Genomic DNA, 280,858 nt, shown 5'->3' on the forward strand with positions numbered 1-280,858 from the left:
CAACTGCAGCCCCGCTCGCCTGTGTGAGCTCCGTCTCCGCCTGGCTTTCCCACGCCGGCTGAATGTGGCCTGACCCCCTTCAGAGAGGTTTGACACGGAGCGGGGACATTTCCGCATTCCTCTCCGACTACAAAGGCTCACCGCCTCCTTTTTGCTCTCCCTCGGCCTCCTCGGTGCTCCACCATTCATGGTCCTCTCCGCGGGTTTTGTCTCCCGTGTCAAAACCGGGAGCACCGCGGGGATCGGGGAGGGGACAGAGAGGAGGTTTATTGGATGGACGGCCACACTATCTATCTCTCTCACTCTCTTTCCCTCAAAAGCATTGAGGAACTCCTGCGGCAACAATGCGCCAGCGGGAATGCAATGTGACAAGCTCGCCCTGGATGGTCCTGAGGGGTCAGGTTCAAGGCCCGGTGGCTTGATCTGTGGCCGGGTGGGGGAACTCCTCTGCTCGGGTGGTCGTTTGCATGGCTCCTACCCCACAACAGGCGTAAACTATCTGATTTAAAAAATATAATTAAAAAAAAAAAAAACAACAACAACAAATAAAGGAAAACTATGCAGATCATCATCTTCATCACCATGTCAGGATATTTGACAGATTTTATTTCAAAAAGGGGGGAGATTCTGACTGTCTGCAAATCAGTTTATAAGAACATGTAAGCAACAACAAAAACTGTATTAATATTAAATTATAATGTATTTTTATGTGCATTCAAATGTAAAATTACCCCAAAATAATTAATAGCTGTTCATTTTTATTTTTTATAACACCTACAATTAGCCTATATAGTTATCCATGAAGCAGTTTATTGCTGATTTTGTGTCTATTTTTAGCTAATTTATGCCCTTTAAATGTGAATATTTTCAATTCAACTATATGTTCTAACTATTTTTTTTTTTGCTTTTATTAATAAATTAATTTCATATATTATTATATTATAAATAGTGTATTCTTTGTTTTATTTAATAGGATTTTGACACATTTATGTTTACAATTCTACAAATTCACTCATGTACATTATCATTTATATTTGCCTGAAATATCTTTATTTATTTTTTTTCTATTATTATTTTCTCCATTTTTTGCTTTTCTGCCGGACACGGTTTAGACGTGACAAGACTTGATGTCAGATTAACCCAATGAATAGCCAATAGTAGCAGGCGTGTAACCAAGCCCCATTATCATAACTTCATTTGAAGACGTGTATTGGAGACGCACAGAAGATCAGAAGAAGGTCATCCCCCCGGTGCTACGATTTTCATGCAAACTTGTCTTCCAGGCTGCTTGTAGAATCCGCCCATTTCCATTGGAAAGGTAAACACTACCAGGGGATAATGACATGGAAGTATCTGTGGCAATCTCCCCTGCCCAACTTTGCAGGGAACCCCAAACTTAAAAACCATTTACATCACAATGCAGACAATGTGTCCCAGACCAATTACTGTAAATGGGGACATTTACATTTTTTCATCATCATTGTTCATGTGAAATCAGCTCTGAGAGCCATCGCCCAGACTGAATACATTAGCAAGCATACTTCTGATCTGGCTGGAGGACAAACCAATTAGATCCGCTTTGTGCAGTATAGAGATGAGAGGCAGAGACAAACATCAAAACGTTCACACACACACACTATGAAACAATGTGACTGGTTTATATAATCTCCTGTAGCAGTCATCCATTAGTCAATATCTGATTCATAAACTTTTTCTTCAGGGTCTCACAGTCAGCGTTCGTCACATGTTTACGATGATGGGGCTCGTGCAGGGTAATCGTTTTTCAAAATACGCAGGAGCGGGACAGTCTGGTTAAGAACATCTTGACATGGGTTATATACAAAATATTATGCCTAAATATTAAATATTAAGCCTCTGTCTGTTTGGGAATCGCCACAGCAACTTGGGGAGGCGACATAAAAACCTGCTCTTTTTAGGGGACACAGGGACTCCTGCCACCTCCACAGATGGGGAGGGCCCGGGGCCAGTTGTGCGGCCGAAAGGAACACTCACATACACATTTATGTGGTCACAACTGCACACACACAGACATATCCACACCAGACATCAACAGGTCATATATAAAATATTATGATCCTTCTGCTCTTAAAGTTTCACAGTAGAACTTTTTTTTTTTAATTGAAAAATACACAAAAATTAAATAATTCTGTTCATCTTTTTGAAACTAACTGCACATGGACTTGAAACCTGCCTCTACCTGACTGCACATTTCAACACTTAATTGTATTTTTTATAATTCATTATTGACTCATTTCCTCAAAAGCTGCTGCCTATTTTGTAACTTTCAAAAGAGACAATTACATAACTTGAACAGAAACCCGTTCAACTGGACTTTCAGACGCAATTGTAATGTGGATTGCATAATGTCTATTATATGTATTGTCTTTAGGGTTTAGTTCAGATAATATCATCAGAAATATGCGCTTGGACGGCAGTGGCTCAGTAGGTAGAGAGGGTTGTCCACGAACCAGAGACCATTCGATCCCAGAATGAGACACGTGCCGAAGGGTCCTTGAGCAAGACACAGAACCCCCAGTTGCTCCCAGTGCGTGGCACTGGTGTGTGCTTGTGTTAGCGAATGGGTAGATGTGTCCGTGACTGTAAAGCGCTTTGAGGTAGAAAACAAGGCCATTTACCATTTACCAAATATAGTGAAGTAATGAAGTAAAAATATAGATTCTGTCAGTGCTGTAAAGTAACATAAGTAACATTTACTCAAGTATGGCGCTCAATGCAATTCTGAGGTGTTTTTTTTATTTTAAATGTACCTTTTATTTCACACACATTGAAGGGAATGTTTTACTGTTGTATGTTGTGACATTTATCCGACAGCTGCAGTTACTTTACAGCAGTTTAAAAACCTGTCATGATGTAATGAATGATACAAAATACGAGGTGCTGGCATACAGTAAGTTAAACGCAGAATTTAAAATAGTTAAAATCAGCTCCATCTCAGTTGGCTAGAATATTTAGATGACTGAAAATCCAACAATCCAATAAATACGGACTCCATTCTGGTGTGAAATGAATGGTTAAACTTTTAAATGAGTACATTTTGCTGATTATACATTTACTTGAAACAGAGGTTTTGATTATAGAACTTTTGCGTGTCACAGAATTTTACCTTTTTTATAATGCAACTTTTGCATAAGTAAAAGATCTGAGTACTTCTTCTAGCAATGAAATCTATAAAAACAAACAAAAAATAATAGGTTTTTAATACTAACATCACATCTGCTTCTATAGTGATACTGGTTTTAATTTTAGTTTAGAAGAGAAGTTCAGGGTGGAACCACTAACAACTACAAAACTAACAGACTGTTTATTTATTTACTTTTGTAAAAGCTGAGAACCACTGGTTTCAACTGTTGGTTTAATGGCATGTAGACTTGAAGTCAGTTTTCCCAAGAATCTGCCATCGGCTTCCAAAGAAGACCGCTGCATTAATGAGCCGCTCCTTGAAATAATTTTTTTTTTTATACCTTTGAGTTTTGAATCCACTGACAGGGAGTGCCTCAGACGGTCTCCCAGAAGTTTTGCCCAGACTGTTCCTCAGGTATGGACAGGTCAGCTCTTTCTGTGTGATTGAGAGTGAGGCGTTTAGGGGGGCAGAACTGCTCACTCAGGATTAGGTGAAACCAGATAACTGAGATAAGGAATCGAATAGCAGGAAAGCCCTGTCATACTTTCCACCAGCTCCTGGGAATGCGGCTAAAATCTCAAATATATTTAGAATCTTTCCGAGCGTTTTTGGGAACAGCTGGGACCTGCGAGAATAAACCGAAAGGACGGAAAGGGACAGAAAATGCTGAGAGATGAAAGACACCAAAACGCACAACACAAAAATGAGAGAACTACGTATTTAAGTGATACCTTTTTGTGGGTTAGTCACTAACTCGTGCTTCTTTTCACATCACATGTAAACATCTTAAATGCTGTTCATTAAAATATTCACAGATGTCAGCTTAAGGAGACATTCATTAAGAAACCCAGAAAGTGATCAGAGCTGAAGCCATTTGACAATATGCGACTATAAAAAGTCATTACAGTGAGAATATGACATCATACATGTACCTTGGCCAATCATTTGAGTCATAACAAGCTGCTGCTTTAAAAAAAACAAACAAACCCAAAAGGGCCATTTCAATCTTTCACTCTCACTCTGAGAGAGAATGCATTATTTGAGTCTGTGAGTCTCAGTGTGTGTGTGTGTGTGTGTGTGTGGGTGGGTGGGTGGTTGTGAGCGCGTGCACACGGCAGCTGCTGATCAGCCCGGCCAAGAGAGAATTACCGCCCTCCCGGGGGGGACGAGTGAGGCCAACAAGGGACAGGTGACTCCCAGTCTCTCCCAGATCTCCTTACACCCGCCACCCACCCACCCACACACACACACATACACACACACACACACACAGCAGAGGATCCACTCACAGAGAGAGAGAGAGAGGGGGACAGATTGATTGTGGGTCTGTCCACCACGTCCCACCTAAATGGAGGGGGATGTCCATGCCACAAGGCACAGGGCACAGTGATAATAGGCAGAAGTCTTTAGGCAGACAGCTGTCACACCTGCACAGAAAACTGATAGCACGTGTGGTGTTGGATGGCTTTTAAGTTCCCCCGTCCCATTGTCAGCCTTTACAAGCATCACTTAGTCCGCACCGTTTCATGTGAGCCCGATCTTATCCACCCAGCGACAGCTTAATATTTAAGTGACATTTTGAGTGTAGAGACAGAGGCCGGCACGATCCCGCCGCACAATCCGACTCTGTTTTGTGTCTCTGACTTGATTCCTTTCTTCCTCGGAGTCCAGAGTGTGTGGCGCGAGTAAAGCCCCTTCTTTCCTCTTCCCCTGTGCTCCTCTTCTCCCCGGCACCGGCCCCCAGACACAAGCCTCTTTCTGTTGGGGCATCGCCATGGCAACCCAGCCACTAACTTGAGGAGGCGACATAAAAACCTGCTCTTTTTAGGGGACACAGGAACACCTGCCACCTCCGCAGATGGGGAGGGCCCGGGGCTGGCCGCGCGGCCACGTGCAGGCACACTCACATACAAATTCATGTGGTCACAACTGCACACACACACACACACACGCAGACGTATCCACACCAGGCATAAACAGTGGGTAGTGTGACATTCAAAAGAGACCTCTAGCTAACATCTGCTCCCTTTTAGGAGCTAGTTTATCTTCCAATAACATCTCATGTTGTTTGGTGGCTTTCTCAACTCTTTTTCTGGGAGTTGAATGGAAACAAATGGTCTATTGTTGATCAGACTTTTGTTTTCATGCTAAGATACAACATTTTCTCATTTTAACATCTCAGTCTTAGTAGGGATTGTGTCTCTTTACACAAGCGGCTGCTCTGATGATTAATAAAGATGCTCCTGAAGATGCTCCCACCTGAAGCACCTGCTCTGCTGCTTGACCGGCTCATCGAGCAGCATCTACTCTACCTTTACCTTCATGTAACTGTGTCAAATCTATGCTAGCTGTAGCCTACACCGCAACGTTACCAGCTCATCGTGCAACATCTACTGCACATTTACCTGTAAAACCAGATTTATGCTTCTGTGTCCCACGCCATGCACCGTAGCTTGATGTTAATTCAAAGTGCAACTTTGATTGGTCCAGCATGCATCTCATCCACATCTCTCAGGGGCTGGAAAAGCAAAAGAAATACGCAGGAGCTGACTCTCCTTCTGCCTCCTACACATCAACAATTAGTATTCTTCTCTGTGTTGCACTGATTTCAGTAGAACTAATTCCATCCAGCTCCGTAATTACTGTACACATGCCTACAACTGCATAGCCCACTGGCGTAAGCTAGGGCATGGGCTCTGCATAGATCCTTTGCAGGAGTACATACCAAGCTTAACGCCGCAATTTCATGCATTGATGGAGTTTAAAATGTAAAGAAAGCACGGGTGTTTGCATGCTTGTGCACAGTTAGAAGTCTGTGCGTTAAGTTCGGAGTAGGCTAATACGGTGCCAGCAGGTGGTTAGCTTAGTTTAGCATAAGGATTAGGAGCACAGAGAAACAGATAGCCATGCCAGATCAGCCTTCTGGCGATTAATACAGAGACTAAGACTAGCTCTAATAATAAAAACTTTCAAAGTATTTCTTCTTTAATGAATACATAAACACACAAGCACAAATGGAAAATTACAAGTTGTGATTTGACCGAGCGCTGAGTAGTGTAAATATTCCTTTGCTGGGTGCAGCTTGTCTGCGGCTAACTCCGACAAACAGAAATCAGACCCTTAGAAGAATAGCTATTATAAGGGTAACCTATAATAAAATAAATGTGTTACCCTAAATCACCAGCCAACGTTTTCACTTTAACTGCGCAAATGTGGAACTGTCTGTTCTCGTGCCTCACAAAAATGACAAAAATGCTTTTTCAACATGACTTTATTAACCTCTTGGGCAAATAAAACTTGTCAGTTTGTTGACGAACACAATGGAGTTTGACAAGAAGACAAATTGGGCCCAGATCCCTCTCCCTTGTTTCAGTATTATAATAAATCAAGCTATTGTCATTTTTCTGAAGGCCGATGGGTGAAACTTCATCAAATAGACAGCAATTTAAAGCTCCAGCAGACCCATTAAAGGCCCCAATCAACAAGTGTCAGTTTGAGGTCAGCCGGCAAGCCGAGGCTTCCTGCGTCCTCCTGTCGCAGGCGGAATATTCTGGAGAGACTGGCGAGTGAACCTCTGGTGCCTGGCTGCTGTTCATTAAGAGTATTAATGATTAACTGAGAGTGCTATTGTCCCCTCGGGCCCAGCTGTCCCTCCTCAGCCGTTGATCCACTCCGATGCCTCTGGGCCACTAAACTGGCTCCATTCATGTGCTAAAGTGACAGCTGCTCCTCACATTCCACAGAAAATTAACTGCAGACACCGGAAAACAAGCCGGGCAGCAAATAAATAACATTTGACAGATTTCTTTTGTCTATATTTTTTTTTTAAAGGGACGGATTGGCGATTAAAGAGTGGATCGGAAGGATTATTTCGAGCCTGCGCGGTAATAGTTGAAGAAGCGGAAGATACAGATAATGTTTGCTGTGTTGGCGCTTAGTCATTGAGCGGATGGAAGGCAAATGAACTCAGCAAGTTTACTGTTGAGAAGAAAGCCAGCGAACAATGTGACGGATTAAAGGTGAAATCAGTATAAATCAGGGTTATGGTTAACTCTGAACCTTTTTTAAAGACCTTAATCACATCAACACTTTTGTTATCGTTGCTAGAGAGAGGTATAATATTTTTATTGAGGGCTGACTTGGAAATGACAAGCTCATTTCAAAGAGCTGCAGGTGTAAAAATGAAAAAAAGTATTAGTTTATGTGTTTATGTGTGATATAAAGTGTCTTTTAGTGTAAATGTAAGTGTACCGGTCATCAGTGCAAACTTGAGGGGTTTGCAACTGACTGAGAGCAAGTACAATGCATGTAAATAACCTCTGATTCAAGGTGTGCACATGCACCGTGCAACCTGTTGCAAGTTTAAGAACGGGTTCCAGCTTTGTGGCATCACTCTCTGCAAAAGGAAGAACGCAATAAACAATATCAGCAGTCCAAATGTGTATCATCCTTAGCGCTATCTGTATTGTTTTACAGCGCATGTCGTTAAGTAGTTTTTATCTCACCGCTGAGAGGAGTTTAAAAAGCACCGCCGGCCTTTCGCTGGCATGTGCACTTCTTAGTTTTTGAAGAGCTGTTGTTCCTTTCACCTGGGAACAATTATGCCGTCCTTTAATCAGCTGAGTGGTCACAGATATTGTATGTGTGGGTGTACAGTTAACCGGTTATTGGACTGGGCCGCGTACACTCTCACAGTCCTGTTTCCTTGTACTCATGCCGGCACTCCTTGGACCCAGGTGGGGCCTAATTACTGGTAACATGATGGTTGTTTTTCAAATCACTTTCAATTAGAGGCTCTCTTTCTCTCTTTTTGTGTATGGTTTTGCAGAACACATACTTTACATTCCAGCTTTTGTTTTCACCTGCACATAAGCAAGGATGGACAAATCAGAAGGACCACCTTGCAAGGAGCCGTGGGGGGGAAGGCGTATAATAATGAGAAGAAGCCTCAGCTGAGTCGTTAGTGGTTGTTTCAGCAGATTCTCCCCATGTGCAGTCACTGTGGGCGAGGGTCGACTTGCGAGCAATGTTCCTCTTTGCAGTTTTGCTGCACTGGCTGCGTGTCGACACAAATTCGGAGACTTTTCCTCTTGCAGCATTACGCACGTTTGAAGTGTTTTATGACTGACACACCACGTGTGACTGCAGGCAGCAAGTTGCTTTTTTTTTTAAAAAATGTTTTGTCGAATACTCTCTGGTGAATGTCAGGCCTCTGCTAGAACTCAGTGGTTCAACACGCTAGAAAAACATCTGACTGACAGATATCTGATCTGCGATATAATTCTTCAGTTTAATATTCACTGACGATCAGATTTACGTGTAATGCAGCATTACCACATGAGATAACATCAAAATATTAACTGATGCAAGGATGAGAACTTTAAAGATACAGTTTGCGTGTGTTCATTACACATTCTGCCATGAAGATAAATTGAGTAATGACAATAAAACAATTACAAAATAAAGAAAACCTGAGTCAGACAGTTTCAACTTGGAGCATTCAGCAACTCATTTGTGCGAGTGTGATTTATAGTTGCGGTATTGCTGTATATTTCCAACTCCAGACCTGAACCTGCTCTGACTGAGATCACTGCATATTTATGTCCGTGAACCGCATCAAAACCGCTGCAAAAATGACAGATCAACACACCTTGAGGTCTGAAAAAAACTGAAAAAGATCTTCACGACGGAGTTTCGACTTTGGAATTTACTTCACCAGAAACCTGATTAACCTGATCTCAACATGTTGAGAAATGCACTCATTAGCTTGCTGCTGGAGAGTCAGATGAGAAGGCCCACAGCTTTTCTCATGTCTGTACCCCGCCAGCAGGGGCTTTTGGTTTGGCCTGAGACAAAAGACTGAAAAGAGGGGAAAACCAGTCCAAAGATAACCAACTCTGAAGTTTACGAATTCTGTCATCGTGAAAATGACAAGCTGCCGTTTTATGACGTGGCATCGCTTTACCTCCAAGAATGACAAGAAAACCACTGGGGAAGTTTGGCCACATGATTATACTGGCATCTTGTTTTTAAATGCCTTCCCGTTGCATAGATTTGCAGTGAAGTGAGCATAAACACTCGTCTTTAAACGAGAAACCACCTGACACATTGTCGGTGGTTACTGGGTGTCTGACGTGGACCCCTGTGCTGGTTCATTTCAGAACAAACCAGACTTGAGTTGTCATTTCAGGAAGTCACACATTAAATGGAAAGCTGTAGTTAGCTGGGCCCTCTTGCTTTATGGACACACGTGGCTGTGAAACTTTCTCTTTTCAAAAAGTGATTCAAAACATCTTAGCCTCTATTTTCCCCCCAGTCACCTGTGACTCATTCACAGGTCACCATTGCTTATTCAACTTCACACTTCTTGCAGATTACATCAACCCCCAGTGGGTGGTTACGGGTGTCAAATCTGAATACCCCCTAACAAAGGTTCGCCCTCTGTTTACGATAGCTTGGGTATGACAGTCATCACTGTTCATCTGCGGTTATCGCCACATGCTTGCTTTTATTTTCTTGACAGGAGCCATGCTATCTTACACCTCTACTACGTGCTGTGGAAAACATTTCAGAGGGATCCCTCCAGGGAGAGAGAGACAGAGAGAGAGAGGACCAGATGTTGGGCCTCGCTGCAGAGGTGTGGAGCTGAAGGTTGTATATTTTGGAGGTGCACCGGTACACACGGGCAGCCACCAGCCAGTTTATGTGCGGTCACAATAAACATTAGCACCTTTGGTGACCAGAAAAAGGTGGCCTTTGTGAGAAAGAGCTGTGCTTTCAGGGAAAAGTATACAGTGTACGTTATGTCACACCTTTATCTCACAGGTTACTTGACGTTTTTATTGAGCCGGTGAAGCCGGTCAAATAAGGTTAATACGCATAACCTTTTACCTGGGATTGGTGCGAGCTATGTTCCCATATCCTGCGCTAAGCAAAGCGGACAAGCACAGACCTGAGCAAAGGGAGTACTGACTTTCAGTCTGGGATCATGGTGTGTCTTAACAGCCAGCAGTTTACTGCTGCAGAGAACATAGAGGTGGCTGTGTCCATTCAACTCTGTATGCATGCACGTGCACCCACCCTCCCACTCATGCATAAAAAAAACACACACACACAAGTCAGTTTGGTTTGTGGCACGTGCGATGTAAGCACCTACTTTTCACAGAAGTGTGTGTATGTGTGGAGGATTAATTAAAGGCTGCAATAAAATAATCTCCGTGGTCTGGTAAATATACACTTTGCCCCGCGCGGCCATTTTCCTTAGTCATGTCTGGAGTCGACTCTTTACATATTACATAAAGTCTATTTATCTTTGCGTCCCAGCATGACAAATGTCTACAAAAACCGCCTGTTCTGAGAAGGAATCTCAGATTTTTTTTTTATCTCTTCTTGGAGCTAAAGTCTGGAGAACAGGAAACAAGATAATATGACTCTGTGTGTATGGGTGTCAACTATGTAAACATAACTGTTGAAGAAAGTTTTTTATCAGCGGTACACCTGCCATTGACGGATACCTTGTCACATGGGCTGCACATGAATGAGGATTGAAGTAAGGTATTGGAATACAGTGGACGCTCAATCATATTTACAGGATGTCTTTTGAGTTAAGAAAGCAATTACTCAGCGGTGGTGGGGGGGTTACAGAGCGGACCGGCTGGATGAAAACATTGTTGCTATAGGTATGCATTGAGCTCTGCGACGTGGGTGTGTTTTGAGCACACAAAGCTGAGCGTCTAACTGGAAGCAGAAGAGGATCTGGGTTGCAAGCAGCAGGATTTGACATCGACCTATTTCCTGTCATTGACTGTGGGTCACATGGTGAGTGCGTGGGTGCGAGATAGTGGAGTGGAATGCGTTAAAGGGGTGAGGCGCGCTCATGTAAGAGCAATTCTAATTGCACGCATGCTGCACTGGAGGAAGACAGACAAACATGCTGGTTTTAGTGTGCATGTACAGGCTTTTAGGAGCGTACACGTATGCACCGTCTCAACTTCTCACACTGTTGTGGCTGGGGCCTGACTCATTCGACACCCTCTTGGTTCAGACAATCAGTTCACGAAGACAAACTGCCACATAGGCAACAACAGTCAGATCCAGAGCGATAGAAGGGTTCAACGGTGCGGCAGTAAAAAACTGCCATTCACATGGGGAAAACATGCGCCTGCGTACACCCACACGCGCACTGTGCAGCATGTGTGTCCAACGCTCAGTGTTTCCCACTGTTATAAATCTGTTGGTGAATGAAACTTTGTCATCCAATCACATCCCTCACAGGCTCGAGCAGACGTCCCCGCCTCTTTCCCTCGCTGCTCCACGCTGAACCCTGCTCCCCTCCGTCTCCCCTGCTCCCCTCCAGCTAAGGCTTCCAAGAAGCCGAGCAGCATTTTCTGGCGTGTCAAGGTGTGACATCCTCCTGTCAGAGACCTCAAACTGTTACTCTCCCGCTTCTCGTTTTATTTTCACGGTGATCGATTGCCGCGTGGTCGCTGGCTCTCCCTCTGAACTCCTCTTTAACCTGACTTGGACTGGAGACATTTGTGACATCAACCATGTGCTCATCCTGCTCTTCAACATCCTCTCTGATGAAACCGAGGGGGCCCCGAAGCATTACGACACAGCTATATTTACCTTTTTTTTTTTTTTTTGTAACCACAACAAACTGAGAAATGAATATGTATGGGAGCTATAACAGTAAACACACTGTGTGGAAGCACAGTAACGACTGCTCCAGACACACACTCACACACACACACGTGCCAATAGTGTGGCCTTGATGTGGGCTGGTGTGCTGTGTCTGTGCTCTGAGTGTCTGCAGCTGGAGGCCAAGGCTGCTAGAGGAGAGGAGAAGCGAAAAGGGAAGGGAGGCCAAGGATACAAAAGAGAGAAGTAGAAAGAGATACTAGAGGTAACACAAGAGTCTGCAGAGGGGAAAAGAGTGAATTTGAGGCATGCGTCACAAGGGAGAAGTATAATTCATCCGGCAAGTATTTTGTAAATTAGAGAACAAAATGATACGAGGTGGGGGAAGAGTATGAGGCCGCGGGAGGCAAGCAGTACGGAGAGCTGTGATGAAATGCCGCATGCATGGATTGGGAGACCAAAAATGGAAAATGTGACATTTAGGCACAGCAAGAGGTCCCCCATTTGAGGCTGTGTGGGTGTGTCACTCCTGGTTTTGGGAAGGTGGGCCAAAAAAAAAGGCCTCACCAGGCCCCACCAAGCCACGCCATCTTGTACCGTGACCCAGTGAATAAACTGCTGCGAGGGATCCATTCACCGAGCAGTCAGGTGAAGCCCTCTCCCTGTCATCAGCGCCCACACTTCAGCAGTCACGGACATTTGGGTATAAAGTTCCACCTGGTTTGTTATTATCCTGACCCTTTTAACCCCAGCGGATCCCACATCAAGGCTTTATATGTTTTTATGTCTTAAACTCGTCACTCACCAGGCAACAGTCGGTCAAGTCAAGAGGTCACAAGCCAAAACATCCTGACCCAGGCGTTTGGTAAGCCCTGTTTGTTTCACAATATCCCCAGGTCTGATTACACACGGTTCCTTTTTGAATGAATATGCACATCATCTCACACGTAATCCTTGTCCTCTGAGTCAGTGCTCTTAAGGGATTTATAGCTTTAAGTCATGTAATTACCAACAGTCAGCGAAAGGGCAAAAATAAAATTGCGATATTTCTCCAAACAAGTTCCAGCAATAGCTCTTAGCTTGCTGCATTTTTAATGGATTAATTTAAGATTTAAAAGAACTCTTAATCCTTCATGTTACATCAATTTTTGGTAGCTATGTATATTCTCGGTATCATGTGCAGTATATGACTGTGAGAAACAAGGCAAATATTAAACGGTCCAGAATGTTAAAAGGTGTTTTCAATCTGGGGCTCCAGACCTCTGAGCATGTGTTTTGTACTCAAATTATATTTTTACATTTTGAATTACTGCCTCTTATTTTGAAAGGCATACATCCTCAGGATCTAAAAAAAAAAAAAAAAAAAAATCTGAAACAGGAACATCAGACTGCTTGAAACACAGTTGCAACCCGTGTGGAGGGGTTGATTTAATTTCAGTTTTAAGAATCACAGTCTAAAAAAAGGCTGGGAATTCCACAATAGAGTCAAGCAAAGCTGGAGAGTAAATACAAATAGTTTAAAAATAAAAAACAGTAAACATAAGCTCATTTTAAAGTGCTGGACACTTTTTCTTTTTTTGCAACCACTGGCAGTCTTCATCCAGTAGATGATTCACTGGCTCCACCTAAAGGCCAAACGGAAAATTGCAGCATCCGGGGGGAAAAAAAAGTCTATTATCATTTTTCTTTGGATCATAAAAGATCATTTAACTGATATAATTTAGGCTGAGTTTGTTTGCCCATCTAGGTGAAACAGTAAGATATGAATCCATGTCAAATTTAAAAACGTTGTCTTTCAATTCACCAAAACCGTACTGATTTGTTTAACCGTTAACCACTGCCCTTAGTTTCCCCAGCAAATGAGCATCCCACGGTGGAGTTCTTGACAGCAGAGAAAATAATCCGCGTCTTTAATGGTGCCATCGCCAAACTAGGCACTCATTTATGCAGCTCACAATGGTCTAATTCATTTACTGTGCGGCTCTGTCCCGAGTTAACTGCATCCTTTCAGGGGATGGCCATGCGGGGAAATAACTCTTTTTGCACAATGCACTGAGTGGACATTTTAATTCTGAACATGTGACTTGATAATTTGTTGACACAAATCGATTTCCTTGAAGGATTAATAAAGTATTTGAATTCTGATTAAATATCTGTACATGAGACAGTATTATTGGTATAATTCCTCTAGTACTATCTCTGACAGACTGTGGTGCTGGAAAATGATTAGAGCCGATGCTATCCTGTTGTGTTGTGGCATCTTCATCAGAAACGATGAAATTCCACGTCAAACTTCTGATTGGAGAAGTGGTTAAAAAGTCTTCTCCTGTGTCTGAGAGTGAAACACACGCTGCCCGTGGCCCAAACTTTATGCAAACAAGTTGTGTGACAAGAGTTAACAACAGATTCCTGTCACTGAATCATTTTTCCACCACACTGTCTCCCCGAGGGTTGAAAACCAATCCGAAAATGTCGTCAGCGTACATCTCTCTGATATCGGTCTTTATCCTGCAGGTGTCTTACTCAGTTTTACACCAGTATCAGTCCCCTTGTCTTCTTCGTCTGTCCTCTTATTTCTTTCTAGACAGAATCAGACAGAATAGCTGATTGCCGACCGTTGGGTCCCCCCAGAAGCTCCTGTGACTTAACAAAGCTGTGTGTGATGTTAGCAGTTAAAAGCTTTGTCTCACGGCCCGGGGGACTGGTGCAGCAGACAGCTGGTGCATTATGATGTAAAGAAACTGTTTCCATTCTGCTCTCGACTATCCTTTTACAGTTTCTCAGTTTCCCTTTAACAGAGCTAACTCTCAGCCCTAGGGCAGCTCTCTGTGTGTGTGTATCTCCGTCTTTGTGTGTGTGTGTGTGTGTGTGTGTGTGTGTGAGGACCACACCGTGTTGTCTCTACCAGGTGGACCTCTTCTTACTCATAGTGTCACATGGGAGGGGCCTGTAGCTGCCTGCAGGAAAGCGAGCTCCTCTATTTCCCTGGCAAATATTATCACCACAACCAGTCACATTTCTCTCCTCCTCCTCCTCCTCCTCCTCCTCTTTCTCTTCCACTCATCTCCTCCTTCCTACATCCCTCACTCCCTGCCTGCCTGTCAAATCTCCGACATATCCCTAGAGGATAAGATGCCATGGAGGCCACGGGAAGACCAGCGCTCTACGTCTGCTCTGTCCTGTTCATCCTAACAGGTGAGTGTCTCTGTGGGATTGTGAGCACGAGTTGCCCGTGTTGTGTTGTGTGTTGAGCAGCGGTAGCAGTTGCTGTGGTTGCATTGTTTGCCTGGTTGGTACGGGTGAAGCCGAGGGGCGAGCTGAGGAAGTTTTTCAGTAGCAAAGTGCTCATGTAAACCTTGTGAAATCTTCGAGAGGTCAGAGGAGCAGTAATGAAACAAAAAGTCCATCTAAGGACAATCACTGTATGTCTTTGCTTTTAAATATTAAAACTGGTCTCATTCATGTTGTAAAATTTGGAGCAAAATTTAAAGCGGGTCGTCGAGTTGTTGACACTAAAGGGCCTGCAGCCATTTTTCAGACTAAATTTGAATCTCAAAGTGTTGCTTTTGGAGCCTGTCTTGGGTTCCTTTGCATGTCCTTGCCACGGTCATCTCGGCGTGACTTTACGGAACTGGCTTGCTGTCGGCTGCACGTAAAAAGGCAGACAAAAAAGTCGGGGACAGTGGAAAGAAGAAGTGACCCAGGCCACAGCTCTGTGACTCAGAGATAACAGGCTCCTCACATGACGAGATATATCTAACAGAAAAGTCCCTCGAACGTGAGCTCTCCCCTGCTTTGATGTTTGTATCATCAACGCTCCTCAAGAAGCACTATTTGTCTTATCTGAAAAAGAACAGAGGATGGAGGCGTTCGGACGCGCACCCGGTGACTCTATTTAATGTCCAAACAACTTGGATGTGTGTGAGGGTGATAAGAGGCAGGTGTTTGTGGGTCTCCACATGGGGCTGTTTGTTTGTGTGTGTGTGGCCACTAAACGAAGACATCCCCTCACCTCAGAGCCCATTGTCACTGTAATCTCCTCTCTATCACCACAACAATATGCACTGCTGTTTGGGGACAACAGCGAAGGAGCGGGCTCGGCACACTCCTCCTCGTTTGGGCCTTTTCACCGGATCTCAGCTGGTGTAAACACAGGCACACTCCTGCCGCTGACAGCACGCACACACACACACACACGTACACAGAAACTGGCCTGAGGGCTGGAGCGTGTCGCAAGGGGTGTCCGAGCCGAATGTATTATTTAGGACATAACACCAGACGCATAGTAGATCTATTGTGATGAGCAACACGGGCGGCAGTCACCAGAGACCTGGCCGATAGCAGCTGGACGTCAGGGCGAGGAAATGTGGGGCGGCCAGAGGGGAGGGAGGAGAAGAGGAGGACGAAAAGAAGGGACACGAGGGGAAAATATGGTTTTTGAAGCGAACAAATCGAAACTCACATCCAAGAGTTTCCCTCTTTGTTCATTTGAATTATTTGATCTGTAGTATACGGGCAAGTGTTTCCCTCTCCCTGTCATTTCTTTTATGCTGAAACTGAGAAAGAGAAGATAGAGGTGAGACAAAGAGACTCAAGTGACAGAAAGGGGAAGCTGAAAGAGATCACCACGAACACAAACAGTGAGGTTTTAGCAAGTTTGTTTCTGCCTACTCACATGCTGCCGCTCAACTCGACACACCATCCAAACCGTCTTTACCATTGCGCCTTGTTATCTTTTCAACTTGTCACATGATCTGAGGCCAAAGCTCAGTTTTAGGCTTAGTAACATGTGGCTTTGGAGTAATATGAGCAAATAATGACAGATTGGGCAATTTCAAGTTATATTAGATAGACGCTCTAGATCTCTTTTTCAAAGTTGTGTGTTTTGGGCCTGTAACCAGCCAACAAAGCTCCCCGGCAACCAGCTGCAGAGCAATAGCTCAACCGTTGCAGTTGCCTCAGACTGCCCAAATGTTTGTTTCGACATAAGTCATGATCAAAGAGACGACTCTCATCCTCGTCTGACAACAATGACACTCAGTAGTGAGCTGGGTCAATATTAACTCACTGCAGTTTCAGGACCTGGTCGGGTTGAACTCTAGGATGCAGATTATATGATTAGAGAGTCAAAACGAAACCAGTTTCGTCTTCATCTCCCAAATTACTAGCACAATACGCTCACTCATCATACGGCAAATATGTCTAAGATTTCTGCCTCATGAAGTATTCTGTAAAATTATAACACGATATGAAATCATCTAAGCTGCTAAATAATAATATCTGATTGTTACAAAGTCCCAGCTATGGTTGACTTGGTGCAGCGACTGGCTTTCATCTGTGCTAAGCTTACTATCATGCAGCATGTACATAAGGTTGACAAGTCTTGCCCAGTTTTTCAGCAGCAGCATAAAGTTCATGTTATATATAGACACATATCAGTACATGATGTATTGCTGACAACGGAGGAGTGCAGTAAAAGGGAACTCTTGTGTTGGCAAACAAAAAGAGGATTAACACTTGGATCTCTTAGCTTGTTTTGGATCACTCTGATCAGTTTGCACTGAAAAAAAAAGAAAAGAAATATGACTGTATTCCACATTCCCAGCATCAAACATCAATGAGTGGAAGAGTTAGCAACTAGCTAATGTACGTGGTGGAGCATTTTGCAGCTACAAAGTCCCTCAGAAGTTGGCGGTGACCAAAAATAGAAAACTTAGAACTTTAAGGAAAATAATGTTGCTCCATACCTGGTGGATTTTCTGTAAATATTGTGTACACAGCTCGTTGTTCAGCCTCCAAGTGTCGCTTGTTAGCTTGATATTAGCTTGTCATTAGCTTGCCAGCACCATGCAGGTCTCTAAAATGACTACTAAAACAAAGCTGATTCAACACACATGTACCTCATAAAAATAGTCAAATTGAAGGGTAGGATATGAGTTGGTAATCTATATCCTTGTCTGGGAATCAGTCCCAATATTTCTTTGAATTACACAGAGAATCAAACAGTCGATATCTAACAGACATGTTCCTGAAGCACCCTGCCTGCTTTTCCCTGGAACGATCAAATCATTTAAATCATTAAAGCACTGAAAACACCATTTGAAACAAGCTTTAAATCTGGATTCATAGGTGCAGGTTAAAGACAGAAGTGTCCCATGATTCAGGTTACCTTACCTTGACTGTGCAGCAACACTCTCATTTCCTTTTCCCTTTATCTCCTCCAACTCAGAGATCAACTCTGAATTCATTCACATCCCCTCACTGGTCCATCATGGCATCAAAGGGGAGCCTCTGCTCCTGTCTGTGGAGACTCACTTCTCTCTGGACAAAGCCGAGATCCAGGGAACTTGGTCCCACACCAAGCCAAGTGGCGTCAGGACCACGCTGGTGACATTCACCAAAGAAAACGCCATCACTGACATGATGCGCCGCAACCACCTCCACTTCAGAGAACCCAACGTTTCTTTGAGAATCCAGAAACTGACCCAGGATGACGAGGGGGATTATCACCTGAGCCTCAACATAGAGTTCCATAACAAAACAGGGCTGGTCATCAAGGAGGAGAGAACCGTCCATGTGACAGTTGACGGTGAGTTATCAGGTCTGATGTTTGGACACAATCAACGGTATTTATTGCCCAAAATTTAACAATGTTTTGTTGTTTTATTCTCAGTGCCCGTGTCCACTCCGGTCATTAAGAAGAGCCCGTCCTTTGCAGTTGTCGAGGACAAGGCGAACGTAACTTGGACTTGTTCTGTTGAGAGAGGAACAAGAGTCGTGTTTCAGTGGCTTAGGGATAACGTTGCCCTGGCGCACAGTGACAGATACCACTTCTCCAAAGACAACTCCACACTGCTAATCAGCCCGGTGAGAAAAGAGGACAAGGGAAACTATCGCTGTGTGGCCAGCAACCCTGTCAGCCAGGGCCAGCACAGCAGGACTGTGGAACTCAATGTCTACTGTGAGTAGCTGTATATGTCCCCATCTGTTCCCTTGGTTCCTCAAAGATTACCTCAACATGCAAGTCTTTGTCCTCTCCCTAGAGTAGTTGAGTTTAGTTGTTTTGGTAAAAAAATACATGCCAGAGATGGATGCTAACATTTGAAATGGACCAAAAATGTTCAGGAAATGGTTCAAGAAGAATAAGATACGGAGGCAGTTTGTCTCCAATCTCTCACATAGCAGGATCATGTGACCTTTGTTTAGTTTGGCACACATTTGAACAGGATCTAAAATCATCATAAATTCAGATCAGTCCCGTACCTTTGGGATGGTATTCTGTACTAACAAAACACAGAACCTGTACACTTTTGTTTTTCACTTTTGCACAATTGTCTCACAAACATTAGGTCATATGTAAATATCCGCCCACTCACTGACAGATGTAAACACGTGGCTGTTATGGGATGCGATTTGCATACAAGCAGACTTATCTCACAGAGCTCCTCTGTTCCTCCATAAAGGGAGTAGATACACTGATAACTCTGACTGGTTTCGTCAGGTCAAACTGAAAACCTACGTACAATCTTCCTGTGAATTCATTTGAATGAGTCTTCATTTTCCTGAAACTGTGGATTATAATACATTTACCTGCACTGACTGAGCGACCCGAGTTTTCCTTGTCTGTTTAGTCAGTGCGCTGGGACAGTGGTGTTTAAATGCTGTCATTGTTTACTGTACATTTGCATTTGCAGGGCATGTTTGTGTTTTAATTTCCAGGAAGGGATATCAGTTAAAGTACCTCTTTCGGTTTCACCATATTTGGTTTCTATCCCACCCTGGGGCCTCGGCCTTTACGTCTGTTTTCTGTCTGTCTCACACATAGAAAACAGTTTCATTCCATTCAAATAATAGTATTTGTTGGTACTTCATTTGTGGCACGCCTTATGAGAGCTGCAGTATTTGATAGTATTAGAGAGTATTGACAGAACTATATTTGATATAGATCTGTGGGCATAATACAATCGCGTTATTTAAAACATGTAAGTATGAAAAAAGTGTGCACCACTCGTTCTTGTATTGCGGTCATGACAAAGGACTATTATAAACATTGAGTTTGAAATGGTTTCCTTCACTTAACTATGTGGGAAGAACTAATCCCTTTTTACTGAATCTAATGCATGCCCAAATCCACGCGTCCACAGTTCTACATTAAGATCACTAATATGGCTAGTAGAACATGGGTCTAATTTTTTCCACCAAGGTCTCGCTGATCTCCACTGCTTTGTGATTACATGCTTCAGCTCACCCATATTTATCCTGCTCGGCTGCGTATCAACCCTGTGACCTTGCAGTTAGACGCTCACTTTGCTTACCCTGTTCTCCACCTCTGCCCCTTCATGCATTAGAATGAGACAGTTTATTAAAAGTACCTACTGTGTATAACAAAACAACGTCTCAGCGGCAAAACTGTCATGTTTCCCCGACCCACACAGATGGCCCCTACAACCTGGAGGTGAACTCCGTCCACGGCTTGAGGACAGGGGAGGTGTTCACCATCAACCCCGGAGAACTGGTCTTCTTCGAATGCCAGGCTGACTCCAACCCTCCGAACAGCTACGTCTGGATCTCCAAGAGCCACAACGCGACCCAGGTCATCACGGAGGGCCCGCGGCTGGAGGTGCGCTCCTACAGACTGGCCCAGGCCGAAGAGTACCTGTGCCGCGCCTTCAACAACGTGACGCAGAAGCAGGACGAGGCCCAGTTCACTCTGGTGGTGGCCAGCTTAGGAACAGGTGGGTAGAGGGTGGAGCACGGCATGAGAGAGCAGAGCGTGGGTAGGTTTTGGGAATCCTCTGCTATAAACACTCTGTAAACAGCGTGTCGTGCCAAAAAGCAGAAGAGTTTAGTGAGCTTTGAGAGTTCAATGCTGAAAATGACAAACCTTGGTCAGCTTTGGGAATTGTTGGTTAGATTACATACTGTAGATGGAGGAGCCTACTCTGTGCACAATAACTAATGAATGGAAGCAGGTTATGGATATAAGATGAATTATTCATGGCTTTTATGAAACTAAGGTTTTATCTCTGTTGCTAGGTTCCAGCACCTGCCGCCGGTATTAAAGTTCAGTGGCTGAGAAAGTAAACAGTGGATAACAGCTGTTGTATTTGTTGACCAAGTTTTATAGCATATGGAGTTTCTGTGTGCTGAATGCAACATTGATATGTTGTCTTGGTGATACTGAGAAAGGCACACTGATCATTACTGCTGATACTGGCTATGATTTAATGAGTCGACAGACGTCGTGACAGCCTACATCTTTTTATTGTTATCAGAACGTGTAATGTCACTAACATGCTCCCACTCGTTTTCTTTTTAGCAAATTTCAGGTTCACCTGTTAGCATGCTAACATTTTCTAAAATGCTTTTGTTAGCATGTTTACCATTTTAGATTCAACTATGAGCATGCTAGCATAATTTCCTTGTAAATCTTCCCTTTAGGTTCATCTGTTAACAAGCTAACATTTGCTAAGTACCACACAAACACTTTTTTTAATATTTTTTTTTGCTGATTTTCCATTTAGGGTTGCCTTTTATTTACTAACATTTGCAAAGTACCTACACCTCCCAACTAATAGTTTTTTAGCAGATTCTCAATTTTAGGTTATATGAGCAAGGTAACATTTGCTAATTAACACACAAACAAGCTCCCAGCTATTTCTATTTTATTTTTAAGCAGATTTACCATTTTAGTTTTACCTTTTAGCATGCCAACCCTGTACTAAATAGTACACCAACATTCTCCAAACTATTGTTTTTATATCAGATTTTAAGTTTACCTGCAGGCATGCTAGCAGGTAAACTTGCTAAATTTGCTAAATTTTGCTAATTTGCTAAACTCTGGAAAAAGCAGATTTAGGTTTTTCTTTTAGCATGCTAGCATAGGGCACCGTGGGCCTATAGCTGAGGCTGATGGGAAAACAAGTAGATTTGAATTTATCTTCAGTGGGACGTAGAATATCTGTAGCAAACTTTAGAGCAATCTCTAATAGTCGACATATTTTACAAAATAATAATAATAATAATTCCTGCTGTTGGTGTAAGGGGAAATTTCTGGAAGTCTGTTAGATTCATCCTCTGGACACCACGAATATCTGTATAAAACTATGTAGAAATCCAACCAGACATAAATGTTGAGATATATTACTCAGGAAGAAAGAGATAGATGTGTATAGTGTTAACATTATATTGTCTTTTATTAACAGGGAAAGAGAAGCACACCCAGAATGGCAGCTCTGTATCCCCGTTGGCAGCCATTACTGTCTGCTCTCTGTTTGTCATCGGCTGTATGCTGCTGTTCTTCATCCGGAGAAACTGCCATCCTAAGAGAGGTTAGAAACTGTTTTCTTCAGTTACACTGGCATGCAGTAAGTGATAGACACTGTAAATCCCCGTGAGTTCTGTTTAATGTGCCCAAAGCTTGCAATCTGGATGTCTAAAAAGCTGAAAGGTGAATATTAGATAACACTAACGGCCTGGTGCGCCAAGCTCACACATGTTGAAGTTAATCATAAATGTAAATAACTTGCAAATGTTAGTCAAACTGAAGGTAACCGGGGTAAAAGGGCAAAGTAACTTCTGTATTTGAATAAGTCAAGGTTTAAACTTTTGTCATCTGTGTGCTGTGAATAATTATTTTTCTCTGTCTCTGTCTCTCTCTATTATCATCAGTGCTTATGAGCATTTACAACAGGTAAGAGCCTTCAGTATGAAATGAATACAGACACTTCTAGTGAAGACTTAACCTCACATATAACCTTTAACTAACTGCTTTATTATCTTGATTTTATTTGCAGACCGTTTTCAGAACAGAAGCGACCACATCGCTCAGGTAAACTGCGGTTTCTTCGTGCTTACATCAAACAATGCAATCATTAAGGACAGTAGAGCATGCACTCTTGTTTACATATATACATCCCTTATGTCATATTTTGAAAGGGATTTGTGTAGGAAATAATGGAAGTACGGGGCTATTGGTTGTACTTCATAGTCATTTCTTGAAAACCGGTTTGAGAAAACAGGAACCTAAAGTCGAAAAGTAAACAACATCAGGGTTTCAGCTGAAAAGCAGGTCTAGGTTTTATGACATCATTAGATTCATGATGTTATTGTAAACATGGAAACTTGATACTTGTACCCTTACTGTAACTTAAGCATCTGTCTGACATTAGAAAATGTGTATTAGCAGGTCATGAGGACGCAACAGAAGACTTTGGCATCTACGAGTTTGTCTCCATACCTGGCAAAATGGAATCTACACAGGTATTTCACTTGATGTACACTGACATTCACAGGCGAAGCTCATGCGCTTTCTAAATGCTTTTGTGCTTTCATGGTTTTAATTTTCCTATGTAACTGTCCCCCAGGCGTCGTGCAGATCTCTAGCTCGCCTCGAGTCGCTTCAGGATATGCACACCACCATCTACGATGTGATCAGACACGTTCCTGAAACCCCCAGTCACAGTTTGCTGAAGTAACCGCAGAGAGTCGAGATGTAACTTAACAGCCGTTTCACTTGAAGACTTGTGTGTAGCTTTATTCTCTTAAGTCTCTGTTATCAAAGCCTGACGCACTGGTTTTGGTGGCCCGTTTTTTTTATTTTTTTGAAGGATGAAGGAGACTCGTGTGAGTACACAACCTGATCATGCACTGTTTTTGTGGAGAGCTTGGGTCAGATGTTAAATGTCGATTGCTGACTTTACCGTGAGGTGATAATGCATTTGTGGCTTTGTTTTTTTTTTGTTTTCAATGTTAAAGTCTAACTGAAGTTTTAACGATTTTGCTTTTTCGGTTCAAATGTGAAGCTCATGTTAAACCAAGCACGTTAGTGGTTGCCACTTTTACATTGTTTTAAAGATGTCATGAGAGACCTACAAGGTGCCCAAATTCCCACATTGCGATTACTATTTAAAACACAGATTTAATTTAGATTTTTAATTTATAAATAAGAATATATGACATTCCCTACTGAGAGTATGCTTTGAGAGAAGTGTTAAAATGAATGCATTTCCTTGTATGGAATATATTCAGGTTAATTGTAAATACTGTACATGGATTATTCTGCAGATTCTTTATACATATGCTATTTCTATGTTCTGCTCTATTTATTCCTATACACACTCTTTACCCTTTCCCCCCAAATGTAGCATTTTCTTCTGCTCACAATGGAAATGATTAATACATCAAAAGTTATTGTACAGTTTGCATCCACATGTTTGTTTTGTACTTTATTAAAGATATAACTGTTTACTATTCTGGGTCAGTTTAAATACACATTTTGTTCCCCACAACCAAAGAAAAAGCACTTCACTCTGCAATTTGTGCAATTACATTTTCCATTTTCACAGAATATCCAAATGCCTTGAAATGAACACTTTTTCTTTCACACATTCTGAAAAATAATAGCTGGAGCCAGCAAAGCTGTCAGTTGTTCTGTTGCCTCACAGTCAGTCTTTGTCTGGTGTCTTGGCTGCGATCAGTCTTCTCTCAAAAAGTATGAGTTGTGTTCACTGCGGCAGGATTGCTGCAGAGTGCTTTGCTTCTCTCAGCCTTGTTGTATTGGTATGCTGTGTACCTGGCATGACACAGACACGGGCATCAACAGACGGATGGTTCAGCATGTGGCAGAGTGCCCTCCACCTGCTCCTGCTGACACCTTGTCACGAATAGACAAAAAAAAAAAAAAAAGAAAGAAAGGAAAGCGTGTGTGTGCATTCGCTTGGTTTTATGTGAGTGGAGAGAAATATATAGAAATAAAGATTTTTTTCTGTTAAGAAAATTGAGACCAAAGTTGATTTTGCATTTTACAAAACAGTTTTTTTTTTTTTATTTGTCAACCTTGGACAATGAATCATCATGATGCAGCTTATTGTCAATACACTCACTTTCACGCTTTGTGCTTTCATTTAATGTCATGACAAATATCACAAAAAGTAAACAGATTCAACGCCGATTGTAACAGTATGCCCTTAGGTAGAAACTGTATGTAAATTAAAAAAAAAAAAACTTTTGAAGGGACAAACAAATTACACTGGGGGACAATTGTGACTTGTTTTCCAAACTGACAGTGTGCGCCAACGAGATAATGAGTTACACTGTATTATTTATTCATTAACTGTTTAAGGATAATGAATTTTCAAGAGCTGATCCTCTTACTGAATTACCAAGTGTGGCTTATCCCGGTGCTCCTCTGCATAACAACAAGTAGTTTATTAAATCTAGCTCTAATAATAGCTTATGAGCTGACCAGCTGAGAGCGCCGTGTCTTTGTGGTGGCATCTCCGGGTAGGGGTTGCCATCTGTTCCGTCTCAGTGTATGCTTTAAGGGAGGCTCCACGCTGTGGATGACTGCCTTGACAAACAACGTGGAGTAAACTCACCTAAGGAGAGCGACCTCACCTTCATTTGACTGGGAAATAGCCTGAGGCATAATTAACCAGGAACTAGAGCTCCCAGTGCCTGCTGTCTGCTGCGTGCTGCCTGCTTTTAAACAAGCTCATCTCAACCTAAGGGGGCAATTACGGAGCGGGCTGAATTGGTCTGGCTGCACCATTCCTGTAATAACTGACATAGTTTACAGTGCAGTGACAGGTGTAATTGCACTGGCAGAGATGGGGCTTAACGGCACTGAGTCATGCATGGCACAGTATTATGACATGACGACTCTTAAATGACAAGTATTCTAAGAAGTGCTAGAAGAAATACTCTTATCATTTCCTGAGATAAAATTAGCTCTACTGTAAGAAAAAAAAAAATAGCAGATTAAGGTATATACAATTACTGTTAGTGTCATATTGATCAGTAGTAAGTAGTGGTAAAACAGTATTTCATACATTATGTTGTATTACTGAATTCTTAACATGTAAATTCAATCATATTTTACAAAAGGAGCAATTAAGTGATATTTCCATCGTAAGTAAATAACTTACATCTATTTTAAAATTACTCTATTGGACGAACAGCTTTAAAAGGATCTCAGACTGCCGTCCCCTGCACTTTTCCATCTATGTTTTCCATTAATTGGATCATTGACAGTGTGACAGTCACAGCAGGCACCCAGGATTGAATTTAGTGGCTACAAACTTTATTATTTACACCTGTGCTTTTCTTAGTGTGACACAGGATAAAAAAAAATAACTACTGCTATAATATTGTATATCGGCCTATGTCTCTGCAACGTTGTTAAATTACTACCATCCAGTGGTGTATGACAGCAGTACATGTATCACAATATAAATCATTTTTGTTTTTTTTTCTTTTACAAATTTTACATATCCAGAATAACACATACTTTTAATTTCTATCAGACGTTTCGTGTTTTTTTTTTTAACTGAAATTTTGACTAGAAACGTGAAAAAAGGGAAACAACTACCTTTCCCAGAATGCTTTGGAATTTTTTTTACGGTTCCTGCCGTGCCAATCACGTGACGGTCAACTATGGCTTCCCTCTCGTAGTGATGGAGGCGCTCTATTGACAACAAGGCGAAACTGAGACTTTACTCACCTATTTCCCCGCTGACACGAGTCGGAGTTACCATGCAGAAGATCAAATCTCTTATGGCCCGTCAGGTGAGCAGAGCAGGCGTCCAGAAACGGAGCTGCCGCCCGTCTGTTCCTTAACAACTGCCCACAGCTAGCATGGCAGCTAGCTAAGCTAAGTGGCTAATTTGACAGCTCATCGTTTGGCTCGTTAAAGGGCACATTGGGCCGGACTGACAGCTGTTTTTCAGCAGCCCGTTTACCTCTGATGAAAGAAAAACACACACGTATGAGCAGTTGTACTCACGCGTTTGTCGTAAAGAGAGCACAACCAGACGAGCAAAACAACAACAGGGCGCATCAGTGCACGCTGGGCGGTTAGGGAAGTTCTCAGTTTGCACAAGCAGTAATGTTATACTCAGTGGTGCACACTTGGACACAACAAAGCATATCGCATTCAGAAATCTGTCAGTCAGTTCCACTTTTTCTTGCTGCATGCGTTAGTGTGCTGATGAATGACAAGCTGTGTGACAACGGGAACAAGTTTTAAATAGAGAAGAATAAAACGTTACTTGGAAGTTTTCAGTCGAATTTAATTGGATTTTATTTTGACAGGGCCTGAAAAGCCCCCAGGAGAGCATGGCAGACCTCAGTCCTGTGGAGAACCTCAGGATCCCTAGCAAGGTAAACAATCAGCCGGGTTTGTTGTGGTGCTTGATGCATTTTGACTCCATGTACGGTGCAATCAAGTCTCTCAGTGTAATACAACATAACTGAATCCCACCACAGATAATGTTGCATTCAAGTAGCAGGAGTTAATAGATGGCTACCTGATTTAATTGTGCTGCAAGTTCTGAGTGGTGCAGTGCTTTCTGTAACGATTTTTATGAAAGCTAGAAAAGTATTTTATTGTTTTCAGTACACACGGAAGGTGAACTAAATATGTATAGTTATCAATGTGGTGTTTGCGCTCTTGTTTTTGTTGATCATCTGTGGCACCTTGGGTATTATTTTAAGCACACAAGTAAGGAAAAGCAGCGACAAACCTGAACATCTAAACTGCTGAAGATATGATGCAATTATTACATTTTTATCTTGCTTCCTGTAAATGGCCTTAGTTAAAACACACCCACATTGTTTTCTCCCATTTATATCACTTAACATCAAGTCCTCACAGTGTGAAATACAGCCTCCTGTAATAGCATTTCAGCATTTTGGCATTGCGTCCTTTGAAAATCTAATCAGTCATGCCGTGTCACAGAAAGAATTTGTCAATATCCACTTGTACAAATTCGATTTGTCAAGAGCAAACAGAGCAAAACGGCGCGGTGGCTCTGTGTAACGTGTAGGCACCACTTACTTAGCGACGCCTCGGCGCTCTGCTGGCTCCCGGCTTTGCCTTTTGACTTTGCCTCGCAGCGATCATGACCTTCTGTTAATGTGGCCGGGTACAATTTGGAAGGCGACCAACTCCATTTGTTCGCAGCGGCGGCTGACGTCGGCGAGGTCGATTAAAGTTGACATTTAATTTCTCTCCTTCTAAACTTTCAGCCTCTACCTGTGATGTTGATTGTCACGCTGGTTCTGCCTGAACACTTATGTGTGTGAGTGGAATTTGTCTCGGTGGCATTCTTTGCTGATGTACAGCACGATTATTTGCTACGCAGGTTGAAAGAAACGGGGCTAAAGAGGAAGTGTTTTTTCTCTCTCTCCCCTGCGAGGTGTTGTTTAATTCAAAAGTACTCAAGAATAAAGCTGATACTGTTTTAGGCTGTAGTGATATTTTAATCTCGGTTATTGGAGCTGATACACAACAATGTTATGAGGTCGTATGGTGGTCCCAAAGCTGTTGTTAGACCTGTTGTTGCGGGAAAAACACCCAGTGACACAGATCAGGCTCTGATAAGATAAGCCATAGTCTCCAGGTGTTATAAGAGGCTGAATGAAAGCAGGTGGGAGTGTCTCCAGAAAAATTTATTTATTTTTGTGGAAATGTGTGTGTCCTGGTTTTGGGATTGGTATCAGGTGATGTGGTCGAACTGGATCTGCAGTAATCAAACACCCTTTAGGTTTTTAGGCCTGTAATATTCACCTTTGTTAAAGCTGGAACACAAGAACGGCTGTGAATCTTATCATATATCAGCTATTTTGTTTGGTTAATGTGACATAAAGCAGCGTGAGGTGGACAGAAATAAATGGCCGTAAGTGGTATGGATGTGCATTCAGCCGGCTGCTCTAAGTCATCCATGAATTCACTCTCTTGTGTGTACTGCAAACACCTGCCTTTATTGTGTTCAACCAAAACACAGGGCATCATTGTTTGATGATATTATGCTCTGACTTCCTTTATTTTTCTCCTCGACCTCTCAGCCTGCAGGGAAATAGAATAAATCCCACACAGGCAAAGGTTTCATATACTGTCGGCCCCTCTTGATTAAAGGTGAACAGTCCTGTCGGCGTGCCGTTAACACTTCCACAGCCCGCGTGGCTGGAACCACGCTGCTCCATGCAGGAGAGCGAGACCAAGGTGCTTGGCTCTGTGCGTTATTATGATACTGACACTCGCTCACTGGAACCCTCCGTGTGTTTCCATCCGTCTTTGCCTCGATCCACGTCATTTATCATCCTTCGGGATCTGACAGCAACATCTGGCTAACCGTATGAGGCGGGCGACTAACGCGGGGGATGATTGACGAATGATGCTGTCAGGTTCGCCATTTGGACCTGCGGGGTTTCATAGTGTTTGAGTAAGAAGCAGTGATGAGATGGGCGCACACTAGATGGCCTGTAGTTATTGCTCATTTGCCAAAACATTAGGTACACTAGTGAAAATGAATATAACCTCTTCTAACATAACTATCCTGCACTAAATTTTTGCTTTATGACTGTTACAATGTTGAGTTTATGTTGAAACAGTGTAAGGAAGTTGGTCAATCAACTGTACGATCATTGTTTCTATTATTTAGCCGAGCCCACTGCCTACAATAGGGTTGTCAAAATAATAGAAACATGCGTCCGTACAACACAATACATTTCAACAGTACTACAAACCACAGCCTCCACACAGTTGAATCAGCAGCTCTCTCAGTTATTTTAAACAGATGCTGAATACCGTAGCCTTCATGGAGTTTACATTCAGTGCAGGGCTGTGCATAATTGGGTTCAGTCACCTAGAGCACCCCAGAGTAAATCAGGATGTAGAAGCAACTTCCTCAATCAAACAACCTGTTTATCCTCTTTGCTTGATCATTACAGATGTTAATAAACCTTAGACGACTGGCGCATAATAGTGTTACGTGCTTTACAGCCGGGGACAGCATTCATGTTCATCAGTGGGTCAGTTTATTTCTGGATCGGAGGACAAACAGAGTTTTGCAGGAGCAGTGGAAATGCATGTGTACATGACCTCAGTGGTTTGTTTTATTTGTACCTTGTTCCATTTTAAGAAAGAAGGCGGTTTTCAGTTGTTCTTGGGTCGGTCGTATTTGATGTCAAATATCATTTATTTGGTTCGTTAAGGGAAGGCTAACACAGTGAGAGCAGCTTCTGTTGACCAGTGACCACCATCCTTTTTTTAATCAGCCCATTTGCTTTGTTCTGACACCTATTTGAGCAAAACTCTTTATTATATTTAGATGGCACAAGATCAGAATTATTTATGTGTACATGCGTCTGTGTTTGCATCTTTATCCACAGCAGATTGTGTCAGAAGTTTGGTGTAACACAAACTTCCATCGGGTCTTCGGCCCTACTTTTACTGCAGATCTCAGACTGGTTATGAGAACATACAGAGGTCAGACTCCTGGCAATAGCATCGATTTACTCTCGATACAAAATGCTGCTGTGTACCTAGCAGCCTCTACATGTAAATCAGAGTGACACTGAGACGTCGAAGTTAAGTTTAAAGTATTTTTGTCCTCATTCAACGTGTTTGATATCATTTCAAAATTGTAATTAATAGTAGGTCCATGGCTTTCAAACCTTGAGTAACGGTAAAGAAAATGTTTTTCTCTGTTTATTTAAATCTTCCCAAAAAGACTCCAAGCTATTTTTGGCAACCTTGATGTTTTTGTTCCTTTTTTAAAATCTCTCTGTTCCTCAGCTGCTTTGTGGGTTGACACTACCAACAAAGGAACTCTTCCAGTGCTTTTTGTTCAAAGCTGTTGTCCCTCTGCGAGTCACTTTTAAGGATTCGCTTTATAGGTTATGCTGCGTTATCCCTCTTAACCCCTTCAGCTTTGTGGTACGTTTGAGGATTTCCATCATTAAACTTTGTAACTATATGAGCATGGCATCGTTTGCACACAACAACACTTTAAATTCTAGATAATTAAATAAACATTTGCAATTTCCAACATCTCAGATGTAAGGATTTAGTGCTTTTCTTTGTTTTCCCCCTGTCTAAAATACGTTTTTTCCTCCCTGCACGTAAACAGCAGTCTATTAAAACCTCTGCAGGTTCATGCAGTAACAGTTTTCCACCAGTAGGGGTCACCCTTAATTCACTCTCGACACTTTTTTTTCTTTTGGTCCGGATTAAAAATGCTCTGTCCAGACACACACCAGAGGAGACATTCATTCACACATTTGGACTGCATCGCCTCCTCGATATTAAATTATATTCTAAAATTATACCTCTAAAATGATTGGCTGGCATACTCCAGTGTGCAGTATGTATTTTCTGCATACAGTGCTTGGGGATAAAGCTGCGAGGAGGACATTTTTGATAACCTGTCATTAGTTCAGGATATCTTGAGCGAGAACACAGCCTCAGATTGACAGTCCGCAGTGTGCTCTGACCTACGGACCCGGTCCTCTTTGGCGGATCAGCAAGAATCTAATTGAACATTCAAGAGTGTTACTATACACGCAAAACAACTACAAGAAATCACAGAGTAGCCACGCTTTTGACTCAATTTCACGCAGTGTTGAATGAAAGGTATAATAATCACGCACTTCCAAGCAGAAATTCAGTGTTATTATTTGTTAACCCCGCAGCTGTCGGCTGTGATTACGTCCTAATGTCCCCAAAGATATCCGTGTCAGACCCTCGCGTCGTAGCATACACACCCAGTTAGACTCGCGTTCATGTTCGGCTCTGATTACAACAAGGAGGTTTTGATTTGTTCATCTAATGAATGATTCCATAGTGGAAATAACTGGCCCTCCTCTCAGCCTCCTCGTCAATCTCACTGTGCGTCTCACAGGATTTTCCACGAACCTCCTGTTGTTTATTCAGCCTTTTGTTTTATCAGGACCACTGTGTTGCTGGGCACTTTTGTCTCGCGCCTAATTTTTCCCCATTCACTCAGCACCCCCGACTAATATGTCCACTTTGATTCTTTGATAAGGCTCTCTAAACGTCCCTCACTTTGTATGCAAATAGATGTCTAATTTCTGCGGGCGAGATGCGGGCTTCATTAATTTGCGGAGGTTGGGGGTGAATTGTGGTTTGTTTGTTCCTCATCCCTCAAAGTGAAATTTGATCAAAGCCTCGCAGGAGCTCAGGTTTTGGGGTCTCTCACACGGGGTACTGTTTTAGTTTTGCGCCCGTGCAGCTGCAGGGAGTTGTAGGAAATCATTTATTCCGAGGTAGCCCCCTCAACGAGTCCTTTACTTAACATGTTTCGCACGTCACTTCAGGTGGAGGCAGAGAGGGAGGGATGGTGACACAGTGGAGGTGAATTGCCCTAACCGCCTTGGAGTGGTCTTCAGAGGAGACACATCATTGTCTCGTGTCCTTTCTTTTTTTTCCCCCTCACTCCTCTGTCTTTTACTTTCTGCTGTAACTTTCGTTACCAATGAGTCATCCGCCTCACCCCCCCCTCCCCTGTTCACTTTCTCGCTCATTTGAGCTGATTTCCCACCCACCCTTTTTGATAGCAGAGCGTGAGCCCCTGCCTCCCGTCCTCCTTTTCAATCTCATGCAACTCACCCACACGTTTCCCCCCCGGGGGAGGGAGGGGCTCCTTCTCCCTCCCTCCCTCACCTGATGCAAGCATCCGCCTGAAGATCTATACACTGCGCACGCAAACACACACATTAAACACATTTGAATGCTTCATTTCGGTCCTCTCAGTTCCCTCCGTGTGGAATTGAATTAGGCGAAGTTATATTTTATTCTCAGCAGCATTGCCGTATGTAAATGTCACTCATCAAGACACGCTGTCACCCACGGATGCAAATTTAGTTACTTGGGTGACACACCTCATCGCTGCGCTGCACGCTCCTTGCTGATAGTAGCCGGGAAAATATTTGTGGGTAGGCAGGTGTGTAACAAGGTTTTCCTGATCAGTGCCTGCTATCTCAAGAACATCTTTATTTAATGGAGTATGGATACGTCCATATATTTTTGGATAGTGTTGTTTTCCAAAACATGTGCAAGTTATGAAATTAATATGTGCTCCCGGCTTTAATTTGAGGGTATTAACATGCAAATTGCATAAAGGAGTCAGAATTACAGTTGTTTCATATGTAACCCTAAAGGTTTCTGTTATGCTCCTTTAAGAGATTTATGCTAATGATATTATCATGAGGTGGTAATTTATTACCAGGGTTGGGACTGTTGACTATATATAAAGACGGACGATTTTGAAGCCCATTTTGGGCACTGGCCATCGCCATCTTGGCAGCGCCTGAGTCCTCATAACTCTCAGCTAACGCAAAATGAGCAAAGAGGTGAAGTGTGAGTTGAGCTGAGATGGGCATGTGATGCTAAGGCAGACAGCTAGCAGCCTGTGAAGTTTACAACTTTGGCCCCGGGTTGTAAACATATTTATTTCATCTGTGAAATTTTATCATGGCCATCTATGGGGGTTGGTTTACTTTTGAGGCCAACCTGTAGTGGTCATTTGGGGTTTTTGGCTTTATTTTTCATCCTTGGAGGTTGCTGCATAGCTTCAACGCACCAAACACAAAAGTAGATGACGGCTGTGAGTACTCTACTCAAGTGATTATGAAGGGGAAATTAGATATCAATCAACTGTTGGAGTCCATGGCACCCCGCTACATTCATATAATGCTCTTTGATCAATCTTAAATCTTAAATCAATCTTGTGTCATAATATTAGTAATGAAGTTCCTAGTGGGGGGCCTCATCTGTGATTCTCAACTGTAATCTACAAAGGGTACCAGTAGGGATCCTGGAGATCACAGGAAGCTACATCTCTGTACTTGTAGCAGAAAAGTTGTAGCATTATGTATCGGGGTTAATCAGCCTTACTTGACATGGCATGTCCTGCAATGAGTTGTGCAGCCCGAGTATATATGTGTGTCCTTGTAGGGGTATATAGATTGCATTCATCTCGTAATTCCATAACCTGAGTATTTCTTGTTTATTCTCGTCCTAAGTCCACAGACTTCTTTTTAGTTTTAGTGAGGTGAGATTCAACATTAATGTAAATAAAGGTTTTTCTCTCAGAGCATATATAAAGTGAGGCCACCAAGCATGGTGAATGGTTTCTTTGCAGATGATGCAAAGACGTCTCTACCTGCTGCATCTGTGAGGATCATGTTTGTTGACTTTTCCAGCGTATTCAACACCGTTCGGCCCCTGCTGCTGAGAGAAAAGCTAGTAGAAATGGGAGTAGACTCACAGCACTTCCTGGTTAGCGGACTATCTCACTAGGAGACCTCAGTATGCCAGGTTGGGGAACTGGACTGTGCTCTCCCCTGTCCCATTCACCCTGTACACCTTGGGCGTCGAGTACAGCACAGAGTAATGCCATATGCAGAAGTTCTTTGTTGACGCTGCAATTGTGGGGTGTATCAGGGATGGACAAGAGCAGGAGTACAAGAATCTGGTGAACAGCTTCATCTCATGGTGTGGAGCGAGCCATCTTCTGATTAGTGCACCTAAAACCAAGCAGATGGTAGTGGATTTCCAGAGGTCCAGGCCCCACCTGAGGCCTGTAACCATCAACAGGGATTGTGTAGAAGACTCTATGCTATAAGTACCTGGGTCTACAGCTGGATCACAAAGTGGACTGGTCGACTAGCATGGTCTTAAATTAAGGTTGTTTAATATTGGCCGGAAGTTGCTGGACATGTTCTACCAGACTATCGCTGCCAGTGCCCTCTTCTACGCTGTGGTGTGCTGGGGATGCAGCACTAAGAAGAAGATCACCTCACAGCTGGACAGACTAATACAGAAGACTGGCTCTGTAGTAGGGGCAGAGCTGGAGTCCTGACATCAGTGGCAGATGCAAGGACCTTGAACAAAATCCGGTCCATCATGAACAATGTCCACCACCCTCTACACGACACCATAATCAGGCAGAGAAGCTTGTTCGGTGACAGGCTGCTGTCTCTGTCCTGCTCCACGGACAGGTTGAGGAGGTCATTTTGTCCCTCGGGCTATATGACTCCACAATGCCTTACACAGTATTACAGTGTGAGTCATCCGCCTCATCCCCCCCTACTAGTGCTACAAGCATCTTAAGTGCTAGTAGCACTGGCCTTAGGATGGCAGTGGACCAAATCGTGGGATGGATTGCCATGAGATTTGACCTTCATGTACCTTCATGACATTCAAGTAAAGCAATCGGAGTGATTTGGGGCAGAGATGCTTTGGCATGTGACTACATCTCCCTCATTAAGGCTGTCAGGAAGGGATGTGGGCTTAAAACCCTTCATCTAAAAGACTCACCGCAGCAATAAGCCTCGATGGATGCACAGCATGTTAATCAATAGGGCTCTGATGTTTCCCAGAGTCTCTCAGAAGAGGAATCTCCCTCCTCTCTTTCTTTTTCATCTGCCGCGTCTTCTTGTCTTTCCTCCCATGCCTGTCTGCTATCTCCCATGGCAGATGTCCAACGAAACGAGTTGCAATCTTCTCCCAAACTGCGATTAACATTTCTCTCATCCACTATTTTCCCAGTCCACACCGCCTCTTTCCCCCTCATTGTCCCTCCCTCTCTGCTTCTCCTCACTTTGTCCTTCACCCTCATAGTTGTTATTGAACTCCTCTTAACCTCTCGCTTCCTGCATAAATCTCTGCTTACTTTTTATTATTTCGTCACTCTTTCATATATACCCATCAGGCGTAGCATTATGACCTAATGTTGTGTAGTTCTCCCTTGTTTCTCCAAAACAGTTGTGAGATGGAGATGGGCCATCTGAGGGTGTCCTGTGGTGTCTGGCAACAGAATGTTGTTAGTGGGGGCCTCTGTGGGTCAGGCTTGTTTCAGTGCATCCCACAGATACTTGTTCAGTTTGGGATCTAGGGAATTTGGAGGCCAGGTCAACACCTTGTGCTGTTTTTCATGTTTTTTGAGTTGCGATTTTGTGTGTGTGCCTGGGGTTGGGGTGTCTGGGGTGGTACATGGCTTAGTAACATCCACACCATTGCCAGGTGCAATAGTTTTCCAGGAAAACATCGTATTTTCACAAGATGGTCAATGTTATTTACATCTGTCAGTGGTTTTAATGTTATGCCTGATCAGTATACATCTGTATGCTGACGTCCATTGTGTTTGGAGCTTTACATCAAGGACATCTTTTAACTCTCTCTCTCTCTCTCTTTGTGTCTGTCTACCTCTCTCCGTCCGCCCTCTTTCAGGAGGAGTTGCGGGAGCTGAGGGAGAAGCCCATCGACCCCCAGGCGGAGCAGGAAATCATTGACAGCATCGAGGAGGTCTACTTTTCAAACGACTCCTTCGACATGATGCAGCATGAACTGGAGGTCAGATACTCTGTATGAATGCCAGTGCTCGTGCTCTTGACTGAATGGGCACCACTCACTCGTAAAATGATGACAAGAGACTTGCTCTCAAGTTCCCACACCCCTCCCTCCGTAAAATAATAATTCCATCAAATCCTCCACATTTCAGTGACTTTGATAACAGCAATATTGCATTCCTAATGTGAGTAAATATGGTTTGTTGTGCTCTGAACCTCATCTGACTGCCAGAAGTAAAGCTCTTTCTCACCTGAGCTGCTGTCTCTTACACCTCTCCTGAGCCGCATGCATGCCATTGACGTCCGGATTGATGGATTGCATCTGCTCAACAGAAGAAGGGTGTGAAATCTCATTAGATTTATCTTGGTATTGCTACACCATCTGAAATGAGACTCTCAGTCAAGGGGAAAGTAATTACCTATCATCCTTTGGGCCATGGATTTGTAATATCGTCTTCCTCTAGCGGAGTTTGTTTGCTGTTTACTAAATAACGTTCCTCTACCTTCTCGACTAATCTGACGTAGGATCTGGCAAAGTGTATTTACTGAGCACATCCTTTTTGTTTTCTTTTGAACCGAGGATGAGCTACAGCTATCTTCAGTCACGCCACTGTAACCAGCTTATCCTCTGAAATGATAGCGAGGTATCTTTGAAAAATTAAGATGCTCACGAGTGAAGATTATCTCTCCGCTCTCAGCTATGGCCTCTAACGCAGTTCTACTTTCAGTGTTTTTCTGCCAGTGCATGGACTTAAACATGTTGTATGCCGAACATGTTCAGGAGCAGTATGTGACTGCGCAGAAGTGTTTACAGATGCAAAAATAAGATGTGTAGGAGGATGTGTTGCAAACAAACATTAAGGTTGCACGTTTGTACCTGTGTGTGATTATAGAAACTCCCACCTGAGCTGAACCTGCAGGAGCTGGAGGAGCACAGAGATAAGCTCAAGAGACAGCAGGCAGCAGTAAGTTCTCTCTCACACGCGCACACATTGGTGTAATGCATTCCCTAGCCCCTTAACCTAACCCTAACCCAATTGTAACCTGTTCTGTAAAACCAAGTATTAACAGGTTTTAACACACAGAAATGTATGTGGAGCCCAACAATGACAAACACACAAAAATAGTTTAGGAACAACTCAAAAAAACTGAAAAACAGCATAAGGTGTTGACCCGGCCTCCGAATCCTGAACTGATCAAGTATCTGTGGCATGATCCACAGAGGAGGCCCCTCCCCTCAACCCACTGGTACTTTTTCAACTTTCATGTTGGCACGAAAGCTCATTCATGTGCTTGTTAACCAAAACTAACTGCTTATGAGGAATATATAACATAGGTGAACGCTCTGAATGTGCTCTTAAATGGACCTTGAGAAGGACCGTGTTGTTGTTTTTGGATTCTTCTTGGATTCGTCCGTCCTATTCTTACGAACGCAACATCTCAGGAACACCTCGATGAAACTTCTTGAATATCTACTCACACTCACGGATAAAGTGGACAGAATTTGATTTTCAAAGGTCACGTTCGCTGTGGCCTCACGTAACACGTCCATAACACGGCCATCAATCACATCATGAATGCCATATCTCTGAAAGGCCACGAGGGAATTTCCTCCAGTTTGGCACAAGTCTGCAGCCGGATTAGTTGGTGGAGGCGCCACAGAGCGGTAACTCCAGCTTTACTGGGAACACCGCGGTTTTAAAACAAGATGCAAAGCTGCGTTCAAAGTTTGTTCTTGGAAACCTCAGCTGCCCTCACTTGAAGATGCACACTGCACACATACATTATAAAAAAGTGCCTGGATGGCCTGTTTGAGTTTGCGTTTCTACGTTTGCTCATTATCAAAGGCTTCTACAATTTGCTATGCTTCTAAAGATCTTACATCCCTGCCTCCCAACACCTGTTGTGCCACAGGCTTGTATGCTACATAGAGTGTGCAGCATGTGGAGCTCGACATGAACGTTAACGGCCGTAAACAACTGATTGGGAATATCGTGGTCAAAGGACAAAAGAGGGATGTGAGGAAAAATAAATGACTGATTCTGACCTTCATTCCGCAACAATTGAGTTCTTTGTGCCTGATGACGTCGTTGCCTGTGTTTCCTTTCACTGAAGGGCTATTTCCACAGTGGCTGTTATTCTGAGGTCAGCCAGGTACTCTCAGTTTGAGGCTGGTGAGCTGGCCTGTGGACAAACTCTATTTATAGAAGCATGTGGGAGAGGCAGCTCTTTTCCCTTCAGTCCTCAGAATCCAGTGCCGATTTTGCCCACATACCCTCCTTCTTGACAATTCTGCGTGTTCACTGTTTGTCTTCACCTGTCCCTCAACTCTGCTTTTGTTTTGTTTTATACTTTGCAACTGCCGTTCCCCCCCCCCCCCCGTGCCTCTTATCCCTCTTTTCCATACTTGCCGCTTTCCCTCCACATCCCTATTTCTTGACAGTTTTGGCAGTAGCCCACAGGCCTGCCTGTTTAGTTGAGACGATGCTGCAGACTTCGTGCCCCGTGGCACGGTGAGACCTGTAAGTCAGGACAGCCGAAGAGCACACAAACGCACCCTCACACATATCCTCCCCGTCTCTCGCTTCCTTTCTCTCTTTCTGGCTGTCAGCCCGCTGGCACCTCGTGGGAATAGCCGTGGTAATTGGTCCAGTGTGCTGTCAGGCAGAAAATCCGCAACTAAGTTTCTCAGCAAGCTTATCAATGCAAACCTGTAGTCCTGTAGCGCCTATATGAAAAGCCCTCCACCTGAGGGTTTTGTTTAGTATCCTCATTATATACCGCCTTTGATTTGTTAAATTTTAATCTAAGAGACAAGATATATACTGTATTGCTGTGTTTTTCCATTTTATATTGAAAAGTGTGATATTTTCAGAATAAATCCCAGGAAGTAAAGATCCCACGTGTCGCCATTAATAAATAATGTCTGGCTTTATTTCAGTCAGAAAATAATATTTTAAAAAACGCTGCAACTGTCACTCTCGCAACTCACAGCTAAAGTGGATGGGTTTTGATGTTTTTAAAAACGCAGCCTTGTGGAATAGACATGAATTTGGTTATTTGGTTCAAAAAATTATTAATTAGGCAAATAAGGTTGATTTTTTATTTTTTTTGCATCACTTAAAAAACAGGGAGCCTGTGGGACTGATTTCCTGCTTTAATTCGGTTCAATAAGGCTAGTTCTAAGACTTGTTTGGCTCTAAATCAATGTTGTCTTATGCATTGCAAATAAGATGCAGGAGAAAGTTTCAAATATGCTAATAGCATGGCTTAAAAAACTGCTGGATTGTATATATAAATCCTCCTTCCTGACTGTTCTAATGTTCAGTTTACAGTATGTTGAAACAGCATCTGAAAGGCTGTAGTTCAACTGTATGATCATTGTGGAGGATGTAGGTTGTGGTGCTGTGAAACTGGTCGTCAAAATAATAGGAACATGCGTTTGTACAACACAACACAACACAGTTCGATAGTACTAGCCTGGAAGCCAGCCCTAATTTCCCCCACCCACAAAATGTTTGTGGCAGAAAGTTTGGCTCCAGTCACTCTGTTGTGAACTGATTATACCTTGACGATGATGTGCTGGGCCATTCAGATTGTTTGATGGCGGCCTTTTTGCGGTGATGGACAGAATATTAACAACGGCATTTTCTTTTCTGTATCGGCAGCATCATCGCCGGGTTTCAGAGACTTTAACAGACTATGATTGGTTAAAACCTGCCCCATAATAAAATCCCAATGTCGTGTTATCAGACTCACATTCTGATAAGAATTGAGTCCGGCCGTGCCAGGCTAGCGTGGGACTGTTATATCAGAATTAATTCGTTTTCACTAGTGCATCCAGTGAGCTGGCAAGTGAGTGCATTTCTTCTAATCTCAGAATCTATTTGACAATATACTGGAAAAAAAAAAAAAAAAAAACCTGCACACATTTTTGAAAAGCATTTATTAAGCTGTGAAGTCATGTGTGAACTCTGTACGTGCTGTGGTTCACCAAACAGTGGAGATCTCGTGTTGCCAAGTGTTGGAAAGATCTCTGAAGAGACGATAATAGTGCTTTGAGGTTCTCAGCATAGGGCTGTCCTGCGATGGCCTTTCCTCGTGGTAGATGGTTTTGATCGTCTCCTCCCATTTTATCTGCGGTGCCATTAGTGAAGCTGTGAAGCAGCTGAAAATAGGTGTGAGCGTGTGTGCGCGCTAGCAGGGGCTTGAGTACATAAAATGTACTTAAGTGAGAAGGATACAGAACCGTACCCACCATATGTAGTAGTATCCCTGTTTGCCTTTTTATCTTCAGTCCTACTGTGTGAGGAGATGTGTGTGTGTCTCGGATTTTATTAATATTAAATCTTTGTGAATCATCTGCTGCAGGGTGGAACGGACTTTGTGTGGTTTCAGGGAAGAGAACAACTGCCCTGTTTCTGAGCCGCAGCATCCGAGCTTAATTAGCATCCCTTACACACAGCAGGCAGAGGCTCGTCTCAGGGCTAATTGCCTTTTCATGCTGCGAGACTTCGGCCCATGTGAATGATATCAGGGTTCAGAGATGCTGGTTTGTGTGTGTTCCCATGTAACTCTGAAATGCTGGAAATTCTTAATTAATGTGGACACACTAGCTTGATTCTGAGGGCTTCATCAGATCTGATTAAAAAAAAAATAATTAAAAAATACTGATACCATTAACATGAACTTCATTCTACTTTTAACTCTATTTACTTATACATGTGCAAAATGAAGCACATAAATAAACGCATAGTGTAAAACACGAGAGCTACTTTTGACCTTGCAGCTCCCCTCTCCCTGAAAATGACTTCCCGTACAGGATCATAGGCAGCACACCAGCAGAGGTGTTACTAGCCATTTGAATTAACATATTCAATTTTTAATGAAACTTGAAAGCTCTAGATATCTATCCCTCCCACAGCAGTAATGAATTCCATCCCTCCACTCAGTTATTTTAAACTTAAGCAATGCTTATGCAATCTTTGCCTAAGCCTGGACATCAAATGATGTCCGGCTGTGCAAAACGAAGTTTCAGGTAGGATGTGTGAGAGCGCAGATGGAGCGTGGGAGATCACATCATTCCACGAGTGTGGACACACACACACACACAAACACCGATGTCCACGAGTGTGGACACACACACACGAACACATAGATGGATAGCTTAAAAGCAGGGGTGCGCGGCTGTTTCAGAAGTCAGTCTGACAGAATATCCGAGACATAAATCTGAGTTTTTATATGGGGGCGTGCTGCTCGTGTGAGAGAACAGGACACCTTTTCTTCCACTTTACATTAAGTATGGTTCTCTGCACTGCTTGTGGAAAGTTTATGCTCAGTGGTTTAGTCCTTAGCTCTATTAATAAGACTGACCTTCACTATCAATCAACTGTTTAATACTTTTCACTGCCACCAGCCACAATCAGTGTGAGCTAATTTGGCTCTAAATGACTCATACATCTCAGTTTCTACAAGTACAATATGTGTTTGTACTTAACTGCAGTTATTTTTAACCTGATCTAACCTTCTTGCTAACAAGTCAGCGCTAGATAAACTGTCCAATCAGGTTAGCCGTGCTTGCATTCGTTTACTTTTTCTTTCTAATAGATGCTGCATCTGTCTTCTCCCGTGACTTCCACCGTGTTTCCCCTGTCTTCACTCCCATATGGCACGTGGAAATTGCACTCATTGTCTCGCTGGGTTATATGAGTTGATTACTGTTTTTATTCTTATTTACTCCAGCTGCTAAATATTACATGCACTCTGCTTGTTTTGCGACCCAGTGACTGCTCAATTAACCTCCATTTGTGTGTATGAGGGCCAGCTGAAAATTAATGACTTTGGCCTTGTGGCTTAGGTAGGAGGTTTTGCTTACTCACAGCTTTGCTTTATGAGTTTAGACTTTTTCAGGTCTTTAAACAGTTTAGTATTCAGTGGTAAAATCAATGGAAAGCCAATAGGTGGAGTTTTGTTTTTGCTTTCTTTGGAAGGAAGTTTTTTTTTTTTCTGCGCGTGTGTGGTCGACAGACAATCTCAGATTCAGTATTGTTTTCTCCATCATTTCTTTGCCCTCCTCCCAAATGGTGAATATTTTTTTCTCCGTGAGCAACGTAGTCATACATTTGAATGTTAAACACACACACACACACACACGCCTGCAGAGTGAACAGTTTCAACTGAGCGCCGTTCGCCATCTGTTCAGGTCTCCAGTTGGCAACTGTGCATACGTAACACAGTGTTGAAATGTCAAGGCTACTCCTAGACTTGCGTACCAGCAAATATGAACACCTCCCCACTATTTTGAATAAATTCATCCTCAATCTAACTCTAATTCCTGCAAAAATCCGCTTACTGTGTGGATATGGTGATGTATGTAGACGCACACACAGCGGAAGAGCGATGGCTCACTGTGAGTGGGTGAAAGAGGGGCCGCTTCACCTAAAGTGATTGTCCTTTGTCATTATAATGAGCAGCACATTAATTGCCAGCTCGTCTGTAGTCAGATTTGAACATTTTATCCTTGACATTAAAATTATTATTTTGTAACTGAGTGGTAGAGATGATCCCTCCCTGAATATCCATGACATATATTATTTAATCAAACACCCTTTGTAACTTTACTACTTAATACATTGCCGTTAAATTAAAATGTATTCTGTTACTCTGGAAGAGGATTGACAGGTCTTATGAAATAACTCATCTGATGTCATCAGGGTTAAATCGGCTCATATTCACAACCTAGAAATATATAGACTAATTATATAAAAAATACAATAAATGGTACGGCATATTTTAACTACAATCTATGAATGAAGACAGAATTTCTGAATTCTTTACCTAATGATACTATTCAGGAATGGTGCTTTACTATATTCTATTAGATAGCATACATAGGATTATAGAATTATTTTATGTATGTTGTTTTAACCGCATCCATGAGAGAGAGGGATGCAGTCCTGCTGAAGTTTTAAAGTATTTTGAAGTCTGTGTTTTAAGTACTGAACAAGAGACCATGAGAAGACCTCACTCCCTTTGTTCGGTTTGACCTTGTTTGCCATAACATTATGACAACCAGCCTAATATTGAGTGAATCCCCTTTTTCCACCACAACAGCCAAGACCCATTGAGGCATGGACTCCATTAGACTTACAAAGGTGTGCTGTGGTACCCCGCACCAAGACATTAAGCAGCAGACCCTTTTAGTTCTGCACGTTGCGAGGCGAAACCTCCACGGATCGGACTTCTTTGTCTAGCACATCCCACAGGTGCTCGGTTGGGTTGAGGTGTGGGGATTCTGGACGCCGAGTGAACACCTTGAACTTGTTGTTGCGCGATGCTAAAATAGGCCACTGGCATCAGGGAATATTTGTTATGTTTAGAGGTCAGGTTGGACCCAACTGCAGACACCGGGGGAGGCAGGAGCAGGAAAAAAAAAAAGTACTTTAATAAATCTTATCAAGCAGGAACAAGAAGTTCGAAAGCCCCAGGTCGGAGAAAGTCTAAATCACAGTCCAAACTAAAAGAAAATGAATAAATCCAAAAAGGTAACTAAAAGAGCACCAGTGGAGAAAGGAGAGGAGGCAACTGGATAAGAGGCCAGAGATCATACAAAGGCAGAAAATCCAGCGTCAAACCCCAGTATTGGAAGTGGTATGGAAGAGTAGATTGACATCAGGCATCTGCAGTCAGCACCAGGAAGCCACTCTGAAAGACACGCCCCTAGGGCACATTGAACGCAGGGACGGAGCCCGGAGACATAACAATATTGTACCCGTAAGCACTTTAGGCGGTGCACAGGGTATAATTGTTCTCTTACTACTACCTAATATATTCCTCCCACTCACAGGTGCCAAGATAAGCAGTGTTATTCGCTTCGCCTGTCAGTGGTCATAATGTTATGGCTTTCTCTCTTTCCTCCATTAACACCAGCAGTGGAAATCACGCAAGGAGGCTGGAGAGTCAAACTCATCTCATCACCATAGTCAATACTGTTCTGTCTGCCATAATGCCCAAGCTCTTTAAATAATTACAGTCTCCCTGTAGTTGTTTGGATCAGATTGGTACAATGGGCACGACATAGGGAACTTAATAACATTAGAAATCACAATAGGAGCAGAGACAGAGCGGCGACCACTCTCAGGGAAACAAGAGTAGTCCTATTGAGAAAGACACGAGATGAAATGAAACTGCCAAAATGAGACACTCCCTTTAAAGACTTTGGCGGTGTTGTGCTCTTGATACAGACATCACCGATTGATATTCATGCCCCGTCTACAATAGCAAGATTACACTGCCCAAAGTGTTTCTGTGGGGTGACATTTGGGAAGAACATCAAAATGCCTTTTCACTCTTTTTTTTTTTCTAATTCTATTTCTGTACTCTCCCTCTCTCTCTCTCTCCCTCCCTCTCTCTCTCTGTAGGTTTCTAAAAAGGTCGCCGATCTCATCCTGGAGAAACAGCCTGCTTATGTTAAGGTAAGCTTCCAGTTACAACTCCATTGTGCCGGACAACCTTTTTCCGCCTTTTCTCTTCCCACCCTCTCGCCTCAGAAAAGCGTTCCAGCTGCTGATATTTGATTCCGAAACATATCGGTTCTATTTTTTTGGAGTGGCATCTTCTCTCACTGTGTTATGAATTGACATCAGGTTGTTTTGATGCTATCCGGGTGTTCGTAGATGGGGCCCCCGCGGATGAGTCGACCGCAAGACGACGACGCGATAAGGATAGAGTTTTGGTAACCATGGCGATAGGAAATTTGACTCTATCCGCGGATAAGGGAAAACAGGGGCAGTAATCTGGGTTTTATTCAGAACATAGCCAGGTTGTGAATTAAAACTAAGTCCATAAAATCCCTTCTTTGACCGTCTAGTGTTTTTGCACTGAACTGAAATGAACCAGTGACAATGTCTGTATGGCAAGTTAGTTATTCTGTGTAGATTATAGGAACCTGCATTTTGCTATTGGGATGACTCAGAATGACTCTTTCTGATATTAGAATATTAGAAAATATAACTCCATACAGATGCTGTGCCATCATTAGTACCTCTTCAAGTCAGGTAGGTAAACACCAGTGTGTACATTGCATGTAATTTCCTGCTACATTGAGCAGGCTTCACAGCATTAAAGCATTTTAGCAGAAGATCAAACATCTGGGTATGCTAGTGCGTGTACATATGTGCGTGCATTTTATTGAAAAACCTTTGATTTGTTTGATTTAGCAGTCAAATTTCTCTAGTCACATCGGATACGAGCTGCCACTGTAGTTCTGTAGAGGGTGTCAAATCTGAATTTACTCATTGAAGCTTTGATCCCCGCATGACACAGTTTATGGTGGACAGCTATGACAAGTTTAGTATCTGTTGAAACTTCAGTGAGATCGCAGTTATTGCTAAGCCATCCAAAGGTCAGTGTGTAGAGAAAAATTGATCATTCATTCTTAGGCCACAATCCCTGTGACCCTACAGATCTGAGATGACAACAAGGCTCATGCTGGTTCTGTACAAGAATAAACTGCTGGTGCATCATCTGCGCTAAGTGGCAACCTAACGCTGCAGCTCCTGGAATGGCTTCTTGAGATTGGCTCAGAAATGCCCAACCCTCAGCATATTTTATATCATATACTATAGTTAAATTTCCTCCTACATAACAACGTTACAGAGGGTAAATGTTTGTTGTCAGCCCCTTTAAATTACATCAAGTCATATCATTATGCGTGATTAAGGGCGTGGAAGGTTTGAGTCTGAGATATCTTTACGTCACTAACTATCAGACTAGGCATCACATATCTGCGTCAGCTCCACTCACATTCCACTTCTTTGCCCATTTTTTGTGACGGATCAGAAGTTAGCCAGAGTCTTGCCAGCTTGACGCCGGAGCAACCGCACTGAGCTTCTGTGGGCGGCTTGTCCATCTTTACATACAATCAGTGATCTTCACACTAATTCTAATACTCCCAACATTAATTAAATCACATCTCATGGTGATATTTTTCAGGTCTTTAGACAGAGGAACATACAGAAACTTAAACGTACCTGTCAGGTGATCAAAAGTACATCTACAAGATAATAATCAGCTGTTCTATCATGAATAAAAACAAGAGCTGAATCAAAATTGTTCAAACACCACATCAGCTTCCTGTGCAAACCACGTAAAATAGCCAGAAATGATCTTGTAACTTAACTCGCTTATATGTGCCTCTACTAATTTCTCAGTAGTAGACACTTCCAGAGATTTCCGGAGCATTTCTTTTAAGGCAAAAATTGTGAAGAGTTTGAAGGGGACTACATTAATGCCACAATGAGATGTAAGACAGGGTTCCACCACATCATTTCCATGCATGCAGAGAGACACCATGAGAAGCCAGTGACGTACTTGGTGCGTATCTTTGAGGCTTTCGTCCCGCTATGTTCTCAAACAATTTCTCCCCCTTGTCTTCTCAGCATGCCGCCGGGCACTATGCTACTTCTCCCCAGTGCTCGTGTGCTGCGTATAAGACATCAGTGACACAGATTTTTACGGGCACATGCGCTCGTGTCTCAGAGCTTGAAATGGCGGTCTGCTAAGCGTCCGATCTGATTCACAGCCACGTAGTGACTAGTCTTTCTGATCGCTGTTGGTGCCTTCCGGCAACACGTGGCCTCCGCTTGCACTCGCAATGTGTGACCGGGCTTTCTCACGCAACATGGAGGCAGCCACTACCGCTGACTCATTTAAAACCTCTACATTTAAAATTTTAAAGTTGGTAGACGTGATATTTTTTTTTTTTCCCATGAGTTCAAGGTGAGGTTCAGGTTAAACCTCAGCATCAATAAAACAGGTGGAGGGGGTGATTTGAATTAACTGCCCTCTCTTATGTCTCCAGTTAAGAGGAGACCGCTTCAAATTGAGTGGCCAGACTGCAAGATTTGTCAGGAAAGAGAGATTGCCTTGCTTGAAATTCAGGTTGCAATGCATTTGCCCCAGGTTCCCCCGACCAGTTTACTTAAAACCAGTGCAACAAAATGGACTTGGACTGGTGTTCAGTTATTTTCCACTGGAAATGCTTATTCATCACAGTTACAGTTGATGTCTCTGTCTGCGTTCCCTGTGTGCCTCCTTGAAATAGACTGGTAATTTGTCCAGCATTGTTGATGACCTGACAATTACATGGGGGTCTTAAGACTTAAGGTAGGGGAAAGTAGAAATTGACAAGAAAATGAATGTGACAGGGTGGTTAATATGTGCGGGAATGGGCTAGCAGGGCCACATGCCCTTGAGGAGACAGAAAAGCACTGTATGGAAAGAATGCTGCAGGTCCTTGCACCCTGCAGGCTCCCTGCATGTCCTAAATGTCATTCAACTTTGCTTTCCTTTCACCCTAATACAGTACAATAAAGTGGGCAGGACAGCGCCCAAACATTGGCATCATTAGAATGTACAGGCGGGGTGGGTAACAGAAAGCCAGCGCATAGTCAATGTGCTCAAGGGTCACAGAAATAACCTCTTATGAATATATGAATAAAGAAATCTGGTGTCCCTTGTGACTAACCATCTCTCCCTTCTTAACCTTCGCTTCCCACACCAGAGCTGTGTTTATAGACATTGTAGGAGTCAGGTTGTGTCGTGTAACTACATTAGAGTTGCCTTGCTTTTGCTGCGGACAGTACGTGCAAACATTCCCACACTTGCGTTGTTTTAAGTTTACCGCAGGCGTACATACAAGCTGTGTAACCTCTTCTACAGTGCCGACTAAAAAAACGTGTCTGACCATTTGTCAGTCCCCACCGCCACCGCTGTGTAATCTTCCTGTAGTTCCTCTTGCACGAGCTAAGGTGAGAGAGCCCTCTGTCTGCCAGGTTAAGTGCAGCTCACAGGTGGAGTAGACAGTTGAGGGCTGTGGTGTCACAACAAACTGGAGCCTCAGGCCACGTACAGAGAGTACTCGTCCAGAAACACATACACACACATGTTGAGCACATGTGTGTGTATGTGTGTTTCTCTTTGAACCTGCGCGTCCACTGTTTGTCTCTGCCTGTGTGGATTTGTGCACATAACAGAATACATGAGCGTATTATACCATGAGGCTCTTGTGTTTTCTCGACTGCTGTGTAAAATTTCACCTGTGTGTTGGTAAAAGCTCCTTCAACATGAAATAGAGACGGGGAAGATTAGTTTCTGTTGGATAGTGAAATAGATGCCTCTGAGCACACTTCTTCAGTTACTACACAGACTTATTATTATGAACAGTTTAACTGAATGAAACCCCCTTGTATCATGCATTTTTTAAACACGTCAGTCACTAATTCATTTTGCAACTCCAATCAGGAAATTAATTTAATATCAACCTAAGATCATGAACTTGGTAGAGGTGTACAGCTGTTAGCGGTGCGGGGGCTGACGACGTGGCCACACTGCTCCGAGCATGGGAATCAATCTGTTGGATTTAGTTATTAAATTATTCCTCAGCTGGACCTGGTGAGTCATCATACTGCATAGGAGATGAGGGCATTTTATGAGGACACATTTTAATATGTGGCCTCTGTGACAAGCAAAGGCCACTTTGGTACTTACATTCAGTTTTTAGACAATGCATATGAAATCATTCTAAGAAACAACGGCTCATAGTTTGAGTAGTACTTTAGTTACAAAGAAAGTGCCTCCGTCATTTGAACTTGTCACTTGAACTTGAAGGGAAACTGTTGGAATGATGGCGCTGAAGGTGACCTGTCCATTGGGTAAATTAATAGCCGGCTAACAAGACATTGTCACATTGCGTTGAACAATTGTTTTTTGATGTTTGACTCAGGATGCAGTACCACAGATCTGATTTATCTGTTCATGACCCTTTGACGTGAAGGCAGCTACTTTAGCACGAATGAAAAATAAAGTAATTCCTCACAATCATGGAAGCCCTCCCTGAAGTCATTCAGATAGCGTTGCAGCTCCTCCAGTTGGAAAAACAAAAGCATGAGTGTTTAAGAGAACGTCCTGTCTGATTTGTAGCTATACTGAAATCACCCAAAGGTGTGGGCCAGCAGCCCATGGCCATGGAAGACGGTTTGACACTGATTGGACGTGATTCACAGGCACAGGAACTGTCAGTGACGCCTCGCCAAACACTGTGGCTGTAGAAGAATCCCTTTCTTTTTTTGTTTTTTTTGTTGTTGAGGTATTTCACAATCGCTCCAATGAAGGAATCGCCACTGCTCAAAAACTAAACTGTAATAGAGAGGTTCGTTATGTTAGTTGCCAGGCAGTTTCACAAAAAACACTGGATGTACATTCCGTCACTGGATTTGGTCGACACTAGTGTATACTGCAAAAGGACGTCAAGTTGTTTTTTAGAATTGTTTGACTTTTTGGGAAAGTTGAAAGGAGAGTTTAATGACATGATGATCAGTACTACTTGACATCTGTAGGTAGCAGCTGGCTAGCTAGCTTAGCATAAGGACTGGAGTTATACTGTATATTGTTGCTGATAGGTGTATCATTTCTATTTTATGTCCTGAATGTACTCTTTATGCCAAGCCACATGAACTGTCTCTTTGCCGTGGCTTCACAGTCTATAAGAGAGATACAGGAGCTTTGTGGATGTTCATGTGTTTCCCCAAAATGTCACATTATTCCTAGAATAAAGATGAAGAGAGAAAAGACTGGAAAATCTAGTTAAAAGTGAATAGAGCTTTGTAGGTTATTTGTCTCTCTACCAATATACCTCCAGCTTGAACATGGACATAGCCTTCTTAGAAGTGTTCACCAAACCAACGTTTTGAATTATTGTCACACCATGTGTATCCTGCCTCATAGTCCTCCGGAGAAGCATGCAAGCCACATGGTGCGCGTCCCTCCGGAGAAAGCCCTGACTATTGAATGAATCCTTGCACAGTGTTCTGAGGACTTGCCAGAGTCTTTGTCAACACTCAAGATCATGAGGGCAGATTGGTTTGAATGGGATTATTGATCTCATATCCACAGCTGAAGTGCCACTTTGAGGTTGTTGTTGTTGTATTTATTACCGTTGAAAATGAATTTCCCCGGACTATATTCCGTTGGTAAAAGGTTGTTTTTTGTCTGACAGTGTTATGAGGATTTCTTTTTGCGAACAGTGGACCTTTTTTTCCCTGCGACGGCATCGTACAACATTAAAAGAAAATAAGATCAAACAGCAAGCCTCTCCCACCTCGGGCATGACATCTGGTGAGAACCTAAAAGCTGAAAAGAAAGGACAAGAAAAGTCAAAAATATAGCAGTGAAGCTGTTTGTCCCTCGGCCCTACATTGGCTGAGGGCGTACTTGTTCTCAGCGGAGGTCATTGAAGTGTTATAATAGCTGAACCCTCGGAGCACGGTGCTCATTGATCCTTTTCTAAATATCACAGCTATAAAGAAAGCAAGGCTTTCTCTGATTTTATGTGTTTTGCAAGTGGTTCTTTTGAATTGTGTTATAGTTTGGCACTGATGATACCAGCCTTAACATAACAGCTCCATCTATAAAGTCTGACAGCCCGCAGCAGGAGGCATTTCACCAAACGGCGCTGAGATATGTGTGCGTGAGGATAATGTTCATGTCTTTGACGTGCTTAGTGGAGGGAGTGATTTGCTCAGTGAATGGCTACATTAGATGCGAAGCACCGCAAGTGAACCAGTTAACGTACATCTTTCTATCCTACGTGTGTTTTTGTCCCAGTGTGCAAATAATAATTCCTTAAAATCTGTTTTCTCATTTCTCATTCTCAGGAGCTGGAGAGAGTGACGGCGTTGCAGACCAACCTGCAGCTGGCAGCAGTCATTTGCACTAATGCGAGGAGGTATTAGTTTTGCGTTTATACACATACACATCTATATTCACTAACTGCTTAAACAACTCATTCAAATTGCATCTGCGTATTAAGGGCTCTCGGCCTGATGATACGATCACAAATAACAAATTGTTTCGCCATCAAAAACATGTCACTACACATGATACTATCTGTTCTAGCATATGTTTATTAGGCTTGGTGTTTTGTCAAGGGAAAAAATAAGAAATTGTGTCTTAGTATCACTAAATTTGCCTTAACTTGTACAGAACTGTGGCCTCGGCTGCTAAGGGCATTTTAATCCATGTAGTTTGGATGTGCTCTAATGATTCGGGCCATTGGGTCACCCACAGCGTTGTCACCTTTTATAAAGCTGGAGACAGGACTAATTAAATTAGAATGCTTAGGTATCTACACCGACTTTACATAGAGTGGATGAGGCAGATGGGTCTGAAAGTGCTTTACATCTGCATCCTTTCTATTGACCAGCAGGTGGCGACTGCACTGGTTGCAAAAATTAAGATTGTATAAAAGTCTTGATTTATTGTGGCGGTAAATAGTGTCCAAATTAATTTATGTCTCAGTCACTAGTTCTAAATCTTCGTCAATACAGCTTGGTCACCATTTCATAAAGTATGGTCTCATTTAGAGTTAAACAGATACTGATGCTGTTGAGAGTTGATACATTATGATTGACTAATAGTCACTACATTATATGGTCGCAGGGTTCTCAGGCAGATCTGCTCCTTTTGAGCTTGACTCTCTTGTCCAAATGTCAATGATTTGTCTAATTACATAAATTCTTCAAAATAATAAAAGGTTTTTGGTGCTACCATGCATCTGTTGCAATTGCAGTACAGTATAGACATGCATCTCCCCAATACTGATATCAGTATCAGTTTCATAAATCCAGAACTGGTTGGGCAATAGTGTTTATTGGTGTACATTCTACTTTCAAAAACAGTAATACTGACCTTGGATTACTTTTGTGAAGGCAACTGAGTGTGGCGAAGGAGGGATTCACCGAGGCCAGCCTGGGTTTACTGGCCAATCAAAGAAGACGGCAACTGCTGACAGGCCTGCTCAAGTCTCTGAGGACCATCAAGACACTGGTAAAGTTAACCCGCATAGTTTACATACACAATAGTGTGCTCTAAACCCCATTCAGTTGTGGCGTAAGACATGAATAAATAGGCACAAAGACCAGAAGAGCAGCTCTGCTGAAGAGTACCTACAGCAAGTAAGATCCAATACAGGCTCCAGCAGTCAGGCTAGACTCCACTCTGATTTACAAGTGAATCTCACCTCAAACCTTCGTTCCTTTAGTCAAAAGTAACTGCCGCATTTTTATTGAGTGCTCAATCTAGTCCTGGATTATTACTCTGAAATCAAATTAGCACCTGCTATATTGAGAGTGTAGCCGTACACAGACTGTGTTGGCTATTGAATTAAAAGAGTGAGTGGTAGAATTCAGACAGTCATCTGGAAGCTATCCTTTAAATTAATTGTGACTGCTAATGGAAATGTATACACCTTTGTGTACTTTCTGTAGTATTATGATTGTTTGATGTGATTGTTTAGGTCCGTAGGAATCTGCTGACTCATAAGGCTGCAAGACTCTTCCCCTGATTCGTGTCTCCCTGAAATACCTTCATGAACACACTGTGTGACATGTTACTGTTGAGAAATGAATCACCGTAGTGTGAGATAAAAAAAAAAAAACTGCAACCTTTCCTCCGCACATGATTTAAAATTAAGATCGGGGTTAATCAGTCACACTCTGTTTTAATCATTCACTCATTTGCTTTGATCATTTGCACAAACGGCAATTATTAAAAGATGTTGCCGGCGTTGTCGCAGCGGGAAAGCCCGGGACTGGTTTTGAACTAGTTATCATGTCATGTTGCGTTCCTCTTAGTTATTTCATGCCGTGTTCATTTCCTCTTCATGTTGCTCTTCCCCCTCACAGCAAAGAACAGATGTGAGACTCAGCGAGATGCTTGAGGTATTGTAACCACTGCGCGCACACCGACACGCATGCAGAGATGTTTGTAATTGACGTGAAAGGTTAAATACCAGTAGGGATTCTGCACTGAAAGCTACACTCACACAAAAACAGGATGCTCTGACAAACAGGCTTAATTCTGCAATTGTCACAATCAACTGTTATCCAGATTTTTTCAGACTATACTGAAAGTACAAGGAGAGTTATGTATTTTTTTTTAACATAAAACCCCGTTAAATGACCTCACCTCTCTCTTCCTTTAGGAGGAAGACTATCCAGGTGCAATCCAGCTCTGTCTGGAATGTCAGAAAGCCGCCAGCACCTTCAAACACTACAGCTGCATCAGGTACAGTATGAGCAGATTGATAGAGTGATATTCGAGTGTATCCAATTGGAGTAGGCACGGACTTCATTTTCTGGCTGGATGGAGAATTTTCTGATATAAATAATGATCTTTTGGAGGTGAGACGGTCTGAACTGAGCTGACGCCAACTCTGCTTAGGTGGAGGTTGGAAATTTGTCTTCTTTAACACCGTGATCCTGTGTTTCCTTGGAGATGCAGATCGAAGAATGCTGTGCGTCTTTTTTTTTTTTTTTTTTTCCCCCTCAAGGTTGGAACTTAATTGCCAGAAAAGTTTTTTAGTTTCCTCGAGTTTCCCTCACCGTCGTTGCCTCGTGTCTGTTACATTGCATTCACTATGACGTCAAAATAGTCCTGAAAAGTTTTTACCCATCTCCAGACGTTGTGATTGGGCTTTTAGGTTCGAAAAAAAAAAAAATAAATAAAATACGTAGTCTGAATAGGGAATGAGTGCCGCCTTGCTGCAATCACAGTTTGGTGCTGGCTTATTTGGTGCAATAAATGTCTGTCAGCTTCCGTCTGTTTCTTTTTTTTTAATGTCTTATTGTGAAAACTTTGAAGTAGTTGCTGGATCTGAAAGTATCAAGTTACACAGTAGAGAGACACATCTGCTGTACAGATGGTTAGACGGAAAAACGCGCCAGCTGACAGACAGGCAGAAAAACTCAATCTAAAGCACTTGAAAACACCTGAGGCGATGCGGATAACGCGGCAGTATTTTAAATGCCCACACATGGCTGTCGTAACAAACCTCTATTTCTGCCCTTTTTCTTTGGGCGAGAGTGGGATTTGAAAGGTTGCTCAAAAAAAAAAAACAGACTGATGTGGATGAGTGTCTGTGTGCGAGATGTCGAATACCAGAGAGTCAATCATCTCTGGCCCTCTGATTTCTTATGTAACTATGGCAGTGGGTGGGCGCCCCAGGGCTCCTTTTTTATGTATTGATTAAGGATTGATTAAAGTGTGTCATTACCAGCTTCCTCTTTCAGGCAGAGACATGGACTGAATATAACAAAGCTGAAACAAAGGCAACTGGACTTGAAGGGTTTCTTTAAGATGTCTATAAAACGTAATATAAAATATAAAAAGTGAAAAATACAAGATAAGATATGTACCATTATACACCGATCAGGCATAACATTATGACCACCTTCCTAATATTGTGTAGGTCTCCCTTGTGCCTCCAAAACAGTTGTGACATGGGCCTTCTGAGGGTGTCCTGTGGTCTCTGCTAACAGAATGCTGTTAGTGGGGGCCTTTGGCTCCTATTTGTTGAGGGGAGGGGCCTCTGTGTATCATCCCTCAGATACTTGATCAGTTTGGGATCTAGTGAATTTGGAGGCCAGGTCAACACCTTGTTCTGTTCTTCATGTTTTTTTTTTGAGTTGTTCCTAAACTGTTTTTGTGTGTGTGTCTGTGTCAGGCTGCATCCTGCTGGGGAGTGTCATTGCTATGGGGTGGGGGTACCTGGTCTGGTCTAGGTGGCTGATACGTGTCTAAGTAATGTCCACATGAATTCCAGGTCCAAAAGTTTCCCAGCAGAACATTGAATTATGTTATTTTCTTCTCCTGTCATAATGTTGTGGCTGATTGATGTACATACAGTCACACGTTAAGTTCAAACCTAAACCCCAAGTAACATTGTTTATTCACCGTGTTAACAGTGTGGAGGAGACAGTGAGGATCTTGCTGTGACAGTGCCATTTAACTGTCAGCATTGCTGCTGGGAAGCGGTGATCAATAAGCCAATATTATGCACAGGAGATTGTTGCGGAAAGAAATCCTCCCACTTCTCCCTCCCACTAGCAGCTGCTGTTTACTCATGTGGCTATCACTTTTGCTTTCACTGAGACGATAATTTATAGTTAATGGAGTTGCGTGTCCGTGGTGACGCTCGGTAAAAGTGCTGGATTGGTGGGGTGTGGAGAGTGGACCTCGCACCGTTTGCCGCCAGTGTTATCACCCGCCACAGCAAGGCCATCGGCGTTGAAGTGTTTTTGTGATCATAATAAAAGGAAGCGTGCACATTTTTATGAGTAAGATTGTCGTTGGAATTGCAAGGGGCTCCCATTTGTGATTAAATGGAGAAAGTCTCACCCACGCTTTATGTTGAAATATTCTTTCTAATGCTTCTTGAACACAGCTGCTTTTAAAATGGGTGCACTGGTCACGCATTAGTCTCTCGCATTAGCACACTTTGCTTTTATGCTTTCTGTCCAAAGCTGCCAAATCCCTGACTGTAGCATTGTCCTCTGTAATCAGCTACTTTCCAGTGCTCTGCTTTTGTATTTAACCTTGTAGCTATGCTTTTGCATGGACTACTGAATGACATGCATGTAGGTCTCGTCACATGCCTGCCCCTCCTCTGCCTCCGTCCCTTATCCTTTAAAAGTCAGTATCATTTTCCCAAGAAGGCACTAACGCGGCCTCATGCTCCGTCTCGATACGTTTTCATCAGGCAGCTATTCGGCTGCCCCGCATATCAGCAAATTGTTCATAAACTGTGAACTCTGCTGTGACCTTAGAATAACACAGAGGCCATCTAGCCTAGAGCTTAGAGAATGTGTTTTATTTCTTTCACGGTATAATAATTTCATAATATTTCCTGCCTGCGGAAACATATCCTCAGCCACTGTGGTATGTAGGAATATATGCTTCAGTTGGACACATTTATGGTTTATTTTACACATTTTACGTCTTACTATTTTATGCCCACAAATTACTAGTGACCTAAAAATTCTGCAAAAATAGAGTAGCCATTGTCTGAGGTGCACTATGAAACTCGACTGCATTGAAATTACATCTCTGACATGTGATAACGGAACGATGCACACAAGTTACAATGCTCAAGGGTCATAGGTCACACACGCAGGCTATGGTGTAGACTCAGTGTAGATCCATTACAGATGTACAAACCAAACTTAATGCAGACTCGACCTAGCCTGGCATATCCAGACAGAATTTGCGGTGTGTCGGAATATGAGTCTGCTAACGCGGCATTTCAGTTTCATTATGTTGAGCATTTTAACTGATCCAGAAAAAAAAAAAAAACTCTGTAAGCAGCTGGGTAGTCCTACAACCAATCAGAGTCATTTTGTTGTAAACCGGTTAAACTCCACAATGCACAGATGACGTGTATGACTATGTCTGCCTCATAGATTGTCAGCAGGTTATTCTAGGTGAGGTTCCTCCAGATTCCCCACTTCAGCTAATGGCCTCTTAGTATTGAGGGAGGTGATCTGCTCAGGTGCTGCCTTGTCTCCGAAGTTCAGCTGCATGTTCAAGAGGAGCAAAGGGCAGGGAGAAGGGCAAAGGGCTCCTGCATTCATTTCTGTGTCACGGATGTTCACACTCTCAAACACACAGTTTTGTGCGTGCCGCCCCCGCGTGTCACTACAAACAGTGCAGCAGTTCGTAAATTTATTCAGAGGCACGGCGCCTTCATGCTCTTCGTCATGGCTGTGGCCCTGGATGCGTTGGAGGCTGAAAAGCGAAAGTGTCGCAGGGCAGATTTTTCAGTCGTGGCAGTGCGTCGCTCATATCGGGAACGTGATAGAGCCATACCGTTCACACTGACGTATCCAAAGTGGATTTGATTACTTTGATCTGAGTGACAAGTTCTTTTGGGGTTGTTTTTCACGCTGACAGAGTTCGCTCACAGTGCGTTCGTCTGTTTTCTCGATTTATCGCCAACGTGACTTTTTCGGTTAAGCTTGCGTGCGTGGAGGAAAGATGATTTTCATTATTTGTACACCCTGTCTTTTTCACGGTGAGCTCCAATTATGCTGGGTGCCTTTAATTTCTCCTGCAAACCTGCTTTAGTCAGACGTGTTATCTCTTTTCCAAATGTTTGGATTTTAATTGGATTTTCACATTAGCTACTGGTCTAAGTAGTCAGTATAACTGACAGACCAATCAAAGCTTACTCTCTTAGAATAAAACAGCGCAACACCGTGAACCTAAAGGAGGAGATAATAAGTGCATACCTACAGTAAGAAATTAGCATCTCCAGTACATTTTAATAAGCTGGCAAGAAATGAACAGTAAACCTGCACATATCCACGTTTTGCACAGACTCTGACCTAGAAAAACAAAATAACAAATAAATAAATGCATGGATGATGTGTGATCTGATAAACAGCTATAGAAGCATGGTTTACGACCCGGCGTCAGTGTTGTAATGAAACCTTCAATTACAGAAGCAGGGGCCAAATATCTGAATATTACATTATATCTTGCACAATCTGCTGGTCTGGATTTTTTCCCTCTTGCTCTTCCTCCAGACTCCCTCCTTCTTTGAATCCTTCTCACACTCTTCTTTCGTCTCCCCTCCGACATCCCCTGCTCCTTCGCTTGCATAATCGCGCTCGCCGTTGTCCCTTCTCGCTGTGTTTCGCTCTTTGAAGCCCTTCCCTTGCCGCTTTCGTGCCCCTCCGCCTGCCTGGTAGCGGCGTCTACGATAGCACAGCTGCACCAGAAAATGGCAGCCTCTCTGAAACTGTAAATCCGGAAGACCCTTGCAAATACAGCATGTGCTTAGCGAGTCGGCAAGTCACCGTGGAGCGGCGTGCCTCGAGGCCCTGCGGACACCTATTGCTGGTGATAATTGAAAAAGGGGTGAAAAAAGCCCCTCCTGATTTTCACGTAATTCTATTTCAATCCTCTTGTTGCCTGCAGGGAGCAGATTGTTAATTAAGTTTTTCTTCTCATCTGTTATTTATGCATTCTGTCTGATCGTGGAAGGGTGCCGGTATGTAGGGAGGGCTGCATCTGTACGCTCCAGAGTACGCATTGGACAGTGCGATCAAGTAATATATATATATATATATATACTGGGCATGGACAGTGTAACAGTAGATGACCTGGGTTATTGGCCTTGGGTTGACCTCTTGTGGTGTTCCTCAAATGCACAGAGATTAAAGTTCTTGTGTGGGTTGTTGACTTCCAGATATTCATAGATCCATTTTATCGCATATTTGCTTTAGTCTTGCAGTTCATTTTTGAATTTGCTATGATATTCAATTCAATTTTCAATTCAATTTTATTTATATAGCGTCAATAACAATACAAATCGTCTCAAGACGCTTTACAAAACCCGGCCTGAAACCCCCAGAAGGCGACAGTGGCAAGGGAAAACTCCCTTTTAACAGGGAGAAACCTTGAGCAGAACCCAGCTCATATGGAGGGACCCATCTGCCTAAGGCCAGCCGGGTACAGACAGAAGAAAGAGAGAAGAGAACAGCAAGATAAACCTACATCTGTCATAGATACCGTACACATATCTGACTAAAGCGTACATGTGGAATCTTAAGATACAAATTGATGATGTTACATGACAGTTTGAAAATGTAAGAAGAATCATAGGCAGGTTGAAAAATTGTTCATTCAGGTAGGAGTGGATAACTGCAGGATTCCATGAAGACTGGGCAGGCTGATGAGACCACGACAACAGATGTAGTATGGAGCTCCACAGGAAATACACAACTCCAGGCCAGAGATACTCCGAGGTTAAATGGTGTAAATGGAAGGGGAGCTTATTGATTGGAAGTAAATCAGGATGCAGCCCAGCTGTTATTACATTTCAAAATTATATTTGAACTTTTTTGGGGAGATTACATTTATTGCTGAAAGATAGATGAGAAAATTAATGGTTATTTTCTGTATACTGAAGGTATGGATTGCAACAACAGGTAGCTGGATTATTTTAGCAGAAAGACTAAGCTAAGCTAGCTGCCTAAAGCCTCCGTGTTTATGTAAAAATTTGATTATCCATGTCCGAGGTACTGCAATCTTGAGTATCTGCTGATTGATAGCAGTCCGATACAAGTAAGCTGCGAGCAATATACTCCGCCGAATGCGTACTGTTTGATGATTCTCCTGCAAGGGTTTAATCAAGTTCCTCTCAAAACGCTCATATTGCAGTCGCTGTTTTTTCTTCCTTGGGCTTAAAATAACTCCACACTGCTGAAATGATGACAGAGCCGCTGCCCGGCCTCACTCACACATTCTAGTTACTGTACGTGCCGCTGATCTGAGCTCTTCATGACACATCTCTCTTTATGGCGTGTCACTCAAAGCTTTGGCGTGGTAGTTTAGACTTATGGATTGTATCGCTGTCAGGCTGACAGTATCAAGCTGACACATCCCTGGTAAAGCTGATCACCTTTGACTTCATGGGTAGTTATTAGCTCTAAATATTTATATAGTACACCAGCGAGGCCGTCACTGGTATCTGTCAGGTTCAAGCAGGCAAGATGTACGTCAAACGGAATATAACTATAAACAAGTGAAAAATACAAGATATGTGCCATTAAACACCGATCAGGCATAACATTATGACCACCTGCCTAATATTGTGCAGGTCTCCCTTGTGCCTCCAAACTAGTTGTGACTCATCAGAGACATGGGCCTTCTGAAGGTGTCCTGTGGTGTCTGGCAACAGAATATTGTTAGTGGGGGCCTTTGGGTCCTATGGGTTGAGGGGAGGGGCCTCTGTGGATCAGGCTTGTTCCAGTGCATCCCACCGATACTTGATCAGTTCGGGATCTACTGAATTTTCAGGCCAGGTCAACACCTTGTGCTGTTTTTCTTGTTTTTTAAGTTGTTCCTAAACCATTTTGTGAGTTCTCCTGGGGATGGCTGCTGCCATCAAGGAGTGTCATTGCTGTGGGGTGGGGGTGCCTGGCCTGGTCTAGGTGGGTGCTACATGTCTAAAGTTTCCCAGCAGAACATTGTATTGGCACAAGATGGTCAATGTTATTTACTTCTCCTGTCAAGTGTTTTTAATGTTGTGGCTGATTGGTGTAGGTGATCATTACTGGTGACAGGTCTAGTATTGAACTTTAGAAAGACCCACTATGGCTGCTTCTCCTCCACTTTGACTCCAATGTGTGCGTTTTAGTTGATTTAATGATATGGTGTGTGGTGTTAGCCCCTGTTGCTCCCTCTTTACTTTTTTCTACTACCTCCATCGTGCAGGACGATTTTTATTATCTCATATTCTCCTCCAATACTTTTCGGCTCGCGGTTTAGCTCTTGTTATTTGTCAAACTGCAGCGTGTGAATACATGGGAACATTCTATAAAGAACACAGCATTTATCCTCTTGGCCTCTGCCCCTCTGGAGCATCTCCTCAGTCTGGCTGCCAGAAGCACCAGCCTTTGTTTAGCAGTCTTCTGAGCGTTGCACACGGACGTTTGGGTGTACTTCTTCAGCTGCCAGAGCCTGACATTGATCAGTTCAGCCTTCTTTAGTCCAGCCAGCTTTCTAACTTCTTTGTGTGTTTTTTTTTTTTTCCACAAAGGATGCCGCCTGTGCTGCCTTGCTTTCTGATGCTGTAGCTCAGAATTTAAGGTGGAACCAGGTTTTAATGGTGATTGTGAGTAATACTCTGCTGCTGTGCCATAGTGATGGTAAACTGCCATGTCACCCTTGGAAGTTAAGTTCAGACTGTCTCTTAACTTGGTTTAATAAACACCATGGGTAACTCAGACCCACACACATTCTTTTTTTGTTACCCATTTTAGAAACTCCCACGTTGGACTCAATCTGTAGTCCCCTCTCAGTTCCTCAGCTTCCTCCTCCTCCTCAATCTCCTCACCCTCTATCCCCGGCTGAAGCTAAGATGCTTAATTAGCAATTTGTTAAGGACACTTTCTCCCCTGGGCGACTGCAGACTCACAAGGCACAACATAAGAGCAGGATGACCTGGAAAAGACCCCGAGCACAACAGGGACAGAGGCGGGGAGGGGGGGGTTCAATGGAACAGAAGATGATTATGGATGGATGCGGTGCAGCGGGAGTCACGAGGGAATTTTATCGGCGTCTTGGGATCTGCAAAATAGTCGCGATTCCGGGTGCTACCTCGCAGCTTTTGAGTTAAAAGCGTTTTGCGGGATGAGGCAAAAGCTGAGAACGCTCCAAAGGATGCGTAGGCGTTTTATGCCTTGGATAGCACGAAGCAGGCACTCGCACACACAGACACACACACTGACTGAAGTAAGTATTCTTAAAGTGTATTTCACTGTAGAAATCGAGAAAGGTGAATTTACTTCTAACACAAATTAACACTTGCGAATAATACATTACCCTGTTATATTGATTTCTATATTTATTTAAACTGACCCCACATCCAGCTTCAACAATCTCCCTTTTTTCTCCGCAGCGAACTGAATTCCAAACTTCAAGACACTCTGGAGCAAATAGAGGTATGAGCTCCCCTGGCTTTTCTCTAATTCCATTATCTGAGCGCAATATCAGTAAAGTAACCTTGTAATTTTCCAACAGCCTTCATCTGAAAGAACCAGTCTCTACTTCATTTTGACATTTTGATAGTTTGCCTCTCTCATTCTGGGTCTGCCAAATATTGACACATTTAGAAACTCATTATTGTGAGTGTAGCACAGTAAATTATATCTGTTTCATCTCTAGCTGCGTCGTGATACTCCTGTGTGTGTGTGTGTGTATGTGTATGATAAATGGTATGCAAAGCAATTTTCTCTGCAACGCGGCTGCCCCGCTTGAGTAGATTAATTACTTACACTTTTGTCTGTACACAAGGAAGAGGCGCGCGCGTACGGACACATGCGCCGCCGCTTGCTGTGGCGCATGTTTGTTTACCTGTCAGCGTGAGTTAGTGAGCACACAATGCGAAATCCTCTAAAATCGCTAAGGTAAACACGTGCACAAAGCGCCGTCACGCATTCTGAAAGCCCGTTCTGGTAATTGGTTTAGTGGTTCACAGAACCTGTCCCTCCAAGAGTGCTTAGTGACGATAAAAAGTATAAATATAAATGTGGAAATACGTGTTCTCCACATGTGCACATCAAAGTGTAGGCTGTAGGTGCATATATGTTTGGACACTGACACGATTTGGTTTGATTTAAGATGAGATAATCCTTTAATTTATCCCACAGTTTCACAATGAATATAAGCTGTGTGCTTATGCAGAGTGTCTGAGGCTGTTCACATCCAAATGGGAGGAAATAGTGCAGGAATTGAAACCATTTTTATAGACGGCCTCTTTTTTCAGGGCTCAAAAGTGAATTGGCAAATTTACATATCCATGAATTAAATGTTCAGGTTTAATACTTCCCTTTGCAGGAGTTCACTACTTGAAATCTGAACTAGAGCGTCAGTTAAGGAGGGTTTCCTTTAGTGTGTTGCTTTGGAAGACCTTAACTGCAGACGTCTTCAGTTCTTGTTTGTTTGTGGCTCTTTCTGCCCTCGCTTTGATCAGATGATTGACTCTGGCATTGCAGAATATTCAATTCCTTTATGGTCAAAAACTCCCGAGTTTCTTTCACAGTGTATCTGTAAAGGTTCGCAGTCATTACGGTCATGGTATCCAAAAAACAAAACTCACCCAAGTAGCTTCCGACTGAACTATAAAGCACCGCCCAGTCGGCTTTGCTTTGTTTGGCTGAATCTGAGCCGAGAGTATATTATCCCTTTACACTGAAGAATTCATCAATAAACACTAGATACCAAGTGCCACTGGAAGCCATGCGTGCCCATGCATCACGCTGCCTCCACCCTGTTTTACAAATGATGTTTATGCCTCGGCTCGTGAGCTGTTCCAAGCCTAGTCGGTTTCATCTGCGCTGAGAGCTCCTTTGAGCACAGGTTGTGAGTTCACGCCGGGTTTCCAAATACCAATGCTACACTTGGAAACGGCTCCAGAGCTTTTAACTTAGCTTAATTAATGAATAAATAACGAATGAATAGCCCAAACCTGACTGTGAAACGCCTTTTGTTTCAACTGTCCAATATCTTTCAAGCCTTTGAAACAATGTGAATTAAAAAAACAGTTTGTTAGTCCAACATCTTTCTTCTAATTTGGATTTGACCACCCTAAAATTAAAACTGACACTCTGCACTTTGTGTCCAAACATAAGGTATATGGACCTAACCGATTGTAATCATTCAGCAAATTTCTTAGTGGTATTACTGGCTTCCAGTAATACTACTTATTCTGTATTTATTTTGTCAGCTGCAGTCTCAAGTGCAGCTTTAAATATAAGACATGAGAGAAGACTTTGTCACGCAAGGCATTGGATCACTTAGCATTTGTCAACGCTATACGGTTTGAGGTTTATCACGTCAGGGATGCCATTGCACTTCCCTGTACTCCCTGGTTTCTTACAATCCTTGTCTTACTTTATGTTTGTTTTTTTACCTTTTTTTTTTATGTCTTTGCCAAAGACGTACACACATTTATAAATATACATACACCCACATCCAATTACCTGCCCTTGCCCTTGTGTGAGAGCTTTACATCTGCACATCTATATCTAAATCCCTGGTCTTAACGTTGATAATCCCACCTTTTTTTTCTCTTTTTTCCCTTCCCCATACTTTGCCCCCTTCTTTTCCTTTGTCGTTTCTATTTCTGGCTTCCAGGAGCAGCTTGACGTCGCCCTGTCGAAGACTTGTAAGCACTTTGATGTCTCGCACTACACCAAGGTCCAGCTGGCATACACGCTCCTGGGCAAAACACAGGTCAGTGCTCCGACTAGTCCGCAGGGGTCGAGGGTTGGGGAATGGCTAAGCCTGGCTGGATGTGACGGCTTGCAGGATTTGCCCTCCATTGTCTGACTCCTTCTCCTATTTGGGGAGCTTTCAGCCAAGTTTGTTGGAAGTTTCCTTGATTCTTCCTCTCCTGTTCACGCACCCCTACTATTTCTGGAGTGAGCCCATTTAACTGGCAAAGTTATTTCCCCACTTTCACAACCCGTTGCCAACTTTTACAGTTGGACAGCATAAAAAATGATCCACAGATGAGCAGCTTAATCCATCCTAGAGAACATAAGGGTGTAATTCGGTTTATTCAAGTTTCTGTTTATTATTATTCATTTATTATTTTTCTTTTTTGCCGCGGTGGCTTGTTTTCACTCCAATGATTAACAGTGTATTCACATGCTCCTTGGGTAGTTTCATTTCCCGAGTTGGGGAGCTGTTTTTTCGACTTCGGTGTGTGTTCACGGTCTTTTCATTTTTAATGTCGAAATAACACATGTGCCATCGAACATCAAAGGTGACAGATCAGGAGAGCCATGATATCTGAATTAATTTCATATACAGTGCATATACAGCAAGTCAACAAGTTGTGTACCAAGATTTGTTGTTGTTCCAACTTTGGAAAGATATTAAAGAGAGTTTTCCCCATCTGGAAATCATTTTTCCAGCATCACATGAACGCCTGATTATTCTAAGGTGTTCTTCTTGGAGTAAGGAGCATTTTAGGCTCTTTAGATGAAGCACGTTCACTGAGCATGCTTGTCATCTTACATGATCCTAATGTGCCCTCTTTACTGTCAGTCAACTGTCACCCACTGAAATCAGCCACAAAAAGGATTTGTAATTCTCCAAAATAATCCTTAAAAAATACTGAGTAAGCTCTCTGATCTTCTAAACTGCAGAGATGATGCTGTCACCCACAGCATTTTTTTTTTGTGTGTGACATGTTTTTTTAAGTAAGTGCAGCAGTTTGTTTAAAGCTGTGAAGTCTAAAAAACATGCTCTAGCTTCTGTTACACGTGCATGTGTATGAATAAAATAGACTATAACCTTTAATGACAGGCTCTTTCTGTCTTACTCTTTGTTCCAGTCTAAAATTAAATGGAGCAGATTAATGCTCTGCTAACATGGCATTTTACTAGACAGGTTTAAAATCTGTTTCATTTTTCTCAATGGCTGACGTTACAAAAACCACATTCCACGAGGATGCATTAGTGTTTAGGAGTGCTTGGCTGATTAAAGTAGAAATTTGGAATTAAAGTTGTTCACTTGCTGAGTCTTCGGAGAGAGAGAGCGAGAAACCAGAAAAAAAAAAAGCGTCGTCTCGTCCCAGCACTCATCAGCGAACACAGCACTCCACTGTTATTCACAACTCGGGCTGGGTGTTCAGAAATGCGCCGTGTGCCTCTTGACATTAACAGGCGTCCTTGAGGTGGAGACTGCGTCATCGAGGCTTGTTCAGAATGAATCATGTTTTTTTTTTTCATCGCTGCGACGATGAGGATTTTCAGACATAAAAGCAAACTAAGAACTTATTGTGGGCTACGTCTTGCTGTTGCCCCTAAGTGACTGTTGTTTTTCTGATCCTCTCGGCTCATCACATGAAGCCCCTTTCTTTATGAATCTTTTACTTTTACTACAGTGCTCACACAGGCACACTTTAAATCTGATGCTTTACACAAATGAAGTGTGCAAAAAGGTAGAAATCCACCCCACAAAGCACTGTAACACACCACATAAATGGTATATTTTTACTTCTTACACTGGTCTCTTGGCTCATTCAGTTTGACATGTGAATGAATCTGTTTACTTTAGCATTTTGTTAATAACTACACCTATTAGGGTCGGCGGCTGAAGATTATTACAATGAAGGCCGCCACAGTTGCCTCTTTTTTCTTGTCTGCGATCCAGGTTCGGCGCAGCCTGCAATTTTCATGGTGTTGTTGGGACAGATGAAGCGAAACTCCATCAGAAAGAAGGGAAGAAATGTAATTTTGGTTTGTGGCAGCAGGGAGTCTAGAATGGATGTGGGCAACATTTTGTGGTCAAGAGCTTGTGGGTAAGAAAATCTAATTCCACTGCAACACCCACTATCATGGGCATTGTTCAGTACCGTCCCCTCCGACACCGGTGTCCTCATTTCTCAAGGGGTCCCGGAGCAAGACAGTGGGTGGGAGCTGGAAAGTAGAAAATGGTAGTAAATGCATCTTAGCTTTGAAAGGGACTAAACGATAACAGTTCTGTGAAATCATTGTTCACAAAAACTTTGAAATTAAATTTTTAATTACTAATGAAGAAGTAATCAACACATTCTACTTTATTAAACTGCTCAACATTGGTTCAAGTGACTAAGTATAATGTGTTTAACATTAATCAAACAGAAAATCATCAACTCTGTAAACTAGTATTTCAGCATACATTAGACTGGTACATCAGGGAACTTTAGTTTTCCACATGTCGACACATACTTAATATGTAAAATAACATCAGAAAATAAGAAAAAACATAACACTGTATGAAGTTAATACACACCCATCAGCCATAACATTAAAACCACTGACAGGAGAAGTAAATAACATTGATCATCTTGTGGCGATACAATGTTCTGCTGGGAAACTTTTGGACCTGGCATTCATGTGGATGTTACTTAGACATGTACCACCCACCTAGACCAGACCAGACACCCCCACCCCATAGCAATGACACTCCTTGATGGCAGCAGCCGTCCCCAGCAGGATGCAGCCTGACACAGGCACACACACAAAAATAGTTGGCTTCCAAATTCAGTAGATCCCAAACTGATCAAGTGTCTGTGGGATGATCCACAGAGGCCCCTCCCCTCAACCCGTAGGGCATAGGGCCCAAAGGCCCCCACTAACAACATTCTGTTCCCAGACACCACAGGACAACCCTCAGAGGGTCCATGTCCATTCTCTGATGAGTCACAACTGTTTTGGAGGCACAAGGTAGACCTACACAATATTAGAAAGGTGGTCATTATGTTATGTCTGCGTATGCCCATAGCATAACAAGTCTGCAGCATGAACTTGGTGCAGTAAGCCCAACTCAGTGGGATATCTATTTTTTTTAACCCAATTTGCTCTGCAAATGGTATGCTAGCTAGTAATAGCATGTGCTTTGACAAGCTTGCTATGCTTAAGCCTATCCATGACTATAGTCAATCCCCAGGCCCAAACAATAAACCAAAACTACAAAGAAGCTATACTTTATATAGCACAGGTTACAGGAATTTTTGTACAGTTATTAGCTACCTGAAAAGTAGGTTAGCATGCATCCCTTGCGCTTGCTCTTCTAGTCTTTCAGTATATGCTGTTGAAGCTTAGCATCTTACGTGATAATATTAAATTACTGAATATAAATCTGGTTTGTCTTTGTATCGCTATAATTAAGCTTGGAGTAATATAAGCGACTCGTTTCACACTTCACAAATGAGCGTCACAGCTGCCAGCGCACCTTAGTGAAGGAAAAACCTCTCATTAGTGGCCTCTTCTCTGCTCTCTTATCAATAATTTCATCCCAGACTCATGGGAAATCAGGATTTACTTTTGGTGCACCTGGCTACACTGCAACAACTCTTCAGGAAAGTGTCATTAATTTCAACCGGTATGTAGTACACAAGATTAGCCCCAAAAAAGGACCGAAGCGCAGATGGACGAAACTGGGGACTTGCTGTTGAACATATTGGAACTATATAGTTTGCAGGAGTTTATGGGAACAACGGCAGAGCAGAAAGAATAGCGAATATCGCACTTACAGCTAAAGCTTTGAATCAGTCCTAATGCTTTTCACTGGTGAATTCAAACAGTAGAAACTGAAGAAGATGGTCAGGTGTGCATTAAAAACATGAAAAAATAAATAACAGTCTAGGTGTAATTGAATATGTTTTCCTTTAAATCAAAGTTCCCTTAATTATGAATAGTTTTGATGGAATAGCTCAAGGTGTTGCAGATGAGATGAATAGTGCAACAAGTGAGCAGCGATGGAGGCAGATAGCTGTGCAGTCGCACCATGTGTGTCGCAAACACATCTGTGCCACTGTGTTTTTCCATTTATTCCTCGCCCTTATTGCTTCTTTAATGGCATTTTCCACTGCAAACTGCAAACTGGAGACAAAATTGCCCATTGCAGCTCCCAGGACAGAGAGCAGCCCTCATTTACCCCACACCATTTTGTGGAACTACCAAAATGTGCCTGCAAATAATTCCAGAATATCAGTAGCTGTCTCCAAGAAGTTTGATTTGCAATTTCCGTGCTGTTTGCCTTTCTGGCAGACTGACAGTGACATGTCGACACAATGGCTTTCATAACAGTGTGTTCCCTTCTCTCCGCAGACTGCTATGGACCAGCTGCACATGCACTTCACCCAGGCCATCCACAACACCGTGTTCCAGGTGGTGCTGGGATACGTTGAGCTGTGTGCCGGCAACGCAGACACAAAGTTCCAGAAGATGCAATATAAGGACTTGTGCACGGTAAGGAGACGATCGTTGCGTTTACTCCTCTTGATATTCACCGGTTCTGTCAGTTGCTTTTTGCTCGAAAACATTCAGTCCACTTCAGTTGGTTAGATGAAGACCTACGTACTTTTAGTGAGAATATAGAGATAGACTATGTGTGAGAGACACACATAGTCTCGCACATATTTCCAGCCCATATTGTTTTTGTTTTCTTCTATGCACAGAAATAATGCCTCATTTCATGACATTGGATTCTTCAGATTTTCCCTAATGGGCTAAAATAAAGTAGGAGAAAGGAGCATGGAAAGAGTTATTGAGAGAAAGGAATGTAGTTATTACTCCAGTGAGAAACAGTGTATCGTGGCCCCTCACTATCGGCTCATTCACCTCACTTCTCTGTCTTTTTCTTTCCCCCCCCAAATCGAAATAAATCTCATATACATGCCCAGCAAGCCATGACCTGGTCAATTCATCATGAACTTGCAGGGAGGGAGCTGTCCTCCCCTCGGGGGCCTTTGTTACACTACGACCTACAGTGTGAATGCATAGGTAAAGCCATAGGTAAAGGTTATTCCAGTCTCGTTCTGGGCACAGCGTGTTTCTTTAGAGTCTCTCCCAATATGTCAACTGTGTGTTCCTCCCTGACCCTTGGTGTTTGGATGCAAAGCGTTTTCCAAGGGCATTGCGTGCCGTGCCCTTGTTTACAATGGCCTGTTTTTTCCCTCTTACCTTTGTACTAACTCTCTTAGCCATCTCTCCTTATCTCTTCCTATTCCCTTCATTAAGCAACCCCAGACAACGTTCTGGTAGATCCAGTTGGACTACATTTGAACTGTTTTCTTATTCCATTTCTTACATACTAATGCCGTGTTGCATGTGAAATATTTTATACTTAAGAAAACAAAGAACACACCACCGTAAGCTCGAGTAACCAATCTGTCCATGCATTTTATTCCCTTTTTTTTTTTCTTGTGGACCTAACTGCTGTTAGGATTATTGGAATCTGTGCCATGGATCAGAGTTACAGCGCGCACGAGACTGTACTCTATTTACAGACACATCCTAATGTTTACTTGCGTTTGATAAATTTGCTGTCAGCGCGGCGCGTCGCCTGGATGCTTCCACTCGTATCACAGACACAGACACGTTTACCGCACACTGTGCAATCACCAGTGTAAGATGGCGAGGATGTGCTTTTACAGCCTCGGCCGTGCGGCCTTGATTGATAGGGCTGCACACGGACACTGAAACGAAGAGGTACGTGAACACACGTGAGCAGTTCGTCTGCGTCACTGGCAGCATTTTCATTTTTCTGTCTTTTCCTGGGATGATCAAGTGTTTTGCTTGCTTTGAACTAAAGAATTATCTTATCTTACATCTGCCTTTAAAATGTCAAAAGGAGAACTTACTGAGGTATCCATGCACACTGGGCCAAGGTGGTTTTGAAGAGGTACTTAAAAAATCTCGGCGAGGACTTGAAACCTCGTCTTTTCTGAGATTACAGTTCGGAGTACCCGTCTGTGCCCTTCCCCGTTTCATATTTTATAGAGGCACTCACTGACTTTTATCCAAGGTCTCCAACTGGTATAAAAATCCACCTGTGACAAGACATGACTGAAATCAACAGACTAGCCTGCATACATGCTGCACTTTCGTCCAACTTTAAAGTAAAAGCAAAGTCAATATAAAAATGCATACATAGACTGAGAATGGTTTGAAAGAAGTCCTGCAACGTTCACTGTGGGAGCGGAGCTGGATCAGTCTGTTGGAGAATGAGCTCCGCTGTCCCTCTATTGTCTGGTGTAGTGGATGAGATGGACTGTCCATGATGGAGAGAGGTTTGTCCAGTGTCCTCCTGTCCCTCACTGAGACAAACGTCTCCAACTCACTCCCAATCAAATGACCAGCCTTTCGGAACAAGTTGTCGATCCTACTTATGTCTTTTTTGCTCAGTCATGAGTCAGGACTAAACCAGTTCACCTTGAGTGTTAGCTTCATTATTTAACACAAACCAGAAAATTCTGTCTGTGAAATGGTGGCCCTATATTAACAGAATGAATTCATTTCTGGTTTATTTGACAGAGTTTCGTGGCGTAATCTTAAATACATAGTAGTCTACTGTGGAGATAGTTGATAGATCCCTGCTCCCTACCTGAAATCAACCTGCCCCCGTCCGCATCTCTTACTACACCTGTGACCGAGATCTTCTACCCAGCAAGCAGAAAGCTGCCTACCCATCAGAAAGTTGGAGGGCGCCTGCTTCAACCCACAAAGCAAAATCATATCGAACTGACGGGAGACAGCGTGCAGGTCGATAGAAAACCGACCACACAATAGTAACGAAAGTTCGTATTTATTTATTTTTTTTCCCCGGCTGCCCATGTCGCCCATACCTAGATCTGCTTCTGAGGGGGAGAAAAAGTTCTTCTTCCGTTACATTTCCAACAGATTAAATACGCCACAGCAGACAAAAAAAATCACACTTTGCACACGGCAAAAGATTGATTAAGTATGCTTGTAAACAGCTAAATGATTTCAGTCAGGTTGAAGAAACCTTATCCATGTAAACAGTTTCTCATCTTTATACAGATACCATTGATTTGCTATTGAGCAGGGCAGAACTGTATCAGTAGGAAACTTGGTGTTTGTGGAGAGGCGCAAACTTCTCTGTTCCCCTGATAAATAAAGGTTAAGAAAATGTTACAGTCGCATCACACCCCCTGAACCTGCCTCTTAGTTATACGCCTTAAAAATTCAAGGGGATTGGGAGCACTCAGAAAGGTCACTTCTGATCGTGAAACGGCCTTATTAATTTTTCATCAACATCTCATCATTATTGGATAGCCTCACTCCTTATCAATTCCCTGGTCTGTCTGACTTTTCTCCCGATGCAAATAAGAAAGTTCACTCCCAAAATTAACGGAGGCTCTTATAGGAGGGACAGCTTGGGATATCCAACATGTACAGTTTTATTGTTGGCTGTAATGAACCTTGTGTAAAATCTGCTTTACATTTTTGTATGCTTGTGTTGTGAAAAGCAATGAGATCTACTGATGATACAGAAAATCCATATCAATCCCACGCCTTGCTTTTTAAAAAAAAAAACGACCCTTAGAGCCACTGTATATCTGAACCACCGTCCATTTCATAGAGCTGTGAAATCGGTCCCGTGCAGTTTGATGTTCTTCTCATCTGTCACAGTAGTGCACATGCAGTACGTCTAAAGGACTGCAAATGTTTATGAAGCGTTTGTATGCGTTTTCTAGCGGAAGTGTTTGTTAGATAGATTGTTTTTGATCCTCAGGCCGGGGTGCTCACTTTATGAGATAATTTTCGCAGCAGTCTCTCGGGTGTTTTGTGTACGAGTCTGTTGTTTGAAGAGTAACAATGCTGCGGGGTCTTAGTCGTTGCTTTTGACAGGCTTTTGTGTAGTATGAACACTACTTTCCTGCATGCAAAGTGTTTGCGTTGATACACCCAAAGCTCCTTTGCAATAGATAAGTGACGAAAATGAAAATAAGTCACCCAAGACTTACACACACACACAAAACGACAAAACTGTCACAGATATTGTTAGAAATGTAAGCTCTCCATCATCAAGTCAGTCCGCAACTTATTCCGGTGGTAAGACGCACTTAACTGGGCAACTGTCCTGTGTGTCTTGTGTTTTTTTATCTCTGAACTCAACTGCAGGTGTTAGATACTAAGATTAAATAGATTAGATTAGATTAGATTCAACTTTATTGTCATTACACATGTACAGGTACAGAGCAACGAAATGCAGTTTAGCATCTAACCAGAAGTGCAATAGGCAGTAAGTGCACGTGGCATAAATAGTATGGTATATAAGTAGTATGGTACAGGTTGTTTTTTACAGCATATGGACTCTATTTACAGATCAAAACCTATGTGCAGGTGAGACCATATATACTAAGACCAGGATAACAAGGTCTTAGAAATGAGGACCTACATTCGCTGATGCAATGAATTGTATCACACTGGTGTGATCAGAGGTAACTTTCAATCGGATTTAAACAAGTGGTATAACCCATTAATAATCCATTCAATAAGATAATTGGAAACTTGGTTAGATTATTCATGAGTATGAAAGTTTGAATATGAAATATTCACTCAGAGGTGTGTTTTACAGAGGTATATTTCAATTTTTCCATTTTATTAACTCCACATTTGGTGTAGTTAATTGAAAGGTATTTTCATGAAGTGAACAAATCTCATTTTTTATACTTCTTCTCCAAATTAAACTGGACGTAAATTATCCTAACTCAAACTTGTTAAACGAATCCATTGGAAAACCAACCCAGATGTGTTAAGTTTAAAATGTGTCACCCTCTCATTCATGGTCATTCAAGTCGTGAGTGCATAAGAAAAAGAAACTAAACAGTCTACCTCTGTAAAACACACCTCTGAGTCTTTGGATTGCTCACTATCCTATTTTTCTTTATCTCACGCAGGTTAATTTGTTTATTTGTTCCTCTTTGAAAGGAAGGAAGTGCTAGGACGTGCTGCCGTGGCTAAATCAGGGCTGTCTGCATTCTCTTGGAAGTCTTGTAAAATTTGTGGCGCTTTCTTTCATGCATACTCCTCTTTACGCCCACTTGCACAGTTGAAGAAAAAAAAAAAAAAAAATGCACTCAGCGCTTTGTCTTCTCGAAACCTCCCTGACACAGCTTGGCATATGTTATGCGCATAATAATGGGTCTGAAATGTCTTCAGAAAATCAAATGAGTGCTCTAAAATAAATTCCCGGCTCGCCTCCTCCGAGCTCCTGTCACTGTATTTGCGTGAAAAGGACGTGTCCAGCGAGGTTGATGGTCGGTTTCAGCAACACTGTATTTATTGTTCTCCTAACTGCACTTGCGATGAGTAAACCGGCATCTCTCTGTTCTAGCCTTCAACTCATTGAAGTCACACACACACACAAACAGGACAGCAGTTGTGCGTAGGTGTATCAGAGGTTACTTCTTCTCATTAAGCCCCATCGAAGATCGTAACCCACACACTCTAACACCCCTCACCCCGGTTGCTTGGCAACATGCTGCCGTGTTACGGTTGACTGGTGGAGGACAAGGAATGTCAGTGTAAGACAGGTTTTGTTAGAAATGGCTCATTAGCTTACCTGTCTGACCGCCGCTGCTCTGACCGGTTTGTAATTTCAGTGATTATCTGTATTTGTTTATGTCAGATTGGCTTCGAAGCGTTCGCGCGCCCTCATCTTCTCCGTTCATGCGAACTCTAAGTATAATAAATGAATCTTAATAATAGTCCCAGGGGTAATATATTCATTTATGATTGAAGGCCTGTTAGTTTGTGCCATATGAAAATGTAGGGAGAATGAGAGGGGGAATGACATGCAGTGAAGGTCTGGCCAACCCTGGCTCATACTGGAGAATCTGCTGCTCAGTGCTGTAGACTCCCTTACCTTTTGGAAAGTAGCCCAGTACCTGTATTTGACAGTTTATTGCAATAGAATCCTCTCCAAATCTGAAATGGATCTAACAGCTTATGGACGTGATTCACATTGTTAATGAAGGCGTGAGCTTGCTGATTTACTCCCACAATCCTGTCACACTATGACCTTGTTTACACTTGGTTTTAAAATGTGGATTTCCAGCGCACAGCTCTAAGTACAAGTGTAAACAACCACCAAGGTGCATTGTGGTCTGATCACTCAAACCGCTTGCTAAGGTCGTCTGGGAAACGCAAATACTTCCTGATTCAGCCCGGGAGAGAACATATCGGGAAAAGCAGTATTCACAGCAGGATACGCTGGTTGTTTTGGTGACAATGTGTCAGTGCTCATCCCTGTATATTAGCTTTTGAGAAATTTTTGTTTCCTGAGGTAGCCTATGTGAAACAAATCACTTCTAATTTATGGAAATAATAACTTAGACATGTCCCTTTGATCCTCCAGTAATCAACCTGAACACAAGTAGTCAGTTGGACACCTTGGAGACACATGATTGACAGCGGCTGACTGACGATGTGTCTTCGATGTTCACTTGTGTGGACAGTCTGTGTTGGACCTGTAGCAATGAAGCCAATGGAATCATGGCAACGGCACCGACTGCAACTTCTGGAAACCCTTAAAATCCTTGAAGCTTTACTGCGCTGACTTATAAATATAAACTGATAAGACAACCTTAAATATGTCCATGAGGGTTTAATACTGGTTAGTCTTTGCTGCAATTGCCACATTAATGTGATTTATGAATAACTATTCTCCAATTCCAAAATTACATCACTTACATAATGCCAATTTTCTATTAAAGACAGATCTCTGCTCTTAAAAAATATATTATTAAGCTCCATGTTGAACCAACACAGGAGCCATTTCCTGTGTTGGCGAATCCCTGGTTGGTATTTTGCAGTTTGGTTTGTGGTGTCCAAGGCTCATAGTGTCCTAAAACAGTCTAAAATGTTTTAAGTGATGGAACGTTTTTCGCAGTCTCTGTAACTTTGGACTCGCCGTGCTTTTCTGAGAAAATTCCTCCTCTTGTATAATCGCTTAATTCATCTATTTAACGCTGCAGACAGATTGCTGTGGTCATCATGTTGTGCAGAGTTGATGTTTTGCTGTTAAAATGGTAATTAGCCATTGAGTTGCCATGGTTTGTGGTTACAAACTCACAGTAAGTAACAGTGATTAATGTTCGTTCCAGCACAGGTATTAAGTTTCTGACGTTTGAGTACAAAACAGAAAGACAAACTCAAGGGGAAGGTTTATTATTTTGGTAATTGCCTGCCATCACTGTAGGTTTTGCGGGGCATGATGTATTAATGTGCAACAATGAAATGTGTAAGAAAGCACCAACTTACCTTGAGTATGATGAAATTTAATACAACACAGCATAAAAATACCTGACTCTTCCCCCTTTTCATTCATCACTGTTGAGGAGTAGTGATTGCATTTCTTAAGAATTGCTTTTGAGTTAAGAACATTTTGCTCCTACATCACCATCCTCCAACACCAATGCTGCCTTGGGTTGCTGCTAATAACATCTATTGCGATGGTGGCCAGTACATGAAAGTTGGCTGTTGAAGGCTTACGGTCATGAATCTGCTTCAGATGTTTGCAATGAAATGTTTTGAGTGATTATCCTCGCAAGTGGTTGTTTGTCACTCGGGGTTTCTGGGACATGTCAGATGAGAAAGCCTGACAGTGTGGAGCTTCACTCGTGTTCGCGCAGTTGGGGTCTGTTTGGTTCGGCACTGTTTTCTCTCTCTGCAACCATTAGTGTGTTAGACTTGCGGCGTGTAATTGCAATGCTTTTGTGGAATGCAGCGGGGGTCTACAAACACTTATTCATTACTGTGGCTTAAACAAAGTAAAGTGTGGCTGCTGTTGACAGTGCTGTTTCATCTGGTAGTGATTAATATGTCCCCGAGCATGCTGACAGGACGCTGCTGGATGATTCTAGAGCCTTGAACTGTCTGAGCTGCTGCTGCTGTGGCTACTTGGCCATATTTGAATATAACGGTTGTATTTTTCGAGGCTCTCTTTGTCTTAAAAGCGTAATTCCTTTACATTCAGCCAATACTTAATACTGTCTGATAATGTGTAGAAATAATAAAGTTTTCTGAAAGCAATAACTCACTCCAAGCCTTAGGCACATTAACTTTTTATCAAAGCTGATATATTATTTTCTGACGCACAGACAGTGACTGATTATGCACCTGCACAGATGTAGTATATTTGTATAAACATCGATCAGGCATAACATTATGGCCACCTTCCTAATATTGTGTAGGTATCCTTTGTGTCTCCAAATCAGTTGTGACTCATCAGAGAATGAAGGACATTTGCCTTCTGAGGGTGTCCTGTGGTGTCTGGCAACACAATGTTGTAAGTGGGGGCCTTTGGATCCTATGGGTTGAGGGGAGGGGCCTCTGTGAATCATCCCACAGATACGTGATCAGTTTGGAAGGCCAGGTCAACACCTTGTGCTGTTTTTCACGTTTTTTGGGTTGTTCCTAAACCATTTTTGTGTGTGTGCCTTTGTCAGGCTGCATCCTGCTTTGGATGGCTGCTGCCATCAAGGCATGTCATTGCTATGGGGTGGGGGTGCCTGGTCTGGTCTAGGTGGGTGGTACATGTCTAAGTAACATCCACACAGGTCCCAAAGTTTCCCAGCAGAACATTGAGTTGTCACAAGATGGTCACTGTTAGTTACTTCTCCTGTCAGTGGTTTTAATGTTGTGGCTGATTGGTGTATGTGCTGTATATGAACTTGACACACATGCTGTTACCACATTAACCACACAGTGCATTATGGATCCGTTTGCTTTCTTTGCAAATAATATACAGACTCATTTCACTGTAATAGATTTATAATAATAGGAACTCTTCAGTCGGTTCTGAACTCCTCAACAAAGTTGATCAAATAGAACAGTTCTCGTATTAATTAGCTCTCACAAAAGATGAAAGAGTTTCTTGTGACACAGAAAATAGACGTTTTCCAACAGTGTCCTTGAATTATTAGTACACTTAGTCTTAATTAGATGCAAGTTAGAGGAAAGCTGATGAGCTCTTTTTTTTTTTTCCCCCATCAGTCTCTTGCTGAATCCTGCGGTTTATTTTAAAGTAGCTGAGCACTGCATTTTATAACTCTGAAATGATCCTTCTCCTTTAGTAGACACAATACTGGTTGAAGATGTAAACTTCAAGCTACCTTTAAGAACTTATAAGGCAAAGACCTTCAGTAACCTTATTTTTCTTATCTCTGTCCCGGCAGCATATCACCCTCGACAGCTACATTCCCTGCCTGACAGACCTGTGTAAGGCATTGTGGGAGGTGATGCTGAGCTACCATCGCACTATGCAGTGGCACGAGGAACGCGACAAACAGGAGACCTCACCCACTCCAGGTAGGAGTTTTTACCAGTTTAATCCACTGACCGTATATAAAGATGGATCAGCCCTCCGTGACGTCACCCATAGATTTCCTGAATTCTGAAGCTCAGTTTAGCGGCTCCGGTCGTTGCCATCTTGGCTGCCTCGGAGTTCGCCAAACTGCAGAGTAATGCGTGGGCAAGTGACGTCAAGGCAGACAAGCTGGCAACCTGTGACTTTATTTATCCTTTACTTTAAGCGTTAATTGAAGTTAAACATGTGATTTATATACAAATTCAACCAAAACCAGTTCTCAAGAATAAGGACACTAGCTGTAGAGCAAAACTTTTTTATTATACCAGCCTCTGAGTTTACTTCCGTCGTAAAGTTGGACATTTTAACATGGAGCTCTTTGGGATTTGGTTCGCATTTTCAGCCAACCCCTAGTGGCCATTACAGGAACTGCATATATTAGTTTTTTGCGTAAGCTACATTTCTCAGCGTCGGAGGTTGCAGCTCAATTTAATCCAGTTTTCAGAATTTATTTATGTTCAGCAACACTACCGCTGCCTTTCTGACTAAAGGTACACACATCCCTGTAGAAGCATTTACAGACTGAGAAATAACAGAAATAATGTCTCGCATGTTCCAGATCACATAGAAGAAAAACTCAAATGATACTTGAACAACAGTCACACCTGCAAACGTTCTCTCCCTTTATTTCAATTTCATTTTCTAAATCTCTGTTTGTCACATGGACTCATAAAACAGTGAACCTCCTCCACATACCTTAATCTCTAAAATAGCAACTCTGAATCAGTTTACAAAGACCCACCGCCTGCTCTTTTCTGTTTGATTGACACATATGGAAGAAGGGTTTTCAGCTTTATAGCTTACAGAAAGGAACGACTGAGCCCTGCTGTGTGAAAAGACGAGCGAGTCCTGAATGTGTGGCGATGCTTTATTGCCGCGTACTCTACAGTACAGTGGTACTGAAGTGGCGTATATATTTTTTTCGCATTTTCAACGTTCCCTTTTTAACGTAGAGGTCGCAGAAAGACCCAGCAGAATAATCTCTTTTGATGGCATTGTCTCGCGCTCCTCTTTTACGGCAATACAAATTGCACTATAATTTAACAGTTTTATATAGTAGCTGTGGGGTGCAATAAATCTGAATATTAATTTTACGACATTACCATATTTAAACAAGGGTGAGAGTCTGTGCTAATTACATGAACATAAATTATATGTAAATATGATTTAATTTACATTGTGTTATTAAATTGGCCCAGAAGTGGGATTTGAAGGATAAATACATGCAGAGGTGGTGGACCATGGATGATGCATTATTTTTTTTTCCATATGGAAATGTGTCATGGATGACTTTGAGTTTGCTCCGTGTCCGTGCTAATACGAGTGGGACCTTCTAGTGTAGCTGTAACAGTTAATGATGACGCTCTTCTGAGATACCTTGACACAAACAGACAACCAACGCACATTTTCCCCACAACACTAATTTCACACCAGATGTTTTCGGCCATGCAGTGTTATCTTCATCCAACAAATGCCATGAAATAAATATATTTTGTGACAATAACAGCTTAAAGTACCGACTCCCCACTTGAAAACTATTGTTGTGGCACTCACAAGATGACTGTACAGCACGTATCCAAAGTCAACCAGAAAACATCAGCCTAGAGAAGCTCTGTTTTCAAGGCAATACATGATTTGTGGGTTAGCTGTAAGCCCCACTAGCAGTTGAATTTCTTACCAGTGTAATAAAAGAAAATTACCAGTTTGGGTAATAGCATTTTTCACCTCATCACTGATTATGTCATTTGCTTTGCCATAGATTTCGTCAGGTACTAGAAGCAAATTGCGACCTGTCACATTACCTTGTCCCTTGTCCCTGTGTATTGAAAGGTTTCCATTTCCCATTTACTGGACAGATTTGATTAGGTGAATGGATGAAGGCACATAGGATGTCCTGGATTTCTGGTGACATGTGAAGTTCTTGGGACTCTTCATTTAGATGACACCGTCCTCAGAGGGGAAAGGACACGTACCATATTCCCTTTAATGAGACACATCTATCATCTCACTATTTGATTGTCTGTCACCTCTGTCCTCCGTGTAAAGGTGTCCCCAACCCTGACTTTGTCCTGGTTATCACCTTTCTCTCTTTGTACTTATATATGCGTGTGTGTGTGTGTGGGGCTATTCAGAGTAGTGCTTTACCTCATTTGCCGAAGAGTGTTTTTGCAATGACAGCGACCTCCACCTCACACTGGAGACCATCAGTGGTGTCGGCTCCGCTGAAGATCACTCCGTTCCCCCCCTCGGTCTGACTCAAAGCCTCTCCTCTCTCCTTGTTGAGAAAGCAAAAAGAGCTCTACTTGATATATTGTGTCGGTCAGTGTAATCTTTCTGTAATTAATCTCGCCACTTGATGAGAGGAAAGCTTGTTTCAAGAAGGAACGAGGGCCAGGGTCGTCTCCCTACCTGACAAAATGGATTTGCTGCCGGAGCGCACGCCCCGTCATGTCTGATCAGCGGTGACGGCCTTCGGGCAGAGTGATGGCCCCGAGCACGGGAGAGCATTATGAGTGTGTGAAAGTAAATAACCAGTTAGTGCATTACGTAACGTGTCCATACAGAGCATGGAGCGTACAGGGTAATGTTGAACTGTATGTGGGCCGTCTGCTTTGTTATGGGTGAGAATTGGCCTTCACACCACATTAATGTTCATATAAACTGAACTGGAGATCCAGGCTGTGTGAAATAACCTATATATTGCAGTGCATATTGCAATTATCAGTATTTTTTCCTCTCCTCTCTGAGGCACCAATGTAATCTGACTTATTTCTCAATATTTCCAACCTTCCTATATATCCTGTATATGCAGTAATTTGATTATTTGCAAGCCCTTCAAACGCTTCTCCTTTAAAGGGATTTCAGGTGGGAGGGGTTGGCTGCTGTATATGCCCCACATACATGCACACATGCACCATGTTAATGTACGAATAGCAATACACACTTTAAATGCTCAGGCTGCACCACATCAGCACTGAATGAATTTATTACAAATGCAGTGTGATAGAATGTAATCCGTTGAAATTAAATGGGATTTATAAACCATGTGGTGCAATGCCACAAGACAAATTGCCCAACTGTGTGAGGAGTTAGTTGCCAAGCTAATTTCTCTCTCCTTTTTACAATTTGAATTTAAATTCCTTGGCGTCTTGGCAACCATCGCTCTGTGCAGGAGTGGACAATACGGCTAACTGCGAATCAGAAATGGGTTTTTTTTATTTACCATATTTAATATGCCAAGAACAAGAACAACATCTGCATTATTTGTTGAAAAAAATAACTTAAATGTTAACCAATATATAAAGATGGAGGAATATGAACATCCACGATGAAAACATTACAACAAACTGGTTGCTTTTGGATTTTGGTTCTCTCAGAAAGTTTTCCAATATGCTCTCCTTCGCTTTTATTTTTCATATAGCCATGCACCACTTCAAGCGAACATTCCTCTATAATAAAGTGACAGTGCTGAGCAGAATAATAATAATACAGTGTTGTGCATGAACGCGTTCAATGAACGTTTTTGTGAACTGTGAACTGAACTGATAATTTTTCCAAACATAAGCGCAGATGTGAGTTTCGCTCAATCTGGAGGGAAATAACAACGTTCACCCGTTCAGGAAAAAAAAGAAAAAACGATTTATGGAATACAGCGTGGCTGGTGTAGCTGAAAGAGAAGCCGCTACCGGCACCGCAGACACAAACGATCAACACAAACAGTTGAGTTATTTCCTACTATATACAGTCAATGGTTATTTAACAAAGCAGCACAGATCCTGGCGGAAAAAATATGACGGGCTGGGGATGGATGGGCAGGTCAGTCAGAGATTCTGTTGAACAAGAATAGATCGGGGGGGGGAAAACAAATGGAAAAAAATGAACGTGAACTGTTCATTTTGTCTATGAACATAGTTTAAAATTAAAAAATGTGAGCTATGAACTTGAACTAGTTCACTTTTACCTGTGCGAACTGAACTTTGAACTAGTTCTTGTTTAGTGTGAACTTGCACAACACTGTAATATTATAAGAACAACAGCATCGCCTACCATCTTCTTCAGTATTATGAACAGTCAGGCTCATGTCAGCCTGCGTTGCTCTGCAGGTCGGTTGCATAAACATGACAATGCTACCTCCACAGAATATTCGCAGCTCGATGGCTCATACTTGCAACACACTTTCCAACAACTTTCTTCTTTTCCGATATGAAATGCCATCACATCATTTCTTTCCTTCGATCCTTTAACTTGTCATACAGGGTGACGCTGGAAAATGTGGCAGCCAAATTTGCCTTTTAGTTGGTGTTTTTGGAGCTGGGTCGGGAGCAATGATCAGAATCACGTAGACACACATGTCTCCCATTCACTGCAGTCTTTTGTTATAGTTGCTACCACAGGTTTGTTGTGCTGCCACTTTTAGTTTTAATAAACTCTTCAGAAACTTTACACAGCACAGCGGCCTGTTCCGTGTACAAGGACATAGCAAAACTTAACCATGTCCATGTGAGTGAAGTAACATGACTATTTGATGTTATTTCGTCGACTTCAGCAGCTGCCGTTGCTAAAGCTTGTGGTGGAGCTCAGAGAAAACATCTAAACTTATCAAAATCAGTGGCGGACCGTGCATTTTCCACCTAGGCCTTCAATGAAATCCAACCTTATTCAAAACACCTCTTAATACGATCATTATGACGCCACTGCTATAGACACATATATGCAATAAAACAGGACTTTGCATCGTTGACGGGTATCTCATATAGTGAGATGAATGCCATTACTAAAGCAAGAAACTCACTTTGAACAATTCAAAAATTCTCCTCTCACCCACAGCTCCGCCGCAGCAACACATACGTCAAATCCAGCAGAAGCATCAATATCCACCCAATAAAATGTCAAAAATATACCCAAAATATTTAAATGTAATTCATGTTGCTCACCAGAACTTAAGAAACAATTTCTCCTCTGAGCCTGTTAACCAGTTGTAACGCTCATAGTCGCTGGGTCAGGCTAGCTAGCTCCAGGACTGGGCGGCCTCTCCTCACAATATCCAGCTTTTCCTGGAAAGTCCGCCTTGAAAATGGCTTTCTGTGAAGATCTCCAACCAGATCGATAGCCTCTCCTCCTTCCTCCATCGTGGGTTAAAAAAAAAATAGCTCTCAAAACGTTAACGGGGACGATTTGCTTGTGCAGCTCGCAACAGATGAACATGAACGGCTAGCTTGGCTTAAACGGAGTGACTCTCTGACCCTCCAGTCAGAGGACGCAAAAACACAGACGTTACCGTAGGCCACAGAGAAAGCCTAAGAATACGAATTTGAAATGTGATTGGCTAAAGGAATAGCGTCATTACAATGTATTTCCAGCTTCAGCCGTCTGCAGTTTTAATTGTGAAGACCCAGGCAGATTTCTTTGACTCAACGCAACACGTGATGGCTGAAGTATAATAGGATAAAAGCTCTAATGCAAAGTTACATTGCAGGAAGCACCGCAGCTGAGTTTAGACCAGCAGACCAGAGAAGGCTCTGCTGACGGCCCACCACTGTCAAAAATATTCCAATTTTGTCATACACTAAAACCACACGTCACCAATTTTCTCCTGTTAAACTTTTTCCCATCTATGCAGAGTAATGTACACCCTGCTGCTATGGGTCATAAACTGAAACCAGTGGGGTTCCCCTGTGAGCATTTGTCCTCTGAGTTACCAAAAACTTTCTTACACGTGCTGTCTCCAGAGGTCAAACACTGGTTACCACCTGCGGACCGGCGAAGTGTGGCCTCCCCTATAATTTCATTTTCCCCCTCCTCTAATAACGGTTATTAAGGCTTTCTGAGCAGTTCACCTGGGGAGGCCATCCACACTCTCCCCAGGTCAACAGCAGGGGAACTCAATGACCTGAGGACAGAACATGGTCAATAAATGGGAGTATATGTGCTTTAAAAAAACTGGTTGAAAAGGAATGAATTGGTACGTAACGCATCAGATGGACATTTGACACCTTTGTTGCATGAGTATAAATTGTGATGTGATCAAAAACATAACTGATCCATTGCTTTTGACGGTATTTCTAGTATTTTTAGTAAATGTTGCACTATTAAATGTTTCAAATGGTTTCTGCTCTTCATTCTTTTTCCTTCAACACAGACGTACTCTTTCTGGAACACACCCATTGATCTCAGTTTTGTGTCATCAATTAATCATCCACCGTCTCTGCTCTCTCACCTTAGCCAGAGCTCTTCCCTTTCACAGTCTCAGTTACACTTTGTCTCCTACCAATTTTTTTTTTATCTCCCCCCCCCCCCCCGTCCCTGTGCTCATTAAATTAAACCCAGATACGTCAAGTTGCCGTGTCACGATGTCTCCCAGCCAAGCGCTGTGTGCTTTTGTCTTTTAGCAAATGACGCAATTGTTTTTAACAGCCCTGTCCCTATTAATAACTCAAATTACAAGCGGTGATATTGGGGTCCCAAGGACGGTGTCTGGAATCAACCAGTAAGGGCATTCATTGAAATTCCCAGACATGTTTCACACTCACAAAAAACATTACTTTCCTATCCATTTCTGGGTGCAATCAGTTGTTGTGAGGATAAGATAATGACTGTTAGGTGCAGAAATATTCTTCCCGACCCAAAATTAAATTTGGTCTGCTGGTTAGGAATGTGGTTTCTCCTTGTCCACCAAATAATCTTACTGGTCTGGTGCCCAGAGAGACCATTATCTATTTTTGTTTTTTCTTCTTTGAGGTCAGTCCTATTAAAACAAAAACAAACCAGGTGATTTAAATCATGATGCTGTTCGTTACACAAGATTCATGGTCCGATGCGCTCAAATGATTTCTAACAGTGTTTCCTAAAACTGTCCGGTTATCAGATTGGTTTTGGGTTTTTTTTTTAAACAAAAAAAGGATAAGGATCGCTAAATAAAAGTTCTTTTACGAGTTGACTTGTATTGATGATTTAATCTCTGAGTTAGCAGAGGTTTTTTATATATAAGTGAAGAACGGCTGCTCTTTCAGTTTTTTAATGCCTTTATCTCGACATAAGTTAATTATTTTGTTATCTCAAGGTAACAAAAGGATGTTTTGTTAGGCAAAGTAGTATGAAGTGCAACAAAAACCATAAGGGAAAGTAGTTGTGGTGGTTGAATCGGTTACACATTGGACTACTGCCCAGGAGACCAGAATAATATCTCATGTGAAACTATAACAGAGTGCTAACTTGACTTGTAAATTGCAGTTTTTTGTCGCAGTTTGGTTTAGAAAAAGATCAACGTTTGGGTTCAAACAAACCATTTCAACATTATCCACCTGTTACATTGCTAGAAGGTCTTTCTGTCAGAAAACCCTCAAGACAAACTATTACATTCACATCAGTGCTCGCTATTTAACGAAAAGACAGGAGTTTCAGGGTTTCAAATGTTTAGTTGTGGATCATTCCCAAAAGGCATGACAGAAAATGAACTAGATGCTCATTATCGTGTTCTCCATCATCATCCCATACGAAAACTCAAGATTAAATGAAAAATCCTAATCATGATTAGGCAGGTTTTGTCATCTTCTGCTGTTTCTTCTTATGAATGTATGTACGGTGTCCTTGAGTGCCAAGAAAGGCGCCTTTAAATAAAATGCATTATTATTATTATCTTGAGATAACGGCACACTCACAAAAAAAGGATTGCATGCACAGATGTTCTACATTTCTGTAGTTTATAAGAAAAAAAATCCTTTTCTTCTAGTGTTCAGCTAATGTACTTGAAGCATTGTCTAATTAGTTTGATTCATCCTAGTGCTTTTTGTCGACTTTTTGTAACTGAAATACCCACATAAACTCCATGGATGCTTTGCTTAGATAGATTCAATATTGCCTGTGTGCACCATATTTCTTATATCTTTAGGTTTTCTGGACCCTTTTTTCCACTCAGCAATGCCCTAACTGTCCAATCACAACATCATGATTCAGCTGCCTCTGCCACTGTCTTTTTTCTTTTCTTGTCATTATATTTATATAATTAGATTCATGCAGCCAGTGGGTGTAATAAAATTTATGTCTGTGCTTTATTTATTTATTTTTTAATGGATGTGCTTTTTGCTCCATTGTGTCATTATGAAAACACCCAGAGAGTCCCAGGTCAAGAAGGAATCTCAGATTGGTCTGATTTGGCCTAATTCTTTTCGTATGCTGTTTAAAGTTTTTTGTTGTTTTTTTTTTTTTTCTGAGAATTTCACGTGTAAAGTTTTTTTTTTTAAACAGGACATATTTATCCTCTTATTGAGCTGGAAAATCCCTCACTCAGCAAATTCAATTCACAGATGCTCTGTTTTGACTACAGCTTGGAAAGTTTTGAGTAAAGTTGAGTTAAATCCAGAGTTTGTATATTTAAGGCTTTAGGTCTTTCAGACATCTCAAGGCCTCAGAATAAGAAAAACACCACCCTCTATTCATGCTTGTCTCCTTTTTTTGCCTGAGTGATGTGGTGGAGTTTTTGGAAATAGTTAAAAAGACTTTTTTAGAATTAAAACACTTATTTACTCTTTTTTAATTTATTTTTATTCAAGTTCACATTAAAAATGCAAATATTATACAAATATATGTTGTATTCACATACTCTCTCAGATAAAGAAGCGATCTATCTCTCTCACTCTCTCGATCTATCTAAATGAGAATGCAGCCCCACTAGTGGAAAATAAAGAATGATGAAGATGTTCAGACTCTCTAGTTTGATATCTCAATTAAAGTATTTCTTGTTCTATAAACTGTCGCAAAAATGTGAGAAATATGTACATGTGCTTCATAAAAACTGAAAAGAGCAGTGGTCCAAGAACGGAACCGAGAGGCACTCCACATGGTTTTGTAACCACGTGCTTGTTGCATATCAGTGACTCTGAATCTGATCCTCCAACCATTTTAACACAGTGTCTCTAGAACCATATCTAGATAAATTTTGCAAATTATACAGATTAACAATCTCAAAATTGTATGTATGTTTTGTCAGTATTAAGTCAATGCCTGCACGTATCTCCCCTGTAATGCAATCGGAAAGTGTTGTACTTAGTTTTGCAAGCGAGTGAATATAATGAGCAATAATGAGTGAGAAACTATAAAGATAAATGTAAACCAGGGATAATCCATGACCAATCCAGTCCTCCCTGTGCATTCCAATAATGGTATTTCATGTGGGATTTACAGCCACCTGCTTATAGCTTTACTGCTGCTGGTTTTCCTTACATCCCTTTCAAACAGGGAGAGCAGCTTGCACATGCCATATTTGTCATATGTTCACACTCAAAGGCTGTTAAAAGTTGACAGAGCATCCTAAAACAGATGAGGCAGCCTAAAATTTTTAATTAAAATGTCATGTTGGTTGATTAGCTGTGACCCAGCCACACTGGCGACCTCTGTGACACGACATCCCCGTCACCCCCAGGTAGTCTATCTCTCTCATTGCTGAAACAGTTGTCTGTTTTTCAGTCTTCCGTGCAGTCCAATAATGGAATTTCGTGTGGGATTGACAGCCACCTGCTTGTTGACACACAGCCTTACTACTGCCGGTTTACCTTAACATCCCATTCAAACAGAGAGAACAGCTTTAGATTGATTGAAGCAATTTTCAGCTAGAGGGAAGTATTGCTGCTGCTTTCACACTGTGTCTCAGCACCCACAGGGTAGTCTATCTGATCTGTGAGAAAAAGGAAAACGCACGCACACATAAACAGCAGACAGGGAGCTGATGATAGGTGAGGAACCAGTGCCCGTTCTCTGACAGAGAACAGGACTTCGACACCTTATTTAACCGTCATTCAGCTTTGTCCTGTTGGGTTTTGGGCTGCCGTCAGATTGCCTACATCATATTAGAACACATCTGAGGAATGATTCATCCATTATCAAAGGATTATTTTACATTAACCATAACAATCTTCTACTTTTGAAATGTATATGAACTCTAATCCAGTCTGCCTCATTGTCTTGATGTACACTGAAATTCATTTATTTGAATCAGAAATAATTGCCAAGCATGAGGTAAATGAAACTTTTTTTTAATCACGTGGGTGGCTTTTTTGATAGATGATGCTGCTGCAGCAGGGCCTGATGAGCTGGTGGTGGACCGCAGCTATGTCAAGAAGAAGCTGGAGCACGGACTGACGCGGATCTGGCAGGTTCGTAAAGAAGCATTTGCCGCCCTGACGTTTTCTGGAGCGGATTTCTGCTCCTCCCAGAGTCGCTCAATCACAAGTCCTCACCCCACAAATCACCCTATGCCTCTCATCTCTCTCCTTCAGGATGTCCAGCTGAAAGTGAAGGCCTACATCCTGGGGACGGATATGTCTAACTTCAAATACGACGATTTCATAGTGGTGCTGGATGTCATCAGCAGGTATGCCTCAGGACCAGCACAGCCGCCTCATCTTCGTTTCCACTAATTGGTATCACTGTCCCCTCTTCTTCTCTCTCTTTTTTTTTTTGTTCTTTCTGTCAGGTTGATCTATTGCGCTTTCCCCTGCAGTGCACAGAAAAACGGAATCTATAATTCTGTTATATCCGAACTCATTGAAACAACACATAATTGATTTAGATTATAATAACAAGTTTAATTTGCTTTAATGGACCCCAAATAGCATTACACACACTTGACTGCATTTCTTAAGCTGTGGTGCGACTTTATGTTGCTCATTTCTTTGTTACTTTGTTTGGCAGTGTAACCTGTACGCCGCTGTAACAAGTTAATGTTTTTCTTTTTTTGCAGGATAGTAAATTCAGTCAAAAATCTTACTTTAGAATATGTTTTTCAATCCTGAAATTAAAATATGTGTATTTATTTGTGAGGTCTGGTGCCCCCAGTACATTTAGTGTTTGTTGAATTTAAGAAACCACTTTCTTAATGTAAAAGTGGACACTTGTGTGCATACTCAAGTCGAGATTGGCTTTTTATATTCTGAAAACTGTTTGCCTCAGCCGTAGGGTGTTGAATGCCTTTTAAAAATGTGCCTCAAATTGGAAAAATTGATTATTTTTATTTCTTACTTTAGGGATGTAATCAACCAAAGTAAATCTAATATTGTGCTCTTCAACCAATCGAGTGGTCGCAGGGGAAACTAAATCTGTCACGAGATTAAGTTAATCGACCACAGTGGACTGAGCAGGCTCTGTCTGCTAGCCTTATTAACCTAAGTGAATTCTAAATAAACTTAAAAAGCTCGTATTTTCAGCACGTTAAATCATGTTAACCTAATTGTTTTAAATTGAAACAACAGATTTGTGCCTCTGCCCATGTTTCTCATACGTTCACACTCAAAGCCTCAACTGTTAATCAAGCAATTTGACTGAGCAGCCTAAAACAGACAAGTTAGCTTTGCATTTTTTTATTGAAATGACATGATGGTTGTTGAGATGTGCTGTAAAAACGGCTGTGTGGAAAGTTTGCGTTCAACTTTTTGCTTTTAGTTTTAACAAAAAGCAGCCACCCTGATGACCTCTATGACAAGACATCTTAGTCAATTAGGTAACTTAGAATAAACGTTCTGTAGATGTTAAAAAATAAGTAGTCTCCAAAAAAATGTGTTTGACTGCTGCTGGCATCACATTTAAAATGACCATATATGTTTCAAAAACTATATATTTACAGAGTCCAGTATTTGCTATGATGGCTTTGTACCATCTTCAATTAAATAGATGTTTCCATCATTGCATTTACATTTCACACTGTGTCCCAACTAATTTGGATACATGGTGGTACTTAAGATGCCGAACTGTGAGGTCCCTCTTCTTCAATACCGCTGCTAAAAGCACACTGTCTCTTTGCTGGCAAGTTCCCAGAGGAACTGTGTTTACACTGTGTATCTGTGGCCCTGCTGGCTCAGCTGTCAGTCAAACACGCACACACTGTGGTAAGCCTTTTGAAGCTGAGCCATTTTCCATGTATATGCTGATATTTTGATAAAATGATATGAAAAACTAATTTAGAGAATCACTTTTCTGTCTTCAAAAGAAAAACACAATCTGCACATCAAGTAACAAGTAATCAAATGAATGTATCAAGCTAGTGCCTCAATGATGCTAGTCTTATCTTTAAGTGGTTGTTTTGCTGTGTTCACCTATAAATAAAGAGTGACTTTAGTTGTCCAACAGGCAGCCCACACTGGCCTCATGTCCTCCTGACATTCATCAGATAACTGATCCACTGATTGTGAGCTATTTTCTTCCTGACGCTCACTGCAGCTTCCAAGGGAGTGTGCACTGTATAACACCACACCCTTAGTGCAGCTTAGTGCAGGAGATTTATTTTCACAGGGGTGGCTACCTAGAGCTTTTATTTTTTATTTTTTCCTTATAAGCTGGGCTCATACTACTGGGGTTTTGGTCTGATTTATGTCCCCATTCAACCCTCCAGACAACTGGCAAACAAATCTCCAGTTCACAAGTTACTGTCAAAAGACTTTTTCATACTTTGTTTCAAATTCCACAGTAAGATTTAGGACATGGAAATGGCCTGTGTTTAAAAATTCAAATCAAGATCGATTTGCATCGGAAAATGTAATTTATTTATTTATTTTTTAAACCCAGCCCTAGTCCAGACCTCTCTCACTACCAAGGTTTGGTCAAGATTATCAGATTTGGTCTTAAACCTCCCAAACTGATGGTAAACTCATTAGGCCTGCCACTGTTAATATCAAACATGGTTAATATTTAGGATTTAAAGTCTGAGAGAGAAACAAGTCTACAAGGACACGCCCTTGAGGTTAGCTAGCATACTACTGTTGATACTGAAACAACATTTAAACCTCAACTCCAGTTCTTTCTGAAGAATGGGCCATGTTTCGCCAACTGTTTTTGCTCTAATTTAGCCCTCTGCTTTTGTTTTTACTATTATCGGGTTACATCAAGTTGGTACACTGTACCTTCTCTTACACTGATATCACTTGAAGTGGTATATTTGTTTATCCTGATTTGACACGATAATGGATGCATGTTTGAGATTAGAGAGAATAATATCTGTGAAGTTTCTGCTTTAGTGCTTGAGACAGTTTCAAAGTTGGATTTTAAAGCTCCTGTAGTCTGAGCCCAGCTTTAGTCCCTCTTCTTTGTTGTCCAAATCAATGCACCAAATCCCTTTCTGCCTGTCTTTGTTTCTATCCCTTCCTCTCATTTCATCTTCTCCCACAGTTCTGCATTTGTCACCAATTGTCCCCCTCAACCTCTCTTTCAGGTTGATGCAGGTGGGTGAGGAGTTCTGCGGCAGTAAATCGGAGGTCCTGCAGGAGTCCATCAAGCGCCAGAGTATTAACTACTTTAAAAACTATCACAGGTAAGACGTGTCTGTTGCTCGTTGGAAATCATTACCCGGATCATGTGACAATTACAGCAGATGTCCTTTTTAATTGATGAAAGATGAACACATGATAGACAGGAGATGAAAGTGTTTCTAGGTTAACGCTGCTGGAGAGAAACTTTTACACATAATCAAAACTGCTGGCTTCCGCTACCACGTTCTATTCCCAGCGTAACCCTCTTTGGAATAGATGTATAATTACATGGCAGAACTCGCTGAGCTGAAACCACATTTACATCTTGATTACATAACCCCCTGCCAACCTCATAAATATTCCTTTTTTTCTTTTTTCCACTCAGACAGCGCCACATCATCTGAGATGATTTGCATTGATGGCCGTTAATATTACCTGTCAGGTTTCGGCGGTAAAATACTTTACTTTCTAATACGCTTCAGTCCTGAGACACAGAGACATGAAGGGATGCAAGTCTCTGGGTTAGAGGTGCTGAGATGAATGTGATCTCATTGTGAAACTCTAATAGTAACTGAGAAAGAGTAAAAGGTGATGGACCCAGAGAAAAAAGAAGAAGATGAGGTGGACACCAGGAGCGCTCTATGAACTGTCACGTACACACACACGCACACACCAACACACACACACACATCTGCTTCCATTACGTTTGATTCATTTTCCAGTCACATGTCATTCCCTAAGAAATTACCCATCAGTGATCTTTGCCTGTGTTTGTCTGTCAGCTGCCTGCAGTAATGCACTCAGTCATCAGCGGGGGTGTATCGTTGGCCTGCGGACGCCAAGTACAAAACGACCCTGTCAGGGTTCAGACATTATAAATATCTCAGAGCTGCGCCTTTGGTAATTTATGCCTATTTTTTCGTAAGTCATTTGCCCTGAGTGATTGAAATGTCTTCAGAGTTTTAATGCCCTTTAATTCTCTGCGCATTCAATTTAAGAAATACGGTTTTAGCGAAACGAAGCCAGGTTTTGCAAAATGACTGGGCCAATACTGACGTGTGACAAAGGAAAAAAGGCGAGTGAAGTATAACAAGGAATAGAGATTATTCCACATCAGTTATTAGCATGCGGCCGTGCCCTGTGGTAGGTTTAAAATCGCGGAGCAGAGCCAGTTGGTTGTGATTTTGTGTTGAGATTACAATTGGAGTAGAGCTAAGTGACTTTGAAAGGAGGTTTATTGTCTGGGCACGGATGGCGGAAGCTTCAGCCACAATGACTGCTCAACTGGTTAGTGTTTGAACTGGAACACTGACAGGTTCATTTACGTTCACGGCAAAGACGTCATTGAACGGGGTCTGCAATTATGGTCGACAGCACACATTTAACGTCCATCAGTGCGATATGTACAGAAAAACAGGGGACCAAGTCTTTCTCAAGCGACTAAGAATGTGAGTCAAGGTGCAATCAGACTGAGCAAGGACAGCCCGTAATGTATTACTCACAGAGGAATGTTTTACCAGGACCTCAGTGCATAAACCCCTTGTTATATGAGTTCACCAGTGCACAGATGTGATACGAGTCATCTTTCACCGTATATTAAAGTGTCGTATGTGACGCACACAAAAAGAACCGTACAGATCTGAATGCTTGACCTCTACAGTGAGAGTGTCCGTTGGCTCTGTTGCGCCCGGCTGAACATTTCGTTGCCGTGATTTGGCTGCCTTAGAGGGAAGGGACACTGCAAATCAATATGAGGTTGTTCTGAGTGATGTTGTGACATTTCTGTCCCGATGGGGTCGGTCTCTTCCAGAGTGACAATGCCCCCCCCCTCCATCCATAGGGCAAGAGGGTTCGCGGAAGAGTTTGATGAGTATGGAAATGATGCGAGTCATTTGCTTCGTTGCCAGATGTCAACCAAGTTGGACACCTGTGAGATGTTTTGGGTCGACGTGTCAGTGCGTCAGTGCTCTCCATCACCACCATCGTAATGCACCTAATAACGAAATATCTTGAATGGAGTCTCTTCAGTTCCAGAGACTTGTAGAGTCAATGAAAAGGCGCGCTGAAGCCGTTCTGCCGCCACATGGCGCTAATTAGGTTCGTCTGAATGCTCATCTTTTAATGAGCATGTTGCGCTAAATTGAGGGCAATCATGAGGTCTTTTTCCCGTGTTCGGTGTACGAAAAGTTCTCGCTCTTCCTACACCTTTAAGACAGGAAACAAGGATTGCTGCGCTACAGTACTGTATATGGAGTCAACACTGTCCTGACATTTAACACTAAAAGACCTCCCAGTGACTTAGAGAGTAAGTACCAGGGTGGCTATTTTGAGCTATGGTCACAATTAACATGTCACAAACAACACAAACGCCTTCCTTCCCATTGAGTATCATTGACCTATGTTGGTTCTATGTACATCAGACTCACAGGAGCTGCTTGATTACACACTTTGAAGTTACATTTGGTAATTAGTGGACAGACGCTCGTGTGAGTTGTTTTCTTCTCCCCTTTTTCTTCTCCTTGACTTTTTGTACTCTGAGCTCATTGCCTTTCCTCCCTCTACAACCCCTCAGGGCACGACTGGAAGAGCTGAGGATGTTTCTGGAAAACGAGACGTGGGAACTGTGTCCAGTCAAGTCTAACTTCAACATCGCCCAGCTCCATGTGAGTAAGAAGCGGAAAGGCGAAGCGGGGTAGCATTTATTTATTCCACGCAGTCACTCATCGCACACCACACCACTGTGAAATTAGCATAAAGATATGAAATTCAAAGAAGGATCCTGCTCCGTGACCTTTGTGGGTGTGTGTGCGTGTGGTCAACACCATCTTGACAGGGCCTGACTCCTTCTGACTGCGGAGCCTTCTCTCTTATTATGTGGAGATATCATTTCAACTCAGAAATATTCACCCCTTGCCCAGTTGTCATGAATAGGGAAATTCGCTTTAGAGGCCAAAACCATTGTGCAGCGAGGCTATGAAAATGTTTATTTCTGCTGGAAAACTGTACATTTTAACATGAAGGCCCTGCGGTAGACTGCCGACCTGTCCAGGATGGACCCCGCCTCTCGCCCAATGACAACTGGGATAGGTCCAGCCCCAAATGCAACCCTCCAGATGAGAAGCGGTTTTGGAAAATGAATGAATGATTGAATGAATGAACAGGAAGGTCTGTTAGTAGTGACTTGCTTTTATTTAAGGACTCTCAGTTTTTGGTATTATTTATTTATTTAACTCATAACATCCCATCTATCGGCGACTAATGCGGTCACTAGTTTATCAGATGTCTGTCTATTAAACTACAAACCCACTGAGGACGCGTTCCAACATTGGATTAATGACTAAAATATAAATCATTTATTTCAATTAAACAAGCTCCAGCTGTTATCTGCTCAGAGAGTTGCATTTAATGTGGCCATCGCAAGAGAGTCAGAACGAATATGGGCGATACTTATTGCGGTCGCTCTGTAGCGTATGAAGAGCTTCTCAGTTCATTAAATCCCCGCAGCATCTGAAGGCAGCAGGACCGATACGCTGAATCTTCAGCCTCTCAGAAATGTCATTACGCACGGCTGGCCACTGTTTCTCCTCACTGAATCGTCTGAATATGACATCATGCTTTGGTGTGACCAAGTGCGGCTAAGTGCAGCTGCACGATGCTCTCACCAGACGATGATGCCTTCACATTCACACACACACGTGGGACGTTTAGTAGATAATCACGCATGAATGAGCACATGTGTCTCGTCTTCCACCGCTTCTCACTCCCAATAGTGCGTCCGCCTGTGCGCAAGTATGTATGTTCGCTTCACATTATGTAACACAGATGAAGATCAAACAGCTGTCGTCCCTTGTGGGATGTGGGATTTATTATTTTTTTTACCTCCCACACTCATGAGCAACAGTTAAAAAAGCAAAACCTTGAATATCAGAGCCTCATGTAGAGCGCTCAACCACAACCCAAATGTTGTAGGTATCTCAATCGAATATGTAACAGATCGTGTTGCTTTTTGTACGCACATAGAAACACAAGATGATGCAGAGAAATAGTTGTCAAAAAGATAAATGACTTAATTCCAAGCCTTTTTCTTTCATTTCCCTCTCATTTTCTTTCATCTTTGGCACCAAAGACTCTTCAAAATCATTCAATGAGGGGGAAAAAAATGTTTCATGTCTATTATTTTTACCATTCATACTCTATAATTCTTGGCTTTCATTACAACAGGATTAAAGCGTGTCATTTTCCGCTGCCATTATTTGCAGGAATTTGTGGCAGACATTCCTTAAGTGTTTCTTGTGATGCGACCTTTTAAAATCCTCTGTCCGGAAGCGCCGTGCAGAAGTCGCATCTCTCTTTGGTTGTTGCGAACAGATGCAAGCACTTCCTTCACATCAGCTCCGGCACGCATCTGTTTTTATCTCTGTAGTTCTTCTCGAGCATCGCACAAGGCAACACTAAAGAAATGATGCAAGAACAAGTAAACATATGTTTTTGCCTTTGAGCCAAGCATTTTCCTAAAGAATGCACCCAGTCTGTTTGTTTGTCTTGTTCGTAGATTTCCACAGTGTATTTCCTTTTTTTTGGTGATTAATATTTATTACACATGAGTGTATACCCTAGACTTTTGGTGCGATTGATAGCACAGACGGAGTTCTAAACTGGCCAGATTTTCTTTTCCCGTGTGTCTCATTTTTCTCTCTATGTGTCTGTGTCCCGTCTTCCTTGATCCAGGAGTTTAAGTTTATGGGCCAGTGCCGCTCTCCGTCCGTTTCCCCGAGCAGACAGGCCTCGTCCTCGGCCGGCCCGGCCCAGGAGGAGCTGTCTCTGTTCCAGCAGTTCCTCCAGGAGGGGAACCCCTTTGAGATGCACATTGAGAACAAAGAAGAAGAGACAGAGGATGTGCTGGCTTCTAACGGGGTAGGTGTCAAGAACACTCATAAAAATTGTTTTGGAATTAGTTGTGTCTGCGTCAATATTTGAATGATTTTGATCGTAGTTCTGTAAAACGGTGTAAGATAAACTCCAATATAAGGTTTTCTCATTTCTCATTATCATCTTCTATATCAATCCTGTCTACTTATGTGGGCTGCCACAGCCACCGGTCAGATGCAGCCACTTACTGAAACCTGTCCGATTAACAAGCCTACCTATTGAGGTAAAACATCAAACCAGTTCAACAAGAGACAACAAGCTGATCTGGAAAATGATTCCTTCAAATAATCGTTAAGTGGTTTTCATCTGCACGGAAGCCGTCTCCTCCGGGGCCATGCCAAACTCTGACACACTGACGTCATGTAATCTAATTTGTTAAACATCAAATGAATTACCGGGTAGATCCTGTATGAGGTCAATGAAAACTTGAGAACAAAAATTTAAAAAGATGAAATAAGCGGACGGGCCGCGCGGGGGCTGGAGCGTATCCCAGCTGTCGTTGTATATTCCATTCAGCTGATTCCCAATCAGAAAAATTGTGGGCTGTCGTGCTTTTGTGGAAAATACAAATTTGTCTGACTATCTCCAAGAGGCGGGACGCTGCATGGATTGATGCCTGGGTGAATGCAATGCGAATGTGCAGTCATGTTGGAGGTGTATCTGTTTGAATAGGCAACACATGTAAAACATTGCTTGCAAACAGTCACTTTTTTTTTTTTTTTGTTCATCATTTTTTCCTCCTCGCCATTATACTCACCATTTCCAATCTGCCGCTCGCCATGTTGAAGTAATCCGCCATTGTTTTCAGCTTTCCCCAACTGTAGCACGATTGGACATTTACTTGTGGCGACACTTTTCTTTGTCCCGGTGCGTGGACTCGCACAAACAGAGGCAATTCAGAGGGAAATATTAATCATGAAAACTAGTTATATGCAAAACTGAAATGCTGTGTTTCTCAAGCAGGTATTGAACTACCGAATGGTTCAGTAATATTATGCTGAGAATCATGGCATCCCTACTCCCCAGTATGTTGCCTTAGTATTTAGCATTCTCATATTTGAATTTCTTGGAAACACATTTTCTAAACTGTGCTTTTAGTTAAATATAAATAGAGCGCATTTCGCTTTAAATTAAATGTTTGGCTAGCAGTTTATTTTATTTTTTCCATCAAATCTACTAGGCCTCAGAATTCAGATCCATAGGAGAAGAATGGCGAAGACTTCTCGTCTATCAGTGTCTGTTGTGACAGCGCTTCTTCGAAAAGATGGAGGTTGGAGGTTTTTGTAGGGTTTAAGCAGATATTGTATCAATGATCCAAAAAATATTGCCTGATACTGTGGAAGTTCTGCACATCTCCTCCTCCTGTGACCAAGTATTAAAACCAGAATCACTTAGTTGTTCCTTTTCATTTGTTGAAGGGAACAGTATTTTTCTTCAAGAATAGAGAAAAGAAATTACACAGGAGCCTCCAACACCCAGACTTTATTATTATTATTTTTTTTTTTAATGCTCATACAATTTACTTTTCAGGCTCAGCATCAAAAGCAATATTGCTAACATGTCAGGCTTACAGAAGCCCTGGCTTGGCTTACTCTTAAGCTTGTAATCCTTTCTATATGACGCTTGTGTTCCCTGAGCATTCAGTTAAGGACAGAGAAAATATTGTCTTATTTCAGGAAGGATCTATCTGAACTGTCCTCAGAGAGGTGAATGAATTTTCTGCTTTTCTACCTCAAGCCTCTCATTCAGTGGTTATGCACTGTCAAGACGATAATGTTTCTTTTTAGATAATTTAGGCGTTTAATACAATTTGGTTTTACGTCAGCTTCCTCTTGAATAGGCAGTTTGTGTTTCAAGTTGTGTTTTGGACCTTTCATTGAAGTGTGTTGTATGATCAACCACGGTGACACGGCTTCCCCATGGTGACACGATCTGTCACACTTATCTTCCACAAGCAGCGATTCATTGTTAGAACAGTGTTTGAGTTGTTTTTGTCTGTTTTGCCCGGTTCATCCTTGCTGCATATCCCCTCTGACACTTAATCCCATGACTTTCATCCGATCTTTGTCTTCCCCATTTATCAAGTATGAGTCTGATGAGCTGGAGAAGAGCGTGTATCAGGACTACGACAGCGACAGCGATGTCCCCGAGGAGCTCAAACAGGACTATGTTGACGAGCAGACTGGCGATGCCCCTCTCAAGAGGTCAGTTCCGAGTCAAATTGTCACATCAATCCGAGGATGCACAGCTCAGGGGATGGAAAGTAAATTGATTTCTATTCAGGTGTCCGCCGTTGCTGCTCTTAGCTGTTTTGTATGAAAGAAAGTAAACACATACACATAAAAGAAAAACAACTCATGTTAATCCCAGACACTGAACAAAGTAATCTCTTCTTGGATCTCTATTCTAAGAAGAGGATGAGGAGAGGATGTGAAGTCATGCATTACTCTTCATGCCTTTAGCGACGATAATTTTAGCTCGCCTCTGCCTAACCCTGCTAAGTAGACGGAAAGCCTTTGGTTCACCCATGACAATTTCTCTTTCTCTTTTGCCTGTCTTATAAGTGAATATTGAGAGAGTAGTTGCTGTTTAGTAAAGGCAAAAGCAATCACATGCTCCTCCACACCTTGTTTAAAAAGATTCCCTTTCATTTGAATGAAAAATTTACATTTCATAATTTTTGTACCAGGGAATGTTAAATTCTGAAGCACTTTCTGCAAACAGTAACATGTTATAGCCTGACATAGACTGTATATAAATATGGACAATGCGTCCCCACTTCCTTGCATTGACTAAATTTACGGCATTTCCCGGGTAAACGGGCAGCGTCATCTTACGAGTTTGGAGCCAGTCAATGACCCAACTGCACTTCCGCCAGACTCACTTGCGTTTTCGTTGAATTAATAATAAGCTCTGCTCTTCCTCCGCCAGTTAAAAGGAAATGTTGGATTATACACTGTACTTATTTTTAACAATTTTTTTAAACAACTCCCACGTCTTTACAGAGCGGTTGTCGTGGCAACTGGTGGTCGCCATTATGTCACATGCTGTTTCTATAGTGTCAAATAACTAAAATGAAACTAAAACAAAAAAACTGACACTTGAACATGCATCAACATTATATTAACTAGATAAAATGACAGAGACCATCCTTGAAAAAAAATTATTTGATGTGTGTTTTAGTGTTTTAGTTTGGACCAAGTCCCATCCGCTAACATGGAGGAGGTGCACCTGCTTTGGCTTCACTTTTGAGGAGCAGTTCTGCCGTCCATATTTATTCAGTCTATGGTTGTGACTCATTAGGTCTTCCTCACAAAGTGGTGTGTGTGTGTGTCCCGGTTAACGTTTTGGGTTAGGCACATAAGATAGTTTTATGATATAAATCTATCAAAGTACACTGTTGCTCTATAGCCTACACCATAACCTAGTCCAAAGCCTTACGTGCACCTCTCCAGAAATGAAACTACGCACCGCTGCAACTTAGACAGCTTTGACTGGTCCAGAATGTGTTTACTTGTTCACTTCTCTCATTGTCTGCATTGATCTTTTATAAGATGTGTGTGTGTGTGCGTGTTGTACCAACTCAGTAAGAGCTTCACTCAAATTTTTTCACCAGATTAGAATAAGGAAACACATACTAATACTTATTCAGCAGCTCCTCATTACAGTGACATGGTTATAATGATCATTTCCTGTCATGTAATGTACAATGACTTATTAACAGTATGGTGATGTTTGTGCTGAGTGTCTCATTATGTCTGACACGGCTGATATTTCTGCATTAACTATCACTACATTTCCATTCCCCTGCCATTAGCTGATAGTCACTAAAATGTGTACTTCCCATTCTTATAAGCAGGAATCACTAATGGTTAATTATTGAGCGGGTCGCACGGTCACATCCAGAAATTAGACAGCCCATGTACCGACTGCTGTCCATGTAATGATTGCCTGCTAATATGGCTCAATGAGCACCGTGTCAGAGGTCTGCTGCTCCAGTATCATCAGTTCAGAAACTTCACCACAGGGGTCCTTCTGTGCCTCCTGCATTGTGTAATGAGTTCTGATTGATCAATTACAGAGACTTTGAACCACACTAAAGGTTTTGAACCTGGCTTATCGCGACAGGGGACTGGTGAGGTTAACACACGTTACTAAGTCTCTTTTCTCATGATTCTCTCCACCGCTCCTGCCTCTTGTGTGCACCAGTGTGTCCCGAGAGACCATCAGAAGCAAGAAAAAGTCAGACTACAACCTCAATAAGACCAACGCACCAATCCTCACCAACACCACCCTCAATGTCATCCGGCTTGTCGGTAGGTCCTGCAAACACACGTGCACTCACACACTCTCTCACTGTACAACAAACTCTCATATGCTACGTTTACAAGGACGGTGTTTCTTCAACCGGACTAGACACATGTACATGGAAGCTAATTAAAAGGACCCAACAAGAGACGGCATACATACAGCGTACAAACACAAAACATAATTTTTTCTAGAATCAAGCACATTTCTTGACATCACCTAAGTGGTTCGCCAACTGCGGAAGGTCAAATCTCCTGAAATATAAAAGAACTTTATTTTACTTTATTGACAACAATGAATTCATTCAATACAAGAAAATGACCAGAAGGAACATTGCTGCCCACATCAATTCCATCTTTGTTCGTCTTTCCAAACACTTGAACAACTCGTTTCGATGCAGCCACGTCTCTGTCCCTCCTGTAAACTTGTCACATCACCAGATTTTTACCCTATTAGAGCCATTTTGTGTTTTGTCTGGTTTGGCCAAAATGTGAGTCTTTGTTTAGTTACAGGAATACCTTAAGTGTGTATAGATCGGCTAAGGTCACAAAGCCTTTGGATCATTTAAACTGAAGATGGTAAATAAATGTTTGGGTCAACTGCATGGGCGTCTTCTCATTCAATGGATCCACCACGGAAAAGGACGCGTCAGATACGATCACTGGTGCCGCAGGCCCTCAGTGGCTTATAGATTTGTTTTGTTGTTTTTCATTGAAGCAAGTTACTACATACCCCATGGTGGGCAAATGTAGAAACAATGGATTTACTGCAACCACAGAGAAGCGTTCAGATCCATCTTATACATATTAGACGTTTAATATTTTCAAACTGAACAAATTATCGGAGGTTTATACCATCCATCTAGGTCTGATTATTCCTTCTGATCTGATCTATTTTTTTTAATAACCCCAGTGCCCATGTAAACATAGCAACTGAGTGGAGCCAGTACTCAGCCGCTCAGCCTCTCGGATTTCCATTTATTCGTCAATTAAGCCTCCAAATCACTGTGACCAGAATGCTCAATGTCTGCGTGACTGAGCTGCACTAATAACGGTTAACCTTCACCCTGAACTCTGACCTTCTGTTTCCTAAGACGTGCCTTTGAAGACATTTGGAAACCCTTCTCGAGTGTTTTTTAATAATGTGATCCTCATAATGTGATCTCCATGTGTGAATCAGAATCAGAGAAGACTGTTATTTAAGTCGTGGTCCTATAGCTGACAACTTTAAACTGCGTGAACTGAGGCTCATTCGGTTTGTAAACGGTTTGTGGTTGTCAGTGAAAATGTTTCTCTCTTCTCTGTTCAAAATTTTCTCGCACAGGCAGGGCAGGGAGTTGTATTTTCTTTCTTTTGTCTTTTACCTTTTATTGATTGAGAGCCACGTGGACAAACTTAAAGGGGGGAAAAAGGCCAAAGTTTGATCCCGTGCAATCACTTCTAATTCTCTCTCTGCAGGACTTTGATGGAGTTAGATTGCTCCCTGAGTTCTTGGTGAGGAATTAAACAGGAAGGGCGTGAAAAATGAGAGTGTAAGAGAAGCAGTGCTCTCTCAGTGGTGAAGCCAGCTAGATTGAATTTATTTTTTATTTATTTTTTCGCCATTCATCAGTTCTGGTAACCTTGTTACACCCTGTACCGTGGTAGTTATTGCTTTTATTTCATTGATTCATTCATTCATCTTCTGTTACCGTTTGAGCCTATCCCGACTGTCATCGGGTGAGAAGCGGGGTACAACCTGGACATGTCTTTAGAGGGTGGGAGGGAACCCACACAGGCACAGGGAGAACATGCAAACTCCACACAGAAAGGCTCCAGTCGGCCTGGATTTGAACCTGAATTCTCCAGTAAAGTAAAATGGAGATCTTCTCTGTAGCACTCAGAGATTCAATCAGGGAAACACAAAGCTTTTTACATGTGTAACTGTTATTTCTTTGTCCTCTCCGCACAGGAAAATACATGCAGATGATGAACATACTTAAGCCGATTGCCTTTGACGTCATCCACTGTGTATCGCAGCTCTTCGACTACTACCTGTACGCCGTATACACCTTCTTTGGACGCAATGACATGGTACAGTATTTTTAATCACTGTGTCTTTTTTATTATATCATGCTGAACTTTACAAGCCATGCGTAAAATTCTGAACTGAAGAGGTCTTTCAAGCAAAGACGTGACTGAATCTTTCCTAGCTGTGTCAGTTTTACGTACCGTGGGCCCAGAAACTTTTCAGGTAATTAATCTGTCAGCAAACGCCTGTAATGTTCATGAAGTTATTTTAAAGAGTGAAGTACAACTCCAACTAAATATTTTCCACTTCAGTATAAATTGTCGCTTGAGGACGCACGAACTTGCGTAAATGGTAAAGCGCGGAGGTGGAAACGTCTCGGGCTGTTTTTCTTACAATGATGTAAGAATTGAGGGAGGCGTGAACTCCGGAGTTTAGAGGAAATTTGGATGCAGACTTAAAGAAATGAGCCAAAAGATGATTCAAGAGACAGAAGTGGATCTTTCAGCGGAATAATGATCCAAGTCACACCAGCTGCCTGCAGAAAGAAAACTCTGCCCAGGAGACAAACTGAAGAGCTTCAGAGCTCTGACCTAAATCCCACCTATGGGATGCCGTGTCGAAAGAAATGTCAGATTATCGATAGTCGAGTGTGAATGAACAAAAAGTTTTTGCTGGCAGCACGGAGAAAACTTTCACCACAGCTATTACACAAACCATTTGACTCCGTGCCCAGACATTGTGGAGCAGTCCTGCAAGCTGAACGATTGCAAACAGGATACTAAAACACTATAAATGGGATCTATATTGAAGCAGCTGTATTCAGTTTGAACTATACATCTGTTTTCTTATCATTTTATCTTTTTGTGGAATATGTGTCTGATAGTTCTGCCATCTTTCCTTGAAATAAATGTCTTGACATTTAACATCTAATCCAACATCGAATCGACTTAAATGTCTATGTTTGAAGTAGGGAAAGTGTGGCTAAATGTGTGATTTTCTGGAGAGTTAAAGCAAGTAGAAGCAGTATTGTTGGTGTCACGGTTTAAGGCCTCTTGCCTAGACCGCTACTTGAAAAAGACATGCCCCAAAGAAATGAAGCATAGCTTAGCAGCTACAAGGTTTGTTTATATAAATTTTGTCTCATAGTAAAGGCAACATAGCAGCAACTCTGTGTGTTTAACACCAATCAGCCACAACATCAAGTAAATAACATCTTGCCTTGACCGTCTTGTAACAATTCAATGTTCTGCTGGAAGACTGTACCACCCAACTATACCAGACCAGGCACTCCCACCCCATGGTAATGACACTCCCTGATGGCAGCAGCCATCCCCAGCAGGATGCAGCCTGACACAGGCAAACACACAAAAACGGTTTAGGAACAACTTAAAAAACATGAAAAACAGCACAAGGTGTTGACCTGGCCTCCAAATTCACTAGATCCCAAACTGATCAAGTATCTATGGGATGCACTGGAACAAGCCTGATCCACAGAGGCCCCTCCCCTCAACTCATAGGACCCAAGACCCCCACTGACAACATTGTGTTGCTAGACACCACAGGACACCCTCAGAAGACCCATGTCAGAACTGTTTTGGAGGCACAAGGGAGACCTACACAATATTAGGAAGGCGGACCTAATGTTATGCCTGATAGGTCTATCGACATGCACAAGACAACCTGCTGAAGTTCAAATTGAGCATAACAATGGGGAAGAAAGGTGACTTTGAATATGTGATGGTTGTTGGTGCCAGACAGGCTGGTCTGAATACTTCAGAAACTGCTGATCTATTGGGATTTGTACGCACAGCTATCAATAGGGCTTACAGAGAAAGTTCTGGGACAGAGAAAACATCCAGTGAGCTGCAGTTCTCCGGACGGACCTACCTTGTCGATGCCAGAGGTCAGAGGAAAAGGGCCAGACTGGTTCAGGCCGATGGAAAGGCGGCTCTGAGCGCACAACACGTCGAACCTTGAAGAAAATTGGCTGCAGCGGCAGAAGAACACAACGAAAGCCGCTCCCGTCAGCTGATGGCAGGAAATTGAGGCAACTATTCGCTGGGGCTCACCAAAATTGGACAATAGAAGATTGGAAAAAACGTTGCCCGGTCTGATGAGCCGACGTACTGTCTGTGCGGAGCAAACTCTCTGAAGAATGTTTCCAGCATCTTGTTGAATCTATGCCACGAGGAATTTCGGCAGTTCTGAATAAGGTGGATTGTGTATGTTACTGGTAAATAAAGATATAACACGGCAACGTTACTTGTACCAAGACTGTTGCTATAAAAGTGAACTGGGACATTTAGAGCCTGTTTAGGTAAGCTCTCCAAATGAGCTATTTCAGGGACCATTTGAATGTGCAGCTTCCCCCAGTACTGGGGGCGCATCATACATTGCCAGTGTGTGTGGCTTTTAAAGTGCTACTAAAAATAAAGAAATGTAAGTCAGTTGTACTCCAGAAGTAACCAAGAGATTAGCTTTTAGTCCATCGTAATCCCTGCTGTTGTTGGGGTATTAGTTTCATACTCATTCACAAAGGTTGTGATTATAATTGTTCGACACGAGTTGCATAATATAAGTTAATACAGCTGCACAGGTTAAGAAGGCGCTCTAAGAAGATTGCTTGTGTTTATTATTATTTCTGCAGATGGGATTTTTGAAATGTTTATGAGATGATATACAGTGAGACGTGAAATTGCAGCTGGTCCCATCTTTTCTCATCGCTGTCTGAGCCCCCCCCCACCCCCACCGCCGCCCCTCCCTCCCCAACTCAATCTAGAAGCTGTCATGTCATTTATCCTGTGCCTCACAAAGAAGAAGAAAAAAAAAAAACGGCATTTGTGTCAGCATCACCCTCAGGGAAGTAGTAATGATAGCAGCAAAATGACTTCTGTCCCATCGTGGTGGAAGAGATAAAGAGGATGTGCGCTCCGTGGGGGCCTCTCCTGCTCACATTATTGGCGTGTGTGCGTCAAGGGGAGATGCGGAGAGGTGACACACTGGTTAAGAGTTGATAACTTGTCAGTGTGTTGCTTTTGTCATACGTCTCAATTTTACCGCCGTGGATCCTTGTAATGTTTGTTCTTTTTCAGTCCCATTGCCTGCCTTGTCTTAAACTCTCATCTTTTTTTTTTGCCTTTTTCACACGTACACTTTGTCAGTCAAGCCGGCACCCTCTCTGTTTCTTTCTTTTTTTTTTTTTTTGTCTTCGTCGCTACCTCCTCCTTAATCTAATTTGTTCTGCTGCTTCCACACAGCATCCCTCGTCTTTCATCCCTCCTGCTTTCCACTCTCACTGCTCTCGCGCTTTATCTCTCTGTTTACGTCTCTCGACAACTCTCGGTTTCACTTTTTATCCACTGTAGCTGCAGTCCTTAAATCTGTCATTTCGGGAGGAAGCCACCTATTTCATTAATGGTCTCACTCAAAGAGACGCAGTCCATAAAATGCTAATGCTCCCCATGAATCTTTTAAGAGCTCCTGGATATTGCTATGCACATATGCCGCTGTTTTGACCTAGGCCGTGCTCTCTTTACTCTGCCGGAATCAAGATGGAGCTGCTTGACTTCTCCTCGTGAAGAGTAATGGGCAGCATTAATATTCAAAAAGGGTAAATACTGCCATTATGTATGTATATTGCCCCTGTTCAGACAAGCCACAGTGCTATTGACTCTGTCACATGCTAAAGATGCATTATGCGCTGTGCCTGTGGATTCTTCATAGCCGTTAATGACGAGGCTTTCCTCTGCAGGGGGGGCCCTGGAGGCAGCTTCACTAACACATTTTTGGAAAAATGAGTAATGTTTCCAAATGAAGGGAAGCTGCACCCCCAGAGGGAAAAAAAAAAAAAAAAAAAACTTGGATATTGCACTCAAATATCTGTTCTAGAAAGAGAGTAGACGAAAAGAGAGCGAGCCGGAGAGTGCTGTGAACTGTGAAGATGAAGGCGAGACAAAGATGAAGAAATATGTACTCTATATTGAAATACGGTGGCGGAAAGTTGTGGAGGTGAAAACAGTGAGGCAGGAAGAGAAAAAAAAAAAAACAGGGGAAGGAGCTGGACAGAGAAAGAGAGCGAGGGAGTAGACCAGACAAGTATCTGACACCTGAACAGATTGCTTCTGTTGTGTTTTTTATTCTCAGCTCCTGACTCCGACGGACTGTTCTTCACACCAAATGTTATTTACCTTGTAAACACGTGTGCAGTGTTTATACAGACAGAGTTATCTGTGACCTAGAATCAAACACAGCCTCCCCTCACTCCTGATATATTGGCCCTCTATCTTCTGAAGCAGTAGGAGCTGAAGTGTCCTGAATTTTAGTCTCTTTCACGGGTCAGAAAAAAAAAGTTTACTTCTACAAAGCCTCAGTTCTTTTCAGAATTGGAGTCTTGTAACACAAATGTAATTTGGATTTCATCATGGGGTGCATGCTATTGGACAGCCCTACAACCGATCAGAGCAACAAATTATTTGACGTGTGCTTCTCGACAAATGTTTGAACTGTTAACTGTTTGTCCTTTGTAAAGTTTCTCTTCTGTCGATGTCTTTTAAACAGACACAACAGCGGAATCTGAACTTCTCTGACGGCGGCCACTTTGTTGTAAACAAACTGAACTCAGCGGCGCTCACTCTTCTGCGCCCAAGCGATTTGATTGGCCCGGTAGATCTTCCCTGGGGAGTATGTACTCCGAACAGAGCGTGTCTAGGCCGAAATTCCCCCACTAACATTTTATGTCCGGGGTAACCTCGGGTTGCCATGCAGGCTGGACCTCTACAGTCCTTATGATACAAATACTGTAAGGGGCACATTTCATCAGACCTCACCTGCCTTCTAAATGACTACTTCCAAAACATATACTTGGGTTGTCAACTTGTGTCTCTGAGATGACCAGTGACGGTCAGAATTGACTTTATCGGCAAGTACATGACATGGTACATACTAATAATAGTGAGCATAGTGACAGCAAATAGGAAGAAAGCAAAAGCACACAGTTACAATAAAAAAATAACTAGAAATATATACAGTATGTAAAATATTCAGTGTAGAATCTATTCATTTTTCGAATGTCTTGTTCAAAACTGGTGTGAAAAAGTCCCATTTAATGTGTTAGGTCAGTCCAACATCTGAGCTTTTTAATATGTGAAGTTGACTCTATAAAGAAGTTCTGAACCTGTAAGTTTTTGCTTTTTAACTTCAAAAACGCAGACAGCGACCAGCGACCAGCATAACAGCACCACCTAATTTTCTCCACTGTCACTTTGAAGCGTTCTGCATCACCTGAGAGAAACTGATTTTGCAACGCCCATGTCAGTGCCTCTTCAGTTTCAGAATAATTACACGTTCAGCTACATAACAGATGGATGGCATGCTGTCTGCTTTATGACCAGCTACCGTGTGTCCCGGAGTTTCAACAATAGCTGAATATGACCTTACCTCACCTGTCTTATGTTTCTGGGGTTTTTTTTCTTTTCTTATTTAAAACAAATTTAAAAGTAAGGCAAGAATACTTCCACTCATTACTGCCATTAATCTGCTTCTGTGTCTGTTTGTTTTTCAGTTTTCTCTTGTTACCTCTACTGTGTTACCTTTTAAATGTTGAGATTATGCTTCTTGTTTTTCCTTTCTGCCATCCACTCCTCACCCACAGCCTGTCCCAAGCCCATCTTTGCCAGCTCATGGTGGCAGAGAGGGGGGCGCCGCCAGGGTGGTGGGCCCTGCTTGTTTGGTAAGAGTGCAACCTGAGAACAATGTACAGGGGCTTGCTGCCTTGTGAGTTCAAAATACTAGTCAGCCTGTGTGGCGTGGTTGTCTTGAAGCCCTTCAGATGTGCGTGCTTTGCTCGTCCAAGAGGCATCAAGCGCATCTCGAAGCGTTTTCAGAAGCGTTTAGAATTTGCCGTGCTTTCACCCTCTCCACATCGCTCTTTTCTTTGGGCTCTCGTCCGTCATCCGCTGTAGTGTGATTGTCTGATTTTGATGGCTGTTCTTCCCAGCTCCCCCCTCCCTCTTTTGGATTAGAGTTAGGCTAGAAGCGCAAAGTAAAGATTCTCTTGTCTCTCGACTACGTGAGATGAGAGCAGATGCGTGCTTTCACACTGCACGGCGCAGACACTAACCGTGCGCGTGTGTGTGTGTGTGTGTGTGTGTGTGCTTGTGTGTATTCTACAGTATGAGTCATCAGGTCTGGGCCTTATCAGCAGCAGACTGAGAACCACACTGAACCGGATCCAGGAGAATCTCATTGACATGGTAAGACTGCAGCTCTCTCTTTCCCGCTTCCTCTCCTCTCTCTGCCTCACCTTCTCCTCTCCTCACTCTCTTTTCTCTTTTACCGGCGCCCGTTACCTCAGCGCCCGTCTCATTTTCTGTCACAAACATGCTCCCTCCACTCTATAACCTCTTTCCTCTTTCCACCGCTCCCTTTAGTGCTTGTCCATCCATCCTGACCGTACAGTAGGTCTTGCGAGGGCCCGCAGCCGGTGTCGCCGCAAAATGCATTATGGGTCGTCATTATCTGGCCAGTGGTCACCCACGCTGCAGACCAGGGTGGATGTGTGTGTTATTCCATTAGGGCTCTCAATCACTACTCCCTTCTGTAATACTGCATAGTGACAATTAGTGTGGCGCAGTACACACTGTTCACTTTTTGTCTAATATCTCTCTGCGGTCTGTCTCCGCTCTGCTACATGATGATACATGGGACAGCCTTTAATTTGTCTCCATATCTGGCAGCCCGTTTCAAAGAACCCATACCAGGACCAGTGGCACTAAAGTTTTGCTCTCTTGGAGCGGGATATGAACGCTGTTAATATTTTGGCTTCTTTTCATTGTTTCAGCGAGATAAAGCAATGAATTTTGTCCCTCGAGTCTAATTATGGTGGAAGTGCTAATGAATGGCTCGCTGAACTCTCTCTGTTTTTTGTCACTCTCCCTTAAATCCAAATGTAAACACCAAGAATTAGCAAGCCTCTGTGTCCATTTAAAAATGTAATTTGCATATATACCTGTTGTGAAGTGTCCGGTTCCGCAGCTCGATGAGCAAATATGAATCCCAGAGCTGCTGTATTTGGAAAGTCTGGACAGCAATATTACTTATGCGCAGCTAAATTAAATTTTTATCATATGTCGCAAATTGTTATTTTATTTTTCATTTTCTGAGACCCTGTGGGACTTCCTGTCTGTTTCTCACAAATATTCTGACTAATTTAGTCTGTACGTTCAGGGTGACACCCATGGGACGAAACCCGAGGGCTCAGCAGCGTAGGTGCAAAAAACTGCAATTTCTCGAATGCCCTCTTGAGACTGGTCCCACGAGGAAGCCAATCCACATAGACCTCCATGTTAAAGATATTTAAATTTCACAGAAAGAAATAAGCATGTTTACAGCTTGGTAGAGAAATTGATTTTGTTCTCTTGAGCTTATTTCCCAGTTTTATATAACTCACTTATTTAAAGCAGTGTTCATTTTCACAGTCACTTTTTAGTCTTAGTCCTAGGCTGTTACATACTCCGCAAGAACAGATAAATTTGTCCGTTTTCTCGAGGTGGCAAGAACAAGAACAAAGTTCGTTCTGGCCAGGTCATTTATAGTTCACAGACGCGCTCAATTTCTGACCAATCACAGTATTGCTCACTCACCTGTATACATGGTCTCACCTGTACATAGGTTTTGTCACTGTAAATATTGTCCATATGCTGTAAAAACAACCTGTACCATACTGCTTATACACCACACTATTTATGCCACGTGCACTTACTGCCTATTGCACGTCTGGTTAGTTGCTAAACCGCATTTCGTTGCTCTGTACCTGTGTATTGACAGTAAAGTTGAATCGAATCGAATCTAATCTAATAGTTGTCAGACACCACAGGAGAAAAAAGTTCTGCCCAGATGATGTGTCGCGAAGCTGCAAGAACGAGGGCTGTGGGAGCAGAATGACGTCATTCTCTTCTCGCAGCCCTGGGAGAGAGAACCAGTATATCTGTTCTTGCGTATGCGACAAGCTTTAGTCATCAGACAAAAATGCTTATTAGTCTTAGTCACATTTTAGTCATTTTTGTCTTGCATAGTTTCTGTCATGACAAAAAGTCATTACATTTTTGTCAGCTTTTAATTATAACATTTAGTCAAGCTGCAACTAACAACATTAACTTTGGCAGCTGTTTTATATGTCGTCTTTAGACTAAATTTTTTATTTATTTTCTGAACTTTCAAATTAAAGTGCAATAAACACAGGCGTTCAAAAGCTGTACAGTGGCTGAACACGTATTCCTGAGATAACTTGTCTGCCAGTGCAAGGTAATTCAACTACAAATATAATGAGGTATAACCATTAAGGGTGAAGCAAAATAAACAATAAATTGCAGGCTTGCAAATTGAATTGTATACCGTTTTACTTTGCATTTGGACTGTATTGGACACCAGAAGGATTAATTCCAAGAACTACATTTATGAACATTTTTATCTTTCATTCATTAATTTTCTGTAACTGCTTGTCGTGGGGGGGCTGGAGCTTATCCCAGCTGTCATCGGGCGAGAGGCGGGGTACACCCTGGACAGGTCGCCAGTCCATCGCAGGGCTAACACAGAGAGACAGACAACCATTCACACTCACATGCACACCTACGGCCAATTTAGAATCACCAATTAACCTAATGAGCATGTCTTTGGATGGTGGAAGGAAGCCGGAGTACCATGCCACTGTGCCGCCCAGGACATTTTTAGTTTTTGCCAAATGCTAATCTATTCCACATTCTGCTGTACACTGTTATGTGTCAGAACCCAGTAACTTAATGTGTACTTTAAAAAAAGTATTTATGAGACTTATTTAACTTCATAGTTTGCAAACATAATGGAGGCTGCATAAATAGCAGGGTTGTGCATCTTCAAATGTCGTACTGTTCTCTATTAGTCTTCGTACGGTCTATGGTAGCCGCACGGCTTGTGGCAGCTTTCTAGTTTTGATAGGCTACCGTCAACTGCCTGAGATAATCATAACCTGCGACCAGTAGCAATTAAACTGCCAAAAATACCAGAAGAAGAAGAAGAACTGCCTGAGATCAGATAGGCAAATGCCCCTTATCCAATCCAGTGACTGTCAGCCCCGTATGAAGAGATCATGTATTGTGAATGTCACAGAGTTGACCATTATTGCCAATAACGCGGCCGTCAACGCCAGTCTCATCTTTAATGTATATCACGTCAGAATACAGAAAAATGCAAAGCAAGTGAATTGTTTTACAGTCACCTCTGCATAAAGATATAATCAGCAGTTTCCCACAGCAGGGATCCCACAGCATCCAAGGCACCTTTTTAAAACAAAGCATTTATTTGACAGCGCGGCATAATGGCATGTTGCTGCGATGGCAGTGCTGGCTACTTGGCTGTAATGTTTATAGCTGAGCAGCTCGGGGGTGGCATGAGGAGCAAATAAAAAGAAAGAATGAATGAATCAAGGAGACAGAGAATAAATCTCACAAAACAATAATGAATTATTAAAACTTTAAACTGTGTTACGTAGCATGTTTTCCGCCCTCAGGGGGCACTATAGCAGTTATTTACACTCAAATCATTTGCTAGATAAATTGTGAGCTGCTTTTAAATGACACGCTGCGGCTGACATGCTCGGTGCTCAGCGGCTTTCTTTAGAGAATAATATTCTCATAATAAACAATTATTCTCTAAATAAACGTAGTGAATCGGGACAGACTGGATGCGGAGAGTAAAAGAGAACCAAAGAGTGTAATGTACTGAGACAGGGTTTATGTTAGAGAGCGCCCGTTCTCTCGGGAGAAGAAATACTGCTAAACCTAAACCATGTGCATGCACGCACATATTTCAGATGAGCTTAATCATATCACTGTGTGCCTGATTAAGAGCTATTTCTAACTACCTCAGAGTGAGGACACAGTCAAGCTTTGTAGCTACACCCTTCCTCTCTCTATCTCTGTCTCTCTCTAATGTATTGGCAGATGCGTTTAGTCTGTACTTTCTCATATGCAAAACTATTTTAGCTCATCTCAATAAATCATTCAATGTTGGATAAATGCCCTATTTTCCAAACGAACACAGCACTCCCTTATGTTTTCTTCCAGTTTTTCTTCTCATCTTGCTTTCCTTTTTGCTCTCCTGTGTTTCACATCATGACCTGCGCACATAAATATCACAGACACGCAGCCCAGAGTTAATGTATATTCCCATATATTGATTATGAAAAAGGATTATAGATCCCCTTTTGATGTAGGCGACTGCTCTCCGTTGTGAAAGTGACTACAGAAACTCTTCCACCTGCATACAAATGCACGCACCCACACACTCCAGAGATTTCGTCAGGGTAGACCTCATTTGTAAACAGATTATAAAGATAATTGCATGCTGCATGTCAATTGAGCTCCCGAATCCTTGCGGTTTTGTTCCCCTGATTTGCCGTCGCGACTGTTTGATTCCAAAACCAATGTGCTTATAATGACTCAGAGTCCCATATGAACACCGGCGAGATTCCATCTCATCTGGTCTCAGGTACACAGTTGCTTGAGTTTTAAATTGGGAGCTCCACTGGGGAAAAGTAAAAGATCATCCCTTAGTTTATGTTCTGTTCCTCTGCCTCCCGTATTTTAGATTACCTTTCTGAAACCCAGCCGCTTGCCTGGGTTTGACAGTTTTCATTTCGAGCTCACTCACGGTGAACTTTGAATATTTCATTCGGAGAGTTTGGAAGGTTTTCAGTCCAGGGAGAAACTTCTAAGAGTCGCAGAAATGTGTTGTCATGTTCCGCAGGACTCCTGTTAAATAACATTTAATCGCGGTCATAAGCTCAAAGTTCAGATGTCCTATCTTCACCTAATAGTCAAGCTTCGAATTACTTAACTTAAAAGGAGTCATGGAAAATGATGGTTTCCTTAAAATTCTTCCTTGGAAAAAGAATGTAAATCCTCTGGTGATACAGCTCGGGGCAGGTTAGATGACTGTCAGATCAGAATAATGCCACGAACCCCATCTGTGGCCGTTTTGACGCTGCCAGAAAGTTCAACTGTGACAGCTGTTGGGAGATGTCGCTGCAGGCAACATTATGAAGACAGCTGACAAAGGTTAACGCATGCAAAGAAATGATAAGAGAGCCACCTCCAGTATTTAATCTTTCAATCAGTCAGTCCGTTTTACTTTCTTGTTTTTGCAACTCTTTCTCACCCATTATTATCCTTCCCTTTCCCTCCCTCCATCTTATCTGTTTGTCCAATCGCCTGCCTCTCTTCAGCAGCTGTGTGCTTGCGATTACATGCCTCTCAACTCTCTGCACAAACAACTGCTTGTGTACTGTCCCGCAGTTTATTGGTGCTTCAGACTGAATATACAATGGCCCGTTTGTGTGTGTATTTGTTTTACTGTTCACCATCAGCGGAGGCATGAAGATAAGATCGTACGGCTCGAGATTATATTTGATTTCATTTTTTTTCACCCCCTCTGTTTGATATCACTCATACAGTTGCTTAAGTCAACCCGGAGTTGTGTGATGAGTTGATTAGATGTGTGTTTGTGTGTCCACACTCTGCTCATTGGTACTCAGCTTTCGTGTCGAACGGGGCTCTGGCTTTTTTCCGGCTTGGCAGTGACACGGCAGTGAGAAGTCGGGTAATTTCTGAGTTGGCACTGAAAATCTGGCAGCGAGGGAGCTCGTAGAAATGTACACAAAAACACACACTGTGACAAGTCAGGAAAGAACACTTATACTGAGACATTCTGACTGGCAAATTAGTGCAGATTTCTGTTCTGCCATGTCAAGGCAACACTGAACACCGAACACTGTCCGTCTGGGCCACCTTTCACACTCCCCCTCACCATCTCTCAGCATCAGGATGATAATCCCAAAGCATGTGTTGCCGTTGGGGTCCGTTGCACTGGCTTGGCACGGCCTGCACATGCTGGCGCGTTGCCTCGTATGAGAGGCACACATACATTTTCTTTCACACACTGAGTCCGGTCATTAGCTTTGCGTCTCTCGTGTTGACACATCACTGTCCATACTGGTCTCTTTGTTGTGGCCTGCTGTCTGTGAATGGGGCAACAATCCAGGGGTGGGCTGACATTTGACAGGGATTATAGATCATAATTAAGTGTCGTAGTGTGACTGTTTGTGCTGTAGTTGTCGGTTTCAGTGGAACACGCCTCATTGATAGGCCCAGCTGCAGGTCATGCTCCTCAGCTGTGATGAGGAGACAGTTTATCCCCCTGGATACAGTAACTCAACTTCCTGTCTCCAACTTCTCATCAACTTCTGCCAATGATTCATCTCATCTCCCACTGTGACGGACACGGCGTAAGCGGTATCTCACAATTTAATTAAAATCTTTTGAAGGTCCTCTTCAGCGTTCTCTTTATTCCAGCTTTCAGCTCCCATTTATATCATTTCATGTTTACCTTCACCTCAAGCAAAGCCTTTTCTTCCTGTGTTGTGCTTGTTTTATCAGGTGAGCAAACCCTCAGCTGTTGGTAAAAGAAGTTGCCAAAGATAGGCTTAGAGGGGCTGGGGCAATGTCACGCAAAATAAACGAAGTCCCTAATTCCGTTTGACAATAATCTAATGAGAACAGAATTTCTAGTATTAGAGTGACAAACAGGCGCAATCGGATACACTTGACAGTAATTGCCTGGCAGCAAGTCTATCCCACTTGGCTATAAATCTCTAAGGAATGGATTGAAGACGAGTAAGTCAGTCACAATAGACTGAGATGCTTCAGCTGAGAGATCACTTTTCAGCTCTCAGCTGGAAGCTTCCTCCATGACAAGTGTGATTACAGAATTACCAAGCTGTGGGAGTTTACTGAACCTGTCATATTAAGGAGCTTTATTCATTTATTTATTTTCATTTGAAGGAGAACATCATTTTTAAAGTTAGCATCAAATCCCTTGCTTGCAAACACTGGTTTTCTGAAGGCCAAAGACCTGAAGACCTTCTTATTCTTTGGAAGGTGCGTCGACATGTCATTGTACAGTCGAATCCAAAAGTCAAAGGAAGTTAAATGAGCAGGCGTCTGAGAACTGGAACCTTCATAAGCTTTTTTTATTTGCTTCTGCTGCACCAATCGTATCGTCTGGGTGGGCTTTATGCAGCGCTGGACAGAAGAGTAACAGCAGTGAAGTCATGCACCTCATTTGACCTCGCTGTTGATCTGAAGTTGTTTACAACACAATGACTCTGATTGGTTGTAGCACTATCCAGATGTGTGCAGATGTACTCCAAATTGGATGAAACACTTCCCATAATGAAATCAAAATGATGTGTTACCAGACCCATATTCAGATAAGAATTGAAACTTGCCACACCAGGCTAGTGTTTCACCAGAGTTGAGTTTATTTGATCAATTAATCATTCCTTCCTCTGTATATTAATTGGCAAACATTAAATGATTCATTAATGTGTTCATTTTTCCAACGAAAATGTCAAAACAGTTCAATGCTTCTTGCTTTAAATGTGAGGACTTTCTAGGATATTCATGTGTCTGCTGTGATGGGAATACAAATGTGGTTGTATTTTGAATGTTTTTACACTGACAGAGAGCTCTCAACTGTCCTCATCTATCTGCTGCTGCTGACAAATGGTACCTCCAGTACCCACCTCAAAAACCAGCTCGGACCTCTACCTAAAATTGAGCTACTCATCAAATCACATAGCGGAGCTGCGGGTAAAACCAGTAATAAAATAGATGGCCCGGCAGAGGTCAGCTCTGACTCAGCACTTGAGATAAACACTGAATTAGTCGGAGCCAAGTGAAAGTCATCTGCGACAATGCGAACGCTACTTGAGTGAAATGAGGGAGCCAGTAGCTATTGTTTGGGGCCGTCCTTCGCTTTTGCAGTGGGGTTCTTTAGAAACTGCTAAAACCAAAATGCTTGGGTGTTTTGCAATCAATAGCAATGCTGTTAAGCTGAAGTCTGAAGTACGAGATGAAGATAACAGATGAGTGCATCCTGATCAATAAAGAGCTCCAGTGCCACTTCTCCCTGAGGCTTTTTAGAAAGGGAATTAATTACATTTCCCGCATGAATATCATAAAACACAGACTCTTGTAATACTTGAGCCGCAACACACACAAACATTAAAAATATACGTACTCAGTCTTCTGTTTTTAGCTGTCTGTCCTCATTAAGAATAATGTTCAACTGGGTAAATATCTCATCCCTCTTGCCTTTGATCTGTTTGAGGAAAAACAGCAGGGACTAATAATCAAACTAAAGCTGTATCCCCTGCATCCTTGTTTTTCAGTTGTATTCAAAGCTTTGCTCGTATCTGTTTTGAAATCCCTCCCTGGATGTTGCGGTTTCTTTTCACTGGGAATTTGAGAGCTTAATTTCTAATCATTACACGAGGTAGATAAGCTCCCCGACTTTGATGCTTGATGTCTTCATACTTAACAATGCTGTTGGTCCACACCATTTTGGCATTAATACAGAAACAGGACGTGTTTTCCCTCTCTTTCACTCCTCTCCACAGAATACTAACGTCCGTTTAGATTAGCTGTTCCGCGAACCGAATTCTTCCCAAAGGTTTCGGGGCGATGCTGCTCTCCAAAATTCCTAATCAAATTATGGCTCAACTTCAAATAACAGTAGCGGTGAAATGTCTCCTCAACCGGAACTTCTCTGGCATGTAAGTGTTTTACTTTTGGTCAACTCCAGAAATATCTTTTCAAACAGCAACTCTTGCTCAGTGGTGGCATTTGCCTTTCCGCATCCTGCCTCACTCATCTGTTTTGTGTCATTTACAAAATCAGTTCTTGAATGTAAGAACGCAGATAAACAGTAGAAGTCAGAAGTTTACACTCCATTCTGCAGCAAACACTCCAACAACATGATGCTACGACCGCCATGCTTCGTGGTTGGGCTGGTTTGCAAGCTTGCAGTTTGTCTAGCTTTTGTCAGTGATTGAGTGATTAGTTTTTCTGTGCTTTCATGAAACATTTGATTAGACAATCAATGCATTTTGTGACATTAAAAATAATTAAAAGTATCCTTCGATTGCTAATTTGTTCAGGCTTATCCAGTGACAAAGTGATCTTAATTTAAAAGGCAAGAAATAAAAAGAAACAAAAGGCTGAATCTGTCAGGGGGAAATTTGGGTCTTTTTTACCCATCGTTTAGCAAAAAGGTCTTCAAATGGTTCATTAACTCAGGGGCCACTTCAGAGTGACAGTGCCAGACAGATAATTAAAACACGAGCAGCTCACAAAGAAAGTAATTGTTCTCTCCCTCCAGCCCTGCTTTCTGGCCCCTATTGTGTTACCTGAGATTATACTGAGCATCCAGACACACACGCAGATACTTCCGTTTCTGTCACACAATAGGCAGAGGTACAGTTCTTTGTTCAGACCTCACCTGTGAACTTTAATTATTTTTCATATGAAGTAAAGTACTTGAAGTGTCGTCAAACGGAGGGCACTGGCTATTGATACTGATAGCTCTGATGGAAGTACTTGGCTTGCTCTGTGCATGTTCAGGCTCACCAAGGCTAATAGCTACGTAGGAGAGCAGGCATGCTATAGTGCTTTTTAATGCTGCTGTTACAGGCTGTGCTTCTGTAGCAAAAACTGTATATCCTTAAAGGAGGAAAACTGTAGGAGAGTAGTAGATGCCGATCTTTAAAGAGACCTAACCACTTTATTTTCCATCAACAGGGCATACAATTCAATTCTCAATACAATTTTCTAGTTAATAGTTCAAGTTAGGTCCATTTATGTTTGACACAATTTCTGATATTTCATAGGTTTGCCCAAACACACTGATGTTACAGTTATACAAAAAATGGAGAGGTATTCACATCCAAAGTGGGTGAAAGACTTACGATCACAAGAACAGGCTCTTATTTTTAAAGGATCAAATGTGATTGGACAGTTGTGGTTGGTTCCTGGACGGATGTTTCTTCATTATTCCTTCTCCACCTATTCCAAAGAGCTCTCAATTCAAGCGAAACAGGCCGTCCTTGGGCTGCAAATACTAAACAAATCTGTCAGGGAGACGTCAGGAACATGGCCAAATCGACAGTTCGGCACATTCTGAACACACCAGTGAGCTCAGCAACATAAAAAAAAGACTGAACGTCCACAGAAGACAGCAGTGATGAATGATCATAGGAGAAAAACCCCTTCACAACATCCAGCTTGGTAAACAACAGTGTCTCTGCGCTTCAAGCCTGTGTTCATTTTATAACAATCATTTCGGTGTGTTTCTGAGATAAAATAACAAACAAATCTGTCAGTGTTCAAACATATATGGACCTTACTGTACAGATGCAAACAGTTCAGTTGACGGCAAATCAAATAGTTTTCATTTTGATAGTTTGAGTTTAATGCATGGCGTCTTCTGCTTGACTAGAAGTCCATTTTTGTATTTTATGTGGAATGTGACCTTCAGGTTTCTGCAACCAGTACCTGTCGCTATATATTAAATTATTCTTGTAGGTGCAAACCTGAAACTCCAGACCTCGGAGACCTCGGTGACATGTAGACAACATGCATTAGTTTATTACAGTGACATGTTCCTGATGTTAGTGATGAGGAACCTCTGTCAGGCTGGTTAGTGGTCTTGTATTTTTGAATATTGTCTTGATTTCCGTCAACGTTTTACACCTCCATTCATTAGTGCTGTGTCTGAACCGACCAAGTTGAGGTAGGGCAGCTCTGCTCCAGGTGTGGACTCTTGAGAAACAGTTCATTTTTGTGTTATCAGTGAAGACCTCCTACTTCAGTTGCCCTGATTTAATTATTTAAATAACTGCATAGATTGCTTGCAAGCTGTCAACACTCATTAATTAAACACTCTCGTCCTGTACAGTGGATTGTTTTCATGAAGCTTATTAAAGGATCAAGGATTTTGATGAATTTACTGCTCGTTTTTTTTTCATGAAAATTCTATAATTGAGTTTATAATCATGGGCTGTGTGTTGTTCCTCTGCAACGGTGTTTGAACAGATTGTAACCTGAAGTGCATTCTCCTACAAGGACGACAACCGTGCTGATTCCCTTCAGGGAATAAAATCAATGTTTAGCCTCACATGCTGATGTGCGTTTTGGTCTGAATAACAAGCCGTGCAGCCTCGTGAAGAAGAAACAACCTAATTAGTCTTCACCCTAATTACAACTTTTTAGTCAGAATTTCATCACGGAATATGATTGCTTTGTATAATTTCTCACTTTACATTAATCATTCTTTTTGAAATTAAATTGATTGAAATTGTGCTTCTGTACAGCAGCATGAGTGCTCATTAGTTAAATTTGGTTTCTGAATGACTCTTAAAATAATGAAAGGTTTTACACCGGTTTTTAAAATTACTGCAAACAAATTCTAATAGCATTTTTTTTAAAAAAAAACGCACTAATAAAACCTTTTGTGTGCAGAATTAAATCTTTTGTAGGCTATTATATTTGGCAGTGGGACTACCGTGTTAATATTTGGATAGAAGACCAGGCTGTATTTCGTCATGTCACAACATCACAGCATCTCGGTGATGAGTCGGATAAAGAGAAGTATGTATCTCTGCTGCAGAATGACACAGAGGGAGCCTGATAGTAGATGATGCTTGCAGTGGTTACAGTGACAAAATGGTCTAGACTCTTAACATCAACCTTCCATACAGTATTTTCTCTTATTGTTGGCCATGGCTCACTTTGCTGCATGATGGTATACTTTTCTCTCGGTTTCTTGTGTTTTTGCAGAAATCACTCAGCGCCAGCCACATCAGGTCATACTGAGTCAGACCTAGATGATTTTACATTTGTTAACAGAGGTGAATGGCTTCACAGTGATGAATTAAAACACACATGTTTTCCTTCCTGTTACCTGCCAAACTGAAGTACGCCGTATTAAAAGGAAATAGCCTCTTGGAAGTTGTAACATTTTCTCTGAGGAGTTGTTTGATTTGCCGATGTCACGTGACGGCTGCGGCAAGTGCAACAAATGCAATTTGAAAGGGTTTCACTGTGGAGCTGTTTTACCATGCTTTGATGCACATGATGCATTTTCTTCACAGAGGAAATAATGCAAATGGCTTACATAATAAACTCAGTGCGGCGTTCAGTTTGCATTTGTCAGTTCGGATGATTTTTCCCTCTGCTTTCATTTTCTCCCTGTCAGCCGTAAACTATTAACAGTGAATCAAACCTCAGTGGGGTGTAATGTCACATGCTGAAGGCAGAAACCTCTTCCTGTCGTTCTTAAAGGCATTTGGTGTAATAGCAGATAGCATATGTACGGGAACATGAGTACCGTTTAAAACTGGAGTCAGACAATCACACCCCTTCCCTCGGTGCTCGATCCCATTAATCACGCCCCTTTCCAAACATAATAACAACTCACCTGTTACTATACCTACCGTTGCAGCATATTGTGGTTTAATGAAACATGGAAAACATAACATTTGCATCCGTCTTATGGTTCTTGAACCCCCTATGTCTTTACCATTGTACAGCCTCGCCGGTGTAAATATGGCCCCTGACTCGCTCTGCCTGCCCCTTTGATTTCACTTTATATTCATCTGACCATTTCCTCTTGAACTGTTGCTTCGAATCCAGCATGTTAGCCAGATTTACCATCCCCCTCCTTTTGCTGGTTGGCTGCGATACGGTTGCACTGATCAGCCCCAGCCACTTGTTTTTATCCCGTTTACAAACACCTGATCTTTTTTCTGCACACGCACAGAATCAGCTAGGAAACTGTGAGGAGATATTGACTTTGACTGAAAGTGTTTTGGACTCAAGGTGGCTCACTCAACCTTCAATTACAATTTAAACTAAATGAGTTCTATTCATCAGGATATGTGAAAACAGGCCACTCGCTTCTTCAGACAGCCTTCTTCGGGTGTCTTGTTTTTGACCAAAAGTTTAAAAAAGAGAAGCTGCTGGCTTTACTTTGACGTAACACAGACAAGACGCAGAAAATCCTCTTAAGTTAATTGATCGTGAAAGTGGATTCCTATGCAGACCATGTTTTTTTTTTTTACACACTATAGCTATCGTTGAACACTCATTCATCATTTTACTATTTATCTCAGCAGAGAATCGTTCTCCTAAATATCTTCAGCAGCTGCACGATATAAATCAAACAAAGTATGACTTCTTCGCTATAAGTCATGCTATATGGACCTCATCTCCCCCCTGTATGATTTTGACAAATATATCAGTCACTCTTAATTTTTCCAATATGGCATTCTTTTGCACTGGCTTGGCCGTGCTGCAGGCACATGGTGTTGGTTTGCTTTTATCTCTACAAAGTGTTTAGTCGGTTTGATTTAGTGCCATCGTAAAAGTGAAAACATCACTGTTTGTGCTGTTGTTTCTCTGAGGATACCAAATAACACGGGAGTGACACTACAGTTGATTACAGTCGGCCTATGATGATTGCTGCAGAGCGTTGATATCTTTGTATATAGTTAGTCGGCTGAAGATCACTGTGACTGAGTCATAGCTGTGCCTCGGATTGTCGCAATACTGAGGTCTGTTTGGAAATAAACAAACATAACTATTCACAAAAAAAAAAACCCACAGGATTAGGAAGGCAAATGAGCAAAAACGACATGTAATCTCTCATTTGTATAAATGCATGGGACAAAACAGGCTTCCAGATCTCATTGGATGTGGCAGTTGCATTTAAATTAAATGCTACGCTAAGGATTTGTATCCATTATAGTAACCTGCTCGATGTTTCCTAAGGATCAGATATGATTTGCATGTTTATCCAAAAAAATAAATAAAAAATTTCAAATATCCAGTGCCACCGAAGGGCAGCAACAGCAGGGTATTATGCTAATCCTGTTATATATATACTATCGCATCATGTTTGTGGGCATGTAATGATAGTAAATCAAGCATCTAGTAAACTAATAAACATGAAGTGTGTATTTCACCCCAAACGGGGGGAAAAAAATAAAACCCTGTTGGAAATGCTACAAAGCATGACCAAGATCTTTAAACCTTTTGAAAAGTACATAGATAAAATCCTAAATGTCATGAATTTTATTTTTCTTTCCCAGCCGCTGCTTTTACTCGCAGAATCCCCGCAGAGTTACATGCATTTGGAAAAGAAACATTTCTCCCAAAAGTGTCTCGGAAGCCCGTGTTTACGCTGGAGCGCAGTGAAAGGTCAAGCCTCATGTGGAGGAGTTAAAAATAGACCAAACCTGGCTCTGCTGTGATGTCAGATTAATTCAGCTGAAGTTCAATTTATTTTATTCAAATGAGAACTTACGAGTGTCAGAATTACTTTGTAATGAATTCCCAGTGATAGAATATCACTTCTACTGCACTTAGATAGATTGAACTTGTTTATATTGTACTTAGATAATACAATTAGATAATATAAGATAACAAAGGGAATAAATTAAAAGAAGAAACGTGCTATGGCTTGATTTCTGCTTCAGTTTCATATCTTACCCTGTTATAACTCTTCATGTTTTTCGTAGCTAACAGGTAAAAGTCTTCGTATTATTTCCCTCCCTTGAGAGGAGAGGCTGGCTGACATAAAAAGGTGTTTTTCACTCTAGTAAAAATGTTGTCTTGGGGTTTCCCTGCAGTATTCCTAGCTGATCTAAAAGAGGAAACCAGTCAAAGATACAACTTTTGCATTGCAAATGTTTGACGCACCAGAAAACAACTACATTTATGAGGGATCAAGGTCTGCAAAAAAAAAAAAACGTTTTTGAAAGTTGAAACTCTGTGTCTGAAAGTCTAAAACTGTGTTTTGACTGTCAAAGAGAAACCAATAGGTTGGGAGTAAATGTCCCCGTCGTCTTTTCTTTTCCCTCCAGACGGTCTGATTCAGAGTCTCAAACCAGACCGGCGCGAGAATACTGTCAAAAATACATGACTCAAAAGCTCATCATCACTGTGTGGTGCAAGTATCCATCGTTCAAAGTTGCAGTACAGTGACAAATTTGTGAAAATGTTTTAGAGAAACGTAGTTTATAGTTTTTTATAGTTTTTTATACTTCATGACATTGAATAATATAATATTGTAATCACATACATTTACAGTGGCGGTGCATGTGTTGACCATAGGGGGGCGCTGCTCTGCTGATTAGCTACCAAACTATACAAAAAGAACGAAAGATTTTTTTTTTTTTTACTTTATGTTGGATTATTTACAGTTTATTACGTATTTACGAATTCCTGTTGTTTGCCAAATCACCCCAATGCTACAAATGGCCACCAGCTGCTGCTTCGCAACCGTTTGTTATCCATCCATCCATTTTTCGTTCTTTTATCTGAGGTCGGGTTGCAGTTCCAAATCTTAAATCATTTGTCATAGTTAGAAGTGAGTACTAATGGCCTTTCTGGATTAACTCCATGACCGCTGCACATTTGTCACGTTTATGCGCTGCCATGTGTTTGCAATGTTCCTTTTATTACCCTATACAGTGTTTGGTGACCTGGCTCACTTTGTTTTATCTTCTAAAGTAGATTTCAGTCACGAACGCTTTTGTTTTATAGTACGCTATTAATAAATGTATGCAAAACCACAAGGGCGTAAAGTGAGACTGAAATAGTGGAACGTAGAAAATAGTGAATGAAACAATACACGGCTTGTATAGATCCTGTAAAGAACAACATTTCTTTGGTGAAGACTAAATTACCAAAAAATGAGTTACATTGGGTCTTTAAGTCCCTAACAATAATCTAAACTTAATAATTAACTTGTTATTCAAGGCTTATTATATCCGACTTTAGCATCTGTTCTCAGGAACTCTGTTTGATATAATGTCCCTAACTTTTAAATAGTAACAGTTTATGTTTGTGGAGAGTTGCTCTTGGGAGAGATATATTGAGGCCTCCATTGGGAAGCCATTTAGATTCCCACAACTGTAGAGGTAGTGTAGTTCAATCGTTAATCTCCTGAACGAATTTCAGACTGATAATGGTTTCTGCAACACTGAAGGTTTGATTGAATGCTGAGAGATAAGTTAGAGGTTCTGGAAAGGTTACGGTCATCACATAAGAGGAGACAGCGTTGCTCCAGCAGGTCCGAACCATAAATTGTCTACAGGGCTGCATGCTGTGCATTTTTGCTGCACTGTGTATGCTTACTCTATCTAACTTTAGTGAGTAATGGCTGTTAGAGGCATGCAAGATGTCATTCTTTTTTAAAACTGCGTGCCTGCTTCACTGTGCTTTAGCGCTTCATCTAGCTCTGTCTGCTTGCAGTGAATGAAGTATCTGTTTTGCTTCCAGGGATGATAAACTAATGCCATCGCACAAGTCCTGATGTTTTATGGGTTCTTACTGTCTCTTTTTTGAATGAATTAGAAGTGATATAGCCGTTTATTTGTACATTATGCTTTGATATACGCCTTATTCTCCGTATTCTCAAATAAGTTCGCACCCTCAATTATAAAAGCTTTCCTCTGCTCATCTGGAATAATAGTCCTCGTACACAGTGTTAGACCCAGATTGCACTGGACTGCAGTATGTAAGTGGATGATACGGTGAAGCATTAATAGCTCCCATTTGTTCATTACCTGCGTGATTGCTATTGATCTGCCAGAGGCTGTTTCAGGCAGCTTTGCAGCTTCAGAGAGCAAATCTCTGCGTGCCAATATGATACATTCGGCCACCATAGATGCTTTACAAGAATAATATGATCTCCATGCCCGTACAGAATCCCAATGGCTCTTTGTGCGGCTGAAGATTATATGGATTGATGTGAGCAGAGTCGGGTTGAAATCTTTCTTTTTCTGTTTCAATTGTTTTTCAAATGAAGGGATAAAGGGATTGCTGGATGGAGAGCTGTACTGGAATATATCAAAAGGAAGATAAATGCTGGCGCTTTGGGGAGTGCTTGGTCAGCAGAATTTTAGAGTGCGAGTGCTTCGGATGTGACTGGGTTCCGCAAAGGTTGATTGAATTTCAGATTATTCTCACCCACCAGCCTACACCTGTGTTCTTATTTCAGGTTAGCTGCAAAAGAAACTCTTGCAGAGCTGCACTTCTGAAACAACCGTCACAGATATTCACAGTTAATGTGAACATTTCACCCAGGGTTACCTCTGCTACCTGGTCATTACGTTTGTCTTTGTGCTGCTTCAACTATAGTTAATAATAATAGAACCCAGCCCATATCGGGGGCCCATCTCCTTCAGGACAGCCTGACAGAAAAAGGGGGAAGAGAAGGGAGTAGGGAGTCCCTCAGCAGACTAGGCCCATAGCAGCACAACTATGGGATCATTCAGGGTCCCCTGGGTCAGCCCTAACTATAAGCTTTATCAAAACGTGTCAACTTAAAAACTCCCAAACGTGGAGCCGGTTCCACATTAGAGCAGCCTGAATACCATTCTACTTCTTTAAACTCTAGGAACCACAAGTAAGCTTGGCCAAGCTGTGAATCATTCATTTGGGGTGATACAGTACTTTGAGGTCTTTAAGATAAGATGAAGCTTGGCCTTTAAGACCCTTGTATTTAAGGAGAGGGATTTAAAATTCTGTTGCGGATTTTACAGAAAGCCAATGAGGAAAAGCTAAAACAGAAGACATACGATCTCCCTCGCAAAATCCCATCGGTGCTCTGGCTGCTGCATTTTGTTTTATAAATACAGCAGAATAAATGCGTGTTTCTGTGTATTTCCGATCCTGCGTGCTTAATTGACCACCCATCTGTGTTTGTTTCAGGAGGCTGTAGGGGAGAACGCAGGAGTGCATGGCCCGGCAGAAGACAGGAAGGAGAAGGTGCCCAGCCCGCACCTCAGCCAAATGGTGGTCCTCACTAACAGCGGGACTCTGTATGGGCTGGCGCAGAGGGTGGTGGCGACTGAGTCTCTGTGAGTAGTCCAACACTGGAAGCATTTGCATTCTAAATCATAGTGCTCTGCAGATAACTCATTATGGCAATATTCTGTATAATATGCAGTGTAGTAATTATGAGGGTAAGATAATTACACATTAACACCACTTCAGTCCTGGCTGCTACTCTTGTGAAATGGATAAAACAAAAACACACCACAGCTGATCTGGAGACTTGTGTGCGTGTCCTCGATTTGTGATGTAATTTCGGCAGTTATGTTCATTAAAGATTTCTCTCTGATCGAGTTACGGCAGCTGTCTCTCGCTCGAGATGGTCATAACGTCATTAGGCGTCATTGAGTCACACAGCCCGGCCATCAAAGATTTGCCCTTAACCGCCATGTGTGTTGTGTGTGTGAACACATGCTGCAGGTAGACCAAGTGTAAAGCCTGTCAAATTGAATAAGAGCGAATCATTTTACCCCTAGCCTTTTATTATTTCAAATATTTGTTATATTCTTGCAATCAATCACCGGACTAACCAATTTTGTTCTGCTGTTGCGGTTTTTCTCCCTCCCTTTCACCATTGCAGCCATACACAATTCACAGTGGTGTGCTCATAGATAATTAGGTCAAGCTATCACCAGTGCTGACAAGTATTGGACCCAGAGAGGTCTGCAGTGTACAAAAGCTGTATAATGTAAGTGTGTAAAACAAGGGGCTCAGACAGCACCGCGGCAAAAATGCTGAATAGGCTTAAGCACTCTCTCACAGAAAGTTTTTTCGTGTATCAGAGGCAGGCTACAAGCTCAGAGGAATAATGAAAGTAAAAGAGCTAAAGTGCAGAGGTGAAGATATTTCTCAGGTGAAGTTTGCAAACTGTTCTCTGGGGAGAACAAGGCAGACTTATTCTGGGCACAACGGCGTGACAGGTTTCTTTCTTGTGCCAGAGATGGTGTTATCAGAAAGGGCGGCTAACTTCAGTGTATCTGCTGCTCTGACGTCTTCAGCATCTCTTATTTTAAACGTCACGTTGGGGCAAGAAAGCTTTCCGGAGTTGTTCCGTACTGAAGTGGACAAACCACTGAAGTGTGAACAAAGTCCAAGATAAGACCTCAGTGAACTGACCCGCTCTCTGCTTCTCATCCTTCTAGCCGTTGTTCAGGAGTCTTTTTTCACAAGCGTGATCAGATAAGTGTGCACAGCAGGGTGTTTGTTTTCAATCTTTTGGCACTTTGTTGCTGAGGTAAACACAAACTGTTCCAGTGAACCTTAATCTGATTTTCTCGTCTCTGTGAAAAGAACAAATGTGCACTGGGCTCTGGGTGTACTTAAAGGTGGACTTTTAGGTTTTGTGTTAATTAATCCTAAGACTTCAGTTTGGATTTGTAGTATTAACTGCCACTTCCTTATAAATGGTGTGTTTAAGGAGCACCAATGTGTCCAACTCTTCAACTGAAATATCTAAATTAATGGATTAATCAGCAACATAACATAGAGTGATTAGATTAGGGGTGCCCGCACTTTGTTTGGCTTGCGAGCTTCTTTTGCAGTCAGCAAGTCAAAAGCATATACAGTATACACATAGTAAATTAATTAAGATATAAAGAGACTATGCCCAATACAATTCCACAGATCTGTGGTCACTGTATGGCGTTGGCCAGGGTTGCATAGTCTGGACAGTGGCAGCTGTTTGCTGGCCTCAAGCAGACTTTCAGACAAATCGATATAAACTGGAAGGCTAACCACTTAGCTCGCTAGAGTTTTGCAGCAGCTCGCGTGTTTGACAGTGCATGAGATTGGGGAGAACTCAGACTGGCTGCCTGTCGATTCGTCATTGTATTGTACATCAACTAAGTGTCAAATGCCATTGTGAAGATGGATGATAGGTTAACATCTAACTGAATGGCACGCAGTCTACCCGCACTACCTTGGCAGCCTGCTGGTCAATTGGGCACCAAACCTTTATTGCACGACTCACCAGTATCAAACCATTTTGAAAGGACAGCTGAGCTCCCATCCTCCTCACTTAAACATATAAAATACACCAACTCGCCGATGTCACTGGGCTTTTTTCCCTGCAAAGATATATTTACACTCCTCAGTTTAGCTTTAGTTCATTTCAGAAAATCACACTGTGGCTGTCCCAGGATATTTATCTCTGACTTTTATTCAGAGTGCCGGCAGAGATACTTATACTCACCCCACACTCATTTGCAAGTTCAGGCTTGAGCTGATCTCCTGCCCTCACTGGCATGGATGTTGTCACGAACAGGTTCACAGCTCTATTCATTTGCATTTCTTGGGTCATCTGTAATTTGAAGTAATGGTCACAGTTTGTTAACCGGGAAGCCGGGTAACTGTGCAGCCTCTAGAGACAGTCCAGCCGCAGTGTCTCCCAAAGTACCAGATATTTGTTCATGTTAGCAGCAAATATCCTGCTGACCACACGCTCTGCCATTTTCTTTTAATGCTTACAGTGGTCATCCTACCTTGACATGACAAATTGAGTTCACTGAGCAAGTTGCAGACGTGGATTTTGCCAACCACTTTATGCTTATTGTACAGGAGTTTTTACTAGATGATACCATTTTTCAGCCCGGTACGGGTCCATGGCCCTTATCATTCACTAGAATACAAAGTATGGTTCCTCTGTATTTACTCAGATATTTGAAATCTCATATTGTACTCTTCTTAATATTAAGTTTCATTGTACAGACTGCATACACACAGTATCAGTTCATCATTTCTTTGAGTAAATGCTGAAGTTAAACTATGAAATCTGCTTGGCTGATATTAGCACTCTGCAGATATACAGTACTGTAAATATTGGAGATGTTGGTTGATTCGTACTTAGAACCTGCACTAGAGAAAATATGTATTTGTAATGATTACAAATATTAAATAGCACATATAGAGAGGGGTCCCAATTCCAAGTGAATCATTAAAAACTGAAAACCATGCAAACCAATGCATTTTATTCTGTGGTCTATCAAGATCTATTCACTCAGATTCTCTCTTTTTTTTCTAATTTCATCATCATATATATATATGTAGTTTTTGGAAGATGGAAAATGATATGATCAGTCCTGAAATGTGAGCTTTGCACCAGCTTTGCATTAAAAGCATACGCACTCAGACAATTTAATCATAGTCATTTTTATGTAGCAAACTTTTGAATAAATCAACACTTTGAGGCTTGAACCAGTACCAGAGACATGTATATTTATTCCTTTTCACTGAATGCCATGTAGAACACGAGCGACAAGCGGTTTATAAATCGTATGCAGCAGCAGCAGCAGCAGCAGCAGCACGTCATAATCTCACATGCATTAGATTTGTTTTCAGATCGTCTTCACAATGTTTTACCATGTACAGATCCTCACCTAGTTATGTAATTTGTCAGCTTTTTCTGATAAAGGGAGCACTTGGCTTGATGCAGCAGATCGCCCTGCTAATGCAAACATGTCACAGTTGCTGTCATGTTAGAGTAAAGTTGACGAATGGTGCAAATCGAGATTTGAATTTTAAAATGATAGCGTTGCTTGTCCGATCTATGGAACGTGAAGATGGATGTTCATGGTGACAGGGTAGGTTCTAGTGCCACTGGAGGTAGTGTGTTGTTGTTCACTTTATTTTCCGAGTCAACTCAAATCATATCTGGGTTCTGTTTAACTCAACATTCTCAACTTTTTTTTTTTTTTTTTCCCACTGACCTTTAACTGTAATGTTATGAGGTTTGTTTCATTCTATCAAACTCTGGACTCAAGTATGAACTTCACCGCTCCGTTTTTATTTATATTTAGTGTTCCGTAATAATTCAGAGCCATCGATCAGCACGAGCCAAAGGGTCTTTATTTAGTCAGTGCTGGATACTCAATGGAACGCCGGTATTAGCTCTGTCTGCATTGATTTTCTTTTTCTTTGTTTCCATCCTGTATTTCTCACTCTGCTACTTCGCTCGGCCTCGGTATTTTTCAAGGGTAATTGAAATCCAGTCACTGCAAAAACGACCGCCTGATTTGTAAAATGGCAGCAGACCCGAGAGAACCCAAGGATGATTTATGTTGTGACAACACCTGAATGTGCTGAACTCACTTATTTATTAGGTTAAACTTTAATTGATCATATGAGATTGCTGGAACAGAGAGAACGTATGAGCAGCTCACAGAAAATGCTTACAGGATTTAAGTTGGCGTCATCAAAGTTAAACACTGGCACAGAAATCATTATGCTGGAGAATATTTTGTGAGACAGTTTTGTTTGACTGTTGCAATAATAATAATAACAATCCCTTTAAAACAGATGTAGAACAGACTATAAAAAAAGTGTGTTTAATTTGTGTTAATTACCTATTAACTATGTAAATCATGCGATTAGCCGCAATTAAACATCGTAATTAAATGTTTTCATCTAATGAAAGCCCCACTTCTTTAATATTTAAGTCTTGCTGGTGGATCTTGTTGCTCTTTCGTTTGTTTGTTCTGGAATAATGATCAAGATGCACTTGCTTTCTCTAATCACCACTTTCTCCAGTTCAGGCAAACAAAGAAAAAAAATCTAATCAATAGTAATTTAAGCTAATTTAAGCTTTTAGAAAACTGTCACTCTTGAATAATATAAAAACAAGACATAGTAATTGCCTTCTGTTGTCTTCCGGAAATATTTGTGTCATTACATTTTCCCTTTTCAGATTAAGCTACCACTTATTTTAATATCTGTTTGTATTTTTTTTTTTCCCGACAGTGTTTTTCTGGCTGAGCAGTTTGAGTCTCTCCAGTCTCACTTGGACACAATGATGCCGGCAGCCAAGAAGCCCTTCCTGCAACAGTTTTATTCCCAGGTATTACACAGTGCATACTTTATTTCTAAACGCACTTGCCTGAATAATTACAGCAACAGTTAATCATGTCATCACTGTCAGCCACAGCTACAACCACAGCCACAGCGAGCCCACTGTGACTAGAACGGTCATTATCGTTTACTTTAATCTGATCCTAAGGACAGTTTTCTTCATGAATATTACTTAATCTTACACGTGGTTTAAAAGGGTACACATAATTGATAAATGATGCCATTTTACGGTCACAATCTTTCCAGGTTTTATCATTTTCCCCAAACAAATTCAGCCTGCATGATAAAATATTCCATCTGCATCCGGTCTTGTACTTGTAACCTCTATTCCACCTATTTCTCCCAGAAGCAAATGACTGTATAAGTGCAACCTAGTGTTCATTCCTCTTCTCAATCTATGAAGGAGAAAATTGTCTGTTTTTTCATATTCACAAAGGCCACTCGTTTCTTTTTCTTCTTTTTTTTTTTTTTTTATGTCCACTTGACATTTGAAATGTTCAGGTACACAGGCATGTCTGTTTTCCCCCAAACATCGAATGAATGTCATGTCCTTAGAAATGTTAGCGCAATTTTCTATTGCGTGGCCCGTGACATTATGCTACATTCATCTCAGTAAAGATCTTGACTTCCTGTCTGCTGCCTCATTGCTTGCATAACATTTACGAACTTGTTGAACATAACATTGATGCGTTTTTTTTCCTTCCTTCCCACTCAGACGGTGTCTACAGCCAGCGAGCTGCGGAAGCCGATTTATTGGATCGTGGCGGCCAAGGCCATCGACTACGAACAAATGTTGCTCATGATGGCTGGAGTTAAATGGGACATTAGGGAGATAATGTCACAGCACAACGTATATGTGGATGTCCTGTTAAAGGTAACGTTGTGTAAGATATGTGTAGGTGACTGTTGTTACATCACATTTGCCATGTTTTAGATCTTACCTCACACGCGGACAGATCTTGTCGCGTAGTTTTGTGTGATTTGTGGAGCGAAAACCAATTTTTTAATCCCTGCCTGACTCATTAATCAGATTTTTTTTTTTCACCGTTAGTTAGCTTGAAGCAGCAGATGGTTTGTCACACAGAACCATGACAGACGTCGTCCTTGAAAACTGTTTGGCAAAGGACAGGTGCTTTGAAAAAACTCTTGGCAGAGTGATTGAATGAACCATCTGTCGCTCAGCACCTATCATGAGCTAACTTCAGCCAATCAGTTCGACAAATGATATGTCGTAGTATGGTATGGCACAGAGAGGGAAACACTACAACCTGAAGTATGAGGAGCTTTTAAAGCTAGCAAGAAGGACGGCTGTTGCCTCTTAAGAGTGACCGTTGACATTTAAAACATTGAGTTGTTCCTCATGGGGCTCTGATTGGTCCACCCCTCTGTGGATCTTCCACAAGCACGTGGTTTGCTTTGTGGCAAGATGGGTCATTGTGTGATCTCACCAAATCTTGGTGAAACTTAAAGACGAAGAAGACGAAGTAGCATCTGGCTACCGTTCGTTTTCAATAATAGAAACAATGTGAAGCTATAAACTGACTCCTGACCCACGTTGATGCTTGATGGGCATGAGTCTACGAATCAAGGTTTAGCAGGCCTCTGTTTTTTTGTTAGCACTCCAACATTGTGGTGAAGCATCAGCCAGTGATGTGTGTTTGTTTCAACTAAGCAGTTTTAAATGGATGATAACATAACAATGTAGACAAGTGTTTGAGCAACACTTCAACTTTGATTCAACAACAATGTAGCTCGGAGTGTGAACATGAGACCACATTCACACCGCTGGCCTCAGTGCTCAGCGTGATCCCTTCCCCAGATCCAGTTGTATTGTTTTGGCTGTTCACGTTGTTGCTTTGAATGTGGCCAGTTTTAGCGTTAACATAGACCTGAGCTGACCCACATGTGCGAAAGAACAACACGTCATACGCAGCATGCTATCGTATGGAAGTGAGCGTGGGCGCGCCTGTTGTGGATGGAACGCATTGAATATTTAAGCAAACGACTACGAGGATGAGGAGGAAGAGTTCCAAATTCTTAATACGGGATAACTTTTTTGGCAACAGCAGCAGCTACGTGTGCACAGCGGTGTGTGTGGATGCAGAGTCGGAGCAATGAGCGGTGGGACTGGGACATGAATGGATTCTCTAAAACAGTTTTCATCCAAAATTTCAGAACGCTTACCTCCCACCGGTGCAGAATTGTGACAAATGTCGACAGAGAGTGACGTTAATATCCAGTATGATTGTTCGGACTGAGGCTGCGTGACCTGCATGTGATGATTCCATATGATCTGTGCCGTTCACACTGTTATGGAAAGACAAAAAAACATACCAGCATAAAAATCAGACTGAGGAAACTTAGCCTAAAGGGCTCTCCAACATATATGTGGACATTTTATCTTTTGTTAATATAAAGATATTCATTAGTGCATCTTTAAAGTGTTGAGGGCAAAACTAAATTGGTCGCTGTCCTGCATGTTTATTACTAAGTTGTGTTGCCTTCAGCACATGCGCCAAAAAATAAACTGGAAACTCTGTTGCGACGACTCTTTCTCTCTATTCTTGGAGAAAACACGGAAACATCTCCTCATTAAGATCGTTGCGTCATTTCTACTTCCATAACTCTTGATTTTACGAGGTAGTCGTAAGCATTAACGAGTGCTGGAGCTTTTTTCTTTTCTTCCTCTTTTCTAGAGTATTTTGCAACAACAAATCTCCAAACAGCCCTAATATTTAGACTTTCCCCAAACAAATTCTAACCTCGTTCCCTCAGTGTCATGCGATATCCACCAAAATAGAACACTTAAAACAGCTGCATTCGATTTGCTTTTATCTTGTGGACATTTTCCTCACATGTTTTATTGTTGCATTTGTGCAATCCATTCTGGGTCATCTTTCTAACATCAGTGCAGTAGCCTTTATTTTCCTAAAAGTCTAGCTGTGGGGTCCATTCTTGTTCCTCCTGTGTTTAAATTCATACAGGGGACCTTTAATAGCAATTACTTGGGACGAGGTGAATAATTCAGTGCATGGGTGAGCTCTCGAGAGCCAAATCCAGATCTCTCCTGAAGTTTCAGCTTGGCTGAACACATCTGAGTTCACCGGTCCCGCAAGTATTTCAGGTATCAGAAGTTTTCCACTGAATGTGTGTCTTTATGCATGCTGGCCACTTATTCTATTATAAATTTTGCATGAGGGGGAAAGGACACACGGAGCTGGTTTCCCTGAGTCAGAAAGGTCTGAAGAGCTCGCTGTGGTGTGAAATCATGAACAGAGCAGCGCCAGGCCAAGACAAATCCCTATAAATGCATCAGCATGTCTTAGAGAGCTTCTATTTGCTTATGAAAGAAGCACTTCTTTTTTTATATTCCCTGATGGGCTCATAGATCTTTGTCTGAGTCTGGCTGCTCTGCAGTTAAGCCTAATTTACCTTATGAGCCAAATTGCCTGAGGGAGGAAATGTGTGTCTCAGTGGCCTGGCTTAAACGCTTTACTGTGTCAAAGCGGTCCTGATGATGGACCGACATGCTGTATATTACAGCAGGCATGTACGTTCCCCATCAGGTGTTAATAGCCTCCCGTATCAACTTGTCAGACACTCATGGTGCATATGGATGGTGTTATGTGCACTGACTGAAAAGAACTATGTTTTGTTGCGCTGCACACAGCAGGAATATTTTATTCATGAGTTCAGGTTAATCACTGGTGTTCGACAATGCCGATGATTTGCATATAAAGTGGTAAGTAAATGCAGTCAGAATGACTTCATTGACAAAAAAAAGTCAGAACTATTAGGAGACTGTATGTGAATGAACAACACTTATTCTTTGGTGAAAGATTAATGGGAATGCACACATTAAAGTTCTGCTTCCCCCCACTTTTCTTTTTTTTTTAATGCGATGCAACTTGACATATTTGCATGCGCACACGAGAAAACCACGCACTTCTCTCAGCTGCATCTGTCATATTTAGATGTAGTCCTTCCGTGCAGCAGTTTGTTTCCCATAAACAGCAACATAACATCATAATAGTTTCATCCATAATTGAACATTTTTGGAGTTCAGTGAGTGCATGACGGGGACTCACGTCTCATGTGTGAGGTTTTATGGCTGCGAGCGAGTAGCCATCAGAACGTACTGTTCATCTTTGTGCCCTGCAGCCTCCTTCTTCCTCTGGGATGTTTCCTCTTTATTTTTTTCGTGTTACAACATTAGAGCGAGAACATTCGGAGGCCAGTCGTAACAGAACCTGGTGTCCTTTTTTTTTTTTTTTTTTTCTGGCTGTGTTTCTGCCTGGGAAATTATATTTATAACCACAACAGCGTTGCGATGTTACTACAGGTGCTAGAGTTCACCCAAGATATGTATGAAAAGATTAAATTAAACACATTGAGGGAATTTGACGGCTATTAAGATTCTGTGAGAGCATAATTTGTGGCTTCATTCTAACCCTGCGCTCTTCACTATATCAGGATGATGTGTGTTCATCAGTCCAGACTGCATCATTAAACTTGTTTAATTGCAGTAAAATACAAAAAAGAAAAGTAATCATTTAACCTTGATTGATCTAGTTTACAGCATGTATATCACTATTTAGAGTATATGTCGTGAGACCCCAAAGGCAGTTTTTCGCTCCATGGTGATGTTTCATAACACCACATTCCAAGTTGGGACAAAACAGCCAAGAGCGAGTCAAAAGATATCCATGCATAATTTAGTTTATGGAGACTTTTATTTTGTTAATCTCTTCCATTCGGTAAGCCGTGACTTGTTTGTGACTGTTGTTGCGCAGGGACGCGAAATCACGTATATCACTTCGGTTTGTTAACCACTAACCTTCCTTTAACCCTATGTTCCACGGACGTGTCTTTGTTATTTACAAGTGTTCGTCGTTATATATCAGCAAATGACGACCGGCGAAGTTTCCCACTGAAGACATCCATCTCTTTGTTTCTGCTGGTTTTATTGTACTCTAGTGGACCCCTGGCTGCGCTGACCTCTCCTTTCTCATCCTTCTTCTTCCCAGGAGTTTGAGCAGTTTAACATGCGGATGGGGGATGTTTCCAGACACGTGCGCATCCCTCTGCCCGTGTCCAACGTCCTGTGGGAGCACTGCATTCGCTTGGCCAACAGGACTCTAGTCGAGGGGTAAGAGAGCCATAGCACGCCTATTCAGCATGGAGTTGACGTGTACACTGATTTTTTACCACATATTATGAATTATTGTTGTTCATGCTTGTTGCCTATAATATTTCCCATGATAATATTTTTCATGATTTTTTTAATCATAAATCCACCATGATGTGGGCAGCGCCACTGAAAGAATCGGTCCAGCTTGGTCATCCAGTTTCTAATGAATTAATTCAATGTTGTCAACAGAGTTCTTCGCCTGTTATATTGCTCCACAGCAGAACCACTTTGCGCGTATCAAAAGGTTGGAATCTTCAACCCCAACTAAGTTTTGTGAAAGAAATATTGTTCATGTGCACGTAGTAAGAGGCTCAACTTTAAAGAGGTTCGTCTAGTGTGGTGCGACTTGCCGTGTGCGTCGTCTGATCAGCACTCGATGGAAAGGCTATGTTCTCTATTGCCTGTGTGCTGCAGTGACTGATCACACAGTTATGAGCTACTCTCAGCTTGTTAGGACACATGCACTAGCGAGAAGCTCCGATATTTTTCAGATTCATCTTTTAGATATTCTAGTTGGATACAGTGGCAGCAGGAGTTGAGACTGATTTCATTTCATGTAACTCCACCTGAGCATGACTTTGGATTTACTGTGGCTAAAAGCTGTAGTTTACCCTTGGTTTATTTTTACTAATGTGCTATAAATATCCTCGTTATAAAAAGCAGGTTTACTGTTCATCTGTCCATCCATTTTTACACACCTATCCAAGGTCTGTTTGCAGCGGCAACAGGTTAATCGTGGTATTCCAGACGTCCCTCTCCCTAGCAACACACTCTGTTTCCTCATGAGGAATCCCGAGGCGTTCCTAGCCCAGCAAAGATATGTAATCTCTTCTGGGTCTTCCCTCGGGTCTCCTCCCAGCTGGGCTGGCCGTGTCCAGTAAACCTCTGAGGGGAGACTCCGAGGAGGCTTCCTGACCAGATGCCTGAACCACGTCAGATGGCCCCTTTCAACCCAAGCTCCTCATCCTATCTCAACGCTGAGCAGAGCCGGCCTACGGAGGAAGTTCTGTCACTTACTGAACTTCATTACCATAGGTGAAGGTTGGACGCTCCATTTTGCCTTCACTCATGAACAACACCCCAAGATACTTTAAACTTGGAGAGAGAAATCCACACGGATGTCTTTTAATTGTGGGTAGCAGTTCTTACATATACACATAAATATAACACTGAACACTATAGTTCAGTATAATCAAATATAATACAGTCAGTATAATACAAGCTGAAGTCAGCAGAAAGTAAGGAAGCAGGAAGAAAATAGTAAATTATTCAGAATAGTATTGTAACCAAACTAAATGCAAGCTGGACCTGCAGAATGTTATGTGTAATTGTTTCTCAAAGCATTAATTTTCAGAAATATCTTCTCTTGTTTAGACAGTTTTTTCAACTTAAGCAGATCCGTGTTGCTCTCGGGTTACAGACATAAATAGTGTAACTAAGCTTTTGTCGTGCAGATACCAAACGGCATGCAGACTGATGCAATCAGCCTCCACAGATTTCATATTTTAAATCTTTATTTATTTCTCCATGTGTGTATCCCTCAGTTTAAACATCTGCACATCATAAATTAAAAACGTCTTTCCTTTCAAGCCCCGTGAAGGACACAGGAAATTACCTATTAACGTCCATAAGACTCTGTTGCCAGGTTACTTTGGAGCCCCCCCTCCCTCAACAAAACCACTTTAAATTCCATTCTTCCTGCTGGCAACCCTCTGTGCCAGTCGCATCTCTTCCGCCTCACTAAACACTCATCGGGGGAATCACCTGACGCAGGCCAATCATACAAACTGCAAAACGCTCTTGACACGTCCCTTGTAATGCATTTCAACACATCCCGTCTTGTAAGTGAGAGAGATGTGTTGTGATAGGTGACGGGGCAGAGTGTCGGCCCTGACGTCTCCACCGGCTCAGAGTGTGCCGAGTGAATGTGTGAAGAAGGTTTTTAGGCGGAAGGTGTGATGAATCCCGCTGATCAGACGGGCTGGGCGTGCAGCAACGCTGAGTCACACTGGCTGGATGGTGACTGAGCGAGAAGCCAACATCTGAAACTTAGCAGGAGGTTACATAGATTATATTGAGAGTGAGAAACAAAGGAAAAAGGTAAAACTCAAAGTGGTGGTGGGATTACAATGACTGCTGCAGTTTAGATTAAAACCAAACACTCGCTAAGTGTTTTCAAAGAAGAACGCTGAGAAGAGAAGAGGGACCATGTTTACCTCCCCACACATTAGCTGGGCACTTTTCTTGTCATTGCGTAAGAGAACTATTGAACCCTTACGTTCCGATGAGTAAATGGCCCATTACCACTGTGGTGCTCAGCAAATTTAAGATGCTGCTGCAGACTTGTCCCACCCGCACGCTTCTCCCAGTGCACTCCCTCCACATGCATAAACGCACACACCCCTCTGGCACGCCACGATAGAGTGGTCACATTTGTTTGTTTGTACGCCGACTCCCTCAGTCTGTTATTCAATTTCTCTGTCCAGCGCTCGTCCCCCCCTTAGAGACTCACACAAAATGGCCCTGTTTGCATTCTGAGCCGAAGCTCAAACAGCCAGCGCCAAACTCTGGCAGGCCTGACAAGCAAAACAGAAAAGAGAGCGAGAGAGGATGACAGCGAGAGGCGATGAAAGAGAGAGGGAGAAAAAAAAAAGGTGAGGCGGAAAATGGAAGCAGAAGAGAGAAAAGCCGGAGTGGGAGACGGCGAGAGTTTACAGAGAGCAGACCTGTCTGTGTGGCGTGTTAATGTACCGGAGATGTCACACACTCTGACCTGCCAGTGGACGGCAGTGTGTCCACTGGCAAACACGTGAAACGCACACACACTGAAATACTGTGTTCTCTGGCCCACACACATGACACGGACACGGCACAGACAGCTGTGGAACCACCTGCTTCACTTGTATTGTAAAAAAGATCCAAATACTCACACATACACCGATCAGCCACAACATTAAAACCACCGACAGGGGAAGTAAAGAACATTTACCATCTTGTGACAATTCAATTTTCTGCTGGGAAACCTTTGGACCTGGCATTCATGTGGATGTTACTTAGACATGTACCACCCACCTAGACCAGACCAGGGACCCCCACTCTATAGCAATGATTAAATATCTGTGAGATGCACTGGAACCAGCCTGATCCACAGAGGTCCCTCCCCTCAACCCATAGGACCCAAAGATTCCCTACTAACAACAATCTGTTGCCAGACACCGCAGGACACCCTCAGAAGGCCCATGTCCATTCTCTGATGAGTCACAACTGTTTTGGAGGCACAAGAGGAGACCGGCACAATATTAGCCCTGAGCCGGTGTTTATGCACAGACACGCGCTGACTTTGAGGACATGTCCTAACACACTCAATACAGCAGGTGATTGATAAGTTTGTGCCCTAAAACTAAAAACAGAACAAAAATACACGTCCTTCTAATATTGTACAGGTCAGCCTCTTGTACCTCCAGAAGGTCGTCCACAGCAGAGATAACGTTATTATCAGACCACGGAGCTCTTTCTCCTTGTATTCAGCTCCTTTAAGATGACGTTACTGCTGTGTCCTCGTGGCGCTCCTCTAGAGATGAGCCCCAGAGACCGAGCTAGCTGATGGCTGCACGAAGGCCGACGCCGTCCATTTTCTCAGACAGCGCTGACTTGCAGTTTTCAATTACTTCAATTACTCCAGAGCTGCATGTGCACACAACGAGAGCTGTAAAACTCATTTCCATCTAGCTTAGGCCCCAAACTTATCAATCACCCCTCGTAACACAGCCTTAAAATGAACACACTCACCTAACACACCGACTGGGACATGGGCACAAAGACAAATTGAATAAAAACAACTGTAGCATAACGTAATGTAGGGATGAAAATATTAAAAGTTGATATAACTTATGTCTCTGGTGGCCCTAGCTGGTGCCACTGCTACAACCTAGACTTAATTACCCATTACACTGAACAAGAATTCATTAACTAAACTGGTTCTTTTGCATAAATCTTCTCTTTTTGTTCTCACTAACAAAATAATACATTGACACTTCTAAAAACTGTGATGGTTTCAAAGGAAGACAGGTGATAATGTTATGCCTGATCGGTGTACATCATTTCACTCCCACAGTGCAAAAATGAAAAATGACTCTATTTGGACATTTTTACATTGCAAGCTACCTTGAACACTCAGAGGACTTAGGAAAAGCAGCTGCTTTGCTGATGCACAGCAGGAAGTTGAAGCAGTTTAGAGCCTTGGCAGCTTTCTTGTTGAGTGCAGCGATAGTTTGTTCGAGTATTCAAGGGTGGAAAATGTGCCATGTGAAACGTAACCCTTAGGCCAGCCACGGATGACCAACTGCTGTGATGGCTTTCATGAATCAAAATGAATAATTACTAAGAATTTACTAAGAATTTCCAGTCGCTGCCTACCTCCACCTGAATGCTTGATGCTAATTTCAGTCCCCTCTGTCCTCCACTGTGCTGCAGCTATGCTAACGTGAAGAAATGCAGCAACGAGGGCCGGGCCCTGATGCAGCTGGATTTCCAGCAGTTCCTGATGAAGCTGGAGAAGCTGACCGACCTGCGCCCCATCCCTGATAAGGAGTTTGTTGAAACCTACATCAAGGCGTATTACCTGACAGAGAACGACATGGAGCAGTTTATCAAGAATCACAGGGTGAGACGCAGAGGCCAGCTGGTCGATAGGAAGATTGTAGCATGCTTGATGCCGCTGACCGTCTCACTGACTCTTTGTGTTTCCGTGCAGGAGTACTCCATGAAGCAGCTAGCCAACCTGGTGAACGTTTGCCTGGGTTCGCATATAAACAAGAAGGCTCGTCAGAAGCTTCTGGCGGCCATCGATGACATTGACAGGCCCAAGAGATAGACTGATGCACGCATCAACCAGCCCACTGAGACGGACACTCCAGCACAGAAACAGCTACAGATACAGAGAAGGAGCTCAGCGTCGAATGTTGTTTTTTTTTTCCAGTTCAGAGTCTAAACGTTGAGGTGTATTCAAGTCTCTGTACTCTGAAATATAAAACTCAAATGTTACAAATTATCCGTCAGTCTAGTCTCTATCTATCTAGCACTTTGTGACGCAAGTACTAAACCTCCGTTTCACCCTCGAGCATGCTGCAGTTACTCATAGACAGACCGCAAGGCATGCCTTCACATCTTCATTTGAACACGCCGCTTGTGAAGTTTTTCTGCTGCGTCTGCGACCACAGCTCACGTCTCATCAGTGACCTTTAGGAGCTGATCTATAGTTTGCCTCTCCACATAAACTGCTACGAATGCAGCCTCTTAACAGTGTAATATGACGTATGCCGCTTGACCATGTGGCCGTTTACTGCGTTCCATCTGGCGTTTGTAGCGCATTGATCGCTCATTTTGATTGGTGTAATCTTGTTAAGCTTTGTGGAAAATACAAGGAGATTTTGAATGTGTTCCCCCGTGGAAAGGCATCTGGGATCTGGGGTATTGTTCACCTTAATCATTAGGTTATTCCAGCCTGTGTGTTTTCTTGTATATTAATTCACTTCAGGGTATTTGTTGACTGGGCTCTCTGCTGATTCTCTGTTTTGTTTATTCAGCCCGCGAATAAGATAAATCTAATATAACCATGATTATGAGAGTAATATAAATTGCTGTAGTTAGCGATAAAGTAGATTATATCTGCACCAGCTGCAGTTGTTTGTCTGCCATCTGTCATATCTGATGGAGAGACTCGTTTTACCGTGCTGTGGTGAGTTTCCAAAAGTCTTTGTGAAAGTGCTTATCTTGGAGTTCAGTCTCCGGCCTTTTTTTTTTTTTTTTTTTTTGCTGACCAGTAAACTTATTTTTATCTGCTTTGTGGGTTTTCCAGTTAGTTTACTGACTACTACAGCTTTCCTCCAAGGCTCCCCCATCTCCAGTCATCTCCTTTAATTTAAACTGACCAGCCCCGCGCTGAGGTTTGTCACGTTAACTTACTGTCAAAAGATTAAAAAAAGAAAACAAAAAAAAGCAAATGAAGTTACATTTTTTGATACAGCTTCTTATGTGTTTTGTGTGCAAGAAGAATACTGTACATGTGAATGTTTTGAACAATGTCTGTATTTATTTCCGGCCTTGTGTCTTGTTTGAGTTTTTATATGATAATCGCTGTCATTTATCATCGATATTTAAACTTGTCAAACGATGTTAGGTTTCAAGTGCACTATAGTAGAAATCAGTAATCGGTGTTGGAACTGTAGGCTGATTGATTCTAACACAATAAACACACTAACAATAGACGCTTAGTGTCTGCTGTTCTAGTCCTTCACCACCACTTTCCACCTTTAAAATCTCTGTGCCATGGCAGTTTTACTTTTCATCAGAATATACGAGCGTTACCTTTGAGCAGCGCCGCTGTCCGTCCTAATGATGTTTTACTCAGCCAGGAGCAGGACGCTGTCAGACTAATTAATGGTTTCCTGTGTGGTTACAACCCTTCAGCTTTCCAACACAGGGGGGACTACTGATGAGGCTGAACACACAGATCTATGAGGGACTCGTTGGGGCTTTGATGACTCATTGTTTCCTATTATACAATAACTATGTGTTTGTGATAGTGGATCTGATAAGAAAGACAAGACTGGTCTAGGTTTAATGAAAGCTAGAGGCCTGAGGCTGGAAATGAAGACATACTATAGGAGACTACCAGGCTGAATGAAACTGATCAAGCTAAACCTCCTTCTTCTCAAGTCAGCAACCTTCCGCATGTATTAACATATTGATGACTTTGCCTTCTGCAAGTACATTAGCAGCAGACCCTTTAAGGCCTGTTATGTACAGGTCTTTTTTTGAGGTGGGGCCTCCAGAGCTCCATGGATCTGATTCATTTTTTTCAGCACATCCTACAGAGGGCACATAATCCTGTTGAAAGAGGCTACTGCCATAAGAGAAGTGTCAGCTGCCGTGAAGGTGTGTTGGTGGTTACAGTGTTTAGGTGGGTGGCACGTTTCAAAGTACCGTCCACTTGAATGCAAGGACCCGAAGTTCACCAGCCGAACATTGTGAAGAGGATTGTGTTGCCTTAGCCTTCTTCCACTCTTCCCACAGCGTTGGACCAACGCTCCGAATGCACACGTCTGTCATCATGATCGGAAAGGATTCATCAGACCAGGCCACCTTCTTCCAGTAATGCACGATCCAATTTAGGTGCTTCTGCAGTGGAGGGGGTTCAGTATATACATTAAACCAGTCTTCCGCTACGCAACTACTTGTACAGTGAGCTGTGATGTGTTCTGACACCTTCCTATCATAGCCAGGCTTAAGATTATTCAGCACTTTCCTCTACAGTGACTGCATGGTGCAGATCAAATAACAAAAGTCATCATTTGCCCCCCATGCATTATCAGTCAGTGCCCGTGTCTGTGGGTCCATAATCCTGCTGTCTTGACCACTTGTCCTTCCTTTGTCCACTTCTGGAACAACTAACCAATGTCCGAGGCTGAAAAATTGTGCAGTTTCTTGAACGACAACTTCAACCACAGTAGACCAATATGTCAAAATGGCCATCTTTTCCCCTAGGTATAAAACTGGTTTTGGTCTCTATAGTTAGTTTTTCTATTCATGGCAACTGCAGAAGTAAATTATAATATTACTCACCTGTTTAAATCCTATCATGGCTTTAAGTCGTGCAAAATTAAAGGTGTGGCTGCTTTAAGTGATAGGCGTGTGTCCTTACAGGTCACTGTTTGCAAGAAATGTCACCTGCCCGACCTCTTTTCACAGTTTTGAATTAGTTAAACACAGCCAGGCACTGCCAAGATGGCGGTGTCCGGTGCCAGCCACATTGAGCTTCAGGAGGGTTCATCCATCTTTATATACAGAGTGGTTAGTACTCACTGCATCCCTGGAACTGCTTCCAACACATCATCTTCAAGAACTGACACTGACCTGCTGCCTGACGCATCCCAATCCTTGAGGGACCGATGTAACAAGACGGTCAATATTATTCACTTAACTGGCAGTGGATTTAATGTTGTGGCTGATCGGTACACACAGTAATTGTTGTCTGTGTAATCACCTCATTACACCAGTCACACGTGCTGAAAGTGCTGGCTTAGAAGCTGCACAAAGAAGAGCAATGACCAAAACGTCCTAATTATCCATTAGACTTTCAGTCAGTCCAGTTCCACCACACCGTATCACCGTATCACCGTATCACTCATATTTTATATTTTGTGCAACACGTGTGTGCCCAGCTGGATCGCGGCCGTCCTGTGATGTCGTGGCCCAGTTACCCTTTCAGATAAAAGACCACGCTCTTTGCTGCTGAGTGTCTACCCTGTTGCCAAATTCCATGAGCCAAGCCCAAGCCTGTTGAAATCACTATCAATGACCTGCATGGCCTCTACCCCGTCTCACCCCCCTGCTCACACACACACACTCCTTTCATGACTGTCCATACACACTGAACTGAGAACAATCGCTGGCAGAGCCTATTAGCGATGTTTACTTGCGTGCTGATTGATAAGACGTGACAGTGGAGGGGAAAGTAAACGCGGCCCCCAGAGGAGATTCGGATAGGCACATGAAGGAGGCGGATGGCCACATCAACAGCTCAGAGAAAGTCATCATCTTTAAAAAAAAAAAAAGAAAAGAAAAAAAAATTCGATTATCAAAGCAATTTAAAATCTGTGGAACTGTGTTTTTCAGTTTCCTGTTTTATTTTGTTAAGTTCTTAGTTTCCTGTCTTGTGTCCCTTCCCGCCTTTTGTGATTGTCTTCCCCGACTTGATTGGTTTCACCTGTTTCTCGTTACCTTCCTGTCCTGTGATTTGCCACCTCTGTAATTGTCTGCCCCGCCCTGATTGTTTTCACCTGTGTCTCCTCTGCCCTGGAGTATATATATATAGTCCTGCTTTTCCCTTTGTCCTCTGTCGCGTCATACTGTTTTCCACCGTTCCCGTGTGTTTCCTAGCTCTGGTCTTGTTATGTTACAGTCTTGTCTTTTTGAAAGTTTTGATTTTGGTTTTTGGTTCTCCTGCCGTCTCAGCAGCGCTTTATGTTTCCTTTTTGTTTAATTAAATTCAGTTTTTGCCTACTCCTGCCTCCTCGCCAAGTGCCCAGCATTTGGGTCCTACCTCACCTTGAAAATCCACGACAAAAATGTCCTGAACTCACTGGAGCTAGACTTTGCCAGCAACTAAAGACAAGTCAATCTGACCATTTTTAAATTTGCTTGAATGTCCATTATGTAGAGAGTATTGTCACAATCTGGCTAATGGCCAGACCAAATGCGAGTTGAAGTTATATAAATAACTTTAGTTCATAGAACTAAAAAGGAAATTAACCTAAGCACAAAACAAACAAAAAAACAGGAGGAGAAAGGTCTGATTGTCTGCTACCGCCTTATACAGTGGGGACTCTGCCCACCAGACTACTGCAGGGATGGGCACAGCCCGAGGGTTTTCACAGTAGTGAAAAACAGAAGGAAGGAGTGACTGTTTCTTTTTCATCCTCCTTAAAGGGACTATTTCTTTGAAGTGGGGTTGCACGAGGCACTTATCCACAGTCAGTGTATTACTACCTACGGTAGATGGTGGTCGGGACATTCCCAGTCTGGAGAACTAGACAATTCAATTCATTGGCTCAAGCGGCTGCTATATTTAGAATATTATCACCACGTCACCTTGCCGACAGACGGCCTTTTCCGGCAGGGAAACAAACACATCAATCTATGGTCTCTTCAAACCCGCCAGACTGCGCTGACAAAAACAGTGATTTTAGCTTGCAGCACGCGGCGGCTGTCGGCATGCCACTGTGTGACTTTGGTGTCTTATAACACGCTGATTTGGATCTAAACTAACATGTTTACCCACTAATGTCGCACAACAACGCAATAAACCAACCGATGGAGGAGGAGGTAGACCAGCATCTCATGTGATCTGCGTGGTAAAAATACAGTTTTTGTCAGTGGAGTCTGGTGGCTTTAAAGAGAGCATACACTAGGTCAAAACAACTGTCAAAAACTTTCAAAAATGGCCGTCTGACAGCTAGGCAAAGCAGTGATAATATTCTAAATGCAGCATACTGTAATACCCTGACTCAGGACAAATACCTGAAACAAACTATCCTATTAATATGTAAATAAATGGACGCTCAAATTAAGATGAAGTCTGTGAACACCCAATGCGGGAAATGACTCAATAGCTGGCCCCCCCACATCACGTCATCTGTCACTTATCTGACAGAGAAGAGACAGAAAGTTTATCTTAAGCGATATGTGGGAAGAAAGCGATTTGGGATGTCAGGCAAAGTGGATCCAGCGCACACACATACCCACACATACACACACACACGAGGACCTTTTAATTTTGGTGTCTCACTCTGCAAGAGCAGAAAATCGAAAACTGTAACCAGGGAACTGTGTGCGGTTTAGACAAACCCATTTGCTCGCTCATAATGACAGCCAAGTGCTCAGAGAGCTTTTCATTAAGCAGCCTTATCGATTTAGCCCTATCACCAAACAAAGCTGCAAGGGAATGGGGAACGTCTGGTTCCCTAAAGAAGCGGTGGACGTGTCTATTACTGCGCAGAGGGACGGCGTTCGGGAATGCTCACGCTGTGTGTTTCAAACGACACCAGTTGTTGCTCTGTGCAAATTTGTTCAGCTTGATATTGAAAACGAGCAACGACTGAAAGACTCTGAAAATCAAATTGGATAGGTGCTAATATGTGCTGTTAGGAAGTCATTTCATACACACGGCAAACAGCTTGAAAAGGATCAATTATACTTTGTTCAAACAGACCTCTCTGTGAATCCACCGTGGCTTATTCTGCATTATTTATCGGGCATAATGGCGGTATTTTCTCATCTTATCGACTGGCACCACAGACCGGAACGGCTAAATGGATGCTGCATAAACGTCCGCGATGGCCCCCGGAGAATCTGGCTCCACCAGTCGCTGCTAATTTGTTGCTTGACTAGCTGTGCTCGGGTGGGAACAAATGTCGTGTTGCGGTCGTAAACACGAGCAGGGCAGGGGAACCTCTCAAGGAGCATTAAGGCTCTGTCTGCAGATGGCATGACCGAGGAAGGGAAGCTGCTTCCTTGCAAAAGACCGTCACGCAAAGTTCAAGTTGAAGTGAAAGTGATTTGAGAAGTTTGACTAGGATGGCCTCATATTTAAGGGCGAAGATAGGAGGAGGGGAAAAAAAGCCATCTTATCAGCTGCACTTTCTCGTAGAAACATCCTCAGACAAATTACAAGGTCAGTCCTTGATTCCTTGGTATCGACTTGTCTCCTCTAGACGTGTTTTTTTGGTGTAAACTACCAGTTTTAAAAAAAGGAGGAAGGTGTATATTGGACGTCTCACTTCAAAGTAGTGACAGGTCTATTTTTCCACGGCTCAGAAGTGACTCTGATGAATAATGTCAGTTTGCTTTCAGCAGAAATTACATTCCCTGCATATCTCTGTTTCATAATCTTAGGGCCAAGCAAATGTCCTCCTAATGCAGTCTGTGCCATGCCAGCTAATGACATTTTCATTCACAGGGCACTGAAGATTAACATATCTTAATGGTTACCGCCTGAGCGTTTAAGCACTGAAAAGGAAGACTTTAACTTGCTGGAAATAAATGACATCACATTTAGCCATTAGTGTTTTGCTTTTCCTTCGGATAAAATGCGTGCAGATCCCTGCTCCTCAAAATGAACTCAAAATGCACAAAACAACGTCAAACCTGTACGCAAAAGAAAACCAAGACCAAAGCAAAACAGTTCCATGAGGCCGGGAGGTGAGGGGCCAGGAGTTAAATGATGACATCCGTGCATTATCGTCCATGCCCGACATTTGCTGATTAGTGTTTAACATGAGGTACAGTTGAGGGTGGTGGTATCATTATCATTACAGGTACTTATTCATGGATGAGGGAATGGAATATTTAGAGTGAGGGGAGCATAATGTCTGTAACATATTCTAAGGAAACAATTCCAAGAGCGGACATTAGTCAAAACCAGTGATGTCATTGTCATAAGCCCTGTCTTTAATTGAGTCTTAATAGCGGTTTATACCTCTGCGGGTCATAGATGCCGTAACATACGCATGTAGCCTACGCCAGTGCGAGCCATTTATACTTGTGTGCTCGTCAGTCTGGCTCGCTCTGTAAAAACGTCACGTGTCTTTTTTGCCGGTTGGGTTAATCATTGTTTCTACTTCCTGCTTCACTTGAACAATGGCGACTGAAACTTTCGCCGAAAACGAGTCATACCAATGTTTGTACCTCCTCAGTTAACCTTTCGTCGATGTGTTCCATTCAATAACTGCGGAGATGGAGAAGCAGCCAGAAATGCTAAAAGGGAAATGCGCAACTACCAAGCGGACCAATCACAACTCTTGTGGTCTGCGACGTGCCGTGTAGTTACATTTCCGGGGAGGTGCATGTCAGGTACAGCGTTACGGTCTACATATGCTCTGCACTGTCGCCGTAGCTACGGCATCAAATTGATGCAGAAGTCTAAACCACCAGATCAAGTAGACAGCGCTGAAAAAAGGTTTAAACAACCAACAAGGCTTATTGTTATCCAATCATTCAAAGCACTTGTTCAGTTTGTCTGGTGCTCTGTATTTGATCACATACTGTATGTACAGTAAAATAAACAGCATTGTCTTGATGTGTCCCTGACATGGAAAAGCAAAAAACACATCCTCAAAGCAGGACATGGTAGTTGTTTTGGTGATCCCTCACCAACACATGGAAAACTGGAGAGGACCACTGATGAACGTTGGAATAGCGTACATGTATACTAGATTCTTTGAAACAGTTTGGTTTTCTTAGCAAGCCTGTGTGAAACTAATCAGGCTCTTACTTTTTGTAGAAGTTAGGCAATCACACTGGGCTGAGGTCTCCGAATGGACGAAACAGGACAGAAATGTTCTGAAGCTCAGTGTGGTGGTTCCGGCAGTCGGCCATCTTGGCAGTGTTTGAGTCTTCATTGCTCCTGGCTAAGTCAAGAAAGTTTAAAAAGGTGGAGCGTGAGTGGAGCTGAGGCAGATCGCTAGAAACCTGGGACAGCAGTGATCCTGTCATTTATAGCGGCCATGCTCTCAGTTATACTGTATCGCTTTGCGTCAGTGACACAGCGTCCTTCTCTTGGCTTTGTATTTGTTTAATGGCCTTTCTTTTCTAGAAACTAAAGCGTCAGCGCCCTGAAGCCAAACCCAGAATATCCACTGGATTTTAATATTCTCGCGTAAGCATAATCTCACATTCTCCATAGATGACTCATTTCCACCGCTCCAAATAAGTGAGCCATGGCTGAGGTCCATTGACATACAGTAGAAGAGCATGATTCACACTAATAGAATGAATGTTTATACTCGTAAACAAACAAAAGGGACAACAAAAGATATTCCGCGTAATAATTTCATGGGTCTTGGCCTCCTATGTTCTCCCTTTCAGAGCACTGCAAACAGAGCGACGGCTTTTGTGTAGTGAGACAGATAACAAATAGAGGAGTCTCTGTGTGTCATATAACAGTATCTCACAAATCTAATTGTGTTTGCGGTTTATTCATGACCTCTCAATATGCAAATATTTCTAATGAGCGTGTGTGTGTGTGTCAGATGTGTGAGAGCACAATGAAGGGACTGTGATTCTTTGGCACTTCCTGTTTGTGCAGCCAAAGTCCTTAGGTCATATCACATGGTTGTATTGTGAGGATAATTTAATAATACAGCACAGGTCAATATATAACATTATTAACGACTGCAGGGTCGGCAATGTCTCTGCATGTGATTGAGAAACATGGCTGGCCTTACGGCTGAACCAGACAGACTCACCATTACCACACGTTTAAATTAGATCAGCGTTGATCCTGAGTTCACGAGTCAAAGATGCAGCAAAAACTTTGATGGGCATGCTGGAATCACATTTCGTCACTAATGGTGACAGAATGCAGCTCGACATAAAGTCACCAAAGGTCATGGATGCTCCTCTGAATCCGTCTCTTTTATCAGTAACCAAAGCGACTGCTGCACGTGAGCCTGACAGAGGAACCTCCAGACGGTGACCCAGAGACGATTAGTCATTTTATTTTTACTGGATGGCAAAATAATGAAAACAATATATCAAACAAGGGTAGCAGTCTCTCTCACGTTCTTTTGAGGACTATGCATTCTGCTGCCACCATTACCATATAGACCAATATTTCACTCACCAATGTGTCAAAAGCTCCTCAGCGCTGCTTTTTGGTAACACAATCTGTGTACTGTACCTTCCATTTCAATCACTGGGTTATCACAAGGCCCAGCACGCTCCTCTTGGCTTTCTCTGTTTCTCATTACTCAGAGGAAAGCCGTGGCCTGCGGATCAGGCAGGTTTAAAGACGTCAGAGTGAATGTGACGCTAAATGAAGGTTTAACGGGACCTGCGCCAACCTCAGACTGTGACAGCTTTTCTTTTAATGGCAATTACACACAGCCTTTCACTCGGCTCCCATGACGACAGTGTGCGAGCGTGTGCTAGAGATTCAGAAGGAGAGGAATGCCTATTACATGTTAAAAACATGGAATATGTTCTAACGAAGTGCTACATAATCTATATGATATACACCGATCAGCCACAACATTAAAACCACTGACAGGAGAAGTAAATAACATTGACCATCTTGTGACAATACAATGTTCTGCTGGGAAACCTTTGGACCTGGCATTCATGTGGATGTTACTTAGACATGTAGCACCCACCTAGACCAGACCAGACCAGGCACCCCCACCCCATAGCAATGATACTCCTTGATGGCAGCAGCCATCCCCAGCAGGCACACACACAAAAATGGTTTAGGAACAACTCAAAAAACATGAAAAATAGCACAAGGTGTTGACCTGGCCTCCAAATTCACTCAATCCCAAACTGATCAAGTATCTGTGGGATGCAATGGGACAAGCCTGATGCACAGAGGCCCCTCCCCTCAACTCATAGGACCCAAAGGCCCCCACTAACAACGTTCTGTTTCCATGCACCACAGGACACCCTCAGAAGACCCATGTCCATTCTCTGATGAGCAACAACTGTTTCGGAGGCACAAGGGAGACCTACACAATATTAGGATAATAATGTTATGCCTGTCAGCGTATTTTGTATGTTTGTGAATACTTGGAGAAATTACTTATTTGACTGCTGACTCAAAGCGACCGTGTCTCCAATCAGTGTAGAAGCTTATTGTGTATGTATTAAACCAACAACTACCAACTGATGGCTCGGCAAGATGCAAAAAATAAAAAAACTGTTGGAGGCTGCTTTGGATCGTAAATATTGCTACTGCTGTTTCTTTTTCAGGCTTTGTTTCATTTCTATGGCATGTTGACATCAAAGCAATCAATGTCCACGTCTACCATCACCACTGTCTACAGATTTCCAAATCTCAAGGGGTGTCTGATGCAAGGAAAGGATGTTGTAAGCAGGAGGCCACCACCTAGAATGAAAAAAAATAAATAAAACCTTTCTCAAATGGCCACTTGAGCCTGGCTCTAAAGGTGAGTCAATCCCCATATTTACAGCACAAATCTCTTTAGCGAATTCCCCCATTCATACCTACATGACAACCAGTTTTTGAACTACCCAGGAGCTTGGCAAAGTCTGCCAAACATCAACTCTGAGCTTCTGAAGTCCTCTTTAGGAAACCTTTTAGTGACATTACAAAGGGTCTGTTCATCTTTATGCACAGTCAACGGATGCAAGTGGTATGGGGTGAAGAGGAGGCATGGATGCATGGATGCATGGAGGGAGTGGGGTTTGTTCGAAGTTAAGAACAAAGTCAGTGCATCCTGATTGTTCACAAAGAGCCTCAGCCATTGTTGCATGTACCCGTTATTCAACTACCTGTCCTTCAACAAGGGGTCAGAATCAAATGCTCACTCTGCAATACCTCTTCTTCTTCTCTCATGTTGGACTGAGGTCAGCCTGGACACTAAAGTGACTCACTATTGCCCCTTGAGGTATGAAGTGGTATTATAAGACGGTGATGAATGGGGCAGTGCATTTTGCTGCAACACAATAGAAAGACATCTTTAACATAATGTCAAAACTGTTATTAATTCACATTTTAATGATATTACTTTTTTTTTTTTTTTTACTAAAAATGACACATACATATTGTCCCTTCAAATGACAAATCCAGTTAATTCCAACACATAGCTTTGACACAACATAATTTGTGCTTGTTCAGAGAAAACTCCATCCACCAGCTTCATTTCACCAGCCAAAATTGGCAACAGGGAAGTAATGGGGCTCAGTCACAGATGATTACAAATGGATTAAATAACAAACAGTTCAGATAGCTCGGAGTTAAAACACTAAGAATGTGCTTCACAGTGTTGTTGCACACAAAGTCTGTGTATGTACAGCTACAGATTATTATACAGATTATAGATTATGAGATTGTCCCTGTCTGACCACAAGTCATGGTATAGCATTGTTGAGTTTCCTCAGATCATACAGATCGAACTGTATAACTGTTAAATGCTGTAAATTGTCAATTCCTTTACACGTGTACTTAACTGCAATTAACTATACACGTTACCGACCCTGAGTTTTCTAAACTCTCTAACTGTAGTGTGGATTGTTTTTATGCTTTTTTTGATCCTGAAGTAGTTTTTGATCTTGTAATTATACACTGATTATTTCAACATACTGCGAAGGAGTGCCGTCTTGCCATCCAGACTCTCACCACCATTTCTTCTCACATTTGAAGGATGCCTTGAACCACTTTGAAGAAGATGTGCATCAGCCCTCTTCATTACCTTTCTACTGTGGCGTTCAGGATTTGCCATTCTTGTTCTTGATGTTGGTAATCCACAGGGTTTAGATGTGTACCTGGGGAACGAGGCTTACACGCAAACTGTGGGGTGAGCTCATCACCGGTTTGCCGAGTGCTGACAGGATTTTCAGGATCTCCCCCTGGGTACGCTGAGGCTGCACAGAGAGGGCTCGCAGGCATGCGTCAGATAAATCATCCCTTCCAATCCCGCTTGGGCCTCAGCCAATATTATACACGTATTTAAATCATCCCCAGGATTAACTTAAGGCTTGCCTTGCAAACTCACTAAAGCAGATGCATTATGCATCTGTCTTGTGCATGTGCGTGAATTTTCCACAATTATTAGAATATTTGCACTGGCGGCAGCCTAGTGTACCTTTCTAATACAAGAGGCAAAGAAAAGCAACCATGTTTTTACTTGCTCTCAAAATAAAATCCTCATAGCTTCCCCCTTTATCTTTGTTGTTCTCTCTGTCTTCTTTCAGGCATTCATCACCAGAGTTATAATTTATTATACTGCCAGTGTCTCTGCAAGCAAAGGGCTTGCATGCGCACAAGCCATTATACTTTTTAAGCAAAACAAAAGAGAAGGATTTCATGAATGCAGTGAATGTCTCACCGTGCAGGAAGTCTAGAATCGTCTAGACTCCAGGATGCTTGGCTCTGTCACGTCCACCGCTCGTTTTTCATGGTTGACTGTGCCGTTGCGTGCATCTACAGTGCTCGTTGATGTTAATCTTCCACTTCGGCAGACATCTTAAGACCTTTGGAGTGAGACAGATTGGTGCTATCTGGGTTTGATTTAAGCCTGGTAGGTGATAAGGGGTGTGTGTCAGCCGGGGTGCCACAGGCAGGTTCGGATGAAAGTAAACAATGCGGAAAGTGGTTGTCTGTACCTTCCTAACCTGATGTAGTATATTACCCTTGGGGGTTGGGACGCTCTCTTCCTTTTAAGTGTGTGACTTACACCCTGAGTACATGAAGTGCCTGGAAGTAGGGTGTGTGGGCTGTTTATGTTTCAGTGATCTATTTTTGTGTAAAAGCTCTCACACACACACAAATACAAATGCAGTGAGCGCACACGTATTCAGTGGAACACATCGCACACACAGAGAGCATCTGAGGCGGTTTTACTTTTTAAAATGCACGTTTTAAATAAGGGTAAGATGCTCGCATTTAATTTGGCTCACTGGTTCAGATTTTTGTCAAGGGATTGAGAATCTTTTCACTTCTTATTAAGGAAATACATAAGCCTGTTTCACCAAATGTGGCAATATGACTTTAAAAGATTATTTCACAATGTGACCACAGTGTAAAAAAAAAAAAAAAAAAGGGAGAAAAGTTGTTTCATCCAAAGATGCCTTCTGAAGCGTTGAGCTAATATGAGGCTTAGTCCCTCTTTGTGTTTCCACCGTAGACTCTAGAAAAGAAATAGACACTGACACACCATGACAACATCCATTTGTTCGTGAATCACCATTTCGAAGTTTGGCATTTTGGAACTTCAGCAGTGACCATGCCTGGACGAGAGGGTGAAGCTTGGAGGAATGGGGCCATGATTTACCAAATGAACATCATGCTATGTTGAAGAAGACTTGAAACTCATACTCTCATGTATGACTTCCATACAAGACTTTTTTTTGTAGCCAGAGGAGTCACCATCTGCTGGTTAATAGATGTATCATAGACAGACGTGAACTTTTTTTTTCCAATACAGGCTATTACTAAAAAAGTTGGATACGGCACCACTGGTTAGATTTGCTGATAATGTTTGACAGGTGTCACTTCAAGTATTGCATTCATTCATTCATTCATCTTCTGTACCCGCTTGTTCCTGTGAAGGGTCGCAGGGGTGCTGGAGCCTATCCCAGCTGTAATGGGGCAAGAGGCGGGGTACACCCTGGACAGGTCAGCAGTCTATCGCAGGGCTAACACAAGGGAGACAGACAACCATTCACACTCACATGCACACCTATGGCCAATTTAGAATCACCAATTAACCTAACCAGCATGTCTTTGGATGGTGGGAGGAAGCCGGAGTACCCAGAGAGAAACTACGCAGACACAGGGAGAACATGCAAACTCCACACAGAAAGGCTCAGTCGGCCCATGGATTCGAACCCGGGACCTTCTCGCTGTGAGGCATCAGTGCTAACCACCGGGCCTCAAGTATTACAATCACAAGAAATCACTTAAACCCTGGCTAACTGCGACGACTGAAGACGAACGTTTGAATTAATTAGCTTTGAATTCATGTAAATTCACTCATTTATTATCATGTTATCCTGTTGCTGGTCCACTTCCTGACGTTACACCACAAATTAAACTCACCAAAATTCAAGTAAAAGCAGACCGAGATCTTATTCAGCTGCTTTCCACATGCCGAAAAAGGTAAGAAGCAAGCCATAAAGTTCAGGACCACCAAAGTGCGGTATGAATCATATCATACTATTTTGATTTTTGGAGTTTTATTTGATTCATATTTGTTCCGTTCTTTTCCTTTTCATATTTTTCTCTTCTTTTACAACACCTGTGAGTGCCATGTAGCCCTCAAGTATGAATGTGAGAAAAAGGATTACAACATTTATGAGGATATCAATCACCTGTCGCTTGCTTCCAGACACCTCCGCAAGCACTATATTTTCAGCCCTCGCTTAAATTCTCACCACAGCGGGGATAGTAAAACAGAAATAAGTTAGTGCTGCTCCTGCTGGGCTGAGACCCCTCGTAAAACGCTCTGAGTACAGCGGAAAATCCGAAAGCACAGCCTGCGGATGGGAGGGCAGCTCTGGCCGCTAACCGTGCGTTTAACAAGGCTCCGTGGGCCCTTAACTTTAAGCACTTTGTTTTTTTGGCTGCTTACCATAAGGTTTTTATGTCAAAGTATTACCACACTCGTGTATATTACCGCTCGGCACATGTTGAAATGTGCGGCTCGGGGGTAACAGAAGCATTATTTTGACTGACTGAATAAAAAGAGCCCGGTGAGCGTCAGTTCTGCTCTGCACAGATAACGTGTTGTGCGGAGCAGCTTCATCCAGCCGCATTGTGATAGAATGAGGATGACAGCATGGTCTAAGAGGCAAATGACCTTTCTGGTTGCACTCAGCGGGAGGTGATTAAATTTAACAATGTCCATCAGTTTGATTCTACATCAAAATCCCCTCTTTAAGGTTTTCTTCCTGACACGCCTCAGTTTAGACAAAGAATCATAAAAAGCTGCTTTGTGTAAATCTGTTTATACTGAACAGGCATTCCACACCACTGAGTAATACCTCCTGCCTTTTAAGACCATTTGAGGACAGAGAGAGAAACATGAATCAGACTTTCAAGCCATGTCAGCAAGGAATAAATTAGATAATTTGTTCTACACTCTGCCAGTGTACAAGTAAACACACCAGTGCAAGTGTGCAGAGGAGCGTTGCCTCCCTTGCATTTAGGAAATGGCATTGTTTGTGCGTAATTATTTTGACACCGAATTGAGTTGTTGCATTTTTGCTGCCATGACTGCTAAAATATCAGACAGCAATGGATCTACATGGTTAAAAATACTGTTATTCAATGGAACATTTCTCCAGGGCCACAGCATGTACTGTCAAGAGCACTGATAATTAATAACGTGCCTCATAAATCTCATTAGCGCATAATGAGGGAAGGAGTGCTATTACAAAGCCATAACTGAGACGGTTATCTTTTAAGATAGACTGTAAGCCCGTGGCAGACTGACAGCCTAACCCCTGCTTTTAGGAGAAGCCAGACGTACATGGAAGCCTTCGCTATATGGCGTCTGATGCACCCAGGGAGGTGATATCCACCACTTCTTGTCAGGGCTTCCTTTGAGGGAGCGTGACTCAGTTGTTTAGTGGGGTCAGGAGCCGCGTGGCAAAATGTGCAGCAGCCTCGAGTAAATAAATCCTCCTTCATCGCTGCTCTTCTCCCTGGAAGGTTGGAAAATATACACTTTTTGCAAATGCTGTTTCTCCTTTTGAATTTTCCACAAACGGCGAGCTACAACTACAGCAACTCTTCCGTTTACCTTTCTTCCTTGCAATATAATTACATAACTTACGCGCACGTAAGTGAATCAGCAATCTGCTGCAGGGCATTGCTTTTGTTACATATGTTCTTCAAATCAAAGAAGGCCTAGATAATTACCAGGCTGCAGGCATTGTCCTCCTGTAATACATCAAAGGATCTGAGAGCACATTTAACATGATAATTTATGAGCAAACGTATAAGTGAAGGAGGAGTTACTTCATTAGACATTTTCCACGCCTCTCTCCGTGGACTTGTTGAGGGCTCTTATTTCCTGAAAAGCCAAACACCATTGAGTGGAATTTAAAAATCCAAAACAAAAAGAAAAAAAGATTGATTGTTCTGGGCTTTGTGAATAAATCAACTTGGCCTCTGACTTACTGCGAGTGCGCAATGTTGAAAACAGAGTACAGAAGAAGAACCAGTGGACTGTTACCACTTTTGGGCATCATCTGCCAATCATGAATTAACAAGTGTAGAAACCAATTATTCTTGCTGCATAATTATCGCAGACGGCGAAGATTTAGCGTAGCACTTCATCACCCACTGTTGAAACGTATAATGTCTGAATGCAGCTACTGTTAAATCCGCTCTCGACTCTAATGTCTTACATTTCTCATGAGCAGACAGAGACAATGGTGCAGATTAGCCTCTGAGTGAGAGGAGAGTTTGATGGTTTGAAGTGAAGACAATGAACACAGCAGGGGTTCCATTTCTCTGCGCTCCAAATACTAAATCTGGCTCGTAGTCAGACATACAGCACGCTACCATGAACACACCTATGGCTCTAGGAGGAGTCGGTGCCAGACAGACGTAGAAACATCCATTCTCCCCAGAGGATGAAACTGGGCTGTGTTTCTCCAGATGGTAGCATTTATGGTTTCGAGTCAAGTCTCGACAACTATATACAGATAGCTGTGAATTTACTAATGCTAACCCGCTAAACTAGCATGGCGAACATTGATGGTGTTAGCGCTTAGCTCCACATGCCAGGCACTACATACTCAATTTGCGTACTATTAAAAAAAACTCCAAAAACATTAGTGCGAACAAACAATAGTAGTAGTTTTGGGATTCCACTCACCTGTCCTGCCTTGTGTCTTTTGTCTGCTAATCCTCCCCTCATTGGTCTCACCCGTCTCTCGTCATTCCATCAGCCCGTGAGTGTATTTATAACCCCGACTTTGCCTTAATTTGTCCTTTGTCAGGTTGTTTGTGATGTTACCCGTTGTGGTCCTATGCTTTCATGTTCACCTGTTTTTGGAGTGGCCTTTGTGGAGGGGGCGTGGTGCATCGGCCGCAGGAGAGAGGTGTGGAGAGGGCTCAGGAGAGCAGCGCCAGGTGAGAGTGATTGGCACACCTGCATCCTGTTGGGCTAATCACTCTCTCCTTTTAACACAGTAGTGTGCTGGACCTGGAGGTGGAAGACCAGACACGACGCAGGGAGAGACACACTTGGCTGTCGGCAGCGTGAGAGTATGCCTGCGAACGACACCGATTGATGTGTAAATGTGTTGTGAGCTGAAATAAAAGTACTAAAACGTCATTGCTCTCTGATTCTCTGCTGAAGAACCCACAGTGGCATCAGGGTACGCCACAACCTTTTTTGGGGCAGATTTTACCTGCATAGGTCCCGCAGTGCATAAGCGAAGTTACCCCCTTCTACAGATTAAGCTAGTTTGGACTGAAGGGTCCAGTAAGTCTTTGCCTGGGTGGGATCACCACTGAGAAAGACTAACTGAAATCAGAAGCTGCTGTGGCTTGTCCGTGACATGCGAGCATTCATTATATTTGTCTGTTCTCCTCCTGTTAGTTTGCATAAAGTTTTCACAGCTAATGGCAAATTGGTACATTTATCATTTGCAGTACTAGTACTCCATGTAGAATGATAATGTCTGTCCAGTTGACAGTGTCTCATAAATAAGGGTTTAATACAATTAAATTTTTGACATTTTGCATGTTAAATAGTCATTTCTTAGATTCACACCCTCTAAACTTGAGAGTGGCAATTATTTCCCAACAAAACAAACTCTCACCTCAACGTGCACTGACAGTGTGTGCTTTTTCCTCTCTGCATCCTTCATTATTTTTATTTTTGTTGCTTGCATGTTTAACAATATAAAATTATGTTAATTTGACCAGTTGGCTATAGTTTATTCCCTCTGAGGCTTTTTATTGCGCCTATGTTCTCGTGGTCAAACACAGGAATCTGTCGCTGCATCTTGTCGGCCTTTGGTCTCCGAGTGCCCCAGGCATGTTTGCTCATGTACCGTGACCGTGAGCTTGGCTGGCATGTGGAGGGAGAGTGAGGGCTGCTGCAGTGCACAGTAGCCAATCATAAAAACAGGAAAGCTGTTAGAACTAGATGGAGTGGATGAATGAAGTGGGCATCTGAGCCTGTGTGTGTGTGTGTGTGTAAACCAACTATATCAGAGTGAAACGAGTCCTTTCTTCGTTGTACTGCCGCAGAGATGCTCAGCACTGATGGCTTTCTGGCCACAAAAGACCAAAATATGCCAAACGTTTGTTGAAACCTTTGTTTCAGTTCAGTCGGTACTCTCTTGAGTTGGAATGAGCAGACATGAATTATGCTCAGCGTGAGAGTGGAAAGGGAAGAAAAGTGACAACAGTGATCTCAGCGGTTGATGGTTTCAAGACCCTTCCAGCTCACCAATGAAGAGTTGACGGTTTAACACTGCTGAGTTAAAAACTAAACACGCCATCACATCTATTGAGGATTTCTGAGCACACATGGCGTGAGCTGGGTTTGGTCCAGCGCGCTGTGAGATCGTCGCTGTCAGGGAACATTCTGAAATGCCTGAAATAGCGAGTCGCTGACATTTTTTCTGAAGCTTCCCAGGCCAACGTGCTCCAGAGACGGAAACTGTTCAAAGCGATTCATGACTTCCTCCCCTTAACTATCGACTTTATTGTTCCATTGAATCGACTGAAGAAAGATTCTTAATTTCTCCACTCTGTCATATTCAACACCGTCTGTGTTCGATTTCTATCTTTGCTTTAAATGTTTTCAAGTAAAGATTCCTTTAGATGAGTTAGGTGTTGTGGTGGGACTTGGCCAGTATTATATTATTAACTTAATTTAGAATGAATCCTATAGACTCGGATGAGCTGTGAATTCGTAAGAGGACACTACGACCCTTTCTCTTGTCTGCACCATCAGGATTCAGCAGAGCCTGAAATTGTGAATTATACAAAAGCCGCCTACATAAAAGCTATCACATGAAAAGCAGGACTGAGCCTTTACATTTCATCAGATGTAAAGGCTGAATCGTAGGGTGTGACATCCGTCTTGGAGTCCCACCGTGTCGGTCGATTTTGTCCATTTACACACATGTTGATTCTGGTATGTAACACGAGCTGAACCTTCGGAATAAAACTATGCTGTAAGGCACTGCCAAGCTCGAGGGATCTCAGAGTAAGATACCAAATGGAGTAAGACCTCCTTTGTTTTCCCTGCACGCTCATTATACTAAATCTCTCAACCCTGAAATATTGACAAGAAGAGGAATGTTGCAGGAACACTCAAAAACAAAGTTTGCACTGGTGTGTTTGGACAAAAAACTTAAACTGTAGAGTCCATAATTTAATTGAATCCTTTAAAAACAAACACAATGAAACCCACCTTTTTATCATCTAATCAGTAAGTGCTGCAAATGATCCACTTTCATCTGAATTCTTTTATCTTTTACACACACACACAGACAGGGCAGGCTGCTTTACCAATTTGCTATTCGCTCTGGAAATAAAGAGCAACACCAAAGCCTTTTTTTTTTAAATGTGTGCATACTTGTGCTAAACGGATTTAGAAACAAACAAAAAAAAAAAAAAGAAAGAAAGAAAAAACAACACACCAACCAGTTTTGGCTTTTACAAAATTCAGTCTTTTATCAGCCTTTGAGATTATGCCAGTCCAAGCTGTGAGGGAGAAGGAGACAAACACAAGCTAGAGATAAATGACAGGAGAAGGTAACAAAAATAGTCACAGTGCAAAAATCTATTATGTACACAGTGTCTGCTCGTATTTACATGGGTATGAACATAATATATATAGAATCCAGAACCCAAAAGACTCAATATGTCTTACAGTGTGCACCAGATCCAAGATAAATCATTATAATAAAGAAAAAGCAGACGATGAATTACTAAATACTAAAATAAATACTTCGTAGCACTAAAGCACGTACTCTGCCACTAATGATTGTCACTCCCTGTCCCTTCCTTACACTTGGCTAGCAACAAAAAAAAGCCCCTTAAATATGTTATTGCAATGGGTCCCGGTGAGTGTTTCATTCAATGGGGGAATTGTAGAAAAAATCTATTGTTAAGTGAAGCTAAAAAATAAGAGTTAGAGAGCAGGGAGCTGCACCCCTACTTTCAATAATATCATCAATGTGATTTGATTCGGTGACCTGATTTTCTGAGTGATTTAATACAATTATCTTGCAGTGGCGAGTGTTCAGATTTCAACTCAGATAAATTCCCGAATAAATCTTTGAATAGTATTTCGTGTATCGGCTCATTTTCACCTGGTTATCACGCTAAAACAGAAAGCACGTGTTTGGTCATTAATAAGACAATTCTTTATGGTGCGAACATGCGTGATGTGCACATTACAGTACAGTGGTGGGTTAAATGTGTAAATTTAGCTTCCCTATATAGGTCCATAGGAATTACACACTTCCATCTGCTCTTTATTGTAGCCCTCTGTACTTCAATATGTTCCACATATCGCACGCATATTCATGTCCAACATTTATTCCAGTTGACAATGGCAGGAAAAACATCAGCACACACACGAGGAGTTGCACCACGTAGACAGAACATGTAGTGAGTCTGGAGGTGAAAGTGAAAATATTGTCTCCAGTAGCCAATTTAGTTTTCTTTTCATCATTAATCCCAAATCAGTTTAAGGATAAATTGACAAATGCACTGCCACTACTGCAACGGTTTTGGTAACATCTCCTTAAGAAGTGGATGGCCTCTTCCGTTTTTGAATGCGTTTTATATCTCATTTGTCTTCATTTGGAACAAATAAACTCGCATTAACAGTCAGATTTTAGGATTGTTGTTGTTTTTCCCCCTAAAAATACAAAATTATAGTCGATCACCAGCATTTAAGAGGCCCCTCCAATAAATTTAAGTAATCTCAGAACTCTTCCTCGGCGGTGTGAGGAGGGAGCGCTCATTTTCTGTGATGGGGTCAAAAACACATCCCAGTAATATGAACAGCCAGAGTTCTTTAATGGCTGCTGGCTAAATGCTCTAAGGTTATAAATTATTATGCTCTGGCTGAATTTAATATTGAATATGCAGCTTAGAAACCTCTGTATACTCAAAGGGCCTTTAGTAATATGTCTGTGTATGTGTTTAGGAATACGAATGACGAATTTATATTTAATGTCTATGTAAGAGTGTAACAAGGACGTGGACTCACCTTTAAGACCTTATTTAGTTTACTCTGTGCATACAGTATAGACACAATCTTCTCACCATTTTATCTTTAGTCAACCTTTCTTTTGCCCTTTATTCATTCATTCATACAAAATGCTACAAAATGAATGAATGCCAACGCTTGGAGGACAGAATTTTTAAAAGCAGAAGGTAGATTATAGGCATCGTGAGCAGACAAAGGGCGATTAAGAATAAAATCTTTGTCAGAATCGTTGGCACAACTTGTAGCGACAACCTCGAAGCAGAGTCGTCTTTTTTTCCTAGAGTACATCTCGTGCGCATTTTTTGCTCCTCGGCCGCAATCTTCGGCATCAGCACAAGTATAGCAACTGCAAAAACAACAAAGCAGTCGGGGGAATGCAGCATCACAGGACAAACACTTAGCACGTACTTAGGAATTGGCAATAATATAATATTATTAAAAAACGAAAATAAGTATATTTTTTTTTAACACTGAAACACTTTTTTTTCCAAATGAAACGTGGTGAACATACATTTATGTACACGATTCCAGAGCTTTAAGCACAGAGAGTGTTTGGAAATTTGACCTCTGCCATGGCACATATAATCAGGTTTGTGTTGAGTGTGTGCATGTGTTGTGTTTCTGTCTTTTGCTTCATGGTACCACATCTGTGCTCAGGTGGACAGCGTACGCCCCCATCGGTGCGACCAACAAACAGTACCCTTTGGTATAGGTGAGGTTGGGAATGATTGGTTCTTCTGGTTCTTCTACTTCACCTTGATAATCATCACCATCATTATTCACCCCTGCATCATGTCATAATCTGTACCATCGTCTGTCACATTCAGCACCATCATCTCTAACATCATCGTCACGGTCACAGTTATTTTTGCTCCGCCCCGGCGCTAGCCTCCATCACTGTGAGCATGCACACGCAGTTTAGCAGCTTTAGGAAGTTGACAAATGTCAAAAGCAGCTTGTCTTGTACCACCAGTCCTCCACATCAAAAAAAAAAAAAAAAAAGAAAAGCAGCCGCGACACCAACAAAAAGTAAAATGTAAAATGTGTCAGCCTTGAAGCTAATTCCATCTGCGTCTCAATGAGCTCTTCTGTTTCCAGACCCGTATCATCGTCCTGGGCTTAACAAACCAGCATAAGCATCTGAGATTTAATCACTGAGATATGGCGGACAAATAGGATTTGTTTTCTTTTCTGTACATTTCCGTCTGTTGCTCTTCTGCGGCTGTTTCCACCGGTAGACGCTTCCTCCTCAGAGAGACTCAAGCGTACGTGTCTCCTGACTTTAGTGCCACCAGTTCAGAGTCCTCGGTGTGGCGTCCGTTCAAGTGTTCAGTGTTACAGTCATGGTGGTACATGAACGTGGGTTCCTCGGTGATGGAGGTGGCTGTGTAGGACGTGGAGCGCATTGAGCAGTGGTCCTTTCGTCTCTGACCCCACTGAGTTTTATACTGCATCCACTGTCTCTTCAGAGCTGCCTGCACCTGAACGTCACACAAACAAACATATAAAAGGTCAGTGTCGTTTATACAGATCTATGTGGGTTGTGCTTTGTCCTTAAAATGTCTCGCACTTGACATCACCTCGCACTTGACATCACCTCTATGACTGTGTTTTAATCAAATAATTGTTAATTATACATATACTTAATGATAGTTTAAAGTTCTCCTGGAAACGGGTCAAAAATTGTTCATGACTCATCTTGCACCAAGGGGCGCATACTAATTTAGCCTCGTCTTCCTCCGTTTCATTATCCCACTCATTCTTTAAATCCACAGGCAACGATTATGGTGACAAGTTCTCAGCAACAGAGAGCAGGTTTCCCTCCCTCCCACGTTGCTCCCCCCTAGCTAGTAGCTAGCTTGCCTGCTTACAATGACAGTGGGGTAGTGGGGTAGTGGGCTGTGTCTGTACAGGCAGTTGGAGTTGGTCAATCAGAGCAGACTGGGCATTTTGGGAGGGGAATGGTTTCACCAGCTCCCTGTTTTCACAGAAAACATCTACTATATACATTGGAAAAAACAGCACTCTACTAGCATTTTAATAGGAGCATTAACCAAGAAATGAGGCATATGTAATGTTACATCATGTGCGCAGTCATTTTTTTAGCTATTTTTTTTCTGTGTTTCTGGCTGGAGAGACAAAAACATTTCTCGATGTTCCCCCCAAAAAGCACCTTCTTCTGTTTTTCTTGTCTGGTCTACTTTGACCACAAAATGACTCCAGCTGACATCTAAATTTATATGCAAATCAGAATGTGGTGCAGTGAGAGTAAGACAGGGCCCGTGTAAACACCATCCTCTGACAGTTCGACTGACAGGGAGCTTAACTGATGTGTGCGTAATTGCTGCAGCATGTGTAGTTCTCTCAGATTTCAATTACATTAGCAGAGGCCAGTTAGGAAACAGAAACTCCAAAGTATCTTTTCTTGAAATGAGGCCATGTTTTGCATGTGGACAGATCATCACATTATGAAAGGGAAGAAAGGTGTCATCTTTTTTGAGCTATATGTTAAACATTATTTTTCTTTATAGCATCTTGACTGAAATAGCACAATTTTTAATCATCGAGGGCTCTTCACAACTGATTAGAATATTATACAACATCAGTAATTACACCAACAGCAGATCGTCATGCAGCCGTTTTAATGTCAAGGAGGAACTCGACAGGGATGTTCAGAATCATCATTATCTTGCTGCAACTTTCAATCTGACACAGTAAACACATCAATAAGCATGTCCATTGTGGATCATCACAAAATCCATTAATATCCAGATGACTTACTGTAAGTCAAATCCTTCTATTTAGTGCTTAATGTGATCATCAGTCATGGTGCTATACAGTTGTGCAGAAACTTAATTAATCTCCCAAATCCAAAATTCAGCAGGGCTGTTAGCAGGCAAGATTGTGGGGATTTGTCGGGGAAATGGACGGACCGAGTTGTTTTGAGAATCTCTCGTTTCAGAAGAACACAAACATGGAACACGTTTCTAATTCTTTAAAAACTCAGTCTTTCTGTATGATTGTTCTGCCTTCACAATAAAGAAAAGCTGTATCTGAAAAAAATGAAAGCTACTCGTCACAGCTTTAATAACCAAGAAAATAGCTGTTGTTAGAGAAAGCACACAGGAATTGAAATAATTTATTGCACTACTCCTTATTCCCAAACAGATTGATCACATCCAAATCAAACAAACCCTTCTCAGGACTATTACTCATTTTGTCCTGGAGACGTTTAAACCCCAGTAGATAGATGGCTTCAGCCAGTAATTACTTTTACTGTCAGTCACATTTAAAATCAACCTGCTATTTGTTTAGTCTATAACATTTTATAAAATGGTAAAAATGCCCTCACAGTTTTCCAGAGCACAAGTTCATGTCTTAAAGTATTTCCTTTAATCTCACCAAATATGCTAAATGCAGAGTGATATTAAACAAAAAAAAGTAGGAAACCATCACATTTGAGAAACTGGAAGTAGTGATTGTTTGGCTTTTTCTTTCAGTCAGTAATATATTGATTATTACAACTGAAACCTTACTGTGCGATGGATCTGCTGGGGCCATTCTGTGCCTGAAAGGGTTTTCTTTCTGAAAACTAGCCATACTGTAGGTGTGAATGGTTCTCTTTGTCAACACTTTTCCACTCAGCCAGTTCAAGGGTGAGTTTGAACCTGGTGCCTAATCTCAAACTAGTTGCGTTTTGACAGCCAGGAAAACTGGTTCAAGAGCGGCGTGAACACTTGTGCTGGTCTAGAACCAAGAATCACTTATGTCTGGTGATTACTGTGACCAACAAGACCAACTAAAACATTTTTAAAACCCCGAGCTACTGTAGCCTTGTCGGCCTACTCCAAAGAGGGCGCTTCAAGAAAGAAACCGATGGGAACAGATAAGACGTGAGCTAACGTATCCAGTGATTTAATGACATGGCACTGCTTTGGATCTGTAGCCTGTGGAAAGGCAAAGCTTCTTTGGTTGTTTGCAAGTTAAAATAGCTCTGAACTGGCACTAGCACAAGGCCAGAACTAGCACCCTGAGGCTATGTATTAGTCCTTTGATGGACTGGCGAGCTGTCCAAGATGTACTCCGTCTCTTGTCTAACGTCAGTTTGAATAGGTTAAAAACCCACCAACATCATAAATTCCACACTTTGTACATTTTAATTGATTGATTGAACAAGACCTTGAGTGTAAACAGCGTACCTAAAAACAGAAACCAGATCTGAAAAACCTCCAGCAGTGCAATGCTAATCATTTTATTCAGAATCCCCCTAATACTACTATAATTACAGCGGGTACATTAACACACAATGATCTAATGATATAAATTATGCCACTAATTGTCGTAATGAGACAAAAGAGCAGCTGAGGCTTACAGCTTCCATGTAGAACGTCTTGCTTGATGTCACAAACACAGCTTGAAAGCTGTTTGTCTCACTGACCTAACCTCACAATGGGGCCATTGAAGAAACAAGGCAGGTCTGTGCAGTTTGGCCTTGAAATCAAAAAACTGAATTGAACCCAGCCCCAGAAACCCATGTCCTGATTAAGGGAGCATGAATTGGTCATTATGCAAGTGAAGCAAACAAACCCGCTCATTGCCCTTTGTGAGCCAGAAAAAGTGGGCTCTCCCTTTAAACATATGCTCTACACATTGTCTGTATTCCCCAAATCACTGACATTGTTTAACGTGATGCTGATGTGTCCTGTCTGTTCCTGTATGAGCTAATAGCTGACCTATTTTCCAGGCCGAATGTATGAAACTCCACAGTAGGTTGCCTGGTCGTCTGTGCCAAACACCTCATGCTGAGTACCTAAATCTGCTCCTCTCTCGGTGTATGCGTCTCTGCCCTGTGTTCTTCTCATGCGATGAAATACCACATAACAACATCATTGTCTCTTTGCAGAATTTCACACAGGGTAACAGTTGTGCATAATTGCCTCCTTTCTCTCTCTGCACCGTTCACACTGCCATGGACACTAACAGCCTGCTAAAGATGTCCAGCTTGGCCTCGCAGCACATATTCTTTGTGGAGACCTCGAGTTTGAAAGCATCTTTCACTCAACGAGTCAGCCGAGCCAAAAGGTCTCCACAACATCATTAACCCTAAATCGTGGCCCTAATGGAAATCCAGCTCATTAGTTTGATGAAGCGTTTGAACCAAGTTAAGGATGCTCGCAGTCAGACAGCTGCAGACATACTAAGAGAGGCCGGCAGAGGAACTTGAAAGGAGAATCCATTTCCAGCTGGGCTTGGAAACCACACAGTCATTTATAAACTGTCTGACTCCTCACCTGACATGACCCTTCAGCTTTTACTGCTGCAGCACTAGTCTGGTCTCAGAAGAGATGAGCGGAACAATACTTTATAACCTGTTACAATTGGACTAATGGCAGATGATAGCTGTGAAGGCTCAGCTATTTTACTCAGTTGTTCAATACTCAAAGGAAAACTTTCAATCTGTGTTTGATATTTATGTGTCACTCCTTGATATATGCCAGGTACAGATCTAAGATGGCAGAGACCTAACCGGAAAAAACTAGATATGAAAATGCTCTACCTGATGGAGTCTCATCCATAATGTCACAAACATGAGCGGTTTTATTGCTCCTTGACTGAGCAGCTCCCAGAATAACGTGCATGCTGACCTTTTTAAAAGGCCAATTGCTTTATCAAAACTACAGCGTTATTATGTTAACATGGCGGCAGGGTACGATATTCTTAAAGGTATAGTAGATATTTTTGGGGAATCATTCATTCACTCTTACATCTGTGGTAGGAGTCCTCTCACCTAACTTCCCCTTCGTCTTTACATAACACTGAACTGTGTAACACATTAAATACGTGGACAGTCCTTACCTCTCCATTGAAGAAGCAGAATATTGTTGAAACCAGTAAACCCTTGAAAAAAGAAAAACAGACTGTAATTCATTCTTTCTTTAATTCTCTGAGGGTTGACTTTATAGCAGGCATGAAATAAAACAGTATGTGTGGATCCATGAAATGACTATCTGGTAAGTGAAGGAACTGGAAGCCCACCTGAATATTTCATGGACTGGCTGCTTGTTGTTTAATTACGTGCCTAACTGCTAGTAAAATAGAGTTAATGGAGTAACTGCTCATTTAAGGGGCAATTCAACAGGGATACGCATCAATCAAACCCAACAAGCACAGGGGACGTTTTTTTAACCTTTGTTGGATATGTTTTAAAGAGAGTTTAAATCGTGCAAAAGTCTTTGTAGGGCCTGAGGTTACTGACAAATCTGATTTGGGATTACATGTGGATGAATACAGAGGTTTCAAGTCTGAGGTAAAAATACTACTTTCAGTCTCAAAGTGCACTGATGTTGCTTTTTTGTCTCACTGATAAGATTTTGTCCAGAGGCGAAATAACGCCTCAATCCGCAGAGCAGTGAAGCAGCTCTATCCTGCTTATTAATTCATTGCTGAATTCCCTTTGAACTGACCTTAACAGGCTATTTAATGGGAGTTATGAAAGTTGTGGCTCGCCATCAGCTCAGTGCTTACCTGGTAGTGCATGAATATGTGCATGATGTACTCGTAGACCTCACCGGCCAGACGGTTTGCTGGCTTCCAGGGAAGAATGACAAACTGTATTCCTAGAAGGGGCACCAGGATCAGGGTGGCTCTCACCGCCTTCATGTACATGTTAGACTCTGCCCGATGCGTGTCTCTCAACTTGGTAACCAGCACTCTTATAATATTTAGTAGAAAGAAGAGGTTTACCTGCAGAAAGTTTTAAAAAAAATTACAAATTAAACTAAAAGAAAGAAGCATTTTTTACTACAAATAATAAAGTGTATTTCACTTTTGGTTTTCTGTGCAGAAGCAGCAGATTGGCAGACTTACAACAAGTGCCGCCACTATAGGACCATGGATCGCGTAGAGCAGATGGGTTTCCACACTCATCCAGCAGCTACAGAGGGAAAAACATATCAGTCAGTACTGTCTGCCGCCCAAAATCCACACGCGCACACACGTACAAAAACACGTGTGTCTATGGAGACGAGCCGAGCACATATGTAAACACCTTCTGTTTATTTGCAGAGGTTTCTGGGGCATTACTCACTTGTCGTCAAAATACTTTTTCCTTGCCACGGCGTGGATGGATACAGGCACTAGAGGAAAACCTTGGACAGGAGGAGAAGGCAGCCATATGAGGTCGTGAGTGAAGTCGGGGGAATTCACTTGCCATGTATCCAAACGGTAGAAGCACAATTAGCTTTGTTTGCTGTTAAACGTCCTCATGAAATAAACAGATGCTCAACAAATATCACTCTAGGAAATTTTAACGCCCTCTTTTATAAAACCCTCCCTACTGAAATTGTATTGCTCTGTTAGTAACAGTAGAAAACAGTCTGCCTCCATTATTCCTGTTTTGAACAGGGTCAAGAACGGGACAGGAGTGGCACTAAGTAGACAACGACACACTGTACTGTACCAGGATCGGATGTTTCCAGGTAAATTGCAAGATTGTGTCCAATCTTTTTTGAATTGCTTTTCTGGGGGTTTCCGTGCCACGACTTTGTCCATTGAGGACTTAACAAAAAGAAGTCGCACAATAGAATAGAATAGACGAAAAAGAGAACACCCAGGAAATTGTGGCAATGACTCACCCCAGCCCAGGAGGTAGTACCAGTGCAGATGCTGCTCCTCTGCAAACACAGCCACCACGATGAGTGTGTGAAGGTAGATGCCTTCACAGAGCATCCAGAAGTAGTTGCAGCCCAGCATATACATGTGGAAGAACTGCAAGACCTTACATCCGACCTGCAGGTAGAGCAAGAACAAGGATAAAAAAAAAAACTTTGAAAAAAAATAGAAATAATACAATTGGTTCAAACTCGCCTGACATCCCAGCAGGAGATAAAACAAAAAAGTTGAATGATGTTTCAGCACTCATGGCACAAAGTCATTACCCAGTATCATCCATTTTATGATTTAACCCCCTTAGGAGGGAGAAATGATTTTTTTTGTGTGTGTGTGTGTGTGTGTGTGTGTTTTTCTCATTTTTCACAAAGTGGGAGCCATGTTGTACAAGTGCACACTAGTAGCTTTTTCTATTTTTGCATCCACTACTTTATGACAAAATGATAGCATCTCTCATTATGTCAATTATGTTCTTTGATTGAGTCATTATGATAGGAGATGATGACTTTGATGACATATTATTATAATGTCCACTCATCTAACCCCAGTCTACTAAGGCTATAATTAGAAAGACAATTATGAATCTGCCCTAAGCTACAGTTCTGCTAATGACTGACAGACAGGCACCAATGAACGTGACTGTGCTGAAAATCTTCTCCTCTTCCTTATCTACCATGAAAGCAAGAAGTTTGTCATATTTATATATGAGCAATCGTGGCTCATTGTTTCATTTTTTATTAGATTTATTAGGGACACATGTTTTTGGACATTTTTTGACAGGCATGTTTGCCAGTGCAGCCTGCAGCTTTGGTGGCCGATGCATACTTGTTCCAACTATGATTGCTACTTCTTGCCTTATACCCAAATCTGGTTTATGTGGTTCTTCTAAAAGCCAAGATGGCAGCAAGAGGAAGAAAACAATCCCACAGTCATCCAGAAATGTCATATGTTGCAGTACTTACTGCAATACATCAACTACCATGAAAGCATAATATCACAATAAGCTGTAACATTACTAAAAGGCCTTTACTAAAAAGATCAATATTTGGTTATAAATAAGTGGTCTTTCAATCATATCTTTCTAAATAAAACGGAGGATAAAGGTGTCCCACAGGGATTAATATGAGCCCCTCTTACTTTGTACATGAATTGATTTCCAACTAAAATTGTTTCTTTTGGATTTTATGGTTTCCTTTTTCTTGGATTTCTTTTGTTGGACTGCATTCGTTGGATTATTTTCTGTTTGGACTCTGTTAGGATCACCTGCTTTGACTGCAGAGCTCTTTGGTTTCACCATAGATTTAATAAATTGACTTTTGTTATTTGTTCTACCTCGGTCCTCATGTGACCTCCATGTGGATCCTTTCTCACTTTTGAGAGCTTGCACAATTACTACAGCAATGTCCTTATACTAATGGCATTGTATCATCAGCCACCTGTTCTATTTCTGGCAAATCTAACTGGAACGGTATAACGTAAGAGACAACAGACTGTTCTACAAAACTCAAGTTGAAAATCAGTAGAAAAACGCCTGCAACATCTACAAAGGATCAACACAATCCTTAGGCCATCTACCAAAGTGCTAATTCTGTGAAATATATAGTCAAAGTTGGATGGATATCATTGACATCAGCATACCTGAGTTTTCATTTAAAAGTTAATGCTATGTAAGAATGAAATATCCTTAGTGGAGAGCATATAGGAATAGGTTAAAAGTTTAAACTTGCTTCTTATTCTTAAGTTACAAATTCGGTCTTTTCTGTAAGAAAATGTGTACAGAGAACATAAGGGAATGTAGAAATATATGATTTATTTTAAATATTGGTATTTCTGGTTCACATTCTTGTGTTTGTGATTGTGCGTGCAGCCTTGTTATAATTCAAAGATGCTGGCACAGCTATTAACGGCTGCTCTCAGGGGTATTCTTAGTTCAAAACATACTTCTAAACTTTTAGCCATATGTCTCTCTCTCACTCTCCATTTGATGGAACTCTAATATACCAGACTCAGGTATCTAAGAATAAGGTCACTTTCTTTTCAGTAATTCAGGACTGCAGCTAACCGAGGCTTGTCTACCAACAATGTTCTGGTTAACAAATCAAGCTGCTATAGATCATGTAGATGTTTCTAATGTTTTCAGCCTCCTCCCTGGTTTGACATAAGCTTTGGGGTTTCACTCCTCCACACTGCTGGCAGGCCAAACTAGACTCTGTCTCACCACACCATAGCGAATAAAATGAGCTTGTTTTCTCTGCGAGAGCAAATCTCTACTACAATCCACCATTCCTAAATCACCAGCCCCGAAAACAGGCGCGCAAGTCTCACTTTGGCAGCTGTAAATTCCAAAACGTTTCCCAACAGACACGCATGAATCTCTACCAGTGATGCTTGTGATTTCTTTTTCTGCTTCCTCTCGACAGCCACGACCACTGTAATTTTATTTTGACACACCGCCGCAAGTTGCCACAACGTGACCGTACTACATCAGAAAGTAACAGATTCAAGACAAACCTTTCTGATGAATGGTGATGGGGAAATTTGAAAGGGCGCCACTGCACAAATACATATATGTGTCCGCACATTGATGATGATGGCTGTCATTCCTGTCTGCTTGTTGGAGATTCATATTTGAATGAGCCAGACAAATTGGATGAATGCATAAAAAGGAAAAGCAGCACGACTTAGAATCAAACCCAAACCCGGCTGAAGTCTCTGATGTGTCTTCGATGTTTCCAGTACTTTGTCAGGCGAGCAATGCTCCAGCTGAAAGCAGGCTGTGGCTGATGGGATTGTGTGCAGCATGAGCCAATTTCTACAATCCTATCTCCCGTATTTGTTGTTTTTGTATAGCATTTGGATCATCTAAAGTCTTTTTTTTTCTAAAAATTGGCCCAATTTTACACCTATTGGAAGGATGGGTGTCTGTTTTTGTCTGTTTTTATTAACTTGGAGAGCCTAAATGTGTTTAATTTTGTTTGGATCTGCATTAAAGCAAAGTATGAAAGAAACTCTGCAAAAACAACTCTTAAGAAGTGTCAAGCACCGGGTTAACAGACTTTCATTAGTTTGAATTCCAGAAAAGAAAAAAGGGTAACACACAAATTTATGTTCAGTTTTGATAGCGAGGCATTCCTACAAGACAGATTTATTACTTCTACCTAAGCGGACCTCAAAGAATCCACATCAGGCATTCACTGTGGCTGCACAAGTCTAATAGGAGAACGTGGAAGAGAACAAAAACTGTCTGCTGAATGTCTAACCCTGCCAAGATGAGGCGCATAGAGATGAAATACTACTTAGGACTTACTTAAAATTATGGCCTTCAAACATTTAAATATTGAAAATATAGAGCTTCTGCATTTACATTCCCGCATAGCCTGTCCTTGCACATCAAATCAGTGTTCACTGTTATTTATTTTTCCTTCCATTTTTATTAGATTTAGCATAAATTATGTCTTTATTGGAGACAGTGTAAACAACTCATTTATTCAGGCATATTATTTGTGTAGAACTTGTGGTCCCAACAGAAATACTGCAATAAATACTGGACTATAAAGTTTGGTACAAACATACATTTTTAACTACTATTATTATATCCACAAAATTAACAAATGTCTGTCGCTAACAAGCTAAACCAAGGAAGCAAGGCCAAGGATTTTGTAGGGCTTATTAAGTTAAAACATTGAATTTTAGTTGCATTGACTTCTCTTCTTTGTAAATGTATTATATGTCTAATGCTGATATTTGATAAACCTAAAGCAATGTGCTCACACAGGAAGCAACTAGCAATGATATGACGACCAAAGACTGATAGATGTTAATGAAAGTCAGCAAGTAGGCCGGTACCATGTTGAACTAATCTCAAATGATTGAGGGGCAACCCATGGGATCATCTGATGTGGTAGAATGACATATCACCCGGGTCAGTGATGTCAAACTTGATCCCTTTTACTGACTCAGTTCATATAAGTCACTCACTCAACAAAGAGAATCGGGTTTGTTAGTCACCCGGAGTGTGCAGAAATCCATATGTGCACACAAGCTCCAACCCCTCCCAGTCCCCACTGATTCATACCGCTAAAACCACTCATTCGAAACGGGAAAATGATCAATATCATTGTGAAAAAGAACGTGAAAGATCGGCAGTTCTCAAAGGGGAAAGATTTATTTTTATTGTATTTTATCTTTGACTCACACATGATAAAATTAACTAATCGCAAATGGTGGCGGTAATACTACCTCGCGGTCCATTAAACATAAATTTAAACATAAATTCCCGGGATTGAAAGAGTATGGGTAAAAAAATTATTCACATGAGAATTTTTGAGCATTTTTTCCACATATGGCAAAAATAATTTTCTATTGTTTATGAATGAATAACGTGAAGTTGAAAGGAACTCAATAGCGACGGCACTGCAGCACACAAACAGTAATGAGTCACACACTAGTTGTAGTTTATCTTCAAAATACACAGTGGAACTGCCTAAACATTTTTCTCAATTTAGCCTGCTGATTACCTTTGCGAGACAAACATAACGTGTATAGTGAATAATTTCGTTCTACGCCATTCAGAGACTACCACAACAGAGCAACAGACTGGAGAGTGCCAGCGGGTTGCTGCTGGGCTGGGAGTGAGCAAGTGAGTGATTCGTTCATTTTGCGAGTGGGGCCAGGCTCCTGAGAGCAACTGAGTGATTATTTCTTTCACAGCTCATATAAGGGAGGGAAAGGGAGAGTTGAGCTGAAACAGGAAACCAGAGCTGTTGCTTTTCCCAAAGGGCTAATACAGCGATTAACTTGATGTATTTATACAAATGCAGTCAGTATAGCAATTGCACAATAGCGACATGTTGTCTGGTCTTTTCTTTCCAGTTGGCTAGTTAGCAAGCGGCAGCAAGGACGAGTCAGCGAACGAGTTAATAGAAACGAGGAATCACGACTCACTCAAGTCAGCACAATGATTCTTGAGTTTTGAACGATTCGTTCAGGACTCGCACATCATTGGAGCCGTGGATGAATGTACTTAATGCTGATGTTCCCATAGTATGGGTGTTGTGAGCACGTTAGCATGCTAATGTTTGTGTTTGGCTACTCTCACAGAGCTGTCCTGTTTCTTCCAGTAAACCTGCTGTTTTAGTTTCCGGCCTCAACTGTGAATGTTTGACGGCACTTAAAACAACAAGTCACGGTAAATGGAACTGGGTTTAAAATATGTGATGTTGTGTACAAAAAATGTTTGACGTTCAAGTGGTAACATCAGCCTTAAGTTATGAGAACAATGCTGTTAGCAAGCAAACAACCTGGTAACACAAGGTAGTGCAAAGGTACAATAAAAAAATAAATTAGGACACTGGATATATGTCAAGTTATTGAAAGCTTTTTACTATTAAATTGCCACTAAGAAATGAACTTCTGTGGCTTCTGCAGTTTGCACATACTTCACAAAGGCTGGTGTTACCATGGGCTGTTCTCGTGAACACAGTAAACATGACCCCATTTGCATGCATAACCTGTCCTGGTGGTCAATACCTACTCACCGGGTTTCTGCTCACCACTTTGGGATTGTTGACCACGGTGATGAGGTAGAGGATGGTGAGGGCAGAATTGAGCACGTAGGAGCAGAAGAGGTTCTTGTGGAGGGTGATCCTTTGGCAGCTCAGACTCCTGTTTGCCATGATTGACAATGTGATAAAAAAATTTGGAACAAAATCTTCTCCAACACATAATAAAACAACATTAAACTGACTGGGGGACTCAAATGACTGGTGTGCTTAATGAGTTTGTCAAATGTAGTCACAGTGTGTAAAATATCAAATAACTGGTATCTTTCTAAGACAGATTATTTTGTGTGTCCATTATAAAATCCCTGCGACCAGGAAGCTGGATTGCCTCTAAACAGCCTGAATTGTACGTACTGGAAGAGCTGTTAAATAAGACCTGTTAAATAATGCATAATGGAACCCAAGGGTGCTTTCTCATTACCTTGGCCGGCCACTCAGAATTAATAGTATAATAAAAGGCATGGCGGGCAAAGTGAAAACAACTATTAGGATCAAAATCATTTGCAAGTCATTCATATTACTACCTTTAATGCTGGTAATGGTTAAACAAGATATTAATTTCACAGCAGCGATCAAACGGGCCGCAGCTGAATTAAAGCTGAACGGAAACTGTGGCAAATTGATTTTTTACCGAATGTAACCTCCTGTAAAGAAGTTATATCCGTTTATTGCCCATGGCCAATTTTGTCTTTGTTGAGTCATAAACCCCACAGAGACCAACGAAAAGAGGAAGAGCTCTAAATTTCCTCAAGCCAGCGTAAAACAACATAAAACTACACATTTTCACCGTCTCATTCAGAGGCCACGGTATCCTCCGACTGAACAGTCCTATTTTAGGTCCAAAAGGGAAATGCAGGAGATTATGAACCTTTATATACAAGGGGTTTTTTATCTAAAAGGGAATGTCAAAACACAGGGTGAATCCTCAAGACTGACTTTGATGGAACTGTCACAGGTCCTAATGTCTTTGGCTGGGACTTTAAACCAAACCCTGTTTTTCCACAGGCAACTGGAGTATTTTTATCTGAGAATCCTGACAGTGTTGATGTAGAGTTGTAAATAACTGAGTAGTGCAGCTATACACCATCACATACCACTGTTAAGCTTCACATCTGGATCTTATTATACAAAATCAAGCCTCCAACATTTAAAGTGTTTTGGATATAAATATACAAAACTATGGCTAAAAAGAAAAAATGACCATATATATATATATATATATATTCTTTATTGAGATCTTAATTTGCCAGGTCTTTAAACGTGATGAATTATGAATGACATATTGAATTGCTGTCTTAAGAGTTGGACTCTGAGAGGGTCACAGGGTTTTGTGATTATGCACCTGCCCTAAACACGGCCTCTGGATTTATGAGTGTGTATAAAACTCTGCAGCGCAGTGACGGTCTCTTACAAGATCTGTTCTGGATAACAGCTGTGTTTAGGAGGTCAGCAAGCCTCAGCCGTCAAAATTTATAAGTCATTGTCAGCTACACGGCCAACAAAGCAACATTTATAAATATTGTTACAGAGTGAAATACTTTTTTCCCCCCTCCTTTCATCCATGTTGAGGTTTTCCACACTTATCTGCTTATTGTGCCATTTAAAATTAATGATGATTAAGTTCATGTCTTCCTACACAGTAGGAAAGTTTCAACAATGAGCACACTTTTTATTTCCAAATTCAACTTCAACTGAATATTATACATTTATTTCGCTTATACACCTCTGAACTCTCATCTAATTGAATTTCACCAGAAGTATCTTGTTTAATTGTGCACTCCTTCCCTCTGGGATTAAGTGGTACATTGGGATGAACGTGCATAATGAGCAATGCACTCAGGTGCATGATAACAGCGAAGCATTCAATGGACGTCACAGCTCTTCTGTGCAGAATCCACAATATGCATGAAATTAATGTGGGGAACTAAATTGGCATGAAATTAGCAACCGTTACTTTGTGTATAAATGACACTGAGTGAATAGCAGCGCTAGTTTCAGGCCAATAGTTTGCATTAATTTGTGGCAGTGGAGATAATATTTTCTTGTTACATCCAGTGCTAGTTTAATACCGCAGCTGTTTTCATAGCTGCAAAGTCCTTTTCACACTTTTAGATCATTTCAAATGCCCCAGTGAACAATCATCCACACAAGCTGGATAAATCTTGTGTGTGGCTCTGCTCCGGAGTGAGTGTTTAAATCTGTCAAATTTCGTGCGCTCTGTGGTACAGAAGCAGACTGAAGATTTCGCTGACTCTAAATAATGCAGAGACTGCTCATGATGAGTTCGCCCAACACCATCTGTGCGCCTGTCACATCCACTTTTGATGGGGAAGATGATTGAGCCTTGGAGGACAAATCTAGCGGCAATTAATCAACATTGCATTGTCACACGCGGCCACATTCTCCTCGCAGTATTAAAATCATATATGCAGGACAGGAACATCACACTGAAAGCATTACCTGAAGTAGAAGAAGATGGCCAGAGAGATCAGCAGGGAGGCCATGGATAAAGCATGGCCCACAATTGCCATGTAAAACAGGATGTAGGCTGACTGTCAGAAACACAAACAAGATAGAGGTGACGTGTAACTTCACTGGTAGGAAAAGTTAAAATTGAAGTAAGTGAAATAAATATGATCTGTTTAATGTGTCACTGTGTTGAAGGTCCTCTTCATCACTCGGACTGATTACCATAACATCGCATTGATAATGGGTTTTAGCAGTTCAACAATATAAGATGAAATAAATAACTCACAGACACAGAAAGCTGAAATATTGAATGTATTTTATTGTGTGTTTCTCTTGGTGGGGCCTCTCAGCTGCTACTGATGAGGGCCTGTCCTGTGAAGAGAAACACATTGGTTGTAAAGATTGTGCAGTGTTTTAGTGGTGCAGTCTGTCTATATATTTGGAAATCTTATGTGGAATAATGTTTCTTACCTTTGCTGTCTCCTTAGGGAGGTCTGAACACCTTGAGGTCCCGGGATAATTGGAGAGGGGGATAGCAAATGTTTGAAGATGGTAAATAATTGCTATGACTGAATATTAGCTATGTAAGGTTTTTTAAATGAGGTTGATAAAAGTAGTGGTATTTACTGTGTTTGCATGGGTTCTCTCCGGGTACTCCGGCTTGATAGGTTAATTGGTGATTCTAAACTGGCTGTAGGCATGCATGTGAGTGTGAATGGTTATCTGTCTCTCTGTGTTAGCCCTGCGATAGACTGGCGACCTGTACAGGGTGTACCCCGCCTTTCGCCCGATCACAGCTGAGATAGGCTCCAGCCCACCCACAACCCTTCATAGGACGAGCGGTTACAGAAGATGAATGAATGAATGAATGTATGGGTGATCTGGATGACCCTTACTTCAAGCCACCAAAGTGTCCTGTAAATCCTTTTTTTTTTGTTACCAGTTACATTTGTGAAATAAACACTTGGTTGGTCTGCACCTCTTCTGGGCCTCAAGCTTCCTCTTTTAAATCCAACTGCTATCAGGCCATTCCAACAAGTGGTTTCAAGAAGCTGGGGCCTACAATGGAGCAAGTGTGCCAGCTGATCAGGGGACCGTGGCAGCCATCAAACCAGGGGAGCAACTAGAGGAGCTTGCAGATATGGTCCCTCATCCGGTCACAAGCAGCCAGGGACCAACTGATGGAAAAATACGTTTCCCGGCAAGAACAGTGTTGGAAGAGTATGCAGCACCAATTTCAGCAAATACAGCTACAGGTGAATGAAATGCGGGAAGACTACAGACGGGAGCTGGAAGGAGAGCAACCTGAAACAGCTACTGATGCCATTGACCCAGGGGAAGGGACAAGTCGGAAAAACAATTCGGTCACCTCTCAGAGGGAAACAGCATGGCACAGAGAACCTCAGCTGCTCCCCTTATCTCCAGAGGATGATATTGAACATTTTTTGACAGCTTTTGAAAGAATGGCTCAAGTTTGTCGGTGGCCAAAAGATGAGAGGGCTCTTCGTCTTATACCTCTGCTCACAGGAAAGGCACGCAGTGCTTATGTGTTGATGGACACTGCAGACTCTGAAGATTATGACAAGGTGAGCTGTATCTGCGCCTGAAAGATATGTTTGCCAAGTGGGTCGGACATGAAAAGTCCACCGTAAAAGAAATATCAGAGAAAATGATGCTGGAACAGTTTCTAAGGATGGTACACCCAGACCTTGAAGTATGGATTTGCGAGCATGACCCTCAGGCTGCAGAGAAAGTTGCTCAACTGGTGAGGTCTTCATGGCAGCTAGAACAGGAACCAGGCAGAGTACCTTTGGCCGAGACACCAACTATGGACAGAGAAGTAAGTCCACTGGGGGTGAACGGGGCTCTGGTCAGGATCAGAGGAGAGTTTTTTTCCGGTGGTAGGCAGTCCACAGTGAGTATTACCAATAAGCCAAACCCTACTAAACATTCATTCATTCATCTTCTGTAACTGCTTGACCTGTGAAGGGTCGCAAGGGGGCTGAAGCCTATCCCAGCTGTAATCAGGCAAGAGGCGGGGTACACCCTGGACAGGTTGCCCGTCTATCTGAGGGCTAACACAGAGAGACAGACAACCATTCACACTCACGGCCAACTTAGAATCACCAATTAACCTAACGAGCATGTCTTTGGACTGTGGGAGGAAATGTTGAGGCCTCAGCAGTACCACAGCAATTCAGAGAGAGGGTGACGGAGCTGGGACACTCAGTTCCCTAGGCTGGACACATGGCCTTTCAGAAAACTTTGTGTAGGATTGCTAGTCGTTTAGTGTGGCCAGGAATGTATAGCCAGATTTCTTAGCTGTGTAGTCAGTTGACTTCAGGAAGGAAAGTTTCAGGGCGCAGCTACAGTCTTTGCCAATTATTGAGGCACCTTTTGAGAGAATAGGCATGGATGTAGTGGGGTCTTCAGAGGAGTTGTGCAGGCCATCGGTACATCTTGATAATTTGTGATTATGCAACCCGCTATCCTGAAGCCTTTCCTTTGAGGGCGGTAAAGGCTAGAAACATTGCTACTTGCCTACTACGGCTCTTTTCCAGAGTAGGAATCCCTCGGGAAGTCCTAACATATTGTGGGACAAACTTTATGTCTAAGCTCTTACAAGAAGTCTATCAGTTATTAGGAGTGAAGGGAATTAAGATCAATCCTTATCACCCCCAAATGGATGGACTGGTTTAAAGATACAACCAGACACTGAATAACATGCTGCATAAGTTTGTTTCCCATACAGGAGCAGACTCGGAACAGCGGCTCCCCTACTTGTTGTTTGCCTATAGAGGGGTACCACAGGCTTCAACGGGTTTCTCACCATTTGAGTTGCTGTATGGGTGCCAGATTAGGGGGCCATTGGACCTCCTAAAGGACTACTGGGGAAATCGAGAATCAACAGGAGACAATGTGGTGGCATATGTGGTCAAGATAAGACAGAGATTGGAGGAGATGACTGCACTTGCCCAGGAGTCAATGAGGACAGCGCGACAGACTCAAAAGAAATGGTATGACTTGGTCCAGCACAAAATCTGTCTTAAGGAGGATGCTCCAGTGTGGCAGACGAGCTACATGATTCCAGAGCAGTTGGTGCTCGTCTTGAGAAAGGAAATCAAGCTGATGTTGGAACTGGGGATAACTGAAGTATCCTGCAGTGAATGGTGCAGTCCTGTTGTTTTAGTGCCAAAGAAAGATGGCCCACTGAGGTTTTGCATTGACTTTTGATGCCTGAATGCTGTGTCTCAATTTGATCCATATCCTATTTCCAGAATTGATGACCTTTTGGAGAAAGTTGGACGGGCAAAGTACATCACCACCTTGGATTTGTGTAAAGGCTACTGGCAGGTGGCGTTGGCACCAGAAGCTCAAGAGCTGACTGCTTTCAAGACACCATTTGGTATATACCAATTTAGAGTGATGTCATTCGGGCTTCAGGAGGTACCAGCCACCTTTCAGAGACTTATGGATTATGTTTTGAGATATGTGTCCGGGTTTTCAGCTGCATACTTGGATGATGTGGTTATTTTCAGCCAGACATGGGAAGAGCACATGTCCCACTTGCAACAGGCGTTGCAATACATCAGAGCTACTGGACTAACCATCAACCCCAAGAAATGTGCTGTCGCCCAGAGGAAAGTGGAATACTTAGGCTATGTGATTGGGCCTCTAGTGGGAAAGGTGGAAGCCGTCCACTCCTTTTCTGTTCCCACCACCAAGCAGAAGGTAAAGAGCTTCATAGGCCTGGTTGGGTGGTACAGGAAGTTTATTCCCCACTTTGCAGAGCGCTCAGCTGTGTTAAACAACCTCACCAGAGGATCAGCACCCAGCAAGGAAAAATGGACTGAGGAGTGTGACACTGCATTCAGAGAGCTTAAAGGTACCATCTGCATCTTGTCAGTTCTGCACAGCCCAGACTTTGAGAAACCTTTACCCTGCAAACGGATGCATCTGGAGTTGGCCTTGGAGCAGTGTTGTTGCTGGATGTGAATGGAGAAATTAAGCCAGTTGTGTTTTTGAGCTGCAGGTTGCTGGATAGAGAAACCGGAAAACTCTACATTGGAGAAAGTGTTTGTCAATGAAGTGGGCCATTGAGGCACTTAGATAGTACCTGCTAGGACGGCACTTCTTCCTGGAAACTGATCACAGAGTGCTACAGTGGCTTCATCGGATGAAAGATGCCAACACGGGAATTCCTGGATGGTACCTTGCCCTACACCCCTACAGTTTCACAGTCTGCTACAGGTCAGGGAAGATCAACACTGTGGCTGACATTTTGTCTCGGATCCCTGAAAACTGAGGTAATGGGGCCTCTTGGAGAGGGGACAGGAAATGTTATGAAGGTCCTCTTCATCACTTGGACTGATTACCATAACATCACATTGATAATGGGTTTTAGCAATTCAGCAATAGAAGATGGAATAAATAACTCAGACACAGAAAGTTGAAATATTGAATGTATTTTATTGTGTATTTCTCTTGGTGGGGCCTCTCAGCTGCTCCTGGTGAGAGCCTCTCCTGTGAAGAGAAACACATTGGTTGTAAAGATTGTGCATTGTTTTAGTGGTGCATTCGGTCTATATATTTGGAAATCTTATGTGGAATAATGTGTCTTACCTTTGCTGTCTCTTCCGGTGTTCAGCCTAAAACAGTCCGCCGGATGTCTGAACACCTTCTTAAAGGTCCCGGGAGAGACCATTAGAAAAATTGGAGAGGGGGATAGCAAATGTCCGAAGATCGTAAATAACTGCTGTGACTGAATGTTAGCTATGTAAGGTTATTTAAATGAGGTTGATAAAAGCAGTGGTATTTAGATTATATGAATTTGTCTGGAGAGGGAGCTCACCTGCTCAGTGGTAGGGCTTGAGATGTAATTAGTAGTAAACTATAAAAGGGAGCCTGTGTAATTGATTGGTGGGGCTGTGGCCCTTACCTCAGGCCACGTAAGTGCATGATTTTCTTTTGTTATGTTTTGTAAGTCCTTTTTTTTGTTATGATGACACTGCATTCAGAGAGCTTAAAGGTACCATCTGCATCTTGTCAGTTCTGCACAGCCCAGACTTTGAGAAACCTTTACCCTGCAAACGGATGCATCTGGAGTTGGCCTTGGAGCAGTGTTGTTGCTGGATGTGAATGGAGAAATTAAGCCAGTTGTGTTTTTGAGCTGCAGGTTGCTGGATAGAGAAACCGGAAAACTCTACATTGGAGAAAGTGTTTGTCAATGAAGTGGGCCATTGAGGCACTTAGATAGTACCTGCTAGGACGGCACTTCTTCCTGGAAACTGGTTGGTCTGCCCTTCATCTGGGCCTCAAGCTTCCTGTTTTTATCCAACCGCTATCAGGCCATTCTAACAGTCACATTTGTTAAAAAAGTAGCTTTCAACCTGTCAATAATTTTCATTACGCACAAGAACCCGCTTACTGCATTTGGCAGTGACCTTCACATACATTGTGAATTTATATTCATAGCTCCATCATTTCACATGCAATTATTATTATTATTATTTTTTATGAGTGTACAAGTTTTTAATGATTCCATAGTTTCTGTTTAACTGTATTAATAAAAAAAGAATGCATGACACATAAAAATGGAGGAAATAACTGTCTACTATAACCATCCTACTATAAACCTTTTTTTTCACACAACTTTAAGGAACTTGGGAAAACTACGTAATCGTTTTGTGGCTGTGAAAAAAATATATATCAAAATTATATTAATACACTGTATCCGTTGAGTAGTATAGAGAGAACAAGCTACATTCTGATAAATGATAGATACGAAAGAGCGTATCATTTGATAATGGGAAAAATAAGTAAGCTAGTGTGGCTAAATGATGAATACAGCGAATGACATAACAATGATTAAGTAGTTTTGGTGAAAGCAAAACGGAAGAGATTCACTTCTGAAAGATGTGGCCCAGACATGTAATGGATAAACATTACAATGCATATCAATTGATGCTGTGCTCGAAAAAGAAGGAAGTAAAACGAATATTGGAAATATATTTAACTAGTCTTGGAACATTGCGTTGATGTGAAGGAATCATTAAGAGTCTATTTGTGTGTTTCTGATGGGTAATAAATATTGTTATGAGCTCTGTTGTGTCCCGGTCTGGTTGCTGTGTAGGAAATTCTTTTATTTATTTTTTTTTCATGTTAACACATCAGAACCACGTATTTCCAATATGTCTGCCCACACAAAAGAAACTTATTATCCTGACCACCATGCAATAGATTTTTCATAGCTGAGTGCTTTGTCTAGAATTACCTTCAGCTTTGTGTCCGTGTTTTCAATGCAGAGTGTGTAGTCGGACCAAGTCCTGTTGGTATCTGGGTGACGAAACCATTGGCCATCTTCTCCACAATACTTAGTTGCCTTTTCTAAAAATAACAATCAAGGAATTAATCTGTTTTTACTCAGAAGAGAAGACCTTTAAATGAGCAACACACTTGAGTCTCACTGTTCACCTGTGGGGTCGAAGTCTTCAAAATAGTCAGGGCAGTTTTGGGCGGAGTACGTTCCCACTGGAGTATCGTCCCAGCACAGCCAACCGTCCCAGTTCCGACTGCAGTACAGACCTGCAGCACCAACAGGTCCCAAGAGGGAGGTAAATATTTACAGGCTCAACAGCAGCAAGCCACGATGAGTTTCAGTAGATATTATTTTTACCTGATTTGTTGTAAGGCGGATCTCGATTCATTTTCTCGAAGCATTTGTACTGCCGGTCAAGGATTTTTTTTCTCACAATTTCCTGGTACTCTGGATTGACTGTAGCCTCACTGATGGGCTCGACCTCGTTGTCCCTGGAAAACTGGGCGGCTGCCTTCAGTTGAGTGAAGTCGACATCACAAACACACACATACAGTGTCAGCAAAAGCAAACAGTGACTACAGACTTTTTAAGCACGGCATAATTGAGTCACATTCACAAATGAATTGCAGTACCCCACAGATATGTGATCAGTTTAGGATCTAGTGAATTTGGAGACCAGGTCAACACCTTGTGCTGTTTTTCCAGTTTTTTTAGTTGTTCCTAAACCGTTTTTGTGTGTGTGCCTGTGTCAGGCTGCATCCTGCTGGGGATGGCTGCTGCCATCAAGGAGTGTCACTGACATTACCTTCAGCCTGTCGATAGTGTCAGGAAAACAGAGGGTATAGTCGGTCCAGATCCTCTCGCTCTCTGGGTGGCGAAACCACTCCCCATCCTCTCCACAGTACTTAGTCGCCTTTTCTACAAAGCACAATCGCATGACAAATATATCACTGCAGTGCTATTATTATTACTCATATACAGTTGTTTAAAGAAGAAAAGGTTAACAGGATATGAGCAGATTTTAAAAGAGCAAGACTCTTGAATGTTATATTCACCGGTGGGGTTGATGTCAGGAAAATAATCGGGGCAGTTCTGAGCCGCATAGGTTCCTGCCGCAGTGTCGTCCCAGCACAGCCAGCCATCCCAGTTACGACCACAGTACAGGCCTTCACACACACACACACACAAACACAAAAGAAATGTGTACAGGTCTCTTGTCTCAATCATAGAATACTGTTTGTTGGTAGAGAGCTGGTTTTCGGTACCTGATTTTTCATACGGTGGATCATTCCTCATTTTCTCCCGGCATTTCTTTTCATATTCAATGACCATTTTTTCTGTATTAACGCCTGAGGTTGGCTCTCCTGCAGCATCCCTTAAAAATTTGGGGATTTCCTTCTGGGAACAGAACCGATATTAGAGCATACAGTGAACACAGAAACTGATGTAAGCCATGTCTCGTTCCTCCATTACTTACAGGCAAAGAGCCAGTGAACAAATACCTCTAATTTGTCCTCCAAAGCTGGTTGACAGGTAGAGCCGGTCTGGACCCAGTTACCCGATTCATCACAATATTTGGTCACTTTTTCTGTGCAGAGAGAGCATTGACTCATAGGCAGCTTGACAACAGACTAATCCCTCAATAATTATCCTGCTAGTTTCACATACTGTATTACTTTACTTACGGGCTCACTTTACTGCTTCTGTTTGCTTAGTGCAGAGTCTAGTAAAGAATCTTTGTGTTGTTTGGCTGTGTCTTTCAGTGTTTTTCAGCACACTAGTATAATCCAAACTAGAAAATTGGACCCTGAATATTGGCATTACCAAACAACTGTGATTAATTTAACATGGCACACATCAACAAAACTTATGTCAAACTGACATTTCCACCTCTGGAGCAATTGTCTGGCAAATTCTCCAGTGTTCGGCTTAAAGCCACATGTACTGGAGAGCCACGGCTGCAGTGAGAGTGAGATCAAATAGTTCCTGACAACAACAACTGCAGCCCGTCTGCATAGCCCTCTCCGACAGCTCATCAACTGATCAACGACCACTTCCAGCTCTACGGCTCCCCCATGACCACGTATCAGCAGGATCAGCTTTCAAGGAGCCATAAGGGGACTCTCACCATCACACGCATTTTGGGAACATCCTTTATGAGCCATCTCTTACAAAAACACCGTCTATGTTCCCTCATTCATATTATATCTCCCCATCTATCTCTCTGACTCCAGCTTTGCTCTCTGTATTTTGATAATTCCTCTTTGCTCTGGTTCTTTTTTCCCTCTACGTACTCCTCATTCATCTCTCTGTCCTCTCCCTCACCCCTCCTCTCTTTGTCATATTGCATCTCCTAAATCAGGCATGGCTTGACTCTGGATCTCTTCAGCTAGATATTTTTGAGCCTCACACTTCTCACAGTGTAAAAAAATGCACATACTGTAGAAACTAGGTATGCTGCAGTCCAAGCAGTAAGTGCATTGTCAGTATAAATGAATGCGTGTTTTGATTCTGTTTGGCTACCATAATGGAATAGACTAATGATTCACCTTGTATCCAGTTTCTTTAATAACAGCTATCACATGCACTGACTGCTCTCCTCCTGTGATTTGTTTGAGAGTCTGTAGCTAATGCTAATGTTGCCGGTTTAATGTTAACCATGCTCATGACCCTACACGAATTCTAGACACAACACAGTTTTGCAAAACTATTTTCCAAGAAATTGCACTAATTAAGAATAATTGAGTTATCTAAAGGAGGAAATTAATATTTCAAGTGCAGCAGCTTCATTCAAGAGTGCACAAAAGTGAATAGTGCAGTAGCAGAAAAGGAAAAATCTGCGGAACAACTAGGGGTATTAAACTACATTAGACAGGTTAGCGGCTTTATAACCGCTACTTGGACCACATGCAAGTGTCCTTGAGCAAGAAACGGAACCCCAAGTTGCTCCCAGTGCTTGGCTATGTGCGTACATTTCTGTGAACCAGTGAGTAGATATGTCATTGTGCACCGTAAAGTGCTTTAAGTACCAATATAGTGCAATAAAAGTGCAATATAAATGAGGCCATTTACTATTAAGCTACCAAGAGTCATCTTTTGGGCAAGGTGGAAATCTTTACCAAATGTCATGACACTTCATTCATTAGCTATTCGATAGATATTTTAAGTCCGGATCAAATCGGTGGACCAAAAGAATGTGACTTCCTTCCTTTGTGATGCCAGTGTGTTTCATGATAAACAAATAATAATCAGCGCAAACCTATAAAATAGCCAAAAAGCAGAGCTTGACCAGATCCTGCAGAACACTAACCCTGATACATGCTAGGTTGTTTGACTGACATGTATCCTCTACTTAGACTTATATTCTACTATGAATGAGTGAAAACATGATTACCTTATCTATGCTTATCTGATAATACAAGCGTGTCCTCGGTGCTTGAGCTTATAGTATGTACTATGTAGAGTATATTTCATTCAATAGGAGGAGATTCAGGACATTAAAAAAAAATCTCTTATAATCTGGTATATTAATATTATATCTGCAAATATTGAATTATTCAAGGAAAACCATCTTTCCCCTGATTGTCTCCATCACACACATAATTGGATCATTTCCCTGTGTCACCTGCAGACCTGGAATTAAAACGTTCAGATTCCTGCGCGTCTGAGCGCAGCCAGCATGTTGTTGTCAAATGAGGTATGACTCAAACTTTCTTACCAGTTGATTTGAGGTCAGTATGATCTGGACAGTTTTGTGTTACGGATGTTCCAGCTGGTGTCTCGTCCCAGCACAACAAACCATCCCACATGAGACCGCAGAACACATCTAAATAAAGGAAAAGGGGTAAAAGTGTAATGGCTATTACTACCTACACACATTCTTTTGTAGTCAGAGTAACGTAATTTCTCTACAGCCATGGAAGGGATCATTATTAGCTCCAGCACTAAAACAATAAGGTATTTCATGTCAGTTGTGTTTGAGCCACGCTGCTGTTATCTAACAAGAACGTCAACGGTGTTCCGATCTGATTCAGCTGCATGAAGTCGTCACTACGCTCGTGATGCTTTCAGAGGTAATCAATATGACCTGAAGAAGCTTGAAAAGGATTTAGGCCTCTCACCGGTTCTGTTTTGCTGGTGGTCTTTGTTGGACAGCTCAAGACATTTGTATTGACCCTGGCTCAGCGCCCGCCCACTCCATCCCTCAATAATATTCTGTCCAGGGCTGAGTGATGGGTGTGAGATCGGCTCATTGCCTGCCGCCGCCCTGCACTGTGGAGACAACAGGACATTAGAGTTGAGAGGAGGAGGAGGAGGAGGAGGAGGAGGAAGGAAGAAACTGGCTTTACGATGACTTGTAAGTGTGGTGGGGAGTTATTTTGTGGAATTCTCATGACAGTGTAAGAAAAAGTGTAAATTTTATCACGGTGATGTTAGCTCAGATTGTTTCACAGTTGGATTATGCCTTGATAAAAACGTGTACTGTATAATTTTGCAAGATAAAACTTTCAGAAGAAAAGTTAACGTGGAAAGTAGTCGAAATATCTTCAGAGCAAATCTGATGGAAGAGTCCCTCTCCTTTGAATCTCCACTCACTCGCCACTTGTGTAACACATTAAAGTGTATTTGGGAGCTCACAAAAGAAGTTAAGCAGCTGATTTTCTCCAGATGACTCTTATCTCTGCTCCATTGTTTGTATTTGGAGGCAGCATTAAAATGAAAGAGCCTGCTGCGCGAAATGCTGATTTTGATAATGCCGCTCGCTGAGGGATAAAGAACCCATTTTTGCTGTGGCTTTTCTTTGGCTGGAAATTAAGCTTCTCAGAGTGCCGGGCTCGTGCACTCATGCATTCTCTACTTTGCCAAGGAGATTGCGTCCACGTGCTTCATCGCCGCCATTGAGATGCAAACCGACATTGCCTCGGCTCTTTGAGGAGGAAATGATCAAAATATCTGTCTTACCTGTCTGATAAAGAAAAAAAAAAAACACATAAAAGGTGACTGATGTGAGGAAGCTGATGTCCCATGTAGCAGTTTAGCAGCCGTACATATGATGTCACTCCAAGCATTGAAGTAAATGACGTCATACATACGACCACCAGGCCACCACCATTATCGAGCTGAGCAAAAGGAGAAAAATATCTTCTGTTTTTCCCCCAAACCTCTCATGTCGAGGCCTCTCATCGCCTATTACAGCTCCTCGATGTTCTCAAATCAACATGAACAATCAAAATGCAAAGTGCAGAAACAAAATGCAAAACACATATATTACACATAAATCATTTTAATACCTCAGTGTCAAGGGCGATGCTGAACAGCAAAGGAAACTGAAACAGTGATTTCACAATGCCACCAAAGAGGAGTGAGCCAAATGTTTTTTTTCAAAAGGCTCAGTGACTCATGAAAGATTTCTGCAGTAAAAGCTCAAAAAGTCATTTTTCCCCAGTTGGTAACTGAGCTTTAGAAGACATAGCACCAAGGTGTTGAAATATGAATTGGTATTTGGCCTCCATTAAACCAATTGCTTTCATTTGTAAGGACAGCCATGCGGACTACCTTCATCACTCAAATCTCTCCATTTTTGAATGACAGTACCAAAGTGTTTCACCCCTACATGACTTGTCTGAGATAACGCATCTGTGTTAAGATCTTTGACTGATGATTACTGCGGACTCATTAAGCTAATTGATGCAATCTCTCAGATGCTGGGGCACGACACTCACTGTGACTCAACCTTCCCAGCAATGCTTGTAGGCATTTTGTAGTTTTGTTCTGGACTTCCCTACAAGTATATAGTTCAAACTCTGTCTTAACCCTCAGTGTTTTTATTTTTTGCAACAAGCCTGATGATGCACATACAGCACAGACACAGAGAATAACTCAGGAATGCTTGGTTTTTCTACAGTTGAAGGGAGGTTATACTGCTGCCGTGCAAATGACATGCATGCAATGATACACCGATGCCAGTGACTGTTAAACAGATAGATTTCCGTGCAAAAAGCAAGCATTATGCAAATCGGACTTTATCCATAAAAGCCCTAACCAAACTGTCAAAAAGTTGGAAAGTCTTTTAACAGAGGCCAAATGAAATAGACAATTTTTGGAAATGAAATTAGCCTCCCACAACAGAACAACTGCTATGAAAAAGCATCTTAACCCTTTATAAGGCAGTCACTGAAACACTTGGAAATTCAAAATGACAACCTTAGAGTGTTATTATATGACATTAGAAGACTTTTTTACTTTTGTGACATTTTTCAAAAAAATTATTTTCATGTAGAAATCAAGGTCAGTGAAATTACAATATATGGTTCCTTGACCTCAAGTGGGCAAGGTCCACCTCTGCATGTATTTAGATCATTAGAACATAAGTGCTGATTCAGGCACTTGTTAACATACACATTATCACATTAGACAACATTAAGCCACTTCTTGGTGGTACCTAATTAAGCAGTTACACTCATCATTCATGCAGAGGTGGACCCTGCGGACCACATTTGACCTTGATTTGACCTGAGAATGTTGCCTTGGTCTTTGCTGAGTGTGCTGAGGGAAATCCACATGCTTCTAAATCTCACTGAGAGGCACAGGGACGCAATTTAACATGTGTGCTGAAGTTACCAAATCTGATTTCTTGCTCTATAAAGGGCTAACAAAACACAACCTGGGGGCTCTCGGACCACAAAACGATGAGACAGGAGTGTCAGTATTTGGACTATTACATTGAGTTGTGTCCATTTCATTGATTGGTGGTCAGGGAGTTAACTTACTATAATAACAATAAGGTCTACACTGAATACATTTGAACAGTTGTGATGGATGGTATAATTAAGTAAAAGTTTAGGTTTCTTGGTTTCTTCACCTAAAAGACTCAATTCTAATCAGAATATGAGTCTGGTAACACATCGAAGCCATTTTGTTGTAAACAAATTTAACTCCACGGTGCTCAGATGATGTGTATGACTACATTGCTGTTTTATATTTTTGTGCATCACCCGCCCAATTTCATGATTTCATGTGAAAATATGTTTTTAGTGGTAGAAGTTATGGTTATTGTAAGGATTAATTGACTAGATTTGAAGAAAGTCAGAAAGTAATTAATACATGAATAGCTAATAGTTGAAAAATAATAGTTTGGTGCAGCCCTGCAATGAGGTGCTAAAAGTGTGATCCTCTTTACACCATGTAATGACCAACTAGAATTGTACAATGAATTCTTACAGGAAGCAAATTCCCATTTTGTCACACCGTACACCACCACCATATGAGATTGAGATCCGCTGCATAAAAGAGTGAAGACCTGATACATTAAGAGTGTGGCAAACACACAAAGAAACACATGTAGCATGGATTATTCATCTTTTAGGTTCTCCAACCCAGCTGAGCAATTTCTAAACTATAATTATTCATTAGAAAGGAAGGGTGAAAATGAATCATTACATTTTGAGATTTTTGCTGATAAAGGAAAATCGTTGGACCAAAACCTATTACATGTCCATTTAATGAAAACTGAGCCCATTGTTTCAGTGCACATGTGCCGCATGCATAATGGTCAGGATGAGAAGAGGGGCCCTGAAGACATTTACCTTGCATCCTTCTGTGAATCTGTGAATTAAAAAGTGAGCTCTTACCACCAGGAGAAACCAAAGGAACCAGCAGGAGCCCGCTGACCTCATATCTTCTTCACACAGGCGGATCTCTGGAGAGAGAGAAGAAAACAACAAGTTAAACCGTCCAGAAGAACAATTTGTCTACCGTGAAAGTGACTGGCTGAACAAACATTGGGTTGTTTCGAATCAAGTTTGCGGCTTCTCGGGAGAAAACAGCCACGGCAATCATTCATGTGAAATGCAAAACACTGCAGCAGAAGCACCGCAGATTGTGGCATTTTAGACTATTGTTTGTGTGAGGATGAGAGACAGTGAGCCCACCAGCATGTGCAACAGCAGCCAGAAGTAGTAACACTGAGTGAGCAAAAAGAAGATGAAGAAAAACTGAAAACCAAAAATAGCTGATGGTCATTAATCATCTTATGCTTAGGCTCTACGCCTGCAGGACGGCAGGAATTGATCTGCCAGTTTAGTAACTGAGAGCACGTGAGATTAGAATTCACTTCAGGTCTCTTTGCTTTGGCTTGCAGAGTCCCTGTTGGAAGGCCATCACTCCTCAGTTTGAACAGTTAGACCGACTTACTGGTTGTTCTCCACACCCCACAGTGGCCCAGGGGGCTGGCTGCTCAGCAGATAGACATGCACGAGCAAGTCCTATAAGTCACCGTGAAAGGTTAGCAGGATTGATAGCATTTGTTTTGGCTTCAAAGGCACACTGACGGTGCGCTACTTAGCTTTAGGATGACAAATAAACCCGCATCTGCCAAGAATTTAGGGCCAGGAGTGCTGATCTCTGACCAGGGATCCCTTGAATTTTGCAAAATCTTCCCATTTCTCTTTCATGCCGCAGAGGATATACTACCTTCACATGTTTTCCATAATGAATCTAGAATGAGGCCTTGCCTAAATCTCAGACACAAACGCATATTTAGAAATCCCTGTTCATCTTCATATACGTAGTATAGTACATCTGAAATGATTAGTATTAACTGATTGGTCAATTAACAGAAAATTCATCAACCACTGTACTATACAGTTTAAAGATTTTTCAAAGATTTTTCTATTCATACAGTTGATTATCAAGTTTCACGGAGTGTCACATAAATAGGTTCTCCTTTATTTTGGAAAATATCATGTGCGTTTCCCCACTAGTTGCTGAAATTGTAAACACCAAAAATTGCTGGTAAATAATCGACCCACTGATTCTTAAAAAACATAAAGTATCTGCAAATAAAATCAGAAAATAACATCAAAAAATATATAAGCCACTAGTACACAGTACACTAGTACATAGTAAATTTCAATGTCACGATTTTTCCTTAATGAAAATAGAGCATGCAATTTTGCAAAAATTCTGTAAAGATTTTTACTAATGAATAATAATTTATAAAATATCTGTCTGATAACAGAAACAATGAAGAATGACAGTATGTTTTATCCATAGCCAGTGTGTTCACTTTGAATGTTTAGTCTAAGCAGTAGTCCAAAATTTTTCTGAAACACATTTCAGAAAAATAATTGCTGCTCTTTTCACTTGGAAAATGTCTCTAATACAAATATTAAAATACTAGTTCCTTTCAACATTAAACATGAATCACTGTGGCCATAAACCTAAAACGAAATAGTAAGTCAGAAAGCAAATCTCAGGCTCTAGCTCATTTCTATTCAACCATTTCCAGTGCCATCATAAATCCAGTAGGTTGCTAAGCTTTGTGAAGGTCAGTGCGTCTTCACACTTATGTTTTTTTACAGAATTGGAAAAGGAACACAAAGGAGCCACATAAGCAACACCAATCAAGGTCAAAAGGATGACCGAAGACAGACAATGGAGATTTATAGATCCAAAAATCACCTCCAGGAAGAGGGATCTATAAAGACATTCATGGTTTCAGCACAGAGGGACTAGATTAGTCAATTATCAGCCAATCACCTCTGGGTGAACATGACCATGTGAATCTGTCTAAAAGTGACTTCATTGACATATCCTCTGAGAGACATGTGTTACAACAAGTCAAATAATAAAAAAGATTTAGAACTATTGACATTACTCTCTTGATACAAAGATAGAAAACTGAGATATTATTGACTGAGGTTGTTTGGAAATAAAGATCCAAATGTCTGACAGGAGAAAAGAAATCACTGGACAGTGAATAAACTGGAAATATGGTTATTTGCTGTCTTGCCAAGTGTCAGATAAGAAAGAAAATCAATGTTGCTCTCATGGTTGAGCACTAAATACAAAGCTTGCACCAGTAGCTTCTTTGCCTAATATAAAGGCTGGGCATGGGGAAACAGCCAGCCTGTGTCTATCCCACAATCTATCCATCCATCTAAAGCTCACTTTTTGTCATGTTATGTCATATATGGTGTAATTTGTGCACAAACAGATAGAATTATGTAATGTCCTGGTTTTATCCGGGGCATGTTTCTGACTTTTACTTTTTCAGGAACAATCACTTCCTGGAGTCAGTTCAGAAACGAGATGCTTAAAAGACATATGCAGTACCTCCAAAAAATAAAGAATACTGCCAGTACTATACTGAATGTGTTTTTCAGTTAAACATATGGATTGATATCCTAAATATTTTATTTCCCAGACAGTTTGAAAAACAGGTGTTCCTAGCTAAACTGTTGTTGTAAATGTAAGCTAGGATAAATAAATGTCTAAGCTTACTAATGTTTGTTATTCTAAATATTCCTCTTAGCTGTGTGAATATATTAGCAAAAGCAAAAGAAAATATATAAATCTTTTATCCATCCACACAATGTTGACTTCTGACAAAACCTCCTACAAGACAGGAAGTTAAACCACTCGCTATGTCATGCCATTAGCACAGCTTGTAATGCGTCATTTCTGTTTGTCACTGAGCTTTGTGCTAGGTTAAGCTAAATGAAGCTAACTCGGTGCTAGTGGCAACTTCATATTTAATATACATGAGTGGTATCAATTTTCTTGTTTAAGTCTTGGCAAGATGGCCAGACAGTTAGCTTATTATTGGGACCCTTTGTCCTTCAGTCAGTACCACTCTGATATTTTTCTGTGAAAGGAAGCTGGAGATAGGAGAATGTTAGCTTAGCTCAGCATGATTAATGGGGTGGTAGCGGGTACCGGTAGTCTAGAAAACCACTGAGCACAGCAACAAGAAAAATTTATATGAAATGATTTCAAGCACAGACTTTTTTTGTTATTTAATGGGAGATTTGTTAGAAAGGTAGAGTCTCTGGGAAGTGTGTGTGTGGGTAGGAGTTGGAATTAAAGCATCAATAATCTTTGGAACATTTCAACATTATAACACACTCTCCGTCCATCAATAATACATTTGCCGACAGCACACTTCATATCTTACCATCCCTGCTTCACACGTGACAGTTTAGTCCAACTCAAACCTCAAGGCTATATTTGACATTGAAGCGGAGAAGATGGTTCTTTCTACAGTTGTCTTTCTGCCGGATCCATTAGCTCTATATAGCATACTGTACGTCTCTAAACATAGACCCCCGAGTGTTTTGGGGGCGAATAGGTCTAATGTGACATGAACAGTAAGGCGTGAAACATGTGTAGCTCATAAGAGACACAAACCCCCGTTGAGAAGACAGTGGAAAGCACTCAAACGGGATGAGGGAGTGCGTAGGGCAAAGTAAACAGTATGCAGCTCTCCAAGAATGCTGTTCAGCACTAAAAGCTACAGCACGTCAAGTTCAGCTAAATTCAACTGGGATTTGTATAATAAGAATGCAATATCATTCGCCTCTTAGATTCTTGACCACTTTGAGAATAAAATCATTTAAGTCCTGTGTGGTGACTGTAAGTAAAATTTAGAGACAAGAGAAGAGTGAAGCTTGTTTTAGTCTCAAGGTTTGTGTCTTGAAAGTGTGCTCCTGATCAAATACCTTTAAATTTCAAGTCAAACACATTTGTACCTTAGTTCATGCAATAAAAAAGTTTGAAGGATATTATTTTGTTATTTTTATTAGTACTTTGGTGTGCAAAATAATGCTGCCTTGAGTCTTTCCGTGCTTTGAATTATCATGTATGCGTTTTCCCTTTTCTCCTGCTCCATCTCTTTTCACGTCATCCTTATATCACAGCGGCAGGCAGAGCCAACCATCTCTTCTCTTTCCTCTTGCAGTGAGCGATCTCAGGCGCAGCGACAACCCAGATTTGTGCTGACATCACATCAGTGATGGAGGACGAGGCGGCCCGATCTGCCTTCCCCTGACTCCCCACTGTTTAAGAGCCCATCGCTCAGTCTGAAAGGAGCAGCCACGTAGACCTGATTTGGATTCCCTTTCCCAGGCTGCGACAAATTAGCTGGATTACAGAGAAAACTCGGGCGGATTAGTTTGACAAACGGACAGATTGTGGATGCTACTCGTAAGGCCGTCATGTAATGCTTGCCTAAAGAACAAAATATTTGCACAGATCTGTGATCTCCAAGCCAAGGTCTCTTCCTTAGCATTTACTACTACTGACATTTAACAACCACAACAGCGCATCTACAGCCATCACAGTTTCCATAAAGTTATTTTTGTGTAATAGCTTCCTGGCAAGAGAATTATAAAGCATCAGATGTAGTAAATATCTGGGAGGCTTCAAGGCCTTCTCTGCTGAACACTAACACTGAACACATGTCTACACTGTGCAGGGGCTTAGAAACACACGATGCACGTCTATTGAATATATACAATTTTCATTTAATGTATTTATTTATATAAATTGTTTTTTTAACTGGTGAAACCATTATCATTATCATTTAAAGAACTTTATGGGGTGTTTTGTACATTTAATAAACAGCTGTGTAAAGGAGTGAATAATACTATTGAGTGTGTAATTTGTATGGCAATTATGTATCATACATACACTCATGCATTCCTATATATAAAATTTCAGCGTATAATTTTATATATTAAGGATGTCTCCTATAAAGGCCAAAAAATATATAATGATAGTAAGAAATAAAACATAGTACTGTACAATTGGTTTAAGGCCTTAAAAATACCCAATTCATACAAGAAAATCTATGCAGCTGATACATCGTCTCATATACTGTTATTTATTCAGTAGTTACGTTCTCACAATCCACAGTATGCTAACAGGAACTATTTTTAACAGTCCCCTGATGATGCATTCAAAGACGCACAATCAGTTTAAACGTCTGACTGAGAAGCATATTCATGTAATCCACTGAATTAATTACATTTCAAAGCTTGCATGTCAGAGCCTCCTGATGTAGTAGCAAGGAGAGTTTTCCAACTCCTTTTCCTGCACGAAACTACACAAACTACACACACACACACACAAAAAAAAAATCACATACATCACAGAAGTCTCCGCAAGTTCATGTTCAAACTATCCAGAAATAAATGGTAGTATGTGTTTGTTTGGTTAGAAACAAGAAATGAGACAGAAATGAGACGTACATCTGAGCAAAAATGTGTCCTAATGATGGAGTGTGGTTTCAAGAAGCGAGATAAAAAACCTGACAGCGTAATCAGTCAGTCCTGTTCCGAGTCACATATTTCTGTGTTTGATGATTGAAAGGAAACAGGTAAATGGTGAATGCCGAAAGCTATGCAGCTCGACTTGTTTTTTATCATTTATCTAAAATGGTTCCGAATGCCGGTCTCTCCAATTAAGGTAAAAAGAACAAGCTCTCATGATGTCCTCCCTGTGCATTTACCTCCTCCTCCTCCTCCTCCTCCTCCTCCTCCTCCCCGATCCCACTTTTCTCTGCGTTCTCATTTCCTCTCTGGCCTCTCTTTTTGCTTCCATGTATCTTCCGCTCCTTTAATCTATTTCCCCTCTCCCCTTGTTTCTCCATCTCTTTCTCATCCGCCCCTCTTCCTGTCCTCGCTCCGACTCTCCGTTCTCCTCGCATTCCCTCTCCTCTTCTACTATCTCCCCCTTTTAAAAACTCGGCACTCCTTCCCGCTCCAGTTCCCTCTTTCTCCGCCATTCCAGTTCCATTTTCAAGGCTTTTTTTTTTTTTTTCCTCTGACTCCCAGGACAGACTGAGAAGATTCATCTGCGTGCACATCCTTTAAACATTAAACAGGTTCCCGTTATGGTGACACTTCATATTTTCAACTCATCTGTCTGTGTTCTACAGAACACAGTTGAGCACAAGCCTATTCCTGGATTCCCTGTGCTGTGGTACATGTGGTAAAGAGATCAGACGAGACACCATACAACTAAAATATTTCCAAGTAGAAATGCATGCTGTTTTTAATGGACTAAGAATCCAGTAATTAATGGATTAAATAACTGTATTTAGGTGGATGAGGGATACAATGCAGTTACATAACAAATGGACATTTGCTGCAATGGACGAACAAAGAGACGCTGATATAAGATGAACTAACTAGGGAACATGTCACGTTGATGTCCACAGGAAGCGACTATTGCTAAATCTCTGAGTAACCCAGTGGAGATTTTGGCCTGTTTTGCTCTTTTGCTGAATCCCACAGTGGGACATTTCAAATATACCATGAACCCTGTTCACACAGGATTGTTATTACATGGGGACGTCAGGTAGAAATTACCCCTTGGACACAACAAAGGCCTGGTGTAATAGTAATCTGGTTCAATCCATTAAGACAAATAAAGGAGCACATTTGAAACATCTCAACTGGTTTGAGTTCTCATGCAAATCTTTAGGCTTGTCAAATAAATAACAATAAAAAAATAAATAAAAATCAAGGAACCAATATTTCAGGGGATGGAACAGAGCCTTCTTCAGCCAACTGAAGAGGTGACCGTGAAATTGGGCAACATCAGAGCATACAGCCCCTGAATCAGTCTGTGCATTCAGAATTAAAGACACAAAAATAAGGACTTTTGCGTTTCACCTTAAAGGGACAACCTGGACCTTATTTCTGTTCCTCTCTCTGCCTCCGCATCCTCCTTTCAACGAGCTCCTCATCCATATACTCTGGCTCAAAAGGAGTAAGGACGTCAATCATAAACAAAGTCGTCGTCCTGTGACTCCAAATGACACCAAAATTATATGGGCGAGAAAACGATTGTATTTTAAGCCAGAAATAAGGTCCAGGTTGTAAAAAACGGTAATTTCCCTTTAAGTTCAATACTTCGGCCAACTTCTGCAAACTTTGGATTCAATCGCGCAATTTGTCGTTTGGCTAATTACCTTAAACAAAAGGGTGGGCGTCTTTGTGAAACAAAACACCACGTCACACCCAGTTTGACTGCAAACTTAGCAGTTGATCAGACTGATTGCTTTTAATGAGGACACGTCCTACGCAGCAACGGCTCTGGTGTGGCGCGCGGCGGTGAGTGTTTATCGTGCACACCAATGCGGGTCGGGATCGTTGACCAGAGGAAAACCAAACTGATTATGACAGGGAAACGCATCTCCGTGATGAGCAAACAAATTAAGATGCAACTGAATACACGAGGCCTTCGCGGTCTGGATTGATTGGACAGTTATCTCCTCCAGCGTGATGTGATTCATATTCAAGAGGTCATTGCGTTTAATTGCGGACACAATCTTCCCAGTCGTGCATTTTAAGCATTTTCATTCTGAAAAAAAAATTATGCAACGATTGCCTTTGAGTAGTGCACCCAACAGATTTTTATTCAAAGCCCCACTCTTTATTAAAAGCTCCATTGTCTGCACTTAATGCTGCCTGTCATTTACCAGTGAAGAGGCAAGAATACGGTTAGTGGTGATGAAGCAAGAAAGCCTTGGCTGCTCTTGTGTTTCAGCTGTTCAAAACAAGCCTCCTGTAATAAAAGGACTCTCCCTGGCTCTGTGTAAATAATTCATTTATACCTGATCTCCAATGCCATGACATCCCACACACTTCCGTTCCTTGAGCAGAAAGACATTAAACGGGCAGTCAGGGGAGAGATGAGGGGATTATAAAAGCAAACATGGACAGCACTGCAACAATCCTGCCTTGTGCTTCATCCCATAATAGTCTAGACTTCTATGCATTAGCTTAATCCACTGCCCCTGCTGCTAGTCTAAAAGATCTGCTTTTATGTTTGTTTTTGTAAGTGGCATGGACTCCCATTTCAATACTAGAAGCGTACATCATATGCAAATGAGAGTTATTTAGAGCTTGCCAGCCAGACTCATGGGAGCCATCTTGCATTTTCCTGCATGGTATGACTGAATGGAACAGGTTGGAGGCTCCCAAATCACTCTTCAACTCCGACAGCTAATAAGTCAGCTGTAGTTAGCAGTCGTAGGTGTGCCCATCTTGAGGATAACTCTTTTTCTCTTAACTGTCGAGTTAAGAAAGAACATCCCAAAGTGAACATGGTTTTTCCATTTCTGTTACATCCCGTAATGAATCTAAATTAGGCTTCACAGTAGCACCCCGTCTGGAACATGTCTGGGAAAGTTTGTGTCATGTACTATATTTTGACAGCTTCTGTACGACATGTCTTCTGAAGAATAACTAATTATTTTCACCCAAAACCTGTTCTCTGAAGATTCAGAACAAACCTAAAGTTCATCACAAGGCAGAACAGCAAGGCTCAAGGACAGCCGAACAAATGTTTGGAATCAGCCCAAACCTATTTATGCATTCAGCAGGTATGGAGTAACATTGTACGCTAGTTATTTCATCATCTGATGAATAAGTCCACCACCATCTCCCAGGGGAAGTATTATTCTCTTTAGCTGCTAAATCGCCGCTAACTTTATCTACTGCTGCCAGTGACACTTTTAGAACAGTGAGGATTAATTTATTACGATAACTTTGTCATGGCTTGGGTGCTTCTCGCTTCTTCTTCTTACTTTTTGTTTCCTGTTTTATTTTGAAAGTTACTTAATGCTTTACTTGACTTTCTGTCTTTGGATTGTTAGCCGCATCTTTGATTTCCTTATTGTTTCCACGTGTCACAACAACCCGTCAGCCTCTGCTTTTGTCATTTTGTCTACCCTCGTGTGAATCCAGTGTTTCTGCTTGTGTGCGCCACAAGTTTTGGCTTATGTCGTTTTTTTGTTTTTTTTGGGGTTTAATTATGTTTGGACTACTTCAACCCTGCAGCACCTTTTGTCACTTACAAGTCAGTAAGTTTTATTAAATTCACTTTAGTTTTTTTTTTTTTCAGCCTTCTTTATTGCCTTTACGTCTCGTATTTCGGTTCTCTTCTGAACTAAACCCTAACAAAATTGAGGTTAGTGAAACAAAAGCAATGAGTAGAAAGAGCCTTAAAAGCTCTGTGAGCTGAGGGGAGCAGGAGGATAATAATTCTTATACAAATAGTTATGTGACCCTTTATAAATATAAAAATACTCCTTTTAGCCTCCTCGAACCAGGTTAAGCCAAAAGGAAGAGCTGTATCTCCAAAAGCAAACGCCTCCCATGCAGTCAGTTCCATGATCTTTATGTTTCCTGGCAGCCTTTATGCTTTGCTTTTTGCAAACTTCTCCCACCCATTACTCCCTCTCCTTCCTTTCTCCCCTTCTCTGTCGGTCTCTCAAGGTTGCAGTTATGGTGGTCTTTGCATTCATTTGCGGAGGGACCACCAGAATTCAAAATTCAGAGTATTTCCTATCTGCCTCGGACTATTTCACAGCTGAACCAACCGACCGTCCCGCCGTTACACTGTCTGACCAACTTTGGCTCTTTCACCTTTCCCTATTCTCTTGTCAAGGGTTAAGTAAAGTCACATCCATCTAATAACGGAAGTTTAATATGAGAAATGTAATGTAATGGCATTAAGTGATGAAGGTTTCCATCAGTTTTGTAGAGTGAAACTCAATAGATTTTACACATGAGCTTTTTATTAACTTTCCAAAGTCTGCATTACAAAAGCTCCACTCACTCTTCACCCCATTTTTGGATAATTGGTGAGTTAGATGGAGTCAGGCACGGTCAAGATGGCCACGTCCTGAGCCACTGCCACAGTGAGCTTCAAAATCAATCCTGTAGAAACCGTCGAGGAGGGTTCATCTATTTGAATCTACAGCCCATGTTTTCTGGTCTATTCTAAGCAGAGCTGCACCACAATCTCCTGTTTTGATGTCGCCAATCAAGAGTTACAACGTAATTAGACAGAATAATAATCACAGCATTATGAACATTGTCAGTCACGCAAACAGCTCAGCTAACAAAAGAAGAACACCGGTGTGATTGCTGCTCTCAGAGCTTCAGTGGATTTGCATACAGGTGATTAATTCACACTAATGTCACCGCATCCCGAGGGTTTCCACGAAGATGTTTGCTTAAAGGCCGGGTCTCATGCCGCTAGTATCTCTTTGTTTCTGGAGCAGATCTGTGTTTAGCTCTTTGACATGCAGGGGCACTGCACAGGATGAGGAAGGCTCTAATCGTAGAAATCTTCTTGTTGTATCACCACTTAAGCAATAAATAATCTTGAGAAGTCTGCATTTATTTACTCCATACTTGGGTCAGGGGATTCTGGCACAATGTACAACCCATACTGACAAGTGCTCCATGACAACATTGCACATTTTAAGCGTCTCACATTCCCAGCTGCATAAATTATGATGCCCATTTATAACTACAGGTACCTGGATTTCAGACTGTCACTGAATATATGAGGATTTCTAATATATACAGAGACCTCGCCGCTGTATTGACTTAAATTCCACCGAGTTACATAATTCCCTGAATAATATTTTCTCCTCCTGATTCCCATAAACAAAGGAGTTTATTTATGAATGTCAACTGAGCGGCACCTACTCTGACACTGACATCTTCCCGCTACGTTTTTGTTTATTTCCTGAAGCGATTAAGTGTCACTTTATACCCTCAGCCTCTCGGCTTTAGCATGGATGGCTTCAGGTGCTCACAGCTTCTGCCAGTGAATAGAGGGTATTTTCAGCGGATCAAAGTCCTCTCATCTGGCAACCTTTCCTTCCCCCAGCCTTTTCATTTTCTCTTGACTTTCCACTGAGTGCATGTCTCATCTGTCAACCAACCAGTGACATTTGTTTGTCTCATTCTCAAACGCCGACCGCAGAGGCCAGATGGGGAATGCAGCATGACCTCCTCCAAGTCTGGGTTCAGGTTTACAGAGTAGGGAAAACTCATTTCCTCTCAAAATTACATTGAATGAAATTTTCTAAAATACTGAAGGAATGGTTTGACATTTTGGGAAATGAGAAAGTAAAATCCACATAATATTTAAAATAAAATGTCTGTATTGTAAAGGGCTAGTTTATACAATTTAGCGCCACCTAATGGTGAAGTTGCAGATTGCAAGCAACTGATTACTCCCTCTTTTTCCAGTGTTTTGGAGATCACAGCGACCACAAAATACTCTATTTAGAGCTTTGTTTGACTACTGTAGAAACATGGTAGCACACCATGGTGGGCTCTATAAAAGAAGAACCGTTCCCATCAGAGCTAGCGTCTAATCCTTCATGGTGTTTCGTGATTATACACCAGTGAGAACATTGCTTTTTCATTTCTGCCAATTGCTCCCTCCTACATCTTTCAAATATGAAGCTAGCTTGTCACAAAGTCTGGCAGTGCAGGAGTGACTATGACCTGGCTCTATAGTTGTGCAGAGTGCAGGAAATTACTGCATCAAGAATGCACATTACCCACAGAAACACTGTTCCTTGTTAGTTTTATATCTAATCCCCAATTAATTATTGAGCTTCAGATGTGCTAGTTGGCAGATTTTGATACTAGGACAGTCTTTTAAACCACACAAATTTGCTGACTTGCGGCATTTCCCAAAAAATGGCCCAGACATTTGAGAGTGAAAAACTGAACTCCTCTTATGTCACCTGTCTTAAGATTCTTCAAATATTTTCCCATGTCTTTTCTGTGGCAGGCATTAGAAGATCACGCTTGGCTTAGTAAGACGAGCCCTCACTCGAAACGAGATCAAAGACAGCATCTTTACCCTAAAGTGCCGCGCCGAAGGCCGTGAATAAAACAAAAACCGGACCACGAGCTACAGCAGTGAGCTATGTGGAAGAACAATGGACTGGAGGCGCACTTTGGCCGCACAGATCACCTTGCAGAGGCATTAGCAGAGAAGAGGTGCCACAAATCAAAGATAAAAGATAAACCCCTCTGGATCAAGGTTCGCAATCAGACAGAAAATGGTTCCCAGAGGATGGGATAAGAAGCCCCCGAGGGCAGACATCCCGCTTAATCCCACTACTCAATCTTGAACTCAAACAAGACAGTTTAAAAAGCATCAAAAAGAAAAGAGCTTATTCCGACGGAAAATGATAGCCACCTACTGGAACAACTAATAGCTCTGGGATATACACCGGGTGAATTGAGTGAACACTCTCTATGATAAATCAGGCTAGGTGGGAGGACATAACGAAAGGGGTTGACAAAAATATCCCTGCTACAGCCAGCACAGCAAAAAGCACATCTGAGACACGGCGCAGTCATTTCGGCAGAAGCTCAGAAGGCACGCATGATCCAATAAGACGTCAGTAGAACGCATCCCGGCATGCACACAGACACACCGAAAAACAATCTGTATGTAATGGATACAAGATAGTACAGTTCTGTTTGTAACTTTTTTTACAACCATGTAATATCTTTCCAAGAAATCAAACAGCCATTTCACTAAACTGCACAGCATACGTCTATATTTAACCTGCGCTATATTAGCATTAGTCTGCCCTGAAATAAAAATTCACAATGCCGTGGATGTGCTTTTAAAATGAAACTGAAAGCAGAAGCAAATCACACACACACACACACAAAAAAAGATGCCTGTGCAATACAAAATACTCATAAAAAAGACTAATTGCAACCAGGATGTCTGCAGGGGAGTAAGGAACAATGGTCTACTTTGCAAAGCCCCATTAAAAAGTAAACTAGATGCAAATCATTTCGGATGATACAAAAGAAGCAGAAAATCTGGAGAGGAGGATGGAGTGTTATCAAGTATTTCTCCTCCAGGCTGTGTGTGAGCGAGTGTGAATGAGAGGGAATACTGTCTCGCACTCTCTCTCTCTCTCTCTCTCTCTCTCTCACACACACATGCACATACACACACTCACACACATGCGCTGTGTCTGTGTGTGCGTGAAGACTTAACATACATGAATCTATAATTATGCATTGCTAAATTCATTACTTGGTGCATTTGTGTGTGATTACATTCCAAAGTGTTGCAGCCTACTTAACACTCACATAAACACATGCTTGGTTCCTATCATATATATATATGTGTGTATTTATGTGCATGTCTGTGTGAGTAGGAGTTGTGTTTATGTGAGACAGAGTGTGTGTGAGTGCGCTCTTTGCTCACAAATAGAGATATTCTGTTTATACTTCCGATTACAGAGGACGTTAAGGGCCAAAAAGCCAAAATAGAAGTTAGTGGTGAGTAGTCTCCAGGTGTATTTCTGGACAACTAAATGATGAGTTAACAAGAAAGTATTATTTCTTACAAATAGCGCATGACACAAAATGTTGTCAAGTAACTGAACAGAATCAGTAATCTCTAAATCCCAGGTTAAGGTTTCAACCAAGCTTTTCGCTTCATAAATCTGTGTGATTTAATAAAACTACTGTCAAACTGTATGGTCGCTGGCTTATTGTCGAGTTTTTTTTTTCCTCAATAGGGTTGGACGCACAGGAAGAGACCAGTAGCAATGTGGTGATAAAAGACCATGGGATTTTTCTAGAAATTCGGCGAGATGCGGCAAAGACAGACGAAAAGACCTTTGGCAGCGCTTTCAGATAGAAAGCAGGGACGGCAAGGAGAGCCAGACTCGGTCCATACACCGGCAGTGTTTTATGTCCTGCTCATTTCACCCTGAAACATTTGGGATTGAAAATATACAAGAGGGCTGCACAGGCTGTCAGCTGCAAAATAATGGGTGACGAGAGAAAACTGCTTGTGGACGGGGCTTAAGAATATTTACAAAGTCAGAAAATCCCTTCTCACTGCTATTGTGACAGCACAGCTGTGTTGGTACAGTGTCTTGTTAAAACTGTCTTAAGGATATTAAATAGAGAACGACTTCCACAGCCTGAAGAGAGAAAAACAGCCATCATTTTGAAAGAAATGTGGGTGTCACTTTTGAGATCAGGAGGTCGCCTTATATTATTTTCTGCGTTTGTCTTTTTGTGTGGAACTGACGTGCAGCCATCCCTGTCTTTCCTGCAGCGTGGGAGGAAGACTCCTCGCTGTTCAAAGAGGAGAGGCCATGTCTCCTTTGTAGTGAACTTTCTTTTTTTTTACCAGTGAAATATGGAATCATTTTATTTGTTTTCAAAGCAGTGCATGCGTTGACTGACACCAGATCCCTCATATACAACATGGATTTTGTATAGATCAAAGATGCAGGGCTTCACACCTTTAAAACACCAGGCGCACCTTATTCTTCTGCACAGAAAACTAATATTTGCAATGAAAACAACATATGTGTTTCATTCCTGCTTTCACCCAGTCGCTTTATCATATGCAGAGTAAAGAAGTACCCAGCGTTCATGACCAGCTTTATAGGTGCCATATTCACACGAAGAGAAAAAAAAAACATTATGAAAATGTCATTATGAAATGTCAAGTCCTGCTGCTGAGCACAAAAGGGAGGTGAGAATAACCACTCGTTATAAAAAAATATGTCTTTTCATTCATATTAAATGTAAATGTACTTTATTTATATAGCACCTTACATCGACCCATAGGTGAACCAAGGTGCTTTACAAAAGATTAAACAACGATTTAAAACAACACACCAGAAAACAAGTACAGTAATAAAACAAAGCTAAGAAAAGAAACTAAAAACAATAAATGAGAGGATATAAAGTAAAATAGAAACAACTAAATTAAATAAAAAGTGTCACCACACTACCGGGAACTAAAAGCCATTTTAAAAAGATGCGTTTTAAGGAGAGAATTATTTTATTATTTCTCAGTGAAAATTATGCTGCAATCAGTAAATCCTTTATCGATGCAGGCCTTTAATAGAACAACATCGGGCTGTGAGGCTTTCATGTCCTGTGTGGGAATATTAAGAACCCTGGGGGTAAAAAAAGGCAATTATTGGCACCTGTGGCTTTATTGCTTTTAACCGACCGTTCTCAATATGAATGCCTCCCGTAATTACAACCATTTCGCTGGGATGAAGTAAGGAAAACTAAAAAAATATTAGAAGTTTTGAGAACTGGTAAAAAAAAAAAAATTAAACAAATCAACTTTGATTGGCAGCAGCAGATAATGATGGGTCTGAGGGAGAATTCAGAGCTGAGCTGCCTGGACTGACACCAAACTCAAGTTGATAAAGTTCCCAAATTATTAATGGGCATGGGCAGCAGGATTTTTATTGTCTCTGAATAACTGATCTAATTACATCACTGAGGATGGAGAGGGGGAGCATTTACTCGCTGCTAAATTATTTTTACAGCACCAACTGCTTACAAGGTTACTTCAGCGTATTTCCATGCAAATGCATTTTTTTTAGGCTTGGTGCAGCAATATAATACAACTATAAGACAATCACTGCATATAGAATTCATACACAGAATATCTAATTGTAAATTGAACTGACTCTATCGTTTTATGTATTACGCCACACTTTCCACCTCCTGCAATATCATTATGTAATATTTTTCAGCTATTTGCAGCCCTTATTCACTTGTTCACGAGTGGTTGCTTCTCAGTGTAAGGTAAAACGGGGGAGTAATTCCTCAGCAGTACCCTGGGATTGGTCATGGCCCGGCAGTAAGACCACATTAAGCTCGCTTGAGCAAGAGCATGGATATTTGACTGCAGTTCAGAGAGCCGATAACAAAACTCCTGTATCTCATGTGTAAGTATCTGGGTCACTGTATCTTCCACAACCTCGAGGAATATTTTCAGTGGTGGAATTAACCATTAATAGAGAGCTGAAGTGAAACCAAAAACCTCTAGGTTCAGATATAAGGAAAATACCATTTGCATTTATAACAATGCAAATAAAAATACATGTTTTGTTTGTTACATGTAGTGTATTTTGTGTTTTGCTCCATGTGTATGGTAAGCAGCAGCAACACCAGGACAGGCAAACCATATAAAGCAGGTCATCTACCCCTGTAGGTCATCTACCCCTTTTAATCTGCCCTAAAATATATTTAGTTTGGACTGGGGAGGCAGCACACATATATTTTTGCCTGAGGTCCCCTGGAATCTTGAATCGCCAGTGGTGGTAAGTTAGCCAAATGGGGTTGTGCTCACTGTGTTCACAAGAAGAGTCCATATAATTTATTGTGGTATTTGCAAATAAGAAATTTTCTGAAAGTTCAAGAGTTGTAACATGTTTGTTGAACGTCGGAGGTTTATTTTCCTTGGATATATGGTTGGTCCAATTGGCCTCCAATTGGCCTCATTATGCCTCTATATTACATGCATTGCATTAAATTACCCGCTCACTAGTGTGCTACACTGTTAGCCTCATGGGCTAAAATGAAGATGGCAAGAATGTGTTCTCACAACCAACAGTTGTGTGTTTTCAGCTGCCTCTTAAAACTGACCATTTCCCTAAATCCTTCATTTGCATGATATTAATACGAGTTGGATGAAGAATGACATGTACTTCCACAAAGTAATTGTTTAAATCACAAAAGTTTCCATTTCTTATAGCAGGTGTCATAGTGGATATCATCTTTCCACACACTCCAGGCAGGGAGCAACAAATATCTGTTCCTCCCTGACTCCCCTTCCCCTGTTTGTTGTGTACATCTTGACTGCGTAAGTGGTATCAACCTCTGGGGTCTGGTGGTGCCAGCTAGTTGGTTGGTTCAACCTCAGATTGTCCAAGCACTGCCCAGGGCTTACATGAAAAGAGACCCAGCCGGAGGATAACCTCTATACTCTGCTGCTTGCATTGCTTCTGACTGTGAGATTTAGTATATATTGAGATGTGTGGACCTATGTGCTGTATTTATGTTAATAGTAGTGGTAGAAGGTGAGATTGGGGTACCCTCTAAACCTTTCCTCACATAAATTACTTTTTGTTATACACACTAGGATTACTGATGGATGCCACCCATGTATTTTTAGAGACTAATAGCTAGGCCTTTGGCTTGTTGTTTTCAACTTGTAAAGGATTGTTAGTCAGGTCTTGTTATACTGCTTTCGTTTTTTTGGTGCAACCACTTGGTCCAATCCTTCCCCACTGTCTGTGTTAAGACTGTTACGTTTTGATATTAAAAGACATCTCAAGTTTGCCTTCCATGGTTCCCGAGGACTCGACTTCCTTGATTGTCGTGTGTGAAACAAACACATATGGTTGGTTGACGCATCGCGTGTCACTGGAGCTCAAAGAAAAGACGAATCCAGCTCAACTGCAATGTAGCGTGTCACTTGCGTCACAGTGTCGGCTGCCAGTTTTAACACTTTGTGCCGCTAGTGTGAGCGCAGCATTAATGTGAGACTGCACAGGGTTAAAGAAGGTAGAGCTAGGAGGCTAGTGCTAGCTAGTTGTTTCTTTCTAGTTTCCATGCTTCACTATCTCCTGGATGTAACTCCATATTTAACAGATATTAAGGTATGAATCTTGTCATTTAATTCTCAGCAAAAATACATTTTGCAAAATGCTGAATGACCACCGTCCTAATGTTGTGTAAGTCTCCCTTGTGCTTCCAAAACAGTTGTGACTCATCAGAGAATGGACATGGGCCTTCTGAGGGTGTCCTGTGGTGTCTGGTAACAGAATGTTGTTAGTGCGGGCCTTTGGGTCCTATGGGATCTCTGTGGATCAGGCTTGTTCCAGTGCATCCCACAGATACTTGATCAGTCTGGCATCTAGTGAACTTGGAGGCCAGTGCTGTTGTGCTGTTCTTCATGTTTTTGTGAGTTGTTCCTAAACTGTTTTTGTGTCTGTGTGTCTGTGTCAGGCTGCATCCTGCTGGGGATGGCTGCTGCCATCGAGGAGTGTCATTGCTATGGGGTGGGGGTGCCTGGTCTGGTCTAGGTGGGTGGTACATGTCTAAGTAACATCCACACGAATGCCAGGTATAACAATTCAGAGCAGAACTCTGAATTGTCACAAGATTGTCAATGTTATTTACTTCTCCTGTCAGTGAGAGACACACACTGATCGGTGTATGTATTTCTTTTATCTCTGTTAGACATCACATGAGACATTTGTTGCGCCTACAATTCATGCAAAGCTTTGATTCCCTGCATTTCCAGATTGGATAAGAGAAGATGCGCGTGCGTATGTGCACGTGTAAATGTATCAATCACGTTGCCTTGAGGACATTTTGTCAGGTGCGTACAGTATTAAAGACTTGAAAAATGATCTGATATCAAAGTATTATTACTACAAAGTGATGGATGTGGAGACTGTTCTGAAAAACAGCATCATAAATCATCAAAACTGATTGTCATGCAACAGAGGTTAGGACAAACTGAGCGCATTAAAACGTCTGCGCAGGCTAACTTGACGTCACTGCTCTAGAAATAACTCTAATGAGATAATTATTTTAGGCTCTGTTTCAGTTTTCTGCCTTTGAATTTTAAATGTAGTACCTTTTAACTAAAATAGAAATCTCTCCGTCGTCCGTTGGCTTGATACCCGTGCAATAACTTGTTTTATTGCAAGTTCTTATCCGCGGTGGAGGAGGAAGGTATGCTTTTGCACATGTGGGCTGCATCGGGGGGAAATGTGTGCTGCTGGCTTCGCGCCACCCCACATGCTCCCGTGCTAACGCGCACTCACACATCCAGACACACAAAACCAGGCATACATTTGGAGAGGTGAAGAGAGTCTCTCTGTCTCCCATTTCCTCTCTGTCTGATACCATTACCATTATCTGTGCCATGCTCATGACGACCATTTGGGGCCCAGGAAGAGTGTGGCCAGCAAAGTACACTGCAAATTGCCCCACTATTAACTAATCAGTGGATGAATGTACATTGATGTACCCGGTGTTCTGTGCTGATACTATTACAGCCGTCCTCATAATAATCCATTAGCCCTATCAAAATTAAGTTGCGGTGGGAAGATGTGTCTGTGCAAAGCACTTCCATCACACTGCTCACATTGAAAGCATCTTCACCGTTATTAAAATCTTAACAAATTGCCTATTCATTCATTTAGAAATGAACTAAAGTAAAGATGTCACGTGTGAAGCCTGTGAGCGTTAAGTATTAAACTCTTTGCTCACTTGGTGTTATGAACAAGTAGTGATTTACAAGACATGGCACGCTGTTGCTAATGACAGTGTGTTAAACTATTTTGCTCAAATTTTGTGCAGTCATTAGGATGCACATTGTCTAAATAACGTGCACCGCTTGCAAAATATTTTAAAGCTAAATTATGCCACGGAGCACTGCTTAAAATATAAAATATATTTGTTAATAATAAAGCATAAATCAGTGTTTTGTAATTATTATCCCAAACTCAAAAGCATTTAAAAGCACCATACTGTTCTGCAATGTACAATAACTAGCTAGGGCAAGTCATAGAAGTTATTAAATTCAGATTAGATATGATTTATACAACTTTAATTTTAATTACTAACTTTGTTCCATTCAGTGAATAATTATAATGAATCATTTTTACATTATGGTTTTATTATCACCTTCTAACTGACATATTAACAAACTTGTAGTTACTGCTGGGGTTCCATCAAATACTTCCTCATCACAGTATGGGAAAGGAACTGGAATTTTTAAGACATAAAATAATGAATTATTATTATTATTATTATTTAATTTTGCTGTCATTGTTCATTTTATTAAAAAAGAAATGTAAATGTATAAAACAAGTACTTACAGACACATGTTTTAAAAGAAATCTGCATGGATAACCGTTTCAATTTAAACCCATATAGAGAGAGAGAGAGAGAGAGAGAGAGACATAGAGCAGCAAATCAGCATCATAAACCTTGTACTATAAAGGGTAAGTTTGTAACGGAAGAAGACATTTAATTTTAGCATCGCTGATTTTATAACCTCAAAATCAATTCGGCCTCATTGGGTCTAATTTCTCAACTCTTTATTCTTCAAAGGAACTAGTATATTTCACTTTAGGAAAATAAAGTTCAAACGGCGAGTTATAATTTGCATGAACAGGAAAACGCTGCCCAAAAGATCTTGACTGCAAGTTCAGACCGAAGAAAAATGGTGACAGCGGGGCCGAGCCCGGGCCTGCACTGTCATAGGTGACTTACTGTACAGGGCTCTGTATTTCCCTCCTCTCCATCTGCAGGTCGTAACTCACATCTTTAAGATAACCTTGCTTCTCCAGTTCCAGCAAAATTCTTCCACGGTAAGCTCTAAGTTATCATCAAGCGAGGACCTTTTCTGAAGAGGCCTCTCCCTCTCACCCTTAAGAATCTAAATCCATCAGTCAGTGGGACGATCCGGCTGAGAAAAATGAAGGCAGCTGGCATTGTTGTATCCACAAACATGCGGGCTCTCAACAAACTGCGCGGGCTACAAGTACTTACTGCTCGTGTGTGTTTTTTTTCCCACGCAGCTCAGCTCAAACAAAACACTTGTTGTTCTCAAGGTAAACCAGATAAAATCAATAGAGGATGAGTATGAAGCTGGCACTTTTGCGGAAGAGCTCTCACACAGTTTGATAAGCAGAGCGTGGCTTAAACTGGATGAATACCCATTTATTTAACCAACTTTTACAACAACACTTCAAATGTGCCAACGCTTCAGGTCCAATCAGAACATGCTGTTTGTCCTAAATCGCCAACTCCCACTCGCATCGATGTGCAATCGGAGAGGAAGAACGCCGCAGCTGAGGGCTATGGGAAAGCAATTAAACAAGTATGTTGCTGCTGGACTTCAGCTGAGAGGCATTAACTACAGCTCCCTTCTGGAAAGTAAAGTGTCCCTAGTGCGCTCTGCTGGGTCAGGGAGTGGGTTGTGTCTGGGTGCTACAAGCTGTTAACAGCCAGAGCCAGAGAGAGACGGGCAGAGTGAGCGTGATTAGGGCTGTTATCGTGAGTCGACATCGTGGTCGGCAGGGGAACTGAAATAATAGTCATTTAATCTGATGAAAATGCGGGAGGGTTAAAAATATAAAGAAATGAAGAGAGGATGAAAATGAGCAAACATTACAGCGCAAATTCAATTAACGTTAGGAGCAATGAGGGATAAGCCGAGAGCGCAGAGACTACAGAAAGAAGCCAGTGACAAAGGAAATAAAGGTAAGCAGTAAGTGCACCCGGAGAGCTTTTGAAGAACATAGCGATTATGCAGCAAATCATCTTCTTAAGAACAACAAGCCCCAGAAGCCTCATCTGAAGCCCTCGTCGAAAGAACCCGAAGACCATTTCCATCGCTCGTCATTGTGCAAGCACCAAAGGACTCTTTATGGTGAATAGATTTCGGCGTCTTGCTGTTTCCTATCAGACTTGATTTATTTTTTTTTTGTACGTTCATAACTCGTTTAAAGCATTTCAGAGGAATCCAGAAAAGCGGATCGAAGAAACAAGAGAGGACACCAGTGAGTGATGATAACCAAGATCAGAGGCATCCCTGCTGAGTCTGAAGAGAGGCAGCGTTTGAAGTTCCTCCAACATTATGCAGAGAGCGTGTTTGTGCAAATGGTCCTTGAGTGATGACAAATGGTACGGAAATAAACAGTAACATCATTCAGCTCTTAGAGCAGAGCCGCGGTCGCGTTCAGCTTTACATTCTACCGCTAGGATTTGCAGAGAAAATTGCATGAGACACACAAACACGCAGAGGAATGGACAAAAAGAAACTGAGAAAGGAGAAAATCACTGGCCACAAACTACAACGTCAGTGTGGCGGCTTTTCCTACGTGTCACCAATCAATAAGGGAAACTTTAATAGGGGGTGATTACACCTAGTATTACGGCCAACCCCCGTGAGTCATAGAGAGCCGAAGCCAAAATGAGGATGAAAGAGAGCTAAACAGCAAAGGAAATCATTAATTCTACTGGGAGACTAGAGGTACGGTAATAAGTCAGAATTACCAGTGTCACACACACATGTTTTTGGTTTTGGGGGGGGGGGCTACATTAATTATTGCCATCACACTGGGCTCTGCTTTCAGGCCCCCCTGAGACTGAGACTCCAGTGTGGGACAGAAGGGGTCCACCTAGGGGGACCCGATGTGTCGCTAACACTCTTGCAAGATATTTCTCTGGGCCACAAAACTGACTTCTGAATCATCTGCGGTCTTTTGTTTGGAACAACCGGATTTTTTTCATTTATTTTCTTTTTATTTTACAGTCATACATTTTTATTAAGCCGTACCTCCTGGCTGTCTCTCTGCTAATGCGTTCCCCTTATCAACGAGCTTGTCACTGTATCGCTTCCTCCTCATCGCTCAAGCTATGAATGGCTGATATTAAAGAAATGGAATGAAAGGCTTGAAACGGGGAGGCAAATCTGCCTGCAAACGCCTCTAAATGTAATCAGTGTCGTAGTTTATTTCATTTACCGTGCAAACAAATGAAATGCTAAAAAAAAAAAAAAATAGAGTGGCTGCAACAGGTGGATAAATATTCCCACCTTGTTTATACCTGCTAATTTAGTTACTGCACAGTCTTTAAGCTGTGATAAGTCTCCTCACTCCGGCCACATGCTGATTATGCAATGGACTTTTTATCAATCCTCCCTTCCTAACTTTGAAAACAACTGAGCATACTTTTCAGAACTACCAGACTATTCCTTTCATGACCATATTCCCTCCCGCATGTGAAGTGCAAACAATTTCAGTAATAAACAAGATCGCAATCTGTGGCCGCTTCTATTGCAGGCGCATATGCAGACAGATGCATCAGTGCTGCATGAGAGCACCAAATCCAAAAATATTCCACTGCGTCACTCTAAATGTCAGCGTCTAAGAAAAAAAAAAAAAAAAAAAGGCAAAAGCTTATCTGGAGTGATAATCAGGACACCTGGTGGGTAAACTGCAAAGGAAGAAATAATTTGTTTTAATAGAAATTAAGAGCATCGTGACAGGTTGATAATTTAGTTTGTTTCTGGTTTGGAATTTTCTAGCCCTAGTTTTTAACTGGAGCAACTTGAAACGCTAAAAAAAAAGGCTGTTTTAACTTTTCAAAAGAATCTCTCCAAGAACAGTTCCCTCATCTGTGTCAGTATCCCCGAGTTCATGTGCACTCGGTGACTGCGCGCCTCCCCGAGCGACGGCGATCCATCAGAGATCTGCACCGAAAAAGGCGCAGACACCCCTTCAGGAAGTGTCTTCCAAGAAAACGCGGGAGTGAGGCGCTGAGAAGAGTTAGAGGGAGTAAAGAGGCAATACAGGGTGGATGGTGAGAAGGGCGGAAAAAAAGCGGAATAGACCGAGAATGCAATTAACTGTGAAGGACAAAGAGTGCAGCGCGAGAGGAGCAAGGGAGGACAAAGATGAAGAGAGGAGACGGAGGAAACAAAATCAAATAAGTCGAGGCCGGCCGGTGCATGTCTGGCCGCCGATAAAGATAAGAAAAGGGGAAAAAAACAACAAAGGATGGATGAACTGAAAATGCTATTATGAGCTGAGATACATAAATAGAGGAAGGAAAAGAAGGCGCTGTAAGAAGAATCAAACACCATGCGGGGCCAAGAGAGAGAGAAAAAAAGAAAAACGTGTGTAGCATTAGCATACCCACACACCTCAATTAGATCCTCTATGCAGACGGGTTTGTTTCAGTTATTGTCAAAGTCGTTCAGAAGGATGAAGAGGATCTACTCAATTTCCTTTAAAACTAACAATAGCAAATAAACTTCACACACAATGTCAATTTTGCAACACACAAAGAAGCACCCACGCTTTCACACTCCATGACGGCTTTGTGTCTTTGTTTGGCTTCCTGCGAGAGTTAAACATATTGCGGAGTCATTTTCAAATTGCTGTTTGCACTTCTTAATGGAAGCAGCATGAGCAGAACATTTGGCTTTCTTAGCCCGGTGGAAATTCGGAGGCCATTCGCAAGCCCTGAATTTGCATTAAAAGCCCAATTTAGCAGCTGAAAGGAGACTTTAATCTGTCATTAGCACAGACTAACGGCTATTTGATAATCACCCATCTTACCGTCTAAAACAGCTGTGTATGAGTCGCGGAAAGGCCGGCGTAGAATTTTCTTTCATTTCGACGAAACGACTCTATGGCGATTATATATATATATATATAAAAAAAAGGCACAATGGAAACAGTAGAAATAATTGAAAGGTGACGTTGAACAGCACGCTCTGTGGCTGTGCTGGCAAATCATGATTTCAGATGGGGATCCGATCAGTCGGTCCAGGTATAAAGGGAGCACGCTTTGCCACCGGCCGTGCCGCTGTAGCGTCTTGAGTAGTGGTGCCGCAAATTGAATTCAGGCGTTCAGAGGACGGGAAAGACCAGAAGACTCTTTTATGAAAATGTTCAATCATTACAAATGGATTTGTCTGTTTCTTTGTCACTGCCACACATACTACTTTTGCAATCTCTGCAAAGCCATCACCTATTTGTTCTATTCTAGCACCACCTATTGATGCTACTCCAGTTGTTCATATATGAAGCTCTGTATAGGAAATATACAGTTGTGCCGAAATAAAGACCCATTCTTTCATTAACCTGGAGTTAAAGTGAGTTCAGTGTCCAATCACGTGCAAATGCAGCCCCATGTTAGGCTGAAGCTGCTCATCCAGCCACCTGCACTTGGTAAACAGCTTAGCGGGGCAGAGATAACTGAAACAGATGACTGTGAAATTGAATTTTACGACAGCAGAGCCTCTTGTCTGTGTGGAAAATCACGAATAAAGTTCAAATCTGACTCACACATAGATGGCAGAGGTAACGTAAAAGTGGACAGAGTTGTGCAGCTGCATATTTCGACACTTTAATCGCAATCCTATAGCCGCTCCAGCTTGCTCAATGCTGCGGTCAGCTTCAGTGTCTCGTGCTGCTCTTTGAATGTCTTCATCCTTTGAAGCAGATCCAGCCCTGTGCTGCCGAGGGATACCTTGGTAGCATGAAATGGAGCAGCAAATCTTGATCTCTGACTCTGACAACGCAGTCACACTTCATCAGCAAGGTCAGGCCACACCCTTGGATCTATCTGAGCCTGATGTATGGCCTGCTAGCACTGGAACTCTGAACCCTAATGGGTGACATTTCAGCGTCTGTAGAATGTAGTATTCAGTTTCTCAGAACGTGTATCCTGGCTGCTCTTTAAAGCTTTGCAGAACCGCCAGTGTAAGTAAGCTAAATGCGTGACAACTAAATTGTCCGCATCGTCCAACTGGATGGAGCGCGGGGAGGGAGCTGTGTTTTTTTTTTTTTTTCACTCGGACAAGCCTGGACCGGGATCGTGTTCATTCACATTCTCCTGATTTGTACTGCCACGAGATTGTTAGACAGCCGGAGAAGTGTCACTCACATCCCTTAGGAGTAAATTCAGCATTGTCTTCTTCTAGATCGTGTCATTTGTGACGCGCGCAAGGAGCGAGGCGCCGCGTTTCTGGTCATTCCACGCATGAATAAAACATGGGGCGATAGCTTGATTAATATTGAGGAATAACAATAAGCAGCGGATAGTGGACTGACCTTCTCTGACTGATGAGACTCTATTACATGGCTCTGTGTGTGTGTGTGTGAGAGAGAGAGAGAGAGAGAGAGAGAGGGAAAGACATGGGGAAGGATACTGAAGCATGCATGCAGATGTTCGTATTTGCGTTTACGCAGCATGTAAAAGGTGTTTTCCAATGAAGACGTACGCTGCATAGAATCACAGAAGTGCCAGGAGTCCAAAGTAAGTGAACAGCTACATAAGAGAGCACCATCCACACTCATCTATCTTTTTACATTTGGGGGTAAAGCTTTAAAAACCTGTTGCCTAAACGTGACTGGAGTCAAACATGGAATGAACACTTTTTTTAAAAAAAAATTGGGTCACAGCCTCCATCTGAAGGCCCATTTTTCCCTTTTTTTTTTTTTTTTATCTTTTCATGCAGACCTCTCTCAGACCTTGTCCTTCGACCACACACGCTGGCCGACGGACAGACACGCAGCGTGTGGCATGACGAACAACGAACTTATCTCGGAGACTCAAAAAGCAGTCCGACACATCGCCAACCGAGTCCAATTCTCTGTGGGGCTCCGTACATATCTGAGCCTGGCTGCCTGCACGTATCTCCTCACTCCTGTCTCCCTCATCCTGTGCCGTGGCTGTCTCGCTCTTTCTTTGACAGCCTGACTGTGTATTTGTTGCTATTCTTGTCTTCCACCGTGCTGCGGAGTACGTGTGTGTCGGCGCTCTGTAGCTATGCGCTGGGAAGCTCTCGTCACTCGCAGTCCTATCAGCTCGCTGAAGCCACTTCACTCACCACTGCCTCCAATAAAACCCTGGATGACACAGGCTATTACTCTAAACACGGTTATGTAAACACAAAGGAATCCCCCCCAAAAAGAAGAATCCCAGCATAGCTGCAGACATCCTCTATAGCGACAAGCACTTCACCGTCTGGTATGTTTCTGCCACTTCTGGAGAATGAAACGAGGCAATTCAGCAACGTTTCTGGCCCGTTTTGTTCCCTGCTTGCGGGCCGGTGGGTCCATGAAGGAATGCCCATTTTCCCCTTTTCCGCGAATTTGCTAATACAGTCAGTTCAAGGGTACGTTCGTGAGACTGAAAGCAGAAGAGGGGCTCATGAAAAGGCAGCTCCGGCCTCACCCTCCACACTGTTTTTCCTGCCGTTTATACAGCAAGTTCCAAAGGTCGCATGCGTTGACCTTTAATCTGCGTATATGCGCCACCTTTGTGAATTATGTGCCCCTTTAATGCTCGTTCGTGTCCTAGACTGATGGGAACATGACGGATGCCTCTCCGTTTTTGTTCTGTGAATTCCTCTGAAGAGAACCAGGAGCCTGAGCAGATACTAGGTGGTCATGTCTGTGAGTCGTGAATGCGACTATGTGTGACGTAGAGGATTCGTACGTTAAACACTTCTTCGCATCTCTCTGGCTGCAAAGAGGGGGGAGGACACGTTTAGAAGAGCCACAGAGCTGCACAGTTAGCAATCCACTATCGAAAATCCCTCAATAAATTTGCAACGATTCACCAAAGAGGATCCAATCTGCAGGAGTTGACTGTAGCATTGCTGAGCATTAACCTACATTAAATACCCTGGATTCTTTGAGAACGAAAAAAAAAAGAGATGAATAAGATTTTCTCCATGGGTATTAAATGCATGCACTCATTACATTTTCAACCCTTTCACTCTTACAGAACATGAGCATGAGTCATATTCCGTAGCAGTATTTATCCTTTGCTTAAAATAATCTTGAGCTTTTCTGTTTTTACATTTAACCAACCCCACTTCTATACTAATAAGAAAAAGAAAATGTTAATCCAATTCACATTGCAAATCCCAGCGGGGAAAAAAAGATAATAAAAATTCAACATAAAATGAGGCAAACGGGGATTTAAGTCGACAGATCCATTTAGCTCACGGATTTTCACACTTTTCCCCCCAACTCAAGAAAGTTATAAAGGAAAAGCCTCGGTTCATGACTTACCTTAGTTAAACAGACTTTAAAGAGCCAGTCAGATAATGTGAGGAGAATCGGAGAAGCCTTCCCCACAGAAGAGGTCCTTCCACCGAGACTCCCAGCAGCTTCTGCGCTCCTATTTAAGGCAGTGTCAATGAAAAACTTTTTTTTTTCTTTCTTATCCACGGCGATAAAAGCCCACAATAAAAAATCAATCAAACGCTACCACTGCCGCGGCTCTGCCCTGGTGTCTACCTTTTATATTATGAGATGAATTAACTGCGGTGCGCGCAGGAGAAGGAGCGCGGGGCACGGCGCCGGATCTGTGGCCGTTATGAGCGGTGACAGTTGACTGCCCGGTAATCCAAGTGCGTCTAACAGCCTCCCGTTTACGCGGACGAGCGTGGTGGTGGTGGAGCTCCTCCTCGCCTCACCTCTGTCTGTGCGTTAAAGGAACACACAGCGAGGAGATGCCGCTCCTCAGCGTGCGTGCGCTCCGGTTGGACACCCCTGTGGACACCCGTATTAAAAAAGACACGCTGCTTTAAAGGTAGTTTTGTGGCACAACTCAGATTAGGTGTGGTAGTCGACTTTAAAATAACCTTGTCGGTTTTCTCTTGTCATATTCTTGAATCTTGTGATGCACAAATCTTATCTTAGTGTTATCACTTATATATAATGCATAATATAATTAACTAATGGCCATATAGGCCATTCCTATAATAGCCAGGCTGTGATGGATGCATGTTGTCAGTTTCCCTGTTTCCATGCAGACAAGAAGAGACTAAAGATTCCTTCCAGACATGTCAGGCAGATAAAAACTCTCTACTTTGAATTATGATTCATGACTGATATGTTTTTTTTTTTTCCATTGCAAAATGTAAACATCTTTAAAAAAAAAAAAAAGAATCTTAGGTACATGCTGATGTGTTTAATGAAACTGGCAAATGTGAAAACTAACCCTCCAGTGCATCATTCTGCACAGTGAAGGTCAAACAGAACATGTGGAGTGAAGGAAGGCTTTAAAACATGACCTCAGCCCTAAATAAGTAACCACATAATGGTTATATAATGATGCATCATAATCAACTGCGAACGCCCCTCAAAACTACGTGGCCATAATCCAGCCATGGTGGAAACACAACACAAACCTACTATCTTTGTTTCCTCTCCCGTATTGTCAACATCACCGCGGTCGCCATTGTCATCGCCGCTGTTCATGATAATAAACATCAGCATGGGAATCAGACAAAAGGGGTCAAGATGATTTTCCACCGGACAGCTGATGAGATGTTGGTGATTCAGTCCAGTATCCACTTATCATCCTTTTGTTTATCCTGAAATCCCAACAATGATCTGTATTTTAAAAAGGGAGCACTCACCAAGCAGATGATTTCCTTATTAGAGGCATGGTAATTTGGTTTTCTGGTGTCCCGACTTGGTATTTACATAGCTGGTGTTGTACACACGCAAAACAAAACAAAAAAAAAAAGAAGATTAATAAATAAAACAGAAAGCATCTGTGGAACCAACACCACGGGGAGTGCTTAAAAAACAGTAAGTGTCTTCTCATTGTTGTCTTTTTGTTCCAAGACCTTCTCTTTACACTTAATTACAACACCAACAGATGTTTTTCTGCAATCCCCGTCATCACAAATTTGCCATTCATCTCTCTTCATCTCACCCACACGCACGCACGCGCGCGCGCACTGGCAAAACAGTGGCGAACATGAAGCTGCATATTTATGACACATTATAACCGTGAAAGACATGATGGGCCTGTCATCTCTAAAGCCGCACGATCTGCAAACAAGCAACGCTGCACTCAAACCTGCAGAAAAGACAGGACATCCACCCGGGAGAAGGAGAGGAGTGGACAAACACAATCTACTTGGGAATGCCAGTAATCTTCCACTGTTAAGGAAAACATCACCCTTTTTGTCTGCTAGACATTACATGTTTGCACGCATGTATTTATTAGATGAACCCTAAATCGTGATCCTCAAACATGAATGAAAAATTTCTGACAGGGTGATTGATTTCCCTATTTTTGCTTCTTCAAATCGCTTCCTCCGTTTCTTCTCCTTTCCACCCCTGGATAAAACTAAATCTGCACATATTACACCAGAGTCGTTGAAGAAATCCCTCCTGGCAGAATACTCGCTTTCCCTGCACATTCGAAGCTGCGCTGGCGATGATATTGCGGTCAGAGGACACTTCCATGAAAAAGCAAGTCCTCTTCAGAGAATCCCCTCATTATGGTCAGTTGTGGTGATGATGGACGGCGGAGTGTGTGTGAAGAAGACGGAGCTGGAGTGCAGCCTGTTTGTCGAGGCCTGCTGTGTTGCGAATGTAGAGGATAATCACGCCAGAGTAAAGGCCATATGAGTTTAGTTTCTGAGCACAGTTTGAATTTAATAGGACATCGCTGCATTACATCCTTCATGGAGGAAAGCAGTTATTTTTTGTCTTGAATACGCTGTCAACCATAGTTGTAGCTGGAATGATTGCTAGTGTTGCACGTGAAAGATTACAGGGTGTGAGTCTGATGATTATGCACAACAAAGGAGAAGCCTGTTTGATGCACTTTTGCACAGATCATACTTTGACGCCATCAAGGCTTGAATCGATGATATCCTTCGGTGATGCTTCTAAGGGTGGATAATACAGGTTTACTGAAGGTTTACATGTGGTATTTATTCATAAATGTTAGATTTTAATGTAGGTTTCCAGTTGTGAATCAGAAAATGCGACCACAGATTAAAGAAATATTTTCAGCTTTCAGTCATTTGTATACAGGGATGAATGATTGAACATTAAAGCAGCTACGTATAAATAAACTTTTATGTTAAATATTTAACAAACGACCTTATGTAACTGCTTTGGCCAATTTTCTGTGATAGCAGGTCACTGTTTCCGCTGAGGAAGCTCATTGCACAGGAAACAGACCCAGTTAGCAACTACATTGTGAGCCAAGCGGAGAACCAGATGTTTCCATCGAAACCAAAGTAAAAACAGTAAATATCGACTTGTTTCTGCTGCCCCCAAGTGGTAAAACCATCCATTGTTTTGGTAACTGACGAGCCAAATACACGCTCTACAGAAGGTCTTTAACATTTTTAGTTTGAAGCGGTGGCTTGAATTTGGCTTTATGGATTAAATGACTTAATACAGCTTCTAAATTTCCATCTAAATTGACCTCATCACTCAACAGAATAGAGTAACTTAATGCTGTTATAATTTCTGAGCGAGCTACAGACACCTCCATGCCGTCACCCATAGGTTTCCTGACTAAAGAGCAGTTTTCAAGCTCAGCGTGGCGCTTCTGGCTGCCACCATCTTATAAGCGCTCGACCCCGCTTAACTCCTAACCAAATTCAAAAATGGGCAAAGGAGTTGAGCTGAGGCGGGCACGTGACGCCGAGGTAGCCAGCTAGCAATGCATGACAGCACCCGCCTGTCACTCGAACAGGCCACACCTTAAAATATGCAAAACTTTGGGGTTTTGATATAATTTAAATGGATAAGATGAATGAAAATGCAGCTCATGCTATTTTCACGGGACCAAATTTTTTATTATGCCGTTAAAATTGGGCATTTTAATATACTGGCCTCAAGTGGCGATTTGAGGAACTGCAATTTCTGGCACTTCTGCATTTCATCCCTGAAGGTTCTTGCTTTGCGGAGCAATGACAGGGATCTCCCATTGTGTAGGAGATGTATTCAGCTGGTGGCAGTCTTTAAACCCTCTGCTACATGTCATTAAATCCTGCACACTGATCTTAAAGGGGAACTACTGTTTTTTACAACCTGGACCTTATTTCTGGCATAAAATACAATTGTTTACTCACCCATGTAACTTTTGTGTCATTTGTAGTCAATTGGGAGATATTTATATCTGCGTATATCCATATAGTGGGAGTGACTGGGGCACCGAACCGCAGTCTCTAAATAACACATTATCTGCCATGAAACCCATTCATTTCAGCAGTATTACTACTGCTATGGTTAGTCCACAACTTCAGAATCGGAAAATATTCAGCCATGTTGCAAAAAACTAGCAGTAGCAAATTACAGGTAAACAAGCTGACCATCATGGGTGCGTTTCGGTGCCCCAGTCACTCCCACTATATGGATATACGCAGATCTAAATATCTCCCGATTGACTACAAATGACACAAAAGTTATATAGGTGAGTAAATGATCGTATTTTATGCCAGAAATAAGGTCCAGGTTGTGAAAAACAGTAGTTTCCCTTTAACAACCTTTGCTTTAGGTTTTGTTTCATGGTTTTTATATGGACCAATGGCTCATTAACATACTAACTCAAAAGACACAAGTTTATTTTTCTCTTCTGAGTTTCAGCTGTCACTGGCCAGTAGTAGGCCTCCTAACGCTCCACCTTTTACTAGTTGCCTGACTCTCATATCAGATCTATAGCATACAGTACACACCAGCCAGCTCTCACACACACATGTCAAAACATTCATCACCCTGTGCCCTTGCACTGTGTCAGTTTTGTCATAGCAGTTGATGGATAAGTCTATGGTAGACATGCAGCTGTCATCACGTTCAGGTCTTAACAGTCTGAGAAAATGTTCCTTGTCGACCGTCACACAGTCGTCAGCTACTTTTGGTCTCAAGATCTCATTACACAAGCAGATCAATGAGTGGGTGGTAGCAACAAGGAAGGATGGTCAGCCTTTTTGTAGCGTGGTGAGGAATTGGGCAGCTAAATTTGAGAAGAAGCTCCTCTGTGGTCGTCGTTTCATCACTGCTGCGGATAATTTCCTGGAAGGCCCTTTTACAAAGAAGGGACCTGCATGCTCAAAGATGAATGGGATAATGGCCTATAGTAAATAGTATTAGGTCACTCGCTGTCACAATGTCATGATTTATTGGACTGCTTAACAGAAGAGAAGCTTCATTAATATCATTAGTAATGCCTGTGATCAAGTCTAAAATGTCTGCTGTGACAAATTAGCAATAATTTAATAACATGTGGTGGCAACATGCTGGAAAACCTGGGGATCTCAAATAACCTGATACATACCTGTTATAAATCTCCGTTTCAATAAAATTATGCTGTATTTATTTTGGCCTGCTGCGTTTTCACCTTTTCACATGTGTACTGCACAGAGTCAGATTTTGACCTGCTTATTCAGAGAATTTGCAGCTCCTTATTTCAGCCCTTCCTCGGGGAGCATGTGGTGGGTCAGCTTAAATGTAATATAAATATATATATATTTTTTTTTAAGAAAACATTATTAAGCAGCAAATTCAATTGTGCCGGTGTGCTGAGCCGCCAAGTCTGCAGAGAACTGCTGAACAGGAGCTCAGTAGAAAGTCTTTGACCTCTGAGCAGCTGGTAATTGAAGCATACGGGCCTAAAGGAAGGAGAAGCCCCCCTTCACAGATTGAAATCTTTATTTTTATTTATTTTAGGGTAGCACTTTTCAACCGTGCCTGGGGTGGAAAAAAATAAGATGACTTAGGAAAAATAGGCATCTGTACCTTTTTTTTTTTTTCATTCTGCTCAAACCATTTTTAATCTTCCCAACCTTGATAGGAAAAAAAAGGATTGTGGGACATTAGCAGTGGATTTATTCGCAGCTGTGAGTCATCTGCTGCAAAAGAGATGCTGTTCTGTTGATGACAAAAGCACAGTGGTTACCGTAAAGACCTGTGGGTATGATTTAAGTCGATTAAAATCATCTGCAGCAGGCGAGAACACCTCCATTATCAAAACTCTGCTCTGTCATAGAAACTGTAGAAATTAGTATTCACCTCCGAAATCAGTTTCTGCACCGCTGCCTCAGCCACGGCAGTGTGAACAGGACTTCAGGACCATGGAGGTAGAGTGTATGCTACATGCTACATGCATGTGCGCACGCAAACTCCGGGAGTAAAATCCTAATTCGAACCTGCAAAGGTTTGGAGTGTGGCGGTATGGAGTTGTTTAATTATACAGCAGCTACATGTGTTTGGTAGCCAGATGGACAGTGAAGAACAGCCCAGGTTCTCATCACCAGGCACATCAATCTTCAAAGCGTGAGAGGAGAGGGAGAGGGACAGAGACGTTCCACTTTATGCAACACAGGGTGATGAATGTTGGGGAAACTCTGATGCCATGCTGGGGCGGGGAAGCCAACTGACATGTTTGGTCTACAGTTTAAACAGACCTCACTCAGTGATACAGCAAAGAAATGGCAGATATTAAAACAGACATTTTTCAAGGAGTATGTAGCTTCTGTTTGCAGGTTGGGTCTTTTTAAGCGCTAAAAGAGCTCTGACCGAAGGTTTGTGAGAAAAATGTAAATCTCCTACAGGTAATTAACAAGATAGGGAAGCAGACAAACATATTTCTGTACAACAACTAAAGAAAAGCTTTATTTTACCATTACCTCTAGTACTTGCCACGTTCTTGTGAAATCATTTCAGTGACTATTAAGCAATTAAATGGGTGAATATAACTTGTGATGTGACGTCCTAGGTTGATATTTCTTCTTTTTCAGGGGTCGCATCAAAGCAGTTGGGAACCAGTGAATTAGCAGACTCATCGAACACAGAAACGAGGCTGTACCCACTGAGGCTTGTTGCCATTCAGCACCAGCATGTGCACTCACATCCTGTCATAGGAAGTTTTCCTGCGCAATAACAAAGTTATCCATCAGTCTATAGAGAAAGGCTGTTTTGTTTGTTGATAATATCGCAAACAAATGTAATGGGTTTCCTGTTCGTGGCTTTAGGGACACTTGCACAATGAACAAGATTGATACATCTAAAGCTATACTTTTCTTTACTCGGCTTGGTATAGCAGTTTCCACCGGCGCCAGAAGATGAAAAACAAAAAGAGAGAAGAAGAAACTTCTCCACCTGCTGTTTTTTTTAAACATTTACTCAAAGCAATAGCAGCCCTGTTTACTTTAGCAGACAAGAAGCACATCCAGAAACAGACTGTAATAGAACAAATCATGCTCAATGTTGCTCAAATATTCTAATAGCATTCCCTCCTCCAAAATCTGTTGTATCTGCTGTTTCTATGTTTAAAGCAGCCTGAGAACTTTGTCATTGACTTCCTTTTCTTTAAGCAATGCCTTTTAAAATATAAATATTATTTAATAAAGCGCAATTGTCCTCATTTTCACTTCAAAACACGAGTTTAAAAGCTAATTTCTTTGGAACATTTTGATTGTTGTTAGATTCGTGAATCCGCCACCAGGGGGCGTCTAAGACACTCCCCCTTCACACACACCTACTGTCATTGTGTGTCACATAAATAATAACACAAAACAATATTGCTCTTAGACAGGTGGTGAAGGGGAGCCTCCTACATAGAATAAATCCAGATTTAAATGAGAACCATGTTTCACTGTAAATATCCATTAATCGCTGCCGAGAATGGGGGCTGGGTTGGGGGGGGGGGCAAAATTACTGTGTCTAATGTACTGCAGCTAATGAAATAACCAGAGCACGATCAATTCATCTCATGCCCCCTGAACTACACCAGATCTTTTGCAATCAGTGTCAAAATGGCACCTATTAATGGTCCAAAACAGAGCTCTGTTTTAATTAAAAGTCAACCACCGAGTCTCTTGATGCACCACTTCGAAACATTTGTAATGTCATGTGGGGCATAACAATAAGGTGAAGTTAGTTTTCATGAAATACTGAGCAGTTTTAACAGAGAATGCCCTTACAAATCAGAAAATGTGCCTTGTTTCGTGATCATTTTTAAGCCACTATTATTTTGGGTGCTGAAAACTCAAAGAAAATCTAACCTCAAAGGGCAGGAAGTAGGAATGAGCTTTATCTCAATCCCCCCACCTGTTCCATTGTAAGCAGCAGTGATGATTTTAAGATTGTGTGGCTTATGAGAGGCTGCATACGGACTGTTAAGATGACAGCCTCTCTCACGCTGCTGTCTCATAGAAGATTTAGCTTCGGTTCTTAATAGCAAAAGGCCCAGCCAGACGTATTGCCTTTTAACGCTATTTATAGCCGACCCGGATGGGTGAATAGTTTTCTTTGATATCTTCCATAAATATTTATCGCCTGAAGAATCACACTGGACTTCAGCTATTCTATTATAAGAGATGGGAGGAAGTGGAGATTTATGGCAGTCGGGGTTATTCCAGAAACTGAATACCTCGAAATGAATAACCTCCTAGCCTTAATGAGGTTACAGAGCATTCAAGTTTCTCTTGAGGTACATAAGGTGTATTATAGGAGATCACCAGAGTGGTGGTATTGACTGAAAAGAAAATCTATTTCAATAATTACCCTTGAGAGTGTGTGCATGAATGCATCAGCCTGCACGGATGAGTTCAGCTTCGGGCTTGTTGTTGTGTGTATTTCCCTACAATTACATTATAATTGCTAAAAGATCACCAGACGATATTTCTGAAAGCTAATGATTCCCATTTTATAAACCTACAGGTCTTTCTCTCTCTGCTAAACGTGCTTCTAATGAACCTGCCACTGCAGAGTTTGCTACTCCGCGAATGGCATTTCCTTCCTGATTCAAGGCTTTGCTGAAGATAGGTCCGGAGTGTCTTGCAAAGTATTACCAGATAAGGAGAGAAGACAGCAGCATTAGTAAGGAATGGAAGAGCGGGCCAGAGATAAAGTGAAAGTGACTGAGAGAAAGTGGAGAAACAAGTCAAGCCTGCATTTCCTTTTGTTTCTGTTTTTAACTGGGAAAAGGAAGACACTCTTAACGCCTATTTGCACGCACGCAAGTGGTTGAAGAAGTTCAAGTCCAAACATTTGGAGTTCGTTAATAGTTTAAAATATCGCACAGTACAGTCATTTGCTTAAAACAGCAGCATCGAGGTACAGAAAAGGAAGAATTCTTCAACAAATTCTCTATGTTTGATTGAGGGGTGTTAATAAAAAATGTATATATAATAACGTACAAGATAAAAAAAAAATACATATTTTACATTTAAAATACACAAACATTAGTGCAGTAGTAAGAAACTTTGTCAACAGTACACAGCAAAATCACATCTGAACAAATGCTCATGAGGCATTACGTATGTGGCACTTTTTTTGGTTTTTCCCATAACAACAGAAAAAACATGGTCAACATTTTTTTTTAGCATAAACAATTACATGTTAGTTTCGGTTAAGGCTTTGTCCATGAGAGGTCCTGGTGACAGGGGTCAGACGCCTGTACGCGAGTGAGCGATGCGAAAATTTCTGTACCGTCTCATGCGCAGAGGTCTTGCTTGGCCTGTGTGCTGCTTTCCTCCTGGAACAAAGAAGAGTAATAAGCAATTAGTGTACATACGGCTTGTAGTTTTCATAATTATTGCCTTTCTATATTCAGTTATAACATAAAGATCGGCTTTAGTATATGAATGTTTAGAGGAAATATTTCACCCCGAGTTCAGGCTAATGGTTACTTCAGCTGCCAAGCATTTTTTTTAGCCTGATAATGAAATCAGCTGAGCGTAATTTGGTCTCCTCCCAATTCCCCTCAGACTGTCTCAATCTTCTCCAAACTCAACCTAGTAATTGGGTCTGAGTGGCAATCCAAACACCGTCATTATTGGATAAAGGACTCATATTATCATCTTCTGTGAAAGGCTTCCCTGCTCACACACCTTTGACACACACGTCCATGCAGCTCTGCCGCGTCACAAAGTTGTTGCTGCTCCCTCCGCAGCCCGAGTACACGAACTCCTCGCACATCTTGGTGGCTGTGTTGTAGTAAAACCGAGTTATGGAGGCTGAGCACTTCCCTTTGTCTAGCGGGTCCAGACAGAGTACAGGAACAGCTGCGAAATTAAAAACACATGACAATGAGGCCACCAATTATATACTTGAAGAGTGGCTTTCTTATAACTGGAATGTCTTTAATGTGCACCCTCTCTGGCACCAGATGCCAGTGAGGATTATTTCCGTTCTGCTCAGAGTGAACAAGCTTCTACTAACTTTTGTGCGGACTGCAGTACTCCATGCAAGAGGTGAGGTCTTGGAAGCGGTTGGAGTTCCCCTGGCAGCCACCGTAATAAAAGGGCTCACACTTCATGGTGGTCATGTTGAAGAAGTAGCGGGGGAAGAGGGCACGGCAGGGTCCCTCCTCTTTAGGAAACCTGCAGATTCTGTTGATCTCTGTGGAGAAGAATGAAAAATTAGATCAGACATTTTTACAAGTTTTCACGCCAGGCCACACTTTCCTGTGTAGAAGAAGGTGAGTACTTCACACAGTACACATCAAATAATTTCAGACACAATTTCAGATGAAGAGAAGGTCACCATTTTCCCCAACCAAGGTGTGTGCTCATCCCACTGAGAACTTACTTGGGATTCTGAAACACGTCTTGTGGCACTCCTGATAGGTCCAGAAATTATTTGCATTCCCCATGCAGCCCCCATAGGAGAAAACCTCGCACTTCTGGGTGATAGTGTTGTAGTAAAAGCGCTGGATATCAGCTCTGCACGGTCCCTCTTCCGCAGGAAGAAGACACACGTCTAAAAGCAGGAATAATATTGTTACTGAGGTCATATCATCACAGAAATGCACGGTGTAAACGTTGCTTTACACGCTGCGAACTGCATCTATAACGCGTTTTACGCACGGTGGTCACATGATGGCCAGCGTTTGAAAATCGTTTTACATAGATCGAAGAAATACTAAAGAAGAGAGAAAAGTATGACAAACTACTGGGGTTACCTTTAGGTTTTAACGCCAACACGTTGTAAAACGAAGACGCAATTGTAAATAGCGCGAAGATGTAAAACTCCATGGTGCAAGTTTTGGTTTAACTCCAGTCCTTTCCGCTCTGAGGACCATCCCAGCCAGGTCCAGCTTTATAGTTGAGTTTCCCTCGGGAAATTCAGGGGCGGGAATGTAATGACTCATTTCCATGCTAGAGTGAGCAGACTAAAGCCAGTGATGAATTCATTAATGACATAAGAGAAGGCGTTTTATTGCGTTGTATTATTTGCGTAAAGCATTGTCAGGGTCGTGACTAAGATCAGTTAAAAAAATAGCAAGTTGAATTCTCTCAGCTTGAGGAGAAAAAAAACTCTGTCACAAGCTACTGGTGATGATTGCGATGGAGATCCAGTAATCCCAGTGTATCTCGGTAAATTTCCCACAAAAAAAAATATTGTGTTACGCTCTAGGGGAGAGATTATCTAGTGAAACAGATCCTGAGCCACCACTCATCCTTCTGACTGGATCTGAATCCTCACACACACTCACTCAGACATGTTTTCACTCAAAATACTGTCACCTCATATTCCAGGCTTGTGCCTTATTATTTATTTTGTTCAATGATTACAGCCACCCTCAACATCATTCCAAGGAAACAGTAATGTCTTGCTCCACTGAGCACTCAGGGTCCCTATTAGACCTGAAAGCAGCGTGGCCTGAGACCTGTGTTTCACTGAGGAAAAGTGCCGTGCAGTCATGTTTAGAACAATGATGTGTCTACACCTTGACAGGTGGAGGCTAAACACAGATTAGCCGTCTTATCAAAATGACCAGATAAGTGAAGCACCACCCCTTAACCCACATCTGACCTTATGAAAACACCCAGTGGGGAAAAAAAAAAAAAGCACAAAAACAAATGTAATCTGTAATATACAGTAAATACACGCCTTTGTTTTAACATCAAAAGAGCCCAGACAGACACCTATGTGGTTCGACCCCTGCTTTGATAGCGTACTTGATGTGACCATTCAGTGGGGCCTTGTTTTAATCAGATTAGCAGATTACTTTATAACCCAGATTGAGGGAGAGGAGAGGGATTCTTCAGCAGGATATCAGGGGAGAAGGACTGCTCCCTTAAAACATCCGTAAGTAGATTCCTATAATTTTAGCTTGGTTAGTCAAGTTTAAATGAGAATCTTAACAGATAATTTTTCTGTTCTGTGGCAGTGAACATTTAAAAAAATGCAGAATATTTCCTCTTTTTAACAGAGAATGCCGGTCATAAATGTGGAGGATCTGACGGACAAGGACAAGGCTGTAATGGAAGTAAATCAGCTTAAACTTGAAGTGAAACTTGAGAGGTGGTTGGTAAGTTCATTACAATGAGAGCAGTGACGCTAGCTTTTGTCCAAACATAATTCTTATCATGTTTGAGTGTGATGACATGAACTACAATTTGTCACATCGGTAACATGACTCAAAACGGAAATTAACATTTCGACACCTTCGTCTGTTTGTTTTAGACATCTAAATGCTGTGAGGAAATCAAGGAGTACATTCAGGCTGGTGTGGAGGAGGACATCCTCGTCAAAGGCATTGCAGAGGAGAAGAACCCCTTCAAGGAGAAAGGTGGCTGTGTCATCTGCTAGACCGGACCTGAGGAGCTTTTCATATCTCAGATTAGCACCCAAGGACATTCTCCCTCCCCTCATGAAATGGATCCGCAGACTGAAAAGACTAGGAAGAGACGATAAAGCAAGAATTTATAAAACTGCACGAGCTCCCATGTAAACAATACCCCGTGTTCTGGTCAGATTTGTAGCCTTGCCGTAAGATTTTATTCTTCGGAAAGACGCAATAAATAAAGAGTTGTATTTGGCAATGGTTATATAAAGCTTCTCGTGTTTTGTACATAGTTTGCGCAAATGGGCCCGTGTGTTGTTTCATACAAGGAAGCAACTGTCATTAAAAGTGCACGTTTATAACTCAGCCTGTCTCCGTGATTCACTGCTGATTTCAAGACGAGGTGGAGAACACACACAGATCTTCATAAATCAATTTGCATACAGCCTTTAGGCGATGATTATCATTTTGTAGCATAGATCGGGTCAAATATATCAGTTTTTTGGAGGAACAGTGTGTTCATTACTTCGGCTGCAGAATTATTCGACCTGGTTATAGGAATGCTTACATGGTTTCAACACTTGGTTAAAGAATGATGTAAAAAATTTCCTGCAAAGTCTTATGGTGACTTAAAATACTAACTCAGAGGTCTGAATAAGTAAAAAATGTCCAGTGTTTCAAAAGAAAATAGCAAAATCTGAAACATGTTTGACCCTCAGATTTATCTAGTGACACTTTAAATAGAGAGTCAAACATTACTAACATTTAAATTCCCCACTGGGGTTAATGTTTGATAGATGGAAAAGCTCTTGTGTGCCCGGTCACTCACACCGGCCGGGTTACAGGAAGAAGTACAGTACGCGCATGCGCAGAAAGACAACTGCTTTTGTCAACAGTGATGGCGCTGCGCGAGGGAGCTGTGCGTTTAAACCTGCTAGCTAGCAGACGTAGCTTCTACAAAGTCACCTCATTTGTCAGTGCTCGGCTGTTGTCTGAAAGTGTGTCTTCTAAACCAGTAACGTCCAGTGCCCAAGACCCCGTGGGCGACCATTTAATCTACACACAAGAGCACTTTGCATTAAAGGAGTCCCTCAGAAAGGTATGCTAACATTAACTTGGAAGTATTGAGCTGACAAAAGCTAGCTTTGGCTTTGTTTACCTGGTGACAGGTGGGTGTTTTAAACCAGTGCGTGTTGCTGCAAAATAATTCAACAATTTGAGCTCAAAAAGAAGATGAAATATAATGAGGGGTCAGTAAAACCAAAGTGGGTGAGAGGTCACAATGATAGCTTGTTATGGTGCCTCCTCCAATGAATTGTTGTGTATGCTAGTGATCGAAAAAGCCCGCTACACTGGTTTTAAATACTAAACACAGCCTCTGCTTTACAGACCCAATCACTCCCACACCCTTATTTATTAATGTCAGCTGTTCTGCTGCCAACATGCACAGTATTTCTGCTCTCTTTCGTGGATTATATAAAGCCACTGTTCCATGTGTCAGTTTGGGTTTTTAACGCGCATTGTTGTATTAAAATAACCATTGCCTCCACATATGGTATTTGCCCTGAAAAACATATGCAGTGATCAGGTTTTTAGGGATCCCCAGAGGGAAATTCAAGTTATTTTTAAATGAAGTGTGATGTTATATGAATAGATTTATGATGTAACAGGTCACATACACCAATCAAGCATAACATTATGACCACTGACAGGAGAAGTAAATAACATTGACCCATCTTGTGACAATTTCGGTGTTCTGCTGGGAAACCTTTGGTATTCGTGTGGATGTTACTTCGACATGTAGCACCCACCTAGACCAGACCAGGCACCCCCACCCCATAGCAATGACACTCCTTGATGGCAGCAGCCATCCCCAGCAGGATGCAGCCTGACACAGGCACACACACACAAAAAACATGAAGAACAGTACAAGGTGTTGACCTGACCTCTAAATTCACTCGATCCCAAACTGATCAACTGGAACAAGCCTGATCCACAGAGGCCCCTCCCCTCAACTCATAGGACCCAAAGGCCCCCACTAATAATAATCTGTTACCAGACACCACAGGACACCCTCAGAAGACCCATGTCCAATCTCTGATGAGTCACAACTGTTTGGAGGCACAAGGGAGCCCTGCACAACATTAGGAAGGTGGTCATAATGTCATTTCTGATCGGTGTATGTTTGTGTCAGTGTCTACGTTCACATGGACATTAGTATTCTGCTAGACTGACATAGCCAGACTTATTATCAGAATATAAGTCTGGTAACATGCCATTTAGATTTCATTATGGTGCGTGTTTCAACTGATACAGGGGGGGGGGGGAAATACCTCTGCACTCAGTTGGATGGCCCTACAACAAATCAGAGCCATTTTCTTGAAAATAAATTCAACTCAACGTTGCCCACATGACGTGTATGGCTATGTTGCTGATACTCTTCTGTCCATCACCATGTAAAGCCCCCCCCCACCCACCCATGATTAGATTTTTTGGGGATAATCAGTACCCGCAGAAATCTTGCGGGCAGGGGAAGTTCTAGAAATATGCTTACGGCGAGAATAATAACCCAGCTGGAACCATAATGCCTTATATAACCACATCAATAGAAAGAACAGACTGACCTGATGAGAACAATTTTTTGGAATAAATACATGTTTTCTTTCGCTGCATGTTTTTTTAAATTAATTCAGTATGGTCAATAAAGTTGGGTTATAAAAAAAAAAAACTGTTTGAACAGTCCAAAGCAGCCAAAACTTCACACATTGGAATATCCAATACGAATTATTTCAATCAGATTTACAAAATAATGTGACAGATGTGTATTGGCAGCACTCTTTGGAATCTGGTTCATATTGATTTTGTTTACTTCTTTTGTAAGATGGATCATGTAAAAGGTATTATACGTGGAGAATTTAGTGATCAGTTGGGTTGCAGATTGGTGCATATTTTTAAGACTAGAGATCAAGCTAATGTAGTTCATGCTAAACAGAATTTGTGTTTGTGTCAATCAAATGGTTGTCCCTGAATCAGAGGTTGAACTTTGTGTGTCTCGCAGCCAAGGACAACACTTTCTGTTCTATTGTGTCTCCCGTGACTGCTTAAAAATGGGAATTTTCCTTGACATATCTTGACAAAGCCTTGAAAGTTTCTGGTGAACAGATGATCTGAACGTTGCTTCAAATGTCCGCAAGAGAAGGCAAGATGGACTTTTATTATTGTGATTTCTCGAACATTATGTGCAAGAACAAAATGTTTGCTGACGAGTTGGATTAAGCGGCTGAGTATAGGTTTCAAAGACAGGCCACAGACTCATTAGGCGAAGGTTATAGATAATAGCCGACTGATCCGAAAGCCCTCAACCCGCTCAAATTCATTGAACTGCTTTATTCAACAATCTTATTCTTCTCGAAGAAATATCAGAAATATATTTTCCTCTTCCCAACTTAAAAGTTTTCTTTTTTCACACAGTCTGGCACACCTTTCGTCTGCTACAGCTATTGTCTTCTTTCTTGCAGATCTTTAGCTTGGGAGGAGGAAAAAATCAGCAACCGCAAATTATGATAGCAGAAATTTCAAAGAAGCCATCAGTAATCAGCCTGACTCATTTTGGCAGTATATAACTAGACAGACATCGGCGACAGAGGCCGTAAAAATAATGACAAGAGCCTAATTTAAAGCACGATGTTGCGGTAAATGGGGGGATGTTTGTTGTCTGACTAAACCTTCAGAGGTTGCCAGGAGGTTGAAAATAAACCAGCACTGGGAATATTGGGAAGCATGAAAATGGGAAAAGGAAATGCAGAACAATAAGCTGACAGTGCAGGAAAGGGAACTTGAGTCTGAATGGTTTATTAAAAGAATTCACTATAGGGTAGTGTGTGGTTATAGGTGTCATACAAATGGGGTAATAGGAAATCCCTCAGTTGCTGCTCTCAAGGTTAGACACTCACTGTGCCAATGTTTCTACTACTAATTTGCTGTTAGCTGAGGGGACCTTGTTGGACTGTATCCATTTTCGCAGTTATAGAATGAAAAAAGTGGTTTCGTGCCAAGAGATTAGTCAGACATCTATTAGACTGAACCGGCCAAAACTGGTGTGCACGGAAGGTCAGCTCCCTTCATTAAGAGCCAGCATCCTAACATTTCTAGGAAGAGGCTACTCATGTGTATCCCAGTCTTGGTTTTAGGCTGGGATTTCCCGCAACACAACAAAGCCTTCACAGGCAGACATGTCTTAAGGGCAAGTCATGTTTTCCGTTTGTGTCTGCAAGAAGTCGCTTGATGTCAATTTCGCCCGAATCCATAAGGGTTCATGAACACCTCATAGAGTCCTTGTGAAATTCGCACTGTACACACTGCAAACACGCCATTGTTTGCAGTGTGTACAGTCGGCACTCACAAACAGAGGAGGAGAGGCTGTTTGAGGATATTTGCTGTTACCCCACCTTTATTATTCAACATTAAAGAGTAGTAGGACTCACAGATGCCTTAAACCTCTGGAAGTTATTCCAAATTCTCTTTGTCGGCACACTGTGATTGGGAAGGGAAGGGAAGGGAAGGCAACAAAATTCAACTGCACTTGTTGTGCTTGGCACAGCCCAGGAAAAATCAATGACACAGTGCGACAGCCCAGTCTGTATGTGCTTTACTTCTCTGCGACCCTATGGGTAAAAAGCTAAAGTCACAGCAGGACATACATAAATGAGAGCCTTCTTTATTTTTCTGTGTCCAATATAAGGGCCACCGACTCTGAAAACGATGAAGTAATACGTCTAAGTAGCAGCCTGGCACATGTCCTAAACAGTAATATGAATGGCTGCTGCATTCAAAGTCTGCATCAGTCCCCACGGACACAGAAACCATGCAGGGACATTTAGACATTGCTGGACAATCCAGCAAGTGTTTTTTGTGTCTTTTTATGACAGTCTGTAGTATTTACACGTGACTGAATAAAACTCCTAAGTAGTGGATAGAGAAGCAGCTTTGGGACGGTGACATTAAGTTGGTTTGATATGAAACAAAATTGGTTTATTCTTCTGGGTTGAGTCACTGCAGTATGCTGCGCAGTAAAATATGTTGCTTAAGTGGTAGAAGAAGAGCTGTTTTTCTTCTTTTACTGCAGACATTGACTCTTACACTTGTTAGTGGTTCAGCCTTTTAGTAGTTTGTGGATGTTGGGTATAAATATTGTTGAGTGACACGCTGTGCACTTTGGGACATAGTGTTTAGTCTCTGCTATGAAACTGTGTGACAGTTATTAAATGCTGCATTGGCTTGAGTCCTGCTTATCAGACACTAATTTTGCTTTATTTTTTAATGCATACTGAATCTTAGATCACTGTTTTGCAAGAGCCTACATTGCCTGTATATCAAATTCACCCAAGATATGTCTTCATTTTGGAAGTGACTGTCAAAAACCTAATCTCCGGCTGTTTTAACAATGGCTTACTCATTCAACTAATTCACCATATCAGAAGGGAAAGAATAAACATTGCTGATGGTAGCTTCTCAAGTATGTGGATCTGCTTGTTTTCTCAGACTCATATCATTGAAACTGGTTTTATCTTTCACTATTAGTCAGACAGAAATTTTGAGTATTAATTATAATTGTTGATATTTGCTATGTAACAGTAATTATTTTTACATTTTTATACTCTAAACTATCGATTGAGGGATAGTAATAGACTGTTGATTGAAATAAATGTGTCGGAGCTTTACTCCTAGATAATCTGGTAAATGACCTGAAAAATCTAGGAAGCTTAATAAGTATCTTGTCAGTATCATATGTTGAGTCAGTTGTTAAGATCTGTAAGTTATATTAATACTGATAGAATAACTTGCAGGTAGTGTCCATATGTTGGCACAGACACTCTCCAGAGTCCAGTTTTGTAAGACCTAGTGTTTCTCACCCGTCTTACTACATGACAGTTCAGTGATGTGAAATCGCTCTGGCATGTAACACAAATAGTTCACAATAACCTTTGTGAGGAGATGTGGTATTACTCCCTGATGACTTTTATGTTTCCCATTCCAGCAAGCAGTCAGCCTCTCCCTTTCCCTCCTCAGGATCTGAACTTTGAACATGGATAGGTTTATTGCAGGTTAAAGGGTACTAGTACCTGCCTTGTTCTGCATATAAGCATGATCTTCACAGGTTCAGGCCTAGGTGTGTGCCCCATACATCTGTTGAAAGTCTATTTTCTGTACTGGACACTTTTCTGTCTGCCTCGTATTCAGATGTTTCTCACCCGCTGCGTTTTCTTTGGCGCATTGAATGGTTTGGCTGGTTCGCGTTTGTGTGTTTTGGAAGGAGAAAAGGAGTGTGCACTTTTTGCAATCCTGGGGAAGAAAAAAATAAACATTGTTGTGAAGGCCTTTGGACATTGTGAAGGTCTTTCAGGACTTGGTTTTAAAGATTTAATCAAACCAACATCAAAAGAATAATCAAATAGTTTTTTTGTAGTTTTTTTTACATTTCAGTTTTCTTTGCATGGCTCAGTGACCTCTTTTATTGGCTCAAATTGAATGATTCCTGTTTCCACCAAATACCCCCTTTATTTTAATCATTGCTTTTCATTGGTTTTAGTCTGCATTTAGAGCATATTGTGGTAGAGAAACTATGGTTCATTTAAACTGTTTATGCATTAACACGAACTGCATTTGTTGGAGGACATATTTAGAAATAATCATTCAGAGAGAAACAGGCAAGGACAGTCACAGCACGTAAGTTTTTATTTTGTGCGTTTCTTTGTTAATTGATTTGCTCGCATGGCAGCACTTAATTCCAGTGCAATTCCATAGAAACTGTTGTTGACGTCGTGTGCACCACACAACATTGTTATAAAAAGAATACAACCCATTACCACATCAGCTACAGCTACAGAGCCTTGTTGTCTGTGAAGGCCTTTGAGCTGCTGCAAAAATAGCTTCTCAATAGACTGGTCACTCATAAGTACTTCTGCAGCTGCGGACCACTTCCAGGTGCTAGAAATGAGTCACGGCAGCAAAGTTCACCCGTTCCAAAGTCAATTCTAAAACCAGGGTCGCAGCCCACTTTTCACTCTCTGCAGACATTTTCACGACTCACAAAACCGAGCATTGATGGCATGTAGCGATAGAGCCCACTGGTACTCGACTTTGGATTCAAGAGACAAAACAAAAGCTGCTCTCACCACTGGAGAGTATTATATAAAATTCACTGCCAAGATGGCACAAAACCGTTGTTCCTTCCAGAAAAATCATTATTTCATTTAGCTCATGTATAATATTAACCTCTTTAGAAAAATCTGACGTCAGCCAGTTAATGCTATTACCTCTTATATAAAAGACACTGTTCCTTAAACACACACACACACACACACACACACACGCACACACATATAGTCATCCTTCATCTTAAGGCAGCTATACACCAGGCTTTGTGGCTACGTAGATGGAGTGGCCGCTAACTCAGAAGGAATGCCATTAGTATGGGGCTCAGTACTGAGGTTTAGTTTTGCATGCTGAGCTAAATATTACTTCTGAGTTTTTTTTTCTACCCTGCCAAGAACAAAATGCAGGGGAAACGTGGAGTCATTAGATGTTGGCATGCAAATGGACGAATGCAAAAATACTGAATATCAGCACAGTATTGGCTTCCAGTAGCACCCAGGGTTTTGTTTTCAGGGGGTCTAGGGCTGTCTTGATTGAATTTATCCAAAGGAAATTTGCAGTTGTGTTTTTTTCACATTGTTTTCACACTGACTGGCACACTGGCATCATTTATTCTACTAATCACCTGTATTTGTGGAACAAAACTGGACGCGTCCTAATTCCTGTGACAGCCATGGATGAGCATCTGTGGCCCTAGCATTTTGTGGTTTGTTCCACGTCACTGGCTTGAGTCGCCCAAAAGGCACCGATCTGATTCTCGCCTGAACAACAGACCTATTCTGACAACAGTGAGGCACTCTGAAATGACGAAACTGAAGACTTGAACCTTTTTTTTACTACCATCCATGGTACAGAGAAATGTCCAAATGTTTGATTAGCTTGGAAATAAATGTCACATGAGCGTTCAACCAAACACTGATTGTTGAGTGGAAGGTCTTTCCTGGTGCCACTTTATCAAAGGAACGGAGAACCTGGCATCTGTACAAAAGTACAAGTGTTAACAACCCCACATGCCATTATAACATATGTATGTAGAAACTAGTACATCATGCACACTGTTGCCTTATTAATTATTCATCATGATAATGGACTCGCCATGTAATGCATTTTTCCTGTCTGCTTTCTATTCATTGATGTATAATACCTTATGTAGCTCTCTGCGTGAGACAGTTTACACAGACTTCAGTGAAGATGTGCACCACACAGCAGGAAGCCCACATGTGTCTACACGTGTCTTTCTCCACTCATTATGTGTGTTCTTTTGGTCTTAGTTGTGAGATCGCTGATTATTTGTTGGAATCGTTTTAAGACAAAAAGGCAGAGAAATCAATGTATCTTCAGCAGAAACATGAAAACATATGCACATCAATGACACATTAAGATTCACCAGAAAAAAGAAGATAAAGATTTCATGTACATTGTAAGTTTTGATGTACTGTATGGACTGTACGTAAAGCTTAACCGTGAGAGGCAGCTAGCAACTTGCACTTTGCACCTTGAACGACAGGTAAACCACCTGTCGTTCAAAGTGACTAACCCACGTTAATTATGTTTAAAATAAATCTTTCATCTAATTTTAAAGGGTCAGTTATATAACATTTTTCCCCTGCTGTTATGAATAGGGGAAAAAAGCTGTAAAGATAAAAACATTTTTTTTGGACCAAGCTGTAAACATGGTTATTCATGCTGTGAAGCTGGGCATTTTAAAATACAACTTTATGGGGAGCCAACCTTTATCTTTCGGCTCCAGAGGTTGATCTTGGTAGGCATGCCCACAAACAAAACATCCTGTCTCTGAAATACTATTGGTCTGTTTGTCCTGCAGCTCATCGACCAGGAGATCAACCCTCATGTGGATCAGTGGGAAGCAGAAGGGAAATTTCCAGCCCATAAAGTCTTCAAGATCTTAGGAAGTGCCGGCTTTCTAGGAGTCAACAAACCAGTTGGTAAGACGCCCAGTGTAATCTGTGCCACTGTGAGTGGTTTTAATAAACACACTTTTTAGCAATTCAGTAGCTCTGTAGTTAAGTCATCTCAGCAGTTATCTCCGAGAATGTTCCCAGTGCTCTAGGCCAAAACCTTAGCATGTTTCCTGAATTAATTGGTGAAAATGAGACCAGCCATCTTTGCCTTGAAGCTTCGTGTGTGCGCTTCCTTTTTTAGCTTTGGTTATTGGAGGTTGGAATAATTCCAGTCCAGTGTCACAATTTTCTGGATGTTGAAGAGAAATTACACATTTAATGAATGTTAGTTTGTCCTCCTGTATTTGTGTTTGATCAGTTGATGCTGCTGCTGCACTCTGAGGTGACATTACAGTTGTGGTATTATGTTTAAAATCAGCGATGACTTCTCCTAGAAAGTGATCAATTAATCTATTGGGTTTTGTGCTTTATCTGGGAGAGAGATGGGAAATGTTCTGTTTGATTTAAAGTCCTTGAATCCTTTATTTTAGAGGGTGCTCGTTTTTTTTGGAGATCTAAGAGTGATAACAAGCCTGCCAGGAAGTTATTATATAAAGTTGCCATATTTAATGCCCATTTCTTGTTGCGAGAAGCACAGACAACTTTAGCTTTGACAAATTAATACAGTAAAAACAGAGTGAGTTGATAAAACAACTTTGTCTAGACCTCTTCATTTCGTATTTAACCTGGTTGCCTTAAATGGACAGCTTAAGAGCTTTAGAAACTGTAAAAGGCTCATAACTGTTTGACATGTGTTTGTAGAAAATGTATCCAGGACACCAGAAGGACTCAGGAAATATACTGAGGCATTTTCTGGCACAGATTTTCGTCCATTTGTATTCTATTCCTGTGGAGAATCCACACTAAAAAAAAAAGCAGACTGATTAATCATCCGGACCTCAGGCTGCATGATATATATGCTGTCGGGAGATTCTGTTGCCATTATGAAAACTCTTATGATAAATTTGTCATACTCATGTCTGAGAATTGAAAACCCTCGGTGCAACATAAATTTTGGTTTTAAGGATGTCAGTTTTTAGTGTTAGACGACTCATAAAAACTGAATCATAATTTTGGTGGTGTGTGGGGTGTCCCTGAATTTAGTAATAGGTGGATCACAATGCATACAGCAACACACTATATACTAAGGAATCCTACGCCATGGGCTCATTTTGACTATTCCTGTTTTAAGAAGCATTTCGCAGACTTTTTCTTACCTAAATTCACATTTGTTTCATTTAATTTCTCTACTTTCGACAGCCATACATCAGAGTGAGTCTGGTTTACAAATGCTCCCACTGTGATGATGGGTGTTGGTGTCACAGCACCATCTGCAACAGCTGTCTGCCACAGTATATACCATTTCCAGATGTATACCCAGCTGGGCTATTGCTAAGACAGAGGAGGGAGTGGGATAAGTGCAGTTGAAGACCACGAAATACTTGTGGTCGGGATGAGCAATCCTTTCTGAATATGTGAAGAGATTTTTGGGAAGTGTTTCGAAAATCAAAAGTAAATGCATAATGTCCCGCAGTCATTTCTGTTTTCAGTTATTCCTGCAGCAACAGATATGTTTCTCTTTATTAATTAGCCATGTTTGCTGGTGAAAAGAACATATATGTGAGCGGCTACAGTATGTGGGACAGTGAGTCCTGTGAAGAAGACTCCACCACAAGTCTGTAGGTCAGAGAAGAGGGAGGGTGAGGGAATTAAAATGTGCTGAGCACACAAGCCTTAAGCATTAGTTGACAGGATTAGAGAGGAGGATCGACCCAGAGGAAGACACACTGTATGACCAGGTGGTAGATTACCTGCTATTGTGTACAAGAAACATGCCTAAGACATACCCTTTGTGAAACAAAATGATCATTATGGTCTATAAATCAGTATTCCCTTGATATGTTGAAGCATGTTATTTGCACATGCAGTACGGTCTATAGTTTCCAATTCTCTTCAAGACTTGTAGTAAATCTAAACGCTTCTTATGAAACATTTTTGACATTCAGCTTTTGGATTTACAAGTGGTAATGCACAAACATTGCACTCCATGTCACTCTTTTTCATCTTTTTTTCTGTTTTTAGTACAATAATAATAAAAGTCGGAAGAACCAAAGATGGCAATTTCATTCTTGTTTTTAAAAACTATTTAGTTACCACAAGAAGACGTTAACTTGTGCTGCACTATCAACTAATGAACCAGACTCTAAAATAATTCTACACTGGGTTAACTGATTAAGAGGCTTGGATTACAGGAGTGAGGATAGGGATTTAGGAGTGCATTTAATGGAGAAATCATTTATCACGTGGAGCGAGAGGAAGAGGAGTGGGCTTGATCAGAAAAGAACTGGAGCCAAATACATAATAATAATCTCCTCAAAACATATTTTTGTAGTAAAACATCAGAAAACGTGTTGAACTGTGACTTTATTTTCGAATATGTACATATAGAGACATATGTAAACTGCTAAGAGATCAAACAGAAATGAGGTCATACTATAATAATTTTAGATCATGAATTCACACATCATATTTTATAAATAAAATCCACCTCTAATGCTCAATAAAAGACCAAATGACTCAGAAGGAGTATCTTTGCTGTATCGTGGAGTCATTTCTGTCCCTGTGTGAATGTTAATCAGACCGTTTAGCATATTTAGCATACATGAGCAATCAGCAAAAGATTGGAATACAAGAATATGATTTAGGCCCCTTTTTAGGTATTTACTGTAATCACTTAGAGCTCCTTTGTGATGACTTTATACGTGCACAAACAGAAACAGAGCACTGTGGACTAAACAGCCCTAATGCAGGGCTTGAACTTTATATTTAATGCATTTGTTTACAACTTTTAAGGCCTCACACTTTGTCCGCTTATACAGCCCACAAGACAAAACCCATCACTTACTCTCCGCTCTGTCCATGCACAAGGAAGGCCATTATTACCTTTCTAAACATGAGAACAGGAAGTTTTCACAAAGCAGCCACGCTGAGGGAGAAGACAGGGATGACCCTTGGCTCCCTGCCTGTTTTCCTCTCCCTCGACTGGGAGGTATCTGCTGATCACACCATGGAAACAGCCTTGTGTCCTGCCTGACAGATGCAACCTGGCAGCCTGAACAGTTTTCCCCTTTAACTGCCATTTTCTTTAAGCTAATGTTCACAGAAATAACCTCTTGGTGTGACGTGTGTGCGTCCGGGCTGCGTCCTCTCTCACAGTTTTTACTTGAGCAGTGCCTTGACAAATGCCTCACGATGTACAGTTGTTCTATTCAAAGACAGTGAGGTTATATGACATTGCACTGTAATGATGATGAAGGCATGCATGTGTCGAATACTTGCCCAGCTGCACCTTTGTCGATTGGAGTAATTGTTACAGAATTATCATGGAGAAAGGCTTATGACAGTGATCCATCCTCAAGGGAGAGTTATCACCTGGTTCCTTGTCACATAGCCATTCACATTCAGGAGAGACTGATCAGAGAATATAATAATAATAATCTCATTGCTGATGTGTGCTGGTGCTGCACCTTAAGACTCTCTGATTCAGCTCTTGCCTCGCATGGAGCCCCACCCAAACAGAACCTATGGAGAGAAACATCTGCTGCTCTGAAGAAACATGCGTGTATAGGCTTGACATTTGTGACAGATTTCAGTTTGTTTTTCTTCTGCTTGCTTGTTCAACCAGACAGCCTGCTGTTTTTGTTTAAAGTGGGATAAACCTCGGTGCTTCCCCGGTTCCACATTATCCGCCGCAGGGTTTCCAGTGCTGGGGGACTTATCGCTGCACAGCTGCACCTGTTTCCTCTCATTTTTTGCTCCCCGGCTCTCATGTTTGCTTGTCCCGCTGCACTGCCTTCTTTATGTGTCCCACTTTTTACTGCTCTCTTTATTTTACCTCCCGTCTGTTTTTGACAGTCCGCCAGACTGTGCTTTCCATTATTCGATAACTAGCCTGACAGGTGATATTAAACCACTTTCCTAGAGTTGCAGGCCTCCGTGTGGTAAATTCACTCATAATTATTCATTGAGAGTCAGAGCTAGTATCCATCATCTGGTTGCTGCTGAGCTGCATTCAGTCAAAGGAAGATGGAGCACAGAGCATTCACAAATGCTCAGTGCGTTAAATTTGACTGACATTGTCATCAAGCGATTTGTCCTATATTAATAACTGTCCGGTTACATTTGCTTTAACAGCATGAGATGCCGACCTTAAGCTTTTTTGTAACAAGGGACGACTGTTCATATTCATATTGTTATATGAATGTGTGTAGGTTTGTCAGTAGTTTAGAAAAAGGACTGTTTTTGCTGCCCCTCCTTTTATTTCCACTTCCTCTTGAAGGGCACACTCTTCTGTATTTTGTATTCTGTAGTTTGATTTTTACTAATCAGATGTGGACACTGGTCTCGTCCAAATGTTTTAGTCTTCAGGTTCGAGGATTATAGCAGTCTTCTATGTTGTATATGCTATATGATTTATCCACTTTGCAAATTCGTGCTGCGGGCCAGAGTAGACCCTCTGGCGGGCCGCTTTTGGCCCGCCGGCCGTATGTTTGACGCCTGTGATTTAGAAGAATGTTTCCAGGTGTGAATTTCGGGAATCAAGATAGTTTTGGTATGATCTTCTGGTGCTGGGGAGTCCTGGCGTCAGGGCACCGGAGTATCAGGGAACAGGATGGAGGATGTCAGCCCTGAATCTTTCAACAAAGGTCTTTCTGGGACTGTTGATGCAACCCTTTCTGCTTTAGTTGGAAGTTTGACAGGCCCTGTTTCTGCAGGAGGTTGCCACCAAAAATATCTGCTCAGGATTTCATATTTCAACACCATTTAAAGAAATCATTTTCAAAACACGTCTCGCTTGTAGCATGCCTCGGCCGTTCGCTGAGTGACACCACTCACTATGTGTCCATCTGTTTTCTCTATATCCTACATACATCTTATTATAGTAGTGTGATCATACGCAATGCATGCACAAACATACACAGTGCATCCTAGATGTCTAGGGACCATGATACAACGTGCTCCCTTCACACTATTAGTGTATATAGATATATACGGTTTACACGTACATGTTAGTTACAGAACACCATCTGGGATTCACAGGTCTTCTGAATGCAGATTTCTTCTTTCCGACAATGCTTATTTTGTGAGACCCTCTTGAGCATTCACCTCCACCGTGTCACCTCTGGAGAAAATCACGGGTTATTTTAAATCAGTATGACTACTGTAGATTAATCTCACAGACAAATATATGAATAGCAGCGTGTTAAATAACTGGGTATACTCGTAACATTACATATAAAATAAATATGGCCCATTTGTTTTCTCAGGAACTCTTTTAACATTTTTAAATAAAAAATAATTATATAAAAAATAGTTTTGTTCAGCTGCAATAAGCTTTTCAGTACTGTTCAGGAAGTGGAGAAAACCAGTGAGCCACGTAGCAAGCATGCCTTCCTGGCCATTTGGTTTGAATACTTGCAGTTAAATTTACAATCTGTCCAATGCTCGATGCCAATACCAAATTGTTTGTTTGTTTTGTTTAATTTATTCCCTCTTTTGTGTCAGGGAAACAAATTACCGAACCATTTCAGCCCTTCGTGACACTGTTTTTGAACAAGCACAGATTCAACCATTTTATGAAACTTCATTTGATACAACCCTCTTTCACATGAGAAAGATTCATACTGTGAAAAATAACTGTTTCAAAAACCTTTTCAGTCTGCTATACAACCACAATGAGAAGAATTCCCCAGTACTTCCACTGCCCGACAAAAAATATCATTATGAAACGTGTAATTAAATGATAAGAAAAGCAATAAAATGTAACGTAACAAAATGTGAATCATCGGCACCTGGAAAATAACCAACACAACCTTTAGCCCATGAAAGCATAAGCCACTGACACCGGTCATTCACATTTTTCTGCAGAAGGAGAATACTGTCAATAAACCGGTCCATCCCTACAATAAACATTTACCCTCTTTCGACCTGTTGACTGTCCTTGCACTTATTTGCAGGCTGTAGGAATCACAAGGCTTTTTATTTCCACCCATATCCTGTGGTTTTACACTGCGGGACAATAAAGATGACTTCCCCTTGACAGTTCCTGTTAGCAAAGGAAGGAGTAACTCCTCTATATCAATCCAGTGCTAATCACGACTCCTGGGAATTAGAATCGCGTGGTGTTGTTCCTCTGAAATTCCTGTAGAATTTCTCTTACATAACCTTGTGTTATTTAAATTAACTGGGAGAATGTGGAGCCCTCTTATATATTACTTTTACTGAACCAGCTAGAGAGACATGTAGTATGAAACAGGTACATTAACTCATTAATTCCACAAATAGTGAAGTAGAAAATTGGCCTTTACCATTAGATATATTAGTATAAAAGCCATTCTATTTATTTCACAGTGGGTGCTGCATCTGATGATGAATAACAGAAGAAAGAAAGGGTAAAGTGATGTGTCTTTATCGCGATGAATGACAGCAAGTGGTGTTTTAAACAGGAATTGTAAAGCACTGTTCAACTCCATTAAGGACCTGAGGTCTTTGCAAATGTCTTTGCTAGAGTGGAGGAGACAGACATCAAATTTTTGGACTTTTTCCACAAATGGTTTGTTGAAGAGATCAAAATCAGGTCTGGTATACTAAGTAGAAGAGATGAGATGACGCCGAGATGACAGTGACCCTTATCTGCAGCGTGTTGTTGATCTCCCGGCAGTGCTTTTCACACGTAATTACGGATAGCGCAATTAATGATAACATCCTGTAATTAATTTGAGTGCATGCTCCACTGGCGACGGATCAGTTCAGACTATCAGGTACATATACCAACGTGTACACCGGGGTGTGCATAGGTGTGCAGAGACCTGTTAGGGTGACAGTTTTATCACAGAGATTACAGGGAGGACGAGGTGAGACGGGGAAGGTTGCTGGAAGGCTGCTTTAAGGTGACTAATGCAATGCACCTGTGAGCTATTCTTTCCAGATCTATTGTCAAAATTACTCACAGGAGTGTGTGTTGCATCCTTTGCAGAGTATGGAGGCTTGGGACTTGACTTCAGCTACAGCGTGGCGGTGTCAGAGGAGCTGGGCAACATCCGCTGTGGAGGCATCCCCATGGCCATCGGTGTACAGACTGACATGACTACTCCGGCACTGGCCAGGTACGGTCCTAAAAACGTTGTATCACCTACTCTGAATCCATTGTAGCAAGTGTTGAGCCGGTTGGGTCGCTGCCACAGCTTTGTGTAAATGGCCATGTTAGCTCAGTAACTACTTCCCTTCCAACTTTACCTATTGAAGGAACAGGCTCAAGCAATAAAGTTGGTTTTCCTTTTTATGCCATCACCAGGGACACTTGTGTCAGAGCTGGAGTTCTTTTTTCAAACATTGTTCGTACAGCTGCGTGTTTTGTTCTCAGATGCAATAACTGTGACCCTGATTAGCCTCTGCACAATCATATGCCGCATTTGACACACTTCCTTCATCGTCAAGTTCGGCCTCTAGCATGCTCAAATTTACAATTCCAACTTAACTGTTTACACGGACACTAAATAAATAGCTCTGATAAGACATGTTGTGCCCGAAACATCAGTGAAAATCGAACTTTTTGGAGGGGTCCTGGAAAACTCGTCATCTGATGTTTAGCCCATGTGGGGGAAACATGCTTCTAAGGAATGCATTAATTCCATCCGTTATTAGATGGGATTATCGGCTCAAGTGTTTAAATAGTCCTACAAACTAAGTATTGTTTGAGTATACACTCCCCTCCAAAAGTATTGGAACAGTGAGGCAAATTCCTTTATTTTTGGGTTTACATCTGGATCACATACACAACTTAGGAGATATCATTATTTGTGACAGATCACTAGATTTAGGCGAGCAAAAGTACTGCAACAGATTAAAATTAATTAAACTTAAACAACTAAATTAATTATTTAGTTGCAAATCCTTTGCATGCAATAACTGCATTGAGCCTGTGACCCATTGACGTCACCAAACTCTTCCATTCTTCTTTTGTGACGCTTTTCCAAGCTTGCGATGCAGCCTCTTTCAGTTGTTGTTTGTTTTGGAGGGGTTACTCCCTTCAGTCTCCTCTCATCTATAGGGTTTAAGTCTGGAGACTGACTTGGCCAGTCTAAACCGTCCACTTTTTGCACCTGATGATTTGTTGTTTTGGCAGTGTGTTTTGGGTCACTGTCTTGCTGCATGATGAAGGATCTCCCAGTCAGTTTAGTTGCATCTTTTTTTAAATTGGCAGATAAAATATTTAGACTATAGACTTCTGAGTCCATTTTGCTGCTGCCATCATGTGTTACATGATCACCATCACTTTGGTAAAGGTTAATCTTTGTCTCATCAGTCCATAAAACTTTGTCCCAGAATGTTTGACGCTTGTCTCTGTTCTTTTTGGCAAATTCCAGCCTGGCCCTCCTATTCTTCTTGCTAATGAGTGGTTTGCATCTTCTGGTGTACTCCCTCTGTACTTTTGTTAGTGAAGCCATCTGCGAATAGTAGCTTGTGATACATTCACTCCTGCCATCTGGAGATTGCTGCTGATGTCTCTAACAGTTGTTTTAGGGTCTTTCTTTACAACTCTCACAATGTTTCTGTCATCAACTGCTGTTGTTTTCCTTGGTCTTCCCGTTCGATGTCTGTTACTTCGTACACCAGCGGTTTCTTTCTTCTTCAGGACATTCCAAATGGTTGTACTGGCTATGGCCAATGTTTGTGCAATGGCTGTGATTGATTTTCCCTCTTCTCTCAGTTTCACAAATGCTTGTTTTTCACCCGTAGACAGCTCTCTCAGGACTCACCTGGGCAACACAACAAACCTGTTTGTCACATGGTCCAATACTTTTGCTCACATGAAAAATGGGTGGGTTCAAACAAAAGGTGCTATTGGTTATTTTGATGTCAAACCCAAATGTTTTCAGTCTACAGCAAGAAATAAAGGAATTTGTCTCACTGTTCCAATACTTTTGGAGGGAAGTGTAAGTTATACTCTCAAAGTGCACATTTAAGAACAATACACACATGAAGCGAAGTCAAATCTTCTTGTCTTTTACACATTCTCTTGACCAAAGAACATTGATCAGGGTTCCACCCCTTACAGGATATGTTTTAAATTAATATTCTTGGCAATAGTTCATCTCACCCTTGTAGGGCCTTGGCTTGTTGTGTGATCGCTTCCTCCTGTGAAACAGCTGCTCCAGAATCCACTGAAATAAACAGTTGGAGTCCCAGGAGCTTAATTAGTAAATCTGCACTAGACTGCGACACGGTTTAAGTACTAAGAGAGCCGCAGAAAAAGACCACCATGAAACTTCCTCCTCCGTCCCACTGGAATTGTAATTGCCTCAAACACGACAGTGTTGTTTTAAATCACATAAGCGACAGAGTTTGACTCAACTTTTATTAGATAGTGGTATCATGAGCATGTCATGTAGAAAATGTGTCTTTGATATGAAGGTAATCTTTTAGGGGACAATGTAATGTAGTCACACAGATATTTGGGGGATTTCTGAAATGCGTTTCTCCAGGTTCGGTTCAGATGAGCTCAAGAAAGAGTTCCTCCTTCCGTCCATCATGGGGGACAAAGTGGCCTGCCTTGGAGTTAGTGAAGTCGGAGCTGGATCTGATGTCTCAAGTATGTCTCTTCCTTCACTGTTTTCACTTTCAATATGAGGCAAGTTCATTGCGTTTAGATTCCCCCTATTTGAGCATGACTGATATGGTTGACTCACATGGTTCAAACACAAAGTTCACGGCAGTAAAGTTCACGAGTTTACTACAAAAAAAAAACGCTGTCAGTGAATTTGGTTCCTACCTCCAAATTCAGCACGGTGAGCGTGAGGTGAACTCAGGTGGAGACAACAAGAAGAGCGAGCTCCATCTGTGCTCTAGGAATATTTTTATTCTCTGCTTGTTTTATATTTGGAGTAGAAAATATAAAAGAACATTCACAAGCTTCCAACTTTCACTGACTAGAAACCGATATATGAGCAGGAAATTGCTTTACATGTGGATGAAACTTTAGAAAAATATGTTTGTTGAAACTATATAACCTTCCATTTCACCTATTGAAACTTTTTATTGAAGTCTTATGTTATTGATTTTCTGCACTCTCACACATTAATTCAGGTATCAAGACCAAGGCGGTGAGGAAAGGGGATGAGTATGTGATCAATGGGGGTAAGATGTGGACCACCAACGGCACCCAGGCCGACTGGATGTGTCTCCTCGCCAACACCAGCGACGGACCGCCACACAGGAACAAATCTCTCATCTGTTTGCCCATGAACCTGCCGGGTAGGGACACTTAGTTTGTTGTAAATGGTTGAATCATGGTGAGTGCAGCTCATTTGTGATTCATGTTAAGCAAGAAGATACCTGCCTGTTTTTATGTCGTTATGTCAAAAAACCCAGATTTGTTATTTGGCACGTGTGTGCCTTTGCACAGATGCGTGATGACGCTTGTTCTGTTCCCTGTCTTTCTCGCCGTAGGAGTGCATATCGCACGCAAGATTGATAAGCTGGGCATGTGGTCATCAGACACGGCTGAAGTGTTTTTCGATGACGTCCATGTGCCCTGTAAGAACATCATCGGCGAGGAGGGCATGGGCTTCACCTATCAGATGCTTCAGTTCCAGGAAGAGAGGCTCTGGGCAGTGGCCAATAGTGAGTGAACTGTACTTAGTGAAGTTAACTTCTCTTTCAACAGTATTCAGTCATCAGATGTTATCTTTCTGAGTTTCCTTTCATTTTTCACCTCTATCTAATCTGTCTCGTACATAACTGGAAAATTCCTGGTATTATTGATGTTTCGGTTGTGTTCTCCTGAAATGGGGAATTCAGGTCTCACAGTTCAAGCCATTAATCTTTAGTTAAGTAGTTGTTTATATTAGACTTTGAGTAGCAAGTATGAGTCATGAGTCTTGGGAAGAACAAGTGAGAAACTATTTGGAAGGTTTTACTGAATCTGACGCGAGTAGAGAAACTTTGCACAAGCCAGACCAGAATACTTACAGGACAGGTACTTCCTTAAATGATGATATTAAAAACAAGCCAACAGCCTGTCTCTGTCTGAACTGCTTCCCCTCCAGTCTTGACCACAATGGACATCGTCATCCAGGAGACCATCCAGTACACACGGCAGAGGAAGATCTTCAAGCAGCCGGTCCTCCACCACCAGGCAGTTCACTTCAGGTTGGCGGAGCTGCAGACGGAGGTGGAGCTGCTCCGCTCCCTCCTCTACCGTGCTACAGGTAGAGTCACATTATAAAGAGGCGACGACATAACAAAAAACAAAGATTAATGACTCGGTTTCCTTTTAACGTCTTTGTTTTAGAGCACTGAAGCATGTATTGGAAATAAGAAATAAGGGTATGCTTTGTATCATAAATAGGCTATCACAAACATGGCCTACTCCCATTATAACACTTACTCATTACACGTTTCATTTTTCAAAAAAGATTTGACAAGATTTTTGGTGGTTTAGATGTTTTAGATGCATTTCCATCAAGGAGGCGTCTGAACTGTCCTTTATTCAATCTGTGGCATTAGACAACCACCCCAAACATCCTGCACAGGTAGAGTTATAATTCCTCAACAGATAGTAGGTACCCACAGATCTCAACATAATAGCAGCTTTACATGAAGAGAAAGAAAGTCAGCCTAAATCCAAAGAAGAGCTTTTATTAGCTTGAAACTGTTATGCAACGCTGTATATTTGCAGAATAAACTCTTCTAAATTTAGGTGTCTTTCTTCTTCTTCAATGTCAGTAAGTCTTGTATTAATCCACACTTGTATTAATCTTGGATTTACACATGCAGTATGTTAGAAAAATGATATCCAGTGAATGCATCACTGGGCTGTTCCATCAGCAGGGTTACCATTTATAAAGAAGAATGATGTGAATGCCAAACTAGCCTTGAGTGGCTATGTTTTTTTTATCACGTAATGCTGCCGGTTGGTTGAAAAGGCGGGGGGGCATGAAGCCGAGCAGGGAGCAGTGTGCTAGCTCTGTATTACTGAAATAATGGCACATGTTCAGCACTTCCCAAATTACAGCCCAACTGCTTTATTCTGCAGTGTTCATGATCTGAATATGTGGGTGCCTGTCAGCCGGGCAAGTGTCCAAGGTCTTGTGATTTTTCTGTTTATAACCTCCTCAGCAGCTTGCAGCTCTGAATGAATTCATCTAGCTGGTAACAGTTCACGTCCAATTTGCTTGCCCAGAAATCCAAGCTTTAGCATCTGTTTGGCACAGGTATATAAACATACACACACACACGCGGACACAGAAATGAGCGTCTTTACACACATAAACAGGAAAAATCATGCCCCTCTGGAGGGTATTTACAATAGAGGCATTGATCAATTGCAGTGGGAAAAGGTTTGAATGGGGATAAACAGTCAGAGCCAACCACAGGTGACTCCGAAACCGAAACACTTTTGTTCATTTTCTTTTGTTCTTTCCATATTCTCTCCACCTGGACATTTTTCACCCTTTTCCCAGCTTGTGTCACAACTTCTGCCCTTTATTTTCCCCCCCGCAGCATTGTATATTAAAGGCAATGATGTCACCAAGCTGGCATCCATGGCCAAGTTAAAGGGGGGCCGCCTGGCCAGAGAAGTGAGCGACAGCTGTCTCCAGTTCTGGGGAGGGATGGGATTCACCAGTGATGTGCTGGTCAGCAGATTTTACAGGTAAATGCTCAAAAAACCGATTGATGAGCTGCGGTTTTAGAAATAACTTTCCTATTTTTATCATTATTCATCCAATTTTATTACTTATTTCATTTATTATTATCTGAAAATCTAGATGCTTTAAAAAAATAAAATAATAAACCCGAAGTAAATTGCCTTAAGTTACCTGAAGCATGCTGCACTGTGTGTGTAATACTGCATAAAGGGCATAAAGGCAGTTTTCATTAATATGTGACCACTACAGCCGCCTCAGTCAACGACTCACCAGCTATTATTATATTTGCCAACTGTGTGCCTTTGTGAGGATTTAACGTTTCTATGGTAACAGCAGCCTCACCACTTGGAGGAGTTCGATAAAGCATGTGGTCAGTGTGTTTCACTCCTAAATTAAACATAATCTAATAGAATTTGACAGATTAATGGCTTCATTCAATCATTCTTGATGACTCAGTCTCTTGTTTAGATTCACTCTTACTTTGAGATACTCCAAGTCTTTATTTTACACTTTGCTGACATCTAGTGATGGGGCAGATAATTCACCTGTATTTGATGCCCCACAGCAACAGAACATATTGTAAACCCTCCATGCTGTTATAATTTATACTGATTAGACCAGGTAGTTGTGACAAGAATGAAGACGGCTTGAGTTTTGTCCCCTCTGCAGGGATTCCAGGTTGATGTCGATTGGTGCAGGAGCTGATGAGGTCATGCTGGGGATCATCTCCAAGTACATGGACACGCTACCCAGGAAGTGATGTCATCAGTGGCTGCCCACAGGACTGATGTCGCTACGCTGCTGAAAGTATGCTAATAAGAAAAAAAAATAACTGATCACCTAAGTGCAGTTCTGATATATTTTAACCGTTTGACCTCTTCAGCATATGAGGATGTTTTTCATTTTGCCTTTGATTGTTGTAACGATACTGTATGCCGTCACTAAAACTGCTCCGAGTACATGGAACAATGAAGCTGTACAGTTTAGGCATCGTAGCGTTCATCTCTTAAAGATTTAAGGGTATTTTTGTAGAATTAATTAAAAAAAATAATGTGAATAAAAATGTTTGTTGTGTAAAATAAATATCCAGCTCAGATTCATCGTTTCCATGTGTAAATGATACATTTATACAACCGTGTAAAACATGTTCAGTACATTCTGTATGTGAGAAAGTAGCATAAACTCATACTCGCCAGTCATTGCATAAAATTTGTTTATTTACATCAACATTTTTACAATGAGGTTAAGACAATGAAGTACTCTCACTGTTGCATGGCTATGAAATAATGTCCATTCTTGAAAGTCAATCCACTACACTGTGTGTTTAATGTATAATTCTATAAATTAAGTTGTATAATAAAGTATAAACAGTTCTGACATGTCTTCTTACTCCAGGTAACTTGGCCAGTGGTAAAGTACATACAAATACTACACCGTCTTCTTCAGGTATACATACATCACACATGTTAACTGTTATCATCAATCATCTTTTCTAAACCTTAACAGTTTTACTTTTTGGGAGTCCAGTCACAACTCATAATAATACTCAGACATCAGGGCACACACTGCGGAAAGCAGAGTCACTGAAAAACATCCCTGCCTTTCTTCATCATTACGTCAGTCGAGAGATGATTCAGCACTGCGGAGATCAAGAAGGATGATGTGGCGCCGAATGGCAAAGTCCGACAGAGTCCTTCTATCACCTCAGCTTGATGAACCAGTACAGGACAAAGAAGACAAAAAGGCAGAAGAGCAGCATGTAGCACAGCAGTTTGGTCTGACTGCCTCTGGACAGCTGCTTGACTCTGCCGATGGTGGCGCCAAGCAGTCCGCCCGTGGAGTCAAAGTCCGTGTCCTGAAGAGGAACAGAGGGATTTAAAGTGTTTGGGCAAACACACAACACTCAAAGCATAAGAGCTATTACTTTAGTCTGCGCCACATTACAGAGGGAAATGTTGTTTTTATTATGGCTGTCAGGTTACCTTTGATTAATTACCTTTTTACACTCACTTGCTCTCACATTAGGTACATTAGTGAAAACGAATATTTACAAATATAACAGTCCTGCCCTAAATTCTCCTTCATGACTGTTGCAATGTTCAATTTGAGGTAATACATCATCAGAAAGGTGGTCACTCAACTGTATAATCGTATGAAGGGTGTAGTGTGTGGTGCTGCTAAACATGAAAGTTTCTGTTACATCGCCTACCTCTCTGACTAAAATGGGGTTGTCAAAATAATAAGAACAGGTGTCAGTACACAATACAGTTAAATAATACCGCAAACCACAACCTCCAAAATGAAAACACAGTTGAATCAACAGCTCTCTCAGTTACTAGAAACAAATGGTGAACACCATAACATTCATGAAGCTAGGATATAGTGAAGGACTGTTAGTTAGTGTATCTAATGAACTGGCAAGTGAGTGTATAACCTATACATTAAACTGCAACAGTAACACAGTATGTAAAGCAGTTAATATTAGATCCCTTCTAACCTGCAACTAGTGCTGCTTTATTTTTCATAGCACAAGAAATTAAAAAAAGTGTAAATACGTTTTAAACCACACAAACACAAAAAAAACTCACCATATCGTCCAGCATTTTATTTTGGTATTTGACTTCCGTCCCAATGTCAATGGACAGCTGTGAATATCAGGTATCAATACATGATTAGCAATATAACAATATTTAGTTACAGTAACTTATTTACATGATCTCAAAAACCCAAACAGACAGCTTGTTATCAATATTTACTTACACTTTTCAAAGCGTTGACTTTAGCTCTCAGTCCCTCCTGTAGGTGTTCATTTTCCTCTTCATGCACACTGTAGCCACTTGCTACATAATTCCCAGAGCCTCCTTCGCCTGCACGAAACATCAACAGCCATTAAAAGCAAGCAGTAATGCAGCGTTAAAGGGGAGAAAGTTACATAAACGTGAGCCGAAAGCACAAAACAATCAGCATTCATTCACGTTTGGTAACAACATTGGCTAACGGTACTTGGCTAACTAAGCTACGTATTAGCTTAAAACATCTCTATAATGTTTGTTTCTTACCAAGTCCGCTGCGTCTCATCTCGACCCACTTAAGATAAACACTGTTCAATTAGTATATGTGGTCGTAAGAGGGAAAAAAAAATGAAGGCTGGAGCAAGTTTGAAGTAGCTTTTATCTGCTGATAGCCACGCTGGAGCTAATCTGTGCTCATCGGGAAACGCCACGACATCATACGGTGGCCGACGAGGACAATCCTTCTCTGGCAAAACCGACTAGTGCAAAACCAAATAATTGCACAATAATAACGCTGTCACTATAAAAATTAAGATAAAGATAATTTTGACTGAGCGGTTCCTTAATTTAAAAATATACTGGATTGCAAAAAAAAAAAGAAAAAAGAAAAAAGCGTGTTTATGTGTGTGCCATCACTCAGTGTGTTTATTATGTTAAAGTATGAGGGGTTTCAAATGTCTTGGAACTCATTTGGAAGTCACAGCAGAAATTAGCACTGGGAGGTGACAAGGCCACTAACAAAGACAAACTGCACTCATCAGTAAACTCATCAGTAAACTCATCAGCCTTCGTCTTTATCGACTGCCCCGTGTGCATTCTGGACAGACAATATTCATCTATACTATCCGTATCCAAGTCAATCATTATCAGGCTGCAGTAGTAATTAATGAGACAATTTCAATTACTGAACTTTTTTTTCCTCATTTGTGGTCATGTTTTTTAATTATCACGATGTTACTAGGTAATTATCATTAACACACTTTGTAGTGAGGATAAACATCATTTTAAGTGGTTGTACACTTGTGTGTGTGTGGTCTGCTTAATGTAATTGAGGATGAAATATCAAAATTTAAATGCAATCGTATTTTGTGGCAATCCTTTTAATGTGTGTACATCTACAGGGGTACGCTACTCATTACTCATCTTTCTGGCTACCGACCTCATGCAATATGCCGCCTTGAATGTGAAATGACAAATGATTTTGACAAATGATTTAATATTACACTGCAATTAAGAAGAAAATGACAGATCCTTCTTTGCATTGCATCTCTCAAACACAACAGTGGTAAACACCAGCGGGTTAAGCTCCAGTCATCGGTAGAACGTGTTATTATAAAAAGAAAATTGCTACCATGTCCATTTTAGACACAGATAGATCGTTTCCTTTGAGCAATGCGATTGAAATGCGATCACCGCAAAATGGAGACAAATACTCTTTGTGGGTGTAATAACAGGGCTCACTGACACATCCATCTGCGCTGCATGGGACAGGAAAGAGTTTCTCAATATTTCCAAAAATCCTAGAGGAGCAGTTTAGCAGTGATTAGCTTTCCACATTCCCTCATACATCATCCCTCACCTAGGCTTGTGCCAATATCTGAGGAGACAGCTAATACGACATGAGAGATTAAAATGACTTTCATGACGTTAATTTATTCCGTTCCGGTGTCTTATAAATAAATACAACTTTAAGCTTCTATCTACCATGATGCATTTCAATGGCCCAGCAGTCATCTTTTTATGCCTCACCTAAAGGCTTTGCTGTGTGCATGACCTTGACATGAGCGTCAGAGAAATAGGAGATATTGATTGAAATGTGTGTGTTTGCGTGCGTGTGTGCGCGTGCATCTCGGCTGCTTTTGTGGCTCTGAATGGATTGGATTTATCAAACAGGGGCGTTTGGAAGCTGGTATTAATCCTCATTGAAACTACGTGGATCCAGACCAGCCTTGTGCAATGATCAACATACATACTGCCTGCACACAATTTGTGTTTTCCTCCCTGATATAACAAGAGATCTGACATTCAGGTCAAAAAGATCTGAATGATTACAATTATATCTCACATTTAATCAACAATTTTTTTTAAAACTCCTTAGTGGATTAATCACAGCACCAGTATGATTAAAAATAAATGCTATTTTTAGCTGTCTTGCCATGAGTTGAATGAGAGGACTGATACTGCCCTTGCGTCTGTACCGCTGACTGTATGTAAAGATGGACAAACCATTTGAAACACTTGCCCTTAGTTTTCATTAGGAGGGGTAGCTTTGGTGTGGTGGCTCTGACTGTCACAATTTTCCCAGCTAATTCAGAAATGGCAAGGAGGTGGAGCATGAGTGGATTTGAGGCAGACAGCTGATAACCCGTGACTCCATGCTCTCACTCAAAGGGGCCAGGCCCTCAGTTATTCCCAACTTACACAATTTACAGATGAGTTGTTTAAAAATTCACTTGAGCACAGTTGTCATTAGTAGGGAAAAACCATTATGTAGGCCAAGACTATTTTTCTACCAGACTGTAGGCATGTGAATTTTTGTACATTTGTAGGTATTTTAACAGGCTTGACTCACTTTTGGAGCCTGCCTCAAGTGGTCATTTGCAGAATAGCAGTGTTTGTAACTTCTGTATCAGCTTAATTTTTCCTATAGGACCTTGGTCAATGCCCTAAGCTGAGACAAACAGGAAGAAAACAGCTAGTCTGTCTCTTTGAAGATGAATAATTGTGCTTACCAGCTGCTCTAAAGTCTTTTAACAGGGCATACAGCCGCAGGGGCAGCTGTGAGTAGTGGTTAGAGGAGCAGATTTGGGTCTGTAAGGTCAGTGGTTTTAAATCCCCTCTACGTCCACGGCTAAAGTGCCTTGAGCAAGCACCTAAAATCCTCCAAACAGCCCCCAGGGTGCTGTATCTGCTCAGAGAGTACAAATGGATGGGTATGTGGATAATTAAGGTCCCCATGAGGGATTAATAAAGGATTAAAAAACATCTTCAAACTGAAAAGCCCTTTTTAACACTTGTTTTTCCTTTACAGAATTAAAGGTAGGCCCTATGATGGGTATATTTGAATGTATTTAGACCCAGGTGTACACCCCTGTTTCCATCAACCACATAGCTTTTCCAAGATTACTATATGTAGCGTATAAATTAGAAAGATATCAGCCTTCAATGTTGAATTATTCCTTTAATTAGTATTATCAATAAGCATTCATTTGCATCATCGACTATCAGGGAAATTAAATGGCAAGAAAAAGATAAGTGCTTGCTTGAGAAATAATGCAGTGGCTATGATAATAACGTCCCTATAGCTCATCTACTGTATGATGGCTAAAACAAATCTTCCCAACTCTATAAAACTTGCATTCCATTCAGTGAGACAGGGCCGTAATTATCTGAAAATGAGAACTGCTCACCTATCTCGGTGCCGCAACTCTCACTGGATGCTGCTTAATAACATCTCGCTCCTCCTGATTAGCATGATTTCTCCAGAGAGAGGAGCGATGGATGAGTCAGATGACGGAGGAGGAAGACAAGCCAGAGGAAAGATCAAAAGAATGCCATTGTGCCTCCTGCTGTTAGTCTCAGGAGAACGGATTGTGATTCCCGCACTTAACACTGATGTGAACCGTAGTTAAAAGAGCTCTGCTGACCCCTTAGGCATGCTCGCTATTCCCCGGCTTTATTGTAAAGTGTTATTATATGAGGATACTTAATAAATGGTTTACGCTGTTCATAAAATCCTTTTATTCACTAAAATGAGATGTGAATGAAGCTGTGATGTTTGGATGAGGTGGACGGCATCCAGACGGAATAGACAAAATGAAAGAGAGGATGGGGGCTAAACTAGAATAAACTGAGCCCCCAATTAAATACTTATAAATATACATAGTTAAAAAATATATTTTAAAACATACTGTCCAACTGTTTTATATCCTTTTTACTAATTTAAGTACTATTGCTTAATTTTTATGCAGTGGTATTTCATCCTAATTCTTACAATAATATTAAAGAGTTTGCTAGGCTAACCATAAATTTGGCAACAACGACCACAGTAAGAGCTCTACGCAGAGTTTTCTGCCTTTCTTTGAGAATGTGTTTGGAATCATGATCCTAAAGACGTAAGACTAAAATAAATAGCTAGTGAATGACACTAAACAGTGAATCATAGTAGCGCACGAGCAAGTCTAGCTAGTTAGCTAGCATGCGCGGGCATGTTAGCTAAATAAAACGCTAAACAAATACAATCCATGGGAACTGTGCACTGTGTGCGTCTACACCAGAATCATGTAGTTGCTTCTTTCCAAAATCACTTCCGTCTGTGCTGCGCCAGTAACTTTATAAATGTTGGCGTTAGCTTGTGACTGTGCTTAGAGAGGCCAGTGAAACATCTAAGTGAGTTTATAACTTGTTATATAGTAAAATATCATGTAACAACGTTTTATATCTATGAATTTATTGTTCATAGTAACACTGTAAATTCCTGGTTCAGCTATCCCTTTTACTGCATTTTTACAATAATTATTTTACATAAATAAAGCACACTGCTGATCAATAAGATCCTGTTTATTCATTTAATATTGAACACTCTGGGTCTCCATAGAGAGCTATGAATGAGCTTTAAGAGTCGCATATTAAAACCAAAAGCAAATAAAGCGCCGTAAGAGATAAAACATATGGGTATAAAGACAGAGATGGCACCGCAAAGCTTTAAGCTATTATAACTCCTGCTGAGAGTGGTGATCTGAGCAGGATTTACTGAGTTGCCTTAGATTTGGAAGGCTGCTGACCACCAGGACCCCGGTAATTATGGAGAAAGCACACGAAGCCCAGTATTCTGCTGCGTCCTGGACGCCAGATTGCTTGAGTTCCCAAATGAGAATAAAAACCCACGGAGAGGCCGTCTCTAAACACAGAACGGCATCTGTCATCAAATCAACGAGAACACAACCCTCTGTAGTGTAGACGCATATTTGTACGGTTTTCATTTAATTTACATAGCGTCTGTGAATTATCATCCAGTTGTCTCATCATCATTTTGTTGTATTATAGTCTTACTGCGTTTGCGAGGATGGCTATAAAAGCATATGAAGCAAGCATAAATTAAACTAAAATTAGAGAGAGAGAGAGAGAGAGAGAGAGAGAGAGAGAAGGGGTAAGGTAGAGACTTTCTCTCAATCCTTTAATAGCTGTGTTTTAGTTTAAAGCTCACGTTTCATAGCTATTCCATGTTCCAGGGGATCCCCGTCACTTCTAATGAACAAGACTATTACTCAGACTAAAAGTAAGTTATCACCCATTATACCCCATACACTCGTGTCATCTGTGTTTGTGGGTTACAGTGTGTCTGTATCTACACCTCTTGACCCCACACAAATCCAACAGGTTAAAAAATAAATAAGACCGAACATATGAGCTTCTTCTTTTACTCTGGTTCAAACTGAACTTTGATTATTGTTGGACACTTGGACTGGTTTTCTTGACAAATCAGATGCAACAGCATTTACATCTCAAATGAGGTATTGATTGGCCACAGTGCAGTTAACCCCACAGGGTGTCGGGCTTTGTTTCCAGCCTGATTATGATGTACACCACGCTGTCTAGTCCTGTCTCACCGATGACGTTTCAATCAATAAACGTCATTCAAAGTGCTTCCGACTGCAAATTACATTACAGTCTTCTACAGACTCCCAGGCTTTGGTCTTTATTCTTTTCCTTCTGTCACTCTCTCTCAGACACACATGTGTGCACACACACAGTGCTGGATAGCTTCAGCTGGCAAAGAAAAAAGATGCTTGCTGTGTCTATTAGTATAGCTCACTAAGGAAAGGGAAACTATTTAGACCTGTTTTCCAGACATTTTTCGATCAAAAATTAGTTCAAATTTGCTGCACTTTCTTCTAAAGCTGAAAACTTGAGTTGTTTTGGTCAGCTGGTTACACAAATCAGGATAATTGTGGGGCTCTGGAAACTAGTGATTTGTGGCTGTTTGAAACCAAATGTTGATCAATCGAGATAATAACTTTCAACTTCGAAGACAAGTTAAAAATGATCATTAGTCATGACCAGAAATCATAATTAATCACAATAAAACATTAATAGAAAATCATACAAGCTTAACGAGTAAGAGCAGTAAAATAAATGATATATTGGAGCAGATGCCTGCATTTTCTCCTGCAGTCTTTAACCTGCCCACTTCAGTAGCACCTGTCTACGGCACATTTTTCTTACTCCAGAGTCATCTGGCGGAGTGCCTGTGGTCACCAACTGCACTCGTCTGAATGAGGACGCTCCGCTGAACACATTGTCTCGCACATTAGCCAAACAGATGCGCAGAGATTTTATGAAGCTCACTGCTGGTTGTTTACCTCGGGGCATGATGTAACAGAATGTAAGTGAATCTCCACCTGGTGGAAATGATCTCGCATTATGGCAATCAAGCTGAAATGCCTTCTTACTTTGCATCATTTGGTCTGATGATGATTTCCTCTCGTGCAAATACTTTTTCTCAAAAAAAAAAAAATACAGTTTTTATTTAATCAGATTTTAAATCAAGCAGTTTGTCGAAATATTATAACTTGCATGTTTACTGACAGTCTTATTACTTTAGTTTTTTTGTGTCAGTTTATCTTGCGGAGGCTTTACGATCCTGAGACTGAGGTAGATTTTCAATGAAAACTATTATCAATCATCTGCAAAACACCGAGAGTCACCAACCATTGAAGGAAGCAATTAGCTGCCTTCTCTCCCCTCCCTGCTACAGGTGACTAGCTGGAAGAGGTTATCCAGAGGGCAACAGCATCACATGAACACTAAATATGTATCATTTAGTGATGATAGTCACCACATCTTACAGAACAAAGCACAAGAGAGAGGTGATGTAGATTCCTATTAATACACTGAAAAGACAAATACTCAACCTAATTAAATAAGTAACCACTGGTTCTGCTTCTACTGCCCCCCATCTGATCACAATGGTTTGACCCATGAGCTCTTAACCAGGTGACTCAGTCGTTTGCCCCATGCTGCTTAGGAGAGAACCAGGAAGAGGTGAGTACAGATGTTTGAATTAGCATGTACTGACTTAAAACTTTTGTAAAAGTCTCCAATTAAAAATGAATTTAACCTAGCTCAGAAATTACTGGTGAGAAACTGTCAAACAGTATTGATGAAGGTTTTTCACACAGGCAGCATGCAAAAGGCCCCTTTTGCTTCCTCAGTCACCATTTTCCACATTTACAGCAACAAAGTATTTATCTAAACAACAGATGAATCAGTTTGTGTAAACATATTCTTTTCATTACACCAGTCATCCGTGAATCTGTGTTGTAGGAACGCATTAAAACACTTTGCTTATAATACTTCACACTGTAACATTTATGTTGAAGGGTAGCTCAAACTTGGGGCAAAAACCCATTTAGCTGTCTTGCAGGTTTAAAACTGTAGACTCGTATTCCAACAACCCGTATTCTGCAGTGAACTCACAAAATCTAATAAGGGTGAAGCTCAGATCTGGGCTGTCGGTTTATTAACATCCACATATGAAAAACGCAGTGTGTCAGGCTGCATCCTGCTGGGGATGGCTGCTGCCATCAAGGAGTGTCATTGCTATGGGGTGGGTGCCTGGTCCTGTATAGTTGGGTGGTACATGTTTAAGTAACATCCACATGAATGCCAGGTCCCAACAGAACATTGCATTTTCACAAGATGGTCAATATTATTTACTTCTCCTCAGTGGTTTTAATGTTGTGGCTGATCAGTGTGTGTGTATATATAGACAGTTTGGGCTCTTACATTATGAGTGAATTTTGTAGCAGAAGAGATTTGAAGTTTAAATACATTAGCTTTCACATGTAGAGTCCTGCACCATCCAGTCAACCACCATGGGATAATGTGTATTGTAGTCAGTGGTGAAACTGAAATAAAATATTAATTTTGTGAACTGTACCACACTTTACAAAAGTGTCAACAAGATCATTTTATGTTGAACATCGCACTTTCTTGTTGCACTGTTTGAAGTTTATCACTACAAGCTGAAGAGTGATCTTTATAGGAGTGATTTTCATCCTTTTTAATACTATGTTGTCGGTGTGTTCCCACGTGAAGCATGTCGCAGCTTATTTTGGGGAAACCCTTCCACTCTTGAGATGACAAGCAACACTGAAATGCCCCACATATTATTATAAATTTTAAAAGAGAAGAACTGGCTTTCTAGATTAGTTAGTTGGTTAGTCTGTTCTTAGTTCCAGTAACAGAGCACGGTTTTATTAAAATATTAAAACATAAATAGAAACTTGCTGGAAACTTGCTGGTGACTTTAGTGCAAGAGTGTGTTTACGAAGTTGTTTCTCGGGTTCAGATTTTTTATTTTTTATCTTCATGAAGCCTTGCACCTCATTTGTCTTCACAATTGTATCTTTTCTTTTCAGGGACTTTCAAGCCCGGCGGCTTTTATTTAGAAAAAGCGAGCTTGTGACATGCGACTTTAATAACTGAATTGGAAGCAATGCAACTCTTTCTCCTACAGTGGATGCAGGCTCATTTATTCTCTGCCTGTGTATTTATGTGTGCTACATGTATACTCGGCTGTTTCTTCTGGGGCTCCCTCTTATTTCCTGACCCAAAGCGCAGTATGTAACTGCTGCGGCACGGCTGCGATGCTGGCTGCATCAATAAAGGTGATTGGTCTGCTCTTGCTGTAGTGTAACATATGGTGTTTTTACAGTTCTATGCAATTTCCTGCCTGAGTTTCCTTGAGCTTCACAGTACAGCTGGGCTTGTTTGCAAAGTCTAAGGAAAGAACGGGGTTGTATTCAAACACATTCAGTTATATTAGATAATCTAACAAATTAGGAGATTACATTTGTCTGAGAGTCGGCCAAGAAGAAGAGACTGCAGTTGATATAGGGGTGAGAGCCTGTCATCTGAAACATTTAGTCCTGCCGAGGGTCATGGGGTGACAGAGGTCCAACGGATAATGAGTGGCGATAATGAAAAGGCGCGCACAATAACGGCAGCATGTGCTAATTAGCTTCCCCCCCATGTCCACTTGAAGGAGAAAAGTTTACCAGCCAGGAAGACGCAATTTAGCAGAGTGAGTCATGCGCCAGCCAGGAGCAGATTGAATGTGTTGTCTTTGATCATACCGAGAAAACATTTCCCGTCATCTCTTTTTAAATCCCCGCAGCCAAGTTGGGCTCTTTCATATCGGCGGTGGTTAAACGAGAGCGATAATGCACAAGCTGGTTGTTGGCCTGTCCTCATTTTCACATGGGAGTGGATTCGCTTTAAATTTTAATGGCGATGATGGTTGGGAAAACTGGCCATACGGACGTGCTGATACACCGCTGAATTATTTGCCAGCCACAGGCCTCGACGGCTTTCTATTAACTGCCATGAATTGGACTTTTTTTTTCTCCCTCTCAAAAAAAAACAAAACAAAAAAAAACAAAAAAACAGGGCAAACCACACAAATCCTACCCTGATGTGAATTCCATTTGAAAGACTTACCACCACGCCAGAAACGGAATCACATTTTTATGCGCTGCTGTGTCCTTTATGTCACCAAAGCTCCGGTCTGCTGCTCCTCTCCTCCCTAGAATGTGTCGACACGCTGCAAGCCTTTGTCCTGCTGTAATTGAGTATCACCGGGGCTCAATTCCGGCACCCTCTTAAATTCCCGGTTCTCTGCATGACAAGCTTTGACAAGTAATTCATAGTTTGCCGGGTAGTACTATGAATTACTTTACAATAATCTCCCCTCGGGGACGTGGCGTAATGTCAGACCTCCTGCTTTGTTGTGTCTGTTGAATACTTATTCTGACCGAAGGTAGCCCGGGCTAGGTACAGTTTTCTCACTAAAGCACTGTACAGGTAGGCCTATACGTTGTGCATGACATTGTCCTCCATCCTTTTAATACTGATCTGCAACTATACATTATCTGCTTAAAGCATTGCTACGTATTATTGTGATGTCCTATTTATCATTTTTTCAGTATTGCTTTGTTTCCTTATTCTATCCACTCAATGCAAGTGTCCTATTTTCTATCTCTCAAAGTCTCTTCTGAAGGTCCTACATGTACGCCTCAATCGCAAATAACCAGAATATTTTAGTTGAATAACTACATTCAAGGTTTATGACTTTTTTTTTTCCTTTTTCTGTGACCTCTGCATAGAACGGCCTCGTAACTATATTGCATGTGCACAGAATTACTGTACCAACACTGCAGTCCTCAGTCACCTCTATTGTTATTACTATGTTGGCTCAGTTTTACCAAAGCATTGCTTCAAGGCAGGCTCACTTTTTGAGTGGAAGAAGCTCCAAAAACTGATATGTGCATCACCTGCAGACCAGGAAAACTGACAAAGTCAGCAATGGGTTCGTCAACATTGTTGACAATTTGCCATAAATAGCTAAACCTTCCCCTAGGAGCTGGTGGAGCCCAAACACAGAGCTCAAAGGACAACAAATATTTGACTTGAATGTGTAGTGATGTACAGTAATAAGTCAATGTTGTCTGTAAGTAGACCAAAAAAAAATCACTTAATGCGGGGTTAAGTGTACGTGAGGTTTTACTCCAGTCCAACATGTCAGAAAACATTTTTTCTTTACTGGGGGGGGAGGGGGAAACTCTCAGGGTGAAAATGGAGTGGCATACAAGCATGTATGCACCCGCATAGACAACAGAAAAGATAAGAAATGACAGTCTGTGTATTGTTTCGAATGAGAAAGTATGGAACGAGTGTTGCTGCTGGGGGTATCAGTAAATTCTTATCTAATGTGAATGCGCCGATATCAGTCGAAATACATCAGAATTATCCAAAGTTTCAGCTCAGTTTCACTGCACAGCTGACTTCAGGAGTTTCATGAACAATACGTTGACTTTTTTTCATGTTTTAACACTTGGTATCTTTAAAAAAAGAAATACTTAGTGTGTGAGCACCAGATCCTGTTCTGCTTTTATCATTCTATAACTTTCTGACCCACTTTCCGCCTTGGAAAGTACGATTTGAGTATGCGGACTGTAATCTGATCATAAAAGCCGGCACAGGTATTAGTGGTGCAGCAAGAGAAAAACTGTGACTATCTGAAATTTGTCATACCCTAATGGAACACTAATGCCCGAGGCAAATGCAGCAAGTCTATCTGAATTGCACCACAAATATTGTTACACAGCACTGTGTAAGATCAGTGTTTTTTTTACTATCTATTGGTAACATTGTGAAGGCTACAGAACTATCAACACTACTATTACTGATATATTAACCATGGCAGTTTCATTAAATTCCAAACACACCACTGATCACATCAATCAAAGCATGCTTCCCCTCCTTAAAGAGATGTCGGACAGATAGTAGAGCAACATTGCCACCTAGTTTAAAGCACAGCATGAACACTAGATTCCAACCCCAAGTCCAAGGGAACATTCCCCCTCAATAGCGAGGCGTATAATTAGCTAGCCCTGTATATTAAGATTGATTGGTATAATGAGTGATTGACACAATCTCTCTGCGTGTGCTGTGTCAGCGCCGGAAGATCACATCAACGTACTGGTAGGAATGCATTAGACGTGACCTCCCTGATAAATATTGGCGGAGAGCGTTACAAAAAAAACACACTTAAAGACTTTATTTACACAGACACGTCCTAATTAGTCTTAGGTCAGCCATTCGCAGTGCTTGTATGTGTAAACATGCTTGGCCAATAAAGTCTGATTCTGTTAATTCCTTGAATGACACCATGCAAATATGTTCCCAACATCTCTTGCACAGCTCAAACGGGGATTCATCACAACAACGTCAGGGGAGACGGCTGCTGAATAGCTGAAAATGTGACAAAAATATACTCTTTTGTCACTGTGATTCAAGGCGACTTGAGTCAAGCTGTGTAAATGTCCATATTTAATGTTATGCTGCATCAAACGGCTTTCGGCTTTCAGCCAGCATTTCTTTTTCTTCCTTTTGTTGTTTAAGGAAGTCTCAAGGCTAATTTAGAAACTGCTCAGCTACCTCTGGACAGTCTTTTTAAAATCCTACGGAGGGACCGTGTTCCTCTGCCACACTGAAGACCAACAAGTCAACACTAGGGCTAATTATTTTCTTCCCTCTAAATAACAACCATAACTTCTACTGTCATCCTTTCACCCTTTTTATTTTCCTCATAATGCCACATTTTAAGATGAATTCTATGAATGCAGAAACCATTCAAGCTTTACCTTTTACCTAATGACACTGTTCATCACAAAATTAAGATTTATAGAGCGTAAATGTGATCAGCAACGGTGTTGTTTGCGATATTACACCATTCATTTCACATAGTATTGAGTATGATTTGACTTCAGTGGTTTGTGCTGGTTGTTATGTGTTTCTGTATGATTCATTTTCAAAAGGTTGCTTACACCCTGTTAGAGCATAATGTTAATGAGACTCTTATCTCGTTATTTAGTTATCAGAAGAAACAAACTGATTACAACTTCCAAATTTGCTGGAAATCAGCATTGCCATGCTAGCCATTAGTAACTGCTCCAGAGAGTCTTTGTTGAATTCTTGTCTGGAAAAACAACAGATAGGGACACGACGGTGACTCATAGGCACTGACCGCCAACCAACAATCGCACAAAATCACTATAATCACTAACTTTTTTTTTTCTTTTTTTTTTGAGGTCTGAAAGCTCCAAGATGTTCTCTGTTCAGATGCTCAACCATAGCTGTTGTGTTATAAAAATACAAACACAGACACTTTGGGTTTGGGCTTCTCAGATAAGTTAAGCAAGCAAGCCATGATCGAGAAAGAATGTAAGTGGAAGTGGAAACAAAAATGAACCCGACTGGCAAAAAAGACACAGCGTGGACTAGTAAGTATAAATGGCTCGCATCGGCGTAAGCTATGCGCGTAGGTTACTACTTCCCGCAGAAGTATAAACTGAGCTTAAGGTGTGTTATTTTAATTTTTTTTTACTATTAAAATTAGATTCAGCTGAGAAAGTGGAAAGTAAAGATGAGGTGTTAAACCCACATGTGAAGCACTCATTCAGTTTGTTGCAACGCTTTCACATTTCCAGAGAAATGTCATTTTCAAATAAAAGACATCTTCAGGGATGTTTTTCTAGCCGAGGAAACTCGTCTTTTACCATTATGCTGTCTACTCTCTCTTTGAGTATTTTTTTTTTTTCCTGTTTATATTCAAAATGCAACATTTATGCAGATTTGAAAGCACTCCAAGGAAATACTGTTTAGACCGCCAGCAATTATTTTCATGCAATTTCTGTTCCCAAGGATAGCTTGAAAGGGGACATTTTTTTTTGACTGATATCCGCCACAATGCATCAGCATCCTCATTTGGCAAAAGTGAAGGGAACAATTTGCATGCGTTCAATAATGACAGATAAGCTGTCACCACCATACAAATGTAACACGCCCTTTATCGGGCAGTGTTCAGTGTTATGAATACAGCTCTTACAGCCTGGAGACAGTCCAAACGTCCTGAATCCCAATCCATTTCCAGCTGTTGGTGACTATACGTAATCTATTTATGCAGAAGTCAGAGTAATTTATATGGAGAGTTGCTTAGAGGGGAAAAGACTATTGATTAACAGATTAGTGAGTTGTCTCAATTATGACTCAAAAAGAAAGAAGATGAAGAGGAATCCTTATTGTTAGTTTTGTTCACCAGTCGGCTCGATGTGTGCTCGATTCACAGCAGTAATTTGAGGAAAATGTGCCATGAGTCTGCAAAATGTTTTTTCGACTTAATCTTGCTTGTTTGAGACTATTGATCAGAAAGCAGGCAAAAAAGGGAAACAAAGGAGAGTTTCTTTTTGTTTCATTTCCGTCTTTACTGTTCTCCACCGGAGAAAACCGCAGATGTTGTCACGTAACTATAGGTTCAAACATACTTTGGAGCTGCAGACTCAAAGACACGATCACAGCCCAAGACACGTTTGTGTTTAAATATAGATGGCAAAGTCGCAGTGGATCTTGGGTCCGATGAGTCATTCGACTTTAGAAAACAAGGTGCTGGCAGATGCTGCTGAAGTCACAGTGTGACAGAAAGTTGAACAGTTCAGCTCACAGCCTCTTTCATATATTGCCACCAAAGCCACTGCATCTAATCGTGTGCCCTTGTCTCTGGGATTCCAGAGATTGTCATTCAAATGTGCACAAAATCCCCGCTTTGAAGCTGAACACACAAGGCCTCTGAAGAGAATACACAAGGACAATAACGGTAAAGCAGCTGAAAGATGAAAAAAAGAAAAAAGCGTTATCCGACCGCAGTATGACACTAATGACGTCTGCAGCTTTGGCACTATCGGAGGTAGAAAATTGATGCATCTGGTTCTGACTGACTGAATTATCCTGCGCTGTCACTGAAATGGAGAGACAAGGATTTTATAGTAATTAGTGACACTTCAGTGAGTTTGTGCAAATCTGTCATGCATTCGCTGTGAAGATATTTCTTTCTAAATTAAGTCAAATAAGAGGTAATGACTGGCTGTAGATGTGAGTGTGAGTCTGAATGGTTGTGTGTCTCTCTGTGTTAGCCCTGCGATAGACTGGCGACCTTTCCAGGGTGTAACCTGCCTCTCGCCTGATGACAGCTGGGATAGGCTCCAGCAGACCCCCCGGCCCTTCACAGGACAAACGGTTACAGAAGATGAATGAATGAATGAATGAATATGTAATGACAATTTCAATCCAAACCTGGTGATGAAATGCAGTCTAATGGCTCTTCATAGGATTGGGCTGTTTGATCTAAATTTTGGTCTCAGCCTGCATAATTTTCTTTCGAGCTCCATATATTTACGTCTTAACATGCATGCCCATGAAGAATTGCACGTGTTCTGTACTGGGAAGGTAATTTACCAGCTCCTTATCTTCACTACACAGGTTGTATACAGGTCAGTTCAACATCCAAACTATGCTGAGATTGTTCAGTGTCGGATACTGGAACCCATCTGGGCACTATAACACTGACTTTGTGAAATATCAGAATTTCTGCAATTTGGTTCTGCTTTCTTGTTAAACCCCAAGAGTGATTCAGATACCGTCATCTGTTAATTGCACAGAAATGTAATTCACACAAATTATATATGGAGCAACAGGCATTAGTCCTCATCTGCAGTGTGATCACATACAGAACTGAGAGGTTTGCTGCTGTTTCTATGGATCAAACTTTCACTGGATTTTTTTTAATATAATTAACTGGTGAAAACAGAAAACCTGGGGATGTCAGTCAGCCAGGTGTTTATAAGTTCACACTGTCCAAAAGTTTGACTTAAAATTTGTGACACTATCTCTTAAAAATTCAGCCGTATATTGCTAGTTTGCTTTCCCAAATGGGGAAATTAATGTTTTCTTAGCAAATGTCATTTCTGGCTGGCTGGAAAATGCTGGCAGGGAACATAATTCAATGTACAATATAAATGTAAAGTATTGAACCAGACCCATAAGATGTGACTGGGATTGATGGTGGGTACACAAAGCGAGCATCTGCTACGCCAGCGACACCACTGCAAAAACCTCAGACTTCTAATAACATTTCTCTGAACTATTTGAATGTCCCCTTAAAGCAGGACAGTGGCTATGCTTGCATGGGTATTCTCTTCAGCCAGAAATCTTTCTAAATAAAAAAGATCAGATACGATACACTTTACATGCCTCAAAACTTCAAACACCATAAACTTTTGAAATTTGCAAAGGTGGCTTCTTCAGCTCTGGTGCTTTGAATCTGCTGGAAAAATAACAGAAGATGTATATTTTTTTTTTTCCTTTACCGCCATTATTGATAGCATTGAATGCATTCAGTTGGAAAAATATGACAGGCCGCCATCTATATCAGTTCCTTCATCTTTACAAACACTAGCTTGAACAACTTCTTTTGCTACCACCATGTATCTGTCCCTCCTGGAAACTCATCACAGCAGATGATGGCAAGCGTGCACAGAAAGAATGTATTTGCTCCAACCTGATTGAAACGGCTCTAGCTTTTACATGGTTATTGGTTGTTACTCTCATTTTTATTCTCCAGTTGAATGGATTGTCAAACGTTTTACATCACCCCTCTTTATTGAAAGCTACATCAGGATTTCTTTCTGAGTTGTGACTGGGCCATTATTCTCATAAACGACTGAAGAATCAGCATGTACTGAAAAGGAATCCATCAGCAATGGGTGGAGAGTGTTATCTGAGTAATGGGACTACTTGCTAATGAGGAACAGCTAGGTAAGCGGGTGAGTGAGTGGGGTGACGAACTTGGAAAGAAACTAGCAATTAGTGGACAGCACAAATTTTGCAACCTAGAAAGCTGTTACGGGACAGTGTGTTCGGAATTGCGTTCTTGGGATTGGTCACATGCTGCCTTCAACTGGAACTCGCAAGCTTGTGACAAGAACATGAAATACTTGGCAATCAAGTGGGAACATCGGCTACAAGTTGTCAGAACACATCTGTTAGGCATTGGCGTCTTGAATCTAGAGGTTAAACGGTTAATGAACCGGTAACTTATGAAAACACAAAGCTCCTGGGAATATCAACCTTTTCTTCACATGTTTAAAGAAATTGTGAAGAAAGCTATGTACGTGACTAAATTGCAATAAATGAACATGCCGTCCACATCCGTCGTCATGAACTTGGATCCTACCAAAAATATGGATTCTTCTCATGAATGACCCAGATGACATATTCCAAAAGCACCAGAAATACTTGCTACATTTTTGTAGTTGGAAGCCAGCAGGCTTTTCTGGCTGTTCTCGCTCATAATCTCCTGCACAGGCACTGAAAAGACATGTGCCATGAGCGAGCCGTAGACAGAGCACATACAAGGCGACGGCTCTGCAACAATGACAGTAATGTCAGATGACTGCTTGCTTTAGGGGGAGCTGGAAACACCCATCCATCTGTTTAGCAATGAACTAATTGATTTCTATGACGTGTAGTGGTATATGCAAAGATGAGATTAGTCTGATTTGATGCATCAGCGCTTGATATTCCAATAAATAACCCCAATCAGAAATAGAAACACGAATGATTTGTCAATAAGAATGAGAACTGAAATTGATCAGCATTTGGCAGATTGTGTTCTCAGAACACGCCCTGATTGGGATTAAATAATAACTGTACTTGATGCATGAATATGGAATTGCCCCAAAGCAATTCAATGATGCCCTTAAATTGTAATTATATGTCATACTTTAACCAGCCAGTTTACACATATGGGCATGTTTTCAAACCCCATACTGAGAGAGCCAACAGAGTTTTCATGTTAAACCAGCACTAATCACCTGAGCCATGGTTGTGCCATGAACTCACAGTAAGCTTACCCAGTGTTTGGACACATCCACTCAGGGTAACAGGAAGAGTGCGTTGGAAACAGTCGATCCCGTGATGGTCTGGACCCGTGATGGATGAAATACATTGTCTGCACGGTTCAGAAGCCTCCCAGTGTGCCACTATTGGACATGCAGCTATTTGTGTCTTCCTCTATCGTGTGCATTTACACAGAGAGGGTAAATAAATCTATATGACAGTCACGGCTATACCGACAATCCTCTGACTCAAAGCACGGGTAGCAGAAGTTTCACACAAAGCCACAAGTAAAGTTTGTCTATTAGCAGTGACTTTACTATTAGTTAAAAGGACAAATGACATACTCTATTTAAAGGGGTGACATATGACTACCAGTTCAGCTGCGTATGATACACTATATTACCAAAAGTATTCGCTCACCCATTCAAATGATCAGAATCAGGTGTTCTAATCACTTGGCCTGGCCCCAGGTGTATAAATTCAAGCACTCAGGCATGCAGACTGTGAAACAAGACATTTGTGAAAGAATGGGCCGCTCTCAGGAGCTCAGTGAATTCCAGCGTGGAACTGTCATAGGATGCCACTTGTGCAACAAATCCAGTCGTGAAATTTCCTCGCTCCTAAATATTCCACAGTCAACTGTCAGCTCTATTATAACAAAATGGAAGCGTTTGGGAAAAACAGCAACTCAGCCACGAAGTGGTAGGCCACGTAAAGTGACGGAGAGGGGTCAGCGGATGCTGAAGCGCATAGTGCAAAGAGGTCGCCGACTTTCTGCACAGTCAATTGCTACAGAGCTACAAACTTCATGTGACCTTCAGATTAGCCCAAGTACAGTACGCAGAGAGCTTCATGGAATGGGTTTCCATGGCCGAGCAGCTGCAGCCAAGCCACACATCACCAAGTGCAATGCAAGGCGTCGGATGCAATGGTGTAAAGCACGCCGCCACTGGCCTCTAGAGCAGTGGAGACGCGTTCTCTGGAGTGATGAATCACGCTTTTCCATCTGGCAATCTGATGGACGAGTCTGGGTTTGGAGGTTGCCAGGAGAACGGTACATTTCAGATTGCATTGTGCCAACTGTGAAATTTGGTGGAGGAGGAATTATGGTATGGGGTTGTTTTTCAGGAGCTGGGCTTGGCCCCTTAGTTCCAGTGAAAGGAACATTGAATGCTTCAGGATACCAAAACATTTTGGACAATTCCATGCTCCCAACCTTGTGGGAACAGTTTGGAGCGGGCCCCTTCCTCTTCCAACATGACTGTGCACCAGTGCACAAAGCAAGGTCCATAAAGACGTGGATGACAGAGTCTGGTGTGGATGAACTTGACTGGCCTGCACAGAGTCCTGACCTGAACCCGATAGAACACCTTTGGGATGAATTAGAGCGGAGACTGAGAGCCAGGCCTTCTCGACCAACATCAGTGTGTGACCTCACCAATGCGCTTTTGGAAGAATGGTCAAAAATTCCTATAAACACTCTCCTCAACCTTGTGGACAGTCTTCCCAGAAGAGTTGAAGCTGTAATAGCTGCAAAAGGTGGACCGACATCATATTGAATTCTATGAGTTAGGAATGGGATGGCACTTCAGTTCATAGAATGAGTAAAGGCAGGTGAGCGAATACTTTTGGTAATATAGTGTATATCATGACCTAGATGACTGAATATTCACAAAACATCAGTGGTGTAATTCCAATGCTTAAGTGAATCTGTTATAATAACGACTTGAATGATCCCCTGGCTTTTCATCATTTGTTTCTTTGAGTGGTCTTGTCAACAAATACTAGATGGGTAGCCATGAAATTTGGTGCCCACATCGATATTCCCCTAAGGGAAGGACAGTCTCTTTTCTTCTGTCTGCGCTCACTAACAAAGATAAGGAAAGCTAATGTTAATCTGTCTTTGGTCTCACATCACTTTGTTTTTTGACTTAAATCCACCCTGTGGCATTGTTTCAATAAGCTTCTGCAATATCACAAGATTTATTTCCATCCAGTGTTGCATTCATTTTGTTTCCAAGATCTTGTATTGATGATGGTCTGACAACTGCGCAAAGCCTTCTCCAACACATCCTAAAGATTCTCAGTGGGGTTAAGGTCTGGACTCTGTGGTGGCCAATCCATGTGTGAAAATGATGTCTGATGCTCCCTGAACCACTCTTTCACAATCTGAGCCCCATGAATCCTGGCATTGTCATCTTGGAATATGCCCACTGATGGACTCTCAGGGATCGACTGTTGTTTTTCAGCGATTTGATTTCGCCAAATTTTTATTCCGACCACATTTCTTCCTCAAAGATGATGGTTCCCCACTATCCTTCCAGTTTTTAATAATGGGTTGGACAGTTCTTAACCCAATTTTAGTAGTTTCTGCAGTCTTCTTAGATGTTTTCTCTGCTTGATGCATGCCAATGACATGACCCTTCTCAAACAGACTAACATCTTTCCCACAACCACGGGTTGTTTCTTTCGACATGGTTGTTTAAGAAATGAGAAGCTACTCATTGCATCAGCTGGGGTTAAATAACTTGTTGCCTGCTGAAAGATAATTGCCCATGCAGTAATTATCCAATAGGAGGCCCGTGCCTATTTGCTTAGTTAAATCCAGTTGGCGACTTTTTTTTTTTTTGACCAGGCAGTGTAAAATTTGTTTTTATTTGGTGGCGTATTATTATCTAAGTTCTACTTCATTCATTCCTTATTGCCAGAGATGGTTTATTCATAGAACCTTAGTTACATTAGTAACCATCTTCACCATTGTCCTAGTTGCTGTAAGCTACTCCATTTCCTTGTCCACTCCGGTGAGTCAGTGCAGGGATTTCACACACAGACTCCAGATTTAAAAGAAAAAACAAATGAATTTATCTAGCGATTAGCTCAATAAACATTGTGTGGACTCTTTTGGCAAAACCTTGATGTGATTGAAGTGTATTACATTTGTGCGATAGCTTTAATCATTTTGCACTGCTATGCAGCCTCAGAGTTACTAGAGCAGCTGTACACTTAGACTTGTTACTGAATCACTTTCATTTTCTACATTTTCAGTATTTGCTCATACAACTTTTGACAGAGCTTTAAACAACCAACAAAGGCATACAGGACCACAATGAACTAATTATTATATTTGCAAAAAAACTTCTGAGAAAAAATACATTTGTTGTTGCTCTCTTTGTGCCACTGCTTGTTATCAAGCAATATGCCCATTACCCAGCAAGTTATATCAAATCTTTAAACCCCCCAAAAATAGTTTATTTCTCCTCAAGGGCACATTTCAGTTAACTGAGCCAATTATCATATGCTTAATTATCAGCGTGTCCTGGTGGTCCATCTGTCTTTGGTCCGCTGATCTGTGCCTTTCTCCTCCGTTAAGCTTGTCTATGAAGTTCTGACACTGTTTAAAACTAATCTTTATGTATGGCCACTGTCGTGAGCATCTGACCGCATTTACAATTCTAATTTATGCAGATCAAGCTTTCTTTTCCTCATCGAGTCTCCTGGTGACTCTTAAATGACTGAACTGGGACCTCTGGTAAATACTGCTAAGCGGGGACAGGGGGAGCAAACTTGGCCGGGCCTCTCTCATCACAGCGTGCGTCATGCTAAAATTAGGTCTCTAACAGGGGGAGGGAATCAAAAGTAGATTAGATCTGGTCTTAAAAGATGTCTAACTGCACACAGCACTTGTGGCTTGTTTTCGTTTATCAGTATCAATAAAGTGCCTCTTTACTGGCTGTTACTGGAGTCAAAAGAAAGCAGTCAGATCAGAAATATTCTGGGAGCCTGTTGGTGGATACTGAGTGAGAATATTGAACCTAATGGGAAAAAAAAAACAAAGCTCAGAGAAATAGTAATGCGTTTCAAGAGAACCCAGTGAGGCATTGCTTAAGGGGAGATGTCATTAAACCAGTGTCAGTCAATGTCATGCTGTATAATGGAAACGGGAATGAAAGAGTTGGAGAGAACGAATGGATGCAGTGTTATAATGAATTGGGAGCTTCAGTCAGACACAGATATGCATATGAAAGCAACACGTCCATTAAAACACATACATTTTCTGTACATAAAGACGACAGCCGTTTGTTCATGTAACCTGTACATATCGCCCACATATTGAGCCTAATTGTGTCCTACATTCTTCTGTTTTATTGTGATTATTGTTATGCGTCTTGCTGTAATTGTGTTCTGGAGGCGTCATTCACCAAGAAAGATTTCTTGTGCGAGCGAGCAGACTTTGCAGTAAAGCTCTTTCTGATTCGGAAGACAATAACAGCATAATATGTGCTTCAGTAGCATAATGACTTTTACTTATGTACGTACCTTTGCGCCCACAAAGCTGCAGGTTTGTGTGATTATTCAAGTGACTTTCACGTGCAATGGAAAAGAAGGTAAAAGCAAAGAAAATTCTACCACTGATGTGTTTGTACCTCTGTGTCCACAGCAGGAGAATAGACAAATACTCCTGTGTTTGTGAATGGTTCAAACTGCTGCAATATGGTGACTTATTGTTGCTATTCATGACCTATAAATCTGGATTGACGGATCACTCATTCCTTGGACCGTTGGTGCCCTGCCTGTCATGCAACATCCTGAGAGCTGTGCACTGCCGCGGGAGAATAAAAAAATTGAGTCTGCTGACTGAGAGCCAGGTCACGCTGCACCGAGAAGTTTGATTCATTTTGTACTTAGAGTTCACAAAGCTAGCAGGGAAATATCTGGATGTGACGTTCAGTCGGGGACTAGAACTGGGCTGTGTCCATTAAAAGAGGAAATGGTGCATCTTGTACCACAACCAGAAATTGAGAAATGTGAGTGGGCACAAGCAAACATTTACAGTTGTCTTGTTGTGTCCCTACTATGGTTCAAGTTGCAGTATTGTCCCTAAATTAATCAGAATAAAAATTTGTATAGGATAAGCTGTAAAGACTGCCTTATCAATCTGTTCAGTACCTTCAAGGTTTTGAGTACGCTGAGGTCATTTCAATCAGGAGAGTCGTTCCTCTGAGTGAACAATAAAGAATTTATTTGACGTGTGCAATCAAGAGGAATGTAAAAGTCTCTGGTGATTATAGGACCAATCCAGGCGTCCTCATATTTGAGGATGAGAAGGTAAATCTAGTCTGATATGGGTGCGGGGTATGAAGATGGGATGTGCACAGGGAGGAAGGAACTGAAGTGACGGCTGACAGCAGCAGAGGAGAACATATTTAAAGTCTGACACAATGGCACGATCGGCTGATTGAGACTGTGGCAAAAGCTGAATTGATGAGCTGGGAACGTCTGATTAATAAGCGAGAGACAGAGAGAAAGAAAGACAGTTGTGAATGAGCGAGGCTAAAGATAGTTTTCTGACTGAATTGAGTTTCCTTTGAGCTCAAAGTGGAGCGACAACGTGAACTGCTGTTTTTTCTGAGACATTTTTTATGCATTCTTTTTGAAACAATAACACATAAGACAACACTGGCTGTCCCTCTAGTGACTAAATTATAATCTAATCACCAGAGGTTTGCTGTGAAACAAGTCCTTTCTCTAAAATCACCGGACTGTTGAGGTGTCCTGCAGCAAGACATTTAATCTCTCTGCTCCAGTGGAGAAACTCAGCGACAGGTGAAGCTGTGCTCGTGTGCAGGGCTGCTCTGAGGCACAAATCCCGGCGCTATTGTATGAATGTGATAGCTTGTGTGTGCGAGCGCGGCGCGGGGTGCGCACTCTCCAATTACACGAGAAGAGCAGCTTGCAGGCAGAAATCACAACAACTGATACGTGGCTTATTTATTAAGCAGAGCTTTAGAAATCCGACGGCTTCACAAATCAGTAAACAGCTGCTTATGCCTTTTGCATTGTAGAGATGGAGCTGATGTGTGTGTGTGTGTGTGTATATGTGTGTGATGCAGCAGCACCCCCCAGTGGTTCATGTTACAGTGATTTCACCAGCTACTCAGACTGACTACACAGAAGTTTGAACTTATATTTCATTAAACAACGTGTATATGTGTTTGGCTGGGGGGTGTAATGTTCCCTCCACAGTGCATTAATGGAGTTATGGCTGTTATATGCAAATATTACCTGTACAGATTACAGGAAGTGTGTTCACCTTATTAATGCAATGCTGTCTGTAGAAATATCTGAGGAACGACAGAGTAAGGTCTTACGTAGGGTGTCTTTTTTTGTTGAGCATTTTTGCCAGAAGAGGATGCTGCTCTCTCACTCATGAAGGAGCAGGGAGAAAACTTGTACTAGTCCCAAACTGGGGTTAACACAGGAGCTTACAGAACCTGTGGTCGGAAACTTTTTGTTTCACAGCAACAGAAGGAACAGAAAGAACAGAAAATGATATGAACATAAAGTTAAAACGTGCATAGTTTATACAGAGATGTTTTAACAATTGTACCCTTCCATTTAATGGCTTGTCAAAACAAAGGTTTGCTCTAACAATCAGCAATGTTTTACACAAATGACTGACGTTTATGGTGTTTCTACTGTTTTCTTTGCACTATTATCTGCATTTATTTTAGAAGCTGTTGCATTTTTCTCCACCTCTTTTTTATGTTGTGTGCGTGTGTGCAGATGGCCAGGGCGGGCTCTGGAAAGGATTGTGGGAGGTGTTTAGGCGCTTGTCATATTGTTGCCAGAGGCGAGGTGAAATGTTGGTGTGATTCTCCGAGATATGTTTAAATGTTGTAATGAGCACTTGGAAAAGGCTCGAGTTGAATCACTGCAGTCGACTACAGCCTCATAGGCAAACTGCAGTCTGGACTGGGACGAGCTGGAATGGGTTGAAGTTGCATTTAAAGCATTGGTGTGTATTCACTGCCATGACCGAGCAACCGAGCGTTTGTAGATTTCTGGTTAAAGCAAGTGAGGGGAGAAACAATATGTGTCACGTTTCTGATGGTTGTAGTGTATTTGTGGTGTGATCACATATTCAGATTAGCAGCACATCTACTGTAGATGAATTCAGACAGGTTGTATATGTCATGGCTGGATGACACAGCCTGTGTCCCATTCACCCACAGTGGATTTGCAAACTTATTAAAACCTCATATGACAATTTCATTTTTTCCATCACTTATTCATTGATCCCTGGTTGACACACATCTAAACAGATTGAGAATGTGCAAGTATGGGAAGGCAGATATAAACATACATCCAGGTGAGGTGTTAAACTTTTGTTTAAAATCATCTGGTGGTACATTAGAAATTCATTCATTCATTCATTCATCTTCTGTACCCGCTTATTCCTGTTAAGGGTCGCGGGGGTCTGCTGGAGCCTATCCCAGCTGTCATCGGGCGAGAGGCGGGGTACACCCTGGACAGGTCGCCAGTCCATCGCAGGGCACAGTAGGAATTATAAAATTTATATGCCAGACACTAGTGGTGTCAACATCAGCCATGCTTTTATCTTTGTGGGGCTCTGTCATTTAGGGAGGAGGAGCAGTAGTCTCCGTCTGGATTCAGGTCCTCTGAAGGAGCGACCTTCAGAGTCCACATCCTGCAAAAGATCTGACCGCTGTGTGTTGAGGACACACCTTTTGACCAGGAAGTGATTTAATCGCGTGCAATATGAACATTCCTACCCCAAAATAACTAGTGGATACACAATGTTTAACCCAAATTAAATTCAAGTATTCTTACAGCACATAATTTTACTTAAGTACAAATCATGATTGAGAAATGGCTAATTTAATGATATTTTTAGGATGTGAGTTAAGGCTTACTTCTATACGCGTTTCTAAGTCAATAGGCAATCGCTGACAATATAACAGAGGTAGTCCTACATCAGATATACTACAGATTCTTGAGAGAAAAGAAAATTTGATTCCAAGATTGTCCAAGTGTCCAAATCCAATTTCAAAAGCTTATTCTAAACTTTTATCAAACATGAAGCAAGCCCATCAGGCCCCAGCAGGGTGTCTGTCTGTCTGTCTGAGACGAAATGAGAGAGTGGAGCTCAGTGAAAATGGCCTTGCGGCCTGAAGAACAGCAGCTGAACCATTGCTTCGCCCTCCATGCACTGCTGTGTGGTCACCGAGGTGGCAT

The 280,858-nt window shown here is 41.7% G+C and overlaps 7 protein-coding genes across 9 annotated transcripts; 4 read left to right on the forward strand and 3 right to left on the reverse strand.

Moving 5' to 3' along the window:
* Positions 1-14,725: 14,725 nt before the first annotated feature.
* On the forward strand, positions 14,726-24,902 carry hepacam2 (HEPACAM family member 2). The gene is made up of 9 exons (XM_084563522.1): positions 14,726-14,998; positions 18,033-18,392; positions 18,477-18,764; positions 20,239-20,538; positions 22,009-22,134; positions 22,475-22,496; positions 22,600-22,634; positions 22,992-23,065; positions 23,170-24,902. The coding sequence occupies exons 1-9, from the start codon at positions 14,941-14,943 to the stop codon at positions 23,278-23,280; spliced, it is 1,374 nt and encodes a 457-aa protein (XP_084419648.1). The 5' UTR covers positions 14,726-14,940; the 3' UTR covers positions 23,281-24,902.
* Positions 24,903-26,242: 1,340 nt separating this feature from the next.
* Positions 26,243-141,707, forward strand: vps50 (VPS50 subunit of EARP/GARPII complex). 3 transcript variants are annotated; one of them, XM_084563463.1, is made up of 29 exons: positions 26,243-26,371; positions 26,897-26,965; positions 35,841-35,963; positions 36,853-36,924; positions 44,380-44,433; positions 50,674-50,744; positions 51,727-51,844; positions 52,702-52,737; positions 53,001-53,083; positions 61,263-61,305; positions 63,500-63,598; positions 67,969-68,109; positions 76,848-76,980; positions 87,095-87,186; positions 87,310-87,404; positions 90,234-90,332; positions 92,843-92,933; positions 94,999-95,184; positions 97,285-97,403; positions 99,409-99,515; positions 101,458-101,579; positions 107,168-107,245; positions 107,688-107,768; positions 125,166-125,314; positions 130,023-130,119; positions 130,846-131,004; positions 135,158-135,279; positions 139,795-139,984; positions 140,075-141,707. In XM_084563463.1, the coding sequence occupies exons 1-29, from the start codon at positions 26,339-26,341 to the stop codon at positions 140,192-140,194; spliced, it is 2,982 nt and encodes a 993-aa protein (XP_084419589.1). In that variant the 5' UTR covers positions 26,243-26,338; the 3' UTR covers positions 140,195-141,707. The 3 variants fall into 3 exon arrangements, with proteins under 3 accessions (XP_084419589.1, XP_084419590.1, XP_084419591.1); XM_084563464.1 differs by lacking the exon at positions 107,168-107,245; XM_084563465.1 differs by lacking the exons at positions 125,166-125,314; positions 130,023-130,119; positions 130,846-131,004; ... (1 more) ...; positions 139,795-139,984; positions 140,075-141,707 and adding an exon at positions 107,946-108,387.
* A 20,997-nt stretch (positions 141,708-162,704) lies between these two features.
* calcr (calcitonin receptor) lies at positions 162,705-197,178 on the reverse strand (the record flags this gene model as incomplete). Its single annotated transcript, XM_084562629.1, has 17 exons — positions 162,705-163,075; positions 167,451-167,492; positions 168,120-168,338; positions 168,462-168,528; positions 168,682-168,742; positions 169,229-169,382; positions 174,800-174,926; positions 177,284-177,375; positions 183,567-183,679; positions 183,767-183,877; positions 183,969-184,122; positions 184,378-184,529; positions 184,667-184,777; positions 185,089-185,199; positions 187,330-187,437; positions 187,733-187,883; positions 196,903-197,178. The coding sequence occupies 17 exons, from the start codon at positions 197,176-197,178 to the stop codon at positions 162,854-162,856; spliced, it is 2,271 nt and encodes a 756-aa protein (XP_084418755.1). The 3' UTR covers positions 162,705-162,853.
* A 29,838-nt stretch (positions 197,179-227,016) lies between these two features.
* tfpi2 (tissue factor pathway inhibitor 2) lies at positions 227,017-229,482 on the reverse strand. Its single transcript, XM_084562871.1, has 5 exons — positions 229,298-229,482; positions 228,925-229,095; positions 228,556-228,735; positions 228,225-228,398; positions 227,017-227,869 (listed from the first exon to the last, which is right to left on the reverse strand). Exons 1-5 carry the CDS (start codon positions 229,368-229,370, stop codon positions 227,781-227,783), a joined length of 687 nt encoding a protein of 228 aa, XP_084418997.1. The 5' UTR covers positions 229,371-229,482; the 3' UTR covers positions 227,017-227,780.
* An 882-nt stretch (positions 229,483-230,364) lies between these two features.
* On the forward strand, positions 230,365-230,997 carry gngt1 (guanine nucleotide binding protein (G protein), gamma transducing activity polypeptide 1). Its single transcript, XM_084562963.1, has 2 exons — positions 230,365-230,650; positions 230,806-230,997. Exons 1-2 carry the CDS (start codon positions 230,555-230,557, stop codon positions 230,929-230,931), a joined length of 222 nt encoding a protein of 73 aa, XP_084419089.1. The 5' UTR covers positions 230,365-230,554; the 3' UTR covers positions 230,932-230,997.
* Positions 230,998-231,777: 780 nt separating this feature from the next.
* Positions 231,778-253,538, forward strand: LOC311501390 (putative acyl-CoA dehydrogenase 6). The gene is made up of 9 exons (XM_084563181.1): positions 231,778-232,004; positions 239,886-240,006; positions 247,058-247,187; positions 249,567-249,673; positions 250,168-250,335; positions 250,531-250,704; positions 251,130-251,291; positions 252,586-252,736; positions 253,401-253,538. Exons 1-9 carry the CDS (start codon positions 231,804-231,806, stop codon positions 253,489-253,491), a joined length of 1,305 nt encoding a protein of 434 aa, XP_084419307.1. The 5' UTR covers positions 231,778-231,803; the 3' UTR covers positions 253,492-253,538.
* An 892-nt stretch (positions 253,539-254,430) lies between these two features.
* On the reverse strand, positions 254,431-256,154 carry bet1 (Bet1 golgi vesicular membrane trafficking protein; the record flags this gene model as incomplete). The annotated part of the gene is made up of 4 exons (XM_084563182.1): positions 255,791-256,154; positions 255,492-255,598; positions 255,320-255,376; positions 254,431-254,586 (listed from the first exon to the last, which is right to left on the reverse strand). The coding sequence occupies exons 1-4, from the start codon at positions 255,807-255,809 to the stop codon at positions 254,431-254,433; spliced, it is 339 nt and encodes a 112-aa protein (XP_084419308.1). The 5' UTR covers positions 255,810-256,154.
* Positions 256,155-280,858: the final 24,704 nt, after the last annotated feature.

Source organism: Chelon labrosus (assembly GCF_963514085.1).
Source record: "Chelon labrosus genome assembly, chromosome: 16".
NCBI lineage: Eukaryota > Metazoa > Chordata > Actinopteri > Mugiliformes > Mugilidae > Chelon > Chelon labrosus.

Bases quoted from the DNA above. Each gene is read 5' to 3' on its own strand.
- gngt1 (XM_084562963.1), top strand. From the start codon at position 230,555: ATGCCGGTCATAAATGTGGAGGATCTGACGGACAAGGACAAGGCTGTA. The intron at 230,651-230,805 runs GTAAGTTCATTA...TGTTTGTTTTAG, and splicing joins TGAAACTTGAGAGGTGGTTG to ACATCTAAATGCTGTGAGGA.
- hepacam2 (XM_084563522.1), top strand. From the start codon at position 14,941: ATGGAGGCCACGGGAAGACCAGCGCTCTACGTCTGCTCTGTCCTGTTC. The intron at 18,393-18,476 runs GTGAGTTATCAG...TTTTATTCTCAG, and splicing joins CGTCCATGTGACAGTTGACG to TGCCCGTGTCCACTCCGGTC. The intron at 20,539-22,008 runs GTGGGTAGAGGG...TTTTATTAACAG, and splicing joins GGTGGCCAGCTTAGGAACAG to GGAAAGAGAAGCACACCCAG.
- tfpi2 (XM_084562871.1), bottom strand. From the start codon at position 229,370: ATGGAGTTTTACATCTTCGCGCTATTTACAATTGCGTCTTCGTTTTAC. The intron at 228,399-228,555 runs GTTAGTAGAAGC...TTAATTTCGCAG, and splicing joins GTACTGCAGTCCGCACAAAA to CTGTTCCTGTACTCTGTCTG. The intron at 227,870-228,224 runs GTGTGTGAGCAG...TCTTTGTTCCAG, and splicing joins CATGGACGTGTGTGTCAAAG to GAGGAAAGCAGCACACAGGC.
- LOC311501390 (XM_084563181.1), top strand. From the start codon at position 231,804: ATGGCGCTGCGCGAGGGAGCTGTGCGTTTAAACCTGCTAGCTAGCAGA. The intron at 240,007-247,057 runs GTAAGACGCCCA...CATCCTTTGCAG, and splicing joins AGGAGTCAACAAACCAGTTG to AGTATGGAGGCTTGGGACTT. The intron at 250,336-250,530 runs GTAGGGACACTT...TTCTCGCCGTAG, and splicing joins TTTGCCCATGAACCTGCCGG to GAGTGCATATCGCACGCAAG.
- vps50 (XM_084563463.1), top strand. From the start codon at position 26,339: ATGCAGAAGATCAAATCTCTTATGGCCCGTCAG. The intron at 107,769-125,165 runs GTAAGACTGCAG...TGTTTGTTTCAG, and splicing joins AGGAGAATCTCATTGACATG to GAGGCTGTAGGGGAGAACGC. The intron at 130,120-130,845 runs GTATTACACAGT...CTTCCCACTCAG, and splicing joins TGCAACAGTTTTATTCCCAG to ACGGTGTCTACAGCCAGCGA.